The following is a 288,358-nucleotide window of genomic DNA, read 5'->3' on the forward strand; positions in this document are numbered from 1 at the left end:
ATTAGGATGCTGAATCGTTTGTTTGTTTGTTTGTTTTTAAGAAAGTCATGAAGATAGGGACGCAAATTCATTTGTACAACGGGTGAGAATTCCTTTCACTTTCATCTTGTCTTGTAATTAGTAACGAGAAATTTTTCCCAAATATACATGTGTATTACCTGATGCAGCAATATTCCACATCACTGAAGTTTGAGGAAAATCGGACAATCCGTTCAAAAAGCCACACATTTTCTTTTTTTTTAATTACAATTACACTTTCCTTTGACATGGTTCTGAAAAAAATGGTTAAAAGTGATACCCCCGATTTCTAAAAGAGGTGTATAAGTCAAGTGCTCTTTCAAAATGCTAGAAAAATTCAGTTTTGAGGAATTCTCTTTGTATTTTCCTTTAATCATTGTTTTGCAGTGACTTCACGCATTGTTTGAGTCTTCTCAACATGTTGTGTGGTACGACGGCGCCAAAACTTGAAAAATTTATATTTTTAGTAGTTTTTAACGGATTGTCTGATTATCCTTAAACTTTCACCGATGTGTTCTATTGGATATCGCTACATTTACTCAATCCACGGTATACGTACATTAGTGAAATCTCCCTTTACATGGAGCCAATAGACTGTTTCTGAAATTTATTAAAATTCCTGGATGTTTCTCTCCTTATAGCCTATGATAGGGCCTATCTCAACGGAGGAAGTGCTGCGGCCACTGCTGCGACTCGTGCGAATCTCACTATAAGAAGGCGACTCCAGAGCTATACTCCAGTGCGACGTCTCTGAATAAGGGGATAACTAGAATTCGCCCGGAAGTCGGGTAGTCGTCGCAGCGTCTCCGAGACGTCTCCTCAGTCCCGGAATCCTCACAGCGACGTCTTCGGTAGGTCGCCTGTGGGCCTCCGCAAGATCGCGGAGAAGTTTCAGAAACCTCACAGAAGATAATTAGTCTCCGCGACTTGTGGGCCGTGACTATAAGGAGACGTGACGGAGACGTCGCGGAGACGAGACCAGTTGGAGACTGGAAAAAGGTTACCGAAAAATCGAACATGTTCGATTCTCTCGCGACTCCCCGGAGACCAGGCTAGTCTGAAGGAGACCACTCCGCGACCACTCAGCGACCAGCAAGATTCGAGTCGCCACCAGGTCGTCACCTATTCTCCAAGCCAGTGAGATATCCATTAAAGACAACATCGAAGGTTTCATTGACATCGGACATAGGCAGATAAGGCAATGAAGTCTGGGACTGTTGGATTTCAGCAGACTACCATGCCTTCCCAAAAGAGTTGAATTATTGTCACAGTCATTAATATGCAAATGAGATGAGGTAATGACGCCATTGCCTCGCATGTCTCCCTATCACTTAAAGGTGCAGTTTACCTTTGGGAGCAGTGATCTAAAAATTGTTCAAGATATCACATTTGATGCATATGTGTAGGTCAGTTGTATCACAAAACATCCTACCATGTAAAAATTTTGCAATAAAGCTTAAAAGGATGGTACAGTATTGGTAGAGATGAGAATTGGGCTTTTAACTTATTGCGAGATATCAAGAAAACACTTATGATATAGTACAGAGCATACCATTTTAAGAGGAATTCAAAGTTTATTTGATGAAAATTGGGTTTGGCATGACTGAAACATCCAAAAACAAAGTAAAACAAAGCGATCATAAAAAAGTGTGGGTCCCACACTTATAAGAATCGCTCTGTTTTTGATATCTCAGCCATTTCAAAACCAATTTTCATTAAGTAAATGTTGAATCCCTCATGGAATTACACGCTCTTTCATATTTCATAAAAGGTTTCTCATTATCTCACCAAAAAATGTTAGAAACCTGAAATTCGGTCTCATCCAAAACTATACAATCCCTTTAAGATATTAGGAGATATAACTATTTTTCTCAATAAACCATAACTGTAGACGGTTTAGTCTAGAAACATTCTTATTACAATTATCGTTTATATTTTGTATACTTAGTAATACTTGACATTAATTATAGTGATTCAAATTATTACATTGCTTGTTTCTATCCCTAACTCACATTTCTAGAACTATTTTGAAGTACTAAATCTGGGTTTTTATTTGATCTGCAAATGGTAACTTATGCCTTTCATTTCCCTTTCTTGAAATATGATTCCAGGAAGATGGAACTAAAGCTACAGAGCGTATAGTTTTGTTTTGTTTTTTTTTCCCCTTTCTACCTCTTTTTGACCATCAGCATGGAAAACATTGCCCAAAAAAGTCAGTTCATCAACCTCAGCGTCAATTTTCAAAAAGAATATCAAAAAGTTCCAATTTTTTTTTTTACATCCTCATTGGAAAGATTTTACCTTTGAATGGAAATGCACTATAAAAAAGACTGATCATCATTATGATCATTATTAATATTGATATTATCATTATCATTACAAGGAATAAAATCCCCGACACCAAATCATTCTATATTATAGTCATTATATACAACGTGGCCATAGTATACTGACTTTGTTGATGGGTGAAGGTTACGATGGATGGGAAACACAAAACGTACTGAGACTAAAACACAGGAGGTTCTATGAGACTCCCATATACAGAATGTCCCAAAAAAATTACAATCAAATTTTCGCATTGATAACACCCAATATGATTAAACTGTCTTAATGTTTCAGGGTCTTAAAATATAACATCTTAGCTCTATTTTGCAGAGAACCCCATTCAATTTGGTTAAGCGGTCACAGAGAAAAGTGGAATGTTGTAAAGCATGTCATGAGTCTGATTCTTCAAGTTTAGCACTTGGATGCTTTTGTGTGTGAATACAATAAACAGAATTTGGAGGGAAGAGATTTTTGACATCCTCTACAAAATTCCTCATTTCTCTTTGACCACTGAAGCAAATGGAATGGGGTTTTCTGTAAGATGTGGGCAATGAGTTATAGTTTCATACCCTGAATTTGTATTTGGATTGATTCACTATTTTTGAAGATATCATTGCGGAGGGTCCCGTTGTAATTTTTTTTTTTTGACATACGGTACAAATCGGGAGATTTATGAAGTGGTGATGGCAGCACCCTGTATCACGATTATACATTTATGCAGGGCGCAAATGTTAATTTTTCGCGAAAAAAACATTTCACTCCATTATTTTGTTGTTGCTTTATTTCATCTAAGCAATGCTGAAAATTTATGGATGTTCCCCATGGATATTTCGATTTGAAATGAGATCATCACTATTCTGCGCATGAACTATGAAAAAATGAAGAAGTACATTAGAAAAGACGAAGCTGAGATTTGACGTAATGTCGAACATTTGAAAGTATTCACTCTGTGCAGATGTATACATTTATCATTAATGTATAATAGACAATTTTGCTGTTGTTCAGTTTTCTTTATTTCTCTTTATTTAAGGGATCCATTCAAATATTACCTTTTGTGTTATCTCTGAAGCGGCAAAGACACATCTTGTCTAATTTGGCTATGATAGCGAAAAATCAAACAAAGACAACGGTCTAAATGTTACGAGAATTGAAAAATGAACGACAGATTTAATGGAATGTAAATGTTAAGCATTTTAAAGACAAATAAAAAAGGTGTTGATGTCATCTCCTTCCAGTTTTTCTTCGATCTGTAAATACATATCCAATAAATTTGGAATCAAAACAAAAAAGATGATTACTCATCAACAATGGCTGTAGAGTTTAATATAAATCATAATTATAACTTGCAATGACAAGTTTTAAAGAGGAGGGTATTGTAATTGCTGAATTACCGTTAAATGATAATCATGAGAAATTTCACGTGCAACCCAACAAAATGATTGTAAGGCTATTATGACACTATCCCCTCTCCAAATTTACATTCTGACCAATTCATTCCTTTTGCAGAAATACGTGAATTCTTCTTATGCCCGATTTGAATGAAAAATTTGCTCCCCCCTTTCTGTTTTGTTGCTATTGTAGGCCTATATAATTAAAGATACACACTGGTGATCATTTTCCACAGAGGTACTTCTCTGTTGTTACTAGTCGAATGTACATTTTCTCAAGTGATGACCATTTCGTTGGGAATACATCATCGTCCCAATTCATGTCATTTTGTCAGTAAGTGTCATCTTCATATAACATTAGCATTACTTTAGCTGTGAAAAGGATAGTTTCACTTTTGGTTGATAAGCGCTTCTGAATTTATTTTCGTGTGTGTGTGCAGTGGCGGATCCAGGGGGGGGGTGCAATCGGCGCACGCCCCCCTTTATTTTTTTTCATTAAAACAAAAGAAATAAAAAGAAAAAAATGAAAGAATTAACCCGGAAGTGGCACCAGAAATATCAGTTGCGCGCCCCCCCCCCCTTTACAGAATTCCTGGATCCGCCCCTAGTGTGTGTGTGCGTGTGTTGTGCGTGTGTGTTGGTGCGTTCGTGTGTGAGATAATGAGAAACTTCATGTTATAAATAATCAAGAGGAATATAAATAGTATCATGTAAATTAGATCGGATGGAACCGTGAACCACAAGTGTGGCAAGCTGCCGGGATGAACTGAACATCGCATGGTGTGCGCCGGTTGGAACAGGGCAAATAGCATCTACGGTAGATCCCGTAATGTTTCTACAGTCCAGTCGTGGACGAGTTGACTCAATTTAAGGATACTTCTTGCCGGGAAGCAGCCAGCTACTGTTAAAATGTATAACTTACGTCAAAAAGTTCCCAGTTAGTACGCTTTTAAATTAGTTAGGGAGAGGGACTAAATGTCACGTTACAAACAGAAAAAGAAGGAGAAGGAGAAGAAGATGAAATAGAAGAAGAAAGCATGTATCATGCGTCTGAAGTGCAGAATCGTTCTTGTTCTCATTTTGTCATCGGAAAAAAAAAAACCCGATTTTCTTCGTTAATATCGGTGCAAACGGACAAACAATATCATGACCAGCTTCTTCACGATTACCAATATTTTAAGTTTAGTAGACTCAAAGAACTATCAACAATCCCCAACTTCTAAAGCCAAAAGACATTGAGTAATGTTTGGATGAAGGCAACTATCGTTCATAGTGATTAGATTCGATTTCATGCGCCTTCTTTCTTATAGAATGTCATTTTTCTTCGATCGGACTGCTCTGAAAGTTTTCAGCCAGGCTAAACTCGGGTGCAGTTGCAGGAAAATGGGATGTCAAGGGTAATAATACATAATTGCTTTGAAAAAAGACTTCAGAGACTTAGCAAAGATGTCAAAAATGTGAGCAACAAGTTTTGACTTTCAAACCAAAGAAATTCAAAAGAAAGAGCGATATGAGCCTAAAGTTTCTTTTGCCAGCTCTCGAGAAAACGACATTTGAACGAAATTGGTTTCACTGGCCAATGAATGTTCGTCATTGGCCAGGGAAGGGAGGGGCTTAATGTCCATGATACTTCATATGCATTATTTTGCGTAGAAACGCAATGTGATTGGTCGGTAGAACATGTTCTCTCATTCATGACGTATCACAGCAAATTGGCAAGTCACTCTCCTCGTTATGTTCTTCTTTAGTCCTGCGCTGGGCCGGGCGGGCGGGCGGAAAGTACCTAACCTCGACGCCCGACCATCCACCTGTTGCCTGAACAGGAGTCGGTCCCCGATGTCGCGCACGGCCGAGCCGCTATAAAACGGTCAGATGTCATCGTACAGGTGGACAGGCGGCCAGAGTCGGACCTCTGCTGAGCTACCGAGTTGTCTCGCTTCTCGTCGACGCCTTTTCCATCGGCTTCCTACGACAGGCGATTAAGTCCTGCTTTTCAAAGCTGACCACCTCCTCTTGCTTTGATTTGCATTTTTCCAACGACGGAAATCGCTTCCAAGATGCTGAACACCAGGTGTCTTGTTATCGTAGCTACTGTCACGCTGATAGTTGCCTTGGACATCCTTGTCGTGGAAGGCTTAAAACTGGAACGCCGAAGAGGTAGTCGCCGCGGTTTTCCATCGTCTCGCTACGGGACAGTTCCCGGCGGAAGGAGGCAGTCGGCCAGTTCATTTCAAGTCGGGTCGTCGCCTCAGGCCCGTCAGCAAAGGCCTTCAAGGTTCGGTTCCCCGGTCTCATCCAGGACCAGGTCCCTATTCGGGCAACGCCAGCCGGTCAAGAGCGACCAGGGGGAATGGTTCAGAAAAGAGGTGCTAAGGATGCAAAATAGCACCAAGGCTAATCCGACCGTTCCTCCCAAGCGGCAGGCAGTGCAAATGGGACCAGGCATCATGGTCAACATCATCGAGACCATTGACACGGGGAAGGGGAACGCAAGTCAACAGTCGCAGCAGCAGAACTTGCAGGAAAAGCAGCAGCAACAACAACAGCGCCGGCGCCTGAGACCAGTGGCCAAAGCGGGCAATCCCGCCACTTCCACCTCTGTCCCGCGGGAAAGGATCCGCTTGGACCGACGGCAGTTTCCCGCCGATGAAGGTAAGCACGGCTGTTCTGTTTGTATGTATTTGTCAGATTTTTCATTCAGGTTCTGGGGCCTACTACAAATGTTTCACAGAGGTACTAATAATTGTACTCTGTGGCCTATGGTGGTGGTGGTGGTGGTGGTGGTGGTGGGGGGGGGGGAGAATCCAGGGGTAGACCTATTTGGTTTCAAAACACTGTAGCATACGTCGACCATAACTTGGGGGCTTCTAAAATAAGAAGAAAAGATAATTCAATGGGTTATGCAATTAATCAAATGCATTGTTGGTGACCAATTGACTATTGCTGAACACACTGCAGCCCCCCCCCCCCCCCCAGTTATGGCTGAAAAGTGAAATAGACATAAACACAGCCCCAAGCAGAACAGAGCTATAGGAGGGGATAAAGAAAATCTATGAATAGATATTCACCAGTGTGCATAAACAGGTCCTTAACATATCGCACTGTAGATGTAGGAGTGCTTGTAATCACATAATTTGTTGAAATGTTTCAGTGGGTATCCTTATTAAAGCAACAACAACAACAAAATGTGTGTATTAGTTTTAGGCAGGTTGAAAGGCATAAGTTAAGAAAAGAGAATGTGAAGGGGATAGAACAGATGACAGAGAGGTACCAGGGCTAGGAGGTTCTGTTTAGGAGATGAGAAGAGCAAAGGGGGGGGGGGGGGAGAGTTGGGCAAGTTGGGTCTATTATGTAATATGATTCCACTCTATTTTGATATACAATTGCATTTTCATTTCAATTTTTATGGGTTTGTAACAAAACTTGTGCTAGAATTAAATATTTGGCTATGTTGTACAGAAATACCAGTTTAGGCTACTGTCCTTGTATACATTATTTCAGTGGAAATTAATAAATACGGGGGGGGGGGGGGGGGGGGTGGGGTGGATTGATGGGTGGGGTTGGGAGGTAGTAGTAAAAGTGGGAATTGTCAAAAGTTGGGGAAAAACCAGTATCAGGAGGAAATAGTAATCAGTCAGGTACAACTAGCAAGAGAAAGGCAGGGGAAATAAAAAAGATACTAATTCATTTAAGATAGTTATGTCAGAAGTAGAAAGTCATTTACTTCATTCACTGTGCAGTTTGTTCATATATGGCCATTTGTTCTCAAATGATTCAGATAAATGCTTTCCTTCAATGGAAAAATGATAGCAGGTAATGGAAAAAAAATAATAGCAGGGAATAAAATAGGAACAGATAGAGTTAATATCTACTTAACCATAGATAGATGAATAGATTAATATATACATGTGGATAGAAGATAGATAATGTTAGATAGATAGGTTCTATATGTAGGTATATAAGTATATGTAATAAATGCAAAATATAGAACTATTATGAGGTTCCAAGTTGTGCATTGGAAGCATTCACAGTCCATGCGCTATGTTTAAAATCGCTTAACTGTCTGAGCATACATACAAATTAAATGAAATGCAGTGAGACAAGTGTTCTTCTCATGTTGATATCAAGCCAAGTAAAAAATGCCCAGCGTGCACCCAAAATTAGTCATCATCACCGTGAGACATAAATGTCTTGTGTCTTTTGTATTTCTTTTCAATAATCTTGCCCCTATGCAAAATAGAATATTCTTATCTCTGTTTGTTTGTTTGTTTGTTTTTATATATCTAATTGGTGGTACATCCACACAAGATGGAAATAATATAATGTATTTTACATTTTCTGTGCAATACATGATGAAGGAAAAAAGGAGAAATTGTCAAAAACTAAGACAGAGATTATGCAAATGGCAAAACAATGTCTCTTGATGTATACAAACAGTATTACATAATATTATATACATGTACATATTCAATATATATCTGAACATATTCTTTTTTTTTAATATCATCATAGATAAATGGATGACCTACTCATTTCAAATGGAAATTTGCGTTAGATAGTTGCTTAAATGCATTTTCCTAGTCATAGAATTTAGATTAATAAAGATAATGCAGTAGTTATGAGCACAGGAAAGAAGTCATGTATTAGTTTCTGGTGCACTTTATGTTATAGTTATGTGCCCCCCCCCCCCCCCCCCCTGTAAGAATAGAGAATAAATCTAGTCACAATTGGAATGTGCCCGAACAAATCTGCCATTCAAGAAATCATCACTACCTAATTATTCAATCTGTTATTGTCAGAAATTCCCCTTGATCCCATGCCTGGCAGTTCACTGCCTTTAATTTGAAAAATAAAACCTTCCTATGGGGATCGCATTCTCCTGCAAACTATACCAGGTGGAAGGGGGACGTAAAAATTCCAGGGTTGTTGGAAGGTCATTTCCATCCCCAGATGATCTTGGATAGAATTTCATTGTCAAGAGTACATCTGCACCCATCATCAGTGTGACATGCCATCAAAATCTAGTGAAGCTGGTTTGATAAAGAAAAGAAGAAAAATGGGGGAAAGGTAAAAATGTTTACCAAGGCATGCATGACCATGCCATGGGGCAGTGGGTTGTTATCCTCTTGTTTTCCATCATCGTCATCTGACGAGTGCCAGTGTTGTACCAACAGGCAGGGAGGTCACATGACAGGTGAAGTCACCCAGACAGAGGAGCAGGTGATGGATCTTGTTTTATGTGGGGGTTAAGGGAGCCCATAAAAAAAAAAATGTGGATTGATACTTGTTATGTATCACTCATTTTTGCTGCTTGTTTGTTTGTTTGCGGAATGGAGCAGACATACTTCCAGAGGGAATTGCACAAAAGTTCTCTCCCCGATGTCATTACTTACCATCTCCCTGGCTAGTCTCCTTTGAAGTCCCAGTATCTTTATTTTTATATAGTATTCATTTTTTGAGTTGAATTTGACTGTGAATTGAATTTGAATTTTTAATTTCTTTTTTAATGGCAGCCGATATTTGCACTAGGTGAAATTGGCTGAAATGTGGTTACACTCCAGTATGTAATATCTAGAGTTTGGAACATATTTTTTTCCTCAATATTTCATTGAAGAAAAGAACTGTCAGCAATTTGATTGTTTGAATGTGTTTAAAATTCTGAGTAGCTGTCTTATCCAAACACTTTTTTCTCACTTAAATTTGCTGTCATATGAACATAGAGCAAAACAAAGTTTGAATACATAATTTCTGCCTGTATTTTCAGAAATTTGATTAAGTTTGGAATAATGATATTATTTTGTGGTCATCAATAATATTTCTTATTTCCTTTGCAATTTGTGGTCGGTAACAAGTTTTCATCTATAGGCAACAGGAAGAATACAGTAGCAAGTGATCGAATTCACTTGAAATCAAGAATATTTCTTGTCGTATAACAAATGAGGTAACATTACCATAGGAAAGGTCTTTTTTTTCTAATATTAATGATGGACTTACTTTGATATTTTTTTCTATAAATGGAGCTTAAAAATAACAAATCTGTATGAATTTAAACTAAATCCATGCAATATTGCTGCATTTGATTTGAGATTACATTGCAAAGAAATGAGGTCACCCTTATATCAAACATTATCCCTAATATCACTGATAAGATCGTCAACTGAAGATAGGTACATGCACCTACTGATCTGTTTAGAAGAGATTACATCCAAATTGCCCTTGGTGGTGAAAAATTTGGGATAGGAGAAAAATTTGAGCCGCACATGGATCAAATTTCAGAGTCCAAGGGATCCAAGCCACTTGGGTGGCATTTAACTGTATGATCAAGATCAAATGTAACACATGATGTTGTCATGAATGCTGTCCCCCCCCCCCCCCCTCCATGCTAAAATGTGACAAAGGTCAGGGGTCAAGGGTCAGGGATCAACTTCACTTTCAGTGTTCCAAAGAGGGTGACTACAGAAAAAAATGTGCAACCAATTTGATAAGAATGGAATTCAGCAAGGTAGTTCATGTTCACCTGAAGTCAGAGCTGTGAAAGGGTCATAGGAGTTAAATGTTTATAATTGCAACTCTGTGCTCTTTCCTCAGGTGTGATATATGGAGGAAAGTACCTGTGAAAAATGTATACCCCAAAGTTTGTGGTAGACTACCTGTGATGAATTCTATGTTGTATACCTAGGATCTAAAAGAAATCTAGTCAGTTTATAGATTCTGAGCTCGCATTAATCATTGTTCTGATCATTTAATGAAGAACTTCAGGGGAATTGGTATGTGGTTGTGGATGTCAACATGCATTATTCAAAGCTGCTTGTTAGTTTTAGTGAATGTCATGATAAGTAGTCAGCTGATCAGGCCTAAAGAATCTGTATATATGTGTTAATTGTGTGATATGAAATATTGTAAAAGGTATAATTTTCATGAGGGTTTAATTTTCACAAATTTTGCGAATTGCTGTTGGGCGGCAAATTTGACAACACGCGAAATAGCACCACCTGATTTTGATCGTATTAGATTTGTGGAGTGAACGGACAGGCATTATAGTGCACTTTTACTGTAATCTTGGTGTCAAATCATGAAAACCACATCTCGCAAAAATGTCTTTGAGCTCCTCATTCGCGAAAATATCTGTTCTGTCTGTTCGTGAATATAAACATCTTTTACAGCACAGCGTACTCCCATTATAACAAAGTTGTTGGGACTAAAGATTTTTTTATTGAAATTTCGTTATAACCAAACAGTAATATATAGCAAGATATATGGATGATGATTTTGGAACCGGAATTTTTACTTTGTTGTAACAAGAATTTCGTTATAAGTGTGTTCTTTATAAGAGGAGTGCACTGTATCATGTTTGTAGTTTTCTCTCATTTTTACATCCTACACAGTGAGAGTGTCGTGTGCTGGTCCCAATGAGGCCATGCAACGGGAGGAGTGCTACAGATTCAACCTGGCCACCAATCTCGACAACGACACCATCATCAGCAGAGCCATAGTCTTGCTCCCAGCTGGCGCCAGCGTTTCTCTTGGAGAGCCTTGGAATGGTGGTGACAGACACTCGCAGGAACATTGTAACATCAGCATTGTTGCAAAGTTCCCGACATCCGGAGAAAGTGAGTTAGGAACATCCATGTTTTCTTGTCAGAGTTTAAAAAGTCATGTTCTAGAATATCCTGTTTTTCAACATAATCATGATGTTACGTACTGAATAGAAATAAATTCATTTCTTTAATTGTTTTCAGTTTTTGACAGTTTTTAGGAAAAAGGAAAAGTTATTCCAATGCCAAACCCTGGCACTACTCATATTAAACCAATAGGGGCAAATGCACTTTTACTGAAAGAATGGGAGATAGAGGCAGAGTAATTGTTTTCATTATTATTATTATCATTATCATTTTTATTATCATCACCATTGTTAATGTTGTTATTATCATTATTATTATAGTTGTTAATATCACTGTCATTTGCATTATTTTTGTCAAAGCAGTAGCTGAAGCAGTTGTTGTTGCAGTGTTACAACCTCCTGACCCATTTGAATTGCTGCCGACCTTTGCCTTTTACAAAGAGGGGGGGGGGGGGGAGTCAATCAAATATAATGGCATAACTTAGCTTTAATAGCAGGACATGGCAAAGTACATGAACTTATTAGACTATGAAAGAAAGGGTACTAGTAGGCTCGATTCAATGCCCTCACAGGAGTAGACCGATCCAGTAGACTGATCTTATCTGCTCAGGGGTCCGATTAGATCAGTGTAAAGTTTGATGGAAATATTGGGACTTATATCCTGGCCACAATTTTCCCATGTTATCACCGCAGCCGCCTTCAGTGAAAGCATCACAGCACAGAATATGTCTCTTGACATCCCATCCTACTGGCATAGGGCGGCTCTGCAGAGCGGCGCCTCGCTGATATCCCGGGCCCTCCGCGAGGGCAGCACACTCTATCTGAAAATGTCGATCATCTCGGAGCACGAGGGGCAGCCGACCACCAGCAACTACATCCCGATGGAGTCCAGCCTCCTGCCTGTCCTGATCGTCGACGTCGAAGTCAACATCACCGACTTTACGGGCGATGGCGCCTCCACCACCCCGCAGCAGAATGCACCGAATAACATCGTGGGTCCGCTCGGCTCGTTGCGACAACGAGGCAGGAGAGAGGCAGAAAGTAAACTGGACCGGTCACAAGCAATGTTGGAACCACAAGAGAACAGGTAAAAGAGTAACAAATATTTTATGAGTTTTCAGTGGATGGCAGATATACTTTATAGCATTATATAAATATGATAAATACAGTAGTCTCTGCTTAATGGGGTAGTGTCTGGCAGAGCATTTTTTTTTTACCCAATTAAGGCAGAGTACCTGATTAAAGCAAAGTACCTGATTATAACTGGAAAGCATATAATTTGTTTACAACACGGATACCACATACTAATCACACACCTCTCTGCATCAGAAACACAGCAGGGTATGTCCCTTACATCTATTCTACATTTTTCTTGAGAATACATATTTTTTTTTACTGCAGATTTATGCTAGTAAAATCCATATAGATGTGTTGTATTAGCATGTTCTCTTTTATTTCTTTTAAAAAGAGCAAAAAACAAACAAACAAAACAACTGAGTGATATGTAATATATAAATCTTCCTCTGTTAGAACTTTTGTCAAGCAGATATTAATAGTACTGTATATATTCTTCTATACCTGTAAATGTGCATACATATATGCTTCTGTGCATGCTCATATACATATGCATTACATTTGTATCTACAATGTCAGAATCAGGTATGGTGTTTCATTTTATAGTGAGACTTGTTTCCTAGGGCCATAATTCGATACGTTGGCATTGTCATATCCAACTGATTCGTGATAAAAGGAAATTCATGCTGTCTCTTAATGATATGTTCTCCATATGCCTTAAATGATATCTTATTATGTTGGCCAGCCCTACCAGGTTACTCAAAAATACAAGATAAAATCATGTTGTCTCAAATGTACATGTACTCCATGAGCCATGAACGAGATCTTTTCATGTTGCCCCTCCCAGGAAACTCGAACATTTTGTCAAGCGGCAGACGACACACAAAAAGCGCAAGTCGCGGTCACCTGCCGGCAAGGCCATCGCTGGACGTGGATTGTCCTTACATCCGTAGCTGAATCTTCACCACGAGACGCACTCTGGCGACGTTGGGGGAAAGCTAAGTGCCACAGACAGTCCTCAAAAAGACCGCGTGTATGAAAACCTTGCGAGGAAAATAAATGGACCCATCAGAGAAACAAAGAAAGTTTTCTTCAAATTCTATTTTTTTTTCAACCCAAGAGATGTGGACTTTGTCAAAGGATGATTCCAAAGAATAAAAATCTGAAGTGGAGGAGAGTTACTGCTTCAAATTAAGGAATTAAGAGATTAAAATGATGAGAATTCACTGGTCTGCACAATAAAGAGCTTTGTCAATGCATGAAGTTAATAAACACATTTTTTTTTTTTTTTTTTTTTTTTTTTTAAGGGGAGTGTATGCTACATTGGTTTAAAAAAACCCCATTATAATAATCACCCTGTGTACTCACAGGAGCTGGGTATTCCTGTGGTCCAGTATAAACCTATTCCTATGTTATATCGGTTGTTGTGTATATTGTATATTAAAAAAATAATCATTCTAATTCTGATTGTTATTTTGGTCTAATCAAATGTGATTTAATTTCAAGATTAATTGGGTCAAAAGGCCAAGCACAGTGACTCTATCATGTTCTCATATATTCGTGTTAATGATAAAGAAATGCCAAAGTAAGAACTGGCTCCGATTATGATAATATAATCATTATTTATTATGTTATGGTAAACTACAATTTGCATATCCATTAATAATTTTAATTAAGTCCTTTCAATAAGTACTGTGCTTTTTTTCAACTGTGTATCTATTAAATCAGTTGAATGACCTCAAAGAGAGAGAGAGAGAGAAAGAGAGAGAGAGAGAGAGAGAGATTGAAATAAGCTGGAAGAAAGCCATATATGGAACATAACATATCGCAAATTTGATGTATGAATTATATGTTCCCTCGTTAACTAGTAATAGATGTAGCAAGCTAACATATTCTCTGTGTACAATTATATCGGATACTTTAAGAATATATTACCCTGATAAGTCACCTAAGATGCAAAGGAAATTTTTTTTTTCCGATGTCACGTAGGACTACCTCAGAACCCAATGCATATCAAAGACTTGCTGTGCTGGTACCTTTGTAACAGCGTCGGGCAAGCAGAGCGGCCGCAACCAATCAGCTTTCAGGATGTTCAGTCATTGTCATGGCAGCTGTGTGATCATTGTCAGCTGCTTTTGGACGCCAGACAGTTGTCAAATTGTTTTTGTGACACAATTGTATCAATTTGGTTGCTCATTAAAAAACAAACAAACAAACGAACAAACAAAAAACACACATATGCAAAAACTATAATTCAACAAAGCTGATTATTCAATAGCTAAGCCATTAAGAAAAGAGAGAAGTTTTTAAAAAGAAATGAAAATGACAAGAAAATTGAAGAACAATCCAGGAGAAATACCACCACAAAAAAATAAAAAATAAAAAAAATCAGAAAAAGAAGAAAAAAAAAAACACACAAAAAATTACAGGACTTGTCCACATGCACTCGAGGCAGCTTAGCTATTCACTGCAAGCTTGAATGAAATGGACATCAATTAGAAACAAGTCATACATGCTATTTCAGTCACCTGCTGCTTTCCGTGCCATTTCCACAGTAGAAATCCATCCGTCAGATTCCAACCGATGTATCAATTTGTGTTGTCTGTTGAGAGGAAAACCTTTCGCTTGAATCAAGACAAGATATTTCTACTGGAAGGGACGGGGGGAGGGGGTATTGCAGCTAGCCATGGCCTTTTAAAAAAAAAAAGCGAAAAAACTAAACAAAACTTGTGTATGTTGTGATTTGTGATAATTTCATTTTCAATCCCGCACAGATTTCTCATGTGGGAATGATGACTCTTCATGTGTTAAAAAAAAAGAAGAAGAAAACTGGAAAATGATCAAAGGAGATGCCGTTTTGTATTTGCATGTACATATAGCACAGCAGCAAAAATACCCTTCCACATGTTAGAGGAAAATAGTTCCTGAAAAGCTGTTCGGTTCCATAAATGGTCACTGGTATAAAGGGAAAAAGTTATATTACATTATTTCATACTTAGGCAGCTATCAACTTTGTTTTTGATATTGCTACAGAGCCATGTTGCACACAATTTTGTTTAAACTTAAATGTACAAATATCTAAAAAGCAACTTTATATGTTTCATATGTTTACCCAGTTAAAGTCCAGTGTTAAGGACTTTGTTTTTTATGTTTTTTTTAATGTCAGTGTTAAAATGTAGTCTTATATATTTAATTGTGCCCAGGGATACAATAATTCATTCTCTGATATATTTCTTCTCTGCATCTTGGCTTTCGATCTCATTTCTTTCCCTGCCATCATTTGTATCTATCCATGCCTTGAATATTGTGCTCTCTTGCCCGATTTCATCCATTCCACACCTCTTGGCCCGAATTCACGAAGGTGGTACAAATGAAACCATGGTTTAAACCATGGACAAAATCTATGGAGCGCCAAGTGTCGCATGGAATACTTCGTTACGAAATCACTCATTTCGTCAATGAAATGATGATTTTGTAACGAAATGCCAACGTTTGGTAACCAAATGAACACTTCGTCCACGAAATGATAATTTCGTTAACGAAACAGTCATTTTGTCGACGAAATGACCAATTTCGTAACGAAATATTCCATGCGACACTTGGCACTCCACAGTTTTTGTCCATGGTTTAAACCATGGTTTCATTTGTACCACCTTCGTGAATTCGGGCCCTTTTGTTTATTTGCTTCTATGCTTTATGAAATCTACCTCCATTCTTTTTTTTTTTTTACCTTTTCTTCTTCTTCTTGCCTCATAAATGCCCCTGTATCGATTTGGGAGCGCATTGATAGTGCCAAGAGAAGCTAGCTTTATATTTGAAGAGTTTGTTTGCAAAAACCGATAAGTCCCTATTTGTCAAATGGAGATATTTGCGATAAACGGTCAAGAAAAATAAAGAGAATAATAAGAAAATTTTTGCTTCTTTTGACCATAACTTGAAAAATATACCTTTATATGTAGTGACCAATATATCATTTAAAAGGTATTGATTTGTACTTTATGACAGAGACCGTACTTCAAAATCTTCAAAAATGGACTTATTGGTTTTTGCAAACAAACTCTTCATTTGTCTACCAGTATTGTTTTCCCAGTGCATGTGCCCACATATTTGCTTTGCGTGAACTAGCAACGCTGCAACAAAAATTACAGAAAAGAACGTAATATATGTGCCACTACATGATATATAAGTTATGGTATCTAGCACCAACACTGCTATGGCTAGTATGGGACTGGTATGAACCTCTTTACTTTCAAATGAGACTGTGCCTGAAATTGCCTGAGACTTTTCTCTCTTATTCTACATTTTACTTGTACACAACTCATGCCATTTTTCATATTTATTTTTATATGACTGTCAAAGAAAAAAAAAAAACTTTTTACTTGTCTTTATTTTATGTTTTTCTTGATGTTGTTGTCTGGTACATTTCCAAAACCATGCTTGGGCCTTACAATACACTGTCATTATATATTTGTCACTTTTAAAAAAAAAAGTTGTAACTCCCAGCATTTTACAGCACAAATACTCCTGTTTCTCCCAGTGGCATGTCTCGTTCCATTTTTAAACATTGAAATCCAAGTATTTTTATACAAGAAAGCATATATATTTTGCCAGCATCCAAATAAAGAAAAAAAATGCATTTACATGATGTCTTTGACCGCTTTTGTTTCTTTCACTTTGATGAGATGTGTGCTCTGCTTGTGATTCTGTACTCTTGAAGACTTACAATGTACTCTTACAAAATACATTACGTAGTTGTATGCATGCATGTATGTATGTGTGTATGTATGTATGTATGTATATATATGTGTGCGTGTGTACAACTAGTTAAGTTTCAACTTCGACCATGTGAAAAAAAATAGTGGACAAGAAGGGAATTTTTTGTTAATTTTGTCCTAAACATGCAAATATTTTGTTACTTTGTATGGAAGTAACTTTGTTACTTTGTATGGAAGTAAAAGTTTTGATTACTGTCATTATTTGAACGAAAATGAATAAATACCACTGAAAAAAAGTGTGTGTGTGTGTGTGTGTGTGTGTATGTGTATGTGTATGTGTATGTATTTTGATTAGAAACTTGTAAATTTCATTTCTACTATATGGAAGAAAAGCTGTGCACAGAAAGGAAATATCTTGTTCAATATTGTTACTTTGTACAGAAAGACATGTACACTGTACTAGCTTAGATTTCTGTCCTTATGTAACTTGAATGGAAATTGATAAACAACGTATATAGAATAGTAAAGTGTGAGTGTTGTGTGTGTGTGTGCATACGCGGGCGCGTGCGTGCGTGTGTGTATGCGAAAAGAAGTCGGTTGTTTTATTTAAGAGGGCAAATTCTCCACAGCAACATTATATGTACGTGTACTGGTAAATGTCATGAAACTGAATAATTCACAGAAACTGTTACGCCACAATCAGGAGCATCATCTTCACTAACTCTTGTCAAGTATCAGCAAATAACCACCCATTCCTCTCACTCCAAAAAAAGAAATCAAATATCTTTTTTAAGCAACCGTAGAAAATATCCATATTGTGTTTGTTTTTAAAATACAAAATAATCTACTATTGATTTTTTTTAGAATCATTGAAATGTACACAAACTGTAAATTATAGAACAAATTATTCTCTAAAATGCCCCTTCCAACTTCCCTGCCCAAAGACAGAGTATAAAAGAAATTCTTTTGCGTATGTCGGAGCCAGTTTGTTTACTGCACTCCCTGTAAATGTTCAAACATGTACATCCCTTTAAAGATTTAAAAATTGATGCAAAGCCTTATATATTGATTCCATTGATATGTAACGGTGCTATATATCCATGAATCTGCGTGCACTTACTATTAATCCACTCTCCATGTCTGTAGTTTAAATGTTACCCATAACTGTAACTTGCATCACAATAACAATACTGAAACATTATCAGAGACTTGGAAATGTACATTCTCTTTTTCATATGGAATTTCAAACAAAGAAATTCCAAAGACATATTTTGCATACTTCTCCATCTCATCTGGGCCCCATTTCATAAAAGATGTTAGGATGGCAACTCTTACTGGAATGGCAACTTCCAAACGCAACATCCAATCAGGAAGCTGGATTATAGTTGTTACCATGACACTTGCCATTCCAGCAAGAGTTGCTTTCATGTCAACTTTAAATGAAAAGCCCTGGTCAGCCAAACAAATTTAGGTAAACAAGAAGTCAAACAGGACATTGTAATATCTCTTTCGATATTTTATTTTTGTTGTATGCTTCATTTTTTTTGGACGGATTCATGGGTACAAAGACATGAAAAACTTATTACACACAGGCAACACCACACACAGACACACACAAACAGAATTCAAATTCCCAAATTCTCTTTGATATCAAAATACCAAGACTCAAGGTGAGAATAACTATACACTCCTTGTGAAAATCATGAAATTTCACAACCACTACAGGAACTGCAAACAGTGGTGATACATCCAGTTGATAAAAAAGTGCACATTCTGTGCTGGAAATGCATTTCTTTACACTCTTTCTCATTCCAGTTATGTGTAAAAGTGGAAATTTTTGCAGTGTGGAAATTTTTGCGCAACAAGAAACCAGCACGAAAATAAAAACTAAACACTTTTTGCTTGTCAATTATGTAACACTATTATATGTTTTGATTCCACGGATCTAAAAAAATGCAGAATTTATTTTACCCGACTGAGTGTGACAAAATTTTTCGTGAGAAAATGTCCACTTTTACAGTAACCGGCTTTGACACTGTTGAGTTTGCATGCAAGAATGAAGAATCTAACTGCGCAGAATCATCCTCTGGATTTACTAATGTATTGATTTCAATGTAAGGCAGCACACTGAATTGCGTTTGGATTATGAGTCATTTTCAGAGCGTGTAACATGATGGTACAAAAATATAGCACAAATCTTTATAGAAAGCCTAGCCTAACATAAGGAGGCTTCAAACAACATTTCAAAACCCTGGAGTGGTATCTTATACTCATAGTATCAAATAAATTGTGGTCTAAAATGGAAGGCTTCAGACACGTTTGACTTTTAGACAGTATATAAAGTGCCAGAAATTGGCTTGATAGTAAAACAAAATCTCAGACAGAACAAGAAATATGTGTCCTGATTTCTAAGAGCAAGTCAAAATTTGCATACAAGTAAATACTGGCTCTTCAATCAGTTCCGGTAATGATCATAAGCCACAAGGACACATAGGAGTTCTCACTTTTTGAATCGTGATAAAAAAAAAAAGTTTACTTTATTTGATGATTTTGGCATCACGCTGAAAAACTCATTTATTTAAGGTGTTTGCGAATGTGGCTGTAGATGTGTGGCGAGTTGACTATACCGTACAAAGTTACCGAGTTACTTAATATGCTCTTTAACAAAATTTGGGTTTGATGCATCTATACAATTACATCAAATGTAGTGTTTGACCAGCTGGTAGAACATACGTAGACAAATGGGGGAAATTAAAGTTGTACCCAATACAGTAGTGATATCTCTTCATTTCTTTCTGTGGTTACATCGCCACAATTTTTATTTTTTTTTTATTTATTTTTTTTAATGAAGACAAATGGAATGTTTTGATTTTGACAAGATACATCCATACACATTTCTTTAACCGATAGTGATATGCATGTATCCTACATGGAATTCGTATTAGAAATCAAAGGCAGACCTTTGCGATCACTTTTCCAGCTACTATTTATTTATATATGTAATTGGTATATATCATACAAAAACAACAACAACATAAGAACAAGCAAACTCAAACTGAAACTTCACACAGTTCATGATATTCATATACATGAAAGGCGCCCTCATTCTGTCCCTTCTTCTCTCCTCTTTCCATTTTACTCTCTTTCTTCTTCTTTTTTTCTCTTTCTGTCTTTCACTTACATGAATGGATACCTCATTGTCACTTCAAGAAAATTTGGCCCACTACCACAAATTCACAACAAAACAGAGCAGGTGACAGCACGCATATCATATTCAAATTCAGAATACTGGCTCGCTGAAAGCACTTAGTAACTACACAGAAACGTTTTACACCACTACATTTCTAAACATAAATCTTTTAGGGACCTCCACTCTTAAAGGGTAATTTAGTCTGTGAAGAAAGAGAAAAATTTTATGAGCACAGCAGTGAAAATTTTATCAATATTGGATTAAAAGTATAAAGGAAGTTATGAACTTTTAAAGATTTACTAATTTTTGCAAAACAGTTCTCAAACAGTTGATATGAGCTGACGATGTCATCACCTCACAAATTTTTATTAATTGTGTACAGTTTTTTTCCCTCCATACGCCCTGGTTGAATGATTTCAAAATAATGATCAGTCTAACATATCAAGATTTGAGACTATGGCATAATCCCACTTAAACAAAAACAAGAACACAAAACTGAAAATGTCAAGGTATTACAATGTATTACAAACTAGGTCTATATGGCAAAGTTGTGAGGCAATGACATCATAATCAAATTCATCATTTGCATATTGATATTGACTATTTGAAAACAAGCGAAACTTCATAATTTCATGAGTTCCCTAATTTTTACCTGATTTTGATCAAATCGCAAGAAATCGCAGAGTGTGAGGCAGCCTATTTCACTGTTGTGGTTGTAAAATTTTACTCTTTCTTTTCGGACAAACTTTTGACTTGTGTGGAGTTCCCCCTTTAATGAGCAGTAAACGTAGGTTGTGAATGCTTTTACAATGCCATCTTGGCACTGGTGGCTGCAGTCAGAGAAACTGCAGATGGGCGAATTTAAGACGGCCTTGCCTCTGTTCGCCTTGATAATTGACCTTGTAAAATGAGCATGGGGGTGGCAGTTACGATAGCTGTTGGTTTAAATGATCACGAAGCAGTAAAAAGGCACAAAGTGAAGTACTGTTTGTCAAATTGTTCCAGGGTACACATTCATGGGACCCCACCAGCCAAATATGAGCCAATTTAGTGTGCTACTCTAACGTTGGTAGCTCACGTGACCGAACCTCGTCATCCAGCCGCAAAAGAGTCATCCCGGCCACAATGATGTTTGTGCATAATGATAATTGACTGAACACTTTGTGCATGCTATATAACCACCTCGAATAATATTACATTATCTCAAATAACGAAAACAATTTTTAAATTCTTCATGGAACCACCCCAGATATACACATTAACGATATACTTTTGATCATTTAACATATCAAGATGATGGAATATTGATTTCTCTGCCAATGAAGGAAGGAAAATGAAGGAAGATCATGTGTTGGTCCCTCTATAACATTAAGAATTGGTTTAAACACATGCATTGGCCATGTAATGAACCAGCATTCTATGGTCCAAATGAAAAGCTATATTTGATGACTTAGCGTCATTCAAGCTACCACAACTTTCATAATTTTTATTATAATTTTTTTTTTTTTTTTTTTTTTGGTACAGATATGACTGATATACATGTACCCTATCTATTTTGTTTCTCTTATGTCAAAGATTAAAAGCAAGATAACTTTCTCCTGTAGGTAAATGCCACTTAAATTTCATCCAATCAGTCACTTTCAATCAAAACAACCTTTTTCCAGTGTGCTAATTTTCCCAGAAAGTTGTCAGTACTCTTAAAATCAGATTAAGATGAATTGGCATCACTGTGGCAAGTGTATCATGATACACAATTCAAGTATGTGATGCAAGATGTAATAACTACATGATAAATTTGACTGACAAACAATATTGAGAAAAGATTTATGATATTATTCTGTAAAAGACTTTGATGTTTGCTTTGTTTTGTTTGTTTGTTATTTTCTGCTATATTTTCAACAAATGGTATTCTGATAGCAGGGCCCTGTTGCAAAAAAGTTCAGATCAAACATAAGTCAGAAAAATCAAATATTAGTCCCTAAATACTCAAATCTGATTGGCTGATACCTGACTTATAATTGATTTTCTGACTTACACTAATAAGTTTGAATGCATCTTTTTATGCAACAGGCTCCAGAGAATATTCTGCCCAGAATTTTAGATGACTTGCAAAAGGTGTCAACACCATTGAGACCATGCCATCTTCACTGAATCACTTTGAAAACACAGTCATGGTAATAACAAGACTACTTTAATATAAATAAAAGTGGCCACTTATAATGCGCTGAAGTCCATGGAAAAAGAAAGTCTGAATTTAGCTTTTGACAATTTGGTAGCACTTGCATGTCCGCCCATTTCGCTGCCACTCAAAGGGTCACAGGCGCACCCCAGACCTGGACTGTAGCGTGGTGTACTCCACGAGGCATACTGGGAGAACCTGTAGGCTGTCAAAGATGACGTACTCCTTGCGGTCCATTGGTAGGACGCTCTCATGTGCACCATCTCCACCATCTGTGTTCTTTCTGGACAACCTCCCTGGGGTCTAGGATGAAAGCAAAGGTCATAGATGAATGTATAGAAGTACTTATGTATGTATATTTGCATGTACATACTCTTTGGCCAGAATTCACGAAGGTGGTACAATTGAAACCATGGTTTAAACCGCGGACAAAGACCGTAGTTTTGTATGGGGCGCCAAGTGTTGCATGGCCTATTTTGTTACGAAATTAGTCATTTCATCGGCGAAATGTTAACATTTCATAATGAAATGACCATTTCGTCTTTCATCGACGAAATTTCGTAACGAAATGGTCATTTCACCGACGAAATCTTTTGTATGTATACTTTTCTCAAAAGTTTAAAATTTTTAAGACACAATGTCTTTGCAAGACTTGTGTGCTATCTGCTATAAATAAAAAGAAAGGTCAGACATTAATAAAATTGCGACACAGACAAAGAGCGGGGGGGGGGGGGGGGGTGGATGTAGGCATCACTTTCAAGACCACATGGCTTTCATTTTCTATCAGGATCCAGCCAGAATCAATCCTCATCGGGCTCAGGGCGGTGCTCCACGTTTTGTTCATTTGGATGAACCTGGTATCATTTCCAGCTCTCGTCTTCCCGCATCTCCTCATCAGTCACGTCGAGTTCAAAGGTGAAGGGGGCTCGGCTGCTTCCTAAAAAAGACTTCTAGCTGGTCCAAATTTAGCTACCAGGTATTAAAGTCTTCTTTGTGTGTGGCCAGCTGACAGCACCGCATGGTACGTCCCTGTAGCCTTGGTCAAAGGCTTTCACATTTTTTTTTTCGGCAACAATCACGAGCAAAGTGAGCTAAAGCCAAGCACGTCATCACTCGGGGTCCTTTGAGAGCTGCGAATCTGATTATTATCCATGTGGTAGGTGAAAGTTGTAAATGATGCACCATTCTCTTTGAGAGTCAGTAACTGGATGATTTTGTTTATAGTCATTCCGACCAACAGAATCTCTAGATCAGCCATTAGACTAGTCAAAAAATGAACAATTCAATTCATCAGCTTCAAGTGATTCTCACTACCAATTGCTGGTACAAAATTTTGTATTTCACAGACATAAACTTCAGAAATTCTGAAGAGTCTCGAAATGCGTAATTCAATGCATCAGCTCGGGGTGATTTTCATTACCAAATAATGCAAGTACAAAAGTTGTTAATTGAAAGATCAAATCATAAAGTTAAGAAATATTGAATGGTCTCCAAAGGTTCTCTTGGCGGTGGCTTGACTAGCATGATGACCTTCGTCTCGCTTCTCTTGAAATTATTACAGTGAGAGGCCTTAGACGAAGACTACTATCCACATTGAATGACATGTGCTGTGAAAGCTCAGGAAGAATCTATATTGCATTAAAATCTCTAGTTGTCGAGTATATATATGTGTGCTTGAATGTGTGCGTGTGTGTGTGTGTGTGTGTGTGTGTGTGTGTGTGTGTGTGTGTGCGTGTGTGTGTGTGCAATAAAACCATTAACAAACATCTACATTACATGATTACACACGGTTGAAAGACCGATCACATAAATCAAACTTCACATTATGAACTCTTTAAGATGAGTTCACTGCATTGCTTCATAAAAAACAAAAAACAAAAGAAAAGAAAATGTAGACTCTTACCCCTGCCACACTTTTTTTTTTCTGTGGTTGGTTCCAAGAAAATGCGGGGCTTTGGTGCGAGTAGGATGTTTGTAATACATAACTTAATTTTATATTTCCCAGTGATATGAAAAAAAATGCCACTAAACTCATATTCAAATATGACTCCTTCCATTCTGTGCAATATTTAATGTAATTAGATCAATTTTACGGGGAAATTAGCCATCACATGTGATGACTGGTCTAGAATCCAAACAGTCGCGACGTGGCTAACCGACAAGGGGGCAACTTCTTGTACTTGACACCTCAACATGACACGTATGACTGCTAAGAAGATTTTCCTTCAATTCAAACATCATTTTCTTGAATGTCATCATATACAGCCATTTTTTTTTTTTAATCCCCGGGGATCGCCACCCGTTTTACAATATTAGGGGGCTATGGAAGTGGGTACAATGTTTGTGTGACTGGTGTTACGGTTTTTATCCCACAAAGTCGTAAACAGACTTCCACGCTACGTCCCAAGAGACAAGGAGTCTCTTGAAATGATGGAAAGGACAAATGAGGAATGGTGAACGGTAATCGGTGTCAAACGGTGAAACCGTGGCAGCCATGGATAAAGGTTATTGAACTTTATATCACACCCAAATAGATCCTTGTCATTTGATTGGTTGCTTGACACTGATCATTCGTCCATTTCACTATTAAGTCATCATTCGTGCATTTGTGGCTCCATTTATCATGCAATCTTGGATCCATGCGATTTGCTCCATTACATGCACGCCAAGAGCCTGGCACACTACTTACGTCAAATGCTTGCGTTTGCAGTGTGCATGCGACCAAGCACACTGTAAAAGTTGAAATTTTTGCATATTTTGCGCAACCAGACACTAGCACGAAAATAAAAGCATGCAAATATTTTTGCTTACTATATGTTCCAGTAGTTGATATCTCGATTCCGCGGAATTAAATAAACAAACGAAACTTTTTTTACTCGGCTGAGCGCGAAAAATTAGTCGCGGGAAAAATATCCTCTTTTACAGTATTGACAGACAGAGCGTTAGCATGTTGCGCTCAGTGAGCACTCTCTCGATCTCAGATCTTGTACATTCTCTCTTGTTTCTACATTCATAAAACATGAAATGACAACGATCTATTCTTAGGTGTTATATAAAACAAATGATAAATGTTTTTCACTCGTGGAATGGACAGAATATTTCATTTGGTGAAAGATGAAATTATTGATCCATTATAACTTGCCTGCGCCTCGTTGAATGGATCATCTCATCTTTCACCTCATGAAATACTCTGTCCACTGCACACATAAACATTTATTATTTGCATGATAAACACTGTATCCCTTATATCAAAAGTGGAAGTTATGCCAGCATTAAAATGTCTTGTGTCTCTATGATCTCAATACAAAATCAATTCTGCCCATACTCCTAGCAAACAATTCATAAGCGACTCAGCATGATTTGAATGATAATAGTAACCCCTTAAAGATCGAACAATCTTTGGGATACTGTATACAGTATATATTTAGCGAGTCTAAATTTTTGCCAATCGGGAATTCCCAACAATTTTGCGAGTGGTTAAATTCGCGATAGTAGAGTACTGTACTGCACAGAGAAATGTATATGTGTGTGTCACATTCATATCGTGATTAGAGTCATTATTTTTTGCGTGTCTTTAATTTTGCTAATAGCACCAGACTCGCGAAATTCGCAAAAATAAAAACCTCGCAAAATATTCGGCGTATACAGCATCTTAATAGTAAGGAAGAGAAGGTACATGTACTCACCACTATGGAATCAAAGCCGATTGGAGGGGCCACCCTAGTCCGATCCTTCTTCACCACAGATTCTGTATTGCCCAAGCCGACTTCGGCAACCAACATCTTACCCAACTGAAACATGAGCACAGAAAGAAAAATAAACCCATCATTAACCGACAAATGACAGATAAATGTACGGATATTAAAATATTCATAACTGATAAATTATGTGGTGTTTACACACTGTACAGGATTACAAAGTAAACTGCAATGCACATTTTTATTCAAACATACATTACTTTCAGACTATACACTGCATATTGCTTGAAGTACAATTGATCATGAGGGTGCTGAAAATAGAACAGTTCATGAAAACATTTTAACAAGTGTAAGGTAAGATACCTTCGCAGCATGAAATCTGTGTGAATCAGAGTTGATGGCCTTTTTCGCAGCATGAAATTTCTGCAAATTGTCACTGGCATTCAATGTATATAAAGTAGACAAGAACTTTTCGTGTGCATTTTATCTTCACGAATCTTGGCTCTCATGAAATAAGCAAGATTAAAATGCACATGAACACTTCTCATTTTACAGTATACGAATGCCTTCTTGACGAGATGGTTACAGCTTGGTAAAAGTTGCCAAAGGATTTACCAAACAAGGCAACAATTCATTGAGGTGAACTGGAGGTCATGTACCAAAATGCAGACGCAGTAGGTGGATCAAACAGCTTGTTACTTCGAACTCTGTGACAAATACATCCAAACACACTAATAACTGATCTATAAAGCTTCACAATAGCAGGCTTAGAAACAAGAAGGGTGTCGCAGACCTTTGAATAGACCACATCACTTAGTTTGCCTCCGTAGCGAGGTTTATGTGATACCCACTGGGGAAGGTCAGGTGCTCACCAGATGCAGGAAAAATATGACACCTTCGCATGACATACAATCTTTTCGCTTACTGCAACATGGGGACATTTGATAACAACAATAGAATATATTCATTTGTTTGTACACACCATTTTCCTAATATGTAAACATACAAGCAGAATAAAAGTTTAGAATCGAAACTATGACAAAACGCTTCTGTTTGCAGGCTGTCTTTAGTGAAACATTTTGTGAAAGACATGAAGTGGAAGGAGTTTCTGATAGAACTAAAATATTAAAGGAGAGATGTAAAAAACTTGAAAAACTTGTCTGTTTGCTTTATAGTAGAGTAGGCCAAATCTATGTTGTTGTTTTTTTTGTTTTTTTTTTGAATGACATACAGTGGCACTTTAAAGATGTTACACAAGAATTTGAGCACATTGCAGCAACATGCTCAAACCCCTCATGGACCATCCTGGTATCATTTTAGAATATGTTTCTCTTTTAGAATATCAGTGCACATGATAGAAAAAAAAAAAGAGCTATGTCAATATGTTTGTTTTTTTACTCCTCATTTTGCTGAAAGATGTCCATATTGATTCAGAATAAATGTGTGCGTGTGTGTGTGTGTACGTGCGTAAGTGTGTATGCATTGTGTCCTATGGTGGGGGTGGCCCACTGGGGGTGCTGCATGGGGAAGGAGGAGTGCAGAAAGAGACCCTATACCATTACATGTTTGTCACGCCCGTTAGAAGGGAGGTGTGAAAGTTCGCACACGACAATTCACACCCGAAGCTGGTACCCCAGCTTGCCCCAGACCAGCGGGATCAGGTTTTAGTGACCTCCCTCCTTTAGCCCGACAAGCAGAGGGCAAGGCGTCAAGGTGCTTGCTGAGATCGAGTGCGGAGACAGACGGACAGATTGACAGACGGACAGACAGACACGCTTCAGTACAACCAAGAGCAAACAGACTTGTGATATTCGCCCTGAACTTAATGGCTTTTACTTATGAAGAAAAGAAACGAAAAGGGGTGGGGGGTGGGTGGGGATTGAAACAACTTCCATATCTGCAATTCAGAAGGGAGTAAAAATGTTCCAAAAATGCACAGCAACCGTGTGGACGTGAGGGTCTGTATGACGAAGTACAGAGTGCGGAGAAAAATTTTGTACGATAACACCGCCCTCTAGAGTCTGTATAGGGGCTCATTGCGGTCGACGAATAGTCAGCATCTGACCAGACAAACTAACGATGGCGAATTGGAGAGGAACACAATTATCCTTCAGCGTATGTCTCTCAAAATGTACATTAAACGTGCGTGTCAATGCGTGCATACTTATGTGCGTACTTGTACCAGCTAGCAGATTGTAAATGAAATCATGGGAGGTCATTGACTTTTTCCGTTAGTGGGCCAAGCATGTGGCAAACTGTGGAAATTAGCTAATTTAGAATTTGTGTGGGGTGCGGAGAGGGGGTCCCATTCCAATTTTGTATATCATATTACTGAAAACACACCAATTTTTACTAGAAACATACAGACACAAAACATTTATGAGATAGAGGCAACAAAATCATGAAAAAACCATCATGGGCAAAAAAAAAGAACAAAGCAAAACTCTTATGTATCAGACTATCCATTCAATTAATTCTGATATCATTATCATTCTCATTATTAGTAGTAGTAACAGCAGAAGTGTAGAAATAATAACAGTAGTGATTATAGTGGTAGTGGTAGTGGTAGTGGTAGTAGTACTACTACTACTACTAGTAGTAGTAGTAGTAGTAGTAGTAGTAGTAGTAGTAGTAGTAGTAGTAGTAGTAGTAGCAGTAGAAACAGTAGTAGTAGTAGTAGTTGTACTACAGTTATCATCATCATCATCATCATCATCACCATCACCACCATCACCACCATCACCATCATCATCATCATCATCATCATCACAGTTTCATTAGTATTACATGTTCATTTGGCACCTGTAATAGAAAGTATGTACTTGTAACTAGTAATACACATGAAAATGCAATACATGTATCGTTCAATTTCCTCTCTAATGGAGATGGCTGCCTGGGTATAGAAAAGTCAACCAATATAACTTGAGAAAGATGACACTCGGGCTGTCAACACTTATTCCCATCCTGTCAAATAGTATAAAATCTGGATTTCAGGCTTTCCATATGTCGCTGCACCTGTAGATTCACGCACCAGGTGTGATACGGTCTGTTTACATCATTTCCATACGGGAAAATTACATTGTTTACATTCCAAGTGCTCTGCCGTGATGATTCTACCGTTGATGCTCACACGACTGCATGCATGACTACTGTTCAAGATGCCATGCCATTTTGCACTTCGGATTTAATGTTATTTGCAAATAAGGTGTTTGTGATGCAGGGAGTATATAGCTTCACTTACACCGAAGGAAAAAAAAAATCTTTTGGAAATAAGTTTCCGTTTCTGCCATTTTGAAATGACTGCAACACATGATAAACATGCTACTATTACACAAGCACATTACCTTAAAACTGAAAATTCTATGATTCAATGATTGACAAACTTATCTAAAATGAATTTCAAACAAATCACATCTATCTCACATATTCACAACTGCACTAGTTATTGTCAGTATATAAAATCTTCGAGAATGTATGTTATAGGTTCACCATTTGCATGTCCTCAATATAAAAAAAAAAAAACCCCAAAACACCAAGCATCACATCCCCACAAACTTATGCTAAGTTTTTTTTTTCTTTACTAACACCATATTGTGGCTTTAAAGGCATATGAGCATCTGCATTAATGACTTTCAATGGAAAATTAATTATGCGAAGAGAATATCTACAAAGTAGGTAGTACTTATCCATGCCTCCGGGTCAATGGTATTTATAAAGCAGTGTGGAGGAAAAGGATTGGCTTACCATTTAAATTTAAAGCGTATCACTACCCTGAAAATGAACTTTGTGAAATAGAAGCGCCTTGTTCTAAAAATGTTTTCTGAAAACAAGAGAGTGTAAAGAAGAATATCCCAAAGTGCACTAGAAAGTGTGCACATCTTGAATTTAGTCTAGTCTACAGGCACTATTGACAGGTGTCGATCACTCAGATTGGATATTTTATGTGTTAATACAACACATGTAGTTCATTGTCTTGTCGCTCAAAAGCTCTCACAAAAACACGTACATGTGTAGGACACGCATGTTGTGCGTGTTGGCTTGGTCAGCTGCAGCTACGCATCATATCAGTGTGAGGGTTTACGCACGTGATACGTTCCTTGGTCCTGCAGCAAGATACGATTGTACACGGCTCTAGCATATGCATGCATGCATGCAGCATTCACATTTGCGACTGCACCGCTTCACTAATTTCCTAATGGCTGCAATGAACGGACAGAGACAAGGGAAATACACACACATGAAAAGCGTGTTTACAAAGTTCATTCGGAAATGAACTCCATACAGGCGGGGTATGAAATTAATTTCTGTAAATTATGGAGAAAATTGAAAAATAACTATAAAAGTACTCAGAGAGCACAGATCTCTGCCAAGCCTGCAAGTTATTTCCACCCTTACATGCATGCAATTTCCCAAAATAGAAGCCTTTCGTTTTAATACGTCATTGCACGGCGCCTTGAATACGCCCGAGCAGAGCACGCACTTTAGTGCCTGTATGTAAACCTCCAGTATGCCCAGCTTGAACCCCAAGTTCGTTGACCTTATAGGCCAAATGATGAAAAATCCTTCAAAAATCCATAAAAATTCCTGGATCACTACCAAAATTGAAAGAGGTGTTCCTTGTGTCAACAGCAACTTTTTGTGCAAGTTTCATTTCAATCTGTACACAACTTTTTGAGTTATTTTGCAAACAGACAAACCAACATCGATGATCACTTAACCTCCTCCTTCCTTGGCGGAGGAAATGACAGGCACATTTGGGTTACCATACCTCTTAGGTGCTCTTCCATGTCACAAAGTTAATTTTCAGGGTATTGAGTTATATTTCAAATGTTAAGGCAAATTTTAGTTGTCAATTCCATTCTTTACACTGTAAAAACCCCCAAAACAATAATTATTTCAAAACAATTTGGGAAAAAACAAATGAAACTACTTCCTCCCTGGAGTGTAATGGCAGTAATTAGATAGGGATATGTACAAATATTTTGGTCAACTTCTGTTATTGGTCTACACCTTACCTGTCAGATTTCTTTACCCTGTCCCGTCCCCTCCCCCCATGATTTGAGGACAAAACTTAAGTTTTGAAATCGTTGTTAATTTGTTTGATGCTCTACCTAAAACAATACACCTTCTTTTTAATTATACACATTAAATGATCTACAAGCAATATCTCTCAATCTCTCTGCCTATCTATCCATCTATCTATCATCTATCTACCTCTATCTATCTATCTATCTATCTATCTATCTATCTGTCTATCTATCTATCTATCTACCTATCTCCATCTAAAGTCTATCTATCTATCTCTGTCTTAAGTGTATCTATCTATCATCTATCTATCTATCTATCTATCTATCTATCTATCTATCTATCTATCTATCTATCTATTTATCAATCTATCGAGAGAGAACATGAAAAGGTCCTTTACCTGAACTTTCTGATCAACTCCGCTCATATCTGCGCACGTGACCAACTTTGATACACTGAGCCTGTACCTTATTAGATTATTGCGTCCTACCACGACCACAGCAGGTGCAGTGCCGGGCCGAGGTGGGCGGGCAGCGATGGGCCACAAGCTGCCCCCCCCTCCCCAGCTTCCTAAAGACTGTACACCGGCAAACGATGTTTGCTTTTCTTCGCCCGGTGGTCCCTCGTTTATCGCTTTAGCACCAGGCGGGACGGTCGCTCTCGTTTTCGCACATCTACGGGAAGACTTTTCCGCCATTAGCACCTGATCGTCTCACCCAGACGACAGGGAAGAGGCAAAGCAAAGGAAAAATAACACGAAAAAATAGGCAGGTCGGGTGAGGATTAGGACAAGACTGATTCCATGTCTAATGAGTAATTCACAGTTTTGATTCGCTTCCCTTTTCTTTCGCAGGCTTCTTCCCTTGTGGGGTCGTCTGCGACAGCTTTGCCTACCGCAGCTGCAGCACATGACTACCGGCTCGTCTGGCATAGCGCAGCATTTGACTCACAGACCTTTTGAACGAGATACCAAATGTTTTGTCTCAAAATAACTGGGAACACCTTAATGTCCCACACGAGAGCAGACAGAAGTTCTAGAAACAATTTCATCTTGTATGCACAGAACAGCAGGGACCTCCATCTAACAGTTAAAATCTCTTCATACAAACCCATTACACTCAAACCATCTGCTGAGTAACAATGCAATAAACCAGTTCGTCGTTCCACTTTGCGTGTGAACAGAAAAAGGTCATTTGTGATACCAAACATGTTAGTTTTGGGATTCACAGAGATAGGCATCTTGGATGTAATGTTTATTCACGATGTATTTCTTATAAATGTTGCTTGCCAGCACATCCACCTGACAGCAGCAAAGTGTTAATTAAAGCCTAGAATTGGGTAATATTCAAAGGTTTGTTGATGCATTCAATGTAAAACAATAAAATGGATGCCTCCTCGGGTGTAAGTTGATGGGTCTGCTCTAGTCACCTGTCCTTAGCCGATTCATTTTGTGTGTGTGTGTGTGTGTGTGTGTGTGTGTGTGTGTGTGTGTGTGTGTGTGTGTGTGTGTGTGTGTGAACATGAATTTCATAAATTGTCACATCTGGCAATGTTATGAATCATGTCACTTTGACAACAAGTGAAGTGCCTAATCACCTGAGAAGGGAAAAAAAAGTCATTTGTCTTAATGTCCTTATATATGAGCTGCTTACAACCTGGCTTATAACCTGAAGACCTTTCTTGAGATCAACTGAAGCAAAGACCCAAGAAAACAATGAATTTGCCACAGAAACCTCACTTTTATAACTCCCTTTTCTTCTTGAAATGAGAAAACTCTAGACCAAAGCCTGGTTTGAAAGTATTGCCTTGTGCATTAAAACACACCAAAACCAGCATTTGCTAGGTTTTTGGAGCAAAACTACAGTGTAATTGCCATTTCTGATTTGGCCCATAGCCATATATTGAAGCTGCTGTAAGACATCAGCATAAAATCATATCACAAATTGTACTGTTGTGACTAATGCTTATCAAGATACACATCCTAATCAAAAAACTTCTGGGGAGAACATTCAAGCCATGGTTAAGAGTCAAACATAAGAACCAGTGAACCTCAGTGAAAATATCTTGTCTCAATAGCATAATCCAGTCTGTCATCCCTGAACCCCCATGATATACACTGTACATGACTAAGACAATGGTTGCACTTCTGTGAATGAACAAGGCAAAAAAGAAAAACGGTCTTCATCAACTTTAGTATGCATTCTCACATAGTTCTCTTCAGAAACCCAACTTTACAAAGCAATCATGAACTCTCCGATCACCCCGATTTCTGTCACGCAAAGCCAAAGAAACTTTGAGCAGTACCCTGTCACTGCACGGCATTGGGCAAGTTTGAGTCCATCAAGAGCTATGTGAACTTTGAGGTAAAGGCCCGATCCACCATCCAAAAATAAGGGGGGGGGGGGGGAAGAGGGGGCAAGAAAGAGAAAAAAGAGGGGGGGGGGTTAGATGCAAACAAAATATATGGAAGGTTGGAGGAAACTCAGGGATGGGTGAACCATCAAAAATTTGGAACAGGTCCGTGCTTCCAAGTTCCAGTTTAAGGACAGGAAATAGAATGAAAGCTTTACTTGGCTGCTCAGAGGTGGCTTCGCCGAGATGGTTTACAAGATGCCTGATCCAAACACACCTCACACATTCCCACCAGCTTCTGGGCTTCAAACACATGGCATCTATAGCCTTATGCACTTTTCTTTCTTTCTTTAAATTTGTGATTTTTTTTTTCCTGTGCCTACTTCTTACCCCTTCTAGCAAGATCTAGGCAGGTTGCCAAAGTCACCAAAAGAATCCCAAAGAAAAAAAGGGGCCGGGATTGAATTTTCTGAACTTCAGCGGAATGGTTTCTGCCCGAAGCCTCGAGCGTCACCCCCTTTCATGTTCGCTGCAGCGAGGCAAAATGTCGCAGGATTTGGGAGGAGAATGATCTCCGAAACTTCCCCCTTGAAGCCCGCTAAGCGGAGATTTGAGAGTGATTCAAACACGCACCGCACTTCCAGGCTACCTAACCATGAGTAGCGTCATCCATCAAAGTGTTGTCAAGAAAATCGAGCCAATCAAAGTAATGATAATAACGATGATGCAAATCTCATCTCTATACTTCATGTATAACCTGTCACGTAGTTCCATTAGTTTGCTTCTACACGGCAACTCCATCGACATCTTAGCAGTGACAGCTATTTCAGTGTCATGCATCAAAATTTCAACAGGACTAAACAAAGAATAGCAGCAAGGGTTAAATTCAGTTCAGTTCAGTTCAGTTTTATTTTCTTCATTCCATTTTCAGTACAATCTAACAAAGTGTCACGGTGTCAGCATAATTACACATGTATGTATTACTTTTATGCACCAAGACACATTATACACACAATCGTAGGGAAAATATACAAAGAGAGAGAGAAAAAAAAAAAGATGTAAAGCAATGTTAAATTGACAGCACACCATAGCAGAGAGAATACTTTGAATAAAGTTTTAAAAAGATAATCTGCAAATAACTGATGTGAAGAAAAGAAAATGGCAATGAAATTGTCAAGAAAAGATTAGATCACTCTCCGAACCATATCATGTCACTCATACTTATGCATGATTGCGCAGTAACCCCTGAATAAACTCTTTTCCCCCTGTGGTTTGTGGCTAGTCCTCACATGTGTTGACAGTGACATGAAAAAAAGAAAAAGAAAAAGGCATACATATCATTACACTCCCATCCCCCACACTAAAAAAGCATACACAATGATGGACATGCACATGCACACATGCACACACACACACAGACACAAACACGCACACACATATACACACACACATGTATGCGCATGTGAACTCACTAACTCTTCCTATACGCGCCTCTACGGGCAAAACGTCACTGATCAGAAACATTATTTGGCAACACAGAAGAAAGTGTTGGGTCCTTGACACTGATTAACTTCTCGGTTGAGTTCCTCTCCGAACTTGAATCCAACCCTCTGTCTCTTCTAAACAAGAGAACGCAGATGACATTGGTTCAGAGGAGGAGCAGGAGGAAGGAGAAGGGGAGGAGGAGGAGGAGGAGGAGGAGGAGGAGGAGGAAGACAGGGAAAGAATGAGGAAGAGGAGGGATGAAGGAAGGGTAGGGAAGGAGGAGAAGAAGAAGAGAAGATGAAGGGGAGGAGGAGGAGGAGGGTGAGGAAGAGGAGGGATGGAGAAGAGGAGGAGAAGAAGAAGAGATAGAGGGAAGAGGAGGGGAGGCAGAGCAGGAAGAAGATGAGGAGGGGAGGAGGAAGAAGAGGATAAGGGGAAGAGAAGAAGACAGGGAAAGGAGGAGGATGAGGATGAATAAGGGAAATGACAAAGATGATGGAAGTGGGGGGAGGAAGAAGAGAGGGAAGAGGAGGGGGAGGAGGATGAAGAGGAGGGGGAGGAGGAGAGAAGGAGGAGAGGGAAGAGGGAAAGAGGAGGGGAAGGGGAGGAGGGGAGGAAGAGGAAGAGGAGGAGAAGGAGGGGAGGTGGTGGAGGAGGTGGTGGAGGAGGAGGAGAGGGAGGAGGAGAGGGAGGAGGGGAGGAGGAGGAAGAGGGAGAAAGGAGAAGGAGAAGGGGGAGGAGGAAGAGGAGGAGGGGAGGAGGAGGAGGAGAAGGAGGGGAGAAGGAGAGGGAAGAGATGTAGGAAAGGGAGGAGGAGAAGGGAAGATAGAGAAGGAAGAGGAGGAGGAGGAGGGGTGGAGGAGAAGGGAGGAAGAAAGGAGGAGGGGAGCACGCATGAAAGCAGGGGTTTCCGAGGAAAGGCCCAAGGAATTGATCCCTGGATCAAAGCTGAAAATCACATAGCAGCATAAAGTTGCGTGCAGAGTTCGGGATTCTGACACAGTAGAAGTGCATGGAAAAGTTTAACCAAGAAATCTTGAAGGCAGGTGTAATATATGCTTTCTTCATTTCTAGCCAGAATTTCATCCTCTTTTCTTCCCCTTTATGTGTTCTACTATATATCTACAAATCTATGCTTTTTTGTATTGATTTACATATTTTTTCTTTCTAAAAAACCCCAAAACAAAACATTTTCCTGGAACACTGCCACTGCCAGCCATAAGGAAATAATAAGAGTAATTCCCCCCTCCCTACACACACACACACACAAAGTCAAAGGCTGCAAAGTGCCAATAAAATACAACACTATGACAAATTGAGTTGGTCCTATTAGTGACCTGTGTTATCACATGAAAGTGTATGTCAAAACAGGTCATACTTTACAGTCCTTAACCAGATGGCAAACTTGTATCAATCGCCTACATTCATTGTCAGAGCAAGATTGTCCTGTGCGATATTGTAAGAAAGCCAAGTGCAGGGATGCCAACCTTTCAAATGACATTGCTATATTCTGAGCGCTGAAAAGGTGCATTTTTCTTTTGTGGAAAAACAGTATTTTTACCTTTTCTGCAATAGACATGTGCAGAGATACAATTTGGGAAAACCAGTATTTTCCACAAACCTGCACTGTTTTGGACAAAAAAGCAACAGCTGGTATCTCCGCAAGTGACATTGAAAACAAAAACACAACAACACAGTGGGGGCGCTGTGGCATAGTGGATAAGACTCTTGACTCCCGATCGGAGGACCCGAGTTCGAATCCCGCCCAGTGCTAACGTCCTTGGACAAGATGCTTTTACTCACAATGTCCCTCTCGACGCAGGTGTATAAATGGGTACCTGGCAATGCTAGGGTGATAATAACGGCGGGGCCCTCTGGTAGAGCAGTGGCAACACAGAAGAGGCTACCCTGGGTATATTAGACCTTATTATTATTATTATTATTATTATCAACAACCTACACCCAAAGAATTGTACCACATTACATTCAATTCCTCTGCTATGTGCTATAATGTTACAGAAGCCATGACATTTACTCTTGTGTGTGTGTTTATTGTGTGTGCCAAAATGTGTGTATATGTGTGTTGGTATGTATAATCAAATTTGCTTTAACTCTTTATGTGCCATAGTGTAAACGCCCTTTGTGCCACATTATTCTGAGTTAACAATGTAGTCCTGCTTTGAGAAAACGTTCTGAATTTTTAAATCTATGTAGATATTATCTGTTTCTGTTACCCTAGACATGTAATGACCAAAGTTTAAGAGAAAATAAAGCTTTGTTTTGGTGTAAACTGCACGATAAATCTATGATAGCTTTTGGTTCAAATGACAAAACTACATTATTGTATAACAGGCATGACGTTTGCACACAAAACAGTGACAGAAATTTAGAATTTACTCGCAAATCCAGCAAGGACATCGCGTCATTGCGTCATTGTCAATCACCACATAAATTGCAAGCTTCATATAATGGAATCATGACAAACGCTTTCATTGTACTGCAATATTTAGAGATCTATCAATTGTTGTTGTTTTTTTTTTTTTGGGGGGGGTTGTGTGTTTGAGCAGAATATGCGAAGTTGGCACGCCATCGACTGAGTCGGGCGTGCAAACATGGCACATAAAGAGTTAATAAGGGGATAATGTCTATGTCAACTGAATCATACAGCCCTGACATTTTGAGCATGTATGTACTTTTGATTTTCAATGACAAAATGCAGTGATATTTGGCATGCCTATGAATAGATTTAAAAAAAAGGGACTGAGAATTAAAAAAAAAAACATCAGAAAAAGAAAAGCAAACAAATGGAAATATGAATAGGGATACAGGATAACTTGCAGTATTGAGATTTTGTGGGAACTATTCCAAACAAAATGAAACTTTATCTATACATCCAGGACATGGTGTTTGTTACTTCCTGGTTCCGGCATGGATTTCATACACCATCATACTTTCATTAAAACCTGGCACATTCATCACACCATATGTTTTCAGGATGTGTTGGACATGATCACCTTTTCTTTTTCCTGAACTCGGGCTCCAGGAGAGGGCGACTGCCACTGTGACAGACCCATGAACCTGAATTCACGAAGGTGTTACAAATTTAAACCATGGTTCAGGGAAGTTTCTCCTGGCATATCAATACCATTGACAGATTGCACACGATAACAAACATCCAGTAAAACATGCACATTGATACCCACATGTCAAAGGTACGCCTATTTCATGCTAACTTTCGACTATGGGCTAACTTTGTACCATGGTTTAGGTTTAAACCAGCTTCATGAATTTGGGCCATGCTGTGTTTGTTTGTGTATTTGTTCCATGCCCAAAGTAAAGATACACAGTTTATATCATAAATGAAAGAAAGCTATTATTCAGAGGGGTGAAGGCTCAGGTTTGAGTTTCTTCAGTTTGTCTCCCTCTACAAATGAAAATTTGTTAAGATTGCAAGATCACTGGTTCCTTTTTTCCGACTTGTTTGTTAATCTACAGATCAGCAGTTGCGATCTTAACAAATTTTCATTTGTAGAGGGAGACAAACTGAAGAAACTCAAACCTGAGCCTTCACCCCTCTGAATAATATCTTTCTTTCATTTATCCTATGCCTTGTCCGCCTTGGACTACTTAACATAACAATGTCGGAATTTCGGAGCTTGGGTATTTGTTCCACGTTCATCGTGTCACTGCCGGCAACCAGGGACAGCCTGGTGGTAGCGTCGCTGCCCGGAAAGCAGTAGATGACAGGTTTGAGTCCCACTGGTTCCTTTTTTCTGACTTGTTTGTTAATTTACAGATCAGCAGTTGCGATCTTAACAAATTTTCATTTGTAGAGGGAGAAGAAACTCAAACCTCAGTTTATGTCATGTTTTGATAATTAACCTCTGATTAATGTTCTATATTATGTCATATTCAATGCAATATCCATTATTTTAGCATGATTTTATGATTTTACAGTTTGGGAAATGAGTTAGAACAAACAAATAACAAAGAGTTCTCAGGGTTAAGTGAGAGATTTATAGACTGACATTACCATGTGTAACCTGTTCTGTGCATTATGCAGCACCGCACACTGGCACTGGTCCAACGGTCCCTGACCAGTAAAAATCACTGTCGGACCAGTAACATTTTCAGGAATGGACCAGTTTAACCCGTTGAGGACGCATCCTGAGTATACTCAGGCAGGTGTCTATGGGAAATGCGTGTTGTAGCAAAATCAGTTCATCCTCAATAGGTTATGATGGACAAACTGAGTACCTACTGGTCCAACAGACAGGTCGCACCAGCAGAAAAAATGGGTTAGTGTGCAGCCCTGCATTATGATACACATCTCTGCTAGCCCTTGTGTTTCCATCTAGAGTCATAATTAACATGGACAAAAGGACGGCAGCATGCAGCTTTGACCACTCGGGGTTAGGAAGGAACCACCATCGTAAAGTTCACGTAGCCTTCAATAAATTGAGTGAATTCAGGATGAAAGAGTGAATGTTTCATGTTTTAACAACAAATTGATGTCATTGCAACTGACTGACAAATTGAAGATGAAAAAAGAAGATAATGCTAAAATGAAAAACAGATTGACGACAACGGGCACCTGACACGCAATCGAAGCAACCGCAAGAGCGCACTTGGGTAAATGAGGTAATAGAATATCATGTTGGCAATATTCCATTCAAATAGATTTTTCCCTGCTTTAAAGTTGGCTTTAATGTGAGGAATAATCGCATGTGTCCGATGTATCCCTGATGATGGCCAAACTGTACCCTGCTGCTTCATACATTCGCTGATATTGTCTATCCACAATTACACAGAAAAGTGTTGCACACTAATAATATGAACAGAACACACATTTGGACCCTGGCTGTGAGATACTCTATGCTCGTGACATGCACTTTGCACACATTTGTAATCATTTTGCAAATGTCCAGTTTGGAAGGTGGTCCATATGGGAGAATCTCCACTTTAAGAAAAGCTTCGGGTTAGAGTTTCTGATGATGTTCTGACACTGGAATGCCTGCAGACTATCGGTTCCTTCCGTGACAAGAGGGCATATCAGTCTAAATATTTCTCTTCCTCAATCAAGATCTCCACAAAAAATGGGAAGAAATGCATCTTTCTTTCTTTCTTTCTTTCTTTTTTTTTTTTGGGGGGGGGGTGAGGTGAGAGGAGAAGAGGGTGCAATATACTGTAAAATCAGTAACATTCATGGCAGAAACTTTCATGAATTGGAGCTGACAGCCTTTTTCACAGCATTAAACTTTTGTAAATTGCTGCAGGCATTTAATGAATTGTGTAAACAAAAATCTTTGCATGCATACCACTTCCGGGAATCATGGCTCCTCGCGAAATTTGTGAAAGTTTTACGCATGTGAAAATTTCTGGTTTTACAGTATTCTGTGTGGAAATGTCAACATTTAGAGGGGAACGTACATGGATTATTCTGGCATATCTGGCCTCTAGCCAGTCTGGGTTGAGAGGATGGTTTAGGGAAAAACTATAGCGACGTAGCTCAAACATAGAGCTGCTTCATTTACAAGCAGTAAGAAAAGAAGAAGAAAAGCAGAGCAAAAATAGAATCAGAAAGTTTAATCTTTTTTTTTTGGGGGGGGGGAAGGGTAGTGAAGAGAATGGGGAAAGATAGAGAGAAAAGACAGACAATGAAACAGAGAAACAAACTTCCAGAGACATACACTGACAGATCTATGTATAGACAAACAAACAAAACTCCTATCAGAGCATTCCCTGCTGATTTCTACTGAGAATTCAGTCTCCTTTTTAATGTTTTTCTTTTTCTGTGTGTGGGGGTAAACCGCAAAAGATCTCAAAGACAAAATGTACCCCCACGAGTGAGGTGTTGCTGATTGAAGTTGTTGCACAAAAACATCAGATCAGTGAAAATCTGAACAAAATCAGAAGGCACAAAGTTTGTGTCAGGGTGAAGAAATTAAAGGTCAGTGTACTGACCAACATGCCTTCCTACCTTTTTTCAGTTTTTTTTTTTTTTTTTTTATACTATGGTCATCTCAGATTAAGTACTGGCATATTGCACATATCTAGTATTCTTTTTTGGAAGATGTCTTTTAAAACTCAAGAGCCTAGATACATGATGAGGACAATCAGACAAAAAAAAAAAGAAGTTACAAAGATGTGACATTTGTCCAATACTTCATGTTTATAGCACATAGATGCCATTTTATAAAGTGACAAACTCGTAATTGCACAACTGCCATCATAGCAATTTGGAGATGCAAAGAACAGCTGCATCAGTTGGACTTACACAACATTCAAACAGTTTTAACATTCTTGTCATGTTCATCTGTCTTTTTTCTTCTTTTTTTTTTTTTTTTTTTGGGGGGGGTTCAAATTTCTGCTGAGCTCCTGATTTTATTGTACTGTTCTCATTTAAGATGTCCACTTTCTACACTACTGATCACAAAACGTAAAGGTGGCAGGGGTGGAGGGGGGGGGGGCAAATGGAGGAGAGATGATATACCTCCCTCAAAATGGATGCATGTGTGTCTGTACTATATAATACTATATGTGGTGGCACAGGATGTTGTGTGTAGGCACATTGAAACATATGTTTACATTAATATATATCTCTGGTGAGTACCATGCCCACCATGGGAGACATGTTTTTGCATTTCTCTCTTTCTATGTCTCCTTCGCTCATTTAATCTTTTCTCTTTTTTCATCTATCTTTCATCAGGGAGGAGGAATGATGATAAACGAGCCGTTCCGAGCTAATCGAAGCATTGCCATGGTAACCGGGAGGCACTATGTCACTGCATGTCTGCCGAAATAATAAACCGATACCAGATGTGTTCACTGGAGGGCCCAAACATGAACTATGGCGATGTTCAATGAAGCCTAGAACATCATCTTTTTTTTTTTTTCCCCTTCCACCCACCAAATTCTGGGTTCACCAGGAATGGCCTACTTTTGATGGATGGGGGTGGGGTGTGGAGTTACATCTCCGATGTACAGCACATCGTAGACAAATTGAGGCTCTGGCTGTGGTGACGACTGTAGCAGATAGAACATGATGCTAACACCAAGCTGGACAAATGAGGCATATTACAATTGTTTGTCAGCAAATTTCACCCCCCAAAAGCCAGCAATATATGAGAGAATGCTTGTCCAGGTCAATTCTGCTCCATGCCTTCAAGTTGATCTTCGTAAAATAGAGTAAGATTACAGTACATGAACAGGAATAGAAGTTTCACCAAAGTTGGACATGAAATTAGAATGTCACAGAATTTCTAAAGCTTCCACAGTTTTCATTCAATAAACACAAAAATGTGATGAAAATCAGGTTGTTTGTTCACTGATTTCTAGCTATAGATACCACTTTCCCCCTTGCAAGTCATTGCTGCTTGGTAGGTACGATAATTGCATGCGATGAATAGATCTTATTCTTCCTCATTTTATGTCATGAAAAGAAATTCACTGAAGCTTTATTTACAGTACTAATGTGGTGATATCATCAGCACACTTGCAAATTTGAGTATGTCCTTAAGACTAATTCAACGGATTTGTAAAAACACGGGAAGCTTTAAATCCCATAACTTTCTTATCTTAGGTTGAATTCTGACACGCGCATTTCTTACTGGACATCTGTTGGCGTACGCAATCTGTCAATCGTATTTACGCAGAAGAAATTTGAATATACAATGTACCATGGTTCAGATTTAAACCACTTTTGTGAATTTGGGCCATAGAGTCTAAGACACTGTAATTCAGTGATTTGGCACAGCTTCCTTTTACTGTCGTTTTTCTTTTTAGTGTTTTATAAGGTAGAGCAAACAAAAATAAAAAACAACAACAAAGCAAAAAACATTCTTGGACTTCATGGTCATCATGTAAAGTGCACTCCCGTTACAACAAACACAGTTAATCAAGAATTCAAGTCCCAAAATTGTCATCTATATTATGTACTTCACTGTTATGCAATGACAAAATCTTTATATCATAACGAAAGAAAACTGTCGGTCCCAAGGACTTCATTATAACAGGAGTTGCCTGTATCATTTACAAGTATGAACTAAAATGCCCCTCAAGCTTGTAGAGAAGATAAAATGAAAATAGGAAAAGAGTCTCCTCCTTCACTTGTGAGCATGGAGGAACTTTTTATCCCTATCTTTATAGTCTGTGCCAACAGGAATCTATGGCCTCGATTGTGACGCAAACGGATGCTGGTAACAGGAAGGCATCTACTGTAAACGTCAATGTTTTCACGCGATTAATTTTTTTCGTGCTGAGTGGCTCAAAAACATATTCGCAGGTTCTTGAATTTTGAGCTGCACGAATGTTGACCTATTTAAAATGTGCAGGGAAACTTGTGAACATAATTTCGCTGGTTTTAGAATTCGCGCTAGCCAAAAGTAGCATGAAATGCGCGAAAATGAATGCAACGCGAAAATTTGTGCGTTTCCAGTAACTTTTGAGCTGTAAAGTTGTAAAGACATCATGCACACTTTTCTCCTTCTGTCTTCTTCTTTTTCCCTACTGCCCGTAGATCTGGGAAAAAAATTTTCACGATGACATTGTGTTCCACAGAGTTGGCATGACAAAGATGGGCCACATGCCAACGCACTCAACAAAGCTATAAGGATGACATCATTTGCTATATAAGCTCGTATTAGATGGTCTACATAAATAGTGGTTGGTAATTGGTCATAAAGCAATCACATGACTGATGCAGCAATGATCCAAATTGTTATATTGCCTGCAGTGACATCACATCAGGTGCAATATAACTGCATTTACATTTGCAATATGTGACTTAATAGCTCTAGCCAGAAACTTTCTCGGCAGCACACATAAACATACATTCAATATGTAACTTCAGGATGCCTTTCTGTCGGATTTATTGTGCAAAACAGAGCATATTGACCTATTTAGCGACTATTCTAGCTGATTTTGTAGCATTAAAATAATTGCAATAATGTCTTATTTCTTTCATTTTTGGAAGGATTGCAGATCAAACTGGGAGGTCTGATATTTGTAAACTGTCTAATAAACGGCAAAAAGAAAAAAAAAACCCAACTCTTCATCACAAAATTATCTATATGAACATACATGACAATATTGGCATAAAAAATACAGTGCTACAAAACTCTAAAACAGTCGGCAGATTCTGAAGCAATCTTGATTATAGTAGATTGCTGACAAATATTGAAATGAAAGCTGGCAGTATGCCATCTGTTCAAATGCAATCAATTTCCAATTGAGATTCAAAACGTAGCATAACTCCCATCTTCTCACATCATTTCAAAACGATGATTTTGTCTTCTTATTTCAAGAGGCTATAACAGGAGGACTTACCTTAAAGAGAAAGTGAGTGTGAATTAAAAAACAAACAAACAACAGAAGTGAAACCACTGAAGCAAATCAGTATAATGTTCCGGGGGCAGCTACATTGTACATGTAGGTGGCACTGGCAGAGGGTATAAAGTCTTCCTAGCAAACAAGAGGCTTCCGATCGAGTACAACTGAGCATCGTCGAGTTGCGTCGTCATGCCGTCCCTTCTGGAAGGAGGTAAAAACATAACTGTCCTTCCGATTGGACATAGAGCAGAGCTTCTGAGAGAGGGAGAGTCACAATGCAAGCACAAAGAAGCACCCTTCTCATTCCTCTTTGACGGAGAGCAAGGTGCACACTCGGTGAAATGGCTGGTCCCTAACAACAGCCCAGAAAATGGGAGGATTGAAACCGACCCCTTGCAGTTCGCCCCAGGTGACTTAGCAGAAGTCACAAAGGTACCCAAACCTGCAGATCATGCCGTACGGATTATGTGAACAAATGTACTAATGTATGACTGACTGAATGAATAAATGATTGGATGAATGAATAAATATATGATTGGATAAATGAATGACTGAATGGTGAATGAAGGGATAAATGAATGAATAAATGGATGGATGGATGAATGAATTGATGAAATAATAATTGGATAAATGAATGATTGAATGGTGAATGAAATAATGATTGGATAAATGAATGACTGAATGTGAATGAAATAATGATTGGATAAATGAATGACTGAATGTGAATGAAGGGATAAATGAATGAATAAATGGATGGATGGATGAATGAATTTGTGAAATAATGATTGGATAAATGAATGACTGAATGGTGAATGAAGGGATAACAAATGAATAAATGAATGGATAGATGAATGAATTAATGAAATAATGATTGGATAAATGAATGACTGAATGGTGAATGATGGGATAAACGAATGAATAAATGAATGAAATAATGATTGGATAAATGAATGATTGAATGGTGAATGAAATAATGATTGGATAAATGAATGACTGAATGTGAATGAAATAATGATTGGATAAATGAATGACTGAATGTGAATGAAATAATGATTGGATAAATGAATGACTGAATGGTGAATGAAGGGATAAACGAATGAATAAATGGATGGATGGATGAATGAATTAATGAAATAATGATTGGATAAATGAATGACTGAATGGTGAATGATGGGATAAACGAATGAATAAATGGATGGATGGATGAATGAATTGATGAAATAATGATTGGATAAATGAATGATTGAATGGTGAATGAAATAATGATTGGATAAATGAATGACTGAATGTGAATGAAATAATGATTGGATAAATGAATGACTGAATGTGAATGAAATAATGATTGGATAAATGAATGACTGAATGGTGAATGAAGGGATAAATGAATGAATAAATGGATGGATAGATGAATGAATGAATGAATGAATAAATGATTGGGTAAATGAATTACTGCATGACTACATGGTGAGTGAATGAATGAATCAATTAATCAATCAAATGACTGATGCTACGATGAACACAGAAAAACAAATTATCATGAAAAAATTGAAAACTAGTGAAGATGCCAAACACAGCACAATCACAGACACAACAGACAACACAGACAAAAAGTGTCACACAGACAAGAAGTGCTATCAAGCTGATGAGACTTAAAGGACAAGTTCACCTTCATAAACATAAGGATTGAGAGAATGCAGCAATATTAGTACAACACAATCAGTGAAAGTTTGAGGAAAATTGGGACAATCTATGCAAAAGTTATGAATTCTTTAAATTTTCGTGTTGGAACCGCTGGATGAGGAGACTACTACAGCTTGTGATGTCATATGCATTCAATAGTATAAAGAAAATGTGAAGAAAATCCAACATATTTTCACTTTTTTCGCATTATAAAAGAGCACTTGACTTGCCTCTTTCTAAAGGCAGGGGGAATGATATTACCCATAACATATGTCGGTAACGAGTCAAGAGAATGTGTACTTTTTTCAAAAGATGAAATTTTGAGAAATTCTCTTTATATTTTCCTTATATTATTCTACGCATGTGACATCATACACTGCAGTAGTCTTCTCATCCAGCGGTTACTGCACAAAAACTTCAAAAATTTATAACTTTTGAACGGATTGTCCGATTTTCCTCAAACTTTCAATAATGTGTTCTACTAATATTGCTACATTCTCTCAATCCTTATGTTTATGAAGGTGAACTTGTCCTTTAATATCCTTAATGTAATACCTCCAGTACTCCAAATTATTTTTTCTAGTTTTCTTTTTTTGTGTGTGTGTGTGTGTGTGAAGCTTCATCCGACAGTACACAGATAATGCATAGGTCTGAGTGCATCAGTAAGAATTGTGTGCATAAGGTAACTATGGAATGCCTAGCCCACACGGTGAAGCCAAGTGGGTTTAGGCTAAATTACATAGTTACCGCATGCACACTATTCCTATTGACACATGAAAAGATGTGAGCGTCATCTGTTTCACAGAATGGAGGAACAATTTTCTTGCCAGAAATCCATATCTTTTAGCAAATTCACTGGATGCATTTCCATTTGGCTTACCATAAATGCAAACCATGCATCCGGCAAGTTTCATGTTACACACAAAAAAAACAGATTGTTTGACCATTCCACTAATACACAAAACATGTATCTCCCAGCACCTACTTTTTTTTTTCCTCTCTCTGTCTCTCTCGTGCCTTACATAGAAATATATTCATATCACCTGTTTGGGTTTGTGTTTGTTTGTGTGTACATACAAACATGTGTAAATATAGCAAGTGAAGGTGAAGTAAAAACAAACAAACAAACAAACAAAAAATTGGCATGAACTTTATCTTCTAAGTGGGTTGGATTCTGTTGACTAATGGTGGAAGCATATGGCACACAACACGTCAAGGTCATAAAATGTGTGAAATGCAGATTAATCATGACACCTCATTATTCAAACATGTACAGTGTGACAAATTGATGGCTTAACCTGTTTGATGAACCGCCCTCCCCCTCTCTCTTTCTCTTCTATCCCCCCCCCCCTCTTTATCTATCCATTACATACATTGTGTGTGTATAAGACTACATACACATATATGTATAATAAAGATGAAAATGTGATTATTACATTTCCATTTATTCTGGGGCACTAGATTTCCTGTTTTGGGCATTCAAAATTTCAGATTTAAAGACTTCAGCGGCTAAAAGGGGACATCAAAGAAAACAGCTGATGTCGAGCCCTGCATATATAACATAATTATATACACATGTACATTTATATTCATATACATGCACATATGAGTAGCTACATACATACATATATATATATATATATATATATATATATATCTGTGACCCACTACAACAAAAGGATCCGAAAGTCGGGGAAAGACAATTTTCTTAAAATGACATGATATTATTCCCTTACTCTTCCACTTTTATTTCATGTATAAACATGACTCATGACTCGGAGATATTGATGATTTTATTAGCGCATATCGAGTGGTTTAAGAAATCAGCGTTTCGAGAAAACCGCCTTCAAAGTTTTCCTTCCGACGCTATCATGATCAATGGGAGGCAAGACAGTCCTTACCGCTTGACAATAGAAGGTATGCTCTTAGCAACGTCCACGATGTTCATTTGAGCTTAGCGCCAGCGGTCTACGCACGACCAATCAGTAACCAGGATGCCACGCACTGACCAATAAGATCACTCCCTCATTACTAGGGGCGGAGTCCAGCTGCGGCGCTAAATCCAAATCTTCGGAGACGTTCCTATTCCGTTGAAAGTCGGAAAATCATAGGCAAGAAAAACAATATTTTCTTGCCTTTCCTTTGACCATTCAGCTTCGAAATTTCGGCAGTTGATAGATGATATATTAGACTACAAAATTCTGCAATAAACAGAAAACCGATAGTTTTGACCGATTTTGATGATCTGACTTCAAACTCGATTTTCTCGGCTCAGCCATCAGCAACTTTATTATCCTTTTGTTGCAGCAGGTCACATATGTATATATACATGTATATATATACATATATATATATAAATATGGCAAGGCAAGTGCCAAAATGTGTCTCGCCCATTCATGTAGAAGAAATCAATGTTTTTCTAACTCCCGGAAGTTTATTGACCCACCTATGACCTTTCACCTTGTGGTGACCTTCAACTCCCCAAGGGACATTCACCAGCCAAGTTTGGTCACAAACAGACATAGGGATAAAAAGTTATGAGCCATAATCGAAATGCGCCATAAAAACTTAACATTGGACCCTAAAAGTTCGTTGACCCCTGTCTGTAGCATTAGACCTTGTGATGAACTGCAACTCCCCAAGGGACATCTACCATCCAAGTTTGGTCACAAACGGATATAGGGATAAAAAGTTATGAGCCATAATTGAAACGCGCTGTAAAATCTTAACATTGTGCCCTAAATGTTTGTTGACCCCTGTTTGTGACTTTTGACCTTATGATGAACTTCAACTCCCCAAGGGACATCTACAATCCAAGTTTGGTCACAAACGGACATAGGGATCAAAAGTTATGAGCCATAATCGAAACGCGCCGTAAAAACTTAACACTGGGCCCTAAAGTTCATTGACTCCTGCCTGTGACCTTTGACCTTGAGGTGATCTTCATGTTTGTTAAAATGTGTAACTTTGTATAACCACTCTTCCCTCCAAGTTTGATTGAAATTGGATTCCTCAGTAGAGAGTTATTCAAGTTTTTGTAGCGTTACGAACGGACGACGGACTGACAGACGCCGCAGTAACTAGGCGATCCCTTAGTCTCCCCACACCTCCGGTGGGCTCGACAAAAATGGGCTGAAGATGTTTGGCTGTAAAATATGACAGCAGGATCAATAGTTGTTAGATGAGCTGTTTCAGCACTGAAACATGTGTTTCCTACAACTGTGGCAGGGTAAATTGGCTTTCAACTTATAACGCAAGAATAAAACAAATTCTTAAATTTTCAAAATCTTATTTTGTGTCAACACAATGCATGAAAAAAGTAGCACTGTAGTTTCACCCCATGCTCAGCCGAAAAGTGAGTTTTGCACTGAATCAAAACAAGAAATTCTGTAGCAGTATGAAGAAGGTTTCCTGGAAGAATAGATTTTCTGAAAGGATAATCTACTCAGAAAATTGTGCAGTATGAATTCAAATTTGACTAATCTATAATTTCCACTTTTAGTCTTTTCATCGACATGCTCTTTTTCTTTTAAATACTGTAAAAGCAGACATTCCAGGTACTTTAATTTTTTTTAGTGTTTTATGCTAATTTTGGCTAGCGTCAATTCTCAAACCTGTGAAAATGTCTTAACGATTTTCTATGCACATTCTGAATGGGATGAATTGTACGTTTTGCAAGCTGATTAATGCTGACTACACTTGTGAATACAGCTAGTAGCTACCTGTGAAGGATTGTTTTTGTGTATTCTGTAATCATATGTGCCTACTTGTGTAAGTGAAGCGTGATGTGTGTACATCAGTATGCATGTCAATTTTCATGATACGAAATGTCAAAACAAATCGTTGGTGGAAGAAAAATGTTTAGACGATTGTGGAGTGCACACTTGGGAAACTGCAAATGCTTTTGAGAACCAGGGTGAAAATTCAATTGCATGAAAATAACAATGTTTGCAGTTCTGAACATTAATGCCACATATTAAGCAAGTCATTGGCAAAATGTTGAGAAATCCGCAACTTTCCATGATCTTTGTCTTTTAGGGTTTTCATTTAAAGATTGAAGTTGAATGTAAGTACTTTAGTATATCTTCTACTATTACAAGCTCTTTCTCTTGCCAGTGTCTAACAAGATACTATAAAGGTACTGTAGCTTCAAGATGACGACAATGGCTTAACTCATCTTTGATTTCTTTAAACATTCCCTTCACTTACCAATTGGCATTCAAACACCCAATACACTCCATCTTTCTTTATCAAAGCAGGGGATGATCTAGACCAAAGACGCTTAACTAATAAGACACAAAAGTGCGCGCTAATCCTGTACAAAACAAATGGACAGCGCGCGGACCTCAAGCGTATTACGCACATCACCTGAGACGCGCTGTCTTGACACTTGATGAACAACAGCAGCGGCTTCAGGGACAGCGCGTCTCAGGTGATGTGTGTCTTTGCCTGAGACGCGCTGTCTTTGAAGATGTTGTTGTTTATCAAGCGTCTTTGATTGTGAGATCATGTTGTTGCCAAATTTTTACCTCCACGAAATAATCCTTATTACTCTAAAATCTCGTTCTTCAAAATTATCCCTTTAATCGAAAAAAAAGCTACGACTATAATTTTTAAATCTTTTTAAGATGATAAGAATACCACTACCTTTGGAAATAAATGATGTTCCTAGGTGTACTGAGTTTGTACTTAGCTCCCTTTTGTATCGTCATGTAGGGTAGCCATTTTGTGTCCATTTTTATCGCGCGCCTTCGTATCTTGTTATCTACTATCTTTGATCTAGACCCTGGCTTTTCATGCTCTAAGTGCTCATGGGTCACAGACTGAAACCAAAAAATGCAATTTACCCTTTTCCTTTCAATCAGACATGCGAATCTACAGAGATAGTGTGATCACTTCGATACGAGTTCTTCAGGGAGATATTATTTGGGGCTGCATTTCCTTAGTGAATCTACCTAAGATGTGGACAGAGTATAGCGCTTACACAGTAAATGGTAGAGGCTGGATGCCATTTTAGATAACATAAATATCTATAAGACTGAACTTCTAACACATGATTTTATGCCACTGACTTGCCTGTCGGGCAACCATCGCCTGAAAATGCACTCCTGTCAATAACAAAGTGGTCAGAACCGGTGGTTTTCTTTTGTAACAATGTATATTGGAATTTCATTGTCACCAAACAGTAAAGTATATATAGAAAGATATATAATGTAACAGTAGAAATTTTCATGCATTTTGCGTAACCAAAACAATCGCAAGAATAAAAGCACACAAATATTTTTGCATGCCATTTTTTTTCTGTAGTTGATGTCTTGATTCCATGGACTTAAAAACAAGCGAAACTCATCTTACCCGGCCAAGCACAAAAAAAAAAAAAAAAATACTCACTCAATACTAGACATGGCATAGAGACCTGATTCAAGCTTTTAAAATGTATTTAGCAGGGGAAAGTGGACTTGAAACATACTGTACAAAATAGAAAGCCACAACTGGATCTATGTGATGAGAAAAAAGGTGCCATAACTTTGCTAGCTGTCTCCTTTAATTTGCTTGTAAATGCCAAATTGAGTGGCAGAAAGGCCATAGAACTTTAAATTAGAATATATAGATATATAAACACAAGACTTGAATGCCTTGCACTCCTTGATAGCAGATTGATATTGATATTACAGTTGACAGAAAATATTGAGGCATTTGAAACTACACCCAGCATGTCACCTTCCTGATATCGGAAGCGATGGCATACTTGGCAAGGTTGGATTTTGGTATGAATTACATGTATGCACACCCCAGCTTGAACTTTCGTTTTCGGTCTGCCGGCTGTGCTTGCCCAAGATGAACCTATGCTTTGTGCATAACATGGCATTGGGGTGAACCCTGGATGGTCAGTACCCTGCCTTTGGAAGGTCTCCAATACCACAACAAAACGTTCATTTACAAACAGTGCTTGATTTTAAGATGTCACAATATCAAATTCTCTGTCAAAATATTTCAGAAATTGGCAGTTTGCCGCGTGAAAGTGTAAGTAAATTGCATGAATTTCCTTCCCTCTTCTCTTCCTGGCATGGGATGTAATCCAGAAACTATGGGACTGCACAAAGTTACATCTACACGTTGTATGAACTTGATGTTCCATAAACATAACCATCAAGCATATGCTGCTGCAATATAACATTGAAATGGACATACTTGCAGTGGAGGAGAAAATTCCTAAGTCTTTCATGTTTTGTGGCTAAAGATGCTTTTATTGAGGAGATAAACCATACAATCAATTCTGCATAAATCAAATTAATATTTGTCAAATTCTTGCCAAATTCAAGGTTTACATTCAGACCAAGCTATGAAAAGAATGTGCATTTATTCAGTTTACTTTTTATGAAGGTTGAATATTGCTTCAAAGGTGTCAGATTATTACAGATTTGGCAGTCTTTTTTATAGTTCAGGTTGTGCAGGCTGAACAGGGTGTGCTGTACAAAGTTGTAGTCCGGCATGTGACTGAAGCCATCCCGACCAAACCCTGCCACCACAGTGTGGAGGCCTGCCACCTTCGGAAGTTCCCAGGAGGGCTTTAATGCAAAACTTGCCAAACCAAGTGATACTGCCCAGGACTGGATCAGCAACTTGGACATACAACCTATAAGGCTATGACCTCCTCATTGTATCAATTGTATCACATAATATAACAGAAGAAGAAGAATTGTGTTTTGCTACAGTTTGCATATTATGTCTGTGAACAAAATAAACAGTGGAGAAAATGATCACAAACTGAGGAAAAAGGGCATATGCTGCATGCTATTCTTTATTCATCAAGCATAAACGTGGTCATCAATGTGTCTTTAAGAGGAACATTGGAGTTTTGTGCAAGCAAAGTAGCTGCCTTTACTCCATGAATTCTTCCTTTTCCCTTGATTAATACTGCATTAGTCTCATGTTAGTAAAACTGCACATAAATGCAAGCCCTCAATGCAGAAGACACACCACAATCCAGTACTGCATGTTTTAGATGAAAAACTTCTCCACTGCTACTGTAGATAGCTTTCCCTACATGTATCACCTGCCACATTTGAGAAGGTGATTTGTAAAATTGATAAAAAGAAATTTTTAAAATGCTTGAGCAAGTCAGAGCAGATCACAGTGACGCTACGGGGATTTATGCCGCAAGTAGCCAGGTGGTAGAGAGAGGTAGCAGAACTGGGGTGAGTCAACGAGCCAAGTCGAATGGAGTTGCGCCAAGTTGCCTCACAGCTGGCCGAAGCTTCACAATACAATCTCTGAGCGCACCACCGACCACCAAGCGAGGTTGCGGGGGCAAACCCTCAGCCACAATCGGGTACAGCGGGAGAGTTTTTACAGGTGCCTAATGCAGCCACTTGTGCCCTCAACGAACCCATAAAAAAAAAGAAGATCCATTGGTATGTAAGCCATGGAAAGAATGTTGCGGCTTACTTTTAAATATCTCTTCTTGTAATGTGCATTGAGATGCAGCCTTGCTTATGCTGTGTGTCTTGAGGTTGTCCCTTCTGCGCGCACAAACCGCATTTAGCCTCAACTAATTGGATTGACAAGGATGTCTAGCTCATTCAGTAGCAGGTGTATGGGTTGATGTGTGCCTTTTATTGTCTGGCCATTGTTGTCGTTGGTGGTGTTCTTTCTTTCCGTCTAGCCGAAGTCCAGCAGAGGCGAATACATGTTGCTCGGATGGAAGATATCAACAAGCTGAGAGGTAAAGGGGCATTGACACCACGGGGGACAGAACCTGTATGGCATTTACAGCTTTCTGCTTCTCATCTGATAACTATACACACATTAGCTAATGTGTTGATTGTGCAGAGAGTATCTGGAATCACATGAAGGGAGGAAGTTCCTTCCTTGATTTTCAAAACACAAAATGGCATATCAAATGAGAGATAGAGATCACTCATGCAGAGAGATGTTCTGCTACAGATTTTTATCACATGACGTCCTGCATGTTTTTAAGAATTAAGGCTAAGTATTGCCTCATCAGAGCTCATCATTGTAAAGATACGTGAGCGAAGTTGGATAAATCACCAAGCAAAGTATCCCTTGAACTTTAACCTTTCACCTCATATCTAATCTATCTAAGTCTTTATTAAGCCATGCCATATATAGTCAATACACCTACTAGGCTACATGTACCTCACGAAGCCAGACTGTTGATCGAAGATATTTGTGGTGGCATGAAGTATACCCGCACTGGCCGAGGGCAAACAATTATAAAACACAAGGTACAAATAGGAGAGTCTTAATTAATAGTCTAGAAAAGCATCCGTTGAGAAGACGAGAAAGCGTGACTCACGTGCAGTATTGCCACGTTCACCAGAGAAAGAAGACGAGAAACACAAATATCGCACTTCAGTGGACGTCTGCCCTCACAGCAGACGATGCCAAATTTTTGGGAGCCGTGATATGCGAGGAAACAATTCATCTGCCATACACATTTAAACATGCTGACCAATGGCTTGACCAGTGACATGTGCTGTGACCAACACGACAGACAGCAGCACCGCAGCCAAGGCTTTTGTCAGACGAGCAATATGGCAGAAGTGCTATCAAGACCAAGAGAATAGTCCAACATTACCTTCCAACTTTATATTGACTCATGACATATCACTACGGAGACATTCACACTGCATTCGTGAGACATCCATGTCAGAAGGCACAGAGTTGGTCCTATCACAGTATAAGCAACATCGCTGAAAATTTTTCAGTGCATTTACCCCAGATTCTGCTCAGTAAGTTAAATGATTGTACCACTGTATCACTTCTATAAATCATACAATATACTGCATGGGAGGCACATATAGCTTTGTTTTCATTTTCCTGAATTTTGCAAGTCGGCTAATATTTGCAAAATAAACAGCTTGTGTTAACACTGTCTCCTGTAATAAAAATAAGCAGTGTGTTGACACCATGATGGGAAATCACAAACTTTTTCATGAAAGAGAGATAGTTCATATTTCTCACTCTGCTTCTGAGGCTCTCCATCAAAAACACAATCAATTCCACACTCATCTTGTTAGTCCCAGTTTGCGAAATACAGTCAATTCCATACTTAAGTCGACGGCGCATACTAGTATATTGACTGTACGATGTATGTATTACACTAGTGAAATACTGTAAAACAAGGAATGTTCGTGTGCATTTTAATTTCGTGAATTTCGTGAGAGCCAAGATTTGTGAAATTAAAATGCATGTGAAAGTTCTTGTCTACACTATACCCACTGAATGTTAGAGGCAACTCGCAAAAATGTCATGCCGTTAAAAAGGTCGTTGGCTCCAATGCGCGAAAATTTCATGCCGCAAAAATATTGTGTTTTACAGTACAGTATATGTGGCAGATCAGAGTCATCGCTATGCGCTACAATGAAAGTGTAAGTCATGTAAAAGCCCATAGAACACACATCTAAGAATCAGAGAATATGGTAAACCTAGCAACAGTGATACTCTTGTTAGCTTGTGCTGTGATTGTTTCTTCTCTGTCACCTGTAATCCTTGTGCTGGTCAGACGACTCTGGCTGTAATCTCTATGCAAGTAAACAATTCAACATCTTATGAAGATAATGGAGAACTTACCATAGTATACAAAAACTAGAGAAGCACTCTGAGAGCACAGACCTCCGCCAAGCATGCAGCTCATTTCCACCACTGATCTTCATCTTTCATATAGATATCAGTGAGCATTGTGTGCTGAAAGTCGCCCAATTTCCCAATATAGAAGCCTTTGTTATGTCATAAACCCTCAGCTGCACGGCGCGCCTCGCCCTAGCAGAAAAAAGAGCATGCACTTTAGTGCGCGCATGCAAACCTCAAATACGCAAAGCCTGAACTCCAAAGTTCAGTGACCCTACCTGCCAAAATACCAAAAATCCTTCATAAATTCCCCCAAAATTCTCGGATCACTACCAAAAGTTAATTGTTTGTTACTTGTGTCATTCTCAACCTTTCCTGCAAGTTTCATCCCAATCTGTCAACTAATTTTTTAGTTATTTTGCACACAGACAAACTAACGAACGAACACACAAACCAACGGTAACAAAAAAATAACCTCCTCCCTTGGCGGAGGTAATAATGCCTATGGCGACACTTTGTGGCGGAGGCATAAAAAAAGCTAAACATTTACTCAAGGCCATGCCCCTTGGACTGGTAGAGCATACTGTAAAAGAGGATATTTTCGCGCAAGTAATTTTTTGTGCTCAGCTGGATATATGAATTTCACGTGTTCTTAATCCATGGAATCAGGACATTAATTACAGTAGAACGTATTGCACGCAAAAATATTTGCGTGCTTTTATTTTTGCGCTAGCTTCTGGAAGCGCAAAATGCGCAAGATTTCCACACTGAAAAAATTCCACTTTTACAGTAACCCTTAATGTACATACAAGTATCAAGACAGCTTTACAAGGTGAACTCTCATGCTTGCTGTTCAGGGCAAGTGTTTACGCCAAAGCAGGGAAATATATGATATACTGTATACCCCATATAATAAGGGGGTCTAAATTTTTGTGAATTGGCACTTCCCAATGATATCGTGAGTGATTAAATTTGCAATTGTGGAGTACTGTACTTAATGGAAAAACATAAAAGTGTGTGTGTGTGAGAATGGTCTCATATTCAAGTAATGTGCAGTTTAATGGTTCCAGGCTAGCATGCCTGTAAAGTGACGGGGCATTAAACTGCACATTACTTGAATATGAGACCGTTCTGAAGCAAATAATTTTCACACAGCAATAGATATATAATGTACTCTTACATGAATCCCAAAAGAATTGGAACAATCATCCCCACGCATTCCCACTGATTCCCACTGATCAGTTACTGGCCATCCCCTTTAAAGTAACATATTGTACATACTACTCAAAGTACAAATGTAGATCAGCGCTACAGATGTAATCAAATGTCCTTGATATCAATCAGGGCTTGCGAACACAAGAAATCGCCGCGGCTAACCACAGACTGCAGAAACTTCGCCCAGGACTCCACGGAATCTGCCAGCATGCATGACATCATTGCCGCGGCAGCCACAAAGTTTACCGCATTTACGGCTAGTGCTGTAGGTCGGCAGCATATCTCTGTAAAACTCGGCAGCTCTCCCTCTCCCCCCCCCCCCCTCTCTCTTTCTTTTGGAAACACTTCTAGCCTCTGTGTAACTGTCTAAAGATTTGGCACTGGAAAATTCAACTGTATGCTTGTTTCACCTTTTCCTTCTCTCTTTATTCCCGCCCCTCCCCATCTCCCCCCCCCCCCCCCCCCCGCACCCCCACTTTTCCGGAAGTGCTAGAAGGTTAATTGCAATGGAGGGTGTGAAACTACTATTCATGTCTCCGCACTGAGCATCTGAGGTGAGGTGTGTGGAGGATTGAATGTAATGAAGTTTGTCAGTCAGTGAACTTTTACCCATAGAAATGTAGTAGGGAATGTACTGGTAAGTGATTACCCAATTCAACAGGAGAATCTGCAACATCATCCTTTTTTTTTTCTTCTTCTTCTTTACACTGATGGTTGCCTAGCAAGTGGAACTGTATGGAAAGTGCAATTGCAAGTTCCTCACACTTACAAAACTGTTTCTAAAAAAAGATTGAACCGTATTAGTTTGTATCCCCGTCTTCTCTGGGATAGCCTTCTTGTAAAAATTTTTAGACTCTTACACCAAATGACATTTTAAAGTGCAATTTCACACCATTTCAGGATTACAAGTGAAACCAAGCAAACACAATGATAGTGGTTTCATGAAAACTGAACATACACTTTGAAAGGAAGCCATACCATTTTGAAGTCTAACATCTTTTCGCCAAACACACCAATATCATATGGGTACTTTTATGAAGTAAATGAAGAGAGAAATAAACTAGTGTTGTTAACATTGATATCAAGGTGATGTGGTGGTAGCTCGAGTCTAGCCGAGTTTGCAGAGACGTCTCAGAGATGTCTCCGTGATGCCTCTTGGAGATTAGCCTGGTCTCCGGGGAGTCATGAGAGAATTAAACATGTTTTTCTTTCTTTCAGTCTCCACTTGGTCTCGAAGACGTCTCCGCAGATGTCTCATTAGTTGCGGCCAAGTCGCAGAGACTAATTTTATCTGAGATGTGAACAAGACGTCGCCGTTGAGTCGCTCTCGTGGTAACAGTGGAAGCCACTTTTTTTTTTCTTTTTTGTACATCAAGTTGCACAAGTTGCGGCAGTCCTGGTGACGTCTCCTCCAGGGGGATAGGCCTTTAAGGCAGACATAGACAGCAGGTGCTTGCTATTTTAGCATTTCTTGAGAACACTGTATGTCCCAGGCTTTGGGACTTTAAGCAATTACTGTGCTTGTTTGTTTTATTTCATCCGAAAGGATGGCCAGATAGCCCATATTCAGCTAGCTGCAACATCTGGTCTTCCTTGGGGTCTAGCTGGATGTTAGGCGGGACCACTTCACCGGGTTAAACACCCTGCTCTTTGTGATGAATATATGAAGTGGAATCTTTTATGTAATGTGCATGAGTTGTGAATCTCTCACACACGGGACCTCCAGTTTATGTCCTATTCGAGGGACAGAGTGTTTTGCCTCTTACTACAGGGGACGGTACGATTTCATACAACATTTCAGTGGGACTCGGAATCGAACCCGGGTCCTTTGGATCGTGAGGCAGACGCGCTACTGACTGAGCTAATCTGGACTCACCTGCTGAGTCTAGAGACATTTTAACAGGTATATACAGTTATAGAGGTACAAGTCAGGTGATATATCTTTAGTTCATGGGAAACAATAAATACACACCCAGCAAAAATCACTGAAGAGCATGGTACAAAACCAGATAGTAGCCTTAAAAGATGTTGGAATGGTTAGACAAGGTAGTGAAGTAATGCTAACAATACATAGTCAAGGTGAGGCAAGACAATAGGAAGTTCATTCTCATGGCACCCTGGTACTTCACAGTCCCACATGAAACATTTCATGTCATGCATAAAATATTTGGTAAGCACCATCTGAGGGACAATGAACCACCCAAGAAATTCTAAAAGTAGCCACACAGACATAGGCAGTAATATTTCACACAAAGTTCACTAACCTCTCTCCGTTCGTCTTGTCACAAGGCTTGCCAGACACAGTTCATCAATCTCAAGCTTTACATTGGGCAACTTCAATGTGTGTTTCTTTTTTCAACATATGCTGGGAAAATATATCATTTAATGGGAAGATCAACTTCGGAACAAATTATTTTTATAATGAAACTGGTAAGACATAAAAGAAAGGCAAAAGCCTCTGAAAAGAAGAGAACTCGTGCTGGTGCAATGTCATTAAATCATCTCATATAGGTGCATCCAGGTGGTTTTGAGATGTTTTCATTGCAACTGATTGACAAATTGCCCTACACAGATGTAAATGATTTCTTTTATCATGGCTACTACTAAAACACTGATCAATTCAGTGCTTATTTACATCGATGGAGGGCAATTTGTCAATCGGTTGCAATGACACATTTTTAATGCATTCAGGCATGGAAAAAACCCATAAAAACACATGCACACACACTTTAGGCCTATCTATCTGGAGTAGACATTGCTGTGACTGCCACAACTGCCGCAAAACCCCCAGAGACCGGGTTAGTCTCCATGAGACTTTCCAGAGATTTTCTGAAGATCAAAGATGTCTCCGCAACCAGCAAGACTCGAGTCACCACCAGGTCGCCACCTAGTCTGCAAGCCAAGGAGATACCCATCTTTGATCAAGAGCTATCGAATTCTAAATTGAACACATCACATCTGAAGCCCAATAAATGATTCCAACACCTCACTGTCATTGAAATAACATATCTCTGATTGTACTCTTGTTTCTTTGTTCGTTTGTTTTTTACCATCACACGTAAAACAACTTACAGCTAAAGCATATCACTGAGTGAAAGTGCTTTATTGCTCAAAATTGATCCTCCACAGGGATTTCCCCTCTCTCTGATTTGTGAATTTGAGCTACTTACTTGAGTTATGTCCTCTTTGACTTTGAAAGCCTAAGCAACATTTGGTCCTTTTTCTTTTTTGCCAACGCCTGTGACTACCAAAAAGTGCAAGTGGCATATCAAGATTTATTTGTGAGACACATATCCCACAATATATGATGAGCGCAACCATCTCTCCTTTCTCGACTAAGATGTGGTGTGATCCAAAATCTTGCACTTTCCACTGTGATGTAATTTGAGTCTGTGCACCATTTACCTCCACAAATTTCTCACTGTCGTATATCCCAAGGGGCCCATCAGAACCAGCTGCATTACCTCTTTTTTGTTTTCCTTTCATTTTTACGGTACGAAGCACAAATGTTGCTGGTCCCGAGAGGACCCGTGAGGAAAGATGAGAGCCGGAATCTGTCGACAGTTATTGTAACTCCAACTCAACCCAGTTCCCTCAAATGAACGATTTGGCAGCACTTCATCTACTGGGAATGGGGGTGGGATGAGTTGTAAAGTTAAAGGGATCGTATAGTTTTGGTTGAGACCTGATTTCAGGTTTCTAACATTTTTTGGTGAGATAATGAGAAACCTCTTGTGAAATATGAAAGAGCATGTAATTCTATGAGGAATTCAACATTTATTTAATGGAAATTGATTTTGAAATCGCTGAGATATCCAAAAAAGAGCAATTCTAATAAAGTGTAGTACCCACACTTTATTACGATCGCTTTGTTTTACTTTGTTTTTGGATGTTTCAGTCATTCCAAACCCAATTTTCATCAAATAAACTTTGAAATCCTCTTAAAATGGTAAGTTCTGTACTATATCATAAGCGTTTTCTTGGTATCTCACAAAAAGTTAAAAGCCCAATTCTCATCTCCACCAATACTGTACCATCCCTCTATCAAGTGCATTGAAATGGCAAGCAGTAACATCAGCAGTTATACCCTTAGCCCGTTGCGGAGTAGCCCTGGGTATACTTGGACAAGTGTCTATGGGAAATGCGTGTTGTAGCAAAATCAGTCCGTCCGTAAAGGGTTTAAGTTTGATTTGTGGACTACTTTACTGCAGCATCAAAGTGCATGCAATCTCGCTCCTGCATTAATGTTTGCCTAAATTATGGCATTCATGTTGGAAATGGACGGTATTCATGCTGGATCGGGATGTGTGAGAACCGTGGAAGGTCCTCCACGGTAAAGAAAGAGAATGCCCGTGGCACGTACTGTGCGTGACTTTGCATCACGCGTGCCCCATCACTTCGCCCGAGGGCTGCTGCTAGAGCATGTGTATGCGAATGTCACATCACTTCACGAAAGCTAGATGGCGCCATGCAGTCGCACCCCAAGCTTTCATCGAATAAGGCATTGCTTCAAAGAGTAAAGCCTACGTGAGAGAGCGTTTGCTTCAAAAAGCAGTTGAAAATTTAGCGGGAATTTGTGTTATCATGCCCCCAGAAAGTCAGTTGTCTTTCATCAAACACCTTTCAGTGTGTAAATGAGTTTTTCATCTGTCATCAGTGGGGAAGAAACCATGTGTAGCTAAATTTGGAAACAGCAACAATGGCAGAACACCCCTTAGCATTCAAAAAAAAGAAAGAAAAAAAGATGTAAAATATTGAGAAATTGCATATGCAACGTGCACAAAGGAGATTATCTGCCAATCCCAGATATTGTGATGGCAAAATGCATTTCCATCTGTCTTATGAGTAATGGCTCCATACACCTGTTGCTGTGAGCAGAGGCATAGAACAGATGATGAAATGTAAGTATTTCTAATTTCAACGACAAGGTGACAGGTCTAGTGGTGTCCTGGGTCCTTGCAATTTTGTCCTTAGTTGTTAATACTGTATATTTACTGAATGTAAAATGGATTTGTTTGTTCATTTGTATAGATCGAAATGTTATCTATAGGAAAACGTGTTGATAAACTTGCACTGAGTTTGGATCACTCCTAGGTCAAAAAAATTAAAATCATCAGAAGATTTACACTCACTCGTAAACAGGCTTTTTTCTCATCCTTCCAAACGAGCATTTGCAGAGCATGAACAAACCAAAAGTTCTTCATTTTACCCGATATTCACTGCACCTTTGTGTGTATTGTTTACATCTGCGACAAATTTAATTCACACAATCCTATCTTTTAAATCATGTAGTTATGCCAAACTGTTACGCCATAAATCGACCTTCACACTCATTCAAATCATAATAATCTCAGTCATTTTCCCAGTGTTCTTATACTTGTTAGTAATGTGTTATTGATATTGTTGCATCATGAAGCTTTTCTGTGTTTTGTTTAGTAATATTTATTTTTGTTTTGTTTTAATTGGCTCCCCCCGATCAGAATATGGTCTAAATAGATATCTGTATTTCAAAATTCCCCCTATCTGATTTATCCTGCGACCCGTGGCTGAACAAGCTTGCTTTTACGAAGGCACCATCATATTTTTCGTTAGGTACTATAACCATAGCCCAACTCTAAACAGACCTTTGTGTTTATACTCAGACAGACTGTTTGTACATACATTCTGGTGAAGTTTCATCAAATTTATGCTTTGTGTGATTTTTTGATTGCATGCATGTATTTTTCTCTGTGCTATTTTTGTGAAAAATATGAAAATAAATTGAAATTGAAATTAAAATAATGTGGTTTGTGACATATCCAGAAATAACTAACAATACCAGTCAAAAGCTGTGTGTGTGTGGGGGGGGGGGGGGAGGGTTCCAAGGAGCAATCAGAAGATACTTACATCTTATGCATTTTGAGATATTTCAAAGAATGCCTACAGGATCAGGGAGGCTTGGGAGCTCTATATAACACTGTCTGTAGACAGCTACACACTCCCAGGCACCTGAGCTGGAAAACCCTTGAAGCCCGTCATATATTATTAATATGAACACAGGGAGTGAGTTAATTAGAACTAAATGGGAACGATGTTTTGACAGCAAAATGTCACCAAAAAAGGTTTGGCTTAGATGTTTCAAGCAAATTTTCAAAGCCTTCTCTTTCTAAATGTTTTCCTTTCCTTTATTCTTGGGAGTTTTTTCGTTTGCTTGATTTAGTTGGTTTTTGTCTTTGTCCTTTTTTGCTTCTCCTGATGGGATTACAGCAAACGACTGCCAATCACCAGCGGATTGAATGCACTCATCCTCTCACACCAGCCAATCAGGTGATGGCATGAGAGTTGGGCCACACCCACTTGCTAAAGTTTGTGGCGTCCCCGTTTGGGCAGTCAACATTGTCGCCTGGAAACGGAAGTTCTTGGCATCGCGTGGTTCTCTGTACTTTCAGGGCTTTACCAGCGCTTGATGAGCTCAGCCATGTGCTGAGCGTACATCCTGCTTTCCGAGAAAAACATCCAGCTCAGTGAATTAATGGGAGACAGTTAGCTATGCTGGCTGCTTTATTTAGCAAGTGGCCACTGATCAACCCCCCCCCCCCCCCTTCTTTATGATGGTGATGGGACAATGCCCATGTGTGACCAAGTTTTTGCGCAAAAACTATAATTCATTCCTACGTTTACGATCGCGTGTTTCTGTGATTCACATCCGGTGGACGGAATGTACAAAACTTGCCATAGATAGGCACTGCGTTTTTATAGCACGGCACAGACTGTTGGGCGACAGAGATTGACATTCGGTTTACCAAAGTCATAATCCGATTTGCGAACATTTGGCTCGATCGGTGCACGAGCTGCAGCAGATGACGCTGGCAGTCTCTGAAAATTGAAATACAGATTGACAGCAAAGAGCATTTGTTTTCTTTTTATAAATCTACAAGGCCGCATAACAAAAATAACACTAGACTCATTTCAAATCATCAACACCCTTCTATTTTGTAAATTTCCATGCTATGAAATCAATTCAGATTCAATAATGTTGATAATGATGAAGGGAGAATGCAAGAATATTGTCAAACTTTGCTACTTACGCAAGTTCCCTCCATATTTGTGACTAAACTAGTGCTATTTCAACTCAAAGTGATTTCATGAAGATCATATTATTTATATATTACATGGGTTCATACTATGTGCTTGAAGTTGCAAGTGTGTATGTATAATACTTTTGTTATACTATTGTTTGTATTTACTTTATGACACTCCCAACTTCTTGTACAAAATGTTAATCCTACGTAGCAATAATTTTGTATCATTTGGACATGGAAATAAATAAATGAAATGAAATGTATGTTTTGTTGTACTTTTGCTGTACATTGTACACAGGCAATGAACAAGAAATACTTTGTTTGTACATGAATGTGTGTATGTACAATGATGATACAGAAACCAATAAATCAAATCAAATCAAATCAAAGCTATATTGTTCCAGCCTCCTAAAAGTGTATGATTTAAATTACGCCTACGAGTATTCATTACCATGTCACACTGCATCCCTTTCTATTGCTTGTTTATAACTCAGCAGCCATTTTATAAGGTCTGCAGCAGCATTAACTATAACCCTCAGCATGAGGAAAATGAAATCAAAACAACAGGAGTTAAAGTTGTGTGCCACTAAGCCTCTACACTTACGTATACAAGTATAAAGTCCCAGCCAACAAATTTCTGTGGTTTGGTACTACATCCTTTCTGTAAATTTTACTCTTAATTGTTAGTGTTTTGAAAGGTAAGAGTAGGAAATTATCTTTCAATGTGAGACCTTTGTTGCTTATATATGTGCCAGCAGCATATAACCAACATTCATCAAACAGCTCTAAAAGACAACAGTTCCCCTTGTTGCACAAGTCAGTTGGCCAATTTGCCAACGTAAAGAAGTTCACAGCATGGCTAGAACTGCACTATGTAGAAGCCAGGCCCGATACTAACTTTTTTTTTTCTTTGGTGGCCCATTCGGCGTAATAAAATCTTCAAATACGAAGTATTGATGGCTGGAAAAAGAAATATAGTGGCTTGAAATAAAGAAAAATATAAAAGTTCTTTTAAAGTTTGGATGCCCACGAAGGATATTAAGTGACCTGACATAAACTTTTAGTTGTCCCAGGTCACGCTGGCCACCACTAATGTTGAGTCCTGGGAAGTGGTACTATGCAGGGTAAAACTGGAATTATGGCTTCTTGTGAAAATGAAGCATGACTATTGAAAAGCTGAAACAGACCATTACAGCTAACAGGGCAAATCTTGAGTTACTTCTTGTGAAAAGAGGGGAGGGTGGAAACAGGGGGGGGGGGGATGAGAGGATTCACCAAGACTCTAGACAACGTGGCAAATACTCTACGTAGGTCTGATGTGGGGCGAGTTCGTCACATTAAAATCGACCGGCCATTCATCAATCAGCACAAGTATTATCCCCCGTGTCACATCATTTGCAAAATTATGGGTATGTCTGCTGCTGGGCTTGATTATGGAGAAAGCAGAAAAGGGAACAATGGCATATATTTCATTCTAGAAGTCAAAGCAAAGTGCTATCTTTTGGGAGGTATATACAGCATTCGATATGGGTGGTAATCACACAAGTGAAATTTTCTTCCATGCCTTTGTAGTCATCAAAAAGAGGTAGTCTGAAGAAAAAAAACCCCACAAAAACGTGTGCATCGATTATCAGACAGTCATAACCATACAGCTAAAGCTTGCAGTTGATATGTAGCGGCTGTCCCAAGTGTTTCTTGGAACATCGCTGAGACTACAGTGTTAAAAACAAAAATGTAATCAAAACATTCGATAAGATGCACTTACTGCCGAAAACTGAGCAGCCACGGAAGGGTATTCACTGAAGTAGAGCCAACTCCGTAATCGCCGTAACTGAAATCTGGAGAGAAACAAAATGGTGACAGAAACAAAGAATCGATGGTTAAGCACGTACTTCATCATTTAAAGTGTCATGTAAACATACCAGAGCATTGATATCCACCTCGTCATTCATGACGTTTAGTGCTTACAGCTGGTCCCAAAGACACTGCCACGTCATGCGAAACATATCTCTCATACAGCCCTCCTTTAGTACAGCGAGTTTTGATCAAAGAGTATAACAATCATGAACAAACCAACTTCCCATGACTTGATACTCTTCTTTTCTTTTTTTGTTGTTGTAATTCTGCCTACAAGCCCATACTATAAATCACTGTATCTAATGTTTTTGTTCAAAGACATGTAAAATATGACTTGTTCTCCACCATTTTTCATGCAGTGCGATCATATTACCAGCAACTCTCATTGTCACTCCAATTCCATTCTGGATTATTTAGCTCTGTTAGGTGCATGATACGTTTTCATGTCTGCAAACATTTCAAGTGCATTATATCTGCAACCTGGATATTCCCGTGGTGGGCTGCTACAGCAATGGGCACCTGGGCACCGTTTCATGAAAGTTGTCAGCCCTGTGACAAGTTGTCAGAGTCTGACAATTTCAGTAAAATCCTTGACTTTGATTGGCTGAGAAGCTCTGGTCACTGACTGTTACTATGGTGATTGTCAGAGACTGACAACTTGTCAGGGCTGACAACTTTCAGGAAATGGTGTCCTGGACAAAGCAACATCCACAAGCATCTTTGACTTTGCTCCCTCATAAGGTGAGGCACTGTGTATTAGCCCTTGAGTGCAAAGTGGGTCATATTCATTATGTTTGCTACCTGGAGTTTGAACCCACAACTTTGTGATCTTACATCAAATAGTCTACCACTGAACCAAGCACATCTCATACACCTTACAAACAATTCATAATTTGACAACACGCAGAAAAGTTAGTATTGGTCCAACATCTGCCTGGAAAAATACCTCCCTCCCCCCCCCCCCCCCCCCAAAAAAAAAAAAATATAAACATGCAAACAAAGATAAAAAACAAAACAAAACAAATAAGCACAGGTAAAAAGGGTGCTTGGAAAAGCGAGTGGCATGAATGCAACATCAGGAGCACTGTTTAATGTCCATATTTTCCATCTAAATGAGAGTGATTTCATTTGTTGCTCAATGTATCCCATGAATTATACAGGCACTGCTAGATCTTTTTAGAGAAAGAGCAGAAGTATTTTCTTAAATGAATATGTGGGACTGTTAGTTTCTAGGTCTCCACTTTCACAGAATATGGTTTTGGATCCAAAGTCTGCCCTGTGACATCACAAGCATGAGAGTCGTGAGAACTTCATTCTTTGGAGCACACGCTACGCACCTTTGGCTTTTTTTAATCAGAGTAACGGAAATGGGGGTTAAAAACTAAACAGACGTCACAGCGGCAGGCAAGCGATGCGCAGCGAGCGGAAAAGTAAACACGATCTGATGTGAATTCTCGCCGGAGCCACAAACAATCACACTGGAAGCGCTGAGTGTTTTCGGGTGATGGATAAATGGCAATTTGAAGTGACGGGAACTCAGTCGGGTGCTGTACGATGTGCTGTCACTCTTCAGCTGTCTTGTCTGTTTTTTTTTTTTCCTCACAGTCCCCCAAACTCTTGTCTTCCCATCCATTCTTATATATCATAATTGAACACAATTCAACTCTACCACCACACCCCCCCCCCCTACACACACACACCTACTCCCTGCATTTGCGTGGTATCAGTCTATGATATGTTGGCTGGGTTCTTGTTCCAAATGTGAAGAATGTTGGGCACAAAGCATCACTTTGATATGATTATTTTTAGGAGAAGCTACATGTGCATGATACTTGTGCACATTTATAAAAATTGAAATTTCAAATGCCCTAGAAATTATTATAAATGTGGCCATGAATTTGAACTGCCTGAATCATTTCACAGGCCCTTTTTGAAAAACAAACAAACAAACAAACAAACAAACAGATTGCTAGTCTGTTTTCCCTGTGCACCATCAACTTGAGTACGATACCTTAAATGTTTCTGTTGCCATGGTAACTGGTTACCCCTAAGAGCAATCGTGCCACCAGTTTCGTTTTCATTTTGCATGCAACAGACCTGCATGTTGTATCATACATCCACAAGATTTCAATAGGGTGTAAGTGTCTCATCCTACATTATGACCTGAAATATCAGTTTCCATGGTGACCATAAATTTCTAGAACTGTGCCCGGAGTGCAGCTCAGTCAAACCTCCTCTGAAACAACCTCCCTTAGCTGACTTCAGTCTGTTCGCTCTAACAAAGCACAAGATCATTTTTCAAACGATTTGAGTATTTAAAGAAATGGACTTTTGCCTTGTACGTATGAATGCAGAAATTCCAGTCCCCAAGCATACTGTAAAACACCATATATTCGCGGCATGAAATTTTCGCGAATTGGAGCCGACGGCCTTTTTTTCAGTATGAAATTTTCGCGCATTGCCACTGGCATTTAATGCATATAGTGTAGATGAGAACTTTCGCGTGCATTTTAATTTCGCGAATCTTGGCGCTTGCAAAATTCGCGAAATTAAAATGCATGTGAACATTCCTCGTTTTACAGTATTTCAAACGGGAGATTCTCCCACCTTAAACCCTCCCCCCAGCAAACTGGAGACTCTGATCATGTGAACGTGCGCACAATATTATGTTTTGAATCACAAGTGCAAAATTGTTATGTTGGGCAAGCTTTATCCATGCATCATGTCGTCTTGAAATCAAATGAAGTACCTAACCGACTAAGAATAAAAGAGAGGTCATTTGGGAAATAGGCACATGATCCGGGTATGAACCGGCCTATTGTTTCTGGCATTAAAGCATTCTACGGAGCCGCGGATGGGATCATTATAAAAAAACTGCGAGAGGACACTCAGTACTTGCACCACAAACTTGATAAGCACGGTGTCCCGTACCACCAAGAACTCATCTTGTATATGAAGAAAAACTTTTGCTCAATGTGAAATCAGCAAAGTCGAAGAAAATGCATCCAGAAATTATGATACTTATGGCGGAGGTTTTTACCACAACCAGATATGAGATTAACATGTTTCCGTAAAACTGTGATTTATTGGTCGTTGCAGTATCTGTAAAAGCTGCATGGGATAATTCTGTCACGTTATCCACCCTACCTATGTCAGATCTCTCCTCTAACAGTTCATCATTCCCACGCTGACACGTACAGCTGTATTTGACTGTCACTTTGCCCAACGAACTCGTATAAACATCCTTCAACCACCGCCCAGGTAGATCTAACCACAACTCATCCCCTTTACCTAATACAATCAAAGCAATTGACACAAGTGCTTATACACGTATGTTACAAGAATAGATACTTTTACTGTATACCCCATTTATATACAAAGTTGGGCCCAGGAGCACTCCCATACCAAAAAAGAATACCATCCGATAGCCATCGGATGATCATCCGATGGTTATCGGATAGCATTTGGGCAGTGATTTGGTAGCTATCAGCAATCACCCGCTACCCGATGTCTTCCTGATAGTTTCTAACCCAGTTATCAGCAAGACATCGGCTAGCCGATGGCCAATTGATAACTATCAGGAGCACATCAGCAAACTTGGTCTTTGAAACAGCTTCTCACCTAACCATCGGGAAGACATCAGGTAGCTGATGTCTTTCTGATCGTTTCTAACCCAGTTATCAACAAGACATCGGCTAGCCGATGGCCAATTGATAACTATCAGGAGCACATCAGCAAACTCGGTTTTTTAAACAGCTTCTCACCTAACCATCGGGAAGACATCAGGTAGCTGATGTCTTGCTGATGGCAAAGCATCAACCATCAAGATGACATTGGCAAATAAAAACAGTTATCAGGAAGCCATCAGAAAACTTGTAGTTTCAAAAATCTGATCATTTGTATCACCAGGAAGACATCAGCAAACATAGTCTCTGAAACCGGGAGTTCATATACAATATATATTTGTGTGTCATGAAGAAAATTTATGGGCCAGGCCAAGAGACTGGGGGAGAGACTGTATGGGGTGATGATGACCTTGTGGTCAGACCAATGAGGTGCCCACCTCCCTGGTTAAACCAGCTTTGAAATAACCGTTGGCCATCATCATTCCTACACCACTCCATGCACAACTCCAATAGGGTCTATGTCTCTCCTCCATCATTCTTATCAGCAGGTAAGCAAGTTTCTCATTTTATCCCATATTTTAATGTCACACAGTAACAGCTAGAATGTCCTAACTTTGTGTGAAAACTGAAGAGCCTGCAATTATGGTGGATCAAGTGTAGCTGCAATGTTCAGTATGAGCCTTATAGTATCCAGTGTCAGCTAGAAGATGATGAATCAACATGATTACCCGGTACCAACTGAATGGTGAGTGATTGTGAACCCGTGAGATGTTAATGGTAGTCTCTAAAAGGACCAAGCAATGTTATATAGTATCAGGAGTGGAGCCTAAACGTTTTTGCATCGGAAATTGTGTCAATTAACTCCTGCCATGTGATACGTTAAGCTCCATGAGACATATTACGCAAATTGCTATGAGTGGGACTGTGTGTGTTGTGCACTGGATATATATACCTGTGCGATGGTAAGTCTTATACCGATCGGACTTTGAGATATTGGTGGGAAGTGCTTTATAGTACTAGTAGGCCTATCTCTATGAACCGAGATGATAGAGTCTCTGCGTGGATTGTGGCAATGACATATATTGAAAATTGATCGTAACAGCTAGAGATTCCTGCAGAAGGGTGCTGACTTCGTGTGACCGGATACACCAGCCAGAAATTGTCCCATTAAACGTACAAGGATTGTGACGTGGTTTGTGGATGCATGCATTTTAATGCGGATTTCTTCATTTGATTTTACATGATGGAGCACTACCCAAACAGCTTGAATTTGAATCTACAGCTAATCTTCCAAGAGAATGGACAGTGGAAAGAGGAATTCGACCTGCTACCGGTACTAATGTTTCTCTAGCAATTATGGATGGGAAAACTGAGCAAATCAAAGTTCAGATACTCAAATATGGTACCTGCATGTTGGCCAAGAGGTCATGAGGTACCAGATGGTCAAGCCTGCAGAAGAGACTCTTCAGAGTGTGTTCGAAATGTACCCATCAGCAAGCCATTGCGGGTGGCTGGTATGTACAGGTATGTTATACATCCATATATAGTGCTATCAGCCATCGGAAAATGTACCCATGTATCGGAAAGCCATTGGCAAATGTATACCCATCAGCAAGCCATCGGGAAATTTACCCATCAGCAAGCCATCGGGAAATTCACCCATCAGCAAGCCATCGGGAAATGTACTCATCAGCAAGCCATCTGCTAGCGGATGGCTTGCTGAAGGTAACTAATTTGCATGTGAAATTGCCATCCGATAGCCATCGGATAACCACCAGATAGCCATCAGATGGCCAGTAGGTATAGCGATCCGCAGTGCTATCAGCAAGCCATCAGGAAATGCACCCATCGGCAAGCCATCGGGAAATTTACCATCAGCAAGCCATCGGGAAATTTACCCATCAGCAAGCCATCTGCTAGCGGATGGCTTGCTGATGGTAACTAATTTGCATGTGAAATTGCCATCCGATAGCCATCGGATAACCACCGGATAGCCATCGGATGGCCAGTAGGTATAGCCATCCGCAGTGCTATCAGCAAGCCATCGGGAAATGTACCCATCGGCAAGCCATCGGGAAATGTACCCATCAGCAAGCCATCGGGAAATGTACCCATCAGCAAGCCATCTGCTAGCCGATGGCTTGCTGATGGTAACTAATTTGCATGTGAAATTGCCATCCGATAGTTATCGGATGGCATAGCATTGGATAGCTATCGGATCGCCTGCAGATGGCCATCTGCAGACCACATTTATTTCGCTATGGGCTCCTGACGCGCTTGACTTATGCCCCTCTAGTTCATTCATACAGAGAATGGCTGCCCGCAGTAACAAAAGTGGCTGAGAGGCCTGAGGGGCATAAATGTCATGGTGACCTTCGGGTGTACAGGAACTTCTAACATGTAAACTGTAACAGCACATACCACTTCTGGAGTACTCTACCAGTAAATGCTGGTGACCATTTATACTGAGTTTAGAGTGCTTTGGGGCCCTTTTGGAGTGCTCTAAATGCCATGTATAAATAGGGTATTATCTTCCCAACTCTCGATGTGTGCACTTGTCAGCTATATTTTCTCTCTAATACCCCATTTAGAGTCCCCTAAAACATGGCACAACCTCCGTAGGTTGTGCCATGCTTGCCTATTACAATGGGAACTCTAAACAGTCATGGCACAAAGCACAAGCAGGAGTGAAGGGCGACTCTGGTCTGAGGTAAAGATCACGTTAGACAGCCTTGAGCAAGTCTAGCACAATCTCCCCAGCTTGTGCGAGACTCGCGCTAGATGAGGGGACTCTAAACGGACTTGGCGAGAACATGGCACACACTTTTGGAGACCTGCGCTGTTTTTGGTGTACATATATATGTGCATACTAGAAACTGCCGCCTCACTTGAGCAGAACAGCCGCAGCCCACAGGTTTCCATAGAAACGTATGCCAAACTCGCACTAGACGACCACCAGAGGACTCTAAACAGGGTCTCTCTAACCTTCCCCCTCCTGCTCAGTTAGTATTTTTTTAAAATGCTACTTTTTGTATGGCCTGTCCTCCACAGGTCCCCAAGGGGTCCTCCTAGACAGGAAGACTCTAATCGAGGTACAGTGGACATCCATTATAACAAAGTCCTCAGGACTGGCAGTTTTCTTTCGTTATATCAAAATTTCGTTACAACCGAACAAATAAACAATAAAAATACATGGAGTGGATAATGTTTCGGCCTATCTTTTTTACTTCGTTGTAACCGGAATTTTGTAATAACCATGCTCATTATTACAGAAGTGCACTGTGTAAACTGCATCTCTCACAAGGACACCAAACCATTTAGTCAGAAACTGCACGTGCTAATTCGGTATGCCGATGATATCACTACCTTCTGTCGACCTGCACAAAAATCTTCATTAGATTACTTTTCATATCATGCAGTCGACAGGCAAAAATCAAACAAACAAATATAAAGGTTTTAATGTTTTTTCTTTTGCTGCCACTTCTCTCCCCACATCAGCCGATGAGCAAAAAGAAAAAAAAATTGTCATTTTTTTTTTGCTGCCACTACTTCGCTAACAACCAAAAAAAAGAACAAGAACAAGAAAAAAAAGGAAAACCTCAAGGGATTTAACCCTCCACAACCAAAAATGAAACAAAGAAAAAGAAAACAATAAGGACCCCAAGGGGAGTTTAATCCCCTAGCCCCTCCCCCCAGATCCAACAATGACTTAACAACTTATATCTTTTGCATCAAAACATCATCATTGCATTTTGATATTGACTTAGAGAGGGAAGGGATGCAGTTGCTATAATGTATGTTATTGCCATATCAAAAAAAAAAATGGTTTGTACAATTAGTTTTGTATGTAAACCAATAGGAGATAATATGAATACTTCTATTTCATGAAAAAGTGAAGTAATCCTAAAGTTCTCCTGCTTCTTAACATAAGACAAGGGGAAAAAATACAGCTGTCAAATCAAAAAGATTTGCAGAGTTTGATAGCAAAATGAGTTAACTCCTTTCTTGTCAATTTGAGATATTTGTGCTTAAATCCTCTAAAAATAAACAAGTAAAATGGTAAAAAAATATGGGATATCTTTAGTCACATTTCCAATAATATTCCATGTCATGTAACAAGTGAGGTATTACTGGAAAGCTTGACTGTGCTCTTTCTGATGATGGGCTTCGTTTCAAATGTTCAACACGCTTAAAATTGCACTTTTACCCATTTTGCCATAAAACTCTTCATTTTCACATTGGGTCACAAGGTGAAGTGAGTAATGCATTTTTAGGGGGTTGAGCAGACTAAATAATAGAGTCAGCAGCTCTGCATCAAATTGTGCAGAAGTCGGTTAGTATTGGGATTTGTGGTGACATGGGTCAAAGGTCGCTCGGATGTATGGTATGATGACAAAATGTCGGCCAATCGGGACCCTGAATGATTATAGTATGACATCCGAGTATGTTTTCATAACAGTTATTTCAAAATGGGTAGTTTTCTGCATAATAACATGTCTTTTTTTGTCTTCTTCTTTATCCTTTTCCGGAAACCATGTCCCAGAATGCTTTTAAATACAAAGCAGGTAGGGTCCGTGGCTGGTTATGTGCACACGTGGCTGTTATCAGTGGTACTGCACAAAAATAATTACCGCTCTCGTGACAGGCACACACGCATAACAGCACACACACGCGTGCTATGTTTGCCCCCGCCGACGAAGCCTGCTGAGGCCGGCAGAGGCAGAATCGTAAAGAGACCTGTGCACATCGCTGAGGAGCCCTAATGAATTGTGGAGTAACAGAAAATCCACTAGTAAAGGATGGTAGATGAATGGAGGACAGAGGGGTGAAGAATGGGAGGGGCAGAAGAAAAGGAGGATAGGTTTAGGAGAGAGGAAGGAAGGAAAAAAGGAATAGGGGAGAAGAGTTGAGGAGAGAACTTTTAATTATTAACCCGTTGAGGACGGTTTGATTTTGCTACAACACGCATTTCCCATAGACGCTTGCCCGAGTATACTCGGGACTCGTCCTCAACAGGTTAAGTAGGGCCATGTTTGTCCTGAAATCCATCACTCACCCATCACGAATATTCCTGGATATGTGGCTATTGATTCTCCCAGATTTTTTTTTTTTTCGATCCATCCTGTGTGATACTCTCCTGTGGTACCATGGTAATGCTGTGTGGTACTGCCCTGTGGTAATGCTGTGTGGTAATGACCTGTGGTACTGTCCTGTGGTAATGTCCCAAAATACCACAGGACAGTTCCTGTGGTACTATTCTGTGGTAATGCTGTGCGGTAATGACCTGTGGTACTGTCCTGTGGTACTGCCCTGTGGTACTGCCCTATGGTACTGCCCTGTGGTACGTCCCAAAAATACCACAGGACAATTCCTGTGGTACTGTCCTGTGGTAATTACCACAGGAGTACCACAGGACTTTTTTGTAAGGGAAGAGAGAAATAGACGTAATAAATGACAGCTGAGGGAGGAGAGGGGAAAGGAGAAAAGAGGAACTATAAAGGGACAGAAGGAACGGAGTAAAAATAATGCAAGGTGATAGATATGAAGGAGAAAGGAGGAATTAGGGAAAGCACAGTAATGGAGGAAGCATTGAGGGGATGGGTAGATCAGAGGGAACAGAAAACCTACCAAGTGGGGGAAGGGGAAGGGGGAGGGAACGTTGACAGTTAGAAATAAAGTTGGAAAGGGAGGGCGAGTGGAAGGCAAGTGGCGGGCAAGTAGAGGAAAAAGCAAAGCTGAGGGGACAGGGGGGCAATTTACTTTAGAGGGCAGGTGGAGGGCAAGTAGAGGGCAAGTGGAGGAGAAGGGAAAATGGAGGGGAAAGGGATAGGAACAGAAAGGGAGGACAAGAGGAGGGCAAGGGGAAAGATAAAGGTACGTAAGTTAGAGGAAATGGGTAAGAGTGAAAGGGGAGGGCAAGTGGAGGGAGAATGTTAACTTGGGGGAAAGGGTAAGAAGTGGAAGGGGAGGGCGAATGGAGGGCAAGAGGAGGTGCAAGGGGAGGGGACAGAATGGGGAATAGGAGAAAGGGCAGGGACAGGGTGGGAGTGGAGAAAGGGGCACGGAAGACATGGCTGGTGGTGGGCAAGGGTAGATTGGTGCCGCAGAAGTGCTACAATATTTGATTCACAGCCAAGAATGTAGTCCGCTTGCATCAAACTGCACAGTCCGGATACACACCGGAATTTCATTTCTTTTCAATGATTACATACCTGACAACCTTAAAACTAAGAAGTAAGGACAATTTGACGTACTACCTTTAAGAAATATGGACATTCTTGAATTTCCTATACTTCATACAGATTATGAAAACATAGGGACAAAATTGAAGAAAAAAAGTTTAGCAAGTATGTGAGTAACATGAACCTATAACAGGGTTTCATTCATCAGTTCTATGAGCAATATCCCGGAGATATCATGGAAAAAACTGAAAACAAAAAGGCACACATCCTAAACACAAAAATGCTGGAGACATGCTTTCCCTTTGCTTTGTTTTGCCACACTATTGCGTAGTCTTTTCTGACCGACCTTCGTCAGTAATTTGTGCTCATTACTGAAATTGCAGGCGAAGTCCTGCACTCTGCAATTGTTTTCAACATGCTCCAAGCATCTGGCAAAGGAAAGTCTTATATTGTCTCATAGTGTGTGTGTGTCTCCCAGGGTTCAGAGCTATTACATAATCACACATCCTAGTCTTCTGCCATTATTACCTCCGCCAAGGGAGGAGGTTATGTTTTCACTACCGTTGGTTTGTTTGTCCGTGTGCAAAATAACTCAAAGAGTTGTGAACGGATTGGGATGAAACTTACAGGAAAGGCTGAGAATGACACAAGGAACAGATGATTAAATTTTGGTAGTGACCTAGGAATTTTTATGGATTTTATGAAGGATTTTCAGTATTTTGGCAGGTAGGTCAATGAACTTGGGAGTTCAAGCTGCATGGTTTTGAGGTTTTCATATGCGCACTAGAGTGCATGCTCTAGTTTCTGCCAGGACATGCCACGCAGCTGGCATTGATGACGTAACAAAAGGTTTCTATATTGGGAAATCGGGTGATTTTCAGCATGCATATGTATGGGTAGAAATTACAGATCTCTACAGAAGAACAAGATCTTCTTTTTCTTCTTCTGGTTAAGATCATTGGTGGAGAGTAGCTGCTTGGTAGAGGTCTGCACTCTGAGAGTGCTTCTCTAGTTCAGATTCTTGTTTCTTTTTTTTGGGGGGGGGGAGGGGGGAGGAGGGAGGAGGGGGCAGGGGTAGAAATAATACCCCTTTCATAAACTCATCCTCCAATTATCCACCTAAGAATAATGCGGACATTTCAATAAAAAATGCGTTCACAAACTCTGAAAATTATCCGCATTATTTTTATGAGCGCCCGTCCTGAAAAAGGCGGATAATCGTCATGGTGACTGCACACGTCCCTCCTGCGGGAAAGACAGGCAACGTTTTGACCGCACCCCGGCAAATTATCTGCATTATTTGGGTATGCGTTCACAAACTCCAAATCTGGTCCCGATGCTGCTATTATGCGGATAATAGAAGGGTCGAAAAAAGGCGGATAATTCTTCCCCCGCTCCGATGTTACGACCAAATGATGCGGATATTATCTGCATTAATGAGTTTATGAAAGGGGTATCAGTGTGAGTGTGCAGGATCCTGCTCTAAAGTGGGTATCTCACTGGCTTGGTGACTGGCTGGGTGGCGACCAGATGGCGACTTGGGTCTCTTGCTGAGTGCTCGTGGAGACATCTCTGCGACGTCTCCTGGAGACCACCCTGGTCTCTGGGGAGTTGCAAGAGAGTCAAACATGTTCGATTCATTCCAGTCTCCAGGTGGTCTAAGAAACATCTTCCCAACATCTCCTTATTTATGAGTAAGTCACAAAGACTCATTTGTCCTTGAGGTTTTTTAAGACGTCTCTGAAACCTTGTGAAGACTCACTGGCGACTCAACAGAGACGTTGCGGAGACGTCTCCCCAACTGAGATGATGTCTTGGAGGCGTCAAAGCGAAGTTTCCATGACTTCCAAACGAATGAATTATCACCTTATTTGGAGACATACTCTGAAGTCACTCTGGAGTCGCCATCTTGGTGAGACAGCAAGCAATTATTTTGTCTTTCGAATTGCACAAGTTGTGGCAACTGATAAGAAGCAGCAGTTGCAGAGACGTCTTCTCCAGTGAGATAGCTCTTTAACAAAAGAGATTTAAGCACTTGTGCTCAAGGCTAGAAAGAACATGAGTATTTCTAGGGGTTCATTCATTTTAATACACCACTTGCAGAGGGCAAAAGGTAACATCTATTCTATTTTTGTTGTTTCATAATATGATGATAACTCAATTTACATGAGCTGCTTGCTAGAAAGCTCTGTGGGTAGCATCCCTCATTATTAAATTATCCACAACTTAACCACAGCAAATCGTGTGGTTAGGAGCATGGAATTCACTCACAGAAAACTACCGGAGCATTCATTTATCAAGATCGAACTCCCTTGGGGGTCCCCTTATGATTAAAGGTAGCCAACACTGAGTCAACTTAAAGTTACGCCAACTCATTGCGAAATAAACTCGCGAGTGGTGTCTCCATGAGGAGTTCCCCCCAGGGAATTACACATGTGTTACATAACTCTAGGGCTCCCTCTTTCTCTGCTACCCTTGCATTCCTGTGGAAAAAAAAAGGGGTATTTCCCCTCTGTAGACTTTCTGTCCAGGCTGTCTCAGCATTGACAAATTTCCCCCGCCGAGAGCGCACATCCAGTCGTCAAAGGCCTTGAACAAAGTGCGCAAACAGTTGGAATCCGCCTGGGAGAATCTGTTAATCAATGGGTAATCAGGGGAAGACAGCAAACAAGCCCTGTGCTGTTAAAACCGAGAGTATGTGATTGGACATGGGGTCTCATTTTGTAGACTAGTCCTAAATGCCAGGCTGGCTGGAAGTGTACAGAAAATATACTCTGACGCCAGGCAGCTGCTCCACTGTATTCTTTGGCCCTCTTAAATCAGATCTTTCTTCTGTTCTTTTTTTTTTTTTTGGGGGGGGGGGGCAACAGGTTGCAGTAACATTCTTATCGTAGCTGGATCTGTGAACATTGGTTGTCATGGTAATTGCTGCCTTTGTGGGAGAGAAACAGAAAGAGAGAGAGAGAGAATAGAATGGCACTGCTGCCTCCAAAAAATTGTTCCCCATGACGTGGCTTTGGCTTTTAAAGGTTGCGTATCACTTTTCAGGACTGGAGAAAGTGTTTCCAGTATTTTCTAGCCAACACAAATTAGGTTAGAGGTTGAAGGTTGTGATAACATTAACATGCTGGGGACAATGGCCATGACTGCTATGTTTACATTTTCCCTTTTCACCACCAAATCAGGTCCAGCTTTTTAAGGTGTTGTTTTTTGTTTTTGCTTTTGTGTTTTTTGCCTGTGCTTTTTGCAGATCAAATAAAAGAAAATGCCTCCAGTGGGCCCACCCTTGTGTAAATCAGAGTCAGTAAGGAAAGCTGTGGTTGACGAGTATTGATTTCCAACCCTTTCATTTTCTCTGAAACAACAACAAATAAAGTTTAACCCTCTCTCTTACTTCTCAGGGCCACTACATTAAGGTCTCACTGCCATCCTATGCATGGCAGATTCCTGTGGTAGCTACAGGGTTAATCTGTCCCCGATTTTGGCTCAACTCTTGGATTGTGCAACTCTTACTTAGGTCTACAAGTGATGCCTTTACAAAAGAAAAAAAACAACAACAACAACCAAACCATTCACCCTTTTAATCAGATTTATGATGGTAGATTTAGAACATAATGAATAAATATAAACAGCTATGAACAGATGGCAATTCATTACTGGGGTAATCAATGAATTCAATAAATGAATAGATAGATGCATAAATTCTCATTGGTAAAAAAAAAAATGCAACATTTAAAATTGTATGAACATTTCAAATGCATTGTAAATGGAAGTGCAATGCTTTGGCACAGTTGCTATCACACAGTTGCCAAGTGACTGTCAGCACAACATTTCAATTTTTCCAATAATGTGATTTTTCATTACCTGTGTACACCTTTGATTGGATTGTGAACAGCGTTTTGTCAAATATAAAGCCTGTGTCTTTAAATTTGAACACTGTCAGCCAAAAATGTAACAAATCCAACTTAACAAGAAAAGACAACTTGGAAAGAAAACATTCATAAAAGGTGCTTAGTTGTGCTTGCTATGATCTATAAATCAAGTGTATATCTTTAAAACATTACCAAAGGAAAGATTATCAAATTCTTCCCTAATCCTACAAGAAAAGGGGAGAAGGAAGAAAGGGACAGTATTAAGGTTTTGATGACAGAATCATATTTCCCCAGAAATCTGACTTTGAAAACTTTACCAGTTTGCAATAAACTAAAATAACTGAGAATAACCAAGAATTAATGCAATCTATATTGATGTACTTCAGAACGTCTGTTCTGATTAGGAATTATCTTAAAGGGCCTATCTCACTGGAGGAGACTTCCCCTATGACTGATTAGTTGCCGCAGCTCTTGTGACTTGCGAGACCAAAGAGGCTGGCACTCTCACCAAGAAGGTGACATCAGGGTGATTTGCGAGACATCTCCATACAAGATGACAACTTATTTGCTCGCAAGTCATGGAGACATCACCGCGCGATGTCTCTGAGATGTCTTCTCTGTCCCGGAGATGACTCTACAGTGTCTCCAGTAGGTTGCCAATGGGTCCCAAGAAGGTCACAGAGATGTCTTCATGACTTGGCTGTGACTACGGAGACATCACAGACATGTCGCAGAGACATCTGCAAGACCAGCTGGAGAGTGGAAAACTCTCTAAAAAATTTGAACAAGTTCAATTCTCCCACAATTCCCCAGAAACTCGGCTAGATTACACGAGATGTTGCAGAGACGTCTCTGCAACTGGGGTGACTCAAGTCGCCACCAGGTCGCCAACTAGTCTCCAGCCCAATGAGACATAAATCGTCCACTTCAGTTTTCATTTTTGATGCCTTGCACAAAACAAGAAGGCAAAAGGAATTTTGCCTGGAGAATGCCTGTAAAGAGAATTCACTCAACTGTGCTTGAATTATTTTGTAGATCTTCCTGCTCACGAACCCTACTTAGGCTCTATAAACGACGGATCTTGCAGTGGTAGCTATAACATATTCTTTCTTTTTTTCTTCTTTTTTTGCTCCCCTAATGTTTGTTTTCCTTGGGAGTTGATTTCCCATCTGCGATACATAGACACACAAAAACACACACACCTCCAGCCCTCTCTTTATCCCCAGATCTCGGATTCTGGAGGCAACAAGTCCTGGATGAAACCCAACAGTAGGAGAATCAAGTACAACACAAACACCATCTGAGAGATGCTAGAATGGGTTGGAGGGAAGCTTGAGATGTCGTTTGCTCTTTCTCATTCGCAATCTAGATCCAGAGGGCAGTATTCCATCTGCAGCCCCTCTCCAGAACGCTGCAGAAACGTCAGGATGGTGCTCTTCATGCTCTGTGGGAACTTGTCTGTGATCTTGTACACACTTCAAGTGGAGATGCATTTCCTGTCGAATAGAGGTCATCAATTGGCTACAGGACTTTGCATCGTAACAAGCTGTCAGTCACTTATTGTTGCTATAGCAGCATAGATCCCTTCTATTTTTTTTCTTCAAGAATGTATTCAAAATATTCTCACGTCACATTCACATCTTCTTTTCATTTTTTTTTTTTTACCCAGTATCAAAACACCAACTATTATAAATCACTGCATTCACATTGCAGATTTCTAACTTATACACTGCAGTGCAGACTTTACTAAGTAAAAAAAAGAAAGAGAGAAAAAAAAAATGGAAGAAATGGAAAAAATGGGGAAAAAACGAAAAAGGAGACAGTCCTAGACATGAATCAACCAGAACCGAGACTTGTGGTGCAAGCTATTTACTGGTCATTTTTCTCCTGCATTCTTCAAATTCTAGGTCACAGTCAACAGTCAACTCTCTCAGCAAAAAGGGAGAAAAAAAGAAAAAGAAAGGGGAAAAAATCTGCAACATATCTGTGTCATGTTAAAGGTAAAACATAGCTTCCAAGAGACTGCAAAAAGTTTGAAGTTTGCCATAAAATAAAGACATATATGTATAAAGAAAAGTGTGAAATAAAACTACGATAACACAATATCAGTTGGGAAATGCTGAAAATGTGAAATGTTACCCAAAAAGGAAATCTCAGAGCAGTCTTGATTGTCGTTGCTACATGATGTTTTCAAAACGACTACATCATTTCAATATATTGGACCACGTCAGTATTCGTCGCATAAGAGTGAATCACAGGCACGGCTTGTTAGGTGCGTGAGATTCAATACTACTGCTAGGGCACGTTTTGATCATCACCTTCTAGAAGTGTTCAACCTACCCACTACTGAATGGGAGGGGGCTTCAGGAGTATAAGTTGGGTACACAAAATCTTTCATTCCCACTTTGGATCTAAAAATCTTCTAAAATGACTCACTACCCTGACAAGTGGCATCAGCCAGACAGGTTTCTTGGTAAAGTCTTTTGATGTATATTGCAAACAATTTCAAAATGGCAGAGGATGAATTTTGGGTCCTTCTGAGAACAACTTTTCAGCTTTAAGTTTGAAATGTTTTCTTGAACATGGTGAGGAGTAGTGTGAAATTGCAGAGCTCCAACCTTGGAATGTCTGACACCTTTGAAATGTTAAGAGTGGTTAGCTCTTGTGTGGGTGTCTGTTTGTGCGTTTGTGTGTGTATGAATGTGTGTAGGAGGATGCAGGATGTTTTAACATCCCTTCCCTCCATCTTTTCTTATGACTCCACAAGCACTAATTACCAGGGCTACTCTTCTGATTTGTTCATTTTGCTGTGAGCCTTAATCTATACTTAGTGACTGGTCCACAGGTCTCAAGGGCACACTGACCAGCAATGCTCCTCAAGAATTCACTATCAAAAGCAAAACGAGGTAAGAATTATTCATTCCAAATGAAAATGATGAACTAAACATCACCAGTATTCAACTTTCATTAATCCCATCCCCTCCCCTTACACAAACACACACACACAAATACATACACACACACTCACGCATATTCATAACAACAAAGTTTTTCAAATTTAGCCATTCTCATGCAATCGCACACACTTATTGGGTCCCAAGGCATCCGCATCTTACTTGCATGTATCCCAACGCGATTGGTTACCACTACTGTTGCCTACCAATGGTAGTCACTTGTGAAGAAGCAATAGAGCGGGAAGAATGGGGTGAGAGATGGGGGAGGAAGAGGAGGAGGAGGAGGAGGGGTGAAATCATCCAAGGGAATCATTCAACAATTGTTCCCGTTGTTACAGTAGACTGGGGGTGGACACCGAAGATGACATCGTCAGACAAGGCGAGAGATTAGAAAATAGCATTCAACTTTTTTTCCAACATTAATGTTGCACACACATAGACTCTGCTTCCCCCCTCTACTTTCTTTCTCCGACCGCCATAACCTATAAACCATTCACCCCTTTGCACAGTGACTCTCAAAAGTTTTGGGTCAGGGCAAGCCGCCGCGCCGTGTGTGCCGCTCGCTGCTCCGCGGAAGGAGGGAAATCGGGTTCCCAACAGCAGAATGAAATAACATAGGTCAAAGGTCACGGCCCTCCCTGAAGCCAGCAGACTTGGAGAGAATTAGGTGCGAGTGACATTAGGCTTGGGAGGCGGCCAAGAAGACGTCAAAAGGGGCCCCTAACGGAGGGACTCTATAATGGGATGGAGCAGAAGTGAACATGAAGTAGTTTGGAGGGAATATGAGGCGGAAGAAAGAAGATTGAGCATATTTTCTCTATCCTCCTCCTTCTCCTCCTCTTCCTCCTCCTCCTCCTCCTCTTCTCTCCATCTTGACAGATTTTACCAGCAAGTAATCCATTCTTCGGCTAAGGCGTAAACGTGAAATGCAGATCCAAGTTCGAAATGACTGTAAGATCAACATGAACAACACGGCAGAAGTTTCATGAAAAATTTGCGTACCAATCTAGCAAAGGTCACAAGGTCAAACCCCATGTATCTTCCTGGAAAAAATGGTGTCTGTCATATTTCTCACACTCATTTGTCTGAATTATACAATAAATAGAAAAATATTGTTTAGGGTCAATAATTCAACATCTTCAATCCCCCACCTTTACTTAAAGGAGACCTCTGGATGATTTTCACACATTTACATTTGAAGTTGAACAACCATATATTAGTTATACTAAGGACAGGGTTTCAGAATTTATGATAATTGGGATGAAGAATAAGAATATTTTCGAAACTTATAACAAATTGCAATGAACAAGGATGATGACATGGCAGGGTCACCATAAGACTGCATGAGTTGGAGCTCAAGGAAGCAGCACAAAAAAAGAAAGCACGCATAGATTATACACAAGTGAACTCTCAAGCAAGCGGTATTGTAACGGAATTACACTGCTACATTTCTGAAATATGTGAGCTTCTATGTCATCATCCTTGTTCAGTGTAATTTATTGAAGGTTTTTGAGAGCATTGCTTTTCTGCTCAAGAACGTCATTAAATTCCACAAATTAAGGAGCTGTTGATTTGTGTACTACACAATGTAAAATTATGAAAATCGTCTGGAATGCCCCTTTAAAGTCTTTAATACTGATTTATTACAATTCTAGAATTAGTTTAACTTAAATGAGATACAAAATATGAGTTCATATAAATTATTAAAAAAAATCCCCAAAGGTGGAATTCAGTGAAGATTTCAATGTAGGTCAAACATCAATGCTTCACAAATACACATATACAACTTTAAGAATCATTTTACATTCATGGTTATTTCCTATACTTCATATTGTTACAATGTATGTTTGTGTTATTACAATCTATCCAACTCAATTTAGATGACATGGAGTTTTGATTCTATATCAAGAAATAAAGATGTTACTGGCAATTGATTCTGACTGATGAAAATTCAGTTCTCATCCTGAGAAAAAAAATGACAGTTTTCTTTGTTTGTTTGTATTTTCAGTTTACACTCACATGAAAATAATACCATCTTTTCCACAAACTGAATACTGTAAAACCAGAAAAATGTGCATGCATTTTAATTTCGCGAGGGCCAAGATTTGCGGAATTGAAATGCACATGAAAGTTCTTATCTACACTAATGCATCAAAGTCCAGTGGCAATTTGCAAAAATTTCATGGCATGAAATTATCTTGCTTTACAGTACTCTGTCTCAATCGATCCACACATAAGGAAAACATTTGTTATCTCTTTCAATGTGTGAAGCCTGCAGGTTTTGAAATAACACAAATGGAAATGGTTGTCTCGGTAGTGGCGATGGTGGTGATAGATCTGGTGGTTGTGGCGTCTGTTGCCGCTGGTGATGGCAGTTGTTATTGGTGGTAATGATAGCAGATTTTGTGGTTGTAGTGTTTGTTGCTGTTGCTGTTGTGGCAGGTATTGATAGGGGTGGTAATGGTGGTAGATTTGGCATCTGTACCATGGTGTTGTTGCTGTTGCCGATGGCAGCTAGGTGCTGCTGCTGGTGGTATCGGTGGTAGATTTAGTATTTGTGGTGTTTGTTGCTGTTGGTGATAACAGTTGTTGGTTGTACTGGTGGCAGATTTGGTGGCTGTGGTGTTTGTTGCTGTTGCAAATGGCAGGTGCTGGTAGTGTTGGTGGTAATGGAAGTAGAATGAATGGTTATGTTTATTGCTGTTGTTGATGGTAGGTATTGGAAGTGGTGGAAAGGGCGGCAAGTTTGGTATTTGCAGCGTTTGTTGTGGTTGCTGATGGCAATTGTTGTTGGTGGCGGCAATGATGGTAGATTTGGTGGTTGAAGTGTTTGTTGCTATTGCTGATAGCAGATGATGGTCCAGGGGGCAATGGTAGTACAATGTCTGTTGATGTTGGTGATGACAGTTATTGTTGATGGGATGGTAATGATGCTAGATTTGGTAGCTGTGATGTTTGTTGCTGTTGTTGATGGTAGGTGTAGGTAGCAGTAGCAATGGTGGTAGATTTGGTGTTTGTTGCTGTTAGTGATGGCAGTTATTGTTGGTAATGGTGGTAGATTTAATGGTTGTAATGTTTGTTGCTTTTACTGATGGCGGGTGTTGGTAGTGCAGGCAGTGCATGGCAGTAGATTTGGTGATTGTGGTGTTTGTTGCTGTTGGTGATGTCAGTTGTTGTTGGTACTGGTGGTAGATTTGGCAATTGTGGTATTTGTTGCTGCTGTTGATGTCAGTTGTCAGTGTTACTAGTAGTAGCTTTGGTGGGTGTGGTGATTGTTGCTATTGTTGATGGCAGGTGTTGGTAGCAGTGGCAATGGTGGTAGATTTGGTGTTTGTTGCTGTTAGTGATGGCAGTTATTGTGGGTAATGAGGTAGATTTGGTGGTTGTAATGTGTGTTGCTGTTTCAGGCAGTGCATGGTAGTAGATTTGGTGTTTGTTGCTGTTGGTAATATCAATTGTTGGTGGTACTGGTGGTAGATTTGGCATTTGTGGTGTTTGTTGCTGCTGTTGATGTCAGTTGTCAGTGTTACTGGTGGTAGCTTTGGTGGTTGTGGTGATTGTTGCTCTTGCTGATGGCAGGTGTTGGTAGTTGGTGGAAAAGGTGGTAGATCTAATGTTTGTGGTGTTTCTTGCAGTTGCTGATGGCAGTTGCTATTGGTGTGGTGGCAATGGTGGTAGATCTGGTGGTTGTGGTGGTTGTTACTGTTAGAATTGGCAACTGTTGTTTGCAATGGTGGTAGATTTGGTACATAGTTGCAGTGTATGTTGCTGATAACAGATGTTGGTAGTTGGGGCAATGGTGGTACCTTTGGTGCTTGTTGCAGTTGGTGATGTCAGTTGGTTGTGGAAATGATGGTAGATTTGGTGGTAGTGGTGTTTGTTGCTGTTAATGATGACAGTTGTTGTTTGCAATTGTGGTAGCTATAGTAGTTGTGGTGTTTGTTGCTGTTGCTGATGACAGGTGTTTGTAGTGGGGGCAATGGTGGTAGATTTGGTGTTTTGTGGTGTTTGCTGCTGTTAGTAAAGGCAGCTGTTGTTCACAATGGTGGTAGATTTGGTATTTGCAATGTGTGTTGCTGTAGCTGACGGCATGTGTTGGTAGTGGTGGCAATGGCAGTAGATTTGATGTTTGCTGCTGCTGGTAATGTCAGTTGTTGGTGGAACTGGTGTTAGTTTTGGTGGCTGTGGTGTTTATTGCTGTTGCTGATGGCAGATGTTGGTACAGGGGGAAAGGGTGGCAGATTTGGTGGATGTGGTATTTGTTGCAGTTGGTGATGGCAGTTGGTGGTGGCAGTTGGTGGTAGCAATGGTGGTGGCAATCGTGGTTGCAGTGTTTGTTGCTGTTGATGTTGCTGTTGATGTTGTTTGTGGTTGTGGTACAGGTGGTTTTGATCACTGCTCCTGATGTTGCAGTGGTAATAGTTGATGGTGGTATGACCTTGTTTGTTTTGTTTTTCTTGGATGAAGCTGGGTTGTGCTGGTTGCCTTGGTGACAGACGGCAGCAAATATACTGTTTAGCAAGCAGGTTAAGTTGGGATTGATTTATATGACTTATTGCTTGGCCCCCACCATCAAGAAACTCCCCTCTGAAAGCCTAAGTGTAGCTTTGGGAAATGACTGGAGAAGAAATGTAAACAATCCTGTTTCTTCCTCTCCAAATCTTTTAACACACAGAAATAGACATCTGATAACACATACACCAGGACAGTCTAGACAGGTATCGAAGGACCAAATATTTTGACAATAAACATTTCAGATTATGAGAACATAAAGAGATTTCTGTCACTAGATTCTCTCCCTGGTTTACTTATTTCAATAAAAAGTTTTCTGGTCCTTAGGATGCAAATGTATGAGAAATGCAATGAAAATCATTCATTACAAATTCAGCAGTTCTCTTGCAACCAAGTGTTGCATTGATACACTAGCAGCTTGACAGTACTTCACTGCATGAGGAGTAAAAAGAAAAAGACAATGAAGATAAACAATTGGAGAAAAGGACAATGTTGCGAGGAAGGGAAAAGTAGAAGATGAAGAACATGTGAAGATCATGAACAAAAGAGGAAGAAGAAATAGGGCTCATAATGGGAAGAATACTGGTAAACTATTCCTACTGTATATCTGGAGGCAAGAAATGTCCAGAGCAGGCAAATATAATGGCATTGCAAAAGGAAAGCCTGGAGCGGTCAAGGAAGTTGCAGAAGGGCTCCACCTAGTGTGGAAAGCTGGAAGGATGACTCTTCCATCAAACACAAGAATACCCCAGAGCAGGGAGAACTATCCTGAAAGTGCTTCTGATGCCCCTTGGGCCACTTATCTTATTCTATCCTATCCTATCCTATCTAATCCCGTCCTATCCTATGCTATGCTATCCTATCATATCTTATCCTATCCTAGCTTATCCTATCCTATCTAATCCCATCCTTTCCTATCCTATCCTATCTTATCCTATCCTATCTTATCCTATCCTATCTTATCCTATTCTATCTCATCTTATCCTATCCTATCATATCCTATCCTATCCTATCCTATCCTATCTTATCCTATCCTATTTCATCCTATCCTTTCTCATCCTATCCCATCCTATCTCATCCTATCCTATCCTATTCTATCCTATCATATCCTATCCTATCTTATCCTATCCTTTCTCATCCTATCCCATCCTATCCTATCTCATCCTATCCTATCCTATCCTATCTTATCCTATCCTTTCTCATCCTATCCCATCCTATCCTTTCTCATCCTATCCTATCCTATCTTATCCTATCCTATCTTATCCTATCCCATACTATCCTATCATTTCATGTTATTTCATTCATAAAAAATGAATAAATGAAATAAAATAAATGTCCCTTAAACCAAAAACACTGTTTCATGGAAAGGTGTGAAAGGTTCATATTTTCCACAACTTACGTTACGTCGAATCTTAGTGAAACTTCTCCCGTTCAGTTTGTTTTTGACTGTGGAGTTCAGTTTCACTTTGAGGATTGCGGTGGTACATTTGCACCGCAGAGAACACATTGGCAACAGATGTGGAATACCTTCTTTAACCCTTAACGTGCCAGGGCACAACTTGGCTTTACTTGCTGAGCTTCTTTATTAAAGGTGCATGGTCCCGGTGTTTTAGTCAAATGCGTACACAGGCGCACGACGCAAGTTTCCTGTAGAGACCTATACTATCGACTCCTCTTTGGCGCTTACGCTGTGGCCCACTTCCTCGAGTCCGAAGAAGTCTGATCCATTGTAGTCAGTGGTCCGATCACAGTTCGGCTTATGATTCGGCTGAGGGGGATGACAGCTTTAGCAAACTCCTTTTGTGATGTCATAATAAGAAGCACATACGCACGCACCCTGGCATTACTACAGGCTGCGCGATGTTCCTTTTGTGATGTCATAATAAGAAGCACATATGCACGCACCCTGGCATTACTACAGACTGTGCGATGCGCAGAGAAGACAACGAAGGCAACGTTACTTAGCAACACCTACGCACTTTACTCTTGATGACAGCTCAACTTCGGTAATCTTCGTATCAATGCTAACAGTGATCGACAGTATCATCAACAGCGCCCTCTACACTACAGGGACTATGCACCTTTAACATTCAGTGATCCATCCATGACCAAGTCGTAAAGTTAGCAAGCCCACTCAGGTGTAGCAATGTTTCTCAGTCCAAATATGATGACCAAGGTGATATGTACAATAGGGGATTGGGAGGGGGTTGGTAATCTCCAATAACTAGTAACAGATGATAAGTTACCAGACTTCTGTGCCCATCTTCGAACAAAGAACAGTAAAGGGTTAAAGGAACGGACCACACATGGTGGCTTTGGAAAAGAGGAATTTCTCAACATCAATTTTGCACTTCAAGCTAGTTCTCAGGGTCAAGGAGAACCACAAAAAAAAAGAGAGAAAAAAAAGAGGAAATTTTGATACAAGGCATCTCCAACTCAAGGTGCACCCTTCCATGGTCAATCTTCATCAACCCAATTCTTGCAGCCTCGATCCTGCTCACTACACCATATGCTTTGCCACACCAAACAACCAAAGTATCAGGCCATCACATTCTTTTGCTGGATTTGTAAGTTGACTGAACTCTTGCTTCAAAAAACATGTATAAAAAACACACACCAATGCACCCACCCACCAATATGCCATGTACTCAACATTCCATGTTTCACATAAAACCTCAAAACCACACACACATCATCCCATACACACACATACCCACACACACACACACACACACAAGTAAACATGTCAAGCATACAGTACGGAAACAGAGGGTCAAAATACACAGAGGTAAGGAAAAAAATGATGAGTAATGAACCCCTCCCCCTGTGTCAACCAACCCCCCCCCCCCAAAAAAAAAAGGACGGAGAGAAAATAAAATAAAATCAAAGTCTGTCTGTCAACAGCATCTCAGCCAGCATTCATGTTGGGCATAAAAAAACATTCATGCAGAGATGTGGGTAGCGGCTCACACAGAGCTCTGGAACCACTTTCACCAGGTCGGCAGCGGCAAGTCGGTCATGCCTCCCCCTACCGTTGTTGCCGCGAACTAATTCGGGTCGTAAACACGCTTTAAAGCCCCAGTACAGATTTGCCATGGGGAGAATGCATGTATGCAAACGAATGAGTAGCTCTGGTGTTTGCTTCATATAACTCATTACAACAGCACATGAAAATCTCCATAAGGTCACAAGTACAACAGAAAGTTTTATGAACCTGCTTTTCTGCATGTCAAAGGTCAAAGGTCAAAGGTTTGCCGATGACCCAGCTGCAAACCACTGCAGACCCCCCAAAACAGATCGATGCACAGTCCATAATACTACTCTCCAGTCAAATTTCATATTTGGTTCAAAGTGGAAAACTGGTACCTAACGAGCATGATACATAGGATGTGAGGAAGTTTAAATATTTTTCATTTGAAAAAAAAAAAAGCATACCAGTATTTTCCTCTTTTGGACTAAGATGAATTACACCAAATATGAGGAAAAAATACTGTTTGGCAGCTCTGTGATGACAATCCGCTCCTAAAGAGGAATGTGTTTGTTTGTTTACAAGTATATTTCCTATCATTCTGATTCCAGCACTTTGACCTTCACCTTAAACAGCACACCCATCTTAACCTCCCAAGTTTATCTTTAAAGGGACATTCCAGACGATTTTCATAATTTCACATCATGTAGTACATAAATCGACAACTCCATGTGTAGATTTGTGGAATTTATTGTGGTTTTTGAGCAGAGAAACAATACTTTGAAAAACCTTAAACAAATTACACTGAACAAGGATGATGACATAGGAGGTTCACATATTTCAGAAATGTAGCAGTGTAATTCCATTACAATACCGGTTGCTTGCGAGTTCACCTGTGTATAATCTATGCATGCCTTCTTCTTTTGTTCTGCTTCCTTGAGCCCCAACTCATGCATTCTTATGGTGACTCTGCCATGTCATCATCCTTGTTCAGTGCAATTTGTTCTAAATTTTGAAAATATTCTTATTCTTCATCCCAATTATCACAAATTCTGAAACTCTGTCCTCAGCATAAATAATTTATAGTTGTTCAAATGTAAAAATCTGAAAATCATCCGGAGGTTTCCTTTAAGTACCTGCTACGGTTTGGGCAAAAAACACCTGGCATGCCAAATGGGAGGCTTTATGGCGTCTTTAACATGATCCTGCTCGGTAAAACACGTACCAGCTTTTTCAGGTGTCTTCCAGTCTTTTGAAAACCGATTCAAAGATGAAGTGAAAACACATACAATGTTACTCAATTTGAGGGAGATTCTTCAAACAGCCAACAAGAGAAACACACACATGAAAATGGACACCCCCCCCCCCCACCACCCTATGGCCACAATGTTCAGTTGACCCAATGGTGACCTTCTTCAACAGCATTTATTGTTACAATCATCATATTTTTTTTTTCCTGCTGTCACACCTGCTCTGTATTTCTGAATTACATTGTGGGGGAAAGTAACTGATAACATGTGGGATTAGTACAACACATCTCAAGATTAAAGGTCTCTTGTTAATAAGCAAATGCAGGCTTCTGTTCAAGTGAACCGGTTTGTACATTTCAAAATGTTTTATTATCTGAGCCACATGTGCTACACATATTTTGGATGATATTTCTTCAGTTTAAAGCTGCTGCATCATTAGCATTCAGGAAATACTTTTTCGGTTTTTTGTTTTTTTAAATTCCCATTCACATCCTTTTTTTTTCAGTACATGGGCACTGATAGTTTTAAAGTGATCTTTCATTCGGTTTTGGACAATTATCCCCTGAACAATCTAAATACCCCAACCCTTCCCCTGACCCTAACCCTCATCCTAATCCAAATCCTGAACTTAATCCCAACCCTAACTAAAAATTCTGACCCTAAACCTAACCCTAACCATAATCTTTACTCTAACCTCATCACTAACCTGTATGGGGGGGGGGGAGGGAGGGAGGGGTAATTATCTTGATATGCTTTCATTAAGTAGAAGAGATATGAATGGACAATGGTAATCTGAACTGATTCATTTCGTGCACCACCCATCGGAAGAGATACCACAGAGTACAGTTTTGGAAGCAGTCTCTGGCTCAGAGTCTAAGATGCTTCAAATCAGTTCAAGAAGTGCCTTTAAGCTACCCAGGGAGCTGATACATTGCATACAATGTGTTTTGGGTCACGCTGCATGGTGTAGTACTTTTGACTTGCTTCATGCTGGGTGTACGTACAATATGTACATTTGTAGGTAGGTTACACCCATTATGGAGTCTTTAAATGGTGCGCTCAGTTTGAGGGGCTAAAAACAGAACGAAATAAAGAGAATCCTTAAAGGGATGGTATAGTATTGGTTGAGGCAAGGATTCAGCTTTAAACTTTTTTGCAAGATACTTAGAAACCATTTTATGACATGATTAGGAGCATACAATTCTAAGAAGAATTCAAAGTTTATTAATTTGATGAACATCAGTTTTGAAATGGCCAGCTGAGATACCCAGAAACAAAGTAAAACAAAACGATCCTAATAAAAGGTGGGTCCCACCTTTTATTGGGGATTGCACATTGTCAGTTACAATGGTCCTTCAAAAAAAGAAAAAAAAAAGAACAGAAAATCACTCAGAGAGGGCAGACCATGACATACAGTGTACTGCATAGATATATACATACTCTGGTTTTAGCGTGTGACAGGTTCACGCAGTATCACTGCAAAATCCATTTCTTTTTCTTTTTTTAATGTAGGGAGATATTTTTAGTACTGGTAATAGTTACTGCTGTGTCAAAAAGCCAGAATGCATTTATACAGCGCTCAAAATGATGGGGAGAAAAAAAAAAATGTCAGGTGGTATAGTGATGAAAACATGCAGTGTTACTGTCAACAGGTGCACTAAGTAATAATACCTTGTGAGTTCATGACATTGTGAAGAAAAATGCCTATTTCAGCATACTGATGGTATTACTGGGGATAGATGATAATCATAAAAAACTTTGTTCTGTATTGTTTGTTTGTTTGTTTGTTTTTGGTTTCTATTTGCTTGTTTGTTTGTTTTTTTAGAGAGAGAAAGCAATAGGGGAGGAAAAGAGTGAGGTTCATCATGGTATCAAATGAAACAATGTCAGAAAGCATACATATATACTTACAGACTTATGAACACATTCATATAGGCCTACCAGGTAGTATACCAGTAGTGTTTGTATGTCTGTCTGTGTGTATGCATTTATAGGCTTACATGTTCTTGTATGTGTATGTGCACAATTGCATATCCCATGTACATGTCTGCAAGTACATGTATATACATGGTAAGTCTGCATCTATGTACATACAAATGTGTAACTGTATGGGGCAGGCCTTAAATGCATAAACCAATACATGAATATTCAGGTGATATACTGTTGTTTAGTGAATATATGTACTGTTATTTTATGCTAACAAGACAATCCAACCAGCCTCTGCCCAGTGGAATAACAAAAAAACAAAACAAAACAAAAAAAAAAAAAAAAAATATATATATATATATATATATATATATATAAACAACAACAACAACAGCAGCAGCAGCAACAACAACAACAACAACAATATACTGGTAACATCCTTTATCTCTTCCCTGCCTCCAGAGAAAAGAAACTCCCGGGGTGGTAATCTGAAAATCTTCCCAAGTTTCTTCCTAAGTTTCTTCCTACATGTAAGTCAGAAACTTAGGAAGTGCCTAGGAAAGACAGAATTGGTATTCTGAAATTTCTTCCTAGGAACTTCTTAATGCAAATCAGGCCATCCTCATCCCCGCCCACGTCCTTTCTTAAGCCAATATGAAACGCCGTATCAAAAGGGACCAACCAATGACAATGGCATATTACTATGATGTAGGGTCAAATACACGTGTGCGTGGCATGTCCCCTTTCTCATGCCCATTTTGCGCATCAAAGTACAGTGAACATGTTGCGTGCAGTGACTGACAAGTGCACCTATCACGATGTTTTGCAACTTGCTATTCTTAACAACATACTTAAGACATGGGTGGGGGCTTTCCTAAATATTTTCCTAAAATTCTTTCCTAAGTGCATTGTAGAATACCAACTTTTTCCTAAGTCAGAAATTTGCATACTCTAGGCCCCTTCCTAAGTTTCTTCCTAAGTTTAGGAAAAAAACTTAGGAAAAGACTATAAAAGCACATGGCCAATGGTGCCCACAGGGATAATGCACTGATTTGCTCAGACTACATTATCGAGGGTCAGTGTACTCATAAAGCACTGTAATAGTAACCAGGATATATACCAAACTCGAAAAACAGCGCTGTAATATTCTGATGGCAGAAAAGGCACATTTTTTTTCATTTTTTTTTTTTTGTGTGGAAAAACAGTATTTCTACCTATCCTGCAACAGACATGTGTAGTGATACAATTCGGAAAAGCAGTATTTTCCATGAAACCCGCAGTATTTTTTTTTTTTTTGGGGGGGGGGGAATGTACAAAATACTGCAAAAAGAAGTAATACATGTAGTTGGTATCTCAGGTAGTAATAATCTACTACTCTATGATGATATCTAAACTACTCATTTCAAACACCTGGTATTTTCAGCAACAAAAAAGACCCCCTCCCCCCCCCCCCCAAAAAAAAAAAAAAGTAGAGAAATTGGCAACCGTAGTCTTGAGGAATGCGGAGTGCTGGACAGACTCTCACTTCTGAATCGTCAATGAGACGACGTGGGGTTGCGATTTGTGCACGTTGCAAGGTCCTTGGCCCCGAGCGCGTGATGTCACTCTTGAGTTTCGATAAACTCTACATGACTTACATTTGTATCGAATACTCTTCATGGCATACAGTAGGTTTTAAACCACACTTTGATCAATGTTTACGTCTTCAAAGGTGGTTGAAAGTGTAACATAACGGTTTGAAATCTTTGAAATTTTACTTTGTTTTGGGATATCTCAGCCATTTCAAAACTGGTTTTCATAAAATAAACTTTGAATTCCTCTTAGAATTGTACACGGTATGTTCTTTAACATTTCATAGAGTGGTTTCTGCCTATTTCACAAACGGTTGAAAGCTGAATCCTCATCTCGACCAACACTATAACCTCCCTTTAAAGTGAAGAGTGGTTTTACTTCTCCTTTTTTGTCTCTTTGAATCTCTGTCTTTGCCATTTTCTTTTTCACACTAATGGTTAAAGTTGTTTGAGAAGGGGGGTGACACTGAAATGCCACTTTAAACATTCCTGTGGTTCCAGCTGAACATGAACGAACATGCCCTGGCTGCAGATCAGTTTGGGGACACAGTAGAGTTGGTACAGGGATGGGAAGGAAAGAAACCAACCGGTGGTGGAATCCAGTTTCTACGATGTAGGCCTAAACAGATTTCCTCCATCGCTTCAAATTCGGGAAGATGTCATCGATTGGCGAGGGTAAATGCTACAGAATTATTTCAAATATGTCATATTTGTGATTTTCAAAAAAAAAAAAGTAAAAGAGAGAGAAAAAGAAAGAAAATTGGCAACCACCACCTTCAGGAATGCACCCGGCCAGAGAGAGACTTTCACTTTTGAGTCGTCACCGAGGCGGCGTGGAGTTGTTAGGCGATTTGCGCGCGCCGTGAGGTCCTTGGCACCGAGCGCATGATGTCATTCTCTGGTTCCTATATGAACTCTACGTGACTTGCGTGATGCATAGTGGAATTCGCTCAGCATGACTTTAGTTTTGGAACACCCTCTGATCATTGTTTACATGCCTTAAAAAAAACAAAAACGAAGACTGAAAGTGTGTTATGCAGCTGGCAGCCTCATTTTCTATCCAAGACGAAGGACACAGTGCATCTCAGGAGTTTTGAGATTTACTCAGGGAGACCATTCAAATAAATTCTATTATAAACTACAATGTGCTTCCACTACTACTGATGATAATAATACCAGTAAAGATAACAAGAATAATAGAAGACCATAACTATTACTACTGTTATTATTGCCACTACTGCTGCTGCTGCTACTACTGCTACCACTGCTACTTCTACTACTACTACTACTACTAATAAAAATAATGGAGAGTTTTAATGCTTTATAGAAGAAAATGTGGTTGCAAAAATGAGCTCAGCAATGCAGCAGCATCAAACATCAACGCTCAGGACACACACTACAAATTGGCAAGTCTGTGTGATCAAGAAGTTGAACAACTTTCCATTTGTTTTGTTTAGATAATTTCAATAATTTCAATTTTTCAAAATGTTTGGGCATAGTCAAAACTTATCCACTGAGGAGGACACACAAAAATGTATTGATCCAACTGTACCCCAAGAACAGGTCTGAAGAAAATTTTGCTCAGGAGAAAAAAAGTAAAACTGGTGAATTTTCATGTACAAATCGAATGGAGGGCTGCTGAAAACCAGATCAAGCAGAGTTGCTAATTTGTGTTACTCTCTGAATGTATAAGATTCATGACTTTTTTTTTTTCACATGTGTCTAATTATTCCCCCCTCCAAATTTTTACTGATCTACTTCTTCCATTTTTTTTGTGTGTGTGTTTTTTATAACAAATACAACCTGGCAGATCAGGCCATAATTATATTTCACTATGCAGCTATCCTTAGATTGAAGAAGAGAATACTTGTAATTGTGTTTCTTCCCTTAAATGTTATTCATCACCAAGACGATTCACTTCTGTCTTTCTGTCTGTCTGTCTCTGCCTCTGTCTCTCTTAGACCTGTCCAGTCCAAGCTTGGAAATACAATGAAACAACTTGGGGGAGACATATGGACTGAGTCTAAACTTCCTTCTTTTTCTTTCCTTTCCTTTTTTTTTTTTTTTTTAGGGGTGGGTATTTCTAAGTTTGAATAACCCTATCACTACAATTGGCAACAAGTCTGTGTGTAATGTTGATGGTGTTGGTAGGTGGCGGTTGCGAGGTGGTTAACATTTGTTAACTCACAGTTGTGGCTCACAAAGTGTTTATAGACAGGTTTATGGGCTACTCTGGAGACTTGTGGAGAGTCACATGGCGATTTTTGACGCTCCTTTTTGGAGGCAGGGAAAGTGCATTGTCATTTCAACAGCTGTAAGAGCAGGCAGGTTTAGCCTTCATGCAAGGATATGTGACTTTTTTTCCCCTGTGTTAGGTTTGCATGTCGAATTGCATGTCAAAGTTGGGTCTGATATCAATAGGCTAGGCAAAATCTCTCTCTCTCTTTACAGTGCACTATAATTATAGTGCTTAATGAGCATGTCGAATTGCATGTCAAAGTTGGGTCTGATATCAATAGGCTAGGCAAAATCTCTCTCTCTCTTTACAGTGCACTATAATTATAGTGCTTAATGAGCACTGCATAGGATGGTTAGTTCTGAAGAGAGCTTGCACATTATTGTGTGTGTGTGTGTGTGTGTGTTTTCATACATGGAATAAAATATAATAACTGATCACTGTCAAGAATTGGCCAAATCAGGACAAACTATGAACGCAAATATGCCAACAGTCTTGCAATGGTATGCATTATGAAATAAACACAACAACATTAAAACTGCATGACTGCTTTGTACTCAGAAATGCAAAATGTGTAGTTTGTATTTCTTAAGTACTGCATTTTGCTTTGAATGGAGTGCCGGAGACATATGAAGAGTTTGTTTGCAAAAACCAATAAGTCCATTTTTGAAGATTTTGAAGTACGGTCTCTGTCATAAAGTACAAAATAATACCTTTTAAACGATATATTGGTCACTACATATAAAGGTATATTTTTGAAGTTATGGTCAAAAGAAGCCAAAATTTTCTTATTATTCTCTTTATTTTTCTTGACCTTTAAGCGCAAATATCTCCATTTGACAAATATGGACTTATCGGTTTTTGCAAACAAACTCTTCATATATCTGCTGAAAGTGTTAATAAGTGACATCTTGACCAAATTTCATATCTATATAATGTTCATAAATGAAAGAAGTCCTCTACTTCTCGCAAAATTATGTCCCCATCTGGTCCCTCCCATCTGAATTTATGGCTTGAAAACAAATTTCACATACATCATTGAGTATTTATGTCTTTTAGTCCTGTCATTTTATGATACCATTCAAAGATATTCTTAGCTTAGTAAGGAAATGATTTTTTTTTCTCCAAATTTCAGTTAACTTTGATCTTCAACTTTCAAAATGTCACCTTCCATCAACAATCCTGTAATTACTTATCGCTATTTACATCAATGTATTGTATCAAGCTACGATATCAATAGCTGCTCCAAGCTAAAGTCATGGCAAGAAAATGACCTTTTTTGTGTCAAAGTTCAGGGACCATTAGCAGTAGCCTTCTTTGACCTTTGACCCCTACCCTACCATTTCAACTATAACAATTGTTTATCATTTCTATCCTTCCTCCTAAATCATAATACAGATGTATTTTTCTAGCTGAAGTTGATAATACAGAGAGAAACACACTTTCAGCCAAAAGTTCAGTGACCTTTGTCCTTTCTTTCACGATTTTGCCCAACACATAATTGGCAAATCTACACCTTGTTTTGATAGCATGGGACCATTAGCAGTAGCCTTCTTTGACCTTTGACCCCTACCCTACCATTTCAACTATAACAATTGTTTATCATTTCTATCCTTCCTCCTAAATCATAATACAGATGTATTTTTCTAGCTGAAGTTGATAATACAGAGAGAAACACACTTTCAGCCAAAAGTTCAGTGACCTTTGTCCTTTCTTTCACGATTTTGCCCAACACATAATTGGCAAATCTACACCTTGTTTTGATAGCATACTGAAGGGGGTGTCTCCAATTACAATAACAGAGATAGAAAAATGTAAAAAATAAAAAACAAACAAACAAACAAAAAAGTACCTCTGGCACCCTTCCTATATTGTATGCGTAGTTACAAACGTCGAGACAATATCAAAACTTAGGAGTGGGAGGGGGGTATTTCACAAATATATTTGTTATATGTTTTCATTACCATTGGTTTGTTTGTTTGTCCGTGTGCAAAATAACTCAAAAAGTTGCCAACGGATTAGCATGAAACTTTTAGGAAAGGCCAAGAATGACACAAGGAACATATAATTAAATTTGGGAAGTGATCCAGGAATTTTTATGGCTTTTACTAAGGATTTTTGATATTTTTGAAGGTAGAGTCAATGAACTTGAGAGTTCAAGCTGCAAATTTTTTGGGTTTTCATATGTGCACTACAGTTTTCAGGTCCAGGGCAAGGCGCACCGCACATCTGGCATTGATGACGTAACAAAAGGCTTGGGAGTGGGGGGGGGGGGGGGGGAATTGGGCAATTTTTAACATGTATAAAATATGTATAGGTAGAAAATCACTGATCTCTACAGAAGAATAAGATCAGTGGTTGAAATGAGCTGCTTGGCGGAGGTCTGCACTCTCGGAGTGCTTTTCTTGATGTGCATGAAATCGTATCATGTCATTCAATGTTTTATTTCTATTTTGAGCGTCCAGTTGGAATCATAAAAGATCGAACTGAAAGGCAACTTGCAGAAGATTAGCATTAGCATTAGAAAAAAAAAAAAGATGTTTGTATACATGATGTACTGAATGCTGGTGGTGTAGAGGTGATTCATCAAAGTTTTGTGCTGCAGAAAAGGCCACTGGCTCCAATATGCGAAAATTTCATGCTGCGAATGTTTTTGGTTTTACAGTAATTTCTGAAAATCACTGCCCACTTGATATCAGAGGATTGCAGGAACTGGCAGTAGAATTAATCACATTTACAAAAGTTTGCCACTATTAGACACTCATAGTGAGTAATGAAAATCATGACAAAAAAAAAGTAAATTCCTAAAACACAGAAATCAGGAGTTTCTGGTACTTGATGGATCACCAAGGCTAGCATACAGGATTTTGTTATCAAAGGTATAGAAAATGGTGGTCTGATTCCACTTTGGATCAATGCATAGAAGTTTGAGGGATTGCAAAGAGGACTAGCAAATCACAGCATTGACATGCAAGAAGAGAGATTACTGCCCCAGGCCATGGAACTGGTGAGTGTCTTTTTTTTCTATGCCTGCATCCCGGTGACGTGTCTTTCTCAAGAAAACACTCCTCTCTTCCACACGTTGCCCACGTGAAATGGGATGATTAACGGCCTGTTTACACGTGGCTCTGACTTTTAAAGTTGCAAAGAATCGCGGGCAGACAATAGTGTTCACCCCTGCCCGAACCGTCGTTGACTTTTATTGATTTGGCTGATACGATCCAAACATCTTTCCCCCCTTATTGCATCAGACACTCACTTAATATTCTATTTTCCCTTTTTTACGAGTCCACCCAACAATCAAACTCCGACCTCTTAATCTTTTTGCTTTTCTCGCCGAACGACTTTTCTCTCAGCTGGGTTTTTTTATGACTCCTCCAGAGCTAAATGTCAGAAATCTTGGAGGCTTACTGTACAGGAGCTGAAATTGTTAATCTTGTTTCTAATCTCTGTCAGTATGAAGCATGTCAAAAATATGGATCTTTTCTCTGCTTCATGACACTTTGCTGAGACTTACGCCTCTGTATCTCGGATCGACCTCTCCATTGTTTGCTTTCTGTCTGTCATCATCTCAATATTTTATCTTTTTTATTCGGTGAGATTTTACCACAAATATGTCCATTACACAGACTGAAATTCTCCTTGTCTTCGATTTCCATGAAAGTAATTGTATACTGTATACGCCGAATATTTCGCGAGGTTTTCATTTTTGCGAATTTCGCGAGTCAGGTGCTATTCGCAAAATTAAAGACACGCAAAAATATTGACTCTGATCCCGATGTGAATGTGATGTACGCGTTTACACTTTTCCGTTCAGGACAAGACTCCACGATCACGAATTTAACCACTCGCAAAATCGTTGGGAATTCCGATTCACGAAAATTTAGACTCATGAAATATATGGCGTATACAGTATACGACACATTGATGTGTTGAAAAGGTCTTGAGATGTCGCATGCACTGTTGAAGGTTTTGACAATCAATTGTGAAGCATCACATGAAAACTAGGTTCGATAAACTGTAGCTTTAAATGAAAAGTCTTGTTCAGAAAAGCATCAAAAACTTTGATTAAATTGAGAGCAATGTAAACATTTTTGCAATCAAATATTTGCATGTTTAGTTGTTATATTACTGTATATGCCACAGGTTTAGCAAGTCTAAATTCTTGCAAATTGGGACTTCCTGACGATTTCGCGAGTTATTAAATTTGCAATCATGGAGTACAATACTAAACAGAAAAATGTATACGTTGCATGTCACATTCATAGCGGGATCAGAGTCAATATTTTTTGTGTCTTTAAAATCGCAAATAGCGCGTGACTCACAAAATTTGCAAAAATAAAAACTTTGCGAATCATTCGCGTAAACAGTACATAATTCTTGCATTTCACCTGCATTCTTATCATTTTAAATATAAAATACCTTGAACTAGTCTCCTGATATTCATGGTCCCTTTGCTCCCTTGGGTTTGGTCACTCGCTCCCTCAAGGTATCTCACTCCAAACTCTCACTCAAGGTTGACAGCCCTGTGACAACAGACTTCTCCAAACTTCTGTGTGCTAGAATGTTTTGTTTTGTTTTGTTTTTTTTCCATACATTTTAGCATCATCATACAGCTCAATCTACAAAGTTGCATAATCCTTACAATAATAGAGCCAGAAGTGTGGGAATACCTTAGAGTGAGAAGGCTGGCCCCGCTTGGATATACTCGAGACTCCCCATAACGAATTGTGAACAGCGTCATCACTGATTTCCATGTACATGGTGACACAACATTTGCTCCTGCGACAATTGCTCCGGTCCTACTTTCTCCAAGGACTTAGGGTTAGGGTTAGGGTTGTGATGGGGTTCTACGTTTAGTTTGATGTGAGAATTAGGGTTAGGATTAGGATAATGTTTGTGGGTAGAATTTATGTTTGGCTTAGCGTGCAGATATTTCAGGGGAGCAATAGTCGCAGGAGCAAATGTCATGGAACCAAGTGCAGACAAAGCCGGAGAATCCTGAGTGGAGCTGACGGTTACCGATGAGCATGCGCTTCGATGCACATATTCATGGTTTTGGAATGTACCCCGGTGGGCAGCGAAAGAAGATCAATTCACCTGGACCACACATGAATCCCCATGCTATTGGGTCTTTAACCTGTTGAGGACGAGTCCCGAGTATACTCGGGCAAGGGTCTATGGGAAATGCGTGTTGTAGCAAATCAGCTCGTCCTCAATGGGTTAAGCCAACACATAGCTACATGGTATCAATAAAGTAAGCATTATGCTAACATTGGAATAGACCAAATTAGAATTTGCAGTCATTTAATGATAATTGGGTGACTGATCGATTGATTACGGAAAATTGCCCTCTAGGAACAACCCTGAAAAAAGGCCTTCCCCAAATGGTTTTCAGTCAAATTCTTTATCACTGTTGATTAAACAAAAATCATGTGGAAAATATATGTTACTTCAAGGGCTGACATGTTTATCACAGAATGATAACATAAAATGATGAAAATACATAAATGAATAAAACAACCACATTCATGAACAAGAACTGTTTCCACCTCTTTTTCTATTGTAATTTTGACCTCCAATTTCAAAACACACCAAAAACTCAGACACATGGATTCCACGTAATCTGCAAAGTTCTAACATTTGGGTTATCTAATCTACTCTGTATTGGTAGTAATGAGGGCTTAATCGAAGGGGTTGCATTGCTCCAAATAAGACCAATGGTACATCATTGTGCATCTACAATGTCATTCCTTAAAGGAAAAACATAGTTTTCAGAATGGTTCAAAATTCATCTCCAACCATTTGGAAGTTGCTTGCAATATATCGAAAGGGCTTATTGAGACCCTTGTCTGGCCAACGCGATTTGCTGGGATAATGAGTTGTTTTGGAGTCTTATGAGATCAAAAGTGTACATTAATTTTCATCGTATACATACGACTTTTATTCCTGAAGCGACCAATCCGTTCAGTAGTGTTGTATGTGGAATGCTGGTAGCACGTTACGACTGAATCATGTCCACGCCGTAGTATTGAGTCAAAGGCAGCTAATTCAAGCTGCATGCAATTCACACTCAGGCGATGGATAGTGCTATGACGTGATGTATGTATAAACCAATGTAATCGATTATGAAACATCGAGTAGCAACCATGATCAGGTATGCTCTGAGACTGCAGTGCTTCCGGCATGTCTTTTCGGGTAATACGTGTATTTCTCATATTTGTTGTTACTCAACTGAAATCATGTTATCTCAGCATTGCTTCATGCATTTCTTATGCATTGGTCTCCAATTCAGAACACAAATGAACAGTTTCAGCGGTCATATGGAAACCACGTTTTACCTTTAAACGTCCAAAAGGGAAAACTACAAACTTTGTGTCACTGACTCTCAGCTGGCTTTGGTGGCATATTACGACTTTAACAGATTCCACGTCATCTCTGAAGCAAAAGACGATCACTCACCATCCCTGCTTTGACTTCTCCTAACTAGACAGGGTTTATCAACCAGGCCTCAAAACCAGCTTGTAATTGGTAGAAGCAAAGTAGATACTTTGCGACATCTTCCTGGAAATGTTTTTTGTTCGTTACTGAAAGGATTCCACACGTATGAAGTCTCTACCTCTTGAGTTCTGTTGAAATCCACCTGGTGTTTGGGTGCAGTACTGACTGGGAGCATTGTACGGATGATAAAAAAAAAAAAAAAGAAAGCGCAGACGGCATCCTATTGTTGACAACAGTATACAGCCAATTTTCATCTTTTCTTTTTTTTTAACATCAGCTGCAAGAAAATTGATGCTGTCACAGACTAAACACATGCATAGATGGGTACGTCGTCAAACTCATGACCCATTTTTCTTGATAAACCTCTGCACGTTTTGGAGAGGTCTCCATTGTCTTCATATCACCATGGTGACTGAAGAGTTACAGGATGAAACTTTTCTTGATAAACTTATGCATTGTTTTGAGCAGTTTTCATTGTCTTTGTCACCGCGGTGATTGATGAGTCACAGGAAAAAAGCATAGTGCTAACGCCCTGAAAAAAATTGACTTCTGCTGCTACCTTTATAAAGTGCACTCCCTCCAAAAACTTAAGAGGTGCATACAACTCTCATACCTGTATGTTTAAACATAAAAACATAAAATTTGAAATTTCCGCTCTTTTGAGAATAGATGAAACATTCAACAGGTTTTATGTGTGGTATCCAACGTACACCACATCAACTCACTTGATCGTAAACTTGTTTGTTTGTTTTTTTTTTCAAATTTGTCTCCTAAAACTACATTCAGAGGTCCTTAAAAAAAAAGAGTACTTTTGCCATTCCAAACTTGCAGATGTTTTGTGAATGGGTCAAGAAGTCCCACCGCGTGAAATAATCAAACTTACTAATCAAATGGGGCATACAGTATGTAGCTGTGTATCATCTAAAGCTCAGATGTGAATGAAGTACTCTTGCCAGGCCCAGCTTTTATATGCCCTCTCAGACTGCAAGCACCGAGTCAGATGGTAGTAAAAAGCAATGCACCGTAGCATGCCCGGCCCATAAATTGTCACACGCCAGGACGCAACCTGACTGAACGTGACGAAACAGCTACCATAGTTTGCTGCAAGAACTTCAACAAAACGCAGCAAAATGGGACAAAATGTGCAGCAACCATGACGAAACCCGCACTGAACATGGTACAACATGACAAAACTTAAATGGACCATGGGATACTTGGAATAACACATGTTTCTTGTGCCAATGAAGTGACACACCTTTAATTTAGATATTTGTCTAAATCATAGGATATTAACAGTAAAAAGATAATGCCTCATCCATTAAAAGAAAAAGAAAAACAAAAACAGTGAGAGAGAGAGAGAGAGAGAGAGAGAGAGAGACCCACCTTCCTCAGAGAATCCATTGCACATGATTCTGCCAATGCGTTCCGGTCGCGCTCCAGTCCCACAAAAGTAGAGCCGCGTGCGGATGGTCGGGTCTCCAAGCTGCTTCAGACGAATCCCATACAGCTCCTTTATTGTCATCGACACCCCAGTGGCCTGCGACACACAAAACAAAATAAGCACACAAAAAGGCACACTGAAAGAATGATCTGAACTGTATTTTTTCTTTTTTTTTCTTACCTACCCCTATTTCCACCCCCCCCCCCAAAAAAAAAAATATATAAATATTCAATGACCAAAACACTGTAAACAGGTCAGAGCTTTACAGTACTTAGCTATGTTGCTTGGATAGGACATTAAATGGAGGTCCTATGTGAGAGACACTACTCATGCACATAAAAGGTCCCACCTCATTCATTCAACGCAAAGAACAGGGTGCCAACCCAGTGAAGTGGTCCCCTATTCACCCACTACAGAAAACGGGAGAATGTTGCCAACCCCTCGTGTTTCGACCCAGGTGACTAGCAATAGCCAGGAAGCGGTATCAACCAGGCACATTTGTGCCATACGCACATTTGTGCCATACGCTCGATTGAATGAAATACTTATTTGTAGCTAAAACACATGCCCCGTCATCACATCAAAATTGAAACATGAAATCCATATTTCAGTAAAGAAAGATAAAAACACTAGAGTCAAGAAGTCGGGGGGAAAAGCTGGACTGTGTACGACAACACCAACATGCCAGTGGATGGTTGGTGCAAGAGTTGAAGATTTTTTTTTTCCATCGACGGCATGAAATTATGCCAGATAATCTGCCAAGGCAACCTCTCATAATGAGAGCAAGGAAGAGGTACGAAGGGATGTTCCTTGTGAGTAGCAAGAGGGACGTCGGGCAACAGTAGAAGATGCAGCAATTTGGAATGCCACTGTGACCAATGATTGCCATAGCAAACACTAACAAGTCCTGCACATATGTACATCCAGGACAACAGTATCATTGAACTCTGTTGAATTCACTACAGGCTGCTGATCTGGAGATGTCAGGTTGCATTCACCTTTACATGCAATCACTATATTCCACTCGAAGTGTGATCCCTCCTTTGCAATATGATGAAGTTCACTGTTCTTGACCTTTGACCTCATGTAAGAATCTTTGACCTCTTCACACAGACATATTTCCGAATGTGTTTCTGTGCCCCATACTTAAACAAATTACCCATCAGACATATCCAACTGAAATGGTGGCTGAAAAATGACCTTCTTGGTCAAAATGTCAGTGACTGTTGACTTTTAATCCCCTCTCATTTTACACAGATAATTGTTTATTTTGCTCCACCCTAAAAAAAAATATTGATATTCGTGTCTGATATTATTCTTAACATCAGTAAAATGACCCCTGATCACGGACCTTTCACTGCCATCATTTTGTCTCAAAAATTGTCGATATCTGTCCTTCCTTCTAACTCATTATCACAAGTGGAAATTCCTAGCTGAAGTCACAGCCAGGAAATTATGCTTTGAGCAGAGTAAAGTGACCTTTGTTCTTGACCTTTGACCCTCCCCCCCCCAAAAAAAAAAAAAAAAAAAATCTCCTTTGTCTAATTAATATTCTGCCTATGCCTATATATTTCATACCATACTATTACCAGTGGATATTTCTGGCTAAAGTCAGAGCCGGCAAATGACGCATCAACATCTTTATGGGTGTATTTTAAGCTTAGACTGTGGAAATTCCCATAGATAATGATCAAATGTTAGGAAACCAGGCATATGTGGTGCACCTGTGATGTGTTGACTGTTTATTTTGTTGCGATATCCAATGTACAAAGAATTTCCAGAGTGGACAATAAAGTAATCAATCAATCAATCCATATGTAACCTAGGATAAAGACTGTTATAAAGCTTTTAATGAAGGATGATGTATTCTCTGTGACCAGAAACTGTACGAGACACTGGAAATCCGTGCATTGCTCCTACTACAGGATTGAAGTAGATGACCTTCATTCCACACTTAATGTACAGCATACTTTGGCCTCTTTTTTGACTTTTTGCAGGAATTTTCACTGAACAGAACATACACCCTAGTTTATACAAAGGTCCACACAAAACAGATTTGTAGAGTGTGGGAGCTGCAAAGTTCAGTTCATGGTCGTTATGTATCACTTACAGGTATGAACTGGAATACCCCTCAAAGTTTTCAGAGAAAATAAAATGGGATTAGGAAGATCTCGAGTCTCCTTCACTTGCGAGCCCGTAGGAACTCTCCGTCCCCATTTTTACTATTAAATGTCGTGCCGGCAGAAGTTTATGGCCTCCATTGTGAGGGAAAACGGAGGCTGGTAAAAAGGAGGGCATCTAACTTTTCGAGTTGTAAAGTTGTAAAGAAATTATGCACACTTTCCCCCTCCTTTCCTCTTCTCATATGTATAGCCCGCCCTCCTCCCCCATCCTCACCCCCCTCTACCACCCCCCCCAAAAAAAAAAAAAAAAAAGAGAGAAGAAAGACCAAAAGAAGATCAGCATAAACTGAGGTTATCCACGGTGCCACTAACATTCCCCAAGGGAGTATGGGAAATGGGAGAAACAGTCGCTTTCCCCCCATCCCCCCTGTACTTGGCCTCTTCTATTTGGGAACTTCACACCCCCTGGTGAACTCTCAGTGGCTCGGAGATAGAGGAGTTCCAGGAAAAATCCAGCCCGAGTCCAGGGGAGGTGTTCGGTAATCACTGCAGCAGCTGCCCCGGAGTAACATAGCAGAGGGACAAAATGAGAATGTGCTAGTTCTTTGACCTTTTCATCTGTTAAGGGGTCCATCATAATACTCTCAGAAAAAGAAGGAAATAAAAAAAGAGAGCTGGAGCAACAACAACAACAAAAAAACACAAAGAAATCCAGGGAATGAGTAGAAGGGGGATCATTAAGCATGGAGAGGGTTTAAGGTTCTATTAAAGCACCTGATGCATTGGGCAAGCTGACTTAATGAACCTGAATTATGACAATGAAGACCTGTTCAGGGCATCACTGACTGTGACAGTTAACTTTCTCCCTTCAAGAGTATGGCCCTGATGGTTTCTCATGATGCATGTTCAAGGTGCATCAAAGCCACCTTGCACGAAACGACCGGAGGTCATGCAACCTTCCGTCTGTTGGTTTGGCGCCATCAAACACCAAGCATCAGGTCACAGAACTACATTTGTTCATGTAGGTCGCATGACCTGATCGAAAGGTTTTGGCATGTTGAATTTTTCAAGTGGTCGTGCATTTTTAGCTAGCTGCTAGCTGCACGCGTGCATGTGTGCTACAGCGCATGGGAGGCAGGGTTGCAGGTACATGTAATAAGGGCAGGTGCAGTGTGCATCACCTGGGCCCCATTTCATAAAACTTGTTATCAGTGACAAGTTGTCATAGTTGTTATAAGCTACTGAAATCCTTGCATCTGATTGGCTAAGAGCAAATTTGTCACAGAAATGTGGCAGTTGTCACTGATAACAAGTTTAATGAAACAGGACCCTGGTCTCATGGTCGGAAGGTCATACGACCTTAAAATTCCACATACAATAAAATACATAAGAATCTAAATGACTTTTGGAAGTTTTTATGAAGATGTACAATTGTAGAATATCTTAAAACAAATACACAAACAAGAAAATAAACTCTCAATTCTTTTGATTAGTGTTTAGCAGGCTAAAAAAAAAGATGTTGGACTTGATTTGCATAATCAATCGATTAAGATAAGCAATCAATAACTTAAACAATTTTAAGACATAATCTTGCAGATTATGATGTGGGTGTCATGCGTGCCAAATTTCATCGCAATCGCGCCACTGATGGCCTTTTTTTACTTTTTTGATAGGCTTTTTTTTTTTGGGGGGGGGGTGGAATCAGCAAAGACTGAGCAGTTTGGCTGCCAGTGTGAATGGACGACTAAAGATCACGAATACTTTGGCGATCTTAAACTTCGCAATCTCTTGCCACTGTGACCACGGCTATAGACACACATAAACAAGAACGTCAGTATTGTTCTCTGTGGATGAACCAAACAAAGTCATATCTACATGTCAATAGCAATTCTTCCTTCACTAACAGGAATTGGGTATAAAATAAGAGAAATATGAGAATCTGCTCTGAGAGGCACAGATCACTACCAAGGCAGCTCGTTCCCCTAAAATAGTGTGCTACATTTACTACAGAAGATTTTTTTTTTTCATTCCTGTCAATTTAACCTTTCTGGATCACCAAATCCAGAACATTGGGCCGAATGCATAAAACAAGCAATTGCTTGTAAGCAATTGCTTCAAGCAAAAGCACAAGCTTGTCTAGCAAAAGGTCTAGCTCAAGCAATTGCTTAAATCCATATGCATATTGAACCTTTTGCTAGTGCTTATACCTTTTGCTTGTCCCGCACAAGCAATTGCTTGCGTTTTCAACAAAAGGGACGTCAAACCTGTGTGAACACAAGAACAAAGGCGAGTGTGGCAGCATGCATTTGAAAGGGCATGTGTGTGCAGAAACATTTCCTGACATAGCAGAAGAGCTATGAAATGACACTAATAAATGCACACACAGACGCACACACACACAACTATACACACACTCGTATTACTGGCTGATTCCCACCACTGCTTACAATAGCCCGCATCTGCCAGATCGCACGTGGAGAGACGTCTCCTTGCTCTCCACCGAAGTGAGACATCCTACCTGTTTTTCATCAAATTTTGCGTGCTAACCACTGGACATTCCCGTTGTTGAAATGAAAAATTTCTTACTCTACTTAAGAGTAATTTCTTGTAGATTTATACCACTCCTTCACAATTGTTGTCTTTCTTCCATGAATATGAAAATGATACTTAAAAGGGAACGTCCCAGATAAGCAAAAGCTCAAGCTCATTTTACAGAGCTTGGAAAATCGTAAGCAATTGCTAGTAAGAACTAGCAAAAGGTATGTTTTATGCATACGTTTTTAAGCAAATGCTTGGTCTCTAAGCAATTGCTTGCGGACAGCAAGCAATTGCTTGTACTTGCTAGCAAGAGCTTCTGCTCACAAGCAATTGCTTGTTTTTATGCATACGGATTCGAGTAAAAGGCTAGCACAAGCAATTGCTAGCGCTTATGCATCCGGCCCATTGACAGTTATTTTGCAAACAGACAAAACAATGCCGATGATCACTTAACCTCCTCCTTCCTTGGTGGAGAGCGGAGGTAATAATTGTAAAAGTTCCTGGCTCCTGGCTCATGGGAAAGTAAAAAAGAAGAAGAAGTAATTATTTGCTCCTTGGTCCACTTCTGACCTCCCCCCAAACAGTTCATCTCACACCATTCACAACTTTTTCTACAAAATTGCCAGGAGAAAAACAAACTAACGCTTGCACAAATGCGACCTCCTTTGTGGAGAGAATCACATGTAAAGAGCAACAAGTTTTTGTTTTGCACATTATAGTAGATACTGATGTGGTTCAAAGAGATTGATGCCCATTTGACCAGGATCTATTAAAAAATGGTAGCTTTTAATATTAGAATGGAAAGGTTGGATTATACCAACAGAATACCAGTACCATCCGTGATAATGCAGTTCGAGCTACAAGCATTCATCCGTTGAAGACCAGTCCCGAGTATGCTCGGGCAGGTATCTATGGATGAGTAACGTGTGTTATAACAAAAGCCACTCGTCCTTGACGGATCTACGCTTACGATATCAAGTCCTGTGCTTTTTCAGAATCGGGGAAAGAAAACCTGTTAAGTCTGCTTTCTCCCAGAAGAACTCTGTACGGGGAAAGATAGCAAGACCACAGAACACAGCCAACCTGTGCATCTTGGTCCGTAGCTTGGGAGAATCATGGAAGGGATGAGGGCCCCCAAGAAACTTTCCCGCCCACAACGCAACATCTGTGTTCCCTCGCTAGCTGCTAATGCAACAGTTTAGTTGTCAATTAGGTTATGTAAACATGACAATTGAGCGATTGTTTGGGGAACAAAGACATGTTTGTGTATGGCGAGCGAGGGGGGAAGGGGACGAACATGTGGACAGCCATTTGAGAGGACAAGTGTGTCATTCATGTGCCGGTTTTTACGCCAGCACGCCACCAGGGGAAACGAATTCATCAACGCGTCACCGCTTCCACGCGATATTGCCCCTGGCAGCTGCGGCTAAACTGGGGGGTGTTCTGGTGGTGGGATGAGGGAGTGTGGTGGGGGAGGGGGGAGTTGGGGGAGGAGACATACATGCATTTCACAGCCGTTCCTTGGTTTCATGGGAAAGTAGACATAAGGAAGGTAACATGATGATATGACATATCCATGTGGCGTTGGCTGCATTCACTGCATGGTGTGAGGTGTGAGGTTAAAGATACTTCCTCTGTATTTAGAGGTAGGAAAATCAAATCAACTCATTATTCACATTAACAAGCTTTTCTTTATACTTCACATAATCTAATTTACAGGCATAGTCCTAAACTAGCTGAAATGGTGGAAGTTCAAACCAACATCATTTCATCCGGAGTATATGATGTTATTAAATGTAGTTCCTGAAAATGTCAAAAGTGCAATAATGAGAAAAAAAAAGATTTAAAAAATATCATATTCTACATATTACTGCCCAAAAATACCCCCCCCCCCACACACACACACACACACACAAAGATTTGTAAGAGATTTTTGTGCATTGGTATAAGCAGATATTTTTATTTTTTGAAAACTTGTTACAAATTTTGGGAAACCAACACAAAATTTATACCACAATATTTGTCTTTTTATAGTCGAATTGTCCAGAGTAGGCATGATATCTAAATTCACGCGAGACTAAATATTCTGCTTCTGTTTAAGAATAAAAGCAACAACACGTTGCATCTGAAAATGATATTGGTCTTAGTATGCTGTCTTCAGCTGGTATCAAACACTGGCTGATGTCCCGGATGGACTTTAAATCTGTTATCCCATAATTGCATCGTCGCCACATGTCAATCAAACAAATCACGCACAAAAGTAAACTCGCACGGACTCTTACACTTATTACTTGCCGAGCAGTAGAGACGTCCAAGCTTATTCTGAGGTTTGCTGGAATAAAACACCTCTTCCTCCTTTTTTTTTATGATTTCCTTCTAACTTTAGGATGCTCTGATAAAGCGTGAAAGAAACTGTTCTTTTTATCATCACGTTCACCTTTACATGTGGATTGAGTGAACGCAGCAATATCAGCAGATCACATCAGTGAAAGTTTGAAGAAAATTGTGGCTGAGGTTTTGTATAAGGAGACAGATTAGTTTTATAAGGGTTCAAATTTTTTTTCTCTCTGTAGCTTAGAATTAATGCCTATGATTTGTTATTATATTTCTTAGTACAGGGCTTGAACATACTATGGAATTTTTATGATTGAATATAACTTACTGAAGTGTAGGATTGGGATGTGAGGAGGGACCCTAGAACTGCATGGGAGGGGGGAACAGGTAAGGGGGTAGGTAAGGAGGGTATTTTTGTGTGTCTGTAGTTACATGTAAAGTTTGTGTATAGATTTCAACTGCATATCATGTTTTTGAGTCACTTACCGATCGATCATTTTTTGTTTGATCAGTCGTTGTTGATTGTATATTGTTTGCATACATTCAAGACAGATGTTTTGTCATGAATGTGAAATTATAGAAATCATATAAATATTGTTGAAAAACAAAAACAAAAAAGTGTGAGGGCAGGAAGTTCTTAGCAGCTAAAGGCTATTTGTGATAATTTTGCATCTCCTTCCCCTTACCATCGTGACGTCGGTGACATGACATCTCTGCCCAGGCAGCGGCTTGTCAACCATTTCCTCTTCGAATCTGATGGCAATCTGCTGTCCTTCCAACATCGATCCATGGTCCTTGTGATTCCCTCGTCTACCTGCAGACACACACACAAAACAAAGTATGGGGGACTGCTACAGTTGTAAAATCGATAGATTGTCGTTTCATTGGTGATGCACTTAACCCGGAATGTCCGTGAGGACTTTTGTCTTACCACGCCGCATTGATACACTAACATTTTTGCACAACATCTGAAAAACACACACACACACACACACACACACTACAACATTCTAAGCGAAAGTAACAATAACAACATTTAGTGCTGAAAATGAGACTTGTGAATGAAATAAACTTCATAAATCTCTGGCTAAGGAACTGTAGGGATTTTTTTTTTTTTCTTTTTAAGGAATGTATTATGAACTTCTTATAGAGGTACATCCTCTACCTACATGTTTCAACCTGCTAGACACCAATGCATCAGCCCACTTGCATATTCACATACAAGTGTACACACACACATTCATGCATATATACATACGACATCAGTGCTCATAGAAAATGCATACAGGATATATGATTGCACAACAAATATCAGTGGGTAATGAAAATGTGTAAAACTTTATAATCCACAATTTTGTTATTCTATGTTAAATATTTAAGAAACTTCTACCCTTATTGTTTTATTCTTTTAATCTATATCTTGAACACTGCATTTAACTTTGTGTTTTCCTGCATTATATAGCAGTAATTTGGACAGGAGTGTCTATGGTTAGCCATGTGTTAGAAATATCACAGCATTCAGCATTTGATGGTAATGAGAAGACATTTGACCCATAAATTCCAGGTTTCACCTCTGAGAGCAAGAAAAGAGCACCCTTTTTAAGCATCTGCGTACAATGAACAGATACGATGTACTGCTCGAACCACGAATAGTGTATAACTTGAATGGATTAAGTCCTACTTTGATACTTGACGACATCTTTAGCGAAAATTTGACGGAAATTGGAAGCACAATGGAGAGTTAATCATGGATTTTTCCCCCCACACCACATTAACCTGATAAAGCCCAAGGGGGGGGGGGGCACATTGTGCCCCCCTGGTACTGTATTTTTCGTCTGCCACTCCTACAGCCTTTACTCGATTTCAACCAAATTTGGTGACTTTTCCTAAAATCTTATTGCAAACATTTCAATATATAATCTAGCTTTGTTTGATATTGCTGGTTGCCATGGCAACCGTAAACTGACAACCATGTTTGTCAGATTTTGCATGCTTTTCTGTTCCAATATCAATCAACAATATAATAATGGATGAAATGAGGGTTTTCTTGGCTGTGTAGTTTTGCTGAAGGACCAAAATGTGAAGTAATTATGGTTGTGAATTACCCGGAAATGGTTTTCTTATCATTTCCTTTATTTTTATATGACGTAGGCATCAAACAATAGATATAATAGAAATAATCAAAAATCATTTTCCAAAGACTACCCGTTTATTTTGTGTCATTTTCACACAAGCTTTGCATGTAATATCATTTGTTGATCATCAAGATTATAATCAATCTACAAACTCAAAATTCCAACATTATGGAAATATTAAATGTGATACCAATATACATCAGTATGCACCTATCCCAAGCAATACATCATAGGTTTCATATATTTCTTTATACATGTATTGTAATGAATAGTGCCCCCCATGTTGACCTTGAGAAATTTCAACCATAACAAATAGTGACGGTTGACTTGCTTTTCCTTTGTGGCAAATATGAAAATGATTGATACAAAATGAAAGCATATATACTGGGGATAAAGAAATATAAAGAAAAAATATGATTTAAGCCATACTTCCTATGTATTTCTTTATATTTTTGTTAACAGCGCCCTCAATAGGTGACCTTGAGAAATTTCAGATGTTGGGTCATGTAGAGCATGAGTTGCTCTATCCATGTGCCAAATATGATGGTGATACATCATATAATAAAGAATTTATATAGGGGGGCACAATGTGCCCCCCTTGGGCCTGGAAGGGGTCAAAATAGCTTGGGCTTTATAGGGTTAAATGAAGAGAAAAAGGAAATATATAAAAGTAAGAATAAATCTTATTCTTTCACAATACTGCACAGGGCATGACAACACAGATTAAAACCATCACATATACATGTACAGGTACAAGATGTATGAAGTGATGCCTATTCCATCTTGTGAATACAGTTTTCACATAGGTCTTTTAAATTTGGTAAAATGTACATTGTACGCAAAGATAAAATGCACACAAGACTGCACTCAAGAGTATGTCCAAACATCATCATCTCACTCCACATGGGGAGTCCAACAGTTTTCACACCTGAAGAGTGAATTAAACAAGCAAATGAATGATAAATACACAAATAATCAAATACACTGAACAAAACCCAACCAATAAATGCCATGCTCTGAAGACAAATCAAAGCAAGAATTACTGGTAGGTCGGGGAGGTCGACGATCGCCTCGTTCACTTGCTGAACTTTTCCTCCCTGGCTACGTGCGTGGCGCTGCCGTCTCGGTGGCTCAAGATGGATTGTGGGTACGATTACCGAAGACGGTCATTAGCGGGGGATACGTTTTACAAAGCAGATCTGTCACTTCCGTGGCGCTCGGGCCGGGGAGAAATATGTCCAGCTGTGACAGCCGCCAGGCCCATGGGGAGAGGAAGGGGAATTCAATCCCGGCCCCAGCCAACCCCCAGCACTCTGGGCCCAATGGAGTGTGACGATGCCTCGGATGGTAGCCGCGGAAACGGGAGGGCCAGTTTGGATGCGGGAGATGGAGAGAGGGGGGAAGGGGAAATTGGAATGGCCTACGTGCGGAACTACCTCATGCTGAATCCAATTGACAAATTTCAGGGCTAATCGGCAGTGGACTCTGGATATATGTCTCCCACAAAAGGGCTTAATTACACCTTGGTCGGCCCATTGTTGTTTTTCAACCCCACATTCCCGCGGCCGCCACTTTCCGTTTCTCTTTCTCATCAATTACCAGGAGGGGGAGAATGTTTCAAATTCGACCCCGATGAACAATTGTTCCCGGGATCCCGCACCCACAGTTCGTAAATATCTTACTTGGGGCAATTAATATGACAAGGTTAATGGGAGCTACTAGATGTAACACAATTCTTCTGCGATCCCACAGGAGTGGTGCCTACAAATGTGGTTTTCGGGCATCCGTGTGAGCACACGTGCATGAGTTTTCTACCGTGCCGAGTTTCTCCGCACATGCGCAGTTAAAAGTCTATCTAAATGTACACAGAGTGTTTGCCTGTATATCTGAGATGCATCTGAGTGGCATTGAAGGAAGTTTGTACAGCTTTACATTAGAAGACTGAGAATTATACTGATAAAACGAAAACAACAAAAAATTGTTCCTTCAAGACAGCAATTCTACATCATTCATGTGCAAAAAATTGACTTGTATAGTATTTCATATCTCTTACTCTAGTAATAACCCACAACAACTTAACTAATTGCTAGATTGTGTGTGTGTGTGTGTGTGTGTGTGCATCTTTTTTTTTTCGCTGATCAATCGCTGTTGATTGTATATTGTGTGAATACATTCAAGATGAATATTTTGTCATGTGAAATTATTGAAATCAAATAAAGACTATTGAAAAACCAAAAAAAAAAGTGTGTGTGTGTGTGTGTGAGTTTCGTACATGCTTTGACAAAAAGTTCTTAAGTACAGAATGAGTGTCACGGGCAGTGTAACAATGCTTCAAGATAACAGCATGTCTAATTGAAGTGAATTAATTTTTTATTTAAGGGTTTGATTAAAGGGATACCATATCATTGCAAAATGTCCCCATAAAAAACAAAAAAAAAATCTGACATATTTTGAAGCAATTTCTCAGAGATTAATTTTCAATTGCAGTTTCATTTTATGATTTCAAATGAGAAAGCACAATCTAGCAGAATACCCATATAAGACAACTCATACAGTGTACCTCAATTTCTTCCTTTTCTACAAGTAACTCGCAAGTTTTGGAATGTTTATACAATAAAGTGTATCTACAGTGTAACTCCAACAACATCCCAAAAATTCTATACAAATAACACGCTTTCATTTATTTCTCAAATTTCAAAGCCAGCTCAGAAAATACCATACACATGGACTATAGACTACAGAAGTGATGTTGTCATAGTCTTTTGTTGTAGCTTGGGTTGGAACCAGGTGCAAGCATGGTTTGGAGATAATAGCAGAATTACTTGTAATAGTATTCACAGATACTTGTGGCAGGTGAGGATTAAGAACCAGATTCCATGGCAATGAATGGCTATGAAATCCCACTTTGGTAAGTACTCTATTTCATGGTATTGACATTTTCAAAGATTTCCACAAAATTTTATGCTTCACTGAACTAGCAATAAAAATAAGAACACAAGAATACTTTGGGGAAATGTAGAAATATTTACAGAAATATTGTCATCCATAAAATTTATAAACAATCAATGTTTACTGAAATTGGACAAAAATGAAAAAAAAAATCATCATGCAAACATTTCCACTTTTACAGCACTTTTGTATGAAACTAGATATCAGTAATGGATGGTAGTTTCTGGAAAAAAGAAGAAGAAGTTGTTGCTTTCACTTTTAAAGTTGTCAACAGAACATGATGCAGTTCTAATCTTTGTCTCCATAGCCACACCCCCACTGGTAGTTCTTAGAGTTTTTGGTCTTCTGCCAGTGAACACAGTTCATTTTTCTTCTTCTGTGGTTAGCTAACCAAAAATAGCAGAGTAACTTTTCTGTGCAATAAATCACATACCGGTACTGAAATTAAAACCAAGGTGGTTTCTTTCTAGCAATGTATGGTTTTCTACTAGAAAAAAAAAATGTTTTGGACTCTAAAAGAAGATTGATTCCAGTAAAAAGACATACATTTTCTGATAAAACATCTATAGGAATACAAAATCCACAGATGTGATGATTTCAAGCGCATCATTATCAGTGAAGCCTTTTTATGATTCTGACGTCTAAATACAGTCAGGTATTTCTTTAAAAATCAACTGTTTTCTTCGGTAAAATCTCTCTCACCACCACGTTTCCAGGTGATCAAACATTCAAACTGGAAAATGCATTTACCTTCGAAAGGGTGCCCAGTATTCTGGGCTTGTGCCAAAAGGGATAGGAGGGGAAAAAAAAAAGTGCACTATTAAATGTACAGCATGGAGTGATTGCAATTCTCCATGTCACATGGATTCAATGAAGATTTAAGATGTAGTTTGCGGCTTCCGCAGGCTAACCCCAACAAAAGCAAGCAGTGATCAACATCTGTTGACCCCCGTAATCACACGATTCCCATCATGCACCAGCAGCAGAAACAGTGTTATTGAAAGAGGAGATTTTCCTCTCAAGGTCAATTACAATCACGCCATTCACTTGTTTTCTTAACAAGCTTAAACTGGCAATCCATTTTTTTTCCTTCTTCTTCTTCTTCTCCTTCTTTACAAAAACACGACAAAGGAATCATATGTTTTCAAAACCACAAACACACAACAAGCATAGATTTGAAATGATCATTTCAGCATTGGTTGGGGGGGGGGATGTTTCAGTTGTGATAGCACACATGCCTGGACATAAAATATTATTATTGTTTTTTGTTTTGTTTTGTTTTTATATCAAGCATTATGGCAGTCTGTCCTTGCCATCACAAAGTTTAAGCACATTCCAAAACTTTCATATCAAACTACTTGCATTAGTTTTACAATGACCTACCTTGTACTTCTGATATTTTTTTTTTCTTCGACCCCTTCAGGTATTGTCAGCATGCTTTTGAATATGGAGTCACCCATTGAGCAATTGTAATTGACGGCTTTATTACATAATCTTTTACAGTACAACGATGATTCAGCACAGATCATTCAAAGTCGATTACAGGGAGTTTTCTACTTATCCTGTAGTCATGATGAATGAAGATTCCACACTACGATACTTTGGCATATATATTAAAGGGATGGTACAGTATTGGTGGAGATGAAAATTGGGCTTTTAACTTTTTGCGAGATACCAAGAAAACCCTTATGAAATAGTACAGAACATACCATTTTAAGAGGAATTCAAAGTTTATTTGATGAAAATTGGGTTTGGAATGACTGAAACATCCAAAAACAGAGTAAAACAAAGCAATCGTAATAAAATGTGGGTCCCACACTTTATTAGAATCACTCCGTTTTGGATATCTCAGCCATTTCAAAACCAATTTTCATCAAATAAACATTGAATTCCTCATGGAATCACATGCTCTTTCATACAATATGTATTTCATAGAGGTTTCTCATTATCTCACCAAAAAATGTTACAAACCTGGAATTAGGTCTCAACCAAAACTATACAATCCCTTTAAACTGAATGACAGTCAACAGTATACAAATAGTGAATGGTCACAGGTGCGATGGTATGAGATTTCGCACAAGGTGAAAGATAAAGATGCTCTATTCAACAATGTTGAAACTGAGTTGAATAATGCATTTCATCTTCATCGAGTGCAAAATCTTGTTCCATTGCACAAGTAAAGACCATACACTATTTGTCTACTAGGTGCTGTATAAAGATCACTGGAACATATGCAGCTCTGTTGAGGTTGCACTACATTGAGCTGTAATCGATAGTCTACCACTGTGGCCACTGAGGAAGTCATCTTTACTCCACCTACAACACCCACTAAAGCTACACGCATTACAGTTTAAACAGGAGGTAAACATTTTCACTGTGGGGGAACGACAGCAGCCCAATAGGCTTGAAGGAAACAATAAAATGAATAACTACATAAGAACTCACAACAAGCACACAAAACATATGAAAATACAAGCAGTGCATAAACAGTACATGTAAAGGGAAAGACACCTCTGGATATAGGGTGAATTACTAGCAGAGTATCTTTATGCACTGTGTTGTAATTTGGAGAAAGTGCATCTAAATTTGTTTCTTAACTTCTGTGAAGACTTGGAGTTTTACTCTTCCTTGGATAAATGACTCCATAAGATGGAATCTTGACAGAAAACTGTTGACATTGTGAACTTACAGTGTAGATTGGTAGAGGGTTGAGTGAATGCTGTGTAGATTTGTGGTGTGGTATCAAGCAAAAGCATGGAATGTTAAAAGCAAACTTGGGACATGTGGTTGTAAGTATTGTCTAAAGGACTAGGTGATGAGGTGCAAGTGCCACGCCTAAAGGAACAAACTGCTGCTGCCAGGGGGACTTGAACCAGGAACGTCACCATGAAGAGTCCAAAGACTCAACCACTAAGCCATAACGACTCCTTAACCTGTGTTAAAGACTAGTCCCAAGTATACTCAGGCAGGCGTCTATGGAAAATGTGTGTTGCAGCAAAATCAGCCCGTAGTCAACAGGTTAAAGGTCAACTACATACATGTTTTACTACATTAGGAAAACAAACACTTGAAACCTAACAAACTACAAATTTGTACAGTAAAAAAAAAAAAAAAAGATTCTTCACAATTACCTTGAAAGCATCATAGACATCTTTGTGCACAGCTATGAAGCTATGCACAAAGAGTTGAATTTTCTTTTTCTACCAAGGCTTATCATCAGGGAAGAAAATTCCTGTGTGCATTCAGGATCTTGTACGATTCATAGGGCAGTGGAGTTCATGGGAGAGATCAATCAAAGCCAATGGCGTTTTTCACGGCATGAAAATTTTTGCGAAGTGTCACTGGCATTCACAGCATATAGCGTAGACAAGAACTTTTGTGTGCATTTTAATTTCACGAATCTTGGCTCTCGCGAAATGCGCGAAATTAAAATGCACACAAACATTTCTGGTTTTACAGTACATACAACATTAGTCATTGCTTCCTAAACAAGATTACGTGTAACAAATACATTGTTTCAATGCCGACCTTTAACATTCCCAGACGACGAAGTCAAATTTGCTGACACGAACACTTTTGCAGACACAGAAAACATTTCAGCCTCCCAAATGACATTTAATAATGCCTTGAAGTAAATTTGAAATTAAATAAACAAATGAAAGATCACAGTCTGATGGGTAGTGCTGTTGGTACTTTAAAATATCTAAGCTCATACAGCAACAACTAGTGGGGTCAGAGGCTTTGTTTGTGTGTGTATGCAAAACTGATTATTTAGTCCAAAACACAAAATCAAAACAGCAAACTCATTCTCCCCCCCCCCCCAAAATAAAAAATGAACTCACACACTTTTTTTTCTTTGATTTTTTTTTTACACACACACACACACACACACACACACACACTATCATGAAGGACATCATATGAAGCAAAGCAATAGTTTAAACTGCATGGACAACAGTTGTCCGTATAGCCCACTTGTGCAATGGACACATTTATTGATTTTATGACTGAAACAATTGCAGGTCACAACCACTATGTGTACATGTTGCTGTCTGTGAACAAATTTCCAGGGTTGTACATTATTTGCCAAGTAGTAATTACAGCACATTTTGAAGCAGCTTTTGGAACGGCTAGAACAAAACATGATATACATGCCCATAAATGTATAGGATGGATGGAGTTCAGAATATGCACACAAAGAACAAACATATTTATGTCCCTTTTTTACAAAAAATAATATTTTGGTTCGTACCTTGCAAAGCATTTGCTTCCATCTCCAGTGCTTTGATGAGAGTAGCTGTGTCAATTTCTTCATCATCATCATCGTCATCATCGTTGTCATCGACAACCACCCCTGCCCCTGCTTCATCGTCATCTTCCTCCTCATCATCTGCATCCTCGTCTTTTTCATCTTCCTGTTCATCGTCGTCGTCTTCGCTCATGAGAATGTTCTCAGGAAGCTCACCAGGCTCGTAAGCACTGCCGTTGGCTCCTGGGGCATTTGCTGCAAGGACGACAGAACATGAATTTTGTAGTGTACTCATTGAATACATGTACATGTACTCTGCCTAAATGACCAATCTATTTACCAGTTGTGACAATGAATCATTACTTTCATGTTCTTTTTTTACTACACATGAATAGCTAGAATACACTTATGTCAATGTAATATCACATTGCCTACCATGGTCTTGCTCTCCGATTCATGTTGCATGCCATTCTGTCCCAGCACAATTTTGAATGTATTGGACCATAAAGGGTAGGACTGATTTGTGTTTTGCATTCTTAATTTGAATTGTAATCTGAGACAAGTTTACAGTAGCCTAGCTAGATGTTTGGCACAAAAGTGTGAATTAACTCACAACCTGTATAAAATCAAAAATCGAGGAAGAAACTTCCTGAAACTACAGAACATTTGGAATTTGAGAAGTTTGGTCACATTATTAAACAAAATCTGATCATTACTGTCATAAGAAGTTACACAGCACTGGTGCCATCTGGGAATTCAACAAAAACTGATAGTTTCAAGGCTTTCATCAAAATTCAATAAAAACACATTGAATGCCCTCAAACAGGAAGTTTATAGAATGTACACAGAAGTTTCACATCGGATGTAGATAGACATTAAGTAGATCAAATCATCCTTTTTCAAAAGGTATGGACATTTCAGGAATGCATGAAGCAAATACAATATTTTTTTTTAATGCCCACTCATGTAAACAAGCTGAAATGACTAGAATACTTAGTTGTGGCTGCACTGGACCATATGACAACCAACAATTTTAAGCCTGGAAGCAAACAGGGTATGGTTATCTATCCTCTTGGTTACTTACTTGCAGCATCATCGGAATGTCTCTTGTAGTAGCTGGCTTTGATGGCAGCTATTTTGTACTCCAAATGGCATTTTTCTGAAGGGAACAGAGAAAACAGCATACTCATTAGCCACATTCACAAATAGGATTTATCTGCTTTTGCATGGCAATGCGAAGATCAGATTTATTTGCCATTGATTACACACGCGCCCCCCCCCCCCCAAAAAAAAAAAAAAAAAAAATCACTTGGTTACAAATGAAGCACTTTCATCTCCACACTGCACATGCCCAAACAATGGCCAGAGCATGACCCCAGGCATTCGAGAGTGTGGACCCAAAGTGGCAAGTTTTATAATGGGATTACAAATATTGAGAGTTGGTTTTTTTTGTGTGTATGTGTGACATTCACATACACCATGTATGGAAATTTATGGAGCAAGTTAAAAAAACAAAATTAGCTGGACCAACTTTTTAATCGTGATGCATGGCACAAAATTTAACAATTGTTTTGTGTCCACACACAAGACTCAATGGTTTTTGCATCACGTTGCATAAGTCGAATTTGAAAAAAAAAAAGAAGAATGTTCACTTCCAGTGTGTGTAAATGGGACTTTAGATATCCTTCTTCTTCTTCAACTTTTTTGTAGATTAATTGCTTGCATTCAGTTTCCAGTAATTTGTGTGAATTTAGAGAAGTTCCAGCTGCTTGACAGGCTAAACTTCCAGTGTGATTAGGAAAATGAAAATCACACAAGGCTAGAATAAATGTAATCTGAAACAAACGACCAAACACTTGTACCCACTCCCCCCGGAGGCGTACCTAGCATTAGCTTGTCACGTTGTACCGTCTCCAGCTCGTCTGTAAGAGATTCGATCAGATCCTTCTGAGAGCTCACCTGTAGATATGGGGGTGGGGCAACAGAATAGGTGGAGCATGTGACTTTGGAATACCAGCCACGCTACACGCAAAGAATTGTGGGAGATCTTTGACAGGACAGGAATACTGAAACGGAACTGTCCAAATTCTTTCCTTTATTTCTATGAATGTTGGTACGCAGAGGAATCATGCCGGAATTTACACCTTGTCGAGGAGAAATTAACATACAATCAGAGCTGTCGCTGTGACCAGCTGTGTTGAATGACCAGGCTTCCACAATGGCCCCAAAACTGTACCCCGCGACAGACACTCGTTCAATACTTCTTGTACAGAATGGCTGTTTGTCTTACACAGCTAGTGGTCATCTTTTATCATAATCCATTGATATGTTACTGACAGATCAAAATGGGTGAGTGTGTGTAATGCACAGGTCTAGCCAGTGAAGAGTGCATTCAGATCTTGTGCAATAAATACACTTATATACCTTGCTATGGTACAAACTTTACTCAGAAACAACATATTTTGAAAGTAATCCACATTAAACCATTCCATAAGTTTAATGAAGAAAACAGCATATTTAGACAGAAAACAACATTTATTTGTTATACTCTGTTCCAAATTTAAAATACACCAAAATCCCTTACAGAACAGTCTGTAGCTTCTCAATTACAGTACAGTGGTGGTTGAATTTCATATGTACATATGGGCAAACTCTTAACTACAAAGGCTCTGACACATTTTTCCTTGAGTGGTCTTTCTGTACAATTCTGGCTGCATTACAAGAGAACTGAAAGAATTCTACTGATGCAAATATTGATATGAAAAAACATATATCTGCAAGCTAAAGTAAGTGGTGTAACACGGATCAATTTGCATAAGTAGACATGAAACATACCAGAGCTCTCAGTGCGATGACCTCATGGCGAAGCTTGATTATGCACGACATCTGACCCTGGTAGGCCTCTCTGCTCTTCACTGTCCACTTCTGAAGCTCCAGCTCAATGGCCTTGAGGTCAAGGGTCATGTCAGTGTCCCTCAGAATGGTTTGACCTGGTGAAAATAGATGGCAGGGGTTCAGAATGTCAGCATGTAAGTCATTCAATGATTGATGTCTTTAAAGGACAAGTCCACCTTTGTATACATGTGGATTGAGTGAATGCAACAATATTAGTAGAACACATCAATGTATTAAGTTTGGGGAAAACCAGACAATCCGTTCAAAAGTTATGAATTTTTTAAGTATCTGCACAGTCACTGCTGGATGAGAGAACTACTACAGCTGATGATGCCACATGCGTACAACAGTATAAAGGAAAATATAAAAGAATTTCACAAAATGTTACTTTTTGAAAAAAAGTGCACATTTCCTTGACTTGTCACTGATGTATGTTAAGGGTAATATTATTCCCCCTGCCTTCTGAAAGAGGGAAGTCAAGCATTCTCTTATTATGCGAGAAAAGTGAAAATATGTTGAATTTTCTTTATATTTTCTTTATATCGTTGTACGCATATGACATCATCAGCTTTAGTAGTCTTCTCATCCAGCACTGACTGAGCAGAAACTTCAAAATTTCATAACTTTTCAACGGATTGTCCGATTTTCCTCAAACTCTCACTGATGTGTTCTACTAATATTGCTGCATTCACTCAATCCACATGTCTATAAAGGTGAACTTGTCCTTTAACAATTTGGCCCTGAGAAATCTTTTGGTGTGGAAACTTAGTGGATGAATATTCATCAGTATGACAATTTCATCTGCCAGTTTGATTATTACCTTTTTTTCTCCAAGGATGAACTCAACTATAGTCTCACAAACTATCTAACATGCATGAAAAATGTTCATCAAAAATTCATCCCCCTGAAGTAAAATCTCATTTTTGGCTGGAAAATAGCCCAATCTTACCAACAAAAGGAGGAATGTAGCTCATGAGTGTGCAGTTGGTCCAGTTATCGGCCAGCTCCGAGTACTTGCTGTTGAGAACAATGTCGTCGCTGAAGCCGTGGAGGGCGAAGAAGTCGACGGCCGAGTGGTCAGCATAGACCACAAGGGTATCAAAGTGACCGACAATACTGACGTCCTTCATTTGCTATACAGATTATGAAAAAAAGAGAACAACATCTGATGTTTTATTGGCTGCACCAGCAAGTTCCAGTCAAGTTACTATAATCAAGAGAAATAGGTTGGTACTTGTGACACCTACAATTACCTCAGATTGTCTTGTTAGTTCAGTGCCAGCTTTTAGGGCTGAGGGCAAGTGCACCATACAGAGCTTGTGTGCTCATAAAGAACTGGAAAACAACCTGCTAATTTCAGCCTCTATCTAATATACCAGCTAAACATGCTCCAGAAAACTGCCATGTGTCTGCATTTCTTTTTCCCTCAAAACATGCTTGGAAATCTCCTGCAGACATGAAACTGATTTCATGGGCGCACCTGTTGTTGTTTACTGCTTATCAGTTTTTATCCCACCTCTAAATTTAGGGTATTCCTATGGCAAAAACAAAATAAAAGCAAAGCAAAACAAAACAAAACAAAACCCCAACATATCAGATACACAAGTTATCACATCTCTTTACACACACACACACACACACACAAATGTGATTAATTCAATAAATGATATCAAATGAGAGCTTCAGTCTCCAGTGTAACACACAATAAATCTGAGCCACAAATTATGACAGGTGATCTGAAAAGTTGATCCAATGATTTGATACAACCTGTACTGACATTCCTCAGTCATTTACAGATCATTTAGCAAGGTAATTTTAAAGGTTTGTTGCTCCTTTGTGAAAAAGTCAACTTTCATCATGGTACTTATTTTTCAGTAAAACAATTGACTATCAGCTGACCTTTAAACTCCATCAAATCTCTGATGCATCTTTGAAAAGTTAGAGCATAGAAGAACATAGAGCTAGAGCCCGGGAAGTTGGTGACTTACTTGGAGCAGATATCTCCCAATGCCACACCTCCTACATCGCTTTCTGACTCCAACCAGGTCAATCTGGATGATTTTTTCTCCGGGACGGCTGCAAGAAATATCAAACAGTTCAAGTGCGTCGTAATTTAGCTTCTTAATTTCAAGGCCAGAGGCAAATCTGCTTGTCCAGAGTTTGTCTACGGCATCAAGTAAACAACAGCATATATGACATATGAAAACTGGCTAATTGTTTGCTGGGGATTCAAACTGTGTGGAAAGAAGGCTTATTTTAATGATTCCAACCTACATAAATTTCATTCTCTGGATGCTACACATGAACATCACTGTTCATCCATCTATCCATAAATCACTTAATCAATCAATCAATCCATCCATCCATCCATCCATCCATCCATCCATCCATTCATCTTTCCATCCATCCATCTATCCATCCATCCCTCAATCCTCCATCCATCCATCCATCCATCCATCTATCCGTCCATCCATCCATTCATTTATCCATCCATCCATCCATCCCTCCATCTTCCATCCATCCATCTATCCATCCATCCCTCAATCCTCCATCCATCCATCCATCCATCCATCCATCTATCCGTCCATCCATCCATCCATCCATCCATCCATCCCTCCATCTTCCATCCATCCATCTATCCATCCATCCCGCCATTCTCCATCCATCCATCCCTCCATTCATTCATTCAGTCAGTCAGTCAGTCAGTTTTAAAGAAATGGTTATTTTAATGATTCCAACCCACATAAATTTCATTCTCTGGATGCTACACATGAACATCACTGTTCATCCATCTATCCAAAAATCAATTAATCAATCAATCCATCCATCCATCCATCCATCCATCCATCAATTCATCTTTCCATTCATCCATCTATCCATCCATCCTCCATCTATCTATCTATCCATCCATCCATTCATCTATCCACCAATCCATCCATCCATCTATCCACCCATCCATCCATTCATTCATCCATCCATCCATCCATCTATCCATCCATCTTCCATCCATCCCTCCATTCTCCATCCATCCATCCATCCATTTATCCCTCCATTCTTCATCCATTCATCCATCCATCCATCCATCCATCCATTAATCCATCCATCCCTCCATCCTCCCATCCATTCATCCATCCATCCATTCATCCATCCATTCATCCATCCATCCATTCTCCATCCATCAATCCATCCATCCCTCCATCCATTCATTCAGTCAGTCAGACAGTCAGTCAGTTTTAAACTTACATGTTTGATTTCTCCCAAGTGGCACACGCTACAATCCTTGACTCGATGCCCACGGTGGGTTCCAGGGACTCTGCCGAGGGATTCGGTCCCACCTCCTCCCTAAGCTCTCGTCTCCTCTTCACTAGCCGCAGAAATTCGTTGATGCCCTTGGAGAAGTCTGGGTCTTCATCGTCATCACTGTCAGAGAAATAAGCAACAGTCATCTGATGATGTGATTATTGTGTGGGGGAAAAATGCAGTATACAGAATAATGTGTGGGTTGAGAGCCAGAAGGGCACTAACTACACAGACTTTGCTTCTTATAGTATTAATGCCCTTCTGATGCCTATTTGACTATGTGATCTGGTAGAAAGTGTCTTGACATCAAAATGAAATGGTCTTATTGATTCACAGACACACAAAATGGACTTTGACACATCCCAAACTGCACAGTCTTTGGCAGAAGTTAAAATAACAAATCTTTTCATATCAAGGTGACTGAATTAAAATACGAGGAACTTCTCTAGACAGAAACTACACAGTAATTATTGAATTGAACCAAATACAAAAATGGTGAATTCAAAATCGAAGGATTTTAACAGATATGGACATCAATCAATTGAAATGGATCATGTCAAAATGAAAGTAACAAAAGAATCCCAAAGATCATCTTCATCTAGACCTTTCTTCCTCCGACTCTGTGTCTGTGTCACTGAAGACTTCGGCAAACACCCTCCTCTGCTCATCCTCCTCGAGAATGTCCTCCACATCCTCCGCATCATCCTTCTTGTTCCCATCTCCTCCTCCTCCTCCCTCATCCCCAACATCAGTCCTGTTTGGAAGAACATCCACCTCCTCCTCTGCACTGTCCTCAAGCAATTTCAGAAGAGACGCTTTCCTGGCTTCACACTCGGCAGTGTCCACCTCCTCCTTCTCTTCTCTCGTTACCGGGGAATGATGATCGGCTTCTTGGGATGCATTGTCCGATGATCCTTTTTTCACCCCATCGGCATCCTCACTGGGTACTGCCTCTCCTTCAGAGCTGGGTTTTGTCACCTCCTTGTCCTTTCTTAGTATCCTCTCCCGAAGTTCCTTGGCTACATCTGATTTCATCAAAAGTGTAAGTCAAACAAAAATATAGTAAAGAATGGATGTAAAAGGGTCATTTTGGAGTAATCGATGTTGTACATTTAATGATCAATATCTAGGTACTGCTGCTTTCAGCTATTAACAAATGAGTGATTGATATTTTTCCAACAAATTTTTCCTATTTTTCCTTAAAATCTTATCAAATATTCTTACAAATAAAAACTGATACAGTAATTGGAAAAATGCTACAAGTCTGTGACAACATTTGAAAGGTTGTCAGTCAGAAACCAAGACGATATTTCACATGCAGACACACAAAACAATCATACATTTTTTACACCTTTTCAATAAAGTGGTAAAAGGCTGTCATGGGAGTGATATGTTATGTCTTGAATCTCAGTCAGAGCTAAAAATATCACTGAGATTCAGTAGTGATATACTTGTACAGTGTAAGCCTAACTGCTCTATTTGCTGATATGTGTTGTTTACATAGGTTGTAATAAAAGTACAAAAAGATAGGTATAAAAGCAATGTCGTATGCGGATAGGTAAAAAAAGGAAAAAGGAAAAAAATAAGGTAATAAAGTATGAAGTTGCAAAGAAAAGTGCAGGTTTCTTTGTTTTTGTTTTGTTTTCATTTCAGATTCCTCCCTGTTCAGGCACTCAAAAAACAAAAACAATAACAAAACAGGGTAAATAAAGCCACAACAAAAATCTTGTGTCCAAAGGGATATTTAATCCTTTCCTTGCTTTGAGTGCCGCTTGGCACAGAAAAAACCTATAGCCCTGTACACACAGTCCAAAGTCCCTGGCACAAAAAGAGCTTATAAAACGACATACCCTTTGTACTTCTGACCAGAATTAGTGTCTTGGCCCACTTCCCAGTGACCGTGGCATAGAGAACTTGAGGAGTGATATCAGGGAGGCAGGTGTCGTACAATCCTACCACTGCATGGAGAAGCTCTCTGTTGCTTACCTGTTAAAAAAAGACAGATATTTCAGTCAAAGAATGACTGGTTGTTTCCGAAGTTCACTTGAGAAATGAGAAAAGAACTTGAAGACCTCCAACAAGTAATTCACCTCCACCCAGCCATACATGCATGCTGAAAATTGCCCTATTTCCCCCCCCCCCCCCCCAAAAGAAGCCTTTCGTTTACATCATTAGTGTCCAGCTACATGGTGCCTCGTCCGAGTAGAGCACAGGCTTTATAGCGTGTATGCCAACCTCAATTACGTAGCTTTAAGTCCTAAGATCATTGACCCTATCTGCCAAAAGATTAAGAACTCCTTCAAAAGTTCACAAAAATTCCCCGATCACTACCAAATCTTAATCATCTGCCCCTATTGTCATTACTGACTTTTCCCGCAAGTTTCATTCAAATCCATTTACAATTTCTTTCAAGAATTATTTTGGAAACAGACAAATAAAATAACAAACAAATAAACAGATGCCTATGAAAACATGATCTCCTTCCTTGGTGGAGGTAATAAAGCTGAATGATTACTTGATTACCTACATCAGAAAGATTCTGTTCAATATGAAGGAATGAACGGTAGGTAGGAAACTGAAGCAAATAAGAAATAGATCTAGTTCTAGACCATCTAGGTTTAACCAAAAAAAAAAAAAAATCTTAGCTAGAAGATATACAACTCAAACAAATATCCAACACAACAACTGTGGTCCTAACACACCTAACACTCTCATGACTAAATGACAGGAAAGGGGGCATGGCATGCCATTACTGAGTCTTGTCAGATGGAATTTAAATGTTAATCATAATCACTCTGGCTGATGAAAACCTGAGCCAGTGGAACAAAGGACAGTACGGTAATAAATGTTACTTCACAAAGTTAATGTGATATACATTCAATCCTTACCTATGACTTAAAGTTTAGGTAAATTTACATAAAACTTTGACAAAGGCGTCAAACTTTAAACACTCTGTGGGGAAAAAAAAACAGTGCCAAGCCCAAGGTTTGACCTTCCATGGCAAAATTCAACAACATGCAAAAGCATTTTAACGTTAGAACTAAATACACATTTTGCAGGTTTCTACAGTAGTCGGTGGTCAAATTTTGGACAGTGCGCATTATTTATGACAGCTTGTTTTACGACTGCGTCATTTTGTTTTTCTCACGGAGGAATCATATTTGGCTAAATCGTGATCGGTCCCCTCGACCCTCTTGTTCTGTGTGTGCAAAGTCTATGGAGGTGGATAGCCCGACCAGACCCCGTGAGCTAAGCTAGCACGGGGTCTGACGGTGTGTGATACACATATCTACGGAACCCCATACACATATCTACTAAACCCCTCGAACACGGCCACACAACAACAAAACTATTGAAAATTTCTACATTCTTTTCACAAATTTTACGAATCACTCACGTGACTTGAGATACTTGGACTATGAGCATGGTATTTCAGTCCATAGTGAGCCCTCACGCAACATACACTGAGTAAAAAGTCCAATCTTAACCCGGAATGCTGTGATCATTGCGGGGCCATTCAAAATAAACCTTTCATAGCTTTGAACGGTGCAAATTGCGCTGCTAGAGTTTGTACGCCCGCAAAGTCGACAGCGCCCTCTTTGCCCAGTGCTGCGCCGACATTTCGAATCATTTCTGCAATTTCTACGATTTCTGCGACGTACAGGATTAAAAAAGGTGCAATTTTTGGTAAGTTATAAAATGAGTATATCAATATCAATAGCTGAAAACGGTAGCTAAATAGATAAAGTTTTCACCTTATGTAGTCTTAGTAACAAATATGGTGCAGTAAATTCAAAATCGCGTCGGCGCCCCGGAATACAGAGATTACGGAGTGTCCACACCGTACAGCCCTGTCGCGACTTACACTTGTGTACAGCGACAGGGCTGTGTATAGTTATGGAGGTGGATAGCACTAGCAGTCACCGGCTATGACGAAATGAATGGCGGTGAATGGAGTGGGGACCTATAAATTCAAATTATATGACCAGTAACGTTAGCAGTAGCAGTAGGTAATTTCTATTTCTTTCGGGATAATGCCATCAATTTCCCTTTTCCAGGGCAGAGTCAGTTCGGGAAACCCACTCACAAGGGGGGCCCCTCCTTATAAGTAACCCGTCCCCCTTATAAGTAACCCCGTCCCCCTTATAAGTAACCCCCGGGGCACCCCTTATAAGGAGTCTCCACGCTTTTTTGCAATGCAACGCGAAAATGAAAGGACTGCGGCAATTCGCTTGATTATGTCCATAAAGCTTCACAAGTTTCCTAGTTACTTACGAAATTTGAGCAAAATCGGTTTGAGGCATCATATCTAAAATCATGGATTTAAATGCGATGTCAAACGACCCATGCGAATGCTGAAATGCGAGCGATTACTGGCGTGAGTGTCGCCAGGCGCGGCGGCGCGGCAATGCTTGAGTGCAGATGTGGCGACTGACCTCCGTACTCAGTCGCCACGTCTGCACTCAAGCATTGCCGCGCCGCCGCGCCTGGCGACACTCACGCCAGTAATCGCTCGCATTGCAGCATTCGCATGGGTCGTTTGACATCGCATTTAAATCCATGATTTTAGATATGATGCCTCAAACCGATTTTGCTCAAATTTCGTAAGTAACTAGGAAACTTGTGAAGCTTTATGGACATAATCAAGCGAATTGCCGCAGTCCTTTCATTTTCGCGTTGCATTGCAAAACAGCGTGGAGACTCCTTATAAGGGGTGCCCCGGGGGTTACTTATAAGGGGGACGGGGTTACTTATAAGGGGGACGGGTTACTTATAAGGAGGGGCCCCCCTTGTGAGTGGGTTTCCCGAACTGGAGTGTATGAATGAGACTCAAGATTGAGTTCATTTACATTTGAGTGAATCCATTTTATGTTGTATCGACAGACAGTGAGAATGATCATGAACATTTGGAACATTTACTGCATAAATACTGCTATAACGGGTTAGAGCTACTCAAGTTGATACTGCACTGCACTTGTCGATTGCGATGTCAAGTTGTATAGCTCTATGGACGCGCGTACCCCACGCCCAGGTAAACTTACCCCAGGTACGACTTCCACACAATTGTATTTCGCGCTCTCGAGAAGGCGCCTGAACTCAACAATTATTGGCAGGCACGTTATTTCCGAGGAACAATTTTTACGAAAGACATGTGTTCCAGGGGTAGATTCAACTTTGTCTGATGCATTTTCAGAAGTGTTTGTCCGGCCTTTTGTCTCTTTGCGACGTTTGCGAATAAATTTTGCCGACGCGAGCCGGAGAGTTACTGAGCCCAAGGGCGCAGCCATTTTGAATTCTTCTTTAGTCTCACTCGGTCATGTTTATTAATTGTGCCAATATTATTTATAATCCCCTATGAAGAGAGATAAAATTTCAGAGGAAGGATATTTTTCAAGTAATTTCCATTAATTTTCAGCTCTTTCATTTAAGTAAAATATTATCTTGATAATCTTCATTACAAAATTTTACCAAGCAATTTACTTATTAGCTTTCATGTTCTTTTGACTCGTTCTGATCAGAACTGGGGCCTGAAAATCCGAAGATGTCAAATAAAACAATAGCCTATTTTTACGATGCCGATGTCGGAAATTTTCACTATGGTAAGTCCCTTTTTTTGTTATGATTAGAGTTGGCTGATTTAATGGGGAAGCAAACCAGAGTATTGATATCGCGAAGTTTGATGCTGGTGGTGGAGACGTGACCCCCCTTCTCGCTCTGGTACACACAGGTTTAGACCACGGCTCGCGAAGTTCGACATCCGCGGGATTCGTGGGGACAGGAAACAAAGGATGGCCGACGGCCGACCGGCACGGCAAAAGGAGGCTATTGTATTTGGGGGTCAAAATGTGTCCCGTCCGGAAGAGCGCAGGACGTGAGAGGAGGAATGTGTCACGTCATGTAGATATGATCCCAATCTTGCTAGAATATCCAGCATATTCAGCCTCTCAGCTCTGTTATCTGGTTATGTTATCAATCGTGTTTGATGCAAATCAGATTTGAGGGGGGGGGGGATCGGGAGGGATGATCAGGGTGTTGGTTGTACAAAGAGGGGTGATCAGGATGGCCACTTAAAGATTATTGGGGTGAGGGTGGGGGATATAATTACCAGAGCCTTACTCTTCTATATGTCATGGTCTTGTCTATTCCCCATTATGTAGGGTTGGGGGTACCATGTATCGACACCCTAAGGATCTGTAGCTTGTTTATTCTAAAAATATAATACAAATCCGCCTAATTCTTACCTCAAATATGCCATTAATACTGCAGTTTTGAATGTCGTGACCGTCTCGTTGATTATGAATCTCCGTTTTAAAATAGCGCAATTTTAGTGCGTGCGTTCCGTTTTCTTCGCGCAGCTAAAAAGGGAACCTTGCGATCGGCACCCCCTCTCCTCCACAGGTATACACGTGAATTTCACAGCATAGGTAATACACGTGAATTTCACAGGCCATAGGTAATACACGTGAATTTCACAGCCATGCGTCGTTACTGATCGGATGTGTAATTTTTAGCTTGGTTTGTTTGAGTTTGATTTTCGTTTCTTCGTTTTTATTGCTTTTATAGCTAATGACACTTAATCCCGCGCGTACTTTTTCGTTCTATACGCAAACAGCCATGATACGCAGGGTGTCGATGGGAAGGTGCCCTGTCGATAGGTGGTGCCCCAACCATACCACTAGACTTCTATGTAGATTTTCTCTATGTGACTCATAATTCAAGTTGTAATATCCTGCATTCCTGGTAAACATGGTAAAGATGAAATTGATTAACTTTCATGAAAAATGTCTTGAAAAAAGTTGGATAGAAACATAACACTTAGATTGTATACATAGCCGTAAGAGCCACAACACACATGATTCATAAATAGCCAATCACAGGGAGGCAAGTGTGTGTTCACCCCCCAAAAAAAGTACAATGTAGGCAAATCCATTTCTGTAAAAGTTGAAATTTTTCATACATTTTGCATGACATGAAACCAGCACAAAAATAAACACAATTTTTTGCTTGTTAAAGGCTGGTCTACATTATACTATTTTATTTTCACAATTTCTACTGAAATTAAAAACATGTCAAATTAAACATAACAAATGGAATTCAAAAATGTATATCAAATTGGTTTGAAAATTTTCACCTTTTCAACATTACAGGAGTGTACATTCAACCGACCAAAGTCCCTTTTGAGTAATTTTGTTTTCTCTTGTTTGTTTGTTTGTTTTGATTTGTTTTGGTTGTTTGTTTTTTTCCTGCCCATTGATAATAAAGACTAAAGTAAACAAGTAGGCCTAACCCACAAGCTGAACTCATGAAGACTAGAGTGCCGGTACTGAAAAAAAAAAATGGCGTTAATAGAGCTGCTGCTGATTTGCATAATTTTGCTGCTGGCTGCAATGGCATTTTCTGAACGTTCAATAGTTTACATGTAGCTTACATGATAAATGACTGAAACTGCCCATCCAAAACATCCATAGTCCTTTCAACAAGTAACCCTCAAGCTACGCAGACTTGCCATTAATGGTACAATTGTACCTAAATCATGAGAAATTGGGGGTTTGAGCGGAGGTAATGTCATTTAAATCAAGTGAGTGATTTCAATCTTGACACCAGTACATATTGTTTCTGTGTTCCCCCAGGGCCTGGACATCCCATGAAGCCCCACAGACTTGCCCTAACACACAATCTTGTCCTCAACTATGGACTCTACAAGAAAATGCAGGTAATTATAATTCTGATCATTGCACTCATTTGTCTTATTTCTTTCCTCTCTTTTTTTTTCTCGCTGTAGTTTGAAATCTTAACACAAATGTATTACACATTATGCGCAGGGAATTATATGCAGTCCTCATCAATATTAATGATTGCTTTAATGTCTTTCGAATCATTTATCTAAATACTATCTTTCTTTGGAAAGTATTGAATTGCATCTGTCATAATATGACAGCTCTCATGTAAAATATCAGCTGTTGCCCATTAGGGTCTTTTTTTTTTTTCATTCATATATTTGTTATTAGAAATCATCCTTTTGCACACGATTACCAAGATACTGGAATACTGTAATTTGTTACACTACATTGTGGATCATGACATTCACAGCATTTGATAAAAATTATAACATGTAATGAGAACTAGCGATAGGTTCATTTGTATTTTATGCTAGATATCTGGAGGCATAAACTAGGTTAATATATATCCATGCAAGATACTTGAGCAGAAGTATGTTTAGATGGTAAGTTTTGCATAGTAAAAAGTATCTGAAAGTCTTCATTTTTTTCAGCAAAATGTACTTTTAGACATAGATCTCGATAAATTTTCTTAGAAAAATATTGTAATTGGAAAAGTTATTCCAATGTGAGATGGTGAAGGCAGTAGCAGCTCCTGGTTTCAAGGTGTCCCGCGGAGACTGTGTCATCTAGTTGATACATTGATAAGTGGTAAAAGGGTCTTTTGCCCCATCCTTCATGTATAGAAGCATTAGGAAATGCTACTCATTTGTATTGTTCTCTGTGGCTGTACTTTGTCGTCAGGTTTACAGGCCGTACAGGGCAACGGCCCACGACATGTGTCGGTTCCACTCGGACGACTACATCGACTTCCTGCAGAGGGTGACTCCACAGAACATCCAGAACTTCACCAAGAGCCTCAGCCACTTCAATGTCGGGGACGACTGCCCCGTCTTCCCGGGGCTCTTCGACTTCTGCTCCATGTACACAGGGGCCTCATTAGAAGCAGCAACAAAGCTAAACAACAATGTGAGTGCTGCTCTGCTTGAAAATCAGTCGCAAGCTTTCTTTCTCCCGAGCCTTATGTTTGTGTGCTGGATTTCTGTCAAATGTTCCCAGAAAAACTCAAATTCACCATATTTGTATTTGCAGCCACTTCAGTTCCACATGTTGATGTGATATTACAACAATGAACTGTCCTTCATCTTTCGCAATAAAAAAAGACAGCTTTAGTCTGAGGTGTATCCCCAGTCGGTGAAATCTATTCTGTGTGGGAGTGACATCCCTCAAGCATTTGATTGGGAACAGGTACAATGTTTATTTCCTTTCATCTGTTACAGTCAGCTGTAGCTTTCCTCAAAGAGAGAGAATCTTGATGAAGAGTGGAATGTGCTCATATGAGTACCACTACCCTCTCTGAGATTGTTCATCATGCGATGATAATATATATCTATTAAAAAAAAAGATCCACCCAAAAACTAAAACAAAAAAGTCAGAGGAAGACAATAGGATGGCAATCAAATGTCTATGTTTTGCTCACATATGAGGTACAGAAACACTGAATAATTGGATTTGTTTTTTTGGCGGAACACCTATTGTTATTCTCTCTCCTCCTTCGCAATGAAGATAGGAGATGCCAGATCGTATCTCACATGAAATGAAGATTGTCGTCAATGTAACATCATATTTGCTACATCTTACCTCTCTCTCTCTCCCCAGCTCTGTGATATTGCAGTAAATTGGGCTGGGGGTCTCCATCACGCCAAGAAGTTTGAGGCGTCCGGCTTCTGCTATGTCAACGACATTGTCATTGCAATATTGGAAATTCTGAAGTGAGTACACCTTTTATCCCAAGCCTGAATTAAGCTGTTCAGTTACTCATTCTTACATTTCTAGGTGGTGGAGCATATTGATTGAAACACTTGGGAACAAGCTAATGACTAAACTTCACCTTTGAATGAGTTGATTGATAAATGCTACTCATGATGATCCACAGTCGGAAGAGTAGGTTTTCATTGTACAGGCTTGAAATGTAAGCTTTATCCATACATATTGGTCTCGTATCAAAAAATGAACTATGTAAGAAGCTAGAAGCCTCATGTGAATGCCGTGCTTATTTTTCTTTTATTAATATTTGAAATATCTTGTGATACAACTTCATGTATTAGCTTGCCATGTGCTTGCTTTCAAACCCACTTGGTGTGATGATACACTATGCACAGAAAATAATGAGAGAGAACACAAAAAGAAATATTAAATGTTTCATTGTTCTCTGCCTTTAGCTGAGTTTGCTGACATAAGCATGACTTGTGGCAAATCTCACATACACTGAAAACAGATGCTTATCATAGAGGGATGCTGATGCATGTGTCACACGGGAAACTGCGCCCTCGTTTGCCACGGGGCATTATGCTGGTGTATTCTAATGCCACTATCCCTTTTTATTTCTCTCCCTCCCTGCACCCGATTTCCGGGGCGTTTCCTGTGGCACAGATACCATCCGAGGGTGCTGTACATTGACATCGACATCCACCACGGGGACGGCGTGCAGGAAGCCTTCTACCTCACAGACAGGGTCATGACAGTTTCATTCCACAAATACGGCAACCACTTCTTCCCTGGCACAGGTCAGTTGCAGTGCTACATTAGCCTCACTTCAAGGCTGTCATACAGCGTGTGGCAGAACTTGATTTGTTGTTGTTGCTGTGTCAGGAAAGGACTGGGAAGAAGAAAGAGAAGGAGGAAAAGGTGGAGGAGGAGAACAATCAGAAGGAGGATGAGGAAAAGAAGAAGTAGTAGAACTAGAAGGAGAAAAGAAGAAGAAGAAGAAGAGAACGAAGAAAGATGTATTAGTAGCATATGTTCTTTACCAAGGAATGTTCCTCTAGTTTTGATGCTGAATTAATATTGGGGAGTGATGCAGAGAGAAGTGATGATGATGGTGATGGTGATGATGGTGATGATGGTGATGGTGATGATGATGATGATGATGATAATAATCATGAAGATGGTGATGATGGTGATGATGGTGATAATGATGATAATCATGAAGATGGTGATGATGGTGATGATAATGATGATGATGATGACTATAATGATGATGGCAACAGTACAAGTGTCATTGCACTCATAATTATCCCACGTAGGATAATTTGCAAGTATACTTGGGCAGGTGTCTATAGGAAATGCATGTTGAAGCAAAATCAGTCCATCCTCAGTGGGTTCATATCAACTGTCGTGAATATCACCAAATCACAGAGATGCTAGTGAGGAAATCAGGAATTTTGGGGCCGAAGATTCAAGTTTAGTAATTCATATTCATTTTCGTGCATGTTCTGTATCTGTTGCATTTTGCAGGTGACATGTACGAGATAGGACTGGAGAACGGCCGATACTACTCCATCAACGTTCCACTCAAGGATGGGGTAGATGATGTGATGTACTCGGGCCTGTTCAAACCAGTCATACAGAGCGTCATGGAGTTCTACAGACCAACGTGTATAGTATTACAGGTCAGTCACCCAATGGAAGTATCATGTCAGGGAGGTTACAAAGATAGTTCACGAAATTTACATCGAGTGGATTAGATTATTGGATGTATGAACATGCCACTGCCACACACACCTTTAAGATTTTCCTCCTTTTTTTTTTCTGAGAGAAATTCCACAAAAAGGCATCACTCCTTATGTTGAAGTTTTGTCACTATAATCTTTTTAGCAACCTTTATATTTTAACCCACTGATTTGTCATTTTTACAATTTTCTGCTAATGTGTTTGTTTGGTTTTCAATTGTTCCTCCAGTGTGGGGCAGACTCGCTCGGCTGCGACAGGCTGGGCTGCTTCAGTCTCAGCATCAAAGGTCACGGCGAGTGCGTGGAGTATGTCAAGAAATTCAACGTCCCCCTTCTGGTCATGGGCGGGGGCGGCTACACAGTCAGGAATGTGGCTAGGTGTTGGTGAGTTTTCCAATGTCCAGATGCATGCAAATTATTTAGTGATATTAAAGATAAAATAGGATTAAAAGAAATTATGTATACAGGTACTAAAACACTTAATTGGTGCTAGTTTACTCTGATGAAGAGTAATTTGAAAATCAGTTAGACTAAAAACAGTTTGACACAGGAATTCATTAATTTGAATAAATTGTGCATATTCCTGTATTTTTGTGTGTGTATGTATGTCTGTCATTCTCTATATGTACACATACACACATGATTATAGATATAATGAACATTACATAAGGACATTGGCAACAGCTGTGTGACTAGACTCGTTAATAAAAAAAAAAAAAAAAATGGTGACTATTGTACTATCAAAATTGTGAAGCCAGCAATGTTATTCAACAGAATTACATTTAGCATAATGATGCATCATATGGGACTCTCTTGAAATTCAACTAAACAAATGTGTTCCATTAATGCTGATGTAGGTTTCATGCTGGTTTTGATGATGTCTGTAAAAACTTTTGAAATCTTGTATCTTATCATGTTGATAATTTTTGCCACTGGATGATGCTACTGTATACTTCTACTCTTTGAAACCCCATTGAAGGGTTGATAATGGTACAAAAAAAAAAAAAAATATGTGATGACTTTCATGATCAGTTGTCATTGATTGTTAGCTTTACACTTTACCTTGCAATGTGTGTCTTGAATTGATACAGCGTCAAGCTACTAAAGTTCAGGTTTAGATCTTGACATTTGCTTCCCTGTAAATCTTAAATGTTTCTCACTTCTCACACTCTTTCTACCTTCTCCAGGACATATGAAACTTCATTACTACTAGATGAAGAGGTTAGCAATGAACTTCCATACAATGGTGAGTTTTATGTATAGGAGTGGGCACCAGTGGGGTAAAAAAATCAAATCAAATGTATGCATGGAAAACAGCTATCAGTGCATGTCATTAGGTCTCTGTTAATGACTAGTTTGTCTGAAGACTGTGTCGATGTGGCCATTTTTATGCAAAATATCTTCAAATACCTGAGCACTGTCTTGAATGAGCCAGATATTCAGAAATCTTTGAATGCTGGTATCATTCCAGCAATATTTACTTCCATTTGCTTGTGTTCAAATTAATTTTCTGTTCCTTGTTCTACTTCACAGTAATTTGTAATTGTATATGTTAAAACTGTTTGTACTATAGTGTCATTGCATTACTAAAATCTGATGTGTACAATTCAACATTGACAGCAAGTTCTTGACTAACAATATCATCAAACAACAACAAAGCTAGCATCTGTGACTATGGGACTATGTTCCTGACGATATTTGTGGCTTATAATTTTTGTTTCCAGTGTAAATAGAAAACATGTCTCTTTCCCAGAAATATGTTGTCTACTGATTTCACTTCCAAAGTTTAAATCCTCTTTTGATGCCCAGATTACTTTGAGTACTTTGCCCCAGACTTCACGTTACATCCAGACACAACGACAAGGATTGAGAACCTGAACACGAAAGCAGTAAGTTTGATCATATCACCACTTTCAACAAGAAAATGAGTGCATTCTGTGTACATCTTGCTGTCACTGTCTCAGCACAAAAGAGTTTAGAGGGTTTGAATGTATGGCTAGCCATCTCTTCCAAAGTGCCTAAACTCTTGCTGCAAGAGTGCAATAGTATACAAATAATTAATATTTATGGGTGCAATGGACAGAATATTTCATGAGGTGAAAGATGAACCGATCCATTCAGCGAGGCACAGCCCAGTTGAATGCATCAATAATTTCATCTTTCACCGAGTGAGATATTCTGTCCATTGCATGAATGAAAAAAAAAAAAATTATTTGTTTTATATAACGCCTAGAATAGATCCTTGTCATTTGATGTTTTATTAATTTAGAAACAAGAGAGAATCTGAGATCGAGAGAGTGCTCACTGAGTGCTTTACGCTGTAGCACTGTCGCATACACACACTGCAAACGCAAGTGTTTTACACGCGTAGTGTGCCGGGCTCTCGGCGAGCGTGCAAAGGAGCAATTCGTATGGATCCAAAATTGCACAGTAAATGGAGCCACAATTGCACGGATGATGATGTCCTAGTGAAATGGGTAAATTATCAATGTCAACAACCAATCAAATGACAAGGATCTATTTTGGCGTTATATAAAATGTTTTCACTGGCTATCATCATTGATCATAATAGCAATTTCATATCGAATGTGTGGCCAGTAAGCATCAACGCACAGCTCTCGAACAATGTGATCGCTGAAGTTTCTCGACAGGACCTGTTCCGTAATGACAATTGACAAGCTTTTACGGTGTATCTCCTTACCCATCTGTGTCCACAGTACATCGACCAGGTGAGGCAAGCTGTGCAGGACAACCTGAAGTGCATCGCCCACGCGCCCAGCGTCCAGATGCAGGACGTGCCGCCTGACATCCTCAGCATGGAGAACACAGAGGAGCCAGACCCGGATGTCAGGAACAGTACCAAGGAGCAGGATGAGAGGTGCGTTAATGTGCCCCGCCTACTCCTTCTCCCTCAGTGGGAGGGCATCCCTTTCTCTTTGATGCCAGTTTATTGTCCCCGCCGAACGAGTTCGAGCAGGGGACTATGAAACGGGCTCCGTACGTGTGTGTGTCCGTCCGTCCGTGTGTCCGTCCGTGTGTCCGTCCGTATGTCCGTGTGTCCGTGTGTGCGTCCGTGTGTGATCAAAATCTTCAATTTGCTACTTCTCTGTCATTTATGAGCCAATTTTGATTCTGTTTGCTTTATATGATAGCACTACATGGGAGCTTTGAAACTTGTACACAGAATTTCAGTCGTGACCTTTGACCTTGACCTTTGACCTATATTGTACATTTTGCTACAAAATGCTACTCCTTCGCCATTTCTAACCCGATTTCGATTCCGTTTGCTTTATATGATGGCACTAGGTGAGGGCTTCAAAACTTCTACACAGAATTTTGACCTTTGACTTCTTTGACCTTTGACCTTGATTTTTGACCTATATTGTACATTTTGCTACAAAAAAAATCCAAATGGGGGCCTGAATTGTACATTTTCATCTTCTTCCTGAAAACCTCATGATGGATTTTCATCAAACTTGGTAGATAGCATCCTTAGGGGGTCAGGATCTCAATTTATCAAAATGGGCACCATACCCCACCCAGAGGGCCCCAATCCCCCCAAATTAAGGAATCTTAAAAAATTTGGGCCCTTATTGTACATTTTCATCTTCTACTTCTACTATAATTTTAGTAGAGCCGTGAATAATTTAGATTAGTGACTGCATGAAAGGTGAACTTGCAATACTCAGGTGAGCGCTAGACCCGCGGGTCTCTTGTTTCTGTTTTATCATTGTCAGTATTTTAAAAGAGCATGACAAGATGCAATCTATGTTGAGGATGAATGAACAGAATATTCTCTTAGCCTGCATAGAAAAGGAAAAACAACATATTATTGAATTACTATGGACAAAAGGCTCCTCCACTACTTTTATGTAATGGTTGTCCTCCATTTCCTTTCCAGGATCGAGCCAGCAAATGAGTTTTATGACGGGGAGAAGGACCAGGACAAAGAGGACGGTGTGCTGGATGTATAACGACCGCTGTGAGCCGCACCTCTCTGGACGCTGTCTCGGTCACTTCTTTAGGATGGATGCGGGAGCATCTGACTCAAACATTGACTGTCGTATAAGGCCTGGCAACCACCTCTCGTTTGCCGGAGATGTGGTGCAAACTCACTGCGAAACATCTGCGAGACATACGCTGCTCCCCGAGGGTAACATCATTGCGTGGTGAGCGTGTGAGATCTAGTGTATTTAATGGATGACCACATTGTGTTCATTTTGTTTTGTTTTGTTTAGATTTGTGTTTTGTTTTTTGGTTTAATTTGTGTTTTGTCTTAATGCTGCAGTTCACAAAAGTAGTTCAGAACGATTTGCTTTGTCAAGGCATAAACTTCTGGACAGATATAAACCAGACCCCTTCCTCCACAAAGGTTGCAGACAGTGGATTGCATGTTGTTAAATTGTTTAAAATCTGCTGTAAAGCTTGGCTGATGTTGAATCAAATGCATGCCATGGTGTATATGAATCTGATGTTTATATGTATCAGTAATGTTTCCATGACAACCTGAGAGCATGCCATAGGCTTGCCCGACGTACAATGTACCACCGGCACCGTCTTTGAAAATCTTTTGCAACGAATGTAGACCTACAATTTTGCGCAACATATGAACGAATGGTCAGCGACCAGAATTGTTCAAATGAAAGTCGTGTTAAATGTCATGGATGTCTCTGTGGCATGACATGCAGGTAATGGCCTCATACTTTCATGTGAAAAAGGACATTCATTATTTTTTCAAAATACAGAAACTGCCCACTTGTTAGCATTCCAAAGGCCAGGCTGTGCATATACTTAAATGCCTGGTTCTTCTTCTTTTTGAGTGCTTAGCAGTGGCTGTTTCATCCTTTCATATGTACTCGATGCAGTTTAAACCTGTTGAGGATGAGATGATTTTGCTGTTAGCAGGCTTTTCCCAATAGACACCTGCCAGAGTATACGCAGGAACTAGTCATCGATGCATTAATATTGGCAGTTCCAGTTGGTACACTTTTGTTGTTGCTATGTCAGGCAAGACTGGGTGGAACTTGCTTCAGGTTTTTAAGAGCAACCTTTGTCATGAGGAAAGTAAGCACAAAATGTTTGAATAGTAAACCAGTCTATAAGGAAACAGTCCCAACTGTGATGGATAAGTATAATGCATAGTGGAACCCACTGTAATACCTGTCTAACTCAATCCGCTATGTGTGCTTACTTGTTTGAAAGAGACCAGAGTCTTTAAATGATATGGCAATATCATGATGAACTTCATAAGAGTTTTAATCATTGATGCTAAAACACAACAGTTCAAATTTTCTTGCGACTAGATGGTCCAGTGATGTGCAAAAGAAAAAAAAAAGGAAAAGGTCTTGTAGCATATGAAGGAAGACTGGTCTCAAGTTTATTCAGACTGATATCCATGGGGAAGGAATGTTAGAACACTCTCAAATCTTGTTTAGAGAGTGACAATATACGCAGATTCAGTATTTGTGTCCACATTGCAGTAATGGCATATTGCCAGAAATGTGCGATTGAAATTAGAATCAAGAATAATCACAAGAAGTGTGTTTCTAGAGTGGTATTTTGGTGCGTTTAGTGAGCTGATGAATGCATCAATTTGTGGATAAATGTGTTTGTCTTTGTTAAGTCGTCTCACCTTCATTTAAAGCATGTTCAGACAACAAGAATATGAGCTCGGAGTATGTATTTGGACACTCTCATTCAAATATACTGTATTTGTGCATTTCCCTCTCCCTTGACTGAAAACCTGAATATAATGTGCACTAAATGCAACTCAGAAAATAATATGCAGGACAACATGCTTGTATGACAAATATTTGAGCAATTTATTTCTGTCAGTACAGAATAGTTGCTAAAAATCTGACCTTGGCATATCTGTTGGAATGAGGTCTTTCTCAGTCCTCTTGTACTGGGAACTCGTGATTGTTTAGATTTCGTATCTCTCCGGAAGTATACAGGAGCTTTGTGGCAGTAGCGGAGAATGATAACATGTAGTTACCATTCCATTCACACCTTTGTCTAGAGATGCGTCCCCTTCCACGATCTTGGTTACACAAGTGTATGAACTCTTCAAGCCGTGTGTCATGTTTACTATAAAACTGCTGCAGCACTAACGGGTGACAATCATGTTGCAGCTCTGGAATGCAGTGATTAATGGTATGAACTATCCCTCTTAAAGGACAAGTTCACCTTCATAGTCATGTGGGTTGAGTGAATGCAGCAATATTAGTAGAACACATCAGTGAGTTTGAGGAAAATCAGACAATCCGTTCAAAAGTTATGAATATTTGAAACTTCTGCTCAGTCACAGCTGGATGAGAAGACTACTATAGCTTGTGATGTCACATGTGTACAACGATACAAAGAAAGTATAAAGAAAATTCAACATATTTTCACTTTTCTCGCATAACAAAAGAACACTCGACTTCTCTCTTTCTGAAGGCAGGGGGAATAATATCGCCCTTAATATACATCAGTAACAAGTTGAAGAAATGTGCACTTTTTTCAAAAAGTAAAGTTTTTATGAAATTCTCTTTTTATTTTTTTAATATGGTTGTATGCATGTGACATCATACACCGTAGTAGTCTTCTCTATTCATAACTTTGGAACGGATTGTTGGATTTTCCTCAAATTTTCACTGATGTGTTCTACTAATGTTGCTGCATTCACTCAATCCACATGTATACAAAGGTGGACTTGTCCTTTAACATGGTGAATGAGGTGAGAATGGAGATTGCTACCTTCTTTAATGTCAGAATTGGCTTCCCTGTACAGCTTTTGTAACAGATTGCAAGTTAGAAATCAGTTTGACATGTTCCTATAGTGTCAGAGATATCACTGAATGTCTATTCAGTATTTTTATGACTATTTGCAAGAATGACAGGTATTATGCTATGATGACAGTAATGGCAATCACAAAATAGTTCCAGCTGTAGATACGTAGTTAATGTTTTTTTGTATGTAAGTACTCATGCTTATTGTGTAGTGGGGGAGCAAGAAACATGAACAGTACTACAGGTTCAGAGTAGTTTTTGTGTTCTGTTTTTTTTTTTTTTTCCACTTCATCTAACACTTAAATAGTCTTTATGATTACTGATTCTTGTGCAGTGACAAACAGAGAATTTAATTCAGCCTCTTTAGACATCAGAGATACTAAGTATGTACTGTAGGTCTGAGAAAACTTTTTTTTTTTTTTCATATGATTCCCTTCATTGTACTCCTGGTTGCTGGCATGTCCGTGCTGACCTACTTTTGTAAATTGCAGAAGGAAGCAAGTAACTGAGTTTTCATCCGAGATATTTGATTTGTCCCTAAATGAGACATAGCATGTTTTATGTGGATACAAATTTTCATTTAGAAACCCTCATCCTACTGAGAAATATCTTAGTTGAGAGTTCACAAGCTGACATCATTATACTAGTAAATGAAGGGAATGTTTTCCTGTATGTTAGAAATAGCAGTTTGTCATATGCGCCTGTTGGCCAGAATAGGGCAGCGTGAAGGCAGAAAGGTAGTCATGTTGTATAATGCAGAAAAGCCAGGACATTAATTGCTAGTTGATAAACATGTGCAAGGAACAGTGTGCATGTTTACAGCTGACTGTACATACTTCAGTCTTGACTGCTGTAAAACACAATATTTTGGCAGCATGAAATTTTCGCGAATCGGAGCCGACGGCCTTTTTCGCGAGTTGCCTCTGACATTCAGTGCATATAGTGTAGACAAGAACTTTAACATGCATTTTAATTTCACGAATCTTGGCTCTCGCGAAGTTCACGAAATTAAAACGCACACGAACATTTCTCGTTTTACAGTATCCGACTCTAAACTTCTTTTGATTACTTCCAGTATTAAAGGCCAGCAAGAGATTCCTCTTGTATTCCCTGCTCAATTTGTCTGACTTCTTTGAGAGTTTGTGCTTCACAGATTTCCCTAGAGACATAATCAGAAGCAAAAAGTAGTTAGTATATTTGAGTTAGTGTTTCTTAGAGACAACAGAGGCAAAAAAAAAATACAGTTTGTATTTTTGCAGCTCTTAATCTGCAACAGATGATGCATTGTTTTGTAGAGGAACGCCTATTTTATATGACCGATGTGTGCGTAGTGACAAAATGTAGATTACCAAAGAATTTCTCCTGTTTATCTTTTTTTTTTTGTGCACCATGTTTCCAAAAAATGTATCTGCTCTGCAATATATGTTTGGTTCATTTCTCTTGAACTGTTTGGTGCCTGGTGCAGTGCAATATTTATCAATAAAATTAAATCTGAAATTGTGACAGTTAATATGGTAGACCCACTTCAACATAGATATCGCTCCAAAGTTCTTACTTAATCGCTCGCTAACTTGTCCAATAGCTGTGCCATAATGCATTTTTGACCTGATTTGGACAAAGTGGCATTCAGCCGTTTGTGAAATATCTAGAATGGTCATGCTTCTCAAACTTAGTGTGTATATTGTATGTAAGTTGCCTAATGCTTTATATAAATGTCCACACCTATTTGTGGTTGGATGTATGTATGGCTTGGTCATGCAAAGAGACAGGGAATGTAGACAAATTTGGTAATGTGATTGTGGCAATCCCTTTCTCTCACTTTTTGTACTTTTCGTCCGTACAAATTGCATTTTGTATACTACGAGATGTGGAACAAACTTTAGAATAATGTTCAGTGCCTCATTTTCGAGCACGAAATGGACCTTTTCTATCAGTAACCACAGAAATCAAATTTTAGAGATGCATGGGGTTCTGCATGAAAGAGGTTTGATAATAAGGAGCTTTAGTTTTTCGTGACAGGGACGTTCAGAGGGAAAAAAACATGATCTGAACATGCACAGTATCGCGTATCAGATGCGATCTATTTATAGCTCGCGCGCCTGAGTTTTCACTACGCGTTCTGGGCTATTTTTACATCCGCTCAGTTCACGACATAGAGAGCTACTTGATGCACCGATCTTATGGGGCGCCATTTTATTTTTTATATGTTGCGTCTCAGCGTAATCTAAAAATACTTTTCAGCACAACGCAGGGAAGAGGAGAACGTCCAGCTCAAGCGTCGTCTCAAACGTCCACGCAGCAAATCTAAAGCTCCCTATTGACTTTGCACCTGTCCCTACTTAAAGTACTGTGATTGTCATTCTTGTCTCATGTGTCAGTAATTCACTGCCAGTTTTGACATGAAAACTGAACCTCTGAGAGGTAATGTTGGGTTGGATATTTAATGAGAGAACATCTCCAACGTGACAAGTACATTTACAGTCAACCTTGCCCAAGTTGAATCTATTTGGACTGAAGAAAATGTTTCGACTTAGAGAAAATTCGACTCATGAGGTATTAAAATCAACAGAACATAAAAGAGAAGCGGTCTTGAAAAGACGTTTGACTTAGGCGATTATTCAACTTAGCGAGTTTGACTTAAGCAAGGTTGACCGTATGTGTAGCATTTGACCATGGAACATTTATTGAATACAATCATTATGGCATTTTTGTGATGTCGAAGATCTAGTGAAGTAGACGTGATCAGCTTTTGTACAACAGCTGAGGTACAGGTACATTTTCTAGTTAAATACAGGGTTGCAATTTCTGCTTAAGTAGCATGTGTACAGTGTCTATGTAAAAATGTGTAATTCCACTGTTCTTGTGGAAATTGCCGTTGCAGTGATCAATGAATGAATGCTGCAGATGTGTACCATCTTGTACAATGGTTTTCAGCGACACAGGAGGAATTGGTAAGAGTTTCCAAGTGTGTGTTGTACGGTAGGGCATTCCAAATGTTTATCAAAGGCAAATATTTAGAAGATTTAGTAATTCAATATTCAGTCGTATAGCCCAAGGAATTCCCATCCTCCCTCTCTTGTCTGCAGCATTACCCTCTGATGTCATTTTCGACCTTTCTTAAGCAAGGAACCCTGCTTTTCTTGTATGGTCAAAGTAACCTCAAAGACGTGCAAGCCAACTAGGAGTTGTTTACTCACAGCGTATTATGATAATAATGTGAAACAAGCATAACAACTCGCACTTTCCCACAAGTTGTGGGTACCTTTTCTCACATGTTGTCTTTGCCAGTTTGTTTGTTTTGCAGTTTACATACATACGTTATCATTCATTCATTCATACTTGCATACACCATAGTTTGCACATCCATGCGATTGACATTTTGCAGAATACCAACCATTCCACCAGAAATTTGGTCCGAGCTTCTGCAAGTTAATGCATGGTGTTCCCTATCAGCATTTAAGGTGGTAACAATATGTACGGCCACTCACTTGCAAGACTTACAGTATATGTTGTATTAACGATATGCTACAACAATTCTGTCAACGATATGCTAAAAATTCATCTGTTAGTTAACAAGGGCGTTTTTTATTCATATATACTTCTTCTCGCTTGTTGCATAAATAAGGCAGGTACCGACATCCAGATGTGACGAAGACAACGCCAACTGTCATCAGAAGACTTTTTTTTATTTTGTTGAGATTGTGTAAACTTGGGCTGCTTATCTGTACTATGTGCCAGTTGAGGAGTGATTTTGTGTATTTATTGATCATTTGTGGCAGCGAATTTTGTTTCCGTTCTTGTTTTGTTTAATTTTTTTTTCACCGTGCACTGGAGTTCCTCTTGCGTTTTGCGCGAGTTCGGCTTAATCAAAATTTCTTGGAATGAATCTGTACATACTGGCGGAGCCCACATTGTGTAAATTGTATGTTTTTTTCATACCTTCCATGTACATACTGATAGCATAGAATTTCTGAATATTTTTGTGTGCTTGTACAGCGAGTGGTTTGGTACTGTAAGTGCGACTACGACACGCATCGTTGTCGTGGTGATGATATGCATCATACAAACTTGTGTAAAATGTGTGTCAGAAAGAAAAAAAAAAAAGGCAATACAGTGAAACCCCGTTATAACGAGTTCGGTTATAACGAGGAACCGCTTATAACGAGGTAATCGCGTCGGTCCCGTTTTCCTTTGCGTGTAAACCTATGGCAGAACGAATCGGTTATAACGAGTTCGGTTATAACGAGATTCCGGTTATAACGAGGACAATTTCGATGCATCATGATAAAGAAAAACATAAGCAATTTGATCGGATATAACGAGGTTCCATTTCTTGACTAAATTGCCGCTTTCAAACACGCGACAAACGAAACCCTGAAAACCGAAATCACGCTATCCACGTCTTTTTCCGTTTTGCAGAGAACCGTTCCTTCCATGTTTTCTTCTAAATCACGCGATAATACACAGGAATGTCTTCCGATGTTCCTACTAAATCATTAAACATAATCATTCGATTTTCTTTTCCGCGAGACACGCGTGCGTGATATTAGGGCAGACCACACCGCAACGAGAAATAAAAAAGATAACGCATTCAAAAACTTTTCACGTAGCGACACTTGTGGCCAAAAATGGACAATTGGAATGCGTGTGCAACTCATTATTATATCCTTTCCATTTTTAGTTCCGACTTCCAGTTCTTTTGCTGCTTAGCAAATATGAGTGTGGATGATTAAAGCCGAAATAATTAATGAAATCATCGCGATCCCGTCGGGTGACAGTAGCGTAAAATAGTTGAATAGCGCATGTTAACCTCCTTAATCGGTGTTCAGAAAAAGAAACGAACGCATTTATTAATTTGAATAGATCTGGATTTGTTCATTATCATTAACAAATGATAATTTAAATATGAGTGTGTATGATTAAAGCCGAAATAATTAATGAAATCATCGCGATCTCGTCGGGTGACAGTAGCGTAAAAATAGTTGAATAACGCATGTTAACCTACTTAATCGGTGTTCAGAAAAAGAAACAAACGCATTTATTAATTTGAATAGATCTGGATTTGTTCATTATCATTAACAAATGATAATTTAAATATGAGTGTGTATGATTAAAGCCGAAATAATTAATGAAATCATCGCGATCTCGCCGGGTGACAGTAGCGTAAAAATAGTTGAATAACGCATATTAACCTACTTAATCGGTGTTCGGAAAAAGAAATAAACGCATTTAACAGTTCAAGGATGTACAAAACGCGAAGAGATTTTCGAAAGAAATAAAGAACGCATTTTTAATCCTGTCGGACGCAACGATCATACATTGTGTTTTACAGCCGAAATGATTCATGAAATTATCGAATTCCCGCTGGGCTCCAACAGCGTAAAATACCTCTCAAATTAACGGTAAATAACGCATGTATGTTACTCTGAAATTATCGCGATCTCGCCAGGTGACAGTAGCGTAAAAAATAGTTGAATAAGCATGTTAACCTAGAAACAAACGTATTTATTGGTTTGAATAGATCTGGGTTTGTTCATTATCACAATTTTAGCACTGCATTTCACAATGAAGATTTTTCTTTCTTTCAGAATGGTCTATGAGGTACAGATTTGCGTAAAAAGGATCACAACGTAACCTTCCACATTCAATCCTGTCGCATATTTTTCAAGAACGGATGTACAAAACGCGAAGAAATTTTCGGAAGAAAATAAAGAACGCATTTTTAATCCCTTCGAGCGCAACGATCATAAGATTATATTGTATAAGATTACAGCCGAAATGATTCATGAAATCATCACATTCCCGCTGGGCATCAACAGCGTTAAAATACCTCGCAAGTTATGGTAAACAACGCCTGTATTTTACTCTATTTGCGCTGGTGTTAGGAAAAATTAACAAACAAGAATTACAATAAAGAATTATCTCATTTCAACATCTACTTTTCCGTCTAATTCACAAATAATTTCCCTTTATTATCTCAATAATAATGATCCATAATTGTGTAATAACAACGCAAAGGGTGGGTATATTCCGATGTCGTGCTTATGTTTTTCTTTGTTTTTGATGCGTACGGTTATAACGAGGTACCGGTTATAACGAGGTAATATCGCCGGTCCCACGGACCTCGTTATAACGGGGTTTCACTGTACCATTGTTCATGTAATAAAAGGATAGTGCACACAGATATCTTCCGGATGATGAATTGTTTTTATTTCAGTGTGAGACAACATGATGGCAGTTCTTGCCATTAATAGATACCCCAGCCATGTGTAGAAAACTACTCCTTCATTCATTCTTGGTTATTGAGAACAATAAAAGTACAAAATAGAAGTGGAAATGGAAGTGCACAAGAAAATGTTATCATATTCAGGTTGGAATTGCAATCAAACACACATTGAAACCACTGCTAAAAATACAGTCAACCTTGCCCAACTTGAATCCAAAAGGAGTGCAGAACTCCTTCAACGTCCACGAATTTTGACTTACACAATAAAATTGACATTATATCCTCGTCTGGAGTAGAATTTTTCTTCAACTTTTCCAATTTTTCAACCCATGCAAGGTTGATTCAGGCAAGGTTGACTGTAATTACAATGTATTACAAATCCATTATGCATCACTATGTACTCTAAAAATGGAAACTTTCAAGCAATTTGTGCTATGTTAAGGTCAATGAAATTGCTGGGGGGGGGGATGGTGGTTGCTTAAGAACTTTGCTTTTTTTGTAATTAAATGCATTTTTTTTTTTTTTTTTTTTGTACAATTGTCAAATCTCCAAAAATGTTCACAATATTATCATTATTACTATTTTTTGTGTGCAATAAATAATAGAAGTGCAAAATTCAAGAAGAGTTCCATGCAGCAAGCTATCCCACAGTACAGGAATACTACATATCATTACAGGAGCATAATGCATCACACATGCTCTACTAACATGAGACACTGAACATGGGTACCCGTGGCATCTATTCTCTATATTGCACAGAACTATCACAGATGCCAATGCACACACATGATCAGATTTCTGCCATCTGACCAATGGCCATGGACAAACTGCCACAGCAATGATACATTTTTTTGTCTTGGTTTTTGTTTTTGTCTTAAATTACTTATGACATTTTGGTGATTACTGTATATACGTTGTACAGTAGGTGGGACATTTTGTTTTTGTCTTAAATTACTTATGACATTTTGGTGATTACTGTATATACGTTGTACAGTAGGTGGGACATATTGTAAAAGTGGATATTTTTGCGAGAGTAATTTTCTTGGCGCTCAGCCGTGTAAGATGAATCATGCGTGTTTTTAATTCTGCGGAATCAAGACATCCATTAGTGGAACTAATGACATGCAAAAATATTTTGCCTGTTTTTATTTTTGTGCTGGTTTTTGGTCGCATGAAATGTGCAAAAATTTCCCCACTGAAAATGTCCACTTTTACAGTAGATAAAGAAAGGGTCACACACGCACACACCTCCACACAAGGGCGTGTAAGCATTCAAATTCATCACACCACTATTAAGTTTTGCTTTGAGATGACTAAACTTTGTGACCAAGGCACCAGACAATCATTTCTGTCCCAGGCAGATCATGTATGTATGGATGCTGGAAATTATAATCTAGTACAAAATACATGAAACAATTGGAAAATTCACTCTTCGTAGTCATAAACTTAAAATCATTTGTTGCTGAAAGAAAAATTCCAGACCAGTTAAAAGGGAGTCACAAAAGAAAGAGTAAAATATGATACGCACAACAGTGAAAATATGTTCAACATTGGATCACAAGTAAGCAATTTATGAAATTTCAAAGATTCCCTAATTTTTGTACAGTAGTTCTCAAACAGTTGATATGAATATCGTCGCTGGGGCGACAAGACCTCGTATCTCAAAAATGTCAAATGTTCAGGAGAGCCAAAAAACATGGCGGCCAAAGCACTATACTGAATGGGATAGCCGTTCCTTTGACATGCCGTGGTGGCTTCATTTTGGGGGTAAGACAGCTGGGATTTGGACAGGACATCACTTAACCGATTATTTGACCACTAATGCAAAAAAGTCATTTTCACCAAAATTTGAGATACGAGGTCTTGTCACCCCAGCGACGATATGTAAATGAGTGAGCTGATGATGTCATCACCTCACAATTTTTCATTGATCATGAACACACACAAAAAAGGAGCAAAATTCAATTTTTTTTTTTTAAATCTAAAAGTATAAAACATAATATTCCCGATTGAAAAACTTCAAAATAATGACCAGTCAGGTATACGAGGAACTGAGACAAGGGCATAATCATGTTTGATCAAAAACTGGAAATTTCCTGATTTTATGTACATACTGCATGGCAATTTGTGAGGAGATGACATTCACTATCTCCATATTCATATTGACTGTTTGAGAACTGTTTCCTGAAAATTTGCAGAACTTCACAATTTCATAACTTCACATTAATTTCCATCTGATTTTGATCAAACTTTCACAGTTGTGCTTGTAAGATTTTATTCTTTCTTTTTAGACTAACGTTTATTTTTGTCCTGGCTTTCCCCTTTAAAATACAATGTAGTACAAAACTGACTGATCACATCACCTGCCTGATATGCCACAAAATGCAGGGTCCAGTTCATGATGAAATTCATGAACACCATATTCTATCCAATTGATTTAATTGTTGAGACATTAAATCATATCTTGTCTTCCTGGCAAGTTTGTGTAGCACTAACAGTCTATGCAATTGGAGGTAAAAGACTTATAACAGTATACATCGTATTGAAAGACATAATGTGAATCATCCTCATGGCTTTTACCAAAAATATTTCCCACTATTAAAGTGGATATAAGAGAACAGACATTTTGTTGACCTCAATCTTTCAAAGATCTTATTCTAACCTTAAAGCTTGAATCATAACCGATACTGTAGGCCTTGACTGCAGGAGAATTTCAGCTACAGCTTTAATACAAAAAAATATAACTTTTTCGACAGGCAAGAAATGGGTAGACAAAATTTTGCTCACTTAAAATGCACACTTTGGGCAAAAAGTTCAAATTGGCTATCAAAAAAGAAAAGAAAGAATGTAAGTCGCAGAGAAACTTCTATCAAAATGACAAAGATAACTGAAATTAAAGGTATGAATCAGAGAAAGCTCGGGAGAATAAAGGTGAGGGAAAGCTATGAATCATTGAATATCATATAACCATCTAAGACAGGTGCTCAAGGGTACCAATTGTACCTAAAATCACCTGTTTCAGTCATTGTGACAGTGATATACCTTGCGTAGTGTTACTCATCTGCTTAGTACAACTCCCCCCCCCCCCCCAAGACAAAAAGCCATGTAAGTCAATTTCTTGAAATTTGCTACAGATAATACTTCCCTTTCTCTAAAATATAGCGTATGGGCATCCTATTTTTGAAGTCTCTTGTAGCAGACTTCTAGAGAAGGTGCTCCATTTGAGAAAATGTGAAACGGGTTGCATCCCCATCTCTATGACACAGGAGTCGTCTTTAGGAGTTGGCTTCACAGTCACATAATCAGGACAGCCCTTTCACAGGTCCCACACAGCATGTCCTTATGAATGGCCCATTGGCATCTAAATGGTGATGTTTTTCTCGATATTTGCCTGAGAATCCACTCAAAATTTCAATGATCCATTAAAGGGGCATTCCAGACGATTTTCATAATTTCACATCATGTAGTACATGTACATAAATCAACAGCTCCATGTGTAGATTTGTGGAATTTATTGTGGTCCTTGAGCAGAGAAAAAATACTTTGAAAAACCTTAAACAAATTACACTGAACAATGATGATGACATAGGAGCCTCACATATTTCAAAAATGTAGCAGTGTAATTCGCATTACAATACTGCCAGTTTGCAAGTTCACCTGTGGATAATGTATGCATGCCTTCTTCTTTTGTTCTGCTTCCTTGAGCCCCAACTTGTGCATTCCTTTAGTGAGGCTGTCATGTCATCATCCTTGTTCATAGTGATTTGTTATAAATTTTGAAAACATTCTTTTTCCTCATCCCAATCACTATAAATTCTGAAACTCTGTACCCGGTATAACCAATATATAGTTGTTCATATGTAAAAGTCTGAAAATCATCTGGAGGTCTCCTTTAATTCGTTTCAATTCTGTCATTAAAAACTCTTCTCCCCTTCGGGTTCATTCTCTACAAATGCCTCAAGAAGAGCAAAATCTCTGAGTCTCAGTGGAGCAATAGTCCACATGGTCTGGCAAGCAGAAACTTGGCTGTCAAATTGCACTGGATATGCTTTCAAGACTGTGCAACCACAGATAAATCGGTGCATGCATAAAGATGAATTGAGACAAGACTGAGATATTGCAACTGATTGACAAATTGCTCTCCATCGATGTAAATAAGCACCAATTATTCAGTGTTTAAATAGTAACCATGATAAAAAGTACTGGGCATATACACTGTACACTCCGGCTGGATTCGAACCAATGATCTCCAGATCACCAGACAGGCGTCATATCCATTGGAGCACCAAGCTTCCACCCAATAGTCAGTGCTAGTTCTGCAGCATGCAGCAGATACTGCTTATCTATTCGAATTAGGGAAATATTAAGATAGATTGAGATGAGGTACATATTTCCAAACCGGTTGCCGCAAAAACTTGACGACGAATGCAGGACATGGGTGTAAACGTCAGATGGAAATGTCTTTGTCAGTGACGCTTTTGAATGGGGTGATCCCAGTAAACAGAGATTCACTCTCTTCACTGCTGCTCAAAGAGTCTGCACAGAGCGTCTGGCCCGGCGCAAAGAGCGTCTGGCCCGGCACAAAGGCAGAGTTTCGTTTCCACAGGGATGCGTCACTGTCCCCCGTGAGGTCACTGGCCGTGCCGAAATCGGAGCAAGCTGATGGCGGGTTTGCCGAAGCGTCAGTCGCCATCGAGAGTGTCACATCGAATGTTCTCGCACCAGCCAGAGTTTTGCCAGTTGATCTCCAAAGGGGGCTCCTCTCCGGCGAGACAGGCACCGTCTCTCCGAGCCAGTCAAAGGTATTGGGGCTGGTCGATCCTCCAGAGGATTTATCTCGTCCTGCAAGAGGCCTCCTGGGAGGAGGTTTCCTCTTTGATGTCCCACTGTCCGCAAGAAAGATGTCATCCAGGAACGACATGTTTTGCTCCTTCCGGAGTGGCGTCGAGTCTGGCATTTCAGATGCTTGTTTTCCACCGGAAGTTCGGGTGTGATCTGATTCTGGATTCCCACTACTGTGTCCAAATTGCGGTATTGTTTGAGGATCCTTGCCCTCACTTTCTTTGGCAATATGATGATTTCCTGAGAGGGTTCCTGAGCTCAACTCTGTTGTCCTATGAGGCAAATTCTTGCACTCATTATTTTTCCTCCTAGCAACATTCACTTCCTGGTCATGATCTATGTCATCTTGAGTTTCATCATCGAATAATTCCTGGTATACTTCGTGGCAAACCTTGCCCCGAGAAGCCTGCTTGCATTTTCTCGTCTTTGCACTTGCCATTTTGGCCCCAGCCTTCTTTTGTCTTTTGTTGCTCCATGTGCCACCCCCGACATCATCCTCACTGCTGGTGAGAACATCGTCGTCATGGTAACTCCTCCTTCCTCGCTGTTCATCATCGGAATATGAGTCATACACCAAACCCCTGGATGGCTTCCTCTCTCGTCGAGATGCTTGCCTTCTTCCTCTCCCTCTCCCTCCTCCTCCCGCTTCCCTCGCTCTCCTCTGAGCTCTTCCCTTCTCCTTCCCCGCATCGCTTTCCGATCTTTTCCTTGGTCGTTCCTTTCTCCTACCATCTTCCTTCTTCTTCCCCTTCTTCTTGCTCTCTGCCTGGCTGGCCTCCCTCTTCAAAGTGGGTGGCAAGGTGATGAACTCGTCAAAGTCAATGCTGTACTTTTTCCTGTAGTAAGTGAGCAGCAACTTAAGACACTCCTCCTCCGAACACTCCGTTATATGTCTTGCCAGGGATGTCATGCTGCCGAAGTTTAGTAGTTCTGACATGTCCCAGAACTGATCCCTGTTAAGAGATGCCAAAAACAACAACAAAAAAGTCAAGAAAAGATTGAGAAGTGTAAACCTCCACTATTTGACATATCTGACAAACTAATTTGCATGTGAGCTCTGCTTTTTACAGCAGAAATTTTTACGAGCCAATTTTTAACCCGTTGAGGACGAGTCCAGAGTATACTTGGGCAGGTATCTATGGGAAATGTGTGTCATAGCAAAATCAGCACATACTCAATGAGTTAAAGTGAGAAATTTTGACATTATTCTATTCACATTCATGCAGTTCATAAGAACAAATCCTCAGGGATGCTACAATAAAGTCCAAATCAATAATCAACTATCAATGTCTTATACAGCGGTACGGCCTAATATTGCCGCACAATCTTACCTCCTTGTGGCAGTTGGTGTCTGTCCAACCAGCAGACTGGAATCCCCTACCCGATAAACCGAGGAATCAGACCTTGTCCTGGTCCTAACAGAACTCTGCTCTCTCTTCAGTCTGGGTGCTGTCTCTCGAGTTGATTTTTGGCTTTCTGAACTCTCCTGCACAGGGTATGAATGCCAAAACATGAAACTTGACATGATGCATACTGTACATTTTGTGACAGGCAGTTGGAGGGACAGATACGATTCTGACCGCTGACGCCATGATAAGAATTAAATCATATGTTCCAGACAATGAAGTACTGTAAAACCAGAATTTCTTTTTGCGAATTTCACAAGGAGCCAAAATTTGTGAAGGTAAAATGCATGCAAAAGTTCTTCTATACACAATGCATTGCAAGCCAGTGGCAATTTGCAAAGGTTTCATGCTGCGATAAAGGCAGCCAGCTCCAATTCCCAAAAGTTTCATAGAGTGAACATTTCTTTTATTACTGATACCCAGGCGACTGGTTGTAGCTTGCTTGACTGCTGGTTTTCATGGATAGTCATTTCTTTCATTTTCTTTTCATATCTTTAGAATATCAGAGTGGGAGTTGCCACCTGTTGCTTGAATTTATCATAATACACCGGCAGCATTCTACTTGGCCAACCATCGTGGTATAGACAGGGTAATAATTACCTTCCACAATAAAGTTTGGAAACACACACAAACTTTTATGGAAGAGTACACAGTCAAGCCTGTATGTAATAGACCACTTGAAGCTGAACAGGATAAGCAGCCTTTATAGGGAAGTGGTTTTTGCACACAGGTGGTCACTAACATTGGTACAGGCAAATTTTCACACAGGAGATTTGCACATTCTTCTGCTGACTTTGAGGTGCAATGTAGAAAGACATGTTTCTGGTAATGTTGCTGCATTTTGCCTAAAACTATGTACATGCAGTTTGCTTGTAACTTTCCATCTTAATCAGTAGTATATAGTTTGTAAATTGTATACATTTTGTTAATGGTAGTGCATCTTCTCATCTCATCATGACTCATTCTTGGGATGGACCCACAAGATTATCACATATTTTTAACTTTACGATGATAGTGCTATCCTAATGCCAGAGTGTTTTCACACAGTGACTGCCCATCCTAATGGAGACTGAACAGTGCAGCATAAATTACTACATGCACCCCTGACAAATCAGCACATGTGAGAATAGTTTATCTTCTCTACTTTTTTTCTTTCTCCTTTGATCAGATGACTATTCTCAACAGGGGCGGAGCCAGAAATTCTGTAAAGGGGGGGGGGGGGGGATATTTCTGGTGCCACTTTCGGGTTTCATCAGTTTTAGCTCAATTTTTTTTAATTTCTTTTGTTTAAAATAACAAAAACAAAGGAGGGAGCACATCCGGTGTGCCCCCCCTCTGGATCCACCACTGCTCAATGTCCATCATGTCAAATACCAACAGTTCCAAAGCCAACCGGAAGAAAAACCAAATTTCACTCACCATCTCCAGAGTGGGTACCTGGCAGAAGGCCGGCTGCTGGGAGAACTGGCCCTCCTCGTAGACGTGCTGCTCGGCCACTCGGCTCACATGGTCCTCCACCCTACTGGCTCCTATCACCTTCTGGTTGGAATGAATGTAGGTCACCCCACACTTTTCTGGCCAAGTTTGGAGCGGAGAAGAGAGGAGAGATGGTACATACCAATGAATGTGGATGTGGAGAAGAATGATGAAAAAGTAAAGAAGCAAAAGGACATGGGGGAAAAAAAGACATAATTTGAGTTGTGGTATCGGGACAAAGATTTACATCTTTTATCTTATACAAGGGCAGATACCAAGTGATGGGAAATGAAATAGAGAGATAGACAAATACAAGAGGGAGGAGAGAGAAGGGAGAGATGGAAATATCTGCTCAATTTCATGATTAACCTGTTGAGGACGAGTCCCGAGTATACTCAGGTAGGTGTCTATGGGAAATGCGTGTTGTAGCAAAATCAGTCCGTCCTCAACGGGTTAAGTTACTGCCAGTATGTTTCAGATACAGTAAATAAAAGAGACATAGAATATATACATATCTATCTTTAAGCCAAAGTGTTGTTCAATTAAGCCATCAGAAAGATGAATGATACAAACTCTGCTCTACCATTATAATCACATGAAGAAAAAAAAATCACATGTAATGGACACTTGTTAACTTTTGACAGCACAATTGTCCTTCAGATCACACCTCCTTTATTTATTTTTGTACTATGTGGTCTGATGCAAGTTTTTAAAATGGTCCATAATGGTCCCTATACCCAATAGTTAAGTTGATAAAGGACTTTGCATTTATAGTCTTCACACGGTACAACCATTTTCTTTTCTTTTTCATTTTTTTTTGACAGAGGAGCTCAGTGGATGAGGCTTAATTTTAAGATTCCCAGTTCTGAGCCAATTGGAAGCTGCAGTACTGTCCCTACGCAAGTCATTTCATCCCCATAGTCCAGTCCTTCAAAGGGGGTTCAATGCTTTCCAGCATTCTATTCAAGGTCATATGGCCCGTTTCACGGTTAGGCGCCACTTTTAATTTTTTTTCAGTTTTCAGTCTACTACACAGAATAAGAGCAGATTCATGAAATGTTTTGCTATGCATATGTTAGACCCCCATGGGGTCTACCTCCCATAGCATAACGAAAATGTAACTCCAAAGCATTTGCTCACAGTGAAGCAAGATGTGCCCAAATCTGACCTACTGGGTGTCAACCTGGCCAACATCCCTTTTTTGCAAACTTTGCCATTCTTTAACATATCTGGCTTTGAGTTAACTAAACATATTTATGTGTAGTGAATGAGTGGCCATAATGAATCATATCAGAGTCAAAAAGTTTCAACTCCTTTTTGATTATTTTTTTCCACCCCAAAATTCTTTGGTGGATGTGACATTGTCCGTTCACATTTAAGCATCTGCTTATATGGGTTGTGTAAGTAAGAAAACAAAGGCAAGTCTCAGGAAAATAATGTAAAAGTGAAGTATAGCTTTGTATGAGTAACTGTAGAAAGTTTGTTTGTGCTTCAGTTCCATCTGATGAAATGACAGTAATATGAAAACAAAATTTAAATGTCCGTTCACATTTTTGTCACATCCACCAAAATTTTATATAACTACAGTGAAACCCCGTTATAACGAGGTCCGTGGGACCGGCGATATTACCTCGTTATAACCGGTACCTCGTTATAACCGTACGCATCAAAAACAAAGAAAAACATAAGCACGACATCGGAATATACCCACCCTTTGCGTTGTTATTACACAATTATGGATCATTATTATTGAGATAATAAAGGGAAATTATTTGTGAATTAGACGGAAAAGTAGATGTTGAAATGAGATAATTCTTTATTGTAATTCTTGTTTGTTAATTTTTCCTAACACCAGCGCAAATAGAGTAAAATACAGGCGTTGTTTACCATAACTTGCGAGGTATTTTAACGCTGTTGATGCCCAGCGGGAATGTGATGATTTCATGAATCATTTCGGCTGTAATCTTATACAATATAATCTTATGATCGTTGCGCTCGAAGGGATTAAAAATGCGTTCTTTATTTTCTTCCGAAAATTTCTTCGCGTTTTGTACATCCGTTCTTGAAAAATATGCGACAGGATTGAATGTGGAAGGTTACGTTGTGATCCTTTTTACGCAAATCTGTACCTCATAGACCATTCTGAAAGAAAGAAAAATCTTCATTGTGAAATGCAGTGCTAAAATTGTGATAATGAACAAACCCAGATCTATTCAAACCAATAAATACGTTTGTTTCTAGGTTAACATGCTTATTCAACTATTTTTTACGCTACTGTCACCTGGCGAGATCGCGATAATTTCAGAGTAACATACATGCGTTATTTACCGTTAATTTGAGAGGTATTTTACGCTGTTGGAGCCCAGCGGGAATTCGATAATTTCATGAATCATTTCGGCTGTAAAACACAATGTATGATCGTTGCGTCCGACAGGATTAAAAATGCGTTCTTTATTTCTTTCGAAAATCTCTTCGCGTTTTGTACATCCTTGAACTGTTAAATGCGTTTATTTCTTTTTCCGAACACCGATTAAGTAGGTTAATATGCGTTATTCAACTATTTTTACGCTACTGTCACCCGGCGAGATCGCGATGATTTCATTAATTATTTCGGCTTTAATCATACACACTCATATTTAAATTATCATTTGTTAATGATAATGAACAAATCCAGATCTATTCAAATTAATAAATGCGTTTGTTTCTTTTTCTGAACACCGATTAAGTAGGTTAACATGCGTTATTCAACTATTTTTACGCTACTGTCACCCGACGAGATCGCGATGATTTCATTAATTATTTCGGCTTTAATCATACACACTCATATTTAAATTATCATTTGTTAATGATAATGAACAAATCCAGATCTATTCAAATTAATAAATGCGTTCGTTTCTTTTTCTGAACACCGATTAAGGAGGTTAACATGCGCTATTCAACTATTTTACGCTACTGTCACCCGACGGGATCGCGATGATTTCATTAATTATTTCGGCTTTAATCATCCACACTCATATTTGCTAAGCAGCAAAAGAACTGGAAGTCGGAACTAAAAATGGAAAGGATATAATAATGAGTTGCACACGCATTCCAATTGTCCATTTTTGGCCACAAGTGTCGCTACGTGAAAAGTTTTTGAATGCGTTATCTTTTTTATTTCTCGTTGCGGTGTGGTCTGCCCTAATATCACGCACGCGTGTCTCGCGGAAAAGAAAATCGAATGATTATGTTTAATGATTTAGTAGGAACATCGGAAGACATTCCTGTGTATTATCGCGTGATTTAGAAGAAAACATGGAAGGAACGGTTCTCTGCAAAACGGAAAAAGACGTGGATAGCGTGATTTCGGTTTTCAGGGTTTCGTTTGTCGCGTGTTTGAAAGCGGCAATTTAGTCAAGAAATGGAACCTCGTTATATCCGATCAAATTGCTTATGTTTTTCTTTATCATGATGCATCGAAATTGTCCTCGTTATAACCGGAATCTCGTTATAACCGAACTCGTTATAACCGATTCGTTCTGCCATAGGTTTACACGCAAAGGAAAACGGGACCGACGCGATTACCTCGTTATAAGCGGTTCCTCGTTATAACCGAACTCGTTATAACGGGGTTTCACTGTATAACTTGTTAATGGTTTAGCTTATTTCTAAAATTTTTACATAAATCAATGATACACAGTTGGGTGTCCATCCCTCCAAAACAATCCAGCATTTGAAATTCAAATGCTTTTTTTATGTCAAATAACATGGTGTCCGTTCACACATGTCACATCCACCAGCCTTTCTTGTCAGAAACACATTTTGGTGTGCATCTCATTAAATACTGGCCTGATTGACTGTGAATCTTCAGACATTTTAGACTCTGTACTAAGCTTACAAATGCCATTGATACGGACATTGCTATGAAACTAACAATTTTAAAAACTTTGAGAATGCTTGAAATGCCCTGGTGGATGTGACATTTCCGGATGTGAACGGACATTTCAATGAATATTAAGTAAAATCTAGGGACAACTTATTTTTTGGGACAAAGTATGTTTAGATCTTTAAAAGTATGTCATTACCAAGATATCTAGATATCAGACACCCACTTTAACATCATATTCACCTTAATTTTACATTGAAATACTTATTCACAGTGAGGATGTAGCATGATCCTGTCACTTTACCTGTGAAAGCTGATGTTCTACATATTTTAATCAATTTTCCAGATGATTAATCTCATAAAGGCAAAAGAATGTAAATGTTATTTAATTACATTAATTGAACCTTTGCTGCACCATGTATTTGATATGTTTAATAATGATTAAATATATGGTGGATGTGACATTTTGGGGTGTGAACGGACACAGAGTGTATCTCCCAAATGGATAGCATTTTTCAGCATTAGTTCCCCAATGCGCTACCCTGCAACAAGACTTGAACACAGTGTGAAATGATCCACAACCATTGGCATAGTTAACTAAGATTGGAGGGGTGAAAAAAAATAAATTGGTTTGTAAATTATTTTACTGCAACTGATCGAACAATAGCCTCCAACATATCATAAACACTGGTTATGCAGTGTTTTAGTAGTCGCCATGACAAAATCATGGGCATTCAACTTGGGTTAGATTCCAACCAACTATCTCCTAATTTACTGGTCTTGGTTACTAGACAGGCTAAGTCCATAGGGGCTAAGTATCCACCAGACTACCAAGCTTCTGCCCCACAGTACAGGTTCTTATCCTATATAGCAACAGGTAGGGAAAAGTGGGTTAAAACTGATCTCCTAACCTTGGCTAATCCCATCTCTGCAATAAGTATACAAGTATGTCCCAAGATTTTTCTGTAGTAACACAGGATAGGATCTGGTTGAAGTTAAAGAGGCCCCCAGTGGTTTTCTTCAGAATCCTTACTTTTCCTGAAAAACGTTAATGATTTTTTTTTTTTTTTTTTTTTTTGGGGGGGGGGGGGGGGAGGTCATTTCTTTTGCTAGTCAGGTAAAACGAATGCAGGTGCATGGGCAAACTGGACCACTGTGGCATATCAATACCCTTATTGCAGATCAGATTAATTTTGTGTTCAACGTCCATACTGTCGGTTTTTAATAATGAAACAATCAGATTTTGGTAACAGAAGTGATAATCTAGTTAAATGCCTTTGATATATATATATATATATATATATATATATATATATATATATATATATATATTTTTTTTTTTTTTTTTTTTTTTTTTTTTGGGGGGGGGGGAGATATAATTGGTATTTGCACACACAACCCTATAAAGACATGACCAACAAGAAGGAAACAACCTTTGGTAAATACTGCATGCCCAGTGCCCCCTGCTGAAACAGCCTCATAAAGCCAAAAAAGTGAAATAAGACTTGTTATTAAAAACATGAAAAAAATGAACAGTCATTAGCAAACAATGGCTCATATTGGTGATGACATACAAGTAGAAGAGGTGGAAGGGTGGCATACTACAAAGGAGGAGATAATGTGTTTTTTTTTTCAGAGCACAATTGTATTTCAGTTTGTCAATAAGTATGAAAGTTGATCCTGTGAGTTCACATGTTCACAAACTAAGGCAAATTAGAAATGTGATTTTTACCTGACATGACAAAGTTTCTTGGGGAATCCTGGTAGGTGACGTATCGGAGCGTTAGTGTAGCTTTTGCCTGTACTATAGATTTCCAATGCATGTAATGAAAACAGGGCCATGACCGCATAATCTGCATTTTATCTATTATAATTAGGATTATAGATAGGATTGGTCCTTATACTACATGTAGGTTTTCACTTCTAGGTTCATCACAGGCAGAAACTAACTTAAAGTACGGTAAGACTAAGACTCACAGTACTTGTAGGCCTACCTTTTCCTTTTGATTCTATGGGAAACACTTACAGCAAGATTTTGCATATATTTGGGATTCTGATCACAACAAAATGTCACATCCACCACATCGGATATCATTAACTGTGAAAAAAAAAAAAAAAAAAACTTGAATGCATAGTTGCTCTAATGAAAACACTATGATTTGGCTGGTTAATGAATAAGGATGCCACAATTGCACATCAATTGCAGGTAAAAAAAAAAAAAAAAAATCCGTTTACATCTGATTTTGTCACATCCACAAGGAGCTTCTTGCATTCATACATTGTAACTTGAAAATATGTGGACCCTTGTGTGCAGTGATTTGTGTTAAAAAAATATGACTGTTCTACACTGTATGTGGTTCTTGCAAACAGAGTAGGCCCTACTACTTAGCAATTACCAGTTGATGATAAAGATGAATATTTGGAATTCTGTTCTAAATTTCAGCATCACGTCCACCATGTTGGATCCAATTTACTCTGAAAAACATTCAGAGTCCAATGAACATAGTGTTCATGTTGTCAGCTAAAAAAAAAAACAACCTTATACATGTACTTTGATCGTACAGTGTATGTAAGCTGATAAAAATTTCAATATTGGTTTGAACTATAACTATCAAGTATAAATTTGAGAAGATTGAAAATGTCCGTTCACATCTTCAATCCGTCACATCCGCCACATGGGATTTCAGGCATCCATAACTTTTACAGCACATGAGGCCTTATCAGCAGTGAGTTGTGAATTTATAGAATATAGTATTCTCGGTGGTTTTGCATGCAAAATCATTTGTTTTATGCAAGGTGTGTACAAAACAAAATACCAAGGAAATTGGTGTTCCGTTCACATGTCACATCCACCACTATTGGCTATTACTGATGTCATTTATGCTGGAAACAAAACTTTCTTGTGAAACATAATTTGTTTCTTAGTGTGAACTGACTTGTGCTGACTATTCTTTGGGAAATCATTTGCCTTATTTCTGTTGTTTATTGGTCAAGGTGTAAAATGTCCGTTCACATCTGTTTCTTGTCACATCCACCATATCTTCCAGCTGAAATTTTAAATGTAAAAAGATGGACACTCACAATGTTAGTATTAAGTGTGTGTATGTGCCCCAACATAAGTATTATCTCCATGAAATATTACACATCCTGAATGAGGAAGTGTAAAACAAGAGAAACTTTTTGAAGTCATATACTCTATTTTACACTATATTTTTCCTTCAAAGTGGTACAATTTTCCAATAAATCCAAATAAGAACACAAAATTTAGCACCAAGTTTGCTTAAATATCACTTAATCATGTTACAGTTTCAAATTACCTGTTGGACACATAGTGCTTCAGCTCTGTCCATGAAATTGTAGCACTATCTTTCAGCAAAATTACCTTCATCTCCAATAGAATCATTCATGGTATCAAATATTGCAATAATAATTAAGCTCAGGCATTACATTTTCCATTAAATTCACATTCTTAGGAATAAGAAATCATGACATTCCATCTCTGAAAGACAACTTGAAATTTTGACACCTAGGTTGACAAAAAGTGGCGCCTAACTGTGAAACGGGCCATATATCCATTTCGCAAAATTCACAAAAATTTTGTATGGTTGAAGAATAACGTCTCCCAATATCACTCTATTATTCTGAGGAAAGGTCTAAATGACCTGCCTCTACAATATTACCAGCTTATGGAAGGAATCTAATTTTCAGGTTTGCAAAAGGGACACATGAACTTTAATTAGTTTTAACTATCATGCTAAATTTAGGTTCTTCATAAACAAAATATCTATACATGGTTTATTATGCAGTTTGAAGCAAGCACATCAATAAAACAGACAATGCCACCCACTAAAGATGTCATCTGCAGTCGTTAAACTCCCAGGAGCACTGTCTTCCGTTTCCATGGCAACAGGCAAATCTCCATGTCCATTTTCCTCTCCTTCATCACTGCTTCTTTCTGTACGTCGTGACTCCTTTGGTGGTTGTCGCGGTCTTCTCGAGTTGTTACTATCTTGTCCAGTTGACACTTTTTTCAGCCCTTGACCTTTGACCTTCTGAACAGGTAGTCCATTCCTCCCTCGAATGGCTTTTCCACGATTCAGTCTTCTTAATTCCTGCTGCCATTCATTGTTAGGACTCTTCTTCTTCTCCTCATCCTTCTCTTCCTTTTCTTCCTCCTCCTCCTCCTCCTGCTCACTGTCATCGAAGTCATCAATTCGCTCATCTTCAGCTTCATCATCGTCATCTACCAATGATAACGAAGAGCACGGCACAGAAGATACAAGATGAATGATAGGAACTTGAAATCATTCTGCAACAGCAGAGTGCGAACTAATTCTCTTTATGCAACTTTCAATCCTTAAAAAATGTCTTTCTTGAAAACTGTTTGAGGGAGACTAGAACCAAAACATATATCAACTTGAATGAAAGTATGTTAACAACAGAGCAGTGCACTGAACAACGCTTGACACATAATTCTACTGATATAACAATAACCGCTGGTATCATAGACCAATATCTGCACATGTACATCCTGTACTCTATTGATTTATGTGATTTATTAAAAGATTTCATTGATCTAGAAATATCCAGTCATCCTGATATCACAATTTCTAATAAATACAAGGGAGGTCACTAGTGGACTTGCTGCTCTGAATTGGCTTTGTTTTTCATGATGTCAAATACCATTATTATTCATTCTTATGCATTCTTTTTGGAGGATGTACTCGACTGCTGAAAAAATGGTTCATGGCTGAAGATGCTTCAGATGTCTCACCATTGCCATGTATCTCTTTTGTGCTTCCATTCTCATCAGCATCATCATTGTCACAGATCACATCTAGCTCAGAGCCCATTCCATGGATGTCGTCATCACTTCCAGTGTCATCTCTGATGTCCTCATCATCTCGCAATAGCTAAGACGAGAGAAGAAATGACAGAAATTATCATTACCATCTTTATGATTCCATCACCACCACTACCACCAACACCACCACCACCATCATCATCACATGTACCTTCATTGACATCATTTTCTTATCATCATTCCAAATGTCATCATCATAATCATCACCATCATCACCATCATCATTACATGATCATGATCATCACATCATCATCAGTACCATCATCTTCATTGTCAACATCCTCATCATTCTCCATCTCATCATCATGTCTTCATTACCATCATCATCTTCGTCATCATCATCATCGTCATCATCGTCATCATCGTCATCATCGTCATCATCATCATCATCGCTATGTTCAGAGACTCCAACCCAAAGCACCTTCTGATCTGGAGATTCTCCCGCCTGAAACCCCTAGCAAACGGGAGACTCCAACTTGATGTGTGCGAAGCGCGAAGTTCCTAGGGTTCTAGATGCTCTCTTGTGCTATCTACGGCAAAGGCTTATTTTTTCAACATACGATAGAAATAAGTAAGAAATCCCTTCCAACGGGAGACAAAGAGCCAGGGCGGGAGAAATTAGATCTCAAACGGGAGAACGGGAGATTTTGCAAAAATGGGTTTTCGGCGGGAGATCTCCCGTCGAAAACGGGAGAGTTGGAGTCTTTGTATGTTATCACTGTCACCATTGTCAATACAATCAACATCACTGTCAGATTCTGGCAGAAATGTCCAGCAGAAACGTCTGGCAGAAAGTCAATTCATACCTCATCACATGTTCCGTCCTCTGCTTTCTTGACGTCTGCCGGTGGCTTGTACTTGGCCATTGATAACCCCATCTCTGTCTTCTCTTCCCTCTACAGAAATAAACGTAATCACTAGTGACAGTGGTTTGTGGAGACTGCATGGTTATGATACAGGAGTGGAAATATAATGAGAGTCATACATTTATATCATCACAGCAAAGGTTCTCCAACATAAAACCACAAGACATATTTCAAGATCATATACAATGTATGTAAAAGCTTTTACATGTCAATTCAAACATTTTTATCAATCTGAATATAGGCATTAATCGTAATACAATGCATATGAATGATTTTGGGTGTGTTTGTGATGAAACTATGAGTTGATGTGTTGATAGGCATAAATATGTGTGTGTTTATGACATTACAAGTACTGCTACCCACATTGAACAGCTCATTTGGAAGTCCACTGGGTAAAAGGTATAAAAGAAGACCCCACTAAAAATTCAGACTGGATTTGATATGATTGTCATTTGCTTAAAACAAGACAAATAATTGAAAACGAAATTAGAATATTTACATCAGTGGGAATATAGTTCTGCGCAATATGGTTGAATGGAAGAAAACATAAAAAAAACTCAAAACAAGCAAACTAACTAACTAAAAACAAACTAACAAAACAAACAAACAAACAAACAAACAACTTCCATGGTTACTACAGAGGAAACTCTGAAGTGGTAAGGTTTAATTCTCCCACCTGAATGACACTCTCAGTGAGGCACACATTGTCCGTTCTGAACTTGAAGAGGTTCTGGAGGCCAAAGATCTCACCCTGCTGCTCCTTGTCGCCTGCCACTGCCGTGAAGTACCGCTTGGCATTCTCTGTCGTCATGGCAACACTGGCAAGTTGCTGAGAGGGAGAGATATGGTGGGAAGATGCTGACATGTTAAGACAAAAAAAAAAAGGCTTCTTTGCTTCTTGAGGACGGACAGGTGTCAAAATAAGGGGCTGAGTGATTGGTGATGACCGTACCAGGGCAATTACCCCCCCCCCCCCCCCCCCCCCCCCCCGAGGACAATTATCCCCACCCCAGCTAAATACTAGTTAGTGATAAGGTTAGAGTAAAGATTAGGGTTGGGGTTAGGTTTAGGGAAAGAGGTTGGGTTAGGATTAGGATCAGGTTGAGGAATAGGATGAGGGTTAGGGTCAAGGGAAGGGTCTGGGTTAATTGCCCAGGGGGTAATTGCCCTAGACCCGGTAATGACACTGGAACCGACTCTCTACGGAATATCACAATTAAGGGATTTCTATACAAAGTTTCGAGTAAATTTCAATTTAGGGGAGCCTCGACGACAATGCTTTTACTGTATACGCCGAATATTTCGCGAGGTTTTTATTTTCGCGAATTTCGCGAGTCAGGTGTTATTCGCGAAATTAAAGACACGCAAAAATATTGACTCTGATCCTGAGGTGAATATGACGTTACGCGTGTACACTTCTCCGTTCAGTACAGGCCTCCACAATAGTGAATTTAACCACTCGCGACATCGTCGGGTATTCCCGATTCGCGAAAATTTAGACTCGCGAAATATATGGTGTATACAGTATTCCTACTGACCAATATATACCTGTTTGTAGACCTGTCTGAGGTACATATTCTCCTCGATGGACCCACGGGACACCAGCCGGTAGACTCGGACATCCCGGTGCTGACCGATGCGATAGGCCCTGTCCTGGGCCTGGAGGTCGTGAGTCGGGTTCCAGTTGGGGTCGAAGACGATGACCACATTGGCACCGGTCAAGTTCAGGCCCAGACCACCTGCCCTTTGTGGCAAGACAGGTCATAAGCCAAACACAAGATATGAGGCAAGGGCTCTGTTTTGCTGGAAGTTTAAAACTACGGAAGGCATGTAAAAAGATGGCCAAAACCATCACTCTGTGCCGCAAAAGTTTGCAATTATTGTAACACACAATGGTTACTTAGCCTTTTTGTGAAACGAGGTGAAAGATACATTAAGTTTTTGTAACTCTATTAAGTTCAAGAAGAAAGTATTTGATAACCTTCTGTTATAAGAAATTTATTTCCTAATGAGGCTCTGTCACGTCTCTTGAAAAAAATGTTCTCCTTCAAATACCCCAAAAAAATCATTGATGAAGTTACTAGAAGAGGTTACCATATGACAACAGCCTCTTCCACAGCCGCTCAACCACCAAGTGGATGCTACATGAATTCACATTGTCATAAAATATGGGTGAAGGAATTTCACCCTAACCTTTCTTTCCCCAATCCCCAGCAATTTCACCTACCCCAACCGGCTTTCCATGATGCATGCATTCTAAAGTTCACTTTGTGGAGACAAGATCGAAGACACACCTTGACCCCTTGACCCCTACACTCCTCAAACCTATTTGTTCATAATCATGGCAGCCTACCCTAACCTCCTTGAAATATGATGTGAGAGGAAACACATCCCAAAATCATCCCAAGGATTGGGTAAATAAATCCTTCTGCCTTAAAGATCAACCCAATGGTGCAATGTGAACTAACTCTGAGTCAGTAGAGGGGTGGAGATTAGACCCCCTCCCCCCCCCCCAAAAAAAAAAAAAAAAAAAAAACTTCATAAAACTGATCCCCTTGACACTAATCAAATTCACTTATTAAATGCCCTAATCAGATTCAATGAATTCAAAAATCAAATTCACTTTTGAGTTGGAAGTAGGAAGGGGACTTGATTTATAAAACAGAAACACTTTTCCCCCTTAAACTTTTGAGTTCTCTGTGCTCTCTGAATTCTGTGCATTAGGCCAGAATGAGGGAGTGATTTGACCCCATAAACTCCTTTCCTTTCAAATCATCACCCTCTTGGTGCTACATGAACTCACTTTGTCGAGATGAGGAAGAGGAAGATGTCTGGAGTCCGGTTGAATTCCCGGACATAACTCTGCCTGTCCTGGGCCGGCGTTTTACCGTCCAGCCTGCGATAGGTGTAGTGTGTCGTCTTCAAGTACATCTCCAGAACATCTAGGAGCTTTGGTCAGACAAAGGCACATGATTGTGAAATCAGGTGTCATAATTCATACAAATTTTCATATTTCCTTAAATGATTATTATATGTAAACTTTCAATGTTTTTTTTTTTTTTTTTTTTAAACTGGAAAACTTTGATGAGCTCATTATTCTCCATTTCCAAAGTCATCCTTGAGTGATGCATTTCCATATACACCATCCAATCTTTCAGTTGAAATGTATCAAAACACATGGGAACAAGACTAGCAATATTTGTTCATTACTTATAAAAAAAAAACCTGTCAAGTTCTACATCAGCATAAAATTTTGTCTGTGAAAACTTCATAGATCATGGCCTCAACTGCTGACAAATGAAGGCCAAAAACATTGGTACAATCTGGATGATGGCATAAATTTCTACCATAAAAGGAAGTAAACAAACTCCAATACTGCTCAATGTTTTGAACAAAGACACCACCTCCAATGCAATATTGAACTTCTATGCATGACTAATGTCAAAAGTGTCACTAAGAAGCAGAGATGAACCCTTTAAATCGACATTACTTAGTGATAAGTGCATTGTTTTGAACAAAGACACCACCTCCAATGCAATATTGAACTTCTATGCATGACTAATGTCAAAAGTGTCACTAAGAAGCAGAGATGAACCCTTTAAATCTACATTACTTAGTGATAAGCGCATTGTTTTGGAGGACACTAGTTCTTGTACTCATAGAGTCAGTGAGAATCACTCTGGAGCCATTACCCTTGTGTAGCTGGAGAAGAGGAGGACTTTGCTGTCTTCTTTCTTGAAGAGAACCAGGAGTTTGTCGAGAACCTGAAAGAACAAAGAAATATGCATACAAGGCCCTCGCAAGAACTCACACTGCCACTTGGATATTTCACAGGAAAAACACACCAAATGCAATTTGTTTACACATTTTGATTTAGAAACTATGATTCTCTTTAAAGGCAAAATATGAAACTGAAGGACGGGATATTGAAAATTTCATTTAGTTGGAGGTCTGAGTACCCATGCGTATAAAACCTTATTTGATATGTCAAACTTTGAGTAATTTCTTGTTGTTTTATTTTCAATGTTCCCTTCCTTCTTGTTTGAATAAACACCCTAATCTAAGGGTATAAAACATACGAGTTCTTTTTATCATTTTCATGTGAAAACCTACTGCATCTTTCCTCTGAAAAAAAAAATACAGTGCATTCTATAATAATTATATTTCTATATCATTTGTATGTAACACTGAAAAAAAGCATTCACAGAACAATGATCAATATACAGGGATCTCGCCAGCGTATATCACCCTTGTCGGCGCCGACAAGCGTGCGGTTTGAAGAAACAATTGCCGACAAGGGTAAAACTTGCCGACAAGGGTAACACCACGCGTGAACTTGCCGACAAGGGTAACACCACGCGTGAACTTGCTTGACGAGCTAAGTTCGGACCAATTTCTCGCCTTTTTTACTCTTTATTATCTGGCTAGAAAAGTAGCTAGATGTCGAAAGGAGCAGCAGTTTACAAGCGCAGAAAGTTATCCACGCAGTACAGTCACCGCACCGATCACAACAACGCGGCTCAATAGCGACGTACATGTACTAGCAGCACATATACACACCACATCGCATCACACACTTGCTCACTCACCGTCATGCGCTCTGATTCGGGATCCACACACACATATACTGTACATGCACCAAGGTGGTCCTCCCTGGTTGCATGCACCCAGCCGGCCACAGACAGCCGCCTGTGTGTACGACGGTATTGTGAGAGGGAAAGAGAGGACGGAAAGAGAGGGTCGGAGGCCGAGGGAGGCTGAGGGAGGCTGAGGAAGGCTGACACGTGCTCGCTTGTTGTCACGCTTGTTGTCGGGTTACGCAAAAACAAACGATATGAAATGCATGCCCCCCTCCGCCAAAGGTTGTATTTTTTTTTTTTTTTTTTTGCTGCTGCTTTTGGTTTGTTTGTTCATTTATCTGCCTGCCTGTCTCTCTATTCGCAAAATAAGTGAACATTTGGGAACAGATTAGGATGAAAATTTCAGGAACAGTTGGTTGGTAAAATGGCGCAAGGAACAGATGATTAAATTTTGATAGTGATCGGGATTTATAATACCACCGGAATTCACCGCCAGGATCCAAGATTTTTAGACTTTGTTTCGTATATTTGAAAGGATTCGAATCAATTCTTTAGGAAGCTGGCCATCGGCAATGACGTAAAATATTAGATGCGTTGAAAGCATTGCCGCAGAGAGAAAATTAACCCCATCTTTCGTTAAAAAAAAAAAAGAAAAAAGAACGTGCGATGGAGTAAGCAAATGCAAATTGTTTGGTTTTTTTTTTTTGGGTAGTTTCAGCGGGTTATTTTTTTTTTTCTTTTACTTAAAAAGCCATGCGTTCCATTTGAGCCTTTTCACTCTCCATGGATTTGTAAACGTCATTCGTGACTATTCCATTTTCCTTCTCCGGGCCGACATTATAGTAATTCTGTCATGATGGTCTTTCAACTCAAGTTCAACGTACATAATGCTCCACGTGCTTCTGGCTTGGTTTGTTAACAGGTGCGTTTAGGGGGCCTTCATGGGTAGAAAATAAATGGATAATCATTCATCAATGTTCCCAGTTGGTTTACATGCTATTTACACGCTGTTTACGACCACTGAAGCAAGGTGGCAGTACGCACGGCATTCCTTTATCTGACACCTGGCTTTCGTGGAAATGTAGTGGAAATTTCCACAAGCCATGATATCAAGTTTCCCCTCTGCCTGCGGTCGTGTTTTTTTTTAATTCTTCATTACGAACATCAATTTGTTCAACTTGAAAATGTAGATAATTTGCTTCGAGCACGTATTTCTTTCTTTTATTTTTTCATTGCAGCGTCGGTAACTTTTGTTTTGTTCATCGTCCGTGCATGGCAGGGGTTCATGAATGGGAGTAGAACGATAGGAATGACTGGGGAGAAAATAAACTGAAAGAAGGAAGCATCTAGGGCAAGCTGTCTTTGTTTTTCTCTACACCAGCATCAGTGTGTGTCTGTGTTTATTCATTTTTTTTTTCAATAATGCTCTTGCTTCAAGGCGCTACGCTTTTCCCGCGTAATATTAATAATGGATACCGCACGCAGAGGCCCATGTTTTGACGTGAAGAACCATACATTCTTTATCTATTTATGATAATTTTTTCAATTTAAAATAAAGAATGTTTGGTTGTTCAAAGAATGTAAAAAAAAAAAATATACGTGTATATTATTTTGACATTTCATGCGCTTAACTGCCGAGCATTTTCTTTTTTTTTCCTTTTACGGGAGAGAGCGAAATGTTCTTCTCTTTAGCAATGACGGCCTATACATAGGCATACTGTGACGCAGTTTTGATTTTCGTGAACACGTGAATTGTTCTCCTTCCATACAATTCTTGATTTAGTGAAAGTTAACAATGTTTTTCACATTCACAAAAGCAGTTTGGTTAGCCTGTGTTCAGTTCGCTGCCAATGAAATTTCTAATTAAAGCGATGCCCCAAACGGGTTTACTCTGAGGGTTTGTTCCGAAATAATAATAGAATAATACTACATTCCTTATTATTCTGAAGGTTCGTTAATCGGACAATAATAAAGAAACAATGTCCGTTAATTTCCAAACAAAATCAGTTTTGTTATTTTGAACGTTCTACCAGTGAAATTTCGGAACAGTAAGTTTTCTTACACTGAGGGTTTGTTACTCCGACAGAAAAAAAAATAGTAATGAAAGTGTACTAGATTCTATATTCTGAAGGTTCGTTATCCGAAAGATAATAAAGAAAAAAAAAATGTCCGTAAATTTCAAAACGAAATCAGTTGTCATTTCGAACGTTCTGCCAGTGAAATTTTGGAATAAAATGACGGCACAAAACAGCCTGTTTTTTTATTCCAAGGGTCTGTTAATCCGACAGAAATAGCAATGATAAAATAATACATTGTTTATAGATTCTTTATTCTGAAGGTTCGTTAACCGAAAATTAAATAAAGAAAAATGTCCGTTAATTTCCAAACAAAATCAGTTTTGTTATTTCGAACGTTTTGCCAGTGAAATTTCGGAATAAAACGACTGCCCAAAAACAGTTGCAGTTTTCTTACTCTGAGGGTTCGTTACTCCGACAGATTAATGATAAAATGATGCTAGATTCTTTATTCTGAAGGTTCGTTAGTCCAAAAATGATTAAGAAAAAATGTCCGTTCATTTCACAACGAAATCAGTTTTGTTATTTCGAAAGTTCTGCAAGTGAAATTTCGGAAAACGACGGCACAAAACAGCGTGTTTTTCGTACTCTAAGGGTCAGTTACTCCGACAGAAATAGTAATGATAAAATAATACATTGTAGATTCTTTATTCTGAAGGTTCGTTAATCCAAAAATGATTAAGAAAAAATGTCCGTTCATTTCACAACAAAATCAGTTTTGTTAATTCGAATGTTCTGCAAGTGAAATTTCGGAATACAACGACGGCACAAAACAGCGTGTTTTCGTACTCTAAGGGTCTGTTAATCCGACTGAAATAGTAATGATAAAACAATACATTGTAGATTCTTTATTCTGAAGGTTCGTTAACCGAAAATTAAATAAAGAAAAATGTCCGTAAATTTCAAAACGAAATCAGTGCGTCATTACGAGCGTTCTGCAAGTGAAATTTCGGAATAAAACGACTGCCCAAAAACAGTTGCCGTTTTCTTACTCTGAGGGTTCGTTACTCCGACAGATTAATGATAAAATTAGTCAGTAATGAATCGTTTCATTTTATGATTGAACAAACCTTCGGAATAATGACCATCATTACATTTTTGTATGATAATCTGTTTGATGTCACGGCCAAACTACCGCAGTATACCCATATAAAGGAAAGTGCAACGATGTCCCGAAAGTTCTCGATCGCTTCTCGCGCATCTGCATGCAATAGGCCTACCACGTGGTCGAGCAGACGGCGAGAAAGCACAAACACTACGTGTATAGTTAGTTAGTACACGGCGCGCGTTGTTGCGATGCAGAGACGGCTAATTGTTGCAACAATGAAACAGGAAAGGCCTAAAAGAAATCGGAACCTTCACCATCGGCACCTACTTCTCTTTCATTTATCATTTAGGAACTGCCGCCAACAAAAGGTATGGAGTTTCTGCATTGTTTCCGTGAGAATATGCCCCTCACAACGTTCATTACATCTCCGTGAAAATGTCGCATTTAGTGGCATTTTAGCGGCGATTTATCTGTGTTGTATTGAGCATTAGCGAAGGCTTCCGCGCTTCGCGCGGGAGCGGGAACCCCCCTCCCGTACCCACCCCCAGAAAAGCGCGACTAACTGCCGACAAGCGTGAAGAAATTCCTGGCGAGAACCCTGATATATCACTACTGATTTGCCTTCCTGTCTTTTGATTTATTGAACCACACACTATTCTTTCACTAATGGGCCCCACAAAAAGTATTACAGTAACTAGTTAGGTGATACGCTATCAGCGTATCACCTATTGTGATTGTCAAAATCTCTCTTTATTTCTTTTTATTCTTCTTTCTTTCTGGACAATTTTGTGTCATCAATATCTCAAGAATGACATTATGGAATAACATGACATTTTCAGGGAACATGTCTCATGACAATATCTAGCCACAATAAGGTTTTCATGACAGTAACATATCTATGACGTCGTCTAGGCGCCATTTTGTGATTTTTGGACCATGTTACATGATCGATCATAACTTCATAACTAAAGGTCATTTCTGTATCATTTTTTGTGGACATAAAGTTCAGGTCACGTTCTATCTTACTTCTTTTGATGCTAATTACCAAGGACATCATTAAGTGCGCGTAAGCGCGCGTCAAAATTTTAAAAGGCTCAAAACAACTTTCCAATGGGAAATCTCGAAGTTTCAGACAATTTTATGCGTTTCAAACAATTTTGCGCGTGCGCGTCCGTCCGCGCATTTTCACGCGCACAGCGCGTCAGCAACATGAAAATACACTTTTTTTGACAGATTTGGATTCCTGATACTTTGAGCAACAATATCCATTGATTTCTAATCGATTCTGACAAATAACAAAGCAATGCACTTGCGTCAAAGTTCAAATTTCGCCTGCGCGTCTATGTGCAAATATAGTGAAAAAACATGTCTTTGTTTATTTCGCCATAGCTCTTTAAAACGTCAGGTGACCCTATGTTTTTATTGCATATTACAAAAGCATATAAATTGGACATGACGTTTCAAGTATCATTATTTCCATAATTACATTATGACGTCATCATATCGTCATCTGAAATCAAAAAAGTGGAATTAATTTTTTTGAGGTACTGTTTCTGACATTCATTTGCTCGTATCTCTGTTGTTTAAGCTCAATATTATCCCAAATTCAGATATGTTGTACTTTGAACATTTGTCTTTCAAGTCCATGTCATGGTTTTGAAATTTGATGACGTCATCATGCTTTAAATTGTGTTTAAAGGTAAAGACGCAAAATCGGACAAGTTTACGTGTTATGTCTATGGGAGGTGATTTTTTTAGAAACCATGCATTGACTTGACAACGTTCAAGCACCTTTATCTCAGCTGATTTTGCTTCATTTCCTCTGAAACTTATTTATGTTGTAGCTGTGACAATAAGCTGCAGTAATCATGCATTTTATTCTTTGAAATCTCCTCATGAGGTTGACAATTTTGCAATTTAAAACTGAAAATGAGAATGGAATGCGGACCAAACGATTCCTGATTCATCTTTCACGTACATAAGCTTACGTTCCTCTAATTTTCTCGTCGAGACGTATGGCCGAGTGGTTAGAGGCGTCGTCTTAGAAACGTGAGGTTGCACACGTACGGGTTCGATCCTCACAAGAGCACGAAAGAAAATATTATTTTTTTTTTTACTTTTTTTCTTCAATGGAGTACTACACCTTCGTCCATGTAGAAATCACGTTTGCATGTAAACACACCTATACGCACACACTCACACAGTATACCTTTGTTTTGCGTTGGAGACTGCATTACTTCGACTGCTGCAAAATTATAGTTTTGCAGGTTGGGCTTTTCAAACTGATATAGTATCCTGTAACAAAATGAAATTTGTTCATATCAATTCAGTAACACAATGTAGTCGTGGTTACTTTGTGCTGATTTATACATGTAACAAGCTATACATTGTAAAAAAGGTATTCAGTCTTCTGTATTGATGATTATTTGTCAATTAGTGGTTTTTGTGGAGTTTCAGATAGTGATAAAAAGTATGGATGATAAGTGCAGCGATAATTCCTATAGTTAGTTCAAAGCTGTGTTACAGATGTTTGATACATACATTTAGCATTGTGTGTGTGTATATACGTGTGTATACAGGTTGGCCATATGACACATTCTAGACAATTACTCTTAATTGATTAGCAAACGTGATCAGCTATGGAACTGAATATGGTACTAATGTATAATGTTAATGATTCTAATCAAACTGTGACGAGTTTAAAGGGATAGCGTAACTGTGTGTAAAAATAAGGCAATTATAAGGATATTTTAGGGCAATTTGATAACCATGCCTATAATAATTTCATACAGGTACTAACGCCTGCCTCATATTCATGTGATAGATCGTCATGTCAATAGCAAACTGACAACGTACGATGAATGTGTTAGATATTAAACAACTGTCTTTCAAGTCCATAACGTTCCCCATATTTTTCCGTCGAGACGTGTCGCCGAGTGGTTAAAGGCGACGTCTCAGAGACGTGAGGTTGCGGGTTCGAACCCCACAAGATCACGAAACAAAATACTTAGCTACTTGACTGTTTTTTTGTTCTTCAATTTTGTATTACATATTCGTCCATGTAGAAATCACGTTCGTATATAAACGCACCTATACACACACACACGCCATATCCCTCTTTTTTGTGTGTTGGAGACCACATTGCTTCGACTGCAGCAAAATTTTGCAGGTTGACTTTGTCAAACCGATCATAGTATGTAATGACGACGACTGAGGTGTTGTACTTTGAACAATTTTCTTTCAAGACCATGTCATTGTTTTGTAATTTGATGACGTCATTACACTGAAAATTGTGATTAAAGGCAAGGTATCAAAACCAGCCGATTATAGGTTTTATGTCTGCGGGACGTATTTTTCCCAAGTTGCCAGAAATGGCATAGCGACCTCAGTCGTTACAGGGCCGCTTTTCCGTCTAGCAATGCAATAGATGTTCACACGGCCACGTTAGTTGAGTGGGCATTGACTTTCCCCCCGTTATATCTATACATTGTTGTTGTTTTTTTGTCTTACCATTTCCGTGGATGACCCGTGGCCGAGTGGTTACAGAAACGGTTTCGCATGCACGCTCAATATAACTTCAAGGTGCCTATATCACATTCTTTTCTTTGTCGATCACAGATGACTGTCATCTGATGACCACAAGCGTATCACCTAACTCGTCCTCAATGTGACGAGTTTTCATGTCTCGTTACTTTAAAGTGATTGCAACTACCATGTCAACATGTGGAAATTCTGACAGCTGACTGGCTATTGCTACAGACATTGTTAATGCTGCAGAGCACAAAAATGTGATGTCATAGCCATTCATTGCCATGGAAACTGGTTCTAAACAACCTCACCTGGCCCGAGTGCTTATGCTCACACCTGGTTCATACCCAAGCTATAACAAAAAGACTGTGACATCAGCACCTTGGTACTCCATAAGCTCAGATCATGGTGAGTGTTGAGGTGCCACAGGACCTTGGGTAGGTGTAAATCATTGTGCATCTTCCCTGATATCACACAGATACACATTCTAATACATATATACTACCAAATTAAAGGGATGGTATCGTATTGGTTGAGGTGAGAATTCAGCTCTTAACTTTTTTGCGAGATACCTAGAAACCACATTATGAAATGTTAAAAAGCATATAATTCTACAAAGAATTCAAAGTTTATTTGATGAAATCCCGTTTTGGAATGGCTGAGATATCCAAAAACAAAATAAAACAAAGAAATCCTAATAAAAGGTGGGTCCAACTTTTTATTGGGGTCGCTTTGTTAGGCCATCTCATCCATTTCAAAACCAATTTTCATCGAACGAACTATGAATTCCTTTTAGAAGTATATGCTCCTTCATATTTCATAAGAGGTTTCTCACTGTCTCAATAAAATCGTCATCAAAAAAAGTTGAAAAACCTAGAGCCCCATGTTGAGGAAAACTGTACCATCCCTTTGACCTACAGATGCACATGTTGAAATACCTGCATCTTGCCACACAGGGATTTGTCCGAGAGTGTTGCAAAACGCTCCTCCCGGCTCTTCTCAACAAACTGCCGCTGGCGGGCGAACGCGATCTCGCAGTAGCGCTCGGCCTTGGCGCGCTGCTTCTCCGACATGGCTCTGTCCGGGGTGAGGAGAGCCGCGTGATTGGACACCTTGATTAGCAGACTCATGAAGCCAAAGGTCAATGACTTGATCCCCTCTCCTTCATCATTTTTCTGCAGGGAATACAACGATCGATAGTTTCACAGCAGTCAAGGAACTCTATCGTTGGTTGCACAATTGTTCAAAGTCTTTTGAAATTTGTTTATAATACCAAACTTCACATTTTTAACCCGACGAGGACAAGTCCAGAGTATACTGTACGAGCTGAAATTTTCGCATACAGATATTTTTGCTAATTGCTACTTGGAGGACATTAAGACTGAACTTAGTTATTCGCGCGTTGTTATTATCGCGGTTGTTATTTTCGCGGTTCAAAGGCGATTCGCGAAATTCGCGAAAATAAAACCACCGCGAAAATTTCAGCTCGTACAGTACTCGGGCAGGGGTCTATGGGAAATGCACGTTGTAGCAAAATCAGTCTTTAAAGGACTTTAAACTTGAACTGCTAATACCAAGAGAAGCGACATGCGCCTACTCACAAGAGACTACTAACCTTGATACCTGCGGTCTCATCGGTCATAACATCATACATTTTTTGATTTTCTTTTTTGATTGCAAATCACAATCCCAGCACAAATTCTCACCATCACGCATTACGCATACACAGAGTGACACATTTTACAAAGTTCATTGACCTCTGACCTGACAACTTTTCAATTCATTCAAACTTTATAGAGTTTAATTATATCCAGTCACATACACAGTAGCTCTTTGTGAAAAAAAAAAAAAAAAAAAAAAAAATCATTCTCAGGGCTGTGGTGAAACTGTAAAGAAGAACCGATGGACAACCAGAACATAGTTTTTCTTTCAGCACCTTTTGGACTGCAGAGGAGCAATTAACTAAACTGGGAGGTGCAATCAAAGATCACCTTATAGCAACACCGCCCTCTCTTGGCATTCTTGCCACAGTCACACGGGTCCTTCTGCCTCAGGACCAACTCCATGTCGGGCGAATCAGTGAGGGCTCGGTAGACTTCGATCTGGAAGGGACTCAGGTTGCAGAATACCACATGTTCATCTGAAAAGACAGAAATATAAACATTAATAGCGATAGCATCAAGACAGGATTTAAACAAAATAAAACATCATTCTCACAGGATCTTTCACATACAACATGTGATACTCAACTGACATATGCCAAAGATTTGCACACATATGCAAAACTGTATGTTTCCTTCGTGCCTTAAAGGGAAAGTAAACCCAAAGAGCAATGTGGATTGAGTGAAAGCAGTAATATTAGTAGAACACATCAGTGAAAGTTTGAGGAAAATTGGGCAATCGATGCAAAAGTTATGAATTTTTAACATTTTGTTGTTGCAACTGCTGGGTAAGGAGACTACTAGAGGTTATGACGTATGAGTGGACTACAATATAAAGAAAATAAAAAGGGAATTCAATAAAGATTCATTTTTCATGAAAATTACACATTCCATCAGCTTGATACTGACATATGTTAGGGGTAGCACTTATTCCCCCTGCTTTCTGAAAGCGGTTAGTCAAGAACTCTTTCATTTTGCTAGAAAAGTGAATTTTTGTGGAATTCCTTTTATATTTTCTTTATATTGTGGTCCTCTCATACGTCATAACCTCTAGTAGTCTCCTCATCCAGCGGTTCGAACACCAAATCTTTAAAAATTCATAACTTTTGCATCGATTGTCCGATTTTCCTCAAACTTGCACTGACGTGTTCTACTAATGTTACTGCTTTTACTCAATCCACATTGCTCTTTGGGTTTGTGTTCCCTTTAAAAAAAAAAATAAAATAGTAAAAAACATATCATACAGCATGTATATGATTACAGTCTAAACTATCAATACCATGATTGAGTAAACACTTTGGCCAATTAATTTACAACTCATTTCTGTTGTTGTCAATGATGATGTTTAGCAGAAACTGTGTGACTTTCACTAACCAGAAGCCTTGTCGTGACATGATGTTGAGAAAAGGTGAAAAAAGGCATTAGATGATGTCATTAAAGGTGGTAATTCATGTCTTTCTCACCTTTGGTTGGTAGTTGATGAGAGATGAGAGCCTTGGTCCGTCGTATCATCCACTTCCCTCGCAAACTGGCAAACTTCTTGGCCACTGTCGAAATGAAAATGAGACTTTATGAATTGCCAGTTTGGAGCACGTGTAGTATTTTTTCAGTGAAGAGAATATATTGGTATTTTTTCAATTTGTAAAGGACAAAGCAATTCGATGACCATCAACGACCAGGTAAGGCAAATAATTCTGGCACTGAAGCTGAGGGTTAATATTGTGATGCACAACAATGTCAGCTAGACTGTAGTTCTGTCATTATTTCTGTAAGGTTATTGACACCCATGTCACCAAAAAGATATATGACCTGTGGATCCATTGGTCTCAAGACCAGTGTTGACTTTGTGGTCATGGGTCACAGTAGTAGATGGTTTCAGAACACGATGCTGATGGTATGGTTTCAAACAGTTTTGGTTTATGACAACTACACAGAAAAATGCATCAATAATGACAGGAAAATAATGGCATTATGGTTGAATGAATTACTGAACAAAAAGCAGAGCTTTGAGACATTTCTTGAAAACCACAATGAAATAAAGACAGCAAGATTTTGGTGTCATTAATTTGTCAGTTTTGTCACCCACTTACGAAGCAAAAAGGTTGTCTAATGTGACTACAGGTATTACCTTTCCGAGCACGGGCCAGTTCCCGCTTGTTGGCATTGTACTTCTGTCCCTTGGTGATCACCTGTTCATATTCCAGACGGAAGTCTTTCCAGTCTCCCAGGCAACCAGGGTTGGCCCTAATTGGGGAAATCACCCCAGGGATTGCAGAGCATGCTTAAATCAAGTACATCTTTACAAAGTACAATCTAATTCATATGAGATAAAGTAATATCATTATGCATCTTTATGTAAGTACAGTTGAACCTCTCTTATCCGGCCTCCCTTTATCCGGATCTCTCTATTATACGGACGCAATCTCGCCGTAATTTTTGTTTTAATAATTACGGGAGGAAAGGGGGATTCCTAACTTCTTGAGAACTCCTACACAAACACACATGAATTACATATTACTTCGAACATGATTAACATACATTACATCAAATTTCCTTCCAAATTGCTTACCTTCAGACATTTTAACATCCCCAAACATCCTCAAATGTAACAATGAAAGGTTGCAGTATACACATTACTACATGTGGTACTACAATTCCCTACATCAGTACACGTGTATATATATGTACGTGTATAAAGCATTGAGTCTCCCGTATCCGGCCAAATCCCTTATCCGGATGAGCCCCGGTCCCGACTTGTCCGGATACGAGAGGTTCAACTGTATATACCTGGAGAAGCAACTGTTGTCATGGAGTCCTGTAAGTTTTTTCTGGGGAAAGGGGTGATGACAGACTGCAAGGATAACAGCCAAAAATTGATTGATGGAATACAAGCTATCCATGTAGATTGTAGTCACTGTTGCTGTGACTGCTGTAAATGGTTGTTTCCATGGCAGATAAATACTTTTGTTAACAGTACCTTCTGCATCTTGTTCACAAGCAAATAGTATTCTAAAGACCTCTCATGGAATTGCTGGATGCCATAAATACCAAAATTCCGTGTGAGACTAATACACTCCAAACATTATGACTGATGATTACTCTGTATCACTGCATTCACATTGGCCATGTGACTCTGCAGTTAGTGCTCGACTTGCCCGCGACTGGTGCGGCATATAATTCGATGTTAATGTGAAGACTCGCCCACTGCACCGCACCTCATCAACACCGTCTAAAACCAATCCTCCTGCTGACTAGGTTTGACTGCGGAGTCTGTGCGATGCTGATACGAGACGGCTGCCACTGTGAATGCATCCGCAACAGTGGCGCACAAGAGGCGCACAAAAATGTTTTGAGAGGTCGAATCGCGAAAATTACCAATTTTAAAACAAAGCAGAAATTTGAATTTAAAAAAAATATATAATAATTTCTTTTATATGTTTATTGATATCATCCATACTTATCATGATTATATATATCTATTTTATTAGATTTAAAGTTAACTTACTTTTTCATAAAAGTCAATTAGGTAAAATAATAACATTAACAGCTGTGCACACACAAGCAATGTAAATAAACAGAAGAACGATCAACTTTCATGCTGCCCTCACATGTGCTTTCGTGCGGTGTTAATCCACTTCAATGTAAGCATGTATGATAGGCTGTTGGTGCGCGACTTGTGCAAGTCGGTGAGCGCAATGTGAAGACAAAGCCTTGACTGATGCGAGACTGGTGCGGAACACTGCCTCACATCAGTTGCGGCTTAAATCTAATGACCAATGCGAATGCAATATTAGTCGAGTGATGCCCCCCAGCAACATTTCATTTTGCCTAGTACCCACCAGTCCAGCACACACCACAGCTCCCCCATCTTGTTCTGGAGGGCGGTCCCCGTCAATCCATATCGTCTGCTTGTGTTGATGTCCTTCAGGGCTTTGGTGATGAGAGCTCCTGGTTCCTGGAAGACAACACTCTGTAAACTGTACCACCCTGCCATCCATTCTCTATCTGCAGGTTTAACTACCGGTTTTTAAAGGTACAATATTCATTTGCAAAACAATGCGGAGAAATAATAGATAATGATAGCATGATAATGTGGTCTTATTTACCCAGGGTAGCCTCTTTAATATTAGCAGTGTTCTTTCAGAGGGGCTTGCAATTATCACTACACCAGCATTGTCAGCTACTCATTTTTACACCTGGGTCGAGAGGGACATTGTGGGTAAAAACACCTTGTCCAAGGACATAAGCACTAGGCTGGCCTTGAACTCAGGACCTCCATCTCAAAGTCCAGTCTTAACCACTACACCACTGTGACTCCTAAGAACGGATATCAACTCGACACTGCTATTAGCTCTACATAACAGTAAGATATCAACATGAAAAATCAAATGCTTTCATTTTCAATGCTTTCAGTTCAAGCATTAACCCTATTCTAACTGGGGGGGGTCAAATTGACCCCCCCTTCGACGTTTCGCGCCACGATTCCGCAACGCGCAAAGATTTTGCCGCGTCGTTTCATGACATTTTTCATTTAAGTCTCCCGCATATTTTGAGACCAAATTTGCGACGTCCGGGTACACCGTTCTGAAGTTATGCAATGTTTTGCATATGCATGTCAACCCGAAAACCGCTCGAAATCATGATTTCGTGTGCAAATCCAATGCAAACTGTGTTTTTTTGTTTAATTGATATAAATTAGATTATTTCAACTTTTAACCATTGAAATAAATCAATTCTATTGTAGATAAGCTTGAAAAAGTGCCTCCAACAAATTTTGGCAAAAAAACAATAGAAAACAAAAGATCGAAAAAACAATAAAATACATAAGAAATTAACAATAAAAAAACAAAAGAAAATGATTTTGATTGCGCTATTTTTTTACAAGAAAATTGTTTGATGTGTCTTGAGAAACTCTGACACAAAAATTTAATAATCCTTCAGTCTTTTTGATGGAGTTACAGGTGAAAATATGATTTCATGCATTAATTTGCATAATTATTTATTAAAAAATATGAAATCAACATTTTTCTGTTGTATGACCATGTAATCTTGTAGTTGACATCCGGCTCTATGTTCAGGTAAAATTTTGCGGCGATCACGCGATCGCCCCCCCCCCCCCCCCCCCCCCCCCAGTAAAAACTTGGTCTCAAATAGCCCAGTTAGAATAGGGTTAAACAACAAACAACAGAGAGACGGGAAGAATAGAGTAAGCTTCCTCAGTTTATACATTAAGGCTCCATCTAAATTTGGCAAATGACAGTTAAATACTGAGACTTGAAACTAGACTTCATCACAACTTGAAGAGGCAGACATGAGGAATACTGTAAAACATGATATTTTCGACAGCCTTCTGCGCAGCGTGAAATCTTTGCTAGTTGCCTCTAACATTCAATGCGTATAGTGTAGACAAGAACTTTTGCGTGCATTTTAATGTCGCGAATCTTGGCTCTAATAAAAAAAATTAAAAATGCACGCAAACATTTCTCGTTTTACAGTGTGACTGGTGGGAGACTAACACTTACAAAACAACACATTCTTTAGATATTTTATTCACATTTGATCTTTTTGCAGTAATTAGGATTAAATACTCCTAGAAAATGACAATATCATATGGCAGGTCAATATTACACTAAATATTTGATCCACACACTGACTCTATCAAAAATCTACACATTCATTCAGTTATTCCTTAACTAAAAAAGAAAAAAAAAATCATCATCATCATCATCATCATAATAATGATAATAATATTAACGAGATATGAAACTCGTCACTGAAGACGAGTTAGGTGATACGCTGGGGGTCATCAGATATCAAAAATGGTGTTAAATAACGACTTGAAGTTATATTGAGAAACATTCGTGAAGTCCAGTTCTTTATACAGTCCTACATAATTCAGATCAAATTGTTTCTGTCATGCAACCAAATGGAAATTTCATGCGTGTGTTGGCGTGTGCAAGTAAGTCGATTAGACAGGCTATGTAACTGAATACTTACCTATAGGTCTTCAAAATGTAAAAAAAAAAAAAAAACAGAAATCAAACATGGTGATAAAGTATTTTAAGAGTCACCTTCACTTTAACATTTGTATTTTCAAATATGAACTTTGACCATTATTTGCATAACCAAGAGGGCTATGTCTCATCTCGTCGTCATTATATAATATGATCAGTTTGACAAACTCTACGCCGTTAGAGTATCACCTAATAATTATAAAAACGTTCAAACATGGGGAGGCAGACCAACAGGGCATAATACCTTAATCTTGTGAACCTCATCAACAAAGACAGCATCCCAGGGAATTGTCAGCAAATCACCCTGAAAGAAGAGACAGAAACAGGAAAGACATAGATATCACCAGAAATACATTGACTTGCTCTCTGAAACTCTGTGTGTGTGTGTGTGTGTGAAGTCTGTGTGTAAAAATATAACTCTCCCCTTGCACCATGGATTCCAAACATTTATGCTTGTAGGGATGGTCCACTTTAATAGAGAATTAAGACTAATGATAGAAAATATCAGCATTGAAAGGTAACTTGCACTGAAGAGTTGAGTGAAATAACATAAAAATCATCACCACATAGGACCACTTTGATGTCAAATTAGGGAAAAGGCACCATTCCCCCCCCCCCCCCCAACACACACACAAAGAAAACAAACAAACCCACAGATGATGTTCCAAGACAAAAGTGACACAATTAACACAAATATTTAGGAAAATTCAGACAGAACTCAGTCATATATCAAAGGCAAAACTTACTATGTAGAGTCGGTAGGTTTCGTAGGTGGTGATTACGGCATCGAGGCGCCCTCGCTTGGCCTTTCTCAGTGTGTCATCTCTCTCTTTATCATGGTAACGCCTGTTGATCAACAACATGACTTTAATTAGCATGATAAAAAAATGACACAATCAAAAATCTAGTCTGTGTCAAATAAAAAATACTAATCACCATATTCCCATACTATCATATGCATTCGCTAAGTATAGCCAGCAAACCAAAATAAGTGTGTAACATGTACATCAGCACATTATATTACAACAATCTACATTTTTGTATATAAACATATAAGAGCATGTACCCATTCAAGGTGACAAGTAGCAAGTTTGCCCTACAGGCAAATCAAGCTCATCCTTGGAGTACAGTTAAAGTAAGACATTTCACATGTCTACCTCTATGTCTATATACAGTATATATCTCAAAGCATGTTCATCAAAGGATAGACTGTCTACAAGGCAATACGTCATCTCAGATAAATCCAACAAAGGATCATGCATGTATTGTATTATCTCAGTAGCTACTCACGCCACAGTGCAGTGCGTCCACGTCTCAAATTCGTCCAGCCAGTTGTAGAGGACCGAGTTGGGGCAGATCACGAGAAATATCTTGAGTCCATCACGCGACTTTTGAGGTGATTCCTGTAAGATTTTAGAGATTGTTAGAAAGATTGTTCTATCAAAATCAACTATTCCACCAGATGTAAAGAATATGTTCAGCTTAACGGCATTATTTACCATTTGCAAATGAAACAAAAACCCAGCTATATTGCTTCAAAATAGTTCCAAAAGGTGCGCTAAGGATAGAAACAACCAATGTAAAAAATTGAATCAGTATAATCAATGTTAAGTATTGTTAAATATTAAAAAAAAAATGTAAACAATAGTTATACATAGTGTAATAAAAATGTGCCCAGACTAAACCGTCTACAGTTATGGTTCAATGAGAAAAACAGTGATATCTCCTTATATTTCAGGCTTTATTGCAAATTTGTATATGGTAGGATGTTTTGAGATAAAACTGACCTACACATATGCATCAAATGTGATATCTTGAACACTTTTTAAAATCACTGCTCCCAATGGTAAACAGTACCTTTAATTTGTGGAGAAATGTACATTTATCTCATTTCCATAAAACCCTTAGAATAACTTTTAATTAACACATCAATTGTAGGTTTGTGTTTTCTTTTTTTGAAGTTTACATGGCTGAATTATAAGTAAAAAAGTAAGTATTCCTTTGCACAACTCGATATTTGCTTCACGTGTATGGACTCATTCAGAATAGATTAATATGAGGTCTCTTGGAAGACAATGGAGTGATAGATTCTACCACAAAACACACAAAAAAGAAACAACAAAAATCACTAGTAGAGTATTGATATGCTGACCTTTTGAAGAAATTCTGGTAGTCTTCTCTCGCAGTCCTCTTTCCCTCCAGTTTTACCAAGCAAGGCACAGATAAATGCTATCACCTAAAATTGGACACAAATGCATCCTATTACATCAGCTTTTTACTCTTCGGTAATGCTTACTAGCAAGATGTGATACTTAGACAGTGCATTATCAATAGTGCATACTGAGTATATATTAAAGATGCACAACACAGAGCCTAGTGACGAGAATGTAAGGATGTTTTCACGTAGACACAAACACACACAAGTTGGCCTGAGGCTTTCAGTGACACAAGAAGAATCTACTTGACACATGAAACAGTACCATCTACCATCAGGGTAAAAATTGTTAGAACAGTAAAACAATCAAAACAAATCAACTGAAAGAAAATAATTGAGTAAATAAATAATTTTCATACTTACGATAAGTGCTACACCTAACATAGTAATTATCAGCTGTTTTGGCACAGTTGATAAGAAAATGGACCGTCAATCCGAGGTCCCTGGTTCAATTCCCTCGGCCGCAGTGGGGTGTGCCCCTAGGTAAGGCACTGTATTCTCATTGTCTAATCCTTCGGAGGGGACTTAAAGGTTGTATACCCCTTGCGCAGATGTCACAAAATTTAGTATGGTTGAAGAATGATGTCTCCAAACATTGTGTATAAAATCTCAGGGTAATACACCTCACAGTTAAAAAAAAAAAAAAGAAAAAGAAAAAGAAATGTAAAACTAACTCCATGACACAAGAATATGCTTCCCCTTTATACCAAGAATAACAAATGAAACCCAAAAATAATAATAATAATAGATAAAATGGGGAGGGGGGGGTCTGAATAAATTCAATGGAAATCTATAGTGTTATTTCCCGTTCCATTTTAAAAGTAGTTTCCACTTCTATTATTCTGAGGAAAGGTCTAAATCACCTCTACAAAAACAGCTTATGAAAAAAATATAATTTTCAGGGTGGCAGAAAGGACATGCCAGATTTAAAGCTGGTGGTACTGTGGCCACTTGCTTAGAAGCATTCCTTGCTTCCTTTGTAGCCACCATGTAAAAGCGAATCATAATACAAAATCAGGTGAACTGCATGAAATCGAGCAAGAGCTGGCATACCTGAACTGTCTTGCCAAGTCCCATGTCATCACCCAAGATGGCTCCCATGTTCTCCTTGTAGTGATCGTAGAGAAACTGGATTCCTTCCCTCTGGTAGTCTCTCAAGTATCTGTTGATTGTCCCGGGCACCTGAGGATTGAAATCAAACAAAAAGCTAAGATTGATTAGAAAGGCATATATAACAAGATAATTGTAATCTACTTATAGCTAGAAAAGTCCCTGGACTAAATTGCAATTAATATTCACTGTGTTCAAATTTCAAATATCATTTTGAGCTTCTGAAAAAAAAAAAATCATAAATACAACTTTATGAACAACTAAATAATCTAAATAATGACTACAATGAAAACTCTCATGGATCTGGAAGAACAAATCTGGCTGTACTTCAACACTTTAATGCACATATTTGCTCTATGGCACCGCTACTACTGTTCCCTAAATGCATAAGAACTTAGAAGGTATATATGTGCACATTATGGGATTGAGAGCAGAATCTAATCATAGCCATAGTAGTATGAGAGCAGTGGTTATAAAATCAATATGAAGTTGCATGAACTGTTGGTGGAGTGGGGAACATTTTGAATAGCAATCAGAATGTATTCTATTATTTCTAAGATTAAAAATCTGAAGAAAGATGCCCTGTAAACAAAGGTCATTCACTCCGGAATGTGTGTAAAACAATAATGGCCATTACGTTGGCCAAATAAAAGTTATTCTGTTTAAACTTTGGTATCTGGGTTCCAGGATGCCTCTGCCCAAGCCTGCCCCTGTGCCCTCTTATAAAATTTGCCGGTACATACACCACAACTAATCAGTTTATACTTCTCATCATAAACACTCTAATTTCTTTTCAGTGAGATGGCTTTAATACATATTTGTACTGTCTCCATCATAGCTCATATATTCATGAATGTATTTATATGCAGTCTGTTTTTACGTTATGTTCTGCTCTGCTTTCAAAGCGAATAGTTTTCAATCAAAGCCCTAAATCTTCACATATGTACTTGAACTAGACTGAAGCATTTTAACCCTAAAAAGACTGGGGGGCCTAAAAGGCCCCCCCTCGACATTTCGCGCGATTACTCTGCAACACGCAATGCTCTCGCCGCGATGCTCTATGACTTTTTTCTTTCGAGTTTCCCGCACATTTTGACACCAAATTTGTGACGCCCGGGGGTACGCTTCAGAAGTTACATAATTTTTTGTACATGCACGTGAGGCCAAAAATGGCTCAAAAATGTGATTTTGTGTACAAAGTCAACGCAAATTGAGTTTTTTCACATGGTTCATATAAATATGCTTATTTTTACTCTCAATGGCTAAAATTAATTTGTTTTAAGAGTATTATGCTTCAAAAAGTGTCTGCCACAAATTTTATTTAAAAAAACAACGAAAACAAAAGGTCGAAAAAACAAAGAAATACATAAGAAATTCAAAATACAATAAAATAAATAAGAAATTAATTTTGATACCGAATTTTTTTTCAAGTACATTTGCTAAGAATGCCACAAAGAATAATTAGACCAAAAATGAGCACTTTTGGAGCTTTATTTACTGATTTAGATCAAAGAGTCTGATTTCTCGCATAAATTAGCATAATTAATCAAAATAAAATAAAAGAAGACTATTTTGGAAAATTTAAATATACGATCTTGTAGATTACACCGCACACTACCATTGTGCAAATTTCCGCGGCAATCGCGCAATCCACGGCCGAGATCTTAAGGGGGTGCCCTTTAGGGCCCCCCCCCCCCCCCCAGTCTTTCGAGCTACCAAAATAGTCCAGTCTTTTTAGGGTGAAAGTATGGTGAACATGAAAAAAATGTCGGTATTCATAAACAAAGTGATTTATATATTTCTGCAAAGCTTAGGTCTCTAGGAATATGAATAGTTAACTTTCAGAAGGTGAAAATGTCTTTAGAACGATTGAGAGATGGTGTTTTGAGGCCCTTTTTAGACCACCTGAACCCGATCTGATGGCAAAATTTTGGTGACCAAAATTATGACGTCATGACATGGACGAATCAGCCCTGCGCTCGCTGATGTGATACGCTAGCTAACTTTGCACCTAAGCTACGCTCTGTATCACGCCGCGCGCGCCGTGGTTCGCATTCAAAGCGTGAATCCACATGATGGCCTGAGTGCACCGAGGTATCTGTATGTGTCTTGTTTACTCTATCAAGCAAAAGTGAGTTATAATTTCACTTATTGAATCCATCTTCCTTCGAATTACCATGAAGTATACCTTTTTAAATTTCTACCTGCGCTTTCGCGCCTCAGTCTCTACTCTTAAACGGCTTATAGTAACCGTTTAATAGGCCTAGTTAGTACAGTAGTAGAGCCTAACGTTACGGTAGAACAAGAACTCTGACCTAGCTAACGTAAGGATCTACGTAGTGGAGTAGCCTATGTAGGGTTGGACCTACTACTCATCGACCGCCTAATGTTTATTTGCTTGATAGAATATCTAACACTGAAATTCACATAAAAAACTTGACCTACGTGACTGAGAAAATCCAGCTCTATCAAATGCCGTTGTTCCCTTTTCGATTCGAAGTTTCAGTGCAAAAATGTCGCCGACGAACTAGCGTGGCCTCGTTTCAGCTCCCCGCGGTAAATCGTGTTATCAGGATCGACCGCTGTTTTTTGCATTGACAATGCACGCAAACCGAGTTGTATTGAACACCGTGTTGTAGAAAACGTCAACGAAGCTTTTTAGGAACTTCCATAGGACATTACATTGTGCTGTCATTACGATTCGGTGAAAATATTCATTCGAAATTTTGTCCTTGATTAAAACCATTAATGAACAATGAATTATCACGTTTTCCCACACCATCCTCATCTACATTCAAAGCCGATCCATTTTTATGTGCTTTGCGCGCAGACGAAGTGCGTACTAAGTGTTCAGTGCGCGAATTATACGCGGTCGGTTTAAAAGAATGTGGTCGATATGTAGTGGGGCTACCACACACACCAAACTAGCTCTCCGGCAGGGACTCGGCGGTTCGCTACTGACGTTGCTTCAGACTATATTATTAGTATTATTATGGCTATTATTTATTTATTTATTTATTTATTTATTTATTTATCCATTCATCTCTTCTTCTTTTTTTAAATAATGGTACATTTTACCCTGCTGTTTCTGCCGATAAAGCAGATGCGACTAAAGACAGGCAAGGTACAGTATTGTATTGCATCCGCTCACAAAGAACTACGTGCTTTATGAATGGCGGACTCGATGTAGAGCTAGCTAGCGCTGCACACTCGATCGTAGTAAGGGTGCATTCGTCCACGTCATGACGTCATATTTTAGGGCCCCGAAAAAGACGGCCGTTCTGGAGCGAAAATTGGTGAAGTAAATCAGTCAGTTTTAACTCGCGATTTTTCAGTGGTACGAATATATTTTAAAAAGTCATATAAAAAATCTGTTTTAACAGACATTTCCCTCTGCTTTGACACCTTCTTTTGTATGATTTTCTTGATTTTAATGTCTCGTTCACCATCCTTTAATGGTGTCGATAATGCAGCACATAGCTAGAGGGCTACAGTGGGCAAATCTCAGTTTTGTTTTCTGTAGTCATTAGAGATTTTGGCTTATTTATTTCATTTGATTATCTATATCTACTTTTCAGTTTTCACACTCTCATTTTGAACATTTGAATAATTGAGGTCAGATTATGTACATTTCTCAGAGATATTAGGGATCGTTTCTCTCTGCTGACTACTTTGGCTGATCATGATGGCCTTCAAAATCTTTGAGGTACAAAGAGAACGATGAAAGAGAGTTGTCCCAATGCCCCCATGACAGCACGATATGCAAAGACTGCATGTGGCAAATTATGAATGCTTGAAAACTGAAGGTCAGATTGTATGAATCCATTACAGATATGAGGATCGTTTCTGTACCTGAACAACGGTGTCTTCACTTGCAGCCGACAGAATAAGTGGATCTTTGGAGCCTGCATCAGATTTTCCAGGAAAGAATGGCTTCTCCATGTCACTGGAGCTAAATCCTGAGGAAAAGGGGGGATTTAAGTAGGAATGAATTCCAAGACGTCTCAGGACAGGTACATCATTGTCACCAAAATAATGCATCAATCACAAGCTAGCCCCTAACCCTTTACCTGTCCCATATGAAAAGGAAGACAAAAAAAAAAAAATATTTATAAGATCAAACAAAGCTTAAGCATGACACCCAAACATTTCACTGACAAACAACTTTGACTACCTCGTTCCCAATGAGATCAGCATAATGATAATGTTTACCACACATCATGGACATTTCCTCACCTTCATCCAAATCAAGGTACTCGTTTGTGGAGATTGGAGAGCTTCTTGTGGCTGGTGAGTTAGACTCACAGGATGATTGGATATGTGTGGTTTTCCTAGGTATGAGAAAAGGCAGCAATGCACAAAGTTTTATATAAAACAGTAGGATTAATGTAAGGAAATATAAAGACACCAAACATAAATATCAAAAGACAGTTTGCAACCACTGATTCATTGGGTCTATCACTAACAAAGTGATACTTTTCACCTGTACTCAAAACAGTCACTACACACTAATTAAAGATTCAATCTAGTAGCCTGCATGAAACACTTTAGTCTGCAATGCATCCAATATCCTGTGTATGCTGGTGTTAATGATTTGAATGCAGCAACAGGTAATCTTGATCAGACACCATTTTTAACAAGTTCCATATATATTGGTCCTGACATTACTGCTGAACGATACAGGGCTAATTCTACATTTATAACACAGAGCAAAGAGAAGTTAAATTTCTAAAGAGTGTTTCTGAATGACTGCTGAGGTACCTCTTAGAAGGACAGTCACCTGACAAAGATGCACTGCTATATACACACACTTAAGGCAAACAGATTTAGCAGTGCTCATCAACCAAGCTAAAATGTGTATGAGTACTGTATACGCTATAATTTTCGCGTACATAAATTTTCGCGAATTGCCGATGTCACACATTTTCGCGAATGGCTAAATTGGCAATTGGGGGACCAGAGAAAATATGAAGTGACAAAGAAAGTGTGAATTTTCAACTTACTAGCAACGAATGCTACCACAGCGACTGGGCTGTGTATACTAGAGATTCTAGTAGTTAGACGTGGACATGCTCTATCACGAACAAAGTGATACTTTTCACCTGTACTCAAAACAGTCACTACACACTAATTAAAGATTCAATCTAGTAGCCTGCATGAAACACTTTAGTCTGCAATGCATCCAATATCCTGTGTATGCTGGTGTTAATGATTTGAATGCAGCAACAGGTAATCTTGATCAGACACCATTTTTAACAAGTTCCATATATATTGGTCCTGACATTACTGCTGAATGATACAGGGCTAATTCTACATTTATAACACAGAGCAAAGAGAAGTTAGATTTCTAAAGAGTGTTTCTGAATGACTGCCGAGGTACCTCTTAGAAGGACAGCCACCCGACAAAGATGCACTACTATATACACACACTTAAGGCAAACAGATTTAGCAATGCTCAACCAAGCTAAAATGTGTATAAGTACTTTAGGCAGGCTCATGCCCATTAACAAACTTAAATGTTCATCAAACATTAATGAATAATTGGCTTAGGAATACCCCACAAGATTTATCATTTGATTTTTTCTTCTTTTATCACTTCCTTAGGAAAGTACAATACCTGTTGTTATCTTCCAAAGAATTTTTCACTGTTTTCTTGATCTTCCCACCAATGGCGACAGGTCCCTTGAGCCTTTTCTTGTTTGCTGCAACCTTTGAACCCTTCTTTGACCCTGGGTCAATAATCTCCTTCCTTTTGAGTGTGGGTCGCGGATCATCATAGATGTCTGCATATTCTGCTCTGTTTGAAAACAGCAGGAAGATTTCCTTTATCAATCAACTATTCTCCTAGTCATGGCAACAACTGATTTGCTTTGAAGACATAGCTTTCTCTTACACATTCAGCCACTGTTGTGCAGTATTTGACAGTTTCACCTGTAATATGACTTGTGTAAATATCAATGCTGATCAAATTTGATGAAATACTGTAAGCGTGGATATTTTTGTGTGAGTAATTTTTTGCACTCGGCCGAGTAAGATGAGTTTCACATGTTTTTCATTCCCAGGAATCAAGACATGAACTACTGGAAAGTTTAGCTTGCAAAAATATTTGTGTGCGTTTATTTCCGCGCCGATTTCTGGGTGCGCGAAATCCGCGAAAATTTCCACTATTACGGTATACAAAATCAAATCATTAACAGATCATTTCATTTTCATCCATTCAAAACTATGTTTTTCAGGACAAAGATTTTTTTTTCCATATTCAGAGTGAAGAACATCAAGAAAATGTGCATTTTATATTCATCAGGAATTGCGTAGCTGTACTTCAGTGAAATATGTTCTTAAAAAGATCAAACATATTTATAAACATATTTATAAGCTTAACACACACACACAAAAAAGATGCAATTTGATTTGGGTGCAAACCTGATTCTGTCTTCCTCTGACATGTAGTTGAGCAGTGGACTTGTGAAATTGAGGCTTGAAGAGCCACTGGGCTTGGGAGATTTATCTGCTTGTACCAAGAGAAAAGGAAGGTTTACAAACAATACTGTGTAAAACAGGGCAAATGGTATTACTTTTCTTTAACCAAACGGAGCCTTTTCGGTGTTGAAGTATTCAGTAATGAGGCAAACCAGAGTCACTCAATTGCAAGGCAGGTGCACTACTGACTGACCCACCTCATCACCCAACAGGTATGTTAGAACTATTTAACAGTACAAAATAACACTAGAAATGGCTCTTTATTTTGTTTGAGCTTATGACCCATTTCATACAGATAAGTATGTATGCAAAAATTCATAATTCTTAATCATCTGTTATCAAAACTTTGTCTTTAAATCATAACTCATTCATATATTTCTCTCATCTCATGTCATTTATATCATGTGTGAGTATTAGCCTTCTTTCCAACACCATCCTTTTTATGTCAAATTTAATTTGAAATGTGATGTGGCACTTGCCTTCCAAATGGCACAAGTGCATGCACAACTATCACACAATCGAAGAGGAGATATGCATCCATTAAAGTCACTGTTCAAATGTTGAGTATCCATTCTTAAATATTTAAGTAAACTGATAATTACTTGACTTGGGCAGCTCCTTCAAATCGGTCAGTCTGACAAGTTCATTTTCTTCCTCTGAGAAACCCTTGTATCTGACCTCCGCCACCTGCTGACCATCCCTGTCCACTTGGATCTGGCGGATGACCGCCCTGTAGCGGTAGGAGTCACCAGAATAAGGAGCCATACAATTGTCCCCAACCTTCCACGTGTCTTGTAATGAGAGAAAAACAAAACAAATTTGGCACATTTGGATGATTTGAAAGAAGAAAAGAAAAACTGAATGAAAAGCAGTCTCTGAATGGGTGTCTGTGAGCTGTTCTACTTTAAGGTATGAATGGATGAAGATTACATGCTGTAGTGTTGCTTTAATATGCAATCACATAGATCTACTAGGACATGTGTGAGAGGGTGTAAACATGAAGTTACGTTAGATGAGGAACTAGAACCCCATTTCCTGATTCTGTCTACAGTAGAAGTAACACTCCTCACAGTTAGAACCCACAACCTCAGAACATAACATTTTCATATGAATGAGATAATTTACAAGTTGAGACATTTAATGTCCACGATCACGACTGACGCATTGCCATCGAGATACGCCTGCATGCAGTCGGTGTCACATCATTTTCCTCATTCAGCCACTCAAAAAGTCCCTATCATTTTAACTCACACCGTCAGCATTGCTCCACTCCCGGGATCATTGGAGTGGAGCAACGCACAACGGTAATTTGTGTGGGCTAAATATGCGAGGGAGCTCCCTCACGCTCACGCTGATCACGTCACAGGCACCAGGGTCGTGTCTCACTCCACCAGTGCCCCACCAGACTAGCAGAACCCAGAAGCATAGATCTACAGAACAGCAGATAGCCCGACCAGACGCCGTGCGAAGGACACTCGTGTACTGCGACAGGGCTTAGGGCTGTCTACTGCCACTGAGTCTGAGGAGAGTAGCAGTGCCGGTGTGCCAGGGGCAGCTGCAGTTAATTTACCCTCACGTAAAATCCAAAAGCAAACGCCCTTTTCCATAGATGGGACTGCATAATTCTTCATAAGCGTCAATACCGAGATAGACATCTAGTAGACTATGGAAAATGTACAACGGAGATTGGTCAAATAATAGATCTACGAAAGAGAGAGCAAACCATACCTGCCATATTTGCACGTCACATAACGAAAACTGAGAGAAAATTGCCCCTTCCCGCCACAACATTCGTGTATTACGAACGAATTCGATGCCAAAATACACACGATGAAGGCCAATGAACAAAAACAACCAAAAACAGGACCAGACATGATTTGAGACGTTCGTCGTTGATGGCAGCATATAACATAAATACGGCACCTATCCCTGTGCACTGATTTCAGGCGCTAGGCAGGCAGCGCTTTTTTGCGCAGGACGTTCCACTCTATTCCAACGTTAGCTCTGCTTGCAATTTGAGCATTTATAATGCAAAGGGTTAATATAGCTGTGACAACTCATCCAGGGCAGATCTAAGAATTCTGTTAAGGGGGGGGGGGGGGGGGGGTGGGGGGTGGGGGAGTAGTTTATATTTCTGGTGCCACTTCCGCCAGGTTTCATCAGCTTTTGATCTCTTCTGGTGCCACTATACAATCTTTGAAGGATCGGGGGCACGTACCCAACCAGTGCACCCTCCTTATTTTTACTTTTTATTTCTTTCATTAGAAAAAGAAAAAGAAAACAAAATTGAAGAAGGGGCGCTCACAGGTACGCTCCCCCCCCCCCCGGATTTGCCACTGTTCATCGGTAGGCCCTATGGGTATACATAACGGGCTATAAAAAATGAAGATCACCTATAGTAATTTTATTTATATGTCTAACGATCTATTTTTAGAGGCCATCATTTTTATAATCATTATCATTATCTCAACATGATCAACAACCACACTATAATTATCTCCATTACTATGTTTCCTTCTAAATCTAACCTTTAATTTTCGCTTACAATTATGTTAAATCTTGCTCAAAAATATATTGAGATCCAACCTCTTTTTACTAGCTATAGGCCATAATGTTTAGGTCTATGTCAAACTTAGGTTGAAAAGAGACGTGACATCTAAAATTTGCTCCAGTCTCTCATTTATCAATAATCATTTGCCAGTTATTCTTCATGTCAAAGTTACAAATCATATATATATATATATATATATATATATATATATATATATATATGTATATATAAAACATTCCTTTTCGTCATGTTTTAGTGCGCTTTACACATTTAATCCATGCAAGCTTGCAAAGATGAATAAAAGGGAGCGGTAAATATAATTAAGCTGCGTATGCATGCACTCTATTATTTTTGTCAACGTTTTTGGAGGGCATTGATGTCATTTTGTAGATTGTGGTTTTACTTGTTTTCTTTTCTTTTCTTTGGGGAAGGTAAAAGGTGTTTTATCTATTGAGGAAATAATGAACATATCATTTTTTTTAAAACATTGGGCATATCTGTGCTTATTTGTCTTCAAAGAGATTGTCGAGCTTCTTTCTATGCGGCCATGTCGCATAAAGGTATTTTAAAAAAAAGATACTTGTTATAAAATTTTGTATTGCATTATCTTGAATGGGACTCCAGCTTGTCTCAAACTGGGCACATGTTTGTTTTCAATAAGTTCTAAAAATATTTGAGTGAGTGTTACGCAATTATAATTTTGTTAATCGCCCACCATAGATCCAATCTAGGCCTACTGTAAAACATATTACACATGACTTCATCTGTCTGTCCCATGAAAAAAACAATGGATTTTTTTATAATTCTTTATTCAAATTTCGTTCAATTTCATATCACAGAAACAGAAACGTTCACAGAAACAAAAACAAGCACAAACAAAAACAAAACATGGATGCCCCCTCCATGACCCTTCTAGGATCCCCGGCAGCGTGTTTTTTTTAGACAGCACAGATTGGGGAAACTAAAAATCTATCGGGGACCCTATCCCTAAACCTTACCCTAATCCTAATCCTAACCCTAACCATCAAACCCTAACCCTAACCCTAACCCCAACCCTAACCCTAACCCTAACCATAACCATAACCAAAAACCCTAACCCAACGTTTTTCCCATAGGTTTAACACGCGCCATGCCCCAATCTGTGCCGTCTTAAAAAAAAACGCTCCCCGGCACACACACACACACACACACTACGAGTGCTTTTCTAGTTTTGTTTCAATGTTTTGCTTCTTTTTTTTTTTTTTTTTGTCTTTCCAGAGATAATTAGGTCAGGGTTCATGCGCGCTCATCCAAATGTATACATTTCACATCCTCGGATTATTCATGGAAAAAAAAAAAAAAAAACCCAGCAACAACAACGACTACGACGTCCGTGTTAGATATAGATTAAGACGTCAACTTGTTAAGCCACATGAGGGGAGATGAAATTTGTCATTACACTGTAATACATCCTGACTAAGTATTCTCCCAATTTTCTCTGCGACTATGCACAAAAGCATAACATGAATCATTTCTTTATTTGGTCGAAGTCCGGCAGTTCCCTATGATTTCCAATGGAGTCATGTTGAAATCTTTGATGGTGCATAGATCTATTATGACGGTAAATTTTTGCTGATTGTCTAATTTCTATTTATCAAAGGAAGCATTTACGACGAGCAACGTTTTGTGTGAATGTCGTTCAAGGAAGGAATAAGAAAGAAAATGTCATATCTTTTTTTTTCAGTCTTCATCAATTTGCAAAGTTGTAATCTTCAAAGAAAAAAAAATCAGCAGCGTTTAGATGTCTACCCCTATCTTATTCAATCATTTTAAAGACTTTCCTGCCACCTACTGTATATAGGCCTATACGTAGAAACTATACTTGGTAATTTTACGGAAAACCGCTAGGCCTATTCATAGGCCCTTGCACAGGTGAGTTTCATAAACATTCCACAAAGTTGACATCTAACAACACCATAACATTAAGTTCAAAATGTCATTCCCAGAAAAACAATCTGGAAATTTAGCCTTCTATTTTTTCCTCAGTAAAATTCAGGCTACTCTGTTGAAGAAACTTTCTTCCTCTTTCAGGGTTTAACTGACCTTCGGTAGGTATGGTGGGGGAGTTTTACGCAACTTGGGACCCACACCCATGTTTTGTAACATAAATTTTGTGCTCTGGCATGGATGCTCCAATTACAAGTGCAAACTGCCCTCCAGCTCTGTGCGCGCGCTTGTCGAGCGGCGCGCGGACTAGTAGACTCGTTTTCCAGGCTCCGCGAGCGAGTGATCTAGCACAGAGCGAGCGTGACACACAGTGGCATCCAACCGGCAGTTAGCAGCACAATCAAGTGTCCCAACCTCAGCTCCCCGTGTTGATCCCTAAACCTGAGCGGATGATCATCGAGCGCGAGCACAAAAAAGCGTGGTAGCATACGAAATTCCCTTTTCACTCTCTCTGCAGGTGTACCGTAACTTCACGACGCCGAATCTACCCTCGTTTGTAGTCCAAACCCGTGAGTATCATCGTTTGAGTTTGTTCTTTTGCTCTTGGATAAATTATGATAGTCTATACAAGTTTCCCGTACTTGATCTTCGAGCTTGTTAGGAAAGAAGCACCACATATTTAGTCTGCTACTGCAAATGGCGTACGTGCTTTACCAATCACATGCACAAGCAATACCCGGTACTCGCCGGGCGAACGGCGGCAATATTCACATGTTACTACCACACAATACAGTGACACGCACGTGGGGTATGGAGTGTACGGTGACTGTGCAATCTCTCGCTATTCCATGCCATGAGAATGGGACAAAACGAGGTGGCGTGCGCAAAGCAAGATGACAGACCCATCTCCTCGACAATTTTTTCGTTTTTATATATATATGGACCCTAATGATAAACAGTAGACCTACTAATATTCTATACTTAACAGAAAATTTTGTTTTGATAATTTTACATAAGATTTCCTAGAGCTGGTAGTGGTTGACTATCACTGCTATCAGATATATTGACACAGATCTATTCTTTCACATTTCTGATCATAATATTCCAAAATTACAAAGTAGCAAGAAGTTTTACACCATGTTCAATGACAATGTATCTACACTGTATGCTGAATAGAACAAATAGAAGAGTAATTTTTAAAGTAAGGATGAACTTCATAAACTTCAAATGCAATTTTCTTCTGCTCAATCTGCTTCAGTGCTACACTACACTACAGTAAGTGTTACAAAAGAAACACTAAATGTTCAGATTTGTTTTATCCCTGCTGTTTCACATAAGCCTTTACTGTAACAATGGCTCTGTAAAGTAAAAATTTAGTAGTTTAGTACCAGGTACTAGTTACTAGGTTCTACTTCTGATTTTTTATATCAATAATGATTTTAGCTGTCAGTCATGACATGACACATTTGACATCAATTGAAATAAGAATAGATTCAGCTCTACTCCACTGAATAGACGTGTATTTTCTTTTCACGCATACAGGAAGTGAAAGATCAGGTCACCATGAGTGGAAAAGCCCGAGTCCAGGAACCAGCGCCATACTTTGAGGGCACAGCAGTCAGCGTGGATGGAGAATTTGTAGATGTCAAGCTGTCGGATTACAAAGGTGAGTTTCCCTGTCCAAAAGGGAAAGTAAAGGGTAGCAGTTGGCTAATGTATTAAATACTGTAAAACCAGACATTAATTGTTTTGCAAGCATAAAACTTTCAGTTTCACAAACTTTGTGAGGAGAGAAGATTCCCAGAAGAGGCTGCTAGTAAAATGCATGCAAATGTTTTGTCTACACAGTAAATTGAATGTGAGGGACAATTCGCAAAAAGGGTTGTCTGCTGCAATTCGCAAAAGTTTCATGCCAATAACTTCATCTGGTTTTACAGTGAGCTTATGATTATCTCCGTGGAAAGGAATCGGCACAGCACTACATACGTGTATATTTAAGCATGATACAGCAGAAATGATAGGTTGCAAGTTTCATTCATGCTTTCCTGTGGAAAAGTGGAGTTGTAAATGAAGAAAAAAATGATTGGTATACATACAATTTTTACAGGGTATTCTTAAACTTCAGAAATGACAGGGAACTCTGTTTCTTTCTTTGTTCTGTCATTCTGTAGCTACATTATTTTGCATTTTTTTTATTTTTATTTTTTTACTCTTGGAAATTTGATTTCAGCAGATTTGTGTAATCTTATAAATTTAGTGAAGTAAATGCTCCTCATTTCAAATATTGAATTTGTGAAATTTAGCTTTATCTGTGCCAAAATCAAGTGAAATTCATTGAAACTGGTATGTTTGTGGTAGCCCCCCCCCCCCCCCCACAAGCAGTAGCCCTTATAAAGTTTTCTTCTGTTTTGCTTGCCCAAATAGTTCTATAAACTAAAAAAAAGCTTGGATTAAATTAATAGAACACCACTCATTTAGCATATGTACAATGCAAACGTTAGATGGTTATTGCACAAGAAAAAAAAAGATGAATAGGAGTTCTCCAAATATTTGTATTTCTCATGCCCTAATCGGAAGACAACGTGATCCCGTATTGCAAACACACACAGGGCATGGTTCGAGAATTGGAACTTAAGATATCTTGTAATGAATGAAAAGATAATCATTTTGGGTGCGTTTATCACAACTATTTCATGCAAGGTCAGTATGAATAGATAACCCAATAAAACAACTCCTCTACTCATACTATAGGCAGTTAGGGAGTTCAGATACAAGGAAAACCTATAGTATGGAAGTACAGCTTTTTTTTTTAATGTCTAGAGAGCTATGTCATGATAATTGGACTTTTGAATATTGATGAATGTTTCACCATGATCTTTGAAATTGAACTTTCTAGTGAATGGACTGTTTATGTTGTCAAATTCCATGCATTAACATCCTTTGAAATCATTTCTGGAATACCTCAAAACCCTTTGAAGATTTCCCCTTGATTTGTGAATTACATGTCATCTTTGAGAAGCTTGAAAAAGGAAAGATATAACATAATTACACCTCATAATGATTAAAAAGAAAGATACTATGATCAAGTGCCGAAGTGCAGCCTGTCCTGAAAAATATATTTGTGACATTTGTGACAGTAGGCCTACATCGCAAAATCAACAAAAAGTCACCAGACCTGGAATTTTAGTTGAGGGTATATTCTGATAAAGCAGGCTGTAAGCTTTTAAAATGATATTACTCAATTCAATAAATGGACTTTTCCATTACAAAGCTATCTGAGTAATGGACAGAATGTACACACTGGAAAAATAGTTACTGAGAAAAGAGGCTTTGAAGTTTGGGGTCTATTCAAGCACTTAATCTCTCCAAGCTGTGCTCTGTGCAATGAATGGAACAGAGAAATGGAATGTAAAACTCTGTAGCAACCACAGTGAAGAGATATCAGATTAACCTGAAATTTTGGACACTCAAGAAGCACATTTGATTTTTGAATAATACTTACTTTCAAAGCAGTGGTTTCATCTTTTAAAAAGTTATTATAGTTGAAAGCTAAGCATGTGAATCTTTTTTTTTTTAAGAATATGGGCCACTAAGACATACCTCATCACACTATTCTTAAAAGAAAAAAAAATACCTGTTTTAGAAAAAGTGCATCAAAACCACAATTTTCCATCCATTTTATGGCCCCATACTTAAGAATTATGTGGAAGAGTTGCTCTTAAAGAAAATGCAAAAAGCTGAAGACTGAGTACATACATAGGTTGACCCTTCATACCTTTGTAGTTTGAGACCTCACCTATTAATATGGAGACGTGCAACTTTTTGTAGGTTTAGTGATACACCGTCACATTTATAGTGTAAATAGGCGTTTTCACATCAGCCTGATAAAAATCCAAGCTCGAAATATTTTCCGCGATTGCGAATTAGAGCGCTATTTCATTTCTTATTCACATCATCCCGAAGAGGGGTAGCCCGAATAGTTAAAAATTTTAAAATAGCTAATTCAACAGCTGAGTATGTGCAAACAGCATCAGTAATGTGTGTGCCCTCTCAAAAATTCCTCATGATTTGTGTGCAGTTTGCCTCGATCGATCGGGTCACACACGCTAGGCATGATGGGATTCATCGCGCTAATTTCTCGAGTCGTTTTCACATTATCAAATAGCGCGCTACTATCCCGCTATTTCAGAAATTTCCCGAGTTGGAGTCGAGAAATTTTCTCGATCAGAGTGATACAATTAGCGCGCTAATTTGTGTTCACATTATCAAAGAGCGCGCTATTTCGCTATCGGGAAAATTTGCCAAGTCAGAAAATAGCGCGCTATTTCGAAACATCGGGCTGATGTGAAAATGCCTAATGTGTTACATTGTGATTGTGTGAATGACTTTGAATTTGTGCAAGTGGTGGGTTTATTGTTCACAGAATATGAAAGCAAATTCCTTTCATTTCTGACATGGAAGCAAAATATCAATGAAGGCGTTTGCTCCATTTGCTTTAAATTCTGTTTTCTTTTTTTCTGTGTGTGAATGGTGTATCTTCCAAATCAGCACCAATAAGGTTTGAATCAAAGTTTACCAGTTTTAGAGATTTAACCAAATTATATTTGATTGATGGGTTCCATATTTCTCAGGATGACTTGGGCGCATACACTGCAATTGAATTTGATTATCAGATTATCTTGTGAGTGCATTTGAACTTCTTTGTGAAGGAAAGCTTTTCATAATTTGCTCGGCAATGTTTTTGACACCATTTCCATGAAATGGGAACAATATTTATGTGCATGAATTAGAGCTCATCTTAATTTATTTTGTATTGTGGTAAATCAACGTCTCTATGCTGAATGGCACATGTGCGTGTGCTTCTGACAAGCATGAAGAATTAGCATGTTCAAAACTCGATGTCTTACATCTTACATCAACAACTGTAGAAAGGTATTATTGTAGTTAAAACCTGTTTGATGGACAAGAATCTAGTCACAATGTCTTGTGACTTTGTGAATCAAATGAATACAGAAGGTTAAATGGATGAAGCAACATTTGCAATACATGTAAGGGGATTTTACCCAGAGATGGTAGATATGAGTTCATATTTTATTTGAATGTTAAACTTCTTCAAAATCCTCACTCTACAACCATACTTCTTGTTCAGTACAACCAAGAAAAGATGAAGAAATGCAGGCATTTTTATCTCATGATACCTTCATATGAAAAATTGTTCTTTCTTTCTTCTTCTAAGTAATACTGTTTTGTCCCTTATTGTCCACCATGCTAGTGGTCATTTAAGTGAGTGAGAAAACATGTATTAAAAGCTTTTGGACCTCATTTGCACCCCATATCCGAACACTGAATTTCATTGCCCATCTGCCAAGTGTGCCTGAAAAATCAACAGTTATAAATTATAATACTGTCCTGATAAAAGAATGTGAAAGCTGTCCTGATTTGAAAATGATGTAATTACCTCCTAAGATATCAAAAATATGACACACAATACAGTTACGTGTACCTTCATGATAACTCCATGGTACCTCAATGACTGATGTGTGAAGTCTAGCCACCCCTGCTGTTGGCATAACAATATTTTCATTTTTGAACAACAATAACTGATACCACTCATGGTACGGTCTAGATCTCTAATATTATTTCCTCTGCACTCATACAGGAACCTCTGTTTACCTGAAGAATGTTTATCCAATCAATGATAGCTTTGATGATTGTGCTTATTTGACTTATCAAATGTTATGTGGCGAATTATTTTGTAAAGCTACAACTACGGGAAGATTAATTGACTTTTGTATATGTGCAGAACTTGACTTGCTGAGGAGAGATATATGTATGGACATCCAATTAATGATAATCATATTCTAATTACCAAGGGTATGAAGTGCTTTGAGTGTTTATACATGTTACAGTATCTTGAATTTGATAAACCAAATGTATACATGTTGTACCCTGAATTGATTTGTATGTATGTACACTAATGTTGATGATTTGAAATAAACATAATGTATTTCAGTTGTCATTCACGCATTATTTTCCAATGGACTCTCTTATCAACAGCATCAAACATGTTTTCCTGTTTTTACCTACAGGAAAATACCTTGTATTCTTCTTCTATCCTCTGGACTTGTGAGTATACAAAATGTTCTTGATTTTTTGCTTATTTCTATTACTACTTATTCATCTAAATGATTGTCAAATTACCCCATAATTCATTATACAGTTCAGAATTTGTTACTGATGTTTAATTGTGCCTCACACTGATCGGTATCACAGAAATAGACATCAGTCAGTTAATATCAATTAATATTGAAGAATCTTTCTTTGAAGATTCTTGTGTCAATACAGAAGCTTACCATATCATCCCTGCAGATGCAACTCTTTTTGAGTTTTATAAATTTGCATAACTATTTCCTTTATACATAAACCTCGGGAGAAATGAATAAGTACATTGTAATTGATGTGTGATCCTTCGTAAAAAGCAAGGTTAGTGATTTTCTACCATGAAGGCAATTTTTCATCTGTGTCTTAGGAGGCAATGTAAAATAGCAGCCTACATGCACTTCAAAAAAATTTTCAGAACTCGACCCACCACGAAAAAGTGCATGGTGTATACAGAACATTGGTAAAGCAAGGAGACTGCCATGGAAAATTAAAGATCTCAGCGAGCAGATTTTGTTGCGATGTTTTTGACCAATCGTTCTGAAGGCTCAGTGAGTGTGCATTCCTATCATTCCAAGCACATAGAGGGGTCGGGGCAACTGTTTTTTAATAGTGAACTTGAAGCTATTCAAACTGTTGAGGCATACTTAAAGGCATTATTTACCATTTGCAGATGAAACTAAAACCCAGCTTTATTGCATCAAAATAGTTCTAGAATCTGAGTTAGGGATAGAAACAACCAATGTCAAAATGTTAATCAGTATACTGTATACGCCGTTATTTTCGCGAGGTTTTAATTTTCGCAAATTGCAGTTGGATCGCAAATTTAACAACACGCAAAATTGTCTCCATGCGCTTTGTTTAATAGAGCATTATCGTAAGCGTTGGCGTCGATTCGCGAAAACAACATCTCGCGAAAATGTCTATGACCTCGTCATTCGCGAAAATATCTGTACGCAAAAAATAACGGCGTATACAGCATTCAGTGATGGTATTCTTAAATATACAAAACGTGAAAAGAACAGTAGTTATAATTAATTTGTTTCTAGAATAAACTGTCTACAGTTTTGGTTTTTTGAGAAAAATAGTGATATCTCCTTAATATTTTAGGCTTTATTGCCAATTTTTTGTATGGTAGGATATTTTGTGATACAACTGACCTACACTTACAAGTATTCATCAAATGTGATACTCTTAACACAGACATTTTTTAAATCACTGTTCCCCAATGGTAAACATTACCTTTAACCTTGTGCTTCAGGCCAAAATCCCGTTTACTGACCTTTTAGCTGTACTGTGAATACATTTCATGCACAATTTCTGTTGAAAAGAATTGTCATAATAATGCATACAGTCCTAAAAGATTCACTTTCTCTTGGGCATTTTATTCACAAAGAAAAATGTGAGCCAATGTACATTCCTTCTTTAAATAATGTTCAGTTTTAGATTTTATTTATTTATTTATTTCTTAGATAAACATGGGTTTGTGTGAGTTATGGAACATTATTTTTAACTTTTGAATTCTTTTCCTATCTTTTTTAATGCCTAGTTTGCTTGGGCTCAAAGATTTTTTTTTATATTTTTTTTTCAAATTTCTGTCCTAGATCCTAGATGCTAGGGAGATGTGATTGGAAAAATGTTGTTAATCCAGGGAATAATTTTCCTGGTATCGCATAGCAATTTGCTCTGCATTTTGGTATGACTGCTAGATACAAAATGTAATTTGCCTAGCAGTTTCATTACATAGACTTACATACCATTTTGTTGAAAATGTATGTCCATCAACAAAAATTGCTATTCAATTTCGAGAAGGAAAATTATTCTCTGTAATCAAGGACAAGCATGAATGGAAGAGATTAGAAATAAATGAAACAAAAAAAAAAAAAAGAAGAAGAAGAAATAATGATATTATGTGACATTAGATATAAGAAAGTGAGTATTAGTGGTCATTGCTTGAACCAAAGGGAGACAGAAGTTGGATTTCAGTAGCAAGGTATAATGTCCAAGTGAAAGAGAGAGAGAAAAAAAAAATATTTATGATGATTGAATAAAACTGGTTGGAGGATGATGGAATTATTGAACTTAACTATTATGTACTTGTAGGTGTTGTTGCCTCAAATCAACTTATTTCAATTGCAAATGTCAGTAGTTACAAATTTGATTAGAGGTGTTGCATAGTGATGGGTTTGTGTTGCTAATACACATGTAAAGAGTGGTGTGTGAGTGTGTGTGTGTCTGTGTGTACTTTGGGGGTATACAGTATAGGTAATCCATCTTTTCCTGTTTTTTGCTAGCTCTTTGTTAAAATTCTAGTGAGTTGTAGATAATGGAGCATTAAAGATACTGCAACTGTACAGGGAGTTTAGATTAGATCGGTTCTGTGTACTTTTATTTGCTAGACAGTGTGTTATCTTGTAGGCTGAGCAAATCTGGGATCCTACACACTTCAATTGTGAGATACCATACAACATACATCAGAATTTGAAGGCTTTGGTGCATTGCTTTGTAGACATTGTGATAGAGCCACTGCACTTTTTTTAATGGTCAATAAAAGAATGAACTACTGAAGAACTATTGAAGCAGAAGTGAAGTATTTTGCCAATAGTATTAGTATATTTTGGTATGCAGGACTCAGAACAGTGAACAGACCTACAGATATGATCCAGAAAGAAATAAATGAACTGAAATATGTTCACAAGTATATATCACAAAGTACAGTGTCAGTGGCAGATCCAGAGGGGGGCACACCAGGTGCGTGCCCCCTCTTTATTTTTTGATAAAAAGGGGGGGGGGGGGGAAATGGGGGGGGGGGGGCATGTGCGTGCGCCCCCCTTTAATTTTGTAAAGGCGCCTCCTCTTTACGGAATTCCTGGATCCACCCCTGAGTGTAAATTGATGCAAATGTAAAGATCAAGCAATGGAGGATTTAGGACAAATTTGCATAAGTATCATATAATGTTTTTGTGACTGGAATCATTTTTGCGAAATTGCTTCGCAATTTGCTGTGCATTTTTTATGTACTACTGCTGCACAAACTATATTGTATCTTTCGTGTAGCAGTTTTCTTCCATCGAAGTGTACAGGACCCCATATATCATTCGTCAGCTGAAATGTTAATCAAATTCTAGTTGGAAATTTGTTATTCTTAAAAACAGGCTGCATGTCCTCCTGTCATATCTGCTTAAAGGTGAGCCTCCATTTGCCCTTCATCATTGTGAATGATGAGGGAGGAAAAAGCCTTGCTGCACGATACATAAGACTGTAGACAAGTTTCCAACACATTTACCATTCAGGTTCTCTAACACTGTTTGCCTTTGAACAGTAATTCTTGGTTTCTGTGTTCAGATGAACCAAACATGTTTTGCCATTTATAGGTCTGTGGCTTGTGAGCTGTTGGGCGTAATGTAAAATCACGTCAGATTAACACGGAATTTGAGAGGCGTGAACAGTGCAGATATCAACTCTTGCAGGTGATTAAAAAGAATTAACACATCCTGTTCTGGTTCCTCGTACTATTAAAACAGAAGATTATGGAAACTTCTTTCCTGATTTTAGGGAGCAGGCGACGGAGAACTGTTACATAATAAGAGGAACTTGTGTAGGAGTGCCACGCTTTCTGCACAATGTAAGGAAGACATTACAGAATAGAAGCCGTAATCATGTTGGTGCTAAAATGCTGCATGTACCGTTTGTGCTGTTCTTCTGAAAGAGTGGTTTGAGAACATGTGGTCTGTTCAGACGCGATAGGTCTTCAAGAGCACTGAAATAGGAAATGTTCCCAAATGAAAACCCTGCACCACTTATCCACGTGAGCATTATGACTCCACAGTGGATATTGACTCTTGTGTGAAGAAGAGTAGGTCATAAAATTCCAGCCTTGTCAATAATGAACCAGGTTGTTAGGGAAGATGCCAGTTTGAGAACTACTTTGTAGGGTAATTTGTGTACCTTGTGATTACACACACACACACACAAAGAAATAATGGGCAAAGGAATAGTGATTAGTTTTCATACACATGTGATCTGCTATGTTTTAGTATGTGCAGGTTGGCTATTACCACTGGAGAAATAAAACCGTGAGAGCTGTTGGATTTTAGTTTAGGTTCACGCGCTGTTCCTAAACTTTAAGTTTACACGTAGGTTGAAAACTTAACTTTCGATGATTAGCTTGTAGTTCAGCACCGAAAGTAAGCAATCTTAAAGTTTAGTCAGTGATCAGAACCCTGAGGCATCTTAGGGTTTACACTCTTTCCAGGAGCCACAGCGGATCTCCACTTGTAGTTTCGCTCCAAGTGGACACATATAGTCAACAGGCTTGTCGCTTCTCGTTCGCATTCGTTTCAACCTCAAGCTGCGCTATTTTGTATGGGCCTAAGGCCATCTAGCAAAGACCCGAGTCTGCACTTCCGTTGTAATCATCAAGTGGGATTCACTCGTAAGTTGTAACTTAAGTTTAGTTGCGCGTGAGAATCTGCGTTGTGAATTCACGAGTGGAGCTAGTCATCGACAGTTATATTTTCGACCCAAACTTCAAGTTTGACAACGGTGTGTGAATGTAACTAAATTCTGAATCATGATAATAACTCAGAAAGAAAGCTACAAGGAACTTAACATTAGAAACTATGCATTCTTCTTCAAGGGAGACAAGCATTGATACTAGTACCGTAAGTGTGCCAAACTATTACAACATACAGTTTGTACAGCATACAAAGATTTAGTAATTAGACATTCAGAAAAACATTTACTCATGTTTGGAATGATTGGCTTTTTTATTTAAAAAAAAAAATAAAGTTTCATCTTATGCCTGCATGCGGTTCATTGCTTTCATTTTGAATAATTTCCTTCCCATGATTCAATCTCCTCCAAGACTTCCTGTCAGGTGTGAAATGTTTTCCCCGACACCTTGCAGTTGTTGTTGTTTTTTTCTTCTTTGACCAGAACAAAAGAAGTAGGAAACCAATGAACAAAGGGTGTCTCACATGCATTGGTACTGGACTTATTCATGCTTGATTATTTTCACTGATGTTGAGTGACAGACAGGAGGAACAGAAATGATGAAGCACTGGTATTACTGATGAGAGCACGTGTCATTATTCATAGATGCTATTTGGAGAGGAGACAGGCTTGTTAAAGGGGTCGTATAGTTTTGGTTGAGACCTAATTTCAGGTTTCAAAATTTTTTTGGTGCGATAGTGAGAAACCTCTTGCGAAATATGAAGGAGCATGTAATTCCATGAGGAATTCAACGTTTGTTTGAAGGAAAATTGGTTTTGAAATGGCTGAGATATCCAAAACAGAGCGATTCTAATAAAGTGTGGGACTCACCTTTTATTACGAACGCTTTGTTTTACTTTGTTTTTAGATGTTTCTGTCATTCAAAACCCGATTTTTATCAAATGAAGTTTGAATTCCTCTTAAAATGGTATGCTCTGTACTATTTCATAAGTGTTTTCTTGACATCTCGCAAAAAGTTAAAGCCCAATTCTCATCTCCACCAATACTGTACCATCCCTTTAAAGTAGTCCTCTATCACGTTTCCCACTCCATGCATGTAACAAGAGAATACTTGTATTTTAGATTCAGACTCCAAGGTCATGAAGAGTATAGTACTGTATATTTTAATGGAATGCAATAATCATAGTCATATTGCCATAGTCATGATTATGATCACAATAACGTCATGATAATAATATCACCTGCTCAGATTTGTTTTTGAAATGAATACACCGTTCATGCTAAAAGTGAGTGCAGTGAATGTTGCTGACATTTGATGCAATCCCATAAGTAATTGCTAGCTATTCATTAGTGCTGATTATTAGTCAGCGCACATCCTTCCAGTAGGCTGCATGTAGAATATAGAGATACAAGTAAAGATTAGATAAATAGGGAAATGTATACAGGTAGGTAGGTAGGTAGGTTTAGATAGATAATCAATGAGCTGTAATTGTTAGTTTCTTTTATAGTTGAATAGAATGAGATCTGATGCTCTGTTACAAATCATTTGAGTGATGTATGACAACAAAAATTCAGTCTCTAAATGCCATTGAAACTTGTAGAATACATCTAAACTGCATGCAAGATCAAAGGAGACAGGTTAAAGGGATGGTATAGTATTGGTTGAGGTGAGAATTCAGCTTTTAACTTCTTGTAAAGATACTTAGAAACCACTCTATAGAATGTTAAGAAGCCTACAAAAGTGGAATATCAAAATGTATTGGATGAAAATCAGTCTTGAAATAGCTGAGATAGCCAAAAACAAAATAAAACAAATGGAACCTAATTAAAGGTGGGTCCCACCTTTTATTAGGATCCCTTTGTTTTGGACATCTCGGCCATTTCAAAACCGTTTTTATCAAATAAACTTTGAATTCCTCTTAGAATTATATGCTCTTTCGTGTTACATAAGAGGTTTCTCACTATCTGAAAAAAAAATTCAGCATAAAAAAGTTGAAAATCTCAAAACCCATCTCAACCTACACTGTACCATCTCTTTAACAAACAAAATATTGAGAAGAAATTTACAAGTTTTGAATCTGAATTTTGAATTTGAGGATCAGTTGACTGCATAAGTATAGTTGCATGCTTATATTGTACAGGCATTTCTGCAGGAAATAAAGAGCATTTGACTTTCACTGATGGTGATTACCAAGTAATTAGTCTTTGTGCATAGCACTCAACCAGAATGCATGCAATATGTTATACAGGTACTGCAATATGAATGACACAAAATAATTAGTTTATCTCATTACTGGGTTGACATGTTGCTATTAGTGCAAGGGTGTAATTAATGGTTTGTTTACTTTGACAGTTATCTATTGATTCCCTGGCAATTACTTTGATGGGTTTTTGCCTTGAATAAGAGCTAAGTACCCACGAAACCAATTCATCTGTAGGCTAATGGGTGAAAAGCATTTCATAATTTAACTCCCCTCAAGATTTTGGAGCAGTCCACCAGCAATTTGTGATGCATAAAGAAAAAAAAAAAAGACAAATAAAACGACAATTAAGATATTTGAATGTAATGAATGATGATGATTTAATTTGAAATGATTTTAGGTTCATTCTCTGCAGTTACCACATATGCTAAAATAATCACAACCCTCTTTTCATTTTTTTTCGGGGGGGGGGGGGGGGCTAGTGGAGGGATGGAATATAGTGGCACAGCTACTGCTTTGTATTTCAGGATAATAATTAGCCTATGATGACAAAGAAGTGAGCATACTTCTGTCGTTTAATCAAAGGAATCAAATCGATTATGGCCAGAGCTATTCTGATACTGATCAATCACTTCTTTCTTTCTTTCATTCTTCTTTATTTCCCACTTTTTTCTAATATGAGAATAGAAGAGGGAAATGATTAGGCTTACGTAATAGCCATGGTGCCTGTGGCAATTTATGATATCAAGAAAATTAAAGACTGAAAAAAGAGACTAATCCTGCATTTTAGATTGTCTTCCCAATTTTCTGTGTCTGTTTTCAAATCTTTTTTAAATTAAAAAAAAAAAGATGTTCAGAAAAGATCGCCTTAATGCAGTGAGGATTGCCCCGTGTAGCAACAACTGATTAATTCAAAGTGAATCCTGCCTAAGAAAATTAATTGGAGGGAGCAGGCCAATAAAATTGTTCATTACTAGGCTGTTGGAAAAGCATTACCAAAATGGTTTATTTCATTGTACTGTACAAACTAGCCTCTATGATTTGTTATGAAGATGCTGTCTACACTGCCATTTTCACTCCTGCATGGCATCAACTGTTCTTCACTCATCATTATTGCTTTCCTTTATATATGTATATATATAATATGTATTATATATTATGAATATATTCATATTAAAATTGTCTCGTTTTCCAGTTAAAACCTTTATTCATTGTATGATTTGATGCCTTATTTCATGAGATCAATAGAGAGAAAGTGCACTGTGAAGGATTATATTCATTGTTTTGTTCTCCAAATGAATGCACTTCGCTACAATATTGCAAGAATCGTAATGCACAAATTTGGTGTACTGGTTTGCTGGTGACTTGTGCAGACTTTAACTCTCATGGCAGCATTCTTACAAGGCCTCATTCCATTCTTACACTCCGGCATCCCACTCTCATATTGCAGCCCGCTATGATGTATAATTAGGTTATGCCCGCCTGGCCATTTTTATAGGCTAGGAGGAGCGTAATTGGGCACACCTCCAGTATAAATAATGCCGGGAATCGGATTAAAGGCAGCTCGGCTCTCTTCTCTGTCTTGTGCACTTGAAAATGTCACCAGCATCATCTCGCCCCGGCTCCTTCATCCCCGTGGATGTTGCCGTGGCGATGCTGGGGAAGACAAAGGCGGCTTCGCCTTCCCCCAAGAGGTTCATAGCTCGTTGTGACAATGACTCTCAAGATCTTTTCATGTACCGCCTAGTTGTCTCCTTGCAGACTCCTGTGTTGATAGCTAGAGCAAGACACAGATTAATTAAAAACCAAAGAGTGATTACCACCGATTCGAGGGAAGGGGGTATCTTTCTGTTGCTTCATTTCAACAAGAGCTGCTCTCAATGCTACAGCATTTGCTTTTAGATCAGCTTGGTTCGTCTGTCATAGATGATAAAATATTCCACTAGTACTACAGTGTGTGGCATGACTTTGTGCATTTCAAATGATTACTGGGCATTTTCCATGATGCAGGACGGTTTAGAATTCAGTAGACATCAGAAATAGCGGTGGCACCGGACTATTATCATTCCAAGGATAAATCAATCTGTATTGCTAAAATACTGTAATCATTTATATACATTTAGAGGCCTCTTGATGGGAGAGCCCCTCTAGACTTCTCATAGCCAATTGCATGCCTGGCATGTATAATGGCAATTGCACATATTGAGTTGATGATTCTTTGAGGGTTAAGGAATAACAGTATTTCACAGTGATGAGCCTTAAAAGTCTTGTGTTTTGTAGTAGGTTATGGAATCTTCTGTAACTCATAAGAATTCCTGTCCAATTGACAAGTGATCTAGAATGCATAATTCATGTACATTAGTAGAAAAATAACATAAAACAAAATAACAAAAACCACAAGACACAAACATGCACACACACACACACACACACACACACACACACACAGAAACAAGAAACACCCTTTTGTGTTCCGGTATTAAAAAAAAAAGTCTTACTTTAGTTCACACAAATGAGGAATGGTTGTGGCTGTCGTGTGGGAGGATGTAGTCCCTTTCCCGTGCACCTGCTGTCAGTGTGATTTTTCTGCTTCATTTGGTTGTGTTTTGTATGCAACATTTGTTTCCTAGTCAGAGGAAGCCTTGATCGTTGATTGTTCACACTTTAGGAGCCGCCATTCTATGCTGTGTGGATTTGTCACAAGTCTGTTCACTGATTCTTTTCTCATGAAATTAGCGCACCAGTGGGTTTAGACATTAATGATGGGCTTGTAATTCATGCATGTTTTCATGGATTCATGACTAAGTGCATAGTGGGTTACCCTGAAGCTCAGAACTGTAGCCTGAATCTTGTGGTCATGCTAATCATGAGGCCACCTTTTCTTTCTTTTGCTTTTTCTTTCATGGAGGGGGGGGGGGGGGCGCTTGTTCTTGCTGTGGGGGGGATGTGAATGTCTTTTGTCCTCTCAAATGTTGTGTTTTTGCTCCATGAAAATGACTTTACACTCTGCAGACACTTTTAGACCACACATGATTGTGGTTTGAAATGCAGTTTCCACGTCATCAGCCTCAGACATTTTCATGCTCACCACACTCACCTTTCCTCTTCTTTCCAGGGTGTTACTATGTCTGGGCCCTGTTTTATGAAGAGTTCAAAGTGAATATAGTTGATTTCAACCGTAAGTCTAAGGCAGCCTGTGTGGTAAGGAAATTAAAAAATTGATTTCATCTTTTGATAAAACGGGGCCCTAATGTGGAATGAGATTGCATTTTAGTTTCAGTTAATAAAGGAGTACTTTAATCTTCACCCAAAACTGAGGGTCATTGACGATGAGATAAGACGAAGGCATTTGCCTTGGTTAATTGATTTGAATAGTTGATGCTCATTTAGATCTTATCAATAATTACACAAGATATGAGTATGATAATTACTGGATTATTAGTTGGATAACTATGGATAAAAACTGAGAGTCATTGACGATGAGATGAGACGAAGGCATTTGCCTTGGTTAATTGATTTAAATAGTTGATGCTCATTTAGATCTTATCAATGATTACACAAGATATGAGTATGATAATTACTGGATTATTAGTTGGATAACTAAGCAGGATAGTTGGATAAAAACTGAGGGTCATTGACGATGAGATGAGACGAAGGCATTTGCCTTGGTTAATTGATTTAAATAGTTGATGCTCATTTAGATCTTATCAATAATTACACAAGATGTGAGTATGATAATTACTGGACTCCACTGCCAGAACTAAATTCAAATGTATTGTGCTGTGTGGTAAAGTGATTTAGTGTCTGAATTATTACATGTCTGAAGATCGAGAATATCAGTGAATGCCATTGTTGTGTTGCTTTTCTCTGGGGAATTATTATTTTTTTTTTCTATTGGTGGGGAAGGGAGAATGGATGGCAATGCAAAAATTTTGCATCAAGTGAGAAGAGTCAGTGAAATTCATATGGCTGTTGCATTTGGACCACTTGTGCAAGCTGTGATATTTACATTTAACATAATTCAATGAAAATATGTCAGCTGCATGAGGCACTTTCCCTCCAGTTTTGTCATTTGAATATTAAAGAAAAAAAAATCTAGCTATGTTAATTGTGCAACAAAGCAGGAGTTGAAACGTGTCTGTTTTTTAAGACTACCCCTTAATTACAAAGCTTCCACCTTCATCCATGATTACAGCGTATTGCCAGAAGACGTGGCTTTGTCAAAATTGTGCATTGTTGTTGCCATGGAAACCTATTCCAACAAATTTTAGGAGTTAGGGATCAGACAGAGTGTTTGAAAAAGGATGCTCCTTTGATATCAAATGACAGTAGAGCAATGATTTTTCATGTTGCAGGCATATGAAAACATTCTCGAATTTTTACACAAATCGCAAAGGTCAGTACTGTTTACCCTTTATCATTTGTGCGAGAATATCACTATAAGACAACGTACGTAGGACGTAGACAACAAAGGACATTCAAATGCAAACTCACGTTACTGGTTCACAATTGAGTGCGTATCATAAAAGACCTGTACTTGAGTTTGAATGGCAGAATATTCTGTAATGGGAAAAGTCATCAAAAAAACAACAACATTTCACATATTAAGAGATAAATGGATACTTCTGTAAGTGTATAGGAAAAATGATAGCAAGTGATATTCATACTTTAGTTTGAATATGGCTGTTTACCATGCTGTGTTTTAAATCATTGAAAAAGAAATCAGTGACAATTTTGACAGTTCCTATCCAAGACTGGTGTCAGAATCAGTAATTTTTGTATTTGATGTTGATTTTGTTGTTGTTGTTGTGCTCCTTGTTGGTTTTAAGAGAGGCTAGTGCTTTATCAATTTTTATGTTCATCTTTCATTCTATATATGCCTATTCCCCTTTTACATGTATTTATCAGCATAACATGTATTCTATGAATTATGCATTGTATAATAGCCCACTACTGAATGTAACCTGATCTCTTTAATGCAGAATGCTGCCAATCAGTGCATTTCATGCAATGATAGATGAAATGAACAAGACTCTGAGGATCGGAGAGTCCTTATTCTGTTGATATTACCACCGACTCCTAGTGTGATGTAATATGTAAACACAAACCGTGTCAATCTCACTCTGTATTTGGTCACTAATGGGCTTCTTCAGACATGGTGGATATGTGTACAGTTATGTGGCAAGCTCCATTTATATGTGGGCAATTTGATTAAGGCCAAAAAAGAGATATAGACAGAGACATGAGAGAAAGATAGGTAGAGAAAGGAAAAGATAGAGACAGCTTTGAATAGAGAGACGAGATGAGATAGAGGTAGATGGGTAGAGAGAGGGGGGGGGGAGGGGAGACAGATCTATGAATAAAGATAGATATAGAGATAGAGGTATATAGGTATATAGGGAGAGAGAGACAGACAGACAGATATATGGATGGAGATATTTATAAAGAGATAGAGGTCGATGGGTAGATAGGCAGAGAGAGAGGGGGAAAGATTGATACAGATGTATAAAGAGAGATATAAAGATATAGAGGTAGATGGATACATACATTGTAGGCAGAGAGAGATTGAGATATATATGGATAATGAGAGATATACAGAGATAGAGGTAGGCAGATAGGCAGAGTGATATGTATAAAAGATATAGAGGTAGATGGATAGATAGGCAGAGAGAGATTGAGATATATATGGATAATGAGAGATATACAGAGATAGAGGTAGGCAGATAGGCAGAGAGATATGTATAAAAGATATAGAGGTAGATGGATAGATAGTCAAAGAGAGAGATATACAGAGATAGAGATAGGCAGAGATATATATATAAAAGATAGAGGTAGATGGATAGATAGTCAAAGAGAGATTGAGACACAGATACTGGATAGAGAGAGATAAAGAGATAGAGGTAGATGGATAGATAGAGAGAGATTGAGACATATATGGATAGAGAGATATAAAGAGATAGAGGAAGATAAACAGGCAGAGAGAGATATAAAGGGGTTGAGGTAGATGGGTAAGTAAGCAAAGAGAGAGAGAGAGAAAGATTGAGACAGATATATGAATAGATAGAGATAAAAATAGACAATGTATGCAGATGTGTGGAAAGGCAAAGATGGGGGGGGGGGGAAGGGGAGAGAAATTTGTAATTTGGAATATCTGTGGCATCGTGATCTAAGCTAGATGGAGATGAAGTGAAATGAGCCTGAAGGACAACTGGACCACTTTCCAGCTTGCCTCTGAATTACGAGTGAGGAATGAGACCTTGGGCGATATCTCCCAAATTCGATAAAAACGTGATGCGGCTCCGTCACTATTCGTGAAGGTAGCATCAATTTCATTTGTACGCCAAAAACATATATATGATATTAGCAACTTTCATAAGTGTTATATATATGCTTTCTCTCTCTCTCTTTCTGTCACTGTCTCTCCCTCCTTTTTTTCTTTCTCCAGAAAAAGATGATATACAATTGTATCTTCATGAAAGTCTTGAGGAGTCATATGAACCAGTTTATTAGCATTTTCGATATTCCTCGCACTCAATAAAAACCCAAGCGTGGTATGATAGAATTAGATTAAATGGCAAGTGTGTCCACACTTGATGAAAATAGAATCTTCGTTCACTGCTTTATGTGGTTTGTCAGGAAGAAGCCACTTCATTGCTGTATATTGTCTTCGTTCGGCTTTACTTTCTCTTCTTCTACTTACCTCATCCGGCTTCCTCTTTCTTGTAGCCGGGATTGATACTGTACCATCGGTTGTAGATAAAACTGTACATATCAAATTAGGAATATAAAAGCTGATATGGCTTGCCAAGCAGAATTGAAACTCAAAGAGTAATTTTTGTGTACTTGAAATCTTAATGTGCAAGCTGATGATAACCGAGATTACATATCACAGATAACTGAGAATAGATAGAGTAATAAGATCTGCAATATTGCTCAACTTTGTTTTTGTATAGCCGATATGGCCTTGTGAGTGTTATCACAAGGTTATCGAGAAATTCAGTTGGACTATTGTTGCAAAGGAAATCCTAGATCTCTCCCTGGTACTGATATATGGCATAGTGAAATATTTTCATTAGTAAGGAAACTAACCCATATATTCCCAGAAACCGCATCATTGTGGTTTTATGTTTGTTTGTTTTTTCATCGTCGCCTAATGTAGTCTTTAAAATCCATTTCTATTATTTCATAAGGTACCTTAGGATAAAAACTTTTTCATCTTAATAAACTTATTCTGATCGTATACAGTTTGTTCCAGTATTTATGTTGGTTGCGGAATCGTCAGTAGCCTCTGTATCACTAGATTCATAATTGATCATTGAATTTGCAACACATTTCTATTTCATTGATAAAGATGTTTCAGTCCCAAATGAGCAAAGTATGTATTCAGTATACATGTATGTATATAATGTATCTTATTTATGGGGTGATTCTAAGAAGACTGCAACATGTCATGATTTCACAATAGGGCAAGGAGATTGAGAAAATAGTAAGAAAATTTCCTTTGATGAAAAGTACACTTTTTGTCTGAGTTGCTGAATACTGACATGTTATTTCTGACATTAATGCCCCTGTCTTCTGAAGAGGTAAGTCAAGTGCTCTTTCATAAAGCTAGAAAAAAAAAAAGAAGAAAATCTGCCATTTGTTTGTCATTCTTTCTGTCTCTGTTTCTGTGTGTCCTTCTGTCTGTCTGTGAGCTTGTCGTTATTTTTGTGATCTTCTCCATCCAGCTGCAATGTAAATCTGCGTTTAGATTGTTAATCTTGTTTCCGATTATTCTTGATCCGTTTTCCCTTCCCCCTGCAGTACGTTTGTGTGTCCCACTGAGATCCTTGCCTTCAGCGACAGATCCGATGAGTTCCGCGCCATCAACTGCGAGGTCCTCGCGGCGTCATGTGACTCCCAGTTCTGTCACTTAGCCTGGTGAGTGTTGGTGTGAAGTTCACGGTCTCGCTTCAGTCCCGTCCATACACATACCTGCTGTCATTTTAAAAAGTGTGGTATCTGGAGGTCAAAGGGGACAATCTGTTTTTTTTTTCTTCTTCTTCTTCTATCATGTTTGATGTGTCACATGTGTAATATTGGGAAAGTGTGGCAGCATTCTTTTCTCCTTTTCGTCTCCTTCGTTTTCTATTTAAAACAACAACAACAATGAAAAAACAAAAAATATGTGGTAAAAGTTTGCGAGCATGGCAATCAGAGAACAGTGAGGCAATGACATTAGTATCTCATCTAATTTGCATATGATATAACATTGTGACCAATACCAATGTTTCATTTAAAAATGTTATTATTTTATGATGCCATAACTGTCTTGTTATTCTGAAGTTTTTTAAGAGACTTCTACTGATCCGTAAATTTAGAACATCATCTAGACTTACATTGCATATAAATCCCAATCAATTTTATTTGTTGGCCGACATTCTTTGTAAATGGTCTATCCTTTGTCTCTCATCAGTATCCCCCTACTGCATTAAAAATAGGCCCCTTCTTTCAGCCATGCTACAAAATTTTGACCAAAGAGATGTAGCATTTAAAAAAAATTCTCCATATTGCAACCCAGATTCAATGAGCTTCTTGAGCTTTTTTTTTTTTTAATGCCTCAGCCAAGAAGATTGCCCGAGGCAGAATTTCTTGTGAAGGAGCGGCATGGAGTAGAAAGGAAAAAAAGAAGCACTGGGCAGAGTAATCGAGCATCAGTCGATTATTCTCGACAAGTGCTGAATCAAGAAGTGGCTCGAGTATGCCAGTACTTGTACACACACAAAAAAAAGGGGGGGGGGGAAATGGCTTCTTTTACATCCACTTCAGGAGAAGTGGGAAAGCACTTAAAAGTAATTTCAGTGTATGAGAACAAAAGAAAGAGCAAGCGACTTTAGATATAATTCATTTCAACTTAGATGGTGATCATGATCGCTGTTACATTTCTGAAGTGCTGTGCTGAATATTTTTATGTGCAGAGATGGTCACAGATAGCAAGCAAGCTCTATGCAAAGCTTGTGTACAAGTATGTGATTTGCAATCTCAAAATCTTGCTCTATGATGACAACCTGGGGGGTGTTTCATCAACGTTTGTCAGCGCTGACAATTTCAGCAAAATCCTTGGTTTTGATTGGCTGAGATCAGATGCTCTGGTCACTGACTGTTACTATGGTGATTGTCAGCGATGACAACTTTTTGCGCTGACAAACGTTGATGAAACACCCCCCTGGTTCATGTCAGGGAGAAAAAGAAACATTGCACAGAAACAAAAAGTTGGTAGGTGTTGCTGTCAATGACTCTGTCAATTCAGGCTTTTTTTTTTTTTTTTAAAGTGGATTTTTCTTTGTTTTAGTTTTTTTTTTAATGCTTTGGTTGAGGAGAATATCGCATGCAGCTAAATTGTATTGTATGCCTTTGCACGAAGATGTTGATGGGTATTGCCGTATAGTGATAAAACATTGACAAATAAGTTTTTGAGATCTCTTGATGTACAAGTAATACCAGCTGTAGTGGAGAAAAAAAAAATAACCCCATAACATGATGATAGCTCAGTTCACTGTTCAGTGCCATATGAGTACTGGACCCATGAAGCAAGCATTACATTCACATGCAGCTGATGATGTTCTTGTTTTCTTCCTAGTGTGTTTTTCTTGTTTGTGTCTTTTTTTTTTTTTTTTTAAGAGAGAGATAATCAATAATTCAACCATACGTACCCTCACCAGGTGTTGTGCCTCTATTGTTTCTACCCTCTGTTTGACATCTGCTAGATTTCTGGTAGTTTAGTTGGGGGGGGGGGGGGGTGAAAAACCAGTATTTTTATTTTTAATGCCTCCGCCCTAATGGGACTCAGAATGTAATTTATGTAGTTTTGTGAACAGGGGTAATAGCAATTAATGGACTATGAATGACATGCATGCAGTATCTGTACTGTGTGTCATGAAATAAGGGATCTGCGTGTTGGCAAGCCTTTTGAATGGTTGTGTTGCCATCTTTCTTTTCATGTGCAGTGCTTTGTACATAATCATGATCACGTTTACACTTCATGCAAGTCAGGAAGTAATATTACATAATATATGCACATCAGTTTAGCTTTGAATGAAGCTTGCTCTGAAAATAGTTCCCCATGTACACAGTATACCTGCCTATACCAATAAAATTACAGTTGTAAATAGACTTTTTTTTCCTATCTGTTTTGCTTTTTAAACATGTAATAAGACATTAGTACACAATGGTTCAGTGCAAACATGTGCTTTAACTACTGAGACCCTTATTATTATTATTATTAATATTGTTGTTATTATCGTTGTTTATTTTTGTTTATTATTTATTATTATTATTACTATTATCATTATCATTATTACTAGTAGTGTAGTAGTAGTAGTAGTAGTAGTAATATCATTATCATTATTTTTATCATCATCATCATCATCATCATCATCATTATTTATCTATTTGACATTTGCAAGACAATGCAAGTGAATGATTGAACACCAGACAAATGAACAAAGCAAGTGTAATACAAGAGTACACGATGCCTTGTTCTTCACAACCCCCACAACAATTTCAAATGTAAGCTTGCTGTATGGCAAATGTGAGGAGAAGGGGAGAAATAAAAAGAGATAGAAGATTTAGAGAATGAGAAAGAGGTGATGAGACGTATACTCCCTGCTCATCTGTAAAGAACTACCAACCCAATGCTCCTCCTAACAACCACTTCCACTCCCTCCAATACAGGACAAACACGCCCAAGAAGATGGGTGGTGTTGGGACCCTGAAGATACCTCTGCTGTCCGACATGAGCGGGAAGATCGCCCGGGACTACGGCATCATGATCGAGAAGGAGGGCATCTCACTGCGGTAAGGAGGGGGAGGAGGGTCCATATTCGCAAAGGTGGTTTAAGTCAGAATTATGGTTTTTATTAAGACCATGGACTAAAACAAGTGTGAAATAGGCATACCTTTCATATATATGCAAGCATCAATGCGGGATTATTATTGAATAATTGTTGTCATACATGATCCTTCATGCCCATCTATGCAGAAGAAATTTGCGTAAACCGTTTGCTACATTCTAATTCAAACCACCTTTGTGAATATGGACCATACAGTGTGTGTGTGTGTGTGTGTGTGTGTGTGTTCTTTTTTATAATATTCTTTTTCCATGGAATTCAGAGTGTTTAAAGTCCAGTGCACCGATACATCAGTGTATTTGAATATATCCTGTGCTTTTGAGTAAAAGTAGCCCGAGTTGAAAAGACCATTTGTAATGTTTTCACTATTCGATCAGTGTTAATTTTGTATTTTTTCAGAGGCCTGTTCATCATCGACGGCAAGGGTGTGCTGCGCCAGATCACGATCAACGACCTCCCCGTGGGCCGGTCCGTGGACGAGGTTCTACGATTGGTGCAGGCCTTCCAGTTCACCGACGTGCACGGAGAAGGTAGGTGCATGCACTGTAGTGTGTAGTGATATAGGTACAACGTGTGTGTGCACGTGAGTGTGTGTTTCTTGGGGATATATGTGTAGTAATGCTTTCTTTAGCAAAATGAAAGTGGTTAAGGCCCTGTCACACCTTTCCGGGCAAGCCTTGCGTGTGATTTGTGGAGAGCAATTTTTGCTACCAGGAGATCCCCGCAGATGGCCCGCACATGACAGTACCTAGCATGTATCTCGCCTGTAGTTGCCTGGAGGTGTGCAGGCTTGTTGTGAGCTGTGCATAGTGTACAAATTGCGAGTGAAGTAACATGCGGAGAATAATGCCTTCACTTCTCTGGACAAAAAAAAAAAAAACAGAAATATTTGGGAGTTTTAAAGTCTGAAATTGGTAACTCCTTACATGTGTCCATTACAAGGCAACTTACAGTTGTATCACAATATCATCAATGCAAAGATTTTCAAATTTTCTGCAAACACTTCTTGAAGACATCCTATTGGTGAAAAACAGTCAAATGTAATATGCAGTAAATACGCCACGAAGACATTCCTCCAATCAGAATGTATCGGTCAGACACTACAGACAGAAATATGCAAAATTTGCTGAGCTAACTGTCACCCTGACCGGTTACAAAGTTTCGAATTAGATTTTCCCTAACGCATGTTTTTTTTTTTTTTTTTGTCTTTTCCTCACGACATTTTTCCTCAATAATATGTCTTTATGTTCCCTCATTAGAGCTTAACGAATCCCTATTGTAGCCAGGGGCAGTAAATCAAGCCATATTTGTGCTCATTAGAGTCTATTTTAAACTTGTTTTTTCTCCTCTTTTCTCATTTTTTTTTTCTCTAGATTTTGAAATCTTTAATGAACCTATGTAGAAAGCACAAGAGATTGAATGCACCAAGGATAATATGTTGAGGTTTAGTAAGGTCTATTTTTTTTTTTTTTTTTTTTTTTTTTTTGGGGGGGGGGGGTCACTACTGTCAGAGTTTTGTTATTTAACGATGATGACATCTAATTTCTACATTTTACGTCCTGTTACTGTTCTCATTAGACGAATTATGTGCCTGGAGGTAGTTATGAATGCACAAAGTTTTGCATGTGAAAGGAAAAGAAAATTTGTCGAGATGAAAAGATGAGCGCTGATTTGGTTTGCTTTGCCTTTTCTTTACGAAGGAGAGGAGGTTGTGTCCTTCGTTCATCGCAGATTTTTCTGTCTTGGCAGAAATTCAAAATTTCAGAAAGTCCAGAAATTACAATGTGCCCAAAACGGCGTTGATTATTTTATAGCAGAGAGAGAGAGAGAGAGAGAGAGAGCGTGGCCGGTAATGGTCAGCGCAAAATCGGTACCCCACTCTCGTTAGGCAAAAGACAAGGGAAGACAAGGGAATCTTGTCTTAATTGGCTAAGGCAGAGCTAATTTTTCCAGCCAGGGCAATTTTTGCTTTTCAAAAAGATTATCAGCGAAAGCTGTTTCGCTTCTTGTTGTTGCATGTCGGAACAGAATTGTTTTGTTCATGCCAGACGAAAGTTGTTTTGTTCGTGCCGCGCCTAACGATGGCATGTATTCACACGTGATGATTGACTTCGATGTTCTGTTGCAAGATTCCTGTAACGAGGAAAGTAAGGTCACATCCATTTTTCATCAAAGCCAAGTCTTGGTAATTTCTCTCAAGCCTTGATGTTTGTGAATATTCTTTGGAGTTCTGATTTTCCTCAAACAATGGGATTAAGCCCAATCATTAATAAGTCATTAAGGACCAGGCAACAAGAAAAATGAAGAGAATCTACACCAGCAAAGTTTACAAATAGAAGGATGAACATTATCTAACTTGCGTCAAACAAAATTTCAACATGAATCAGCTTAAATTGGTCAACATGAATCTGGGTGCATTAACTTCCCTAATACATTATCTTATTAAATTCTGTAATGGTCATTATGTGAAGAAGAACAGTGTGGGTTTCATTGAAACGTCTTTTGATCATATTTCAAGCTCCCTTGGACAAACCTATGAAAATATGCCAACAAACAGATGCTGCTGAACTTTTTGAATAGTTGATGTTAAAACAAAAAACAACACAAAAACATAAAAATCTCTGTTGAGAGCAGAACATGTATGGAAGTAGAAACATTAGAAACATAATACAGGTGGTAAAAACAACCATGGTCAAAACGTGAGCCATGAAATATTGTGCAGAGGCTTAGATGTCTCTACCTTGGACAGGTGCTTTAGGCATTATGATTTTTGTTTATTGTACATAATTAAGAAAGGATCTGGAAGCCAAGACAAATCACATATTAAAATGGACTTATATGCCGCTACCCTCAAACGGGGCCGGAGGCATCATGTTCTGCTGATTGTCCGTCTGTTCAGCTATCTATCCATCCATCCACCTCAGATCTTGTTATCTCAAATGTGGATTTTCATAGTGCTTGGCTCGGATGTGCTGCATGGAGAGTAGCTACACTGATTTTATGTGAGGCAAAGTGTTTTAAGGTCAGATATCCAAGGTCACCAAACTTAAGCAGAAATTAGCAATGTTTGAGCTGCAATTTAATTGTTCAGTGGTAGTATGATTTCGTAGTTGGGTAGAAGTAAATCAACACGTTTGGATATATTATGAATTCGTAAACCGCTAGTGGTAACAGCGCAAAGGCAATTGCACCTTTGCCCCCCCCCCAAAAAAAAAAAAAAAAAAACCAACAACAACAACAACAAACAAACAAACAAACAAACAAACAAACAAACATAAAACCCTCAAAACAAAAAACAACAACAACAAAATATATATTTTCCAGCTATTATTTCAGCTTGGAATTTCCAGTGATAGAAATGATTGTGTCAGATGGAAATGGGCAATTAATTGCATGGAAGAATAACAGCAAAAAGGTTAAGGTCAAAGGTCGTTTCAAGGTATTTTAAATACAAATGCCCAGTGGTGATACTATATGACCAGCAAAATTATTATTGTTATTCTTTAGCATGAAAAGTTACTGGGGTGAAAGGACTGAAAAAGAGGGTCAGAAATTCCCTTCCATTTACCTGAAGAGAATTGAAGGTCAGTCCTGAAGGTCTGTAGTAGTCGAGGTTTAAGTTTACAGTGATTGAAATTAAGGGCCATACTTGGGCAGCATATATCATGATTGCAGGAGAGGGCAGCAACACTCCCAAGTCCAGTTGATAGCACGGCAGTCGAATATCACTCATTTGCTCTGTTCTTGTTTGTAATACCAAAGCCTTGAGTCTTTAGATAATGGGATGTTTGTGAGAAGCCCTATGCCATCGCAACCTTCATTAGATTTGATCCTCCCTGCCATTCCAGATATTTTCAATTGTCATCACTATCACCAATCGCACCGACAAAAGATGGTGAAGTTTAAGATTGCAATCTTTTAAGATTTCCAAGTTTTGCCAGTGTGACCACAAACTTCTCGCAAAACTTCTCAGAAACTTCCCACTCAAACTAGGGATATTGCCCAGACCCCCGCCAATCTCCCTGATCTATGGGCAGTGTAAATGGTAGTAACCGAAACTTCAAGAAATTTGTCACATGACCAGTCTACCGTCTGTTTGCCGGTGGTGCCTCCGCTGTGTGCGGTCATCGTGATGTACGTGTCCATGCATTGTTTTGTCACAATCACCAGCTTTCGGACAGCGCGCTTTTCCTTCTTTCTTGCGAAAGCTCTTCGGTGGCCCAAACTGTGGGAACTTAAAGATTGAGAAGTTTAGCTGCCTCCAGTGCGTGTGACCAAACGAGCAAACTTTGCAAAGACCTCGCGATCTTCAACTTTGCAATTTTTGCTACTGTGACTGCGGCTATGGAAAGAGAAAGTCTAAAGACTTGTATGGAGTTAAAAAACCATGGATGAATAAATACATATAAATGCTGTGCATAGATTGTCCTGTGAGGTTTCTTGGTCCTTGATCATAAGGCTGATGAGGCCAGAAATTGGCTTATTAAGGGTAACACATAGTTTCCATGGCTGCAGAAACAGTTGATTTTTCCTCGAAATGGAGACATGTGCATAAGAAACGGGTGAGATAATGCTGTAATTACACAATTCAAGTTGAGTAATGTTGAAAATGTGAAATATTACCCAAAAAGATACGCCGAAAGTATTGCAGCCTCATAGTATACCTAGTCGTGGTTTGTGCAAAGTTTTATAATATGTGGGACCATAGCAGTATCCATCATGTTGTGGTGTGGTGTTCTGTGGTGAACAATACCACCAAAAGCAAGCAGGAGCTTTCATTCTTATGTTCTCAGTTTTCATGCATTTACTCCTCATTAGTATACAGGGCCCTGCTGCATAAAAAAAAGATACAATCAAACATTTGTCAGAAAATCAAGGGCAAGTCAGGTATCAACCAATCAGAATTGAGTATTCTGAGCCTTGTGTTTGATTTTCTGATGGATGATTTATTTCACCTTAATGCAGCACATCCCAGGTTTTATAGATTCACGCTGTGATGCATTTTGAACAGCGAGTGACAACAGGCTAGATTTTCCTGTGCCATTATGGGGTAAGGTTATGTGTTAGTATGCAATGTATCGCTCGAGACAGTATGTTATCATTTTCCCACACAAGATTTATGCTCCTTATCATGTTATTTGGCTGCCTCACATATTTTCTCTCTCACTTTTCCTTCTTTTTCTCTCCAGTTTGTCCCGCTGGCTGGAAGCCGGGTGATGATACCATCAAACCAGGAGTGAAGGAGAGCAAAGAGTACTTTGGCAAGCAGTAGATCAGCTGTCCCTCGCTGCTTGGAAAACCTCCAGGCCTCCCCCTGCAAGAGCTCAATTGGTACAGCCCCTTTCTCATCCATGCATAATGAGCCCACGTAAACTGCTTGGGAGCACACCATTTTTCGACACACGGGGGAGATAAGAATGCTCCCCCTCCTCTTTTCTTATTATCTCTTCGTTTTCTCCACACCTGGTATGTTTCTTGGTTGATACGGGATGGCCGTGTGATGTCTAGAAAAGGGAGTGCCAATAGCTCATGAGGGGGAGGTTTGTTGGTAAGGTTGTGATTTCTGGTGATTAGAAAGACATGTTCATAGAGCACAGCTGAATATTTTAGATAGAGGGAGAGAAAAAAAAAATACTGTTTGTGAATTTTAAAGACATTTGCACCTTGGTACCTGGTTAATGTGAAACATTTGTTACAGTTTGTTAGCGCTACGTTGATCAGTACATGAAATGAATGTATGCTAAAATTTATGAAAGTATGACAATTCATGTTTGTGAAGTATGTATGACTTGGGTAAATATAAGTTTTGATTTTGTGTTGGGTGTTATGTTTCACTGAAAATTGCACCATATTCTCTCTTGCAAGACTATGTGTCTGCTTAAGGTCATACCTGTAGTTTGTGAAAGTGTTTTGTTTGTATATTTGATATCAATGTGCTTCAGAAGTACAACGCTACAATTTGCAAGTTCATTACCAACCAGTACGACTGCTACTTTGGCAAATGGCAACGTGGCTATTAAGGTACAATGACATTTTGCAAATATGTACCACTTGCTCCAATTATGTTATTCTGATACCATTCTTTGTTGAGTCACCACATTTTCTTGTTCAGTTTCCCACCGAAACTGTACCGAAAACTGCACGTATGGATTTTCAAAAGACTGATCGAGGATCAATTTACGTAACTCCTAGAGGATGCTACAGTTGGTATTCATTATTTATTATCCTACATCACTTATGTTGTAAAGATGCTATGATCTTCCCCTCTTTTTTCCGTGTCCTGCAATAGAATATTAGTAAAAGTGGAAATTTTTGCAGTGTTGAAATTTTTTGCGCATTTCGTGCAACCAGGAGAAAATTAAAGCACTCAAATGTTGTTGCTTGTTATAGGTTACCACTTTAAAGCGTCTTGATTCTGCAGAATTGAAAATATGCGAAACTCATCTTACCTAAGCCCGGCGTGAGAAATTACTCGCGCGAAAATATCCACTTTTACAGAAGAGCCGTCACCATTGAAGAAATGTTTTCCTGAATGACTTCAGGAAAGCTCTGGAGACTGGAAGCTTAACAAGATGATTTATGCAGGAATACTTAACAAATATGGCAAGACTTGGGATACTTCTGTGCTGCAAAAAGTGCTGCATGACAGCATGTATGGGTATGGCTGCTGTAACAAATAAAACAACCTTCAAGTGCTAATTGTTTTTCATCAATCATCTGTCCTGTCGAGTAATGAGAGTGTTTCCTCATAAATACTGACAGCAGAGCATATTGACCCTGAGATACCATGGTATATGTATATCCATTCCCATCTTGCTGTTATATGTGTGTTGTATATTACTTTTTTTTTTTTTTGCCCAACAGTATTCAAACCTTTTACAGCTACAGACTGTCTTGCTATGCTTGATCACAATGAAGAAACGGTAGTGACATTATGTTTCCTTAGCAAACAACTGCGGAAACTGCACTGTGTAAATGTGACTGAAAAATCTACATGCATAGGTAAAGTTTGGTGGATGTCACTAGGTTTCTGTTTCATTGTCAGGCAGAGCATATGTTTAGATTGTAATGATGGTAATGCCATGTTGCCCATTTCAAACATGTAGGATTCAATTTCTGACAATACAGTTGTATATCATGAGCTCCAGATGTCAAATGGTATTCTGATCAGGACAATAGGAAATTTCACATTACTACAGCATTTTGGTGCGATGTCATGTCCCGAAATGTTGTTGCCGGAGATGAACATGTGTAAAGCTCTCACAAAATGAAAGGGGTTGTATTCAGACCTGTGTATAAGAGGCAAATACCAACCGGCCTATGCCATTGATGCTCTTTGATCGAAGACTTGGCTAATTACTGGTGTAAATGGTATTTGTACCCCTTGAAACGAAGTCAGCATTGTTTCTGGATTGGCATTGCACCTCTGCGGTGTAAACAATGGCATTGCTGTTTGTAAATGTGTGTGTTGATGGCGATGGCGTATGTGTGCATGTGGCCACTCATTTATATCTACGCTAGCCAAAACTAGATTGAAACCCTCCCCCCCCCCCAAAAAAAAAAAGTGGATTAGTTACATTTCTGTATTGTGTGTGCATGTTGTTCCTTGGTTTATCATGATTTTGCTCTGTTCTATGATCATTTATCTGATGTTTGCACTGTTAGCCCACAAGCTGCATCATTTGAGCGGTGGCATACTGTTGTTGTTTTGGTTTTTTTGCAACTGCCCCTCATTGTTACTAGCGGCAACTGTACTGCATACTAGCGTCGGTGGTATTTTGAAGTAAACAATCCTATGAGGATTGAAGAGGAAACCACCCGTCCTCAGATAAGCCAAGAGCTTACCCAGAAATGATGCGACCCACATCAATCCCAAAATGGATCTGTTAATGATGGGATTTTAAAAATGCATCCCACTTCAACCTCGTGCTTGAAATATTAAATGTATTAGACCATTGTACATGGAGCTAGTTGTGTCGCTCTTGTTTTTTACTTACCTTATCTTGGATCATGGCAAACATGTGAATTGTGTTGGGTGGGAGGATGTGTTTGAGAATGTCACTGGTACAGAATGGTCCTTGTTTGATTTGTGAAGATCAAAAGGAGGCACATACATAGTGGTGAAAGAGAGAACAAATCACCTAAAGGTCTTAAAAGATTGATTCCCGTATTTCAAAATGTGAGAAATCGAGAGAAAAAAAATGCCTGAAAAGATTGGAAACATCTAGGCTTGGACAGAATGTGTGAGGGAGTACAAAATATACATTTCACATTGAAGTCTGAATTTAAGATTCATTCATGCATGCCCCATGTATAAATCTCCGTAGTGTTGTTGTTTTTTTTTTACTCGTGTTTAGGATGCTCCGCAAAGCCGAATCCCCAGTGAAGACACCACCCAATATGACCTTGGGGGCGATGAATCATTGTAGTGTCCACTTGCAACCTTGCGAGCGGATTGAAACAGATGGTGCACATCACACCTCTACTTTGTCACATGAATGCACTTTGGCCAATCACAGACTGCCTTGATGAAACTATACAAATCTCCTCTCATAATAGTTTGTAATTTAGAGTTGTGAGAATGGGAGACTAAAAGGTCATATGTCTGCCGTATTTGAAGGAAACATGTGAGTAGATAAATCATGTTTCAGCTGGCGAGTGGGTATGACACCATATGTTAAGCCCAAGTATTTCTGATTCCACTGGCCTACATCAGGTTCCAAATTACACAATTGTCTTCCTACTACTGAAAGTAGATGAACTGTAAATTAACTTTCTTGTTTCTGTTACAATTGTTTTTTTCTTGCATGTCAAACACATAAGAATCTTGATATACAGGGTACTCCCTCTGACCTTTATAGATTCATCTATCACAGTTGACTGTGACCCAAATAGTGTGGTTACCATGCCACTCCACTTTTAATTTCATGTATCTGGGTCAGAATTTTAGAACACTCGCACATGCCTATCGATACTTTTTAGCATCTGCATAATGCATATACGAGAAAACTGAAAATAAAAGTAAAAGAACCACACACAATCACACACACACACATATATATATATATTCAGACGCAATGGTTGGTATTCACAATGCAACATACATGTATTGCCGCCATTACCGCCATTTGCCGCCATTTATATACGAGACTATCAAAGGATTGGTATCAAACTCATTTCGTGAGAGAGCATTCCCAAATTACTTTTGGAGAGGTGAATTTGATTCATTGTACTAAAACACATGCCCAGAGTCGCTTTTCCACTCATCCAGCTCCGTTCCAAAACACTGAGTTTTCATGAATCTTTTAACATGAATATAGCAATGCTGATCCGAGATATTCACATTCACATTTACACTTCAAAATCAGGGAGGTTTCAGAAGAGCCATACCAGAGATGCTTTTGAAAGTGTTACATGTGTGAAAATAGGCCATGATGACTCCCAAAATCAGGGTGTCTTTTGTATTCTCATGTCAAGACATGTCAAAGTAGAAGACTTCCAGGGAGAATTATGTGGAATCTGGGAGACATGGCAGCCCTGCATTAATTGAAATAAAAACAAAAACAAAAACATGCACACACAAACACAGACACACACACACACAGACACACAGACACACATACACACACACACACACACACACACACATTATTTTGACCTGTGTTTGTGTGATGTCAATATACAAATGATACAGAGGACCGAGTGGATCGGTGAGAATTGGATGTGCGAGTTTAACTTTGAAACTGTTTAATTAACCTACGAGCGCAGCGAGTGGGTTTAAGACTGTTTCAAAATTAAACGAGAGCATCAATTTCTCACTGATCAACGAAATAGCCCTGGGCATTATTTGTTTTACAAAATGGGCCCATAAATTCATGAGATTCAACCTTTTTCCCCCACAATGCATCTGGTACACCTATACTGTAATACTATACATGGCTCAGTGTGGATCAGTAAAAATCAGTGCATGATGATTGACCAATCAGATTGCAGAGATTCTAAAGCCCATTTTATAGATCTTTTATAAAATGGGCTTTAGAATCTCAGATGCCCATTTTATAGATATTTCATAAAATGGGCTTTAGAATCTCTGCAATCTGATTGGTTAATCATCATGCAATTGATTTTTACTTCAAGCCATATTGTCTGGTACAATCTGAACCCATGACTCAAGCTTTGTATGGTATTGTAGGTGTACCAGACGCATGATGGGGGAAAAAGGTTGAATTTCATTAATTGATGGGACCATTTTATAAAACAAATGATGCACCGGCCTATTTCATGGATCAGTGAGAAATGGATGCTCTTGTTTAACTTTGGGAAACAGTCTAAAATCCACTCACTGTGCAAAGTTAAACTCACGCATTCAATTCTCACCGATCCTGTGTATCATTTGTATATTGATGTGTTGCTAACTTTTACAGGATGTCTCCTGCAAAATAAATGAGACTTGGCAGCTCTGGATTATAATAAGACAAAAACACACCTCATGACAAACACAACCAAACAAACAGGACAAGGAAGTACCACAATTCTGTCGCTCATAGCGTCTTTCGTTTATTTATTTGATCATTGTTCAGCCAACTAGATTGTGAAACTACAATGTACATGAACGGGAAGATGTATCTCAAATTTAAGACAGGTATGTAAATGCAACAAACTACAAATGCATGTTAGATATTTCAATCTTCATCGAAAGCGTGAATTTTCTTTGGCTGGTTGATATTGAGACGGACAAATGGAAGTACTACGGCAACCCTGATCTATGCTCCCCAATTATGGAGGCCTAGGTATTCATGCAAATGAGCAGTGGTTGGTTTTCATATTGTTTTCTTATAAATGGAAAGAGAAGTGTGGGGAAAACTTGAGATGCTTGTTGCCATGATTTATTCAATGCAAAGCCTGGGGCACACAAGCTTGCTGGAATCCCTTTAAAATCAAATAAAACAAACTTCTTGCTCAGACACTTCAAATTTCAATACATGCAGCTCCAGTGAGTACAAGTATTGCTAACATTTCTGTTCCAACATGGAAGTGCTGTCTAATTTTTGTGTAGTAACAGAGAAGCAAACCTGCTCAGTAAAATAATACACGAGTGGTTTTAAGACTAACTGCTGGGTTTGGGTTACTTGGTTATCCTGGATCCAAACTGTCATAGTGATAAACAGTAGCAGCAACAACAACACAACAACAAAATATGTGTATAAACCTGGAATGTGCCACCAAATGAGCTATACAAGGAAGTACTATGATTTGAAAAAGTCAGAAAAAAAAAGATAGTTTAGACTGGAGTATAAAGGTAGATGAAGGAATGACCAACTAATGGAGGCATTAAAGGGGATGGCTAGTACCTGATCAGTGGGAATCAGTGGGAATGCTGGGGGATGATTTTTCCAATCCTTGTGGGATTCATTTAAGAGTACATTATGTATCTATTGTTGTGTGAAAATTATTTGCGTCAGAATGGTCTCATATTCAAGTAATGCGCAGTTTAAAGGTTAGCATGCCTGTACAGTGACGGGGCGATTAAACTGCACATTGCTTGAATATGAAACAGTTCTGAAGCAAATAATTTTCACGCAACAACAGATATATAATGTACTCTTAAATGAATCCCACAAGGATTGGAACAATCATCCCCCAGCATTCCCACTGATTCCCACTGATCAGTCACTAGCCATCCCCTTTAAAGCTGAGATTTCAGATGTACTGCTTGGCAGAATTTGAATGTTCTCTACCTCTTTTTCTTCCCAAATATATGTTTCTATCTTTTACAAATATTGCAAGAAAAGTAATCATTAAAGGGATGATATAGTTTTGGTTGACATGGGGCTTCAGGTTTCCAACTTTTATGAGATGATGAGAAATACTCATAAGTTGTTTCTAATTATCATGCAAAAAGTTCAAATATGAATCCCCATCTCAACCAAAACCATACCATCCCTTTAAAACTGTTAGCATATCATACAAAACTAAACCACTAGCCCTAAAGTTCACACAAAGATGGAATATACAAGAGGCACATCAAACAATGTATATCACAGAGTGACGTAAGTCACATGACCATTAGTGTATATCACACAGTAATGTATGCTACATGATCATTACTGAGAGGAACCAGAGGAAAAAAAAAAATCTCATATTACTCTCTGAGAATGGCTGAAATTTTGTGCAGCAGCCTATCTTTTCAAAAGCCAAGTACAGTGCAATATTCCTAAATCATAGACTCAAGGTGTTGGAAGTGAGGATGCATATTTTGCACTCATATGAAAAACAGCTGTTATCAATAAACTTGACACCTAGATTTAGAATCAATGAATACTACATACACGTGTATATGTGGAATACAGTAAGCTATATGAATAATAGCATGCATATTATTGCTCTGTTCCAATAAAATGTAACATTTCTTTCACAGTTGTTAACACGTATTAAACTTAAATTTTCTAGTTTTAGTTGACAATATGTATACTATGTGTGCAATCATATCAAGGACTGACGAGCTGTCTTGGATTGCAAAACAGAATGGTAAAATACACTTCTCACTCTGCTTTACACAGCAAAGGTGAGAAAAGCTGACATACGCATTTACATGAGTAAAAATAGAGCCCATTAAACAAATGTGCTGTGTATTCATGGACATCAGAAATGGGTACAGCTGTTCATAATGACAATGTACAGTATCCCTCATGTAAATGAAACAGGGATATTGTGTATTTTAAGCAAAAGAGAACATGGAAAGATGTGATTTCGTGAGCTGGTTATGTTACCACTGATGATTCAGATACTGCAAGAATACTACAGTGTAGGAAAAATATTTGAATCTCAGAGAGGAAATTTGTACTAAATTGCTGTAGGGGTCAAATTCCTTCCCTCAGACATGAAAGATTAAAGATGATTTTCAGCGTTCCGTACTTAATTTGTTCAAAATATAGTCTATATATACAGCAGTCAAAAGAGATTGATGTTCCTTTTTGCGACTGGCCACAATCAACAATTGATGTCTATACAATGATCATAAAAGACATAAATGGTTAATATACTCTCTTATTACACTGATTACATATCTATACAGATTCATCATATCATATATAGAAATATATCATTGATTAAAGAATATGTTGCATATTTGAATGCCATCACTGCACCTCTGTGCGTACATATATCTCACACTACAAAATATGGTGGGGAAAAAAAAATAGCACAATCTGAATACTTGCCTGTGGGCGTGGAAATGTTGCAATCTTACATGATTTTCCACAACAACACTGCGCTTCTTGTGACACCATCATGAAGGCAATTAATTTGTGTGCCACATAAAAATGGAGGTGAATACCGTCCAAGTTTGCATTTGGACTTATTCATTGGTCAACATCCATATTCAATCTTAATCACACTCTCAAATAAGGCAAAAGTGCATCAGCTTCCATATTTGGCACCCTCACTTGTGCGTAAGTAAACTTTCCGTAATCATGCGTTGCTGCAAAAGGTGCTGTCACTTTCAAAATCCAAGTTTCAAATCTATACACACTCATCTGTCAGAATTTTCAATACTAGTAATTGTTATACATAGAAATTTGGTGCAGTGTACTGTACACGGCACATAGGGAGTCTAATTGTTCACGAATCAGGACATCCCAATGATTTCATGAGTGGTCAAATTTGCGATTTTGGAGTACAGCAACGGATGGAGAAATGTAGGCGTCCATGTCACATTCATGTCAGGATCAGAGTTGACATTTTTGTGTGTTATTAAATTCGTGAATAGCATCTGACTCTCAAAACTGGCAAAAATAAAAAACCTGCGAGACATATGGTGCAATACAGTAATAAACCAATTACTTGCCTGCTTGTATTATATTGACATGTAAATGACTACTGGAAATAATCAGAAATCAAATTGTCTTGTATTTTCTCTTGGCTAAATAAAACTGACGAGGAAGCACTTTCTGTGACTGAACTTGGTCTGAAGGTCTGGAGGGCAAAGAGGTTTTAATGGAGAAATTGGACGGTATCAAGCAGCGGTATGTCTGCAGTATTTAGAGAGTTTCACAAACTCACATCATCCACTCGTGCCTTGCGACTTCAGCTCTTCGAGGTCTTGCTGTGTTTCTGCCTGTGACTGCTGAAGATCTGCCTTGATCTTGGACCTCAGTTCAAGTAGCTCCTGAGAAGCTGAACCAGCCCTGGAGCTTGGCTCCGTTGCAGTCAGGTCCGGGCGCTTCTCCTCGGGGGCGAAATCTCCGGAGTTGATGCTGCCCTCTCTGGAGCCTGGATGGGCAGGGTCGCGGGGAGTGGAGCTGGGCGAGGTGTAGGGCACAAATGGTTCGGGGATCTCATCGGAGAACTTCACCGTTCGCTTCTTTCCAGCTGATCGCGGGGGCGTGATCCCCTGAGCATCCAGACCATCGTCCTTGTTGATGATTATTTCTCTGGACGGAGTGGGAGAGCCGCTGGCAGCGGTGGGAACTTTTTCTTCTACATTTTCAGGCACATCTGTGATGTTATTGTGGTCTCCACTCTCAGTGACCTGCTCAGCAGCTGTCCTGTTGCCATTGGCAGAGGTCTCTGGCTTGCTGTCATTCCCAGACGTGTCCTTCCAGTCATCCTCGTCAAACGATGTCCTCCTGAAGGAAGACGTCGAGGACAGGGGGTCCATGTCGGAAAGAGAGTTTCTATCCGACTCGGAAGGAGTCATTGGTGCGGTGGGGATGTTGATGACAGAGTGGTCTGTGGACACATGGGACATTGCAGACAGAGCGGCAGACATGGCTCGCTTGGCCTCCTCAGAGCAAGTGCACTTGGTGCCGTCCTCGTGGTAATGGTCAGGTTTCTGGTGAGGATCACCCCGGTGGACATTCATGCTGTCAACAGATACCACATCGTCGGTGCTGATGATTGATGGCTCCGGCCTGTAGCGCATGTCGCCGCTGCCGTGCCGTGGCTGGTTGGACTCACGCATGGCCATCAGCCCCGCGCTGCTCTCACGGGACCTGGGATCGCCCGGTCTGAGGATCTGCTGGGAAAACTTGATGTACTCCTGGTCCCCTTCCTGAGGCCCCTGGCTAATGCTGGACACCTTGGAGCGAGGGAGATGGCCAGGTTTTATCAGGTTTGGTCTGGGGCTGTGGGCATTGTGGGGCATCACCGGCTGATCAAAGGAATACCTCTTCCTGCTTGAAGCGCTGGATAGTGCCCGACGAGAGCTGGCCGACTGCGCCCCTAACCGCTTGAGGTCATTCTCACGAGGCTGGATGCGCTGAGAGCCAGCCGACCTTGCCATCGTCCTTGGGGGAGCAGACAGGGCAGGGTCCATCGACTGCACGTGTCTCGTGCTGGGAATGGCGCTTGCGACCTGCCTCACATGAGGACGGGCTTTCTCCGGGGGCGAACCGTGAATTGCAAAGTCCTGCATAGATGCCTGCAGCGACCTCATCGTCGGTGGTTTCTCAACCGTGAGTCCCGACCTTTCGCTCTCGCGGCCGATACTATACATGGAATTCTCCTGCATGTCTTCCAGCTTACGCCTGGGACTAGGATGGGGGTATCCTTCCCTTCCTTCTGTGATGACCTCATCCAGCTGGTCATCATCCTCATCTTCCCCATCCTCCTCCTCATCCTCCTCCTCCACGTTGACCGACTTGATCCGCTCCTGCAGGAGGTTCTCATAATCCTCATCGGTCAGTTCTCTGGAATTGCCTTCTGCTCGGTTGATCTGTGGCAAACAAGGCATGCGATTACAAGACTTCTGTCAGTGGAAATGACATTTGTTACAAAAATTACACATCTCAGTTAATCAAAATGATTTTTGAAGGTTTGAGAGAGATAACATGTGATGATTAAGCTTCAAGTTTAGTGATGTTTCCATCATACCCTGGGTAGTTTACTTGATAGCATGACACATTTAATCATCTCCTTAAACACAGTTGTGCATACACTGTTAAATGATTGTAATGATAAGCAATGCAGGTCACAAATTTAACTCAATATGAATGAGTTTCTTGTACTAGGTGGTCAGTGTCATTTGCGTCATATCTGTAATTACAGAGTAAGAATATACCTGTGAAATCTGAAGTAATTTACAATTTTCTTAATGATTTCAAAGTGTGTCATGCAAAACGAATAACACATTAGTTTGTCTGAATATACCTCTGCGTACTCTTTATCTCTCCATAACACCTGCAAGGGAAAACGCTTTATATCCAAAGGTGCCTTTCACATAGGAAACATTCCTTCGTACCTGGTCCACAGTGACGCGTGTTATTCTATTGTTGAGACTCTCAGCACCATCTATTCCAATCTTTCTTCTGCTCTGCTGGTTGATGCGGTATCTGCCCAATTTGACGCTGCTCTGTGGTCTGGACCCATCTCTGACAAGCGGATGGAATACAACAGGATGGCGCTCAGACAGATCCTGCAGTGTAGGGTAAAAAGACACAATTACATGCTTGAGCTTCAAATTTGAGTCATAAGTATGCAGGAATTATTACTTTCACTGACTTTCTTGATACCAGTAGCAAATTGCTATTTGAAGATGCATTTTCTATATCAACATCAGTAGCAATTTACTTGCATTCAATATCAAAACAGAAATAAAAAGGAAGGAAAGATAACATATATGGAGATATGTGCTCTACATAGGGCAGAAACAACCTATGAAGTGAACCTACACTCCATATTCAAACTGACTTTAATAATTACGATTAAAACAAAGCAAACAAAATGTCAGTTACATTATAATGCGACACGACTACATAACAGAGTTGTGAATTTGTTTTTCTTGCAAGTTATAAAAGTTTCACAACTCTCCCATTGGTTGGTCCACCATAATGTGATAAATGTGACATGTTTGGTCAATGATTTAGCAACTGCAACTGATTCCCCCTTTAGACTCATCTTTGCTAGGTATTTTCAACATCATGATTATATCAAAGGGGCATAAGTTTCTCTTCCTGATTTCATTTCAAGAAATTAACTGCCACTTTGAGTGGAGGTCTTTGTACATTTGTAAGACTTGTGAGACAATAACATTATCTAATTTGCATGTCTTTGCAACTAATATTATCAATACTTGAAAACATAAAATCTTGACTCCCAAAGATTCAAAAAAGGAAAAAGGGAATTACGACACAGATTGGCATTTCACTTTGTGAGAGTCAAATGAGAGTGGAATCCTCACCGTTTTTGGAGGTGGACTGCAGGGCTCCCTCAGACCCAAGACCTTGACGTTGGGCTTGTCAATCTGCTCCGTCCACGAGAGGGGAATGAGGTCTTCGGGCTGCTTCTGCCGAACCTTGCCCTCTGTCTCCTTCTCCAGGGGTACGACGGTGGGCGCGTTGGCCCGAGCCTCCCGGAATATGTCCTCGATCGAATCCTTCTTGGGTGGGTTGCTCTTTTTCCTATGTGAGAATGGGAGAGTGAAAGCATTATAAGCATGATACCTCTGGTTTGGCTATGAGTCATGGGGGTCTTATCAAGAGTAGATTTGCCAAATGAGCTTTCTTTTTCACCTCTGAATTATACTGTAAACAATAAAAAAACAGGCGTAAACAATAATGTGAAATGTTGATGAAAATGTGTTTGAAATTGCACGGAATGGATCCTTCATTTTCAACACCTTGATGAACAAACACAGCATCTCCTCCTTAATCATAAAAGCACATAAAAAGTATCTCAAATGAAAAATAACAACTGAACTTCATATTTTGTTTCCCTTTTTTCCCCCTTCGACAATAGCATGTGGAGGAAAAAGGCAAATTCAAAATGATTTATAGCAAGTGGATGAAAACCAGTGTGATCTAGCTATCCTGAGCAGACATGTCTTTTCTTTCAATTTCCTCTTGAAACTTCACATCAGGTTCTGTCATCGGCATTCAAGAGGAGGAAGAAAAAAAAAAGATGGGACACTGGAATCTTTATGCTCTCTGAAAGACAAATGGCGCCCTAATAAGAAGGAATACATGGCTAGATGAATGCAAAGATTATGAGCCATCTCGTAACAATGCATAACCCATCTGCAACACAAGATGGCGCCAGACACTGTACTGGTCTGTTACATTACAAAACACCTCTGTCCTGAGTTTTCAATCCTGTGAACAGCTTGGCTTACAAATGTCGGCTTAGCCTTTCCATGAATGTGTCCTGCATGTGCAGTGGACATGCTGGATGCCTGCTAATGATAAGAACTTCAATTGTCCGGTGTAACTACATACAAGCAATGGGTCGAAACTGGCAGTTATAATCAGCCAATTTCTTTTGGGGATCTTTCTTTCTTTAGTAGTGGCAATGCTTTGCCACTACACCAACAAAGAAACAGGTGATGACATTACAAACAAACAGACAAACAAACAAACAGACACACAAACAGACAAAGAAATGAAACTTACTCTTCAGGATCATTTTTCCACTTCTTGACCTTGAGGCTGTCGGACTGCAGGATGCCATTGACCCCAACCCTCACTCTGTTTCCGTTCCTCAGCTGCATGGCTACACTGGCACCCACCCTGCTCTCAATGTTGTAGAACTCATCCCTCGGAACATGGCCTGCATGGGAGGTACGCACATACAAGGATTAACCCGCTGAAGACGAGTCCCGAGAATACTCGGACAGGTGTCTATGGGAAATGCGTGTTATAGCAAAATCAGTCCATCCTCAACGGGTTAAAGAAATGAAGCATCCACCACCTCAAAGACAGCATATCCTCCAAAGAGGATGTGCAGGGATAAGTCAACACTACCCAAACTCATTCTTACAAACTTGTAAAAAAATGCCTGAAACAGTCTATTTATACCAAGGCTGGCCTCTTCAGTGTTGCCACTGCTCTACCATAGGGCCTTGCTATTATTATTATTCTAGCATTGCCAGATACCCATTTATACACCTGGGCCGAGAGGAATACAGTGGGTAAAAACATCTTAAACGTAAGCACTGGATGAGATTCAAACTCGGGTCCTCTGAATGGGAGTCGGGAGTCTTGTCCACTATGCCACAACGCCCCCCTCAACTCACTCAATAAAATGTTGAGTGAGTCTGTCTTTTATGTCCTATACTCATCCAAGGAAAGATTAAGAGTCCTGTGAAATACAAGTACATGTAATTGGAGCCTCAGCTTGTTACCACAGAAATCCAATGGAGACTAAATAAGCGGTATTTATGGACAGGTAGCCTTTACAGACATCATCATTTTAGTTGACCCAAATATGAGCTGCTGTGACATGGATGAACTCAAGCCAACCTCCCGAATCTGTCATCTGGCGTGATGCGGCCAAGCATCAAGTCCTTAACCTGTTGAGGACGAGTCCCGAGTATACTCGGGCAGGTGTCTATGGGAAATGCGTGTTGTAGCATAATCAGTCCGTCCTCAACGGGTTAATGTTTCCCATCCAAGTTGTCATTGGTCTTCCACACTCCCTTTTGCCTTCTTCTTTCCCTTGAATAAGAGTATTTTCTCAAACAATTTCTTTCCATAATGTGTCAAAAAAAGTGAGGCTTTTGAGTGACTATCCCCTCAAGTAAGACTAGCCCTGATCCAACCTTCTCTAGTAACCAAAGTTCACAGAGAAGTGGTTGCTAAAGCAGGTTTGACTGTATTACTTCATGCCTTCACTGTATTTGTCTTCCTGGCATATGCAATAAATCAGACCTCCCAATCTTTCTGACTGAAAAACAGGGATGACTTGGCTCAAAAGTAGGAAAGAAAGAGCATAAGAGTGTGTTGTAAAATTATCCAAAAAAAAAAAAAAAAAAAGGAAACTCCCATTGCAACAAAGGCTGGGAATAGTCAAAATCCAGATTATTTCCTACAAAATTCAGAATGGTTGGGAGGTCTGTATACATGCATGCATGCACATATGGCAAGTATGGACCACTTTCCCTCCAATTCAAAATTCAAAGGTCAGATTGCTGACCCCACTTCCATACCTGTGAAGGCATCAATGACCCCTCCTTCCACCTCCTTCTCCCCCTGGTCGCCGGCGAAGCTGAGCCACTGTCCAGCGAAGGAGTCGTAGCGCTTCAGGTTCTGGCTGTGCGCCTTGCGGGCGCGCTCCCGCTGCCGCTTGTCGTCCTGTTGCCACCAGTCGCGGATCTCCTCCGTCACCGTGCGGATACCAATGTCCTTCATGGAGCCGTCCGGCTTCACCTTGACGACCATGAAGCCCGAGGCACGGGGAGGCTTGCGGGACGGGGTGCGGTATGTGCGGTTGCCTGGTGATTATTGATAGGTGTGATGTCATGGAAGTAGATTGACAAAGTAGAGGAATTTGTTCCATTAACATTTTCAACAAAAAAAATGAGTGTTTTGTGGAGCTTTCTTGTGAATGAAGACACCTAAGAACATATCTGAACTGGAGAATAAAATGCATTGATGTATTGATAACCATGACATGATATTAACTTTACACTGAGAAAAATGCACCCGTGTGAGCATTAATCAAGATTAAATTCCCTTCCAGCCCTAACATATCTATAATATTTTCTAAAAGAATGCATAAAATGTACCCACCATGATTTCTGGCCTTCAGCTTTGTTTATGCTCGATATCTATTGCTATATTGCAGACTGTAATCAAATTTAAATCTCACTATTTTTGTGTCTGGGTTTTATAAGTTGTTTTATTGCAAATTTTGTTGGTCAGTTTATCCATAGAATCAGCTTACCAGTGGTATGGGGTCTGTTGTTGATCTGAGGCTGCAAGTCAAAGGTAGTCTCAGGCGCTGTTTGAGGTCGACTTTCTGCAGGAAATAAGGCACAGAACGCACACAAAAAAGAATAAAAGATCCAGTAAATAATGATCCATTGCTCTCTGCTCTTCTCTCATTACCAAACATCCACTTGAGTATGTGTAGAAGTTATCCAGTGTATAGGATATCAGGTCTCCCTGAGACACGTAAGACAAGGACAGGCATGGTTTTGATTGGTCAGATTGTTACATAGAGTGGTTGATTCCCACCAACAGCTCATTGCATGCTGTATATTATTACTTGTATTGAATGGTGTTTTTGAGAACAAATCAAACAATAATATGAAGAGTATAATATGTATGCAAAACCAGATAAACACAACTTTCATTTTTTTTTCAAAGCAAAGCCATCATCAAACAGAGAAAAATGAAATCTCTTCAATGATACTGCACTAATTACACAATATATATTTTTGAAGATGTCATTACAATTATTACATTCATCATATATCTCCCCATCTGATAGATATGAATATATCTTTCTTTCTTTCTTTCTTTTTTGTATCAAACTCTTCATATACTCTGTGAGTGACATAACAAAACCTGATATCAAACATGTACATGACCAATAAGTGTTACATGTATATGTGAGTTCAAATCCAGGGCCATCAAACTCATTATCAATAGCATAAATTCCTATTACTAGCTTGTATAACTACTTACCGGTACACATGGATCTGACCACATGTCAACTCAGGACCAATCAGCTAATTGAAATATGAATATTCAATTCATGATCCAATTCATTTCTAGCTACAGCCTAACAGTATATGAGTTACCATGTTATGCCATATTTGTGTCTATCCTAAAAATAGAAGTGAGCAATCTGAACACATAATTTTGATTATGAAAGCAATGAAAATGATGATTCAAGTATCTTCTTAGTACTTTGTATAAGATTCTGATGGATAACATTGTAACATCAGCTGCAGTTTATTTTGTAAGAGGCCACTCTACACAAGCATCAATGCTTTCAGCTGGCTCTAACACACTATTTCCTTTGTAAAATGTTTTGGCAACCCATTGAAATCTAGTCCTGAGTACTGTAAAACGAGGAATGTTTGTGTGCATTTTAATTTCACAAATTTTGCGAGAGCCAAGATTTGTGAAATCAAAATGCATGCGAAAGCTCTCGTCTACACTATACAACTATGCACTGAATATTTGAAGCAACTCGTGAAAATTTCATGCTGCGAAAAAGGCTGGTGGTTCTAATTCGTGAAAATATCGTGTTTTACAGTATACTCTGGCAGGTGTCTATGCATGTTGTAGCAGAATCAGAACATCCTCACAGGGTTAACATGATCTAATGAAGTGATATGAATGACAAGGTATATATGAATCATGTACCAAGACTGCTGTAAGGTCTGTCATCCAGTGAAGAGTCAGGCCTGCTCCATGCTTCCAATGTTGCATTTCTGTAACAAACACACAAACAAACGAATCACTTAAGGGATGGTATAATTTCGGTTGAGACGGGGCTTCAGGTTTAAAACTTTTTTTTGATGATTATTTTTTGAGATAATGAAAAACTTCTTATGAAATGTGAAAGAGCATATAATTCTAGGAGGAATTCAGAGTTTATTTGGAGAAAATTGGTTTTGAAATGGCAGAGATATCCAAAACAAAGCAATCCTAATAAAAGTTGGGACCCACCTTTTATTACGATCTCTTTGTTTTACTCTGTTTTTTGAAAAATTCAATTTGTAGTGTTTGTAAATTAAACTTCAGTGCAATTCCTTCTTTATTACTATCATTTCTGCTCTCAACCCTAGGGCATTTAAACTTGTTTGAGCAATCACCTGCCTATAAAGACCACCTGCTCATAAAACCATCTAAACATTTTCCCTTCATATCATTTTTTAAACGTGAATAAACCTCTCTAGAAGGACCCCCTTCGTATATAGATGATTTTATCTCTCATCCTCTACACAAGTTTAACTGCAATCCAAAATTTTTGATGGACAAGACAATTTCTTAAAATTGCATGTCCAAAAACATTAGACTCAAGACAAATCTTGCAGCCATCTACCATATCATTTGGGCCCTACTCCTGATTTAGATCCTCACCTGAAAGTCTTCTGGTATGTGTTCCTGATCTGTTTACTCTGGTCAGCAATGATGGCATCGGCCGACTTGGTGTTGATGGCCCTCGTCTCGGGGAAGTCGAGTTTGATGAGGGACCCCATCAGGCTCTGGGTCTGCTGTGGGGCGTGGTAGCGGTACCTCCCGTCCACGTCACCCAGGTAACGCTTCTATAAAGTAAGACAGTATGAAGGAAGGCTGATGTTTTCAAGAGTACAATTTGCTGTGTTTGGTGTCTAAAAGCGTTAGGGAGCTTTAGATTTTAGACGCGCGGACGTTCAAAGAGAAAAAAACATGATCTGAGCGTGCGCAGTAGCGCGGATCAAGTTACTGCGCACGCTCAGATCATGTTTTTTTCTCTTTGAACGTCCGCACGTCTAAAATTTAAAGCTCCCTAATAACAGATGTTTGATTTTACCTTAAAGTACAAGGCCACTTTCTAACAAAAAATGGAAGAGTTACTCATTTTTTTTTTCTCTTTTTTTACCTTTTGGATATTTTCCCAACCCCTAGTTGCCTGGATATGAAAAGGGGGCTCATCCATCAACATCACAGCAATAGAAAACTTACCTAACATGCATACAATGTATTCATCACAGAAATTACCATTTTCTGGGGAAAAAAAAGGAGCCTAATTTGTTTGTGTAATGATAACTTATATCATATAGGAGCCTAATTTGAATTGTGTAATGATAACTTATATCACTGTGAGATAAAGAGAGAGAGAGAGAGGGGAAAATTTCTTTGCTCTGTATATCATATAAATTGGTATTACAACTTCAAGGGAGGGAATGCCTATTAAGTGAAAGGTTACACCCTCATAATTCAAATTCAAATTCAAATTTATTAATTTTACTGCAGTATTCATCTTTTAAGCTACTAGCTGCCTCTTTTGTTATATCTACATCTGTATCTACATGTACTTATTATCCTTGTTATCTTGTTCGGTGGTTTGAGGGAACAATGGGGAGTGTGATAATCAATAGTCCAGCAGCTTGCACTGAAGGGAAAAGAGGAATCCAAACCACCAGCTAACCACAAAATGACTCTGAAGGTCATGTACTACAATAATGTCATGTAGGGAGCTTGCTTTGCTGACTAAATAATGGCAATACTCCTATGTGAAGTTGGGCCATCCTAGCTCTACTCTTACTAGGGAGATGGAGCTATATGTAAGTTGTAGGATGCTCCTATACATCTCTTTAATCCCATCTGAAGCTTGATAACAATCAACTGCCTTTAAAAAGAGAGCTTTATTCAAGCTCCAATAGACTCACTCATATAGGCAAGGGATTAACACTTGCTCGAGTAAACAGCGTCTAAACAACTACCTCAGGATTCACATTCAAAAATCTATTGCTACATGTACCTCAATTCTTCTCTTACGTAATACTCGATCAATGAGTTGGTCAGCTCTTTGTGTGCATTGTTTCTTTGACTTTCTGTGCAAATGCCCCCACTGTACACACATACTCACACATGCACAAACCTTTTAAAGTCTCATGATATTCATGAATGTTGTAGTATGCTAACAAACATACTGTGCCTTTGGCCTTCACTTAAGTACAATGTACATGTGTGTAAACATTTTTATGTCATTGCCCAAACCCTAAGCTCCTCCAATGCACAGTATTGTTCAAAAGTCATTGCTGTTTTCAAAAAACCCTACTTCATATTTGTCTTTCAGCATTTTATGTATACACAACCACTTTATAAAAGTACATTTATGCATACAGTTGGCATACTACAAACTTGTCCAAACAACAAAAATCCATAAGAAAATTGCATACATTTTCTTCTGGCTGCATGCACTAGTGGAAAAGCATCTTGGTGAGGAAAAAACAACAAACAAATAAGCTTTGAAATGAAGAGATTTCACCTAAAGAAAACCCAGTATGTTTACAGTAAAAGTGTGCCTTTGTGATCAAAATCCAATTGTACAATGTACATGTACTTATCCCCAGATGACAAGAGACATGTTATTAGGGAAACCACAGTGAAATCCACTTGCCTAATGAGACAGCTACTGTAAAAGTGGAAATTTTCGCGGTGTTGAAATTTTCGCGCATTTCGCGCAACCAGAAACTAGCGCGAAAATAAAAACATGCGAATATTTTTGCTTGCCATACGTTCCTGTGCGTGATGTCTTGATTCCGCGGAATTAAAAACACGCGAAACTCTTCTGACCCGGCCTAGCGCGAAAAATTAGTCGCGCGAAAATATCCACTTTTACAGTAACACAAGTTCCTACTTTGTTGATTCCTACATTTCATATTATATGCATGAGCACAAATCTATATATTCCCATATGTTTGTATCCTTGTTTTGACAGGAAAAAAACAAGAGACCCGCGGGTCTAGCGCTCACCTGAGTATCGCAAGTTCACCTTTCACGCAGTCACTAATCTAAATTATTCACAGCTCTACGAAAATTTGACTAGGCATTCTCAAGTAGAAGATGAAAATGTACAATAAAGGCCCAATTTTTTTAAGATTCCTTAATTTGGGGGGATTGGGGGCCCCCTGGGGCCCTCTGGGTGGGGCAAGGTGCCCATTTTGATAAATTGAGATCCTGACCCCCTAGGGATGCTACCTGCCAAGTTTGACGAAAATCCATCATGAGGTTTTCAAGAAGAAGCTGAAAATGTACAATTCAGGCCCCCATTTGGACTTTCCCAACCCCCCTCCCCCCCCCCTGCCCCCACGAGGGGCACCCCTGGATTTGCTATGAACAAACTTGAAACTACAGTCATCAATGTACTAACTCATAGTATTAACTTAGCTCTATCACTTCTGGTTCTAGAGAAGAAGATTTTTACAGATTCCTTAATTTTTTGGGGGTTTGGGCCCCCCTGGGGCCCCTGGGTTGGGCATGGTGCCCATTTTAACAAATTGAGATCCTAACCCCCTAGGGATGCTACCTGCCAAGTTTGGTGAAAATTGGTCATGGGGTTCTCAAGAAGAAGATGAAAATGTATAATTTAGGCCCCATTAGGACCCCTCCCCTCCCCCCTCCCCTGGGTCCCAAGGGGGGCACCCCTGATTCTGCCATGAACAAACTTGAAACTACAGTCATCAATGTACTAACTCATAGTATTAACTTAGCTCTATCACTTCTGGTTCTAGAGAAGAAGATTTTTACAGATTCCTTAATTTTGGGGGGTTTGGGCCCCCCTGGGGCCCTTGGGTTGGGCATGGTGCCCATTTTAACAAATTGAGATCCTAACCCCCTAGGGATGCTACCTGCCAAGTTTGGTGAAAATTGGTCATGGGGTTCTCAAGAAGAAGATGAAAATGTATAATTTAGGCCCCATTAGGACCCCTCCCCCCCCCTTCCCCTGGGTCCCAAGGGGGGCACCCCTGATTCTGCCATGAACAAACTTGAAACTACAGTCATCAATGTACTAACTCATAGTATTAACTTAGCTCTATCACTTCTGGTTCTAGAGAAGAAGATTTTTACAGATTCCTTAATTTTGGGGGGTTTGGGCCACCGTGGGGGCCCCCTGGGTGGGGTATGGTGCCCATTTTAACAAATTGAGTTCCTAACCCCCTAGGGATGCTACCTGCCAAGTTTGATGAAAATCGGTCTTGGGGTTTTCAAGAAGAAGATGAAAATGTAAAAAGTTTACGCACGACGGACGACGGACGACGCACGACGCACGACGGACGACGGACGAAGGGCGATCGCAATAGCTCACTTGAGCCTTTGGCTCAGGTGAGCTAAAAATGCTAGCTTAGCAGGGAGGTGGTCATTCACCTTTCCACCAATACCCACAGAAACACACAATATGTGCCAACTTACAAATAATTTGGCTCATACATTCAGTATTGACCACTGCCTTATCTGCACAATCCAACAGTGATACTGACACCTGATAAACTGTTTGCATCTTTAATTTGTCTCTCTGCCTACCCATATGACCTTCTCTCTAATTCTCTGTTTCAACTTGTGTAAATCAAATGCAATGACATGAGTAGGATCCTCATAACAGAACCCAGAGGCAATAAATTTATCTATCTTCTCTGTAGTACATGCAACACACTGGTCCGATGGTCCCAGACCAATAAAAATCACTGTCAGGCCAGTAACTTTTCAGGAATTACCAAATTTACTGGTCCGACATGACCGGTAAAAAAGAAGAAGAAGAAGAAAAAAAAAATCACTGTCGGGGCCAGTTGGAAAAAAGAACAGGGTCAGTAGGCCCTATATTATAGGCTCGAACCAGGAAAAAAACAAAACAAAAAACGGAAAACTGGGTATCTACTGGTCCAACAAGGACAGGTCGGACCAGTAGATTAAAAAAAGAAAAGAAAAAGAGAGTTAGTGTGCAGTCCTGGCAGGCATATGACATTGTATACTCACTTTTCCATTCTTGCGGACGAGTTGCCTGTTTTTCAGGTTGACATAGTCATAGACAAAAAGTGACTTATCCTCCATGACCTTCATTCCGTCGCCTCCAATGTCAGATTTGAGCTGGAGTCTTGTCTACTGTCTGTGATCATGTTTTCAATCACAGCTGAACTGAGTTGAGTGAATGATTTCCGAAATATGGGAAGTTGGTCCAGGCTGTGTTTTGTCTCATGACCTGTAAATACAGTAACAAGGATTTGAAAAAAAAAAAGAAGGATGATACACTCCCATAGAAGCACATAATAAAGAAAAAAAAGTACATAGCTGCATACATGCATATCCACAGTTACAGTATCTTTCTGGATTTCTATATAATATCCAAGTTTTGTTGGACCACCAAACTTTAAAAAAGCATATCTTTTGATGGTCAGGGTGGGCAAATAAAATTTACAATTTAGATTGTTATGTTTCTTTATTTTCAGCACCACTTCATTTTGTTTTCAGGCCACTTGAAGAGGCCATCAAAGAAAACACTTGACTTAAATGGATGGTATAGTCTTGGTTGGCATGAGGATTTAAAGGGGAAATCCAGTCCAAATATGTAAGTTAGTCTGATAAAAAAAAAAGAGTAAAATCTAACAAGTTCAATGGTAAAAATTTGACTGAAATCGGATGAAAAATAACAAAAAAGGAAGTTATGACATATTCAAGTTTTGCTATTTTCTGCAAAACAGTTCTTGTAGTGGATATAAATATATGCAAATGAGTGAGCTAACCATGTCAAAACCTCACAATTTTTGATTGATTGTGTACAAAGAAATGACAAAAATTAAATGTTTCTGTCATTGAAGTCTGAAACATGATGTTATTCATGGTTGAATTAAAGGGTGTGTACAGTTCTGGTCGAGGTGAGGATTTAGCTTTTAATGTTTTGCGAGATATTCAGAAACCACTCTATGAGATGTCAAAGAGCATGCAGTTCTAAGGGGTATCAGAAGATTATTCGATGAAAATCGTTTTTGAAATGGCTGAGATATCCAAAAACAAGGAGAAACAAAGAGATCCTAATAAAGTTGTGGCATGTCGCCTTTTATTATTAGCGCTTTTTTGGATATCTCAGCCATTTGAAAACCAATTTTCGTCAAATAAACATTGAATCCTTCTTAAAATTACATGCTCCTTCATATTTCATAAGAGGCTTTTCATTATCTCACTTAGGAATGTTCAAAACATGAATCCCCACCTCAACCAGTACTGTACAGTCCCTTTAACTTCAGAATAGTGATCAGTAAGATATGCAGGATTTGAGCCTCGGGTATAATTGCATTTGAATGAAAATCTGGAAATTTCAAAATCTTATGTACAAACCACATGGCAAGTTGTGAGGGTATGACATGCTCACTTTTCCATTTGCATATTCATATTGACCATTCAAGAACTGTTTCAAAAAAATTAGCATAACTTCAAAATGGAGGGGGGTATCACCAATCTGCCATGAAAAAAAAAGTTTTAAAGTTTCATTAACTTGGGGGCTCTCTGCCCCTCCCCCTCCCACCCTTGGTGCCCATTTGGAAGGAAAAAAAAGTCCTATCCCCTAGGGATGCTACCTGTCATCAAGGTGGGTAAAAATCTGTCAGGAAGTTTTAAAAAAAATGTGAAAAGACACCGCACAATGAACAATCATAATACTGTATCCGCCAAATATTTTGGTGAGGTTATTATTTCCTTGAATTTCGCGAGTCAGGTGCTATTCGCAAAACAACAGACATGCGAAAATAATGACTCTGATCCTGATATGAATGTGGCGCACACGAATACATTTCTCCATTCAGTACAGTACTCCACAATCGCAAATTTAACTAGTGGCAAAATCATCAAGAAGTCCCAATTTGTGAAAAATTTAGTCTCACTAAATGGCGTATACTGTAGTTCACTTGAGCCTCTGGCTCGATGTAAGGTAAAAAAAAAAAAATGACAGTCCAGTTCCATAAATCATGATTCTATTATTGGGCCATAATACAATACATTATCTGATGAAAGTACAGTTACTGTACATGCACAATATTTCATCAATATGACTGAAGTTTTTAAATATAGGACTGGAATGTATGATACTGAACATGATCTTTTTCACTTAGCTCGCAGGAAGTCTATAGGTAACAATAATAATTGGACTTAATTGGAAACAATGTTCTAGGCTTGATTTGAGGAAATATTTCTCCACTGACAGACATTAACAGAGTTGCCAATTTGTGGAATATTCTCCCTAGATAAATAATCTCAGCAGCTTCTGTAAGTAGTTTTAAGAATAGATGAGATATACACTACACTGGTTTAAAAACTATGATTTGTTTATAAGGCAGCATAGGCTGTGTGACTTCTACATATATTTTTGTCTTTTCCCACAAGTAATAAACATAGAGATCATAAGCTGTAACTGATGCACAGGCATCATCCTATATCAATGTTTGGTTAAAGCAGGAAAGTGGGAATCCCACCTCCCTGGTTAAAGTATTCCCACCTCCCTGCTTAAAGTTAAATATAAAATTTGCAAACTGCCTGTAAAACTGAAAAGGGATGCTAAGTATACAAATACTGTATACGCCATATATTTCGCGAGTGTAAATTTTTGCGAATTGGGAATTGCCGACGATTTCGCGAGTAGTTAAATTCGCGATCGTGGAGTCCTGTACTGAATGAAGAAATGTATACGCGTACGTCAAATTCACATCGAGAATAGAGTTGATATTTTCGCGTGTCTTTAATTTCGCGAATAGCACCCGCATCACAAAATTCGCGAGAATAAAAACCTCGCGAAATATTCGGCGTATACAGTAGTGGATGGTCACAAGTGCCATGGTACTTGATTTCACAAAGCGTGAAATGTTCCATTGCACAACTATCAATTATACAACACCTTGGACATCAACAAATGTTGTACAAACTGAAACTTGAATTTATCTAGTTCAGAAGTGGCACCCACCTTTTTGTGAAAGGCAAACAGGTCAGGTGGCACAGTACAGTCAGTCATATGTGAAAATAATTGGATGATTTGGTGCCAGTAAAATAAGTGACTACACATGTGCTTGTATAACAGATTAAGCACATGTTGCAAAGCCAAAGGTACAATGTCAGAGACTCCAACTCCTCCTGTTTTCGACGGGAGATCTCCCGTTCTCCCGTTTGAGATCTGATTTCTCCCGCCCTGGCTCTGTGTCTCCCGGTGGAAAGGATTTCTTACTTATCTCTATCGTATGTTGAAAAAAATAAGCCTTAGATAGCACCAGAGAACACCTAAAACCCAAGGAACTTCGCGCCTCGCACACATCAACTTAGAGTCTCCCGTTTGCTAGGGGTTTCGGGCGGGAGAATCTCCAGATCAGAAGGTGCTTGGGGTTGGAGTCTCTGCAATGTATAGAGCAATTTTCCCTGTAACTCGCGACAGGGGCAGTTTCATTCATCAATTAAACAGCTAAAGAATATCGAGCGTGCTAATTCCCACTTTAGAACAAGAACAGAAGTTACTCCCAAGTACTGTTACTCTGTTACATAGTGTTATGGGAAGTGAGGGTACTCTCTCGCACCTGATTGGGCCTTTCAATCAACGAATGAATTGGCCCCTGCTGCAATTAGGCACCCTGTTGGAAACAGGAAAAATTACTCCATTTATTGTGATGTCAGAGGCATGCAATGGTGCAAAAACTACAAATTGATAATGAGTTTATTAAAAGCAAGACTACCCCAAGAGTCAAGGTCAAATTGGTGATGTCATCCATGCGCTATCCATTTTTGCACGAACAAAATTACACAAGGCTCAACAGCAACAGCGTACAATGGTAGACATCTACCAGTTTAACAAGGGCCTGTCCTATGAATGCTTGTCACACGATGATGAGCAAATGAACAATCGGATAGCTGCCTTGCTACATCTAATGTAAAAAAACCCCTACATTGTAGTCTAGTCTGCGCATGGTCTAACTTAACTATACACAGCCCAGTCGCCGCTGTATTCGCGTAGCGTATTCACAGCGTCTGGTTGGGCTAGGTCTAACTCAAGTCAAACTGTGACAAGCCCGAACGCGAAGCGCGTAAAACTAAAAGGAGTGCCTCAGGATTACGCACGGTCGAACCTTGGTATGTTGACTATAGTACTAGTAGATTCTATGGGTGCTGATACTGCGATTGGATTAATTTAAATTTAAGCCTAAATATAAATTTATGAAATTAAACTAAAAAATGACATTAAAATCAAATTACCAGAACAAGTGCACATCCTCCCACATGGTGAGTAGGCCCGCGCCCATCTAGCTCCATAAACACTCAACATTAACAATCACAAATAAAAAAAGAAGTTGACCTCTCTATCTAACCAGACACGGCCCGATTCTTGTGATCGCGTGATGAAGACAAAGTGATTCAAGATTGACTGAAGGCAGAGCAAAATCAAGAAATTTAAAAACTTCAATGAAACTTTTCTCCAGTGTAAATTTTATATTTGGTTGATCTAACAACAGTTAGATTAGATAGGACCCCTAACTAAATTTATACATCTAGAATTCTAGATTATCTAGATTGTCTAGACCAATTCTAGATCTACAGTACATCATCTAGAAACTAGATCTAATCATCACAGTGCAGTTGAATGTTTTGCAGCATCGGGCAGAATTACTCCTGATCTGGTAAAGTAAAGGTATCAATATATGGTTCATCGATGTTATCAGAGAACATTTCTAACGTTAGATCGCAACACATTAGACTCGATCAATTTTACAGACCACGTAAGTTGTACTGGCGCGGCCGGCCGGCCGGCGGCGAGTACGTACAAACGAAACGTATGTGACGTAGCGTAGTTAGTTTCTGCCTTCAGTCCCACATACCTAATTGCATTGCAGTGTTTTCTAAGTAAGTAACCATCAGCAATAAATGTCTATTTCAGATTAAGACTCTGATAAGAAAATGTTGAAGTTTGCAACGTCTCCTTACCAGCACATGTTCTCGACTCCAACATTGGCAGTATGGACAGTATGAATGCTTTTATATCCTCATTCTCGGATGTACGATGTTACTCAGTAGTTCACATTCGCGATACAATATAAGATCAAGATGAACACACACACTTACGGTACACACTCACATCACATCACACGTACATTGTACACCGTTGCGTTTCGACACACTTACGCTTCGGGTGTTGTCACTGACAACGAACGGACCCACTTTTTATCGCGACATAGCAGTTTGCAGAAGTTGCACCTGTACGACTGACGACGAGACGAAGCTTAGCAGGACTCGCCAATTGAAAGAATAGGGGTGTTTTCTGAAGACGCCGTCGAATGATACTTGCGAAGAAAGTATTACTAATTTTCAGGCTATATTGCAAGCATGTTAATTTCACAGACAGACTGGAATGTATTCATATCCATTCCATTATAACATTTTGTAGACTGATAATGACTCCAAAATGCAACATTTTCATTGCTTCAAACTTCATGCACTTTATCTTTTACCTTGATATCATTACCACAGGGAGGCGGGATGATATTACTGCTCTTCTTTTCCATCACAGTAGTTGATGTTCAATTAGTTTGAGTATACAAAACTATAACTTTAATTCAAGAAAAATGAACAATTGATTAGCTGTAAAATTAATGGATGAGTCACCCCGGGGTTGGTACTAGCACCCCTCCCCCGACTGTTTTCTACAATTGATACCCCTCCTACCAAAATACAGCGATGATGTCATCACACGCGACTATTGTTATGGTCACAGAACTCAGAGTTCTGTGGTTATGGTGCGATGTCAACATTCCTTGTTCCTCGTCTCTCGCTCCCCCCGACGGCCGGCCACCACCACCACGTACCGCGGCGGCACACAGTGGCCACACTACTACTCAATCATTTGCCGTGTAGAAACGCGTGGGTGACTTTATGGACTTTGTAGTTAACCAATATCCCTGGTAATTTTTTATCACTTCAGTACGCCCGCAAGCAAACGAAGTAGATTTGTGGTTTGCGTTTGTCTGTGTTGTTACTGTGTAGGAGTTTCTTCGCGGGAATCTATTCACGTGCCCTTTTAGCGCGAAAAATTGGAAGTGGTATCACCATGTGAACTCTGCACTGGAATGTACAGGTGGTATTTTTCAATTTTTGTTTCAGGAGTATTTTTAGCAGCTAGGCTGTGTTTTCATACCAACAATCCGTTGTTGGTTGGGAGGTTTTTATCTCAATTGTGTTATGTACAACTTGTCAGTAATTGTTGATCATTATCATGGAAAAAGCGACTGAAAAGCAATCAAAATCGAGATTAAAACATGGCGAATCTGGGAACTGTGATGGAAATGTCGATGGATCATCTGTAACCAGCAGCAGTGGTGGGGCTGTTCGAAAACACCACCACCATTCTTCTTCGGGTAGGAAGAGATCGGGCGATCGGTCTCGTTCCCGCACTCGTCGACGCAGTGGAAGTGGTTCCAGAAACGATAAAAACACTCCGTCGACCGACTCATCGGCACCTCCGAACCTCAAAGCCAAGGAGGATTCGAATTCTTCAGCCCCCATCAAATCGTCTCCGTCTGCTGCTGACCTTGGAACATCGTCAGGAGAACCAAGCCCAAGACAAAATGGGTATGAATCATGAATTTGCAAGTAACGGTGTTATAATTTGAATTCTCTCCCCATTAGCAAGATTAGGTTCCACACTAGATCCAAATGAGTTAAAACTCCACAGGAGATGTTTGGGAGGTTTATGGTTTTTACTTGTGTCCATGATCCAAGACAGCAAAAAAAAAAAAAGAAGTTTATTCATAGACCCTCGCCCCAAAGGGAGCATGCAGCAGTAAATTTTAAATCATGTTACATGTAGATGTCTATGTAAAGCTAGCCGTCCACATTCAAAGGGTTTGTACAGTTCTGGTTGAGGTGAGGATTTAGCGTTGAACATTTTGCGAGATATTCAGAAACCACTCTATGATTATGAGATGTCAAAGAGCCTGCAATTCTAAGGGGTATCAAAAGTTTATTTGATGAAAATCGGTTTTGAAATGGCTGAGATATCCAAAAGCAAGGTGAAACAAAGAGATCCTTATAAAGTTGTGGCCTGTCGCCTTTCATTATTATCACTTTTTTTTATATATCAGCCATTTGAAAACCAATTTTCATCAAACATTGAATCCTTAGAATTACATGCTCTTTCATATTTCATAACAAGTTTCTCATTATTATCTCACTTGAGAATGTTCAAAACATGAATCCCCACCTCATCAAGTACTATACAGTCCCTTTAAAATTCGACCATGACACCGTCCAAGGTTCGACCGCCGGCTATTTTAGAAACCTATGCTTTTGCGTGCAGTCGAATTTTGGCACGGGAGGTTGAATCTTGGTGCGGGTTGTTTACAACTTTACAAGGCAGAACTCATCAGTAAAGTTTGCGAAAAATCAGACAATTCTGGTTGAAAGTTATGGATTTCTTAGTTTTGGTGCTGCCATCACTGAATGAGAATACTACAAGTTTACAACAGTGTACATTGAATTGTAGGTCAGTAGGCCTACAGAGTGGTAGGGGATTCTACTTTTTTTTTCTTCTTTTTTTTTTTGGGGGGGGGGGGGGAGGGGGTAAAAAGTAGCTACCGGTACCAGTGCCTATACATTCCATTGACTTGTTACCAAAATAAGTTGATTAATTACAAATTAATTAATTATGGCCCATGCTTTCTGAATGAGATTTACAGTTTGTAAGTCGATTAGAAAACCCTTAATGTGTTCATTTATTTTATGCCAGAAAAGTGAAAATAGATGAATTCTCAATAAATGTTTGTACATAATTTCTTTACATCATCCTGCTGTGACATTACAAATTGTTGTACTTGTAGTCTCCTAATTCATCAATGGCGCTACCAAAAAACTTTTATAAATCATAAATTTTCCTGGATTTTTTTTTTTTCGTTTTAAGATGCACCTCTTCCCATTGCTGTACACAGGATTAATTAGGATTTGTCTATTTTTCTTTAGACTCTGTTATACCAGGTATGTAAGATTTTCAAACAATTTGATCAGCTTATGAGAAGATCATGCAACAGTTAAAGACTTATTTTGCAACTTAAATGAAAAACCAATGTACATGTACACTGTATTGACTTTTTTTTTTTTGATTGATTTTTTTTTCTTCAAATAGTGTACACCTGTAGCATGTACATTCCATTCAAAGTGTGTACCTTTTGTGGAATGTATTGTGGAACGTGATTATTTTATGAAATTTTGCCATATTTGCTTAGTCTTTCTCTTGTTACAATATACTGTAAAAGTGGATATTTTCGCGCGACTAATTTTTCGCGCTTGGCCAGGTAAGAAGAGTTCGCGTGTTTTTAATTCCGTGGAATCAAGACATCACGCACAGGAACATATGGATAGCAAAAACATTCGCATGCTTTTATTTTCGCGGTAGTTTCTGGTTGCGCAAAAATTTCAACACCGCAAAAATTTCCACTTTTACAGTATTTCAGTAGTTTCTAGAGGAATATATCTCTACTGTAAGGATTCTACTTTCTTCTGTCTCTGTATTAAGCCCAAACTTTTCTAAACACTATAATCATCTTCCACACCCCATCACTCCTGACATGGAGAAATTATCCATGCTTGGGACAACAGGGTGCCTCCACTACTATTTGCAGCAGGGGCAGCTTTATTCATCGATAAAACGGCTAGAGAGCATCAAGTGTGGAGAATCCCACTTTAAAACAAAAGCGAGAGTTACCTGCAAGTGCTAATTGTAGGAAGTGAGAGTACTCTCACACCTTATTGTGCCTTTTCATCAACGAATGAATCGACCTCTGCCGCAAATAGGCACCCTGTCGCAAACAGGGATGATGACTTTATATTGCATACCAGACTTTAACTCTTTGCTACGAGTACGATATGGAAATTATAACCATGATTAAACTTGAGGGCTTACATGTAACTGTGTATGTCATCAAAACAAGAAAAAAGTGACAGTTCATGAACGTTTGGAGAAATTCAAAGGTTGGTACAGCTGTATCAATCATAGGAAGTGGGAAAGATTCAAAATGTACCCCCCTATATGGAAGAACTTGATATTGCATGATCTGTAGTACCCTATAATGTACAAATGTATTTGTACAACCAGGGAGGTGAGACTCACCTCCCTGGTACAACTAGGTCTGCTACATCTCCAACCTTAAACTTATTTATAATAGAATGTACCTTTTTTTTTTCATTATTAGTGGCATATAGAACTGAGTCTTGCCAGAAAAGAAAGTCATGATCTATATGATTAATCATCATCTTGGGAAGCACCAAACATGCTGTGTGTACAATGTATTTGTATGAATCACATGCCTTCCTACTGTAAGATGGATGTGTTGCAATAGTATACGGTGTAGTACAAGCAACTCGACCCCTTCCCTTTGAATCACAAATGTTGTTTTACATGTACATGTACGTGTACATTTCATAGTAATCAGAATACAAGGCATTTTATGAACATACAAACATGCAAGTTACAGGGTGGGTAGCAGCGTAGCAGAACACTTTGCCATCCACAAATAAGCTCCCTATGACATGGAATAGAATAACAGATCATAGTTTCTTTGTTGTCATGCGCCATCAGACAAAAACAACCTTGTATTTTGCAGAGTTTGTCTGCGTGGTCACTTGCGTGTTGACTCAGTCCCTGCATCGGCCAGTTTGACTGTTTGATTTCCCTAAAGTGGTTAGAAGTTGCCCTGGACAATGGCTTCCTTCTGTGTTTGCTTAAATCCAAGATAAAAAGATGTCCGCCACTACTAACGACAAAAAGGCAATCACAAAAACACCAGGGATATCAAGAATAAGGACAGCGACTAAAAGATGAAAAGGCAGAGCAAGGTAGTTGTAAGCAGCATCTCTTTGAATGGCTTCTTCTCGCCCATTTTAGCTGGTCACATGGTACAAAGTAAACTGGTTGCCGGGATACAAGGAACTAATAAGGTCTAGATAATGAGCTGGCTGCTGATTAAGCACCACTGCCCTGATTTGGTCAGATAATCTTCTTGTGATTTCTTTTCTATAGAAGCCGTGCTCATTAGATTGTTCAAAAGGAAAAAGGAAAGTGTAAGAGAGAGAAAAGAGGGAAGGGAGAGAACTGCATTCATATCTGTGATACAAACCTCACATCGGATTTCTGTCTTGGATAGACACAGTTTGGACGTGTAATAGTGTTTGAAAATGTTACTGTATCAGTAACAACAGCAAAAGACATGACAATTCAAATGAGAGAGGAAGCAAAAAGAAAGATTTAGAGAGAATGGAAAATATAAACCAACCAAAGTCAACATCAAAGGGGGAATATCGTATCAGGGCAATTACCCCCCCCCCCCCCCCCCCGGCTAAATACTGGTTAGTGATAAGGTTAAAGTACAGATTAGGGTTAGGGTTAGGATAAGGTTCAGGATTAGGATTAGGGTTAGGGTCAGGGAAAGGGTCCGGGGTAATTGCCCAGCCGGGAATATTTATGTAAGACCTACAAGTAGTTGATGAATGTCTTCTTTTTTTTTTTTTTGATTTTTATATAAAAATAACAGGTAGATTAAAAACAAACTCATCAGAAGTAATTTTAAAGGGACTGTACAGCACTGGTTGAGGTGAGGATTCAGCTTGTAACATTTTGCAAGATATTGAGAAACCACTCTATGAAATGTTAAAGAGCATACAATTCTAAGGGGAATCAAAAGTTTATTTGATGAAAATCGGTTCTGAAATGACTGAGATATATCTAAAAACAACAAAAAAACACAGGGATCCTAATAAAAGTCGTGGCCTGTCAATTTTATTAGGATTGCTTTTTTGGATATCTCAGCCATTTCAAGGCCAATTCTTATCAAGTAAATGTTGAATCCTTCTCAAAATTGCATGCTCTTTCAAATTTCATAAGAGTTTTCTCATCTCACCAAAAAAGTTATTAACATTAAAAATATTAAATATAAATGAAACTATTAAAAACAAGGTCACTTAATGGAAGTAGTCAAATTTATGACTTTTTTTCTTTCCTGAGGACCAAGTGATAAGCCTAAATACCTAAAATATAGAAACATTTTTAAAATGTATTATTTTCTGAAATCTGATAGATTCAAATTTAAAATTGAAATGTTCTTGTCTTTAATATGTTTTTTATTCATTTTTTTTTTTTGGATGTACATGACATAGGGGTTAAAATGCACTTATTTATGTGTTAACTTTCTTAAAAGTACACCAACTGACTGACACTATCACTATTGACAGTATTCCATCAAATTTAGGCTAAATTGTTAAGACTATTTTTCGTTGTATGGCCTATCCTCACTCCTGAAATAAATTGTTATTTATTGATTCATATTGAAAGAAGTGAATCAGCTTGAATTGTTGATGATTGAAAAGTTTAGAGCTTACTAATGACAGTTGCACAGTTAGGGGTTGAATTATGTCACGTAAAGTTCAGGAAAGCGGTGCAGTGATATGACCCTATTCTTTTGTAAACAGAGTATCATTCAAAAAGGATGTAAACAAGCCACAGCCATGAGTAATCTCTTTCCAGTAACGGTTAGGGGCGAAGTACAATGGGAGTGCACACACAGAGATCGGTGAAGCTTTGCTGAACGAGTTTGCCATCTGTTTCCTGTTATAGAGAGAGTTCAATGCATTCAGCAGCGAATGAAAAAACCTGGATCAGCAACGGTCGGACAGTCTTACCCACCCATCATTTGACAGTTTAGTTCTCATACTATAATAGACTCTGCGCTTACGTGGACCGGCCGTGCACCGTCCTTATTCCCATAACATGTTAGTGTGCATTTAGGCTGGTAGAGTTTTACAGTACAGTGTTCCAGACTTGAATCGAAAGTATGGTATTCTTACTAGTGCCATTCTACAAAAGCTGTTTTGGAGTTTAACATACTTTGTGGAGGAGAAGTTTTGCAGACATACAAGTGTAAAGTTGGTAAGTTCACATAATTTATGCCTGTTATGTTGTGTCTGAAGTTACTAATTAGGCCTATGTGAAGCTTAGCAAACAAGTACAGTGCTCAGAAGTTGGTGTGAAAACTTTTCTCCAACTTGCAAAGTCATGTTTTTCTTACTGATTTACTAATACATCCTCATAGTAGTGATATATCATGCATGTGAAGGCACAATCCTATTTTGCCTGAAGTGGCTGGGAATGGGATATTAGCTTGTCTGCATATCAAGAGTTAGTTTGTGTAGTTTTCATGAGTGTGTGTAGGTACAATTACATGTAAGTGCATGAAGGAAACCATCATATGCAACATCTGGGCCCTGTTTTGTGAAGTTATTATTGATTATATAGTTGATTTCTATCATAAGTCTATGGCAGCCTGTGAGGTAAGGGAATTTGCCCTCAGTTATATCTTTTGATAAAATGGGGCCCAGCTCTCTCAACAGGAGTGTTATATATTGTAGATCCTGCAACGAAAGTACAAGTATCTGTAGGTACATGTAGTTGGTTTAATACGAAGTAATTGTAACATGCAGGGAGTGACAAAGTCTTTACACATTCTATTAGTATTAGACCCTCCCTACGCATACTGTCTACCTCTACAAATGACGTCATCAAAGTCCCACAAGCAGAGAAATCCGTATTTTACTTCACTTTTTTCGCTCACTGACCTTACTGGAAAGCTTTGCATTAATTAACGACTACTTTGATACACATAAGGAGCTTGTAGTGACAAATGGTTACAGTGCACGTTTCACTGCCGCAGACTGTAAACATTCAGCGCACCCAGTCATGGGTTTGAGTCACGGCAGCTTGGGCGGTATCTGACAGACAGTGGCAGCATTGGCTTTTAGGGAGATCAATAAATGTTATCAAGGAGATCAGTCAAATCAATATAAATCCTGAATTTTGCAGTGACAAAGATGGACTGGTATGCAAAAATAAGTTACTCCCTTTTTTTTAGGGGGGGGGGAGACGGGTCTTCCATTATTGATGAGCTCTTGCTGGACTGCAGTATTCAATGTTTGTGATACACCTCATGTATGTATTGATTAATTCAGTGGAATTTAGAGCTCAACAGTCATTTTTTTTTTTCATCTATTGAAGTAAAGAATGTGGTAGTGCTGGAAACTGTGATACTTATCGCCATAGAAGCTCTTGTCTTGAATCCACAAAACTCCAGGAAAGTTCTCCCTCAGGTTTTCGTGTTGTTGTTTTCGGGTGAAGGTGCATGTAATTGTAGATGTAACGAAAATTGCCTTTAGATGATTAAGAACACCAAAGGAAAAAAAAAAAGAGAGAGAGAAGATAATAAACTGTACAAAGGACATGTAAATAAATTGACTGATATACAATTTGCACCTTTTTTGTAGAAACTTATCTTACTAGGCAATACACCATACAAGATGTACTCCTGCTACAATAGTTAAACAGTGTAGGGCCTACTGGAGTGTTTTCTGTCTTGAACAAGATTTTGTAATTGAAGTACTGTATGTATACACAGGTCTACTGTAAAAGTAGAATTCTCGCAGCTTGCTGAAGTTTTCGTGCATTTTGCGCAACCAGAAACCAGAAAAGCATGCAAATATTTTTTTGCTTGCTATTATGTTTCAGTAGTTAGTGTCTTGATTCCGCAGAATTAAAAACACATGAAACTTATCTTACCTGACCAAGCACAAAAAATAACTTACATGAAAATGTCCACTTTTACAGTATTACAGGAAATAACCAGTATCTAATGAACAAGGGGTTAGGGTTCTTATCCAATATCTTTGTGTACATTGTAAACATGATTATACTGTATATTTTGTTGCTTTATATACCGGTAAATAACTTAAAGGAAATACAGTCATGCAACATACAGTACTTTGACCCTTATTTCATAGTTCTGTACCTGAAAACAAGGTCTGTGGAAAACTGCGGGTGAAAATATACAAGCAGTATAGTACATTGTAACTCTAGGCTTGTTATCTGACACCAGACCTTGCGTGAGAAGATCTCTACATGTACATGCACATTTAGGAAATTTATCAAGTCACTACTCTTCAGTCATGTTAGTATAGAACAGCAGCAAAATCAAACATGTTTCAAACAGTGGGGCGTAGATACATGTATGCAACCGAGTACATGGCTTGATGACTGTATGCATTAATCATGCATTCTTGAGGGGGGGGGAGGGGGGGTCAGATTAAACTACATGAAAAGAAATATATGCTATTGGTACTTCTCAGCGAGTGCACACTCACTCCAATTTTTTTGACAAGTCCATGGGCGAAATTATGGATGGGCAAAGTCCAAGGGAGTGGGCTCTTCATTGTAGATACTATCCTCAAATCTGAAGCTGAAGAGCGTGTGTAGTCTCAAGTTTCTAGACAGTCTACAATGTGCATTAAATTGTTTGAGTAAAAAGTCATCACAGAACAGATAGGCAGATATATATATGGCCGTCTGATTATCGTTTACACCCAGTGAATCTAAGAGGTACAGTGGTAGAGTTTAGAAGGGCTTTCAGGCATATGCATTTATGTGTCAGAATTTTGTAATTATTCACTGTTATCATTTGTTGAGTATTAAAAAAGTAGTAAGTTTTACATGTAGCTGTACTTGGTTTTAGCAACATCTCAACTAAATTTTGAACACAAACATTCTGCATTGTAGCTGACATGGTAGACCCCATGTTTTTATTCTTATGTTGTAAAGGGGGAGGGGAAGATCTGAATCAGATCTGAACTGGATTGCTGTGCAGCACTCATTTTTAAGTACGTGTAAAATAGGAAGATGACAAATCTTTCCAAAGTATGCTTAATGAAGCAGCAATTCTGAATAGATCTTGTTTGACAATTTACAAAGAAAACTTTGGTCTGGTATTTAGAAGACTATTTGTCTTTATACCGGCTGTATGTTGTACAGGGAGATGAGACTCCTCCCTGGTTGTATCAGGGAGGTGGCCCACCTCCCTGGTTGTATCAACCTCAGTGAATGCCGGGAGGTGATCTCCCTGGTGAATGAGATACCAGTCCTCATCCTTCCAGCTTTGAGGAGGCTTTGAGTCTGGGATAATGATCGTGCCTCCTGGCTTGACGGGTGAATACAACCCCAGGAATCTCCTAGCTGTGACTCATACCGACTGGGCCCCTCCACCTTATTATCCTCCCTGCTCCCCCCCCCCCCCCCTTTCATGGAAGAAAACGAATGGGGTTTGAAAGAGTCGTCAAGGATTTAATGTCAATTAGCTGGAAGTTAGACACCTCAGCAGGGGGTGTTTATGCTCACTGAGTGGCAGTCATAGTCATCAGTAAACCTTTATTTCATTTGTATATTAAATCATGTGCTTCTGCCAGCTAGGATATGATGCATTCAAGCTATTGCACAAACACATCCCTGTGTGGTTGAGTATACATGTACATGGTAATTCAAGGGCAAATTGCATTCATGCTCTGTTATGGGTGCTGATGACTACATGTATCCTGCTCATTTTGTGGAAATCAAATCATGAAATTGCCTCAACTGGTAGCGCATGCTTTGATGGATACAAGCAGACTCTTAAAAAGTATTGCAGGTCTTTGGTGGATATATTAATCGAAGAAGTAGAATCATTTCATTTTGTATCTCTTCATATTCACTTATTTTTTTATTCCTTCACATTTGGAAAAAGGGAAATTATATTTTGACATTGTCTGGAGTGCATTGTTGAGGGTTGATACCACAACAATTTGACCAGCTTAAAATCTTTGGATGTACAGTTGTATCCCAAGTACAGTGTAGCTTTTGATACCATCTCATATTGTACATGTAAGCAATATGTCTCAGTGTAATACAATGCTCTATTGTAGCGATATAGTTACATTTTGATGGTATGTGATTTTTTTACAGTCCACTCTAGTCTTTACTTTCTGTTTGAGGTTTGCTCTGAAGGGAACGGTCAACATCGTACATTTTGTATTTGAAAAAAAAAAGAAGAAAAAAGGATGGTATAACATTGGTTGAGGTGACGATTCAGCTTTTAATGTTTTGCTAGATATAACTAGAAACCACTCTGTGAAATGTTAAGAGCATACATTTCTTAGGGGTATTGAAAGTTTATTTGATGAGTATCGGATTTGAATTGACGGAGATATATCCAAAGGAAAAAAAAAAAAATTCTAATAAAAGTCATGGCCTGTCTCATTTTATTATTGTTGCTTTATTGAATACAATCTTGTATCTCGGCCATTTCAAGACCAATTTTCATCAAGTAAACTGTCAATTCGTCTAAGAATTACATGTTCTTTCATATTTCATAAGAGATTTCTCATTAATTCACACACACACACACACACACACACACACACACACACACACACACAAAGTTGGCAACCTGCAGCCCCATCTAAACCAATACTACAATTGTATATCATCCCTTTAACTCTCACTGTGGTCTGTGTGTGAGTTTTGAATGAAGACTTATCATCTGTTTCACCCCTATACAACATACTTTACACAGTAAGATGGCTGCCATTCACAGACATATTGCTTAGAACCATATTTATATTTGAGAAATTGAAATATTAGCCCTCCAAGCCAAAATTAAGTTATTTCTCACATGCCTTATTATCGTGGCCTTTGTTTGCTAATGCATTCATTTGTTCGCTAATTACAATGCATTCATTTGTTCTGGCTCTTATCAAGGCATATCAGTGATAGGACAGTGTTAAAACTGCTCAGTTTTCATGAAGCTAAATCAGATAACGACACTTTCACTTTCGACTATGGAATGATAGATTAGGAGCTCTTCACACGGTCGACAAAAGATGTATTACAAACTGCATATGTAGCAAAGAGTAGAAGTATGAGAGAAAAGAGGATCCAAATTCGATGATATGCATCAATTTCTACGAACAAAGAAAAATGGAAATGTACACCAAAAGCCCGACGAATGAAGCAAATGGAGTGCAGCTTATGTACATAAAGGTTTATGTGCACGTACAGTAGCCTGTACATTTATTAAAAATCTTCCTAGATGGTTTTTTTCACACGCAATCTACGTCATGCGTGGTCTATTGTCGGATAAAAGGCCGATATAGCGTGTGGTGCAGCTGCCAGTGTTTTGTTCAGTCAACAATACTCGATGGCTAGTCTCATTGAAACAGACCTATATTCCATTGGAGCTGAGATTTACTGCTTTCCTGTATGCTGGTATTTTTTGTGATAATTCTTCTGGTTTTGGTGCATTTTGCAGGTTGACTGATATTTGCGCAACCCACAACTCGCTAAAATATTGCGTCCTTTGACACAAATGTGCTGTAGTCGCCACAAACTTTGAAATTACCAACTCTTTCCCCCATGAATAGTAACTCTTTATATGTGACTTACAGTATTCCTCATTCTATCACTGGTTCTTATTGTAAATTTAACCACACATGATTGTCTTCCTAGTACCAGTTCATGAAATATCATAGTGGTGTATACAGGTGTATATGCAGAAACCAACTCATTGAAGAACGTAATAGATTACAGAAAGTAGAATGAAAGAAAGAATAAATCATCTATAAAAGAATGAAAATGTCACCTAATATCTGTGATACACAAATCACAAATAAAGTATTCTTCCACTTTAAAAGTGTGCACACAAACTGCATACAACTGTACATTGTACATACATGTAGGTCACAACAGAAATCAAATGATGTAGGCCTACCTTTGGCTGGTATGTTCACACAATGCACATACATGTTCCTATTGTATGCATTGAAATACAGCTGTATGCGACATACATGTACATGTAATGTGTATGGAAGTTCATTCACCTCTTATATTATGATAACTATGAAACTGGTAATTTGTTTAAATACACGTGCAGTAATTTCAAGTAAATAAACAATCAAAATGTGTATTATATATGCTTGAATTCCGGTGACTCAGAAAGAGTTACGAGTGGGAGAGTGAGGGAAATAAAGAAAGGAAGAAAAGGTGGAAATTGAGGAAAGTGTTGATCTAAAGAGGAACTTATTTGAATATGAGTATTCCCTAAACATGCATTGTGTCTTTGTATTGACTCTATGCGCACACCTCCCATCTTTTGACGTGGTTTTGTGTACATTGTAGCATGACAAATACAGTGTACCGTAAAGATGCTTGCATGGGTCTCTGCCACAGACTACCATCGTAGCTTCTGTTGATTCACTCTGAGTTTATCGGTAGCCAAGGCAACACGCACAGCTATATTTAGACCTTGGCCCGGACTGTAGAATCCACCTTTTATAATATTGCATCTGCCACTTTTGATCTAGTATTAATTGGAGAAGCTGCTGTTAATGCCTGTGGTTGCTATAATATTTCAGGGTGCTTGTGTAACTGTACATTTGGATGTGAGTTGGGATTTTGGTTTTTAATGTTCATTAAAGCTGTGGTAATTCTCGTATGGGGCTGGAAGGGGCCTTTTTATTTTTTGTCCGGGGGTCTTGCTGGAATGTTATGTAGCTTTTGAGAGAGGAAAAAAAAGCAAAAACCTGACATCATTTTGTAATGAGGCCTCCTGACTGACTGTTTACCATATGACTGTTGTGTACATAAACATGACTAACAATGTTATGCAGGAGACACATTCAAACATATAGTGAGAGATAGAAAGATGGAAATGTTTTTAGGTGGAGGTTGTACATGCATATTATGATAAGCCAGTGATTAGGGAAGTGAAAAGGAGGGGTTTGTTTTGCTGTCTTTTGACAGGAAATATTATTTTAGGGATTCTGTTTTTTGTGCATTTTCTTTGTTATGAGTTCTAGAAGTGAATGCATGTTATGATGTTAGAGCCAAGTGGAAAGAATACAAACAGTATATTGTGCAGTGTGTTTAAGTGAAGGGCAGTTTGACTGTATGTGCTGTGTAAACACTAACAGTGAACAGAAATCATTACATGCCTTGATTTATTGGCATGTTGTAATCATGTTCAGTTTGTTGTAGTCTAGCTTTCAGACATTCATTTTTTTTTCTTTGCTCCTTTTCAACACCAGATTCCAAACAATGAAATATTACCAGTTTCTAATATATTCACTTTTTCTTCTCACATTTGGTTTGTTATCTGTGCAGGTCAACCGACCGCGAGATGCGGCGCATGTCCAAACTAGACGATCCGCTCGAGAAGCAGGCGATCAGGGAAAAACTCCGGGCAAAGCCGGGCGTCAGAAAAGAAGGCGGTGATGCAGCCAGGACAAAGGGACCAATGGTAAATGAAGAAAAGAATTTGAAAATCCAAAACAAGCACTTGGAGCTGCTGATATGACACCTATCGTTTACTGTGAAAGTGGAAATTTTTGGGAGATTCATTTTTTGCTATGGGCCAAGTAATGAGAATTATACTTGCTTCAAACTTGTAGGTACAGTCTCGGAACATTTGTATGAATATTTTAATAATGGCCAAAAATGATCACAAGTTTTATTTTAAGTGCTGGGTCATTTTAGCATGAAATTCTTGAGAAATTCTCATAGGTGAAATATTCCATGTTTACATTATCCTTTATAGCACTTGTCAAAACATTTTCACTGTATAGTCAGGGCTCGACACTAATGGTGGCCTGGTGGCCCGGGGCCACCAAAAACGCACGTCGGGCCACCAAAATTTCAGAAATGAAGAATTTGGTGGCCTGATCGGTCCACCAAAAAAGGTCGGATGTTTGCCTTTGGGCCACCAGAAATAAAAGTTAGTGTGGAGCCCTGGTATAGTCATATGAATAAAGTTACTAATTGTGATATGATTACTTAGTGTATATTTTGACTCGTGACCATTGTGTAGGAATATACTGATTTTGTCATCCAGTGCATCAGATTATACATTGATGTTGTTTGAAGCAAGAAATAGGGAAATATGAATTCTCATGTGAAGTCAAATTACAACCATGGATACTGCATTAATGACACTCGAATCCATTCCAGAGATGATCATAATTAGTACGAAATCACATGCATATTGCATACAGAACAGACCAACAGAAAGTGTGATGAAAAAAAAAAGAGATTAAAAAAGTGTTTCATGTGAATCATATATTATGACTTTGTGTGGTTATATACCATGATAGGTGAGACATAGATCTTGAATCCTGTTAGTCTATTTAGACTCCCCCTCAAAGAAACTAATGCATAATTTATCAAAGCTCGTGGATTACATGATATTCCCATTGCCCAATAAATCACCTTATTCGTATTTTTCAATGTGTGAGGCCAGCTGCAGAAACACCCAATTCCTGTTTTCTTCCTTTCTATTCCTCTACTCTCCCTCTCTCTTTCTTTCTTTCTCTCTCTCCCCTCTACCTCTTCCTCTTTTTCTCTCTCCAACTGTCTATCCCACTATCTCACTATCTCTCTCTCTCTCTATCTCTTTTATTTCTTTGAATGTTGAGTCATTATATCGTCAAAGGAAGTGATTTATTTCCTCCCTTTGAAAATGTAAATGAACCTGGTATTGGCAGCTTTGTGAGACTTGTTGATAATTTGAACAGTAGTTGTGATATTACAAGATGTTGACATCACAAATGATTAATGGATAATCAAAAGCAGCCTGCAATATCAAGTGAGATAATCATCCTTTGGCTCTGATGATAATACCACCCATTCTGCTGGGTATTAAAAAACACAAGGCATATACACGATGAAAGGGAAACCAATATATAGTGTACTTTGATATTGATATGATTTCATCCAGCTTATTACTAGGAGAAAGCTATGACAGGGTTATTCATTGACAATATTTTGGAGAGAATTTAACCAAGGTTTGGAGGGTCAGTGGTCAGCAATGGGCGGCGAGGTGGCTTGATCGGTAGCATATCTGCCTTTCAATCAAATGGATCAAGTTTTGGTGTGGGTTTGAACCTAACTGAGTCTTACTTAACCATGTTGTGTGTTATCATGAGTCCCATTCCATGCACAAAAAAGATCCTACTTCATTCATTCATTGCAAAGAGCAGAGTGCATAACCTGGTGAATTGGTCCAGGACCACCCAAAGTACTCTGGACCCCATGTAAGAGCAACTACATGTAGTGCAGGGGAATATGGGTTATCCAGCCGTCATGTCAGATGGAAAATAAAAACAAACAAACAAACAAACATCAAATTCTACAATCATTTGATGGGGTGGAGTGAAAGGTCATAATGCATTATACTTTGTGAATTTCATGGTCAATGTATGATATAGTTGTTGGCAGAGTAAACATGGGGTAAAGTCCAAGGAATTCCTGAATTCAGAGAATAAAGTCAAATGCTGAAGTTTGACCATTTTAATGCAATGAGCCTAAGGATATGTATTTGCCAGGATTTAATTATGTATTAGTTATTTTTTATTTCCAGTCAAACAACCTCCCTCCCTCAAATGAATGCTGGGTTTAACATATGCTTAGTGAACTTTTCCAGTGGCCTGTGAGTTTACCTTTGCCCAAAATTAACTGTTTGAAGGAATTAAAAATGTCACACATGAAGAGATTTGTGAAACATAGATAACACTTTGCTGTTTATCATTAGCATTACACAGAATGAATAGTTGTAGGTGAACATGTTTTTTTACCGTAAATAAAAAAAAATGACTGGAATTTATATTGGTGTTCTGTCATTTTCTTATTGTCCAAAAGGTCGCAAGGCCCCCTTCATCACCCACCCCTACAGATGGGACGTCTTCCGCGTCATCTACGCCACCACCGACTGGCGCGTCGACGCCAGGAACAGTCAGAAGACCACGGAGTCTGCTGCCCCAGAGGTCACAGTCTCCTTCAGCGCAGGCTAGCAGAGAGTCTCCTTTCGCCAAGCAGGTGAGAGTCTTTGTGTGTTTTTGTCGTGTGCTATTATGTTCGGGAGGGATCTTCTTTTTTTTTTCTTGGAGTTAGTCCTATATTTTTTGTTTTGGTCAAGATAAAGTAAATTTTTGATGCAACTGTATGGTGTTCAAGCAAAATTCAAGTGTCATAAGGTCACTTTCATCTGTCAAATGAATTGATCGGTTATTCATGAAATGATATCACTACGAATCTTAATTAATGTAGATCTTACTTTAGCATGATATTCAAATAATATTATCATTGATTTTTCTTTTTTTGTAAGTAATATGGGTGTAATAAGGCAAATAATTTGATCAGAGATTGACTACACAAAGTGTGGATGTATCTTTGCCCCAGTTGTGTGTCTTTTAAAGTAGTTTGCAATGGTCTCATTACAATTCCACTCTGGCTTTCTGTTGATAGGTAGTGAACCGTGTGGCTTCCCCGACCTCACCAGGATTACTGCGACACAGGGGATACGTTTCTCCTTCGGTAAAGCTTGCTCTTGTTTCTCTGATTTAATGAAATCCTAAGCTTAAAAACAACAGCCCTATTTATGGTGCATCATTCTGTTTTTATTGCTAATGCAATCTCAAGATGCAAGGACCACAAATCAAAGAGCTCTTAATTTATAATATTGTGAATTGCAAGAGACGGGTGTTTGTAGCAAATAGTGATAAACTACTCCATAAAGTGTGCATGGAACCAAAGCTATATATATTTTTTTTTCTATCTTTTGTCTTCTGCCACTGGAGATGGCATATTGGATAACTTCCCCTGTTGCTATGGTGATTCACAAAGCGTCTCTCAAAATCTTGCTGCTGCCTTCTGAACTTGATTAATGTACACTTCATATATTTTCTATGCAGCAGGTGGCACGATTACAGTATTAACTATTTACAGAATTGACTTCATCCCATTTTTTATTTCCCACTAGGGGTCAAGGCCCAGTTCTCCTACGGGCAGTCACAGGAGGGCAGCATCACCAAACGGCGAATCTCTCTTCACGCTGGCGGTCGGCGTCCTCAAGAAGCGTGTAGAGAGGGCACTGCACGCAAGACTGTTCCTCCTGTCGCAGATTGGTCCCAACTCCTTCCTGATAGGAGGAGATTCGCCCGACCACAAGTACAAAGTGACCATTGGCTCACAGGTAAGAAATAGATAGATTGGTAGATGGATAGATAAATAGATAGAGAGATAGCTATACACACAAATGTACAGACATGTAGATGTGTAGGTAGTGGATGAGCATAGATAGATTATTATGTATATCGGGAGATATGTTATTTTGGGGAGGTTTTTAAACCTTATGTTTTGCTTTTGAGGAATTCACTGGGTTTTTTTGTGTGGGTTTGGTATTATATTGGATTAGCACGAAGAAGAAAGCATGTACAGAACATTTTACAGTACTTAAACACAAAACACACACACTTGAATGCACAAAACGTATGTATTTTGTGGTTTAGGTTTCATGAGTATATATTCAAATATTTCTTCAAACAGTCTGAAATATCATGATCCAGTGCACACAGGCCCCTGTAAAACTGCCCTGCATGACTGCTGGAAATATGTAGACAGGCAAAAAAAATCAGAAAAAAAAAAAATCAATAACATGTCTGCCTGTGTGTATTCATGCCCTACAATTGCATTATACTGGGTGTCTCTTCTCAGAATTGTAATTGTGGGAAAGGCCCCTTCTGCGTCCACCTGCTGTTTGTGATGCTCAGGGTCTTCAAGCTACCAGAGGACGACAACCTCCTCTGGAACAGGACACTCAAGAATTACGAGGTCAGTAATCGATTCGTATGAATTTCTCTTCACACCAGGGACCCAAAGTGCTTGTCAGTGTATAGAATTTTGCTGCATGCTATTTCAAGGACAACTGAAAGCTTAGTTCAAAGTATGCCGGCTGTGTGACTTCTAACTATCCAGGGAGATACCATGCCGGCTTTAGTGATGGTGTCACTGGTAACAAATTCTCAGTTATGGCCTTGTTTTTGTTTTGAATACCTTCTAGTATATAGATATGACACCGGTAATAAATTCTCAGTAATAGCCTTGTTTTTGCTTTGAGTACCTTCTTGTACAAGGCAAAAAATGTTGTAAATTGCAGTTGCAACTTGAACATGGAAGAAAAACCTGTCCATGGAAAAAGACTCTGAAACACAAAAATGAGCTTTATGCCGTTGATACTATGTTGTTCAATATCCATTATGATGCCATTGTAAAATAAAAACAAAAACACAACAACAACAAACACGTGTAAGGGTTGTGGGGAAATGCGACTAAAAGAAAATGATGTCTGGGGGAAAAATGTTGGTAGTGCCTAGAGAAATGAAAAGGAAATGTGCTTGGCAAACTTTGTATAAAACACAGGTTGAGCTGCTGTTCTCCAAGTATGAGGCCATGAAGAAGAAGAAGCTGAAGCAATCATCTGGCACCCAGTCCAGCCAAAGGTCACGAAGGTCATCCCAGAATCCATCCACATCACACATTCCTCGGCCAAGCTCGCCATGTCCTTCCACTGGAAGCAGCGACCAGAGGTAAGTTTCTGACGGCATGGATAGAGTAACCGTTTGACCATACAGAGATTATAAGGTGTCGGATCAACCAAATGCTTTGACATCATTTCAAGGACAGTCGTGTGATATTCATTTTTTGTATTCTTTATGTGTATGTACAATATGATTTATGATTTCTTGAATAAGCTCCTTGTGGCATTCAATAGTTTCACTGTAGTGCATGGTCGTGCACTCTTTGTGAATGGGAAATCTTGTGTTAAATCAACATTTTAAGAATACTTCATATATTATAGCAATGATGCAAGCTCTGTTATGTACTATTCTGGACTTTACTCCTTAGCACTATTCCATCTCACTTCTGCCTATGGTCTTGATTAAAAGAAAAAACAGCAACACTAACAACAATTCAGCTAATCATGCATTTGTTGTGCACATAGTATGACATTGTGTTTTTTTATCAGATTATGCACTATTTCTGTAATATCATACTGTGATGGAGAAATGCCTGGATTGTTTTCAGGTCCTCATAGTTGTAGCTTCAATTTTGGAAAAGAATAGAAGAAAGGAAAGTGAGAAATTGAAGACAGAATTGATTTTGTGTCCAAAAGGACTTTCTAAGGTCTTGTCAAAGATGGCAAGAACCTCTTTGTATACACACTTCATGATTTGATCAGAGTGAATATTTATTTGTCTATGTTGTTTTGTCTATTTATCTTTTTGTGAACAGGGAGGATGAAGACCTGTGCCCAATCTGTTTGCTGGACATGGTGGAAGGAGAGAGCCTCGTGGTTTGCAAGAACGGCTGCCACAACAAGCTACATCACCACTGTGTGGCCATATGTACGTAAACTACATTAAAGTTTCCAGCAACAAATTCTGATAGTTGAACAGATGTTGTGAATGTCATATGATATAGATGTTTATTCTTTATAATTATATAGAAGGACTTTTTGCATGCATTTGGCTGAAATAGTAGCTCAGACAAATTGAAAGCTAGATCACTGCATAGTGTCTAGGTAGGGCAGGTTATTATAATGGCACATGTATCAAAATGTGTGAATACAGACCTATCAAGAAACTGCATTTGGGATTTGTAGCCATGAAACTGGATATTGTAGCAAATTTAATCACAAATTTGAGGTGTTTTCTAAACCAAAATTAAAATGAGCCCCAAGTGCATAAATCCAGTGACACTTCAGTAGTTAGACATCTGAACAATGTTTGTGATTAAAATGAAATGCATCGTTTCACACTGACTATGCACCTTAACTGTGAATGAAATATCTGTAATTGTTTGCGTCACCTTCCTTTTTTTCAGGGGCAGAGGAATGTAAGCGACAGGAGGAACCGATGGTGTGCCCCCTGTGCCGGGCGGTGTGGTTGGCTGGTACCACAGATTCCCACGGGGATATCACAGAGGCACCGCAGGGCGCTGGTGTCGCCTCATCTGCGGACCAGCAGGGCGAGGAGGGCAGAGGGGAAGGGGGAGGAGGGACGGAGACCAGTCGACTCGAGACGTTCCAGCAGAAGAAAGAGAGATGGAAAGAGGTAGGCATTTTATGCCTTTCATGTCATACCATAACCGAGTTGGACCCGGGCTGATATTGAAGCAAGCCAGATGCAAATTCAAGATGCATGGAAAAGTTGTTTCCATGGTAATGGCTTGTGTGATGTTGTGTTTGATAGGTTTTGGCTTGTCATAATCTGAAACTCACAAAAATTCTGATTATTCAATTCAAACAGAATTTTTGTATTAATCATGACACCAAAATTTGTATGTCCAATGCAGTATTTGGAGTATTGATTAGCGGAGTTGTTGTCAACCTTTTTGAGATCTTCCTGTAATGGTTTTAGCAGTGAGCCGTTTTCATTTTATAGGCAGAAGTAAATGTTGAAAGAAAAAAAATTAGTGGACTGTCATTCTCTGCCATTCTCTGCCACATCTGTTGTTGGGTGACTTTTGTGGACTCTTATCACAAATTACTCTTTTTTGCTTATGTTCAAAGTGTTACAAAGAACTTGTTTGTTGTTTAGTTTAGTTTAGTTTTGTTGTTGTTGTTTTTTTTGCATAGAGTGAAAGAGCAACTTTTTCTGTGTTTCTCTTCTTAATGATGTCACCATCTCTCGTTGCAGGCCTTTGAAGAGAACGGACTTGTGCAGTCCATGTTCTCGCGGGACTGGGGCCTGCGGGAGAATGCCCTGCACAGCCTGAACCAGATCCTGTCCGCCAAACTGAAGCGGGCCGACAGCCAGGTGCGCGATCCCCATGGGGCAGAGGTGTGCGAGGAGCGCTTCCAGGCGGAGCTTCTCACCATGGAGGCAGGCTTTGACATGGTTGCGATGGCGTGCTCCGATCCCGTGTACAAGGTCTACGTAGCAGCACTGGTGAGTCACCTCTACATGGGCAGTGATTTAGTGGGCTCTCCCTTTCTCAAGTGTCTGTGAGCATCCTAGGAACAACAAATAACACTCACTTTGACTTATCAGCATACATTGCTTTATCACATGCAACTTTATCCTGAATGTCATTATAGTTTGATGCATTATATGTCTGATGCTACCAAATGTGCTGAAATTTGAATCAGAAGAAGGGGGACTTACTGCTGCAGCAGTGGTTGTGCCAGAGCAGTATTCTATTTTCTGTCCTTCCATTTTTGTTTAGTTCTGTTAGTTCTTCATTGCTTGCAATCAATTTACTAATGAAAACTTTGCCAAAGGCTTTAATGTGAAGGCAGTTTCTAAATCTCCATCAAGTAGGTAATTTAATCAAAGCCAGCTGCGCAATTATTGAATGGTACATAGTAACAAGATATTGTGCACAAGATTTACAGTTACATGTAATAAAAAAGAAAAGAAAGAAAGAATAGTTGGAAGTGTATTCTTTAATTGTTGTGGTGTCTAATGATATTTCAGAGAGCCCTACGGACATTGCTAATGTGTGTCCACTGTAGCAGTGAGGATCAACAAGCTCAGCTCAGGGTATGGTTGCAGCCTGTCATGGCAGCCATCTTGGTGAAATGTGCCGATGGGAACAGGTGAGTAAAACTACTACTCCTTTCCGAGTAGCGACTATGGACTTGAAATATTCAGTAAATCCTATTTAATAGTGAAAAGCTATTTTAGAAACATGCAGTTGCAATTCAAGAAATTTCATAGCCACCAGTACATTAAATGAAAATAAAAGATAACAAATAAACCACTCAAGTCGTATTCATTTACTCTCTCATGTCATTTGCATGGCACTAGAAATAAAAAGTTCAGGTGTACCATACAGATATAAGGTTGCTATACTAGCTTCAAACAATAAGCTCTTAACTGAATGGAAGTCACTTGGAGATTAATGGTATAAGATGCCAATACTGTTTCAGGAAAGTAGTTCCGAAAGAGCTATGAGGCTGAACAATCCAATCATCTTAGGGTCCTGTATGCCTCATTTGGGTGTATTGTGGGCATGAAAAGATTGCCATCATCTTGATCTTAATCTTGACCACAGGCGAACGGCTCAGCTGTCAGTGTCGGCCATGTTGGAGCTGGCCAGAGGGGACGCCGGTGAGCTGGCCATCAGCAAAGAACTCTCCTGCTCAGGTAGGGACCACCTAGACTTCCTCATCAACTGCCATCCTCTCCGTTCATCTATCCCATTCCTGAAAGGAGGGAGGGAAGGAAGGAGAAAATGGAATGAAAGGATAAAGAAAGATGAGATGTTAAAAGAAGAGAATGATATCAAAATGTGGAAAATGTTGATGATTCCTCTGGTAGATCCACCCACATTCCTCAGATATGTCAGGGGTTTGATGTTGTCATGTGCTTGTTAACACAAAGAAAGGATACAGAACTAAAACATAAAATGAGTCAAGCAAATAAAAAAAAACAAAAGACAGGAACAGGTATTTTCTGAACTGCAAGAAATTTGGTACAGTAAAACTCTGCTTGTTTTATCAAGAAGTGGTGAATCATTTTTCAACAGGATATTACGTTGTAGTAAAACTTTTCTCTCCCCACTTTTTTCATCTCAGGGTGCATTGGAATCGGAGGTCTGGACTACGTCCTCTCCTGCCTCATCAGTGACATCCAGATTACACTGGATGATTCGTCATGGCAACGCATCCTGGGGCGACTGAATGTGCTCGAGAGAGTCTTCACTGACTTTCCGGACCGCTTTGTGCTGAGTGACAGCGCCTCTGAACTCGAGATGGAAAGCAAAGTGGAGTGTCTCGTTTCCATAGCAACCTGCCTATCCTCCTACCTCAATAACCAGCACATCAGGATATGCAAGATTGCCAAGAGGGTCTTCATCACGGTGGCAAAGATTTTGGTCAGCAACTCTGCAGCATTTGCAAAGATTTGTGACATGATGAGGACGCTGGAGTCAACGGAGGTTGGCACGCGGATGTTGCGTCGCCTGAGGAAAGTCCTTGAGGAGTATGAGTCTTCCATGGAGGAGGCAGAGCGAGACCTGGAGGAAAGTTGTGCATCAGGCGGGGAGAGAACGAAGGAAGACCGGGAGGATGGCGTCCAAGAGAGGGACGAGAAAGATGGCAGACGCAGCGGAGTGCTCTACCATCTGCGCAATCCATCGCCAGAAGCCTGCGGGGCAGAGTGCGTAGATCTGCCGGAAGAGGATGGCGCACGGTCACAACCGCAGACTCCCAGGGGAAGGACACCCTCGACTGAAGATGAGCAGAGGGGTAACTGCAGCACACACTGCACAAACGTCAGCGATCTCTCGGACCTCACAGCATCCCCGACAACGCCCCACGACAATCCCATCACGTTCAAATCAGAGGTGGCACAGACCCCCAAGAACTCATCCCCGTTCAACTTCCAGTTGCCGGGCGTCGGCTCCAAGAAGTGCAAGGATGCGGTGGAGGCTGAGGAGGCGGAGGCACTGGCGGTTGCCATGGAAGCATCCATGCACAGTCAGGGAGTGCTCCCTCAGGTTCCTGGTCTTCAGACGACCAAGGGGGAAATCATCGTTCGCATTCAACACCAGGTATGCTTGCATTCTAGGGTCATATCGCTGTTAAGTGCTAGCATAAACTGTTTTCATTGAGCTCTAGCCCAACCAATACTTACAATACTTACATAATGGTTGATAGAGAACAGCTTGTCTTATTCTTTCTTCGTGAAGCTGCACAAAGCAAGTTTATCATGAAATCTTCGGTGTATATTAATCTACGTGTGCTCCACACATTTGAAGCATGACTTTTCTCAACACCATTTTGAGGTCTTGGCAGGGCAAGATGTTAAAAGATTCAGTGACATTCATACTGACTTAACTCCCCTAGTATTGGCGAAATGTTTTAGCCAGAATTTCCTTGTTCTTGTAGCTTTGCATTCAGAACTTTAATTCAAAATCACAACTTTGTTTCCTGTGAGCCATATAATTAGGGATATGACATCATGCAATGGGTGCCATGGTTATCCATGTAAGTATGTATGATTATATCCATGTTGTGAATGTACACTGTTAAAGCGTAGTGGTTTTTTTATATAAACAGACCTATTGTGTTTTCGAATATTGACTCTAGAAATTTGTGCACAATCTTAAAGGGTTAGATATTTACTTTTTTTTCCATTATAGGAGGGAGGGGATGCTGTGGACTGCATTACAAAGCAGTACAGGGAGAACCAGGAATGGGTAAAGGGCGCCCTCTTGGGGACAGGTGCATTCTCCACCTGCTACATGGCCAGAGACGTCTCGACGGGGACCCTGATGGCAGTCAAACAGGTAAGAAAATGTGATGACCGATTTGAAAGGGGTCGATTGTGGTTATATTTGCACATTCTCATGGCAAGTTGGAGCAGTAATGCAAAATGAAGTTCTTCATACTTGACAACTTTAGCTGCTACTATTACTACTGTTAGCAATTATATTGATTCTGCTTTTGGTAATATTACTACTGCTGCCAATACAACTATGTATGTCTAGTCTAGTCATAACAGAAATTTACATCACATTACATCATTTCTGTTTTGCTTCCACTTTCCCCCAGATCTCCTTCTACCGGAACAGCGCGGACGAGCAGGACAAGACCATGGAGGACATCTGCAAGGAGATCAAGCTCATGGGGACATTTGACCACCCGCACATCGTCCGCCTCATGGGGGCGACGCAGTATGACGGCCACTTCAACGTCTTTGTGGAGTGGATGCCCGGTGGCTCCGTCTCCATGCTGCTGCGGAGCTACGGCGCCTTCTCCAGCGTGGTCACCACCCGGTACATCCACCAGGTGTGCCTTGGTCTGGCCTATCTCCATGACAACAGGGTCATCCACAGAGACCTCAAAGGTGAGTTGGAAAAAAATCAAAGACAATAATTTTCCTTTTTTAGATTCTAATCAAACTTCTTATCGTTCTTTTTGTATTAAGAGATGTGCATATATTTAAAGAAGCTGGTCATGCAGTATGATCTAACATTCTTTGTGCATAGTTTAAAATTGAGTAATGATTATTATGTGACTACAATAGAATTTAATGTAATTTGATATTGCTGAGTAAAAGATCATAAGATGCAAAAGTAATTGTAAAAGTTTTTCTTTCTTATGTTGTAGCACAGTGAAAGTGATGGTATTCTCCATCAAGTGCATCACATTATATTTGACTGTTAATAAATTTTGTGTCATGTTGTTTTGTGATGGTTCAGGGGCCAACTTACTGCTTGACAGCACTGGCCACCACCTGAGGATAGCTGATCTGGGCACAGCGGCCAAGATGAATGCTGAGATCACCAGGACAGACGAGTTCAAAGGTCAATTCCTCGGCACCATCGCATTCATGGCTCCAGAGGTAAGCATCTTATTCATCTCTTCCATGTGGAATGTGCCAGAAATTACCACCAAGAGTATACACAATGTTGACGGGTATGGATGGATTTGTATAGTGAAAAGTTTAGGAAAGGTTTGGAAAGGTTTGGTAGAGTGAAGATGTACATGAGGAAAATGTGAAATTTCTGAACATTCTTCATTCTTAGCTGTCAAGATAACCATGGATTTCTTGTAGTTCTTTTTTTTTTTCTTTGAAAAATATGCTAACAAACATCGACAAATTTACTTTGAAAGGAGATTGAGCAACAGTTATTGGTTGTTTGAGAAAAAAAATGGCAGTGTTTCATCCTATTCTGTTTTCTCTGTTTATCTTGTGATGTTCCAATAGGTGCTACGGGGTGAGCAGTACGGTCGGAGCTGTGACATTTGGAGCCTGGGTTGCTGCATCATTGAGATGTGTACGACGAAGCCGCCGTGGAACGCCAGTGAAATATCAAACCACCTCCAGTTGCTGTTCAAGGTGGGTTTAAGCAAGGTCACAGTAATTTGTTGGCAGTCTGTCACAATGTTCATAATGTTCTTTTAACACTTTGGCAATGTTCAAGTTTTTTGTGCCTTTTTTAAGGTTTGGGAGATGTTGTTGTATTAGACTGCACATCAGAACAAATGTCAAAATGACAGTTTTGCTATTACCAAAAAACAAAAACAAAAACAAAAACAAACAAAACAGAACAAAACAGAAAGAAAGACAAGAATATAATATTTTGTATTGCATTGCTATTTTTGACTGTGAAGGAGCACTCTGTTTATTGTTAATCAGATAAAAATAGATTCTTGAATGAAACAGAATTCAAAGATGCACCTGTTCAGAGAGAAAGAGTTATTGATTTTTTGATAGTCTCCATTCAATGGCACTCCTTCCTGATTTTGCAGTGCTTTGTGAGAAAACAAATAGATTTTTTGAACAGGTGGGAATTTAAATCTACAAGGATCATAGCATAAACAAGTAGGAATGTGAATCTACAGGGGTCATTCTGTAAACAAATAGGAATGCAAATCTACAATGTGAACATAACTGAAACAAAAGAAGGCATGGATTCTGTGTAACATGATCAAAAGTGCATTTCTGTAAACAAGAAGGAATGTGTCATGTACACAAAAAAGGTCGTAAGCATCAAGTGACCCAAAAAGTTTATTGAACCCATGCTGCATTTTGATTACAGTGTTAAAAGACATTATACAGTCATATAAAAAAAAAAAAGAAGAAAAGATAACATGTCTATTGCATTTGTATTGAGCAATAATTATCTAGATTTTCAACATGTTACCAAAGGAAGTATTGATATCTATGAAGATTTTATTCAGCCACAAGATTTTAATCACTGCTATCTTGCTATTGAAAGAACTCATTAATCAGTGCATGCATGTCATCCTTTACATTTCATTTCAGATCGCGAGTGCCAATGGCCCACCTCCCATGCCCGAAACGCTTGACCCAGCACTGCGTGACATCGCTCTCCGTTGCCTGGAATCGACGCCTAGCGCCCGCCCTTCTGCGGTCGAGCTTCTGAAGCATTCTGCCTTCAGGCAGATGAAGGAGTTTTGAATGCGTTGATCTTAGAAATAATCTTGTGGCTTTCCCAGTCATGATCTCGAGTTGATATTCATTTCGTGTGATTATCAGCTCAAAAGAAATAACAGGTTTAAAATCCAACCCCCAAACAAAATCAGAAATCAAGAGGACTACACAACAAGCTGTTAATTGCCCTCTACCTTTCTTTTTTTAAAGAGTGCTACAGGATTTGTCACCCTCATGTCGGAAACATTCCATTAATCATATCCGTATGTTCCCCTTTCTTTCCATCACCCAGCCCACATTCCTTCTCCCCACTGCAAACTTTGCCTTACTCTAGTGCCTGTCCTTATTGCCTTAACTCACCTTGCTCATACCACTGCCTTGTTTTCCATTCAGAGTAAAAATGACATGTTTACTACAAAGAGTTTCCTTTGTAAGATGTATTCCTCCATTTTATGGAGAAGCATATGCACTGGTTATGATAATGTAGGAAGTGAATCTGAAATTATTATTTTTTATTTGCATGCTTAGGCAAGAAGCATTTGGGGACCCTGGTAGGAAGAGGATTGACATTGAGTTGATTCAAGTCAATCATGCTTCACCTTCAAATGCTACCTTCTGATTGGACATTTCAAAATTAGCTGTTGCTTGCTTTTTGTTCGCTGGTGGTAAAGGGCAAGTTCTGTGTGTTGAGAGGCCCCAAGATGCTGCCAAAAGCATGTGTAATTATGAAGCAACCTTTGTTGGATCTGCAATATGAGAGAATATCTTGCCCCTCTTTCGTGTAATCAGCATTTTATGTCACGGTCAAGTGAGCTCTCTCATAGACAGTGCTAACCAGTTGGAGATTCTTTCACAAAATGTTTCGAGATGATAATGCCGCCAAGAGCTAACTAAAAGCTAGGAACTGTTGGGTTAATAGCGTGATGTTTACATGTATATCACACATGAATCAACCTGTATGCATCAGTGTGCCATTTTAGCATTCTCGGTCATGAATGTACACGATAAGATGTTACTTTTTGAAGAAAGAGTACTATGAAAATTTGCTGCATGAACCTTCTGATGGTACTGTGCACTCTGTGAAAGGAGCACTATGTACAGCATTACTATGCTGTTATCTGTCAGATGCTAATGTCCCTATAAGGACTGTGTGGATGCCCTTACGTTCTAGCGTTCCTAGTAATATAATGCAGTTTTAAATTATAGTGTAGCTTCATAATCGATGATGGAGTGACACTAAAATTGAGCAGTGCTGGTGTTCCTGTTCTCTTTCTCATGGTAGTTGTAGTGCAAAAAACGTGATTGAGAAAAGTTTGTTTCCGCAGACCCATTTCTCACGCAAGCATCACTACTGCCTCCTGTCAGACAATTTAGAAAAGGAAATGAGTGATTAAACATCTCTCACAGAAATAAGCAGATAGCTGCACTGCCCTTATCAACCTCACTATTGTATCTCGTACTTTAATTGTATAGAACCACTGCCTGTGCCTCTGTGTAAAGCAATAGCCAATGATATTCATTGTGTGTGATCTTATATTTAAAAGAATATGTCTGTGTTGAATAAGCCTTTAACCGAATCCATATGACATGTTTTTAATTGTCATTTTATTGTGACATATGTCATGGAAAAAGGTGTTTTTAAGTCCATTTCTTCTAAGTGCCTAGCAGGTGTGTTCATTTGTTGGATTGTTTGACTGGGATGCCATTATTTTAACCACCTTTGAGTGATTGTGTAGATTTCCCCCCCCCCCTTTTTTTTTTTGATTGAAGGAAAATTATTTTCTTACCTTTCCATTTTAGATGTTAAGTGATTATTCTTACCTGAAAATCATTTCTACCCACAGATCTTGCCTCTAAACTGTAAATAGTGTGAATATGGCATTTCCTGCTCCTAGAGCAATGTAAATCAAGTTTCTATCTTTTTACCTATATTGGTTGAAAGTATTTGCACAATTAAACTCGACGAGTTTCTCATGCTTGAATGTCAGATGGAATGGATGTGCAATTTTAAAACAAATATGTTGGGGATACTTTTGTCATACTGTGATGCCTGAGAAAAGGTGGAAACGAGACCACAGGTGCATACTGTCATAAAAATATAAAGAATACTTTTGTGGAATTTTCGCAGAAGACAAAATATTCAGGTCGAGAAACTTTTTGTTTCTGTTTCAGGGAGTTTAGTTCAAATTTGTTTTCATCTTTCACAATCATTAATACAGCTGTATTCAGTTTCAAGTTGGTGTTATTCTCTCCTTGGAGTTTTGTGAATGATTTGGTGCACATTCTTGTATTCATATGTTGAAGTGTTTTCACTTATCTGCCCCAATCGGACTACAATAGCTTTGAAAAAGTTGTTGAACATGATGACTGGACGGCATGGAATATGTACATAATATTTCACCATAAAGCTATAAGTGGTGCTTATTTTTTGTATAGACCAGAGATTGTACAAATTGTACTATTTTGTAATAAAGATTTTGTGTGAAAAGAAAGAATGATTCTGTGAATGATTTTAAAGCCTTCTGTTAATGAAATTTATATGTGTATGAATGCATGTCTACACGTTGAATGCATGATACCTGTATATTTGTGTGTATGTGTGACTTGATACTTTTTTCATGGTTTTCATAGTATTAAGTAAATCTTAAAGAATACAGAAAAAAAAATCTTGTAAGCATTTG

The 288,358-nt window shown here is 39.1% G+C and overlaps 7 protein-coding genes across 7 annotated transcripts; 4 read left to right on the plus strand and 3 right to left on the minus strand.

The window, feature by feature from the left end:
• Positions 1-5,577: 5,577 nt before the first annotated feature.
• LOC140236938 (uncharacterized) lies at positions 5,578-13,677 on the plus strand. Its single transcript, XM_072316879.1, has 4 exons — positions 5,578-6,383; positions 11,117-11,341; positions 12,046-12,439; positions 13,274-13,677. The coding sequence occupies exons 1-4, from the start codon at positions 5,789-5,791 to the stop codon at positions 13,377-13,379; spliced, it is 1,320 nt and encodes a 439-aa protein (XP_072172980.1). The 5' UTR covers positions 5,578-5,788; the 3' UTR covers positions 13,380-13,677.
• A 4,995-nt stretch (positions 13,678-18,672) lies between these two features.
• On the minus strand, positions 18,673-132,657 carry LOC140236885 (uncharacterized). Its single transcript, XM_072316822.1, is given in 16 exon segments — positions 18,673-22,813; positions 26,197-26,301; positions 65,716-65,759; positions 65,762-65,788; positions 104,789-104,942; positions 112,528-112,655; positions 121,178-121,429; positions 122,259-122,333; positions 123,058-123,133; positions 124,010-124,164; positions 125,019-125,202; positions 126,058-126,145; positions 127,313-127,489; positions 127,974-128,394; positions 129,220-129,355; positions 132,412-132,657. Coding segments are annotated over 16 exon segments (2,436 nt in total). The 3' UTR covers positions 18,673-22,645.
• Positions 132,658-132,874: 217 nt separating this feature from the next.
• LOC140236742 (histone deacetylase 3-like) lies at positions 132,875-142,734 on the plus strand. The gene is made up of 11 exons (XM_072316669.1): positions 132,875-132,969; positions 135,001-135,083; positions 135,892-136,116; positions 136,807-136,919; positions 137,581-137,714; positions 138,445-138,599; positions 138,889-139,043; positions 139,847-139,905; positions 140,469-140,548; positions 141,377-141,537; positions 142,561-142,734. The coding sequence occupies exons 1-11, from the start codon at positions 132,912-132,914 to the stop codon at positions 142,631-142,633; spliced, it is 1,296 nt and encodes a 431-aa protein (XP_072172770.1). The 5' UTR covers positions 132,875-132,911; the 3' UTR covers positions 142,634-142,734.
• A 13,369-nt stretch (positions 142,735-156,103) lies between these two features.
• Positions 156,104-199,496, minus strand: LOC140237152 (uncharacterized). Its single transcript, XM_072317094.1, has 26 exons — positions 199,415-199,496; positions 198,289-198,477; positions 197,630-197,714; positions 196,824-197,003; positions 195,443-195,537; positions 195,059-195,165; positions 191,150-191,278; positions 190,034-190,117; positions 189,172-189,284; positions 188,628-188,727; positions 188,126-188,185; positions 185,707-185,822; positions 183,996-184,111; positions 183,331-183,414; positions 182,198-182,346; positions 181,145-181,381; positions 172,668-172,739; positions 171,779-171,924; positions 170,524-170,719; positions 169,652-169,804; positions 168,916-169,005; positions 168,020-168,158; positions 167,093-167,488; positions 159,324-159,478; positions 157,830-157,984; positions 156,104-157,451 (listed from the first exon to the last, which is right to left on the minus strand). Exons 1-26 carry the CDS (start codon positions 199,419-199,421, stop codon positions 156,104-156,106), a joined length of 4,701 nt encoding a protein of 1,566 aa, XP_072173195.1. The 5' UTR covers positions 199,422-199,496.
• A 3,103-nt stretch (positions 199,497-202,599) lies between these two features.
• On the plus strand, positions 202,600-233,833 carry LOC140237253 (peroxiredoxin-1-like). The gene is made up of 7 exons (XM_072317198.1): positions 202,600-202,732; positions 203,706-203,829; positions 208,253-208,289; positions 222,782-222,898; positions 225,692-225,814; positions 226,267-226,397; positions 231,057-233,833. The coding sequence occupies exons 2-7, from the start codon at positions 203,727-203,729 to the stop codon at positions 231,137-231,139; spliced, it is 594 nt and encodes a 197-aa protein (XP_072173299.1). The 5' UTR covers positions 202,600-202,732; positions 203,706-203,726; the 3' UTR covers positions 231,140-233,833.
• Positions 233,834-238,380: 4,547 nt separating this feature from the next.
• Positions 238,381-253,140, minus strand: LOC140236904 (uncharacterized). Its single transcript, XM_072316838.1, has 9 exons — positions 253,059-253,140; positions 248,679-248,863; positions 247,959-248,026; positions 246,526-246,600; positions 245,789-246,073; positions 244,254-244,410; positions 243,047-243,266; positions 242,108-242,281; positions 238,381-241,582 (listed from the first exon to the last, which is right to left on the minus strand). The coding sequence occupies exons 1-9, from the start codon at positions 253,131-253,133 to the stop codon at positions 239,930-239,932; spliced, it is 2,892 nt and encodes a 963-aa protein (XP_072172939.1). The 5' UTR covers positions 253,134-253,140; the 3' UTR covers positions 238,381-239,929.
• A 6,174-nt stretch (positions 253,141-259,314) lies between these two features.
• LOC140237154 (mitogen-activated protein kinase kinase kinase 1-like) lies at positions 259,315-288,155 on the plus strand. The gene is made up of 18 exons (XM_072317095.1): positions 259,315-259,670; positions 272,098-272,233; positions 274,627-274,803; positions 275,233-275,301; positions 275,747-275,959; positions 276,481-276,597; positions 277,186-277,352; positions 278,059-278,171; positions 278,650-278,879; positions 279,465-279,716; positions 280,245-280,366; positions 280,825-280,916; positions 281,348-282,324; positions 282,916-283,062; positions 283,328-283,622; positions 283,978-284,120; positions 284,487-284,618; positions 285,549-288,155. The coding sequence occupies exons 1-18, from the start codon at positions 259,315-259,317 to the stop codon at positions 285,702-285,704; spliced, it is 3,894 nt and encodes a 1,297-aa protein (XP_072173196.1). The 3' UTR covers positions 285,705-288,155.
• The last annotated feature ends 203 nt before the right edge of the window (positions 288,156-288,358 follow it).

Source organism: Diadema setosum, chromosome 13, assembly GCF_964275005.1.
Source record: "Diadema setosum chromosome 13, eeDiaSeto1, whole genome shotgun sequence".
NCBI lineage: Eukaryota > Metazoa > Echinodermata > Echinoidea > Diadematoida > Diadematidae > Diadema > Diadema setosum.

Excerpts from the sequence above, each read along its gene's own strand:
- LOC140236904 (XM_072316838.1), bottom strand. The coding sequence starts at position 253,133 with ATGGAGGATAAGTCACTTTTTGTCTATGACTATGTCAACCTGAAAAAC. Across the intron at positions 246,601-247,958 it reads CAGACCTTACAGCAGTCTTG|AAAGTCGACCTCAAACAGCG; the intron begins GTACATGATTCA and ends TATTTCCTGCAG. Across the intron at positions 244,411-245,788 it reads GGTCATTGATGCCTTCACAG|GCCATGTTCCGAGGGATGAG; the intron begins GTATGGAAGTGG and ends CCTCCCATGCAG.
- LOC140236742 (XM_072316669.1), top strand. The coding sequence starts at position 132,912 with ATGTCAAATAAAACAATAGCCTATTTTTACGATGCCGATGTCGGAAAT. Across the intron at positions 132,970-135,000 it reads TGTCGGAAATTTTCACTATG|GGCCTGGACATCCCATGAAG; the intron begins GTAAGTCCCTTT and ends GTGTTCCCCCAG. Across the intron at positions 138,600-138,888 it reads CAACGTGTATAGTATTACAG|TGTGGGGCAGACTCGCTCGG; the intron begins GTCAGTCACCCA and ends TTGTTCCTCCAG.
- LOC140237154 (XM_072317095.1), top strand. The coding sequence starts at position 259,315 with ATGGAAAAAGCGACTGAAAAGCAATCAAAATCGAGATTAAAACATGGC. Across the intron at positions 279,717-280,244 it reads AGGTCTACGTAGCAGCACTG|AGAGCCCTACGGACATTGCT; the intron begins GTGAGTCACCTC and ends ATGATATTTCAG. Across the intron at positions 284,121-284,486 it reads TCGCATTCATGGCTCCAGAG|GTGCTACGGGGTGAGCAGTA; the intron begins GTAAGCATCTTA and ends ATGTTCCAATAG.
- LOC140236938 (XM_072316879.1), top strand. The coding sequence starts at position 5,789 with ATGCTGAACACCAGGTGTCTTGTTATCGTAGCTACTGTCACGCTGATA. Across the intron at positions 6,384-11,116 it reads GCAGTTTCCCGCCGATGAAG|TGAGAGTGTCGTGTGCTGGT; the intron begins GTAAGCACGGCT and ends CATCCTACACAG. Across the intron at positions 11,342-12,045 it reads GTTCCCGACATCCGGAGAAA|CCGCCTTCAGTGAAAGCATC; the intron begins GTGAGTTAGGAA and ends TTATCACCGCAG.
- LOC140237152 (XM_072317094.1), bottom strand. Across the intron at positions 188,728-189,171 it reads TGGACGCACTGCACTGTGGC|GCGTTACCATGATAAAGAGA; the intron begins GTGAGTAGCTAC and ends GTTGATCAACAG. Across the intron at positions 157,452-157,829 it reads ACACCAACTGCCACAAGGAG|GGATCAGTTCTGGGACATGT; the intron begins GTAAGATTGTGC and ends ATCTCTTAACAG.
- LOC140237253 (XM_072317198.1), top strand. The coding sequence starts at position 203,727 with ATGAGTGGAAAAGCCCGAGTCCAGGAACCAGCGCCATACTTTGAGGGC. Across the intron at positions 203,830-208,252 it reads CAAGCTGTCGGATTACAAAG|GAAAATACCTTGTATTCTTC; the intron begins GTGAGTTTCCCT and ends TTTTACCTACAG. Across the intron at positions 226,398-231,056 it reads CACCGACGTGCACGGAGAAG|TTTGTCCCGCTGGCTGGAAG; the intron begins GTAGGTGCATGC and ends TTTTCTCTCCAG.